Genomic DNA, 288,358 nt, shown 5'->3' on the forward strand with positions numbered 1-288,358 from the left:
GGTTATTTAATTGTGCGAACAGAGTATATCGTGTCAATCTTGGCCTAGTGGTAAGATCCCCGTCAATTAACCTTTTTTCCTCTCAAAGACATGAGTTTGAATCCCGTAACATCCTTATATATATTTGTTGTTGTTGTACTAGAGTTATGCTACGTGATACATGTTTGCACAAAACAGACTCCCAATTGTATGTTGATTAAGTGTTTATTTATTTGACCAAATGTATTTCAAAGGAAGGGCAGTTTGCTAACTTCCTGTTTCAACCCATAAACAACACGCAACGCTTCAAGTCGCTGGACGCTTTCTCTTCTACATCGTCTCCTCCGGTATGTTCAGACCAGACACGACACGAGAAGCTTTCTCATTGAACTGTAGAACTAAACAATGCGGCATTCGCGAGGACAGCTGCGTGTTCTCTTGCTATTATCAACATCTGCCGTAACTACGACAACAACAGACGCATTCGACCGAAGGTCGCCAGTTAACAGGGTCTCAGGTTGAACCGTAACACCGGGCAGGTGAAGCTGCAGGTGGAGCTGTAGGCGCTGGTGAATCCTCTCTGTAAAATACAATACTAGTCAGCACCGCGCACACGTTCCGGACACCGTGATACGTAACGTTTAGTAAAGACTCTTACCCGGTCCAAGTGGATCTCTTCTGGCTGCGTGTTCCTCCTCGTGGCTCTGCAGCCCCTCCAGGCTCCGCGCTGCTCGCCAAAATCACTGAGGCTGTTTCTAAATGAGTCTCACCTGTGTGGTGGGTGGGTCCTTTGTGATTTACTGAGTGTTCATTGGTTGTTTTTTTCGCAAAATGTTGACAGACAAACGGATTGACAAATCACGGTGAAGGGTTTCGTGTGACGAGTGCTTTCCGCGCCAACGTACATATATATAGATATATACTTTATTAATCCCCAAGGGGAAATTTGTCGAGTCAGTAGCAGCAACACACAAGAATAAAAAAACAAAACACAAAATATAAGAAGGGTTAGGGTGATCTGGCAAGAGGTGAACTGTTGTAGAGCCTCATAGCCGTCGGCAGGAATGTTCTCCTGTATCTCTCCTTGTGGCAGCGGAGCGTGAGGAGACGTCTGGAGAAAGTACTCCTCTGTCCCTGTAGGAGGTGGTGGAGAGGGTGGTCCGGGTTGTCCAATATGGACACCAGTTTCTTCAACGACCTCCTCTCCACCACCTGTTCCAGGTGCTCCAGCTGGCAGCCGATGATGGAGCCAGCCTTCCTAACCAGTTTGTTAAGGCGGCTGGTGTCACCGGCTCGATGCTGCTCCCCAGCAGACAATGGCAAAGTGCAGCACACTGGCCACAACCGACTGGTAGAATAACTCCAGCATCTTGCTGCACACGTTGAAGGATCGAAGCTTTCTCAGGAAAAGAGTCGACTCATCCCTTCTTGTACACAGCGTTGATGTTGGCCTTCCAGTTCAGTCGGCTGTCGATGGAGACGCCCAGGTACTTGTACTCCTCCACCATGTCCACGTCCACTCCCAGGACACTCAGAGGTGTAGGAGCTGTCGCCTTCCTCCTGAAGTCCACCACCATCTCTCTGGTCTTGGCCAGGTTCAGCCACAGGTGGTTCTCATCGGCCCACTTTACAAAGTCACTCACCACTGCCCTGTACTCCTCCTCCCGTCCATCCCTAATACACCCGACCACTGCAGAATCATCAGAGTACTTCTGCAGATGGCATGACTCCGTGTTGTACTGGAAGTCACTGGTGTACAGGGTGAAGAGGAAGGGAGACAGAACAGTTCCTGTGGGGCTCCAACATCACTGACCACCGTTCCAGACAGCACACGGCCCATTCTGACAAACTGTGGTCTGCCTGTGAGGTAGTCAGTGATCCAGGAGATGGTGGACGCGTCCACACGGCCACCGCAGCTTCTCACTCAGCAGCAGTGGCTGGATGGTGTTAAATGCACTGGAGAAGTCAAAGAAAGTGACTCTCACAGAGACACCGGTTCCATCCAGGTGCGACTGAGCTCGTTGCAGCAGGTAGATGATGGCGTCGTCCACTCCCACATGAGGCTGGTAAGCAAATTGCAGAGGGTCCAACGATGATTTCACCTGCGGCCGGAGGTGGGCCAAGACCAGCCTCTCCAGCACCTTCATCACATGGGAGGTGAGGACGAACGGTCGGGAGTCGTTGAGGCCAGATGGTGCTGACTTCTTTGGGACAGGGACCAGGCACGGCGTCTTCCACAGCACGGGACTTCCCCAGCCTCAGGCTGAGGTTGAAGAGGCGCTGCAGGACACCAGACAGCTCGGTGGCGCAGGTCTTTAGGACCCTGGGGCTGATGCCATCAGGACCTTCAGCTCTGCGCTGGTGTAGTTTCTCCAGCTGTCTTCTCACCTGGTCAGTCGTCACAGAGAGGGGGAGGTGGAGGAGCCCATTGTTATTGAGGGCTCGGTGGATGTGCAGCTCAGCAGGGGGGACAGAGGGGGAGGAGGTGTTTGGGAGGTGTGATGTGTGGAGGAGACAGGGGAGGGCTGTGAACTGAACCTATTGAAAAAACAGTTCAGCTCGTTGGCCCTCTCCAGGGAGCCCCTGGCTGTCTCCTCCCACCTTGAAGCCAGTTATCTGCTTCATGCCAGACCACACCTCCCTTGTGTTGTTCAGCTGGAGTTTGGCCTCCAGCTTCCTCCTGTAGGAGTCCTTGCCCTCCCTGAGCTTCACCTTTAGGTTGCGCTGGGCTTTCCTCAGCTCATCCCTGTCTCCAGACCTGAAAGCAGCTTTCTTCATGTTGAGAAGCGCCTTCAGGTCCCTGGTGATCCAGGGCTTGTTGTTGGGGAAGCAGCGCACAGTCCGTGATGGGATGGTGGTGTGTTCACAGAACTTGATGTATTCCGTGATGCAGTCGGTCATACTGTTGATGTCCTCCCGTGCGGTCCACAGCACATCCCAGTCCGTTGACTCGAAGCAGTCCTGTAGGGCGTCGTTAGCCTCCAGAGACCACCTCCTCACAGTCCTGGTGGTCACCGGCAGCCTCTTCACCAGAGGAACATACCTGGGTGTCAGCCGGACCAGGTCATGATCAGACCTGCCGAGGGGGGGAAGGGCAGTGGCGCTGTATCGTCCTTAGTATTAGCATACAGCAAGTCCAGAGTTTTATTGTTCCTTGTTGGGCAGTCTATGTATTGATGGAAGGTTGGCAGAGCTTTTTCCAATGTGGTGTGGTTAAAGTCACCAGTGATAGTCATGAATGCTCCAGGCTGATGATTCAGCAGAGCAGACACAGTGGAGTGGATGGTGTCCACAGCTTCCTCAGCGTCAGCTGATGGCGGCACGTACCGACAACCACAATGGCGGACGTGAACTCTCTCGGCAAATAGTACGGGCGCATCCCCACGGCCAACAGTTCAATGTTCGGGCTACAGAAGCGCTCCTTCACGCACACATGGTCCGGGTGGCACCACCGTTCATTCACATAAACAGCGATCCCGCCCCCCCTCATCTTACCGCTCTGTGTAGCGTCTCTGTCAGCCCGAACAGTCCTGAAGCCGGGCAAAGACGCGCTGTGATCCGGATAGTCCGCGTGCAGCCACGTCTCAGTGAAACACAAGAGACTGCTCTCACGGAAGATCCTCTCGGACATTACCAGCGCCGAGCTCATCCGTCTTATTCGCCAAAGACCTCACGTTCCCCGTTATGATCGACGGTACCGAGGGTTTGTATCTCCTCGTTTTAGCCCTCCGCTTGACACCCGATCTGCAACCGCGAGCCCTCCTCCGTAGCTCCAGCGGGATCACAGGTCTTTCTCCAGGCAGAAGCTTCGGCCTGCACAGCGCGATCAGCTGAGCACGCGAGTAGACGACGGTCCCCGTCATTGTTTTGCTGTGGCTCACCGATACTCACGACAAAGTGAACAAAAGCCACAGTAGAATTATCGAAAAAAGTAGTTATGGTCCAGTGTCCGACCGTAACTAAGACAAACGTGAAAGAAAAGAAAAAGAAAAAGAGAGGAAAAGTGCAAAAAAAGACAATAAAATAAAAGCAAAACGCCACTACTGAAACAAGCAGCCGTTGGCACAGCGCTTCCTCCTCATAAACAAAGTCGCGATTTGGACAAGTTCGGCAGGCGGGATTAAAAAGCCGAACGGGCCGGATGTGGCCCGCGGGCCGTAGTTTGCCCATGTCTGGGCTAGCACTTGTATCCCTTAGGCCTGCCGGCTTGTTAAGACTCAGCAGTCTATGACCACATATCAGTCAATAATTTTTTTTATTTAAATAGGCTTGAATCATTTCACCCACGAGAGCTTGTTGTGCATACAGTCATAAATGAGCACTAAAGATAGGAATCTGTAAGATTAGCCGTGGACAGATGGTCATAGAGAAGTGCACGCAGGCACCTCGATTGAATACATAAACTTGTGGTGGAGAAAATAATTAACCAAATCCATACTGCCACCTCCAAGTCTGTCTGCAGTTGGGTCCAATATCTGTTGTCATGACCAACTATACAACCATATGTAAATAATGGTCATAATCTTATCAAAGAACAAAAATAAGACGGTTTGTGAGATATTACTTTCAGTGTGAACGAGGTTGAAATGAGCTGCCATGCCAGCAGGCTTGTTCCGACATGATGTTTAATATTTAATATCAGCGAGACGCTGTTAGGCTATACACGTAGAATGTAAACTCTTGCACGGTCACTGTCCCACAGATAAATACCCCGACTCAATATTTTGTGTAAGGGTGATACAACATATGTCAATGCTCAACCCCTCGAGCTGTTTGTAAAGCCCAAAAAGTCCCCGACATTCGTGGGAATCTCCAGAAGCTGGCGTCCTTGAGGCTGTCACTTCCTCCTGTTTAACATTAAGCTCAGTTCAACCGCTGTTGAGCTGAAACTCATTGTTTGTTATTGTGCACATGTTACATTGGACTCAGCCTTCACTTAAGTAGTGCACACCTTTGAGCTCATCTCACTGAAACCAAAGATAAAGATTAAAGGAAACGTCCACCGTCGAGTTTGTGATTCATTCCTGATTTTCCCAGCTTTTGTTTTCATGTTTTGATCATCGGCATCCGTCTCGGTGTATGGTGTCTTGTGTCATGCATGTGTCTTTGTTTAGTTTGGAAACTGTGATGAGTCAGCGATGGTGAATGTTATCACGAAGAATGCCTTTCCAAATATATACTTGTATATGTGCTTTGTTTCGGAATGCTATGCAATAATGGACTTAACAAGACTTTACCTGGTTTAGCAGCTGATATCGATATTACTGGTTTGTTTTTTTTAACTTTAAAATGCTGACATTTTATATAAAATGCTAACAATATGCAGACTAGCCTACTTTTTAGTGTGCCAGAAAAAAAGAAGATTTAGCACGGCACTAATTTGGTTTAAATCCTATTTATCAGATCGATCTCAATTTGTATTTGTAAACGATGACGCCTCGATAACCGCCAACGTTAATCACGGAGTTCCACAAGGTTCTGTGCTTGGACCAATTTTATTTACCTTATACATGCTTCCTTTGGGCAATATTATCAGGAAACACTCCATAAACTTTCATTGTTATGCAGATGATACTCAACTATATTTATCGATAAAACCAGAGGAGAGCAACCAACTCTGTAAAATTCAAGCATGTCTTAAAGACATAAAAACATGGATGACCTGCAACTTCTTGATGTTAAACTCAGACAAAACCGAAGTAATTTTAATCGGCCCTGAGCACCTCAGAGATCAATTATCTGGTGATGTGGATTCTGTAGATGGCATTGCCCTGGCATCCAACACCACTGTAAAGAATCTTGGCGTTATCTTTGATCGGGACTTATCCTTTAACTCCCACGTAAAGCAAATCTCAAGGACTGCATTCTTTCATCTACGTAATATTTCAAAAATCAGGCACATCTTGTCTCAAAAAGATGCAGAAAAATTGGTTCACGTTCGTTACTTCGAGACTGGATTACTGCAACTCCTTATTATCAGGCTGCTCTAATAAATCTCTTAGGTCCCTCCAGTTGATCCAGAATGCTGCAGCTCATGTTCTCACTAAAACTAAGAAAAGAGATCACATCACTCCTGCACTAGCTGCTCTGCACTGGCTCCCAGTAAAATCAAGAATCACTTTCAAAATTCTTCTCTTAACCTACAAAGCCTTGATTGGTGATGCTCCATCATATCTTAAGGAGCTTGTAGTACCATATTGCCCCACTAGAGAGCTACGCCCACTAAATGCGGGACTACTTGTAGTTCCTAGAGTCTTAAAAAGTAGAATGGGAGCCAGAGCCTTTAGTTATCAAGCTCCTCTTTTATGGAACCAGCTTCCAATTTCAGTCCGGGAGGCAGACACAGTCACCTCGTTTAAGAGTAGACTTAAGACCTTCCTCTTTGACAGAGCTTATAGTTAGGGCTGAATCAGGTTTGCCCTGGTCCAGCCCCTTGATATGCTGCTATAGGCTTATAGCTGCCGGGGGACGTTTAGGATGCACTGAGTACCTATCTCCTCTTTTTTCTCTCCTTAAGGATGAATTTTCATCTCTCAATCACACCTTACTAACTCTGCTTTCTCCCCGGAGTCCTTTTGACTTCACGTCTCATGGGGTCATCGGACCCTATGAGACGACATAGATCCTATCTGCCTGATGGATCATTGAGGTCTGGGTCGTGGAATTCCTGCTCATGACTACGCCACTGTCCTGTTGAGACTCTGCCCACTGTTGAGACTCCGCCCTCCTCCTCCCCACCGCCATCTGCCTGATGGATCGTGGAGGTCTCCATCGTGGAATATGCCTACTATGAACTATTCATACACTCTGTCATATTCATTGAATGTATTTTAACTCTAAATCTGTCCTTCTGTACACATTACATCTATTGCATCTGTCCATCCTGGAGAGGGATCCTCCTCTGTTGCTCTCCTGCAGGTTTCTTCCCTTTTTTTCCCCCTGAAGGGTTATTTGGGAGTTTTTCCTGGTCCGATGTGAGGTTTTGGGGCAGGGATGTCTATGTGTACAGATTGTAAAGCACTCCGAGACAAATTTGTAATTTGTGAAATTGGGCTATACAAATAAACTGAATTGAATTGAATGTCCCAATACATAGTCTGTTAAATGCAGTATGCCAAAAATACTAGAGTATTATACCACATCTGGTCGCTTTATGCTTTGCATGGCTATTCTGACCCACAATCCTTGTGAAAGGAAGTGAAAGAAAAATATATGCAATTTGGAATACAGTTTAAGTCTGGGAAGCTTGAATATCTGTACCAAAATAGACGACAAAAAGTAAACTCAGGAGAAAGATCAGGGGGGGGGGGGGGATCTCTCTGGAGATCCTACATTTCTGTTTCCCATCTATCCAATATTTACTAGTGTGAACTACCACATAAACACATTTGTATATATTGCCAGGGTTTTAGTCCTGTAAACAGATCCCTGCTTCGGTTTATCGTATTCCAGTCAATAATACATCCTCAAGAATGTTGCAAGGCTACTTTTCAGAAGTTAACCAAACAGAAGTGGGTTTCTTATCCTAGAGTGGAAGGTTTAGCCGAGGCCAATGGAGAAGTTTTTGAATATCCAAACATCACATGCTTTGAAAGAAAATGTCATCATACTTCCTCTCTGTGATCACATGAAGCCACCGACCCTGTCTAGTGTGTGTGTGTTTGTGTGTGTCTGTGAAATGTCTCATTCTCTACAAAATGATGGAATGCATGTGTGAATAAAAATGTGTTTTGTTATTTGTCTTTTCACAGCGTTCATGAAAACAACAACATAAATACGCTCATGCTCAACACTTCTCTTTAAAACAAAGTGAAACATGTCTGCCCACACCGCCCACAGTGTAACTTTGATGGATGGAAAATGGTCATGTGTCCTATCTTTGGTCAGGTGCTGCAGTCACTTGTCTCCCCACATCCACGTGGCGTTTAACTGCAAATCAGTTTAACTGGTAAATCAGAAACATCTACATTCCGCGCTTGGTCATCAAGTGTGACATCACACTCGGTCACAGACGTCACAGCTGCTTCACATTTCTGTGCGGTCGGAGGAGAGATGACAACGAGAGGACATGTTTAATTCCAAATGAGATCTGAACTTTCCATCAGTGGTGGAAAGTTATCAACCTAAGTAAACCATTTGATGCAACTTTATACTTCTACTCCACCACATCTCAAGAACAAATACTGTCCTTTGTACTCCTCACCTCACATTTCTCCAAAAGCTTCTGCAGATTGCAATATTTCAAAACTTCCTGTCCACCATTTCAAAATTTAGTGAATTTCAAAATTTATAATAAAATGATGGATTTTTTAATAAAAGCCTCTTGGATCAGCTGGAAAATGCTTCGTTCCAAAGCTGAAAACAGGGCTGTTTTTTTTCTGAGCTCATGAAGATTTTACTTTTTGGTCTTTTTTTCGAGATATGTGGTTTTCACAGGACAGTGACGCTACAAACATATGATAATCTCCTAGAATGTGCAGCATTAAAATGTAACACGCACATGATTTCAGCAGTAATATTACACCAAAAAGCATCATATCTAAAACGATGACAGGGAACGTTTTGCGGAACAACAAATACTTTTCGTACAATCTGCTGATAGGACATGAATACTGTTACTTCAGTGAGCTTTTGAAAGCGTTTGCTCGTGGAGTATTTTCACTGTGGTATAAGTGCTTATACTAAAGTAAATGTTCTGAGGTTTATTTTTACTTCAATAAAGAAATGGTTCAAGTGAAAATGCCTACACTCTCAACAGACTTAATCAGCGCGCATTGAGAGGAAACAATTGTAAAGTTATATTGTGTCAAACCGCAAGATTCACCCCCGTTTGTTACGACTTCCTTCTGTTTTAGGAGAAGTGACGTCGGGCAGATGTGTCTGAGCCTGTTGAAATTGCACTAGTATCCTTCGTCATGAAGGTTTCCTTTGGCTCGCTGCCAGACGTCTCTGTTTAGCAATGCTAAACGCATGTTCCTTATAACATGAATGCAGTTTCAATAAATGTTACATTTCTCTTGATCGATTGCATTTAGCAATTCATTTTCTTTCAGCTGTATCTTGTCCACCTGGTGGATTTGTACCTTTTGTTTAGAAAAAATAACATGCTTTAACAAGTTCTGGGAAGCATTTGACCAGTATTGAACTTTAACAGCTGCGGCGCATTCAGCTCAGTGTTTAGAGATTCTTTGTTATTGTGTTTAACCCTCCTGTTACCTTAGGGTCAATTTGACCCTATTCAATGTTTAATGTCGGTGTTCTTTCGGGTCAATTTGACCCCAGGCTGTTTTTCACTGTGTCAAACATATAAGAAATATCAACTTTTTTATATATTTAAAGGGCTATTTAGGTAGTCAACAAACAAACATAAAGTACCTCACACTTAAACTTGGAAAACAATATTAATTCTAATAATTTTCTGGAGGTTTTAATTGCTGGGGTCAAATTGACCTCAAGGGTAAAATATGTCAAATATAAATATAACAGTAAATATAAAGGTAACAGGAGGGTTAAACATTGAATGGGGTCAAATTGACCCTAAGGCAACAGGAGGGTTAAGCGGCTGTCCAGCTGCTGACATTTACACAAGTCATGTGTCCTTACACAAACAGTAATGTATAGAATCGTGCTCCACCAAAGCCCTCTTTCTGGTGGTAAAGTTTGAGATGACAAGTGCCCCCCAGGGTTACGTTGGTCAGCCGCTCATCTGTGTGAATGAGTTGTTGGATCTTGCACGAGCAGTGGTGCATCACCCTGTTAACAGTCAATTCTAACGAACAAGGAATTTCTCCCAAGCACATTTGTCATGAAGGCAAATTGGTCACAAACCTTTAGTCACTGTATTTTTCCAAATAATCATTCCACATTATTAACACATGTGGACCCAGGTGCCTTCTTGATAAATCAGAGGTGTCAAACACTCTCAACAAAAAAAATTCCCACTCGATTGCAGACAGCCCCAGATTGCGCAACCTGCCCGAGCGAGTCAAGTGAGTCATGTCCGGGAGACGACTATAAAGGAGAGAGGCTCTCCTCTCCAGCGCTAGATTCAAACAGCCGAGGAGAGAAGTAACTGAGCAGAAGAAGAGTTCAGCAGATTTCAACAAACCTCCTTCTTCACTTTATTAACACTCAAGCTTCATCGGACGGCCTTCTAGCAGCTCTTCCTTATCTTCAGCGTTAGTCGTTGCAGTATTTGAGAAAGAAGAAAAGAAAATGATGAGCAGCAGAGTCCTCGCCGTCTCCATTGTGGTGCTCCTGGCCCTCTTGGCCGTCAGTGAAGGTAAGGTTCTTCCCTCTTTCATTCTCTTCACATTTCCCCGCGCTGGCTCATTGCACTTTCTGACCACGTGTGACTCCTTTGTCTCCTCGCAGGGATGAGTCTGAGAAGCCTGGGAGTGGAGCTGCACTGCCGCTGCATCCAGACGGAGAGCCGAAACATCCGCACCCACATCAGTACGGTGGAGCTGATTCCCGCCAACTCCCACTGCGAAGACTCAGAGATCATGTAAGACCTCACCTCAAGGGGCCTCCGCCGCCCATCTAGATGGCATCCATGCTGACACTTTGACATCTGTTTTTGAGTCGTTGACACCTGTTGGCTTCGCACGACTTGTTCTCATGTTTTCTCGCTTGGTGTTTGCAGTGCCACTCTGAAGAAGACTGGCCAGAAGGTCTGCCTGAACCCCAAAGCTTTCTGGGTCCAGAAAATGATCAAGAGGTTCATGTCCAAGTGAGTGCCGCTCAAACAACACAGTGCAACCACCCAGGCTGTCGTGATTTAACGGCGTGATGTCACCGATCACTTTTGACCCACAAAATAATCCTCCTCTCCTCTTCTTCCTCCCCCTTTCTGCAGCAGCAGACGCTGAAGACTGAGCCGGCACAAAGCACCAATGAGAAGTACTAAAATGTATTTGTTGTCTTCCCACCGGCCTCATTTTGATATCACGAGCGAGTGGAGAAAAAAGGCGACGTAATTCAACCACTGAGGTTATGTTTGTATCAAACACAATATTTATTAAGAAGCTTGCACTTGTTTTGTGTGTCCCTTGTGTGCTGAAGCCATTTCCTCACCGAAGCCACTCGGCTGACGCTGGAGTTTGTAAAACTGCACAACTGTTGTCTTGCCCATAATTTATAAGAGTGAACTTATTTATTGATGTATTTATTGAATGTTAATGTATTTCTGACTCAATGTGGAGCTCCGTTGACAAACCTGTCGAAATAAAAGAGTTTATATTGAATTTATTTGTTTGTTCTCGTTGTTTTAAAATACATTATTAGTGTGTCTATGCTGCTGCATGCCCCTTGAGAGGTTTTAGGTACGAGAAGAGTTTTAACTTCAGTAACTGGTCACAATTATTCATGTAATGAGAATAGTAGGCATGATGGAACAATTATGACTATCAATAATTACAGCAGCAGTGGATGTAGTAGAATAAAGATGATCATAAAAGCAGTAATGGTATTGGCAATACTTATTGCAATGTGACTAATAATAATAATGATAATAGCAGTAGGTATCCGGCAAAACCAGGGTCCACATAAAAACTCGATTCATGTGAAACCTGTGAGGAGAGAAGCACAACGACTCGGAGGCAGAGTTGGTAATGTGCATTACTGGCACAGGAATTCATACAGAAGGAGAGAAGGGTTGGTGTCAGCAGGAGGCAGGAGGAAACAAGTAATATTGTGTGACTGTACTTAAAGTGAATAATGACTTATATCAAATAATAATGTATTATATGATGAATAATTCAAATATTATTATGTTTTATTACTATGGGGATTATAATGTAATTCACTGATGATCCTTGCAACAATAATAAAAATGATGACATTTAGTGACCAGCAATAATGAAATATTGTTGTGGTGGCCATTTGTCTTTAGAAATCAAATAAAACTACAAATCAAATTGCCACTGACGCACCGTGGGTTTCGGAGTTGACACAGCCAAAAATAAAGTAATGTCCATTTTCCATGTCATTATAAAATGCTTGATAATGTTTCTGATTATCAATGTAAAGCATTATTCATGAGTGCTTCAAACTATAATTATGCAGCGCTATAAGCAGATTAACTTCCGTTTCTCCTGTGTCTCCTCTGTCTTGATTGTTTCATTTGTTCTGTCCCGGGTTTGTCACGGTGTGAGGCTCAGGTGCAGAGAAACAGGACCGGACACAATGTGAATCACAAAAAACTCTGTTTACTGAGGCAAAAGGTTCCAATAAGCAACAAAGTCCAAAAAGCGGCAGGCAGAGAATCGGAGGTGAGGGCAGGCGGTCAGGGCAGGGTCAGAACAGGCAGGTCAGGAATACGGAGGGTGCAAGGAAGACCGAACTAAAGACAACAATCGAGCAGCAGACAAGGGAAAGACTGACACAATATATAGGGGGGGAAACAGGTGTACGGCATCAGACAGTAACGAGACAAGAGTGCCTGAGGGCAGGTGAAGGGAATGAAACAATCAAGGAGACAGAGGAGTGGCTGAGGGCAGGTGAAGGGAATGAAACAATCAAGACAGAGGCGACATAGAGGAGAAACATAGGAGACACAGAACACAGGAGACACAGGAGAAACGGAACAGGGCGTTACAGTTACGACAATGTATAGGCCCTCACAAACTGAAGGAAACCGCTTCACTAAGACTTTAAAATGGCAAGAATGATTAAAATAGATATGTTAAATACCATTAAAATACTCAAAACACCAGGACTGCCCCCCCCCCCCCCACACACACAGCTGATAACAATGTGATGTTTAACCAATGCACACCCCTTTCTTCCGTGCACACACAAGGAAGGATTTAGAGTTTTCAACAACTAAGGGTGGAGGGCTTTGCTTCATGACGAACAACATGTGGTGCGACCCCAAGAACATTAAGACTCTTTCTCGTTCCTGCTCGCCGAACCTGGAACATCTGACGATCTCATGCCGTCCATTCTACCTTCCCCGGGAGTTCAGCTCGGTCATCACCACAGCCGTCTACATACCACCACAAGCGGACACCGACGTAGCACTATCGGACCTACATGATGTGTTATGTCGGCATCAGAACAAGTATCCCGACGCGGCTGTGGTGGTGGCTGGGGACTTTAATAGGGCAAACCTAAAAAAAGTCATGCCGAACTTTCACCAGCACATTACGTGTGCTACCAGAGGGGAAAGAACGTTGGACCACTGCTATACGCCATTCAAGAGAGGCTACAAGGCTGTCTCTCCCTCCGTTCGGAAAATCAGACCATGCCGCCATTTTTCTGCTTCCGGGTACCGGCAAAGATCGCGCTGGAAGCGGTAGTGACGAGGAACGTGAAGCGGTGGTCTGACCAATCAGAGGCTGAGCTACAGGACGCTCTGCGTGTCGTCGACTGGGACATGATCCAATCCAGTTCCAGTGACGTCAGCGAGTTTTGGAAGTAGCAATGAGCCTCATAGCAACGCTAACGGACACCATCGTCCCCACGGTAAAAGTTAGGGTCTTTCCTAACCAAAAGCCGTGGGTTGATAGATCCATCCGTGAAGCTGTGAACGCCTGCATTGCTGCCTATAACTCCGGTCTTGTATCCGGCAACATGGACGAGTACAAGGCAGCGGTCTATGGACTGAGGAGGGCGGTGAAGGAAGCCAAAGGAGGTACCGAGACAGAGTGGAATCACAGATGGAGCAGCGCGACACCAGGCGCCTATGGCAGGGGCTACGGACTATCACAGACTACCAGAGCAGACCCGCGCTATGGTGAGTGCCGACGCATCCCTAGCGGACGACCTGAACTCATTTTATGCACGGTTTGAGGCTAGCAACAACAGCGCTAGCTCGCCGGCTAACAACAACACCGTTAGCGTAGCCGAGGTGAGTTCTACCGCTGGGGATGAACACACACTCTCTGTGACCGAGCACAGTGTGAGGAGGGCTCTGTTGAGGGTGAACACCAGGAAAGCTGCAGGTCCAGATGGCATATCTGGGCGAGTACTGAAGACCTGTGCTAACCAGCTAGCTCCAGTGTTCACCACAATATTCAACCTCTCCTGGCTGAGTCCGTGGTCCCCGCCTGCTTCAAGAGATCCACTATTGTCCCTGTGCCCAAGAATGCTTCTCCAGCATGTATGAATGACTACCGACCGGTGGCCCTCACCTCGGTGGTCATGAAATGCTGAGAGGCTGATAAAGGACTACATCTGCGCCTTCCTCCCTTCCTCCATGGACCCGCTGCAGTTTGCTTATCGCCCAAACAGATCCACAGATGATGCTGTCTCCCAGGTACTGCACACCACACTCTCTCATCTGGACAGCCAGAAGGGGCTATGTGAGACTGCTGTTCATTGATTATAGTTCAGCTTTCAACACCATAGTCCCCTCCAGACTGGCCGGCAAGCTGATTGAGCTGGGACTGAACACCCCTGTGTGCTTGGATCCTGGACTTCCTGACCGCCAGGCCACAGGTGGTCAGGGTGGGCAGACACACCTCCAAATCCCTCACCCTGAACACAGGATCCCCCCAGGGTTGCGTCCTCAGCCCCCTACTGTACTCCCTGTACACACATGACTGTGTGGCCAGGTTCAGCTCCAACACCATCATCAAGTTTGCGGATGACACAGTGGTGGTGGGCCTGATCTCCGACAACGACGAGAAGGCCTACCTGGAGGAAGTTGCTGATCTGTCACTCTGGTGCCAGGACAACAGCCTCATCATGAATGTCACCAAAACTAAGGAGCTGATTGTGGACTTTAGGAGGGTACAACAACAGAGGACGTACTCACCACTGGGGATTAACGGACTACTGTGGAGAGGGTGAGCGGTATAAATACCTGGGAGTCCACATCACCGAGGATCTGACATGGTCAACAAACACAGACACTCTGGTGAGAAAGGCAAGGCAGCGCCTCTACCACCTCAGGCAGCTGAGGAAATTTAAAGTTTCCCAGAGGATCCTTCAGTCCTTCTACTCTGGAGCTGTAGAGAGCGTCCTGACAGGAAGCATCACAGCCTGGTTTGGCAACTGCTCCGCTCAGGACAGGAAGGCTCTGCAGAGAGTAGTGCGTTCGGCTGAACGCACTATTGGAACTACACTCCCACCCTGCAGGACTTGTACACCAGGAGGTGCAGAACCAGAGCCGGCAGGATCATGAAGGATCCTCACCACCCCAACAACAGACTGTTTCAGCTGCTGCGGTCAGGCAGGCGCCTCCGTAGTCACGCTGCAAGAACAGAGAGACTGAGACGGAGTTTCTTTCCTCAGGCCATCAGGACTGTGAACTCCGACCTCACCAGGACCCCCACATAGACCCACACAACTGCCCCTCTTAGGCACACACACACACACACACACACACACACACACACACACACACACACACTTACTGTAAATATTGTGTTGTTTTTTATTGTAAATAGTGTGTACTTGTTGCCCTTGCACATTCCTGCTGAGCATTGCCACTTTCATTTCACTGCACACCCTGTGTGTGTATGTGACAAATAAAACATCTTGAATCTTGAAATCTTGAATCTTGAACTCCAAACACTTCCTTATGGGACTGCAGTTAACAGCCGTTACACTACAGAGCACCACTGTCCTCCCACAGGGCCCAACCCTGCGTTTATTCCCACGTAGATTAATAAAGTTAATTGTATGAGTCTGTCAGCTGACTTCAACTGGACCATGTGTAAGTGCCAATACATCCAGTCATTCAATTCAATTCAATTCAGTTTATTTGTATAGCCCAATTTCACAAATTACAAATTTGTCTCGGAGTGCTTTACAATCTGTACACATAGACATCCCTGCCCCAAAACCTCACATCGGACCAGGAAAAACTCCCAAATAACCCTTCAGGGGAAAAAAGGAAGAAACCTGGAGGAGAGCAACAGAGGAGGATCCCTCTCCTAGGATGGACAGATGCAATAGATGTAATGTGTACAGAAGGACAGATTTAGAGTTAAAATACATTCAATGAATATGACAGAGTGTATGAATAGTTCATAGTAGGCATATTCCACGATGGAGACCTCCACGATCCATCAGGCAGATGGCGGTGGGGAGGAGGAGGGCGGAGTCTCAACAGGACAGTGGCGTAGTCATGAGCAGGAATTCCACGACCCAGACGATCCATCAGGCAGATAGATCTATGCCGTCTCATAGGGTCCGATGACCCCATGAGACGTAAAGTCAAAAGGACTTCCGCGGAGAAAGCAGAGTTAGTAACGTGTGATTGAGAGATGAAAATTCATCCTTAAGGAGAGAAAAAAGAGGAGATAGGTACTCAGTGCATCCTAAAACGTTCCCCGGCAGCTATAAGCCTATAGCAGCATATCAAGGGGCTGGACCAGGGCAAACCTGATTCAGCCCTAACTATAAGCTCTGTCAAAGAGGAAGGTCTTAAGTCTACTCTTAAACGAGGTGACTGTGTCTGCCTCCCGGACTGAAATTGGAAGCTGGTTCCATAAAAGAGGAGCTTGATAACTAAAGGCTCTGGCTCCCATTCTACTTTTTAAGACTCTAGGAACTACAAGTAGTCCCGCATTTAGTGAGCGTAGCTCTCTAGTGGGGCAATATGGTACGACAAGCTCCTTAAGATATGATGGAGCATCACCAATCAAGGCTTTGTAGGTTAAGAGAAGAATTTTAAAAGTGATTCTTGATTTTACTGGGAGCCAGTGCAGAGCAGCTAGTGCAGGAGTGATGTGATCTCTTTTCTTAGTTTTAGTGAGAACACGAGCTGCAGCATTCTGGATCAACTGGAGGGACCTAAGAGATTTATTAGAGCAGCCTGCTAATAAGGAGTTGCAGTAATCCAGTCTCAAGTAACGAACGCGTGAACCAATTTTTCTGCATCTTTTGAGACAAGATGTGCCTGATTTTTGAAATATTACGTAGATGAAAGAATGCAGTCCTTGAGATTTGCTTTACGTGGGAGTTAAAGGACAAGTCCCGATCAAAGATAACGCCAAGATTCTTTACAGTGGTGTTGGATGCCAGGGCAATGCCGTCTACAGAATCCACATCACCAGATAATTGATCTCTGAGGTGCTCAGGGCCGATTAAAATTACTTGGTTTTGTCTGAGTTTAACATCAAGAAGTTGCAGGTCATCCATGTTTTTATGTCTTTAAGACATGCTTGAATTTTACAGAGTTGGTTGCTCTCCTCTGGTTTTATCGATAAATATAGTTGAGTGTCATCTGCATAACAATGAAAGTTTATGGAGTGTTTCCTGATAATATTGCCCAAAGGAAGCATGTATAAGGTAAATAAAATTGGTCCAAGCACAGAACCTTGTGGAACTCCGTGATTAACGTTGGTGGTTATCGGCGTCATCGTTTACAAATACAAACTGAGATCGATCTGATAAATAGGATTTAAACCAAATTAGTGCCGTGCCTGAAATGCCAATCGACTGCTCCAGTCTCTGTAACAGGATGTCATGGTCAATGGTGTCGAATGCAGCACTAAGGTCTAACAAGACCAGGACAGAGAGGAGTCCTTTATCTGCTGCCATTAAGAGGTCATTTGTAATTTTCACCAGTGCCGTCTCGGTGCTGTGGTGTTTTCTAAATCCTGATTGAAATTTCTCAAATAAACTATTATGATGTAGAAAGTCGCACAACTGATTTGCGACCACTTTCTCAAGGATCTTGGAGAGGAAGGGAGGTTAGAGATCGGTCTGTAGTTAGCCAATACCTCTGGATCCAGAGTGGGCTTCTTCAGGAGAGGTTTAATAACAGCCACCTTGAAGGAGTGTGGTACGTGGCCTGTTAGCAGAGACACATTGATAATATCTAATAGAGAGCCGCCAATTAAAGGCAAAACATCTTTAAGCAGCCTCGTCGGGATGGGGTCCAAGAGACAGGTAGACGTGTTCAAGTAGAAACCGTTGAAAATAATTGGTCACGGTTGATAGGAGAAAATCCTCCAAATATACACCAGGGCATACAGCGGTTTCCAAGGCCATTCCACTTGAGAACAGATTGGCACTGGTTATGGGCAAGAGATTATTAATCTTGTCCCTAATAGTTAAAATCTTTTCATTAAAGAAGTTCATAAAGTCATTACCACTAAGGTTTATAGGAATGCTCGGCCCACAGAGCTGTGACTCTCTGTCAGCCTGGCTACAGTGCTGAAGTGAACCCTGGGCTTGTTTTTATTTTCTTCTATTATTGATGAGTAATAGGCTGCTCTGGCATTACGGAGGGCCTTCTTATATGTTTTAAGACTATCTCGCCAAACTAAGCGGGATTCTTCGAGATTAGTTGAACGCCATATGCGTTCAAGCTTTCGTGACGTGTGCTTCAGTTTGCGGGTCTGAGGGTTATACCAGGAGCAAACCTCCTCTTCCTCACTGTCTTCTTCTTCAGAGGGGCTATCGAGTCCAGTGTCATTCTCAGAGAGCCTATGGCACTGTCAACAAGATGATCAATCTGGGACGGACTAAAGTTAGACCAGGAGTCCTCTGTTATATTGAGACGTGGTATCGAATCAAATACAGAAGGAATCGCCTTTTTAAATTTAGCTACAGCACTATCAGTTAGACATCTAGTGTAGAAACTTTTGACTAACGGAGTACACTCGGTAGTATAAATTCAAAAGTTATGAGGTTGTGGTCTGACAGAAGAGGATTCTGTGGGAAGACGTTCAAATGCTCAATGTCAACGCCATAAGTAAGAACAAGATCAAGCGTGTGGCCAAAGCTGTGAGTGGGTTTCTGTACTCTCTGACAGAAGCCAATCGAGTCCAACAAGGAGATGAATGCAGCACTAAGGCAATCATTATCAACATCCACATGGATATTAAAATCTCCAACAATAATAACTTTATCGGTTTTAAGAACCAAACTTGATATAAATTCTGAGAATTCAGATATAAACTCTGAATATGGACCTGGTGGCGGTACAGAATCACAAATCGAATTGGCTGTAGTGTTTTCCAGGTTGGATGTGAAAGACTAAGAACAAGGCTTTCAAATGAGGTGTAGTGTAATTTTGGTTGAGGATTAATTAATAGGCTCGATTCAAAGATGGCTGCTACTCCACCTCCTCGACCGGTGCCTCGAGGAATGTGAGTATTAATATGACTTGGAGGAGTCGATTCATTCAGGCAGACATATTCTTCATGGCTCAGCCAGGTTTCAGTTAGGCAACATAAATCAATGTGATTATCTGATATTAAATCATTCAGTAACACAGCTTTAGATGACAGAGATCGAATATTTAGGAGACCACATTTAATAGACCTATTTTGTTGCACTGCTGAAATAATTGTGTTAACTTGTATAAGGTTATTGTGTACGACTCCTCTTCTGCTTACTTTTGATTTATTTAATTGAAGTGGCCGTGGGACAGACACAGTCTCTACTCTAAAGTCAAGGGTGGGTAACTGCTCGAATGGAAGAGCAGAGAAGGGTGTTAAACTACAACTCTGCTCCCGGTTCCTGATCTGAACCCTGGGTTGTCATAGATTAAGTCCGGTGATCAACTTGGTCATATTCGCAGAAATGAGACGCGCTCCGTCCAACGTGGGATGAATGCCGTCTCTCCTCATCAGATCAGGTTTTCCCCAGAAAGTCTTCCAGTTGTCTACGTAGCCCACATTATTCGCTGGGCACCACCTCGACAGCCAGCGGTTGAAAGACGACATTCGGCTATACAATTCGTCTGTCTGCAAATTTGGGAGAGGGCCAGAGAAAATTACGGTGTCCGACAACGTCTTGGCATAAGCACACACCGATTCCACATTAATTTTAGTGAGTTCCGAGCGGCGGGCTCGGGCGTCATTACCACCGGCGTGTATTACAATCTGACTGTATCTCCGCTTATCCTTAGCCAGCAGCTTCAAACAAGACTCCACGTCGCCCGCTCTGGCCCCCGGGAGGCACACGACTCTGGTCCGTGGCTTCGCTATTTTCACGTTCCTGACTATAGAGCTCCCGATAACCAGGGTGTGTTCCTCAGCGGGTGTGTCGCTGAGCAGGGAAAACTGGTTCGAAACGTGAAGTGTCATAAGCCAGTAAACTTGGACTCTTTACCAGAAGTCAAGTGCACTTGCCTCAATCGACCAATCATTACAGGGGTGTTTGTCAACGGGATGATGCTGCAACAACAAAGACAAAGGGGCCTTTATACTTTTAAATGACAGTTGGATCAACCTTAAAAAAAAGAACTAAAAAACACTTCATATAGATTTGAACAAGAAAATCAAAACGACAACAGTGTATATATATATTCCATTCCATTATCCAAACCGCTTATCCTTCTTTAGGGTCGCGGGGCGCTGGAGCCGATCTCAGCTGACATTGGGTGAAGGCAGGGTACACGCTGGACAGGTTGCCAGTCCATCTCAGGGCACATATATATATATATATATATATATATATATATATATATATATATGCATCACCTTCTTCTATGGCGGCACACAAAACCCCCCCCGATAAATCCATAGTCTTTGACAGGAAGCTGGAACGACCCGGATGACATCGTCAGGGTTGTTCGGCCTCAACTGACAAAGGTTTCTCCAGAGCCGTGCACGGATTACAGCTGGGGGCAGAATCAGATTAAAGTTGATAAAGCTCTGCGTATTCTCTCGGTCTACATGCCAATAGATTTAGAACCAACTTTACATGATGAGAACATATTCTCACGCAACAAATCAACAACAACATTTCTGAATATGTAGTGCACTGATTATTGATTGCATGCATCTGGTTACCTCTCTTTCAGCCTTGAATGAACTATTGCTTAATAAATGCTTCAATAATATACTTTCATAGCCCCCAGCGCCAGAGTTTAGAGTTTTTCTAATACATTTGTTTAAATAAACATTTGGTCGTTTTCTATCCAGAATGCCATAGAAATGTAAATATTGACATGATATAACACAATTATTATTAATATCATCATCATCATCTTCATCATCTTCATCATATATTATTCCTTGTGTTATTGGCCCGCGTGAGGATGCAGGCAAAGGGGCGGGCCCAAGAGCACAGCCGGTGGTAGGTGCGGTATCGAGCGGCGGGCAGAGCGACTGACACGCACTCGCACACACTTACACGCGCACCAGAGCTACCGGGATGCACACAAAATGCTGCGTATACGAGCTGTGACAACCCGCTGTGTGTGAGGAAGCTAAAGACACCTGCAGACGCCGGAAGCTCGCTCGTCCAGGTCGAGGCACAAACGCGCGCGCAGGGCAGCCGTGTTTTACCGCAGACATCCTCCCCACCAGAGCGCTCCCTCCCTCCCGCCGATGCGCTCCATCCGTGCATGAATCTCTTCCGTTTGGCTTGCAGGGTTCAGGACACAAAACAAACACCGGGCGGCGGTAACGACGGAGTGCGGCGGACAGCCCTTCTGTGTGTGAGTGAACCCCATCCCGCGTCTCCGCGCACCCGTTTGGCACCTCCTTCAGAATGGCGTTAACGATCTGCACGAGATTCACCGACGAATATCAGCTGTTCGAGGAGCTGGGGAAGTAAGGAAGCATATCTATTCATAATATATGTATATATTATTTTATCATATTGTATCTCTGGAAGGAAATGTCAACCTGTTATGTAATAGGCCGCTTGGTTTATAGGGGTCGCGGATTCCGGGCTCTGTGTGTCTGTGCCGTTTTTGGAGCCTGTGTGCGGGCGCGCGGATGATGGTGTACACATGAAACGTGTGATGCAGCAAGGGAGGGGGGGGGGGCGGATACGATATCGTGTATCATGGATGCATGTGCAATGGTATCAGATATAATCTCTGATGTGTTTACGAAAGAACCGAGCCTGTTGTCATTTGCCTCCACCCGAGCCTGATCCCGATCCGTACAGCCACGGATGTTGTATTTGGACCTCCTGGGAATGCCATGAGCCCCCCCCCCCCATTTTGGGAGGGGGGGGGATTAGATTGGGGGGGGGGGGTTAAACCGGTGACATCTCTGGTGACATCTCCATCTCCCCAAATCCTCCTCCTCCTCCTCCTCTCTCCTCCCCGCATGAAAGAAATACACGCTCGGTAATGCGACAGCAGTCCCCCATAGCCGAGCTGCGGTCCATTATCAGACACAGACCAAGGGGATTCCTCAATCCAGAGAGAGAGGGAGACGGACAAAGCAGCGAATACAGGCCTGTGTGTGTGTGTGTACGCGCGCACACGCGTTGTGTAGCCAAAAGCACATGAGAACCAGAAATCTAAACTTAGTTTCTCTCATTCTGACTGTAGAAGTTTCATCTCCCTCATCATGTGCACCATCTGTGGTTAATAATGCAGTCATATGACTTTTATATTGGCCTACCTTTTAACTCACCTGATCCCCCCCCCCTGATTTGTACTTGACAATCACTGCTGCACTGTTACTCAATGCAATGAATGTAAGTGACCAAAGAGTGGCAGTTTTATTATTATATGGGAGATGAATGGACTTTTTCAGTGAAATGAAAGACGGAAGAAGAAAAAATCATCCTAAACATTTCTAAACACATGCAACATAACGTTCTGTATAACGGTGTGCTATAATGTAATGTTTTATTACTATGGGGATTATAATTTAGTGACAGTAATAATGAAATATTGTGATACTTGACCTTATGAGTCATTATAAAATCCTTGATAATGTTTTATGATTATCATTGTAAAGCATTATTCTTTATTGCTTCAAACTATTATTATGCAGTGCTATAAATAGATTAACCACGAATAACTAATACCATACACAGTCGTTACGACAATGTAGGCCTCACAAACTGAAGGAAACCGGTACACTAAGACTTTAAAATGGCAAGAATTATTAAAATAGATATGTTAAATACCATTAAAATACTCAAAAACAACAGAACTGCACACACACACACACACACACACACACACATACACACACCTACAGACACACACACACAAACACACAGACACACACATGCATACACACACACATACACACACATGCACACGCACACACACACACACACACACACATACACACACCTACAGACACACACACACACACACACACAAACACACAGACACACACGCATGCATACATGCACACACACATGCACACACACATGCACACGCGCACACACACACACAGCACTGTGCCGACTCAGCTTGGCAGATGCACTTCTCAGTGCCATGCTAGCGACCATGCAGCGTATAGTCAAGTGAGATCCTTACATAACATGCTATGACTTCCTTTTTACCAAAGCCTCTATAAATTAGAGGTAAGCTTTAGTGGCAAGCTGCTTACTCAAGAGAATGTTAGATAACGTGTTTATGGTGCACATCGCATTGTGTATATACTCAGCAGAGATTGCATTTATAGGCGCAGAGCCCCAGTTGATAACACTCATTTGACCATAAAATACAACACAGTTATTCCACGTAGAAGTACAGTAAGCAGTTACCCACCCTTGACTTTAGAGTAGAGACTGTGTCTGTCCCACTACTTCTCAAATAAATAAAATCAAAAGTAAGCAGAAGAGGAGTGCACACAATAACCTTATACAAGAGTTACAATTTATTTCATGCAAACAAACAAAATAGGTCTATTAAATCTCCTCTATATCGATCTCTGTCATGTCATCTAAAGTTACTGAATGATTTAATATCAGATAAGATTTATGATTTATGTTGCCTAACTGGAACCCTGGCTGAGAATATGTCTGAATATGTGAATCTGAATGAATCGACTCTCCCAGTCATATTATTAATACTCCCGGGGAGGCACTGGGGAGGAGGTGAGGCAGAAAATAGTTTCCTATTAATTAATTAAAATAATCCTTAACCTCATTACAAAGCTACACATTTGAAAGCTTTGTTCTTCTTAGTTCTTCATCCAACCTGGAAAACACTACAGCCAATTCGATTTTTGATTCTTCCAGTCACCAGTTTCCATATTATATCTGAATCTGAAGAATTATATCAAGTTTTGGTTTTAAACCGAAAAGTTTAAAACCGTTAAGATTTTAATATTCATGTGGATGTTGATAATGATTGCCTTGGTGCTGCATTGCTGCTGCATGGTTTTTGCTGGGCTACTGGACTAGATTCAGAAGAAACAGAGACACTCACAGCTTTGGCCACATCTTACTCTTGTCTTACTTCATATATTATTGATCTGACGTTGAAACTTTCCTTCCACAGAATTGTTCTGTCAGACCACAACCTTGTTACTTTTTGAATTATTACTACCGAGTAACTTTCGTCAAAACTTTTCACTCTGAAAAGATAGTACTAGTGCTATAACAAAAGTAGCTCCTTTATTATTCTATTCTGATTCTATTTGATATCTCAATATAACACAATATAACTGAGGACCCTGGTCATCCCAGATTTGGATCACAGATTGATCATCCTTTTGACAGTGCCATGGACTCCTCTGGAAATGACCTGGACTCGATAAGAGTGAGGAAGAGGAGAAGAAAGAGGAGGTATAACCTCTCAGACCCCCAAAATCAAGCAAACAAAAACTGAGCTTGAACGAGCGTTGCTTAATCTCAATCCGCTAGTAAACTAATCTAGAAGATAAACTATAAGAAGGCCCGTAATAACCCGTAATGAGCCCATTACTCATCAATAATAGAAAATAGAAAAATAAAAAAACCCAGGTTTCTCTTCAGCACTGTAGCAGGGCTCAGAGAGTGACAGTAGCCAGTGGAGCGAATTCCTCCTATAAACCCTAGTGGTAATGACTTTATGAACTTGACTTAGATTTAACTTTTTAATAATTAGATTAAAACTATCCATACAAGACAATAATCTCTCCTCATCTTAAACCAATCTGTCCCGCTGTATGCCTGCCTGGATATTGCTGTATTTTCTCTATTATCAAGATTTTTTTTCTTATTTTCAACGTCAATCTGTTTCTTTCCTGTCTCTACTCCCTACCCTCTGACCATCGGCGAGACCCTTAAAACGCGAGGCCCTTTGTTTCTACTCTCTATTATATCTTATCAATGTGTAACTGCTAACACATCACACCCTTCACTAACAGGCTTATACCACCTCCTGAAGAAGCTCACTGATCCAGACTTCCTGAAGAAGAACAGACTGATCTCCAGAGGTCCTCCTTCTCCCAACCTCCCTTGAAAGTCCGCAAATCTCAAAGTGGTCCTTTCTACATCATACTTTCTACATTTGAATATTTTATTTGAGAAATTTCACATGGATTAAAAAACACCACCTGGTGAAGCACCACTTGCTTGACTCAGCAAATAATGGATGATGACCTCTCTGTCCTGGTCTTGTTAGACCTTAGGTCTAGACAGACCTTTGTGATGACTTCGACACCACAGACCATGACATCCTGCAGAGACTGGAGCAGTCGACATTTTTCACTAATTTGGTTTAAATTTCTTTTATCAAGTTTTTCTCAGATATCTATCAGTTTGTATTTGTAAATTACGTTAATAAGCACCATCAACAATAATACCTGCTTCGTGCATCTATAGTTCTAAGTTATTTTACTTATTATTTTATTTACCTTTGGGCAATATTATATAAACTATAACACCACTTTAAACTTTATGCAGACCACGATAACACCAACCATATTAAAAACAAAACCAGAGAGAACTGACCAACAAAAAACTCTTCTTAAAGATGTGCAACACATAAAAAATGGGCAAACTGAGATGTTAAAAATGTTAAAAACCAACAAAACCAAAATAAACCAATTATCCTTAATGATGATCAATTATCTGATGATGGATTCTGTAGGCTGGTGCACTGGACAATCACACCACCCAACACATCTTTCCTGAATCTTATGCTCGACTTGTCCTTTAACTTGTCCTTTAACCCATCTCAAGGACCAAGGACTCAATTCTTTCATTCTTTTTCCACAATGTTCAAAAAAAACATCAAATTATAAATAAGCAAAAAAATGATGAAAAATTTGCATACTTGGCTGCGAGTTGCCATTACTGCTTACCTCCTGCAGCTAGAAGAATCTATAAAAAGTTCTTAGGTCCCTCCAGTTGCAAAAAGAAATCAAACTAAGAAAAAGATCACTCCTCTTACTGGCTTCTGTGCACTATACTGCTCCACTTCATGCATTGGACTTTTAGTAAAATGTTTTCTAACTGAGAAAGCTTGATTGCATTTCTTCCAGCTACTTCTCGTGAATGCCCATCATATCAAGTAGCTATGCCACTAAATGCGACCCTCACTACTACTTAGGACTCTAAATAGTCTTTCCAGGTAGAAAAGTAGAATGGGAGCCAAGAAGCCTTAGAGCTCAGCTTTCAGACCCGGGAACCAGCCCCCTTCACAGTGTTTAGGAGTAGAGGCAGTGCCCTCTTCCTCTGGAGTAGAGTCTACTTATGACCTTGATTTGATATAGGCGTTAGGGGAATATTGGGTTGCTGGTATCCAGCCCTTGATATTTGAGGCTTGCTTTAGCTCTGCCAATTTAGGTTGATGCACTGGTGATATCTCCCTCTTTTCTCTCTCATCCATTATGAATCTTCATCACTCACTCGAAACTGCTTTTTCCCCCTATTCAACTTGTCTGTGGTCCCTCATGGGGTCATCGGACTCCTAGAGTCCTGCCGATCCTATCTGCCTGATGGACTGCCTCTCCATCGCCTACCTTCCTGTTGGAGCCATCACTCCGGAGAATATGCCCCCCTCCCACCTCGCCACCGCCATCTGCATCATGGAACTGCCATCTATGAAAATATTCCTACTATGAACTATTCATACCTTAATATTCTTCATTCTGTTTGCACAACTCTATCATCTGCTCCTCACATTTCCATCTTTACATCCTGAAGATCTCCAGAGGATCCTCCTCTTCTCCTCTGTCCTCCTCCTCTCCAGGCTTCCTTTTCTTTTCCCCGATTGTTACTTTTTTTGGGTTTGGTGTGTGCAGTGTTGTTGGGTCTGTAATGTATATGTTGTAATTAGATTAAGTGAAAGAAAGGAGGGGGGGGTCATTTGAGGTGATGGGTCTCCTCGTGTCACTCGTGTCTTTGTCCCATGTGCGTCTAACTGTTTTGCGATGCCAGGCAGAGTGAGAGTGGGGTTTTTGTTATTTGAAAGAAAATGGAGGCGTGCATGGACAAGAGGTGCATGGAGGCCCGCGTGGCCCCGCAGGAGCCGAGGCGGACGTCCCCGTGGATGGTTGCGCTTGGAGATGGAGTGATGCAGCACTCTGCTCTTCACCTCCCTCAAATATAGCTGATCTAGTTTTTATTTTTATCATCTTCACCGGAAAACCACGCGTGGCGTCGGCAGCAGCAGCAGCAGGCCGGTGGGCACGTTTCCGTCTGTCGGTGCCCGTGGTCTCGTGCAGCGATGAGGAAAGTGTGTGTGTTGTTTGGCTAAGGAGGAGCGAGGAGCTGCAGAGATAGCGCATCCCACGCATTTGTGTAGTTCAACGGTACAGTGTGACCGTACAACTTTGAGCACAGCCATAGTTGTGGATACTCGCCTGTGTGGCACCTGAGGGCGGTTTCAAGCTAGAGTGGCCTTCCAGAGTATAGTTCTGCTCCCGAGAGAAGCTGCACATATTAATATTCTACGTAAAACCCATCTATTCAATCTGTCTTTTGTGTGTTGTTTTTGTGATGTTATGAATTTTAAATTTATTATTGCCTATTATATAACCTGGTTTTATTTTGTCTTATGTATTTGTATGCTATGACTTTAACACATATTATATTTCTTATTTTATTTCAATATATATTACTGTTTTACCATGATCAGTTCAGTCAGTTTTTTATTTTTTAACTTAATTTGATGCGCTTCTTCTCTCCATTTCATTTAGTTTTTGCCTGGTCAATAATTTGTAAAGTGCTCTGCTGCTTCCAATTAATTTGAAAGGTGCCATATAACTATTATTGATTTACTAAAGAAAAACAATCAGTAGAATCAGATGTATTTCCATACACTTTGCTAATTTAGTTTTTTATCATCACATGTTATATGTTTCATTAACCATATCTGCATGTGTGTGTGTGTGTGTGTGTGTGTTACTTTCTAGGGGCGCTTTCTCTGTGGTCAAAAGGTGTGTGAAGATCTCATCTGGACAGGAATTTGCTGCCAAAATCATCAACACCAAGAAGCTCTCCACCAGAGGTAAAAGCAACACACAAACCAACACTTAGCGCACACGTACACGCCCCAAAGTGTCACCGGGTTCCACGTGGGTCAGCTGTGATGTACAGCACCATGGCCCCCGAACAACAGGCTTTGGGGTCCTGTGAGACGGGAAAGTCAGTGAGATAGAGACACAAGGGCCAGAGACACATCTGGATCTGCTTAAGTTTCCAACATGCACAGAACAAAACAGCAAATGTTTCAAGTAAATGTCGTTTGCAAAATCTTTTTGCCATTTTCGTTTTTGTTTGTTGAGTTATTTGTATCTGTCCTTTTGGTTTTCAATGTAAATGTTTGTCACATACAACCTTGTGTGCCTGCATGCGCTCGCTCTCCGTATTGATTCAGGGGGCTCTGGTCTCGTCTTCCCAGGGGCAGCAGCTCTCTTAGCGAAGCCGACCCAGTTCTTTCACATCCGTCACTGTAATTGTAGCCGTTGGCCTGGTTGCTGCGGGCTTTGGACGCACACACACAGACACACACACACACACACGCACAGATATACGCACACACACGTGCACATATTCGCATGCAAGCACATGACCCAGGAACCGCCAACAGCGTGTTCGCGATTACTAACCAATGGAGCGTTGTGCTTTCTTTTTTTTTGCTGTGGGCCTCCCTTGCCCTCAGCCAATGGTGGGTTTTGTCACAGCTTGCTTGCACTCGCGACGGCCAATGAGCTGCTGTCGCCACACGAAGTGGTCGGGCCTCCGAGGACGTGAGACCCGGCCGCCTAATTTCATTTGTAATAGTAAACTGGAAGTGACCTTGACTGCCGTTGTGCTCTCACTATGCCACCGCCGAAAGTTTCATCGTGGCAACGCGTGATGTGTGTGTTATAGTGATGATGTGGTGTGTGGGTATTATTACCAAGCCGCTCCCTCCCCCTCTTTGCAGTATTTTACCTTCCTACAGTTTCCCCCTCCCTCTGTATGTTATCGGCTCCTTGGCATTTAATCTTCTTCCATTTTCAACATTTTCCTCCCTTTTTAGAGATCTGTTCTCTCTCTCTCATCTCTCTTTTTTATTTACCAGATGCTGCCACACTCCTCAACAGGTTCCTTTACCAGCCTTATGCCCCTCCTTCTTGCACCCCCCCATATCTCACCATCTCTCCTCCTCTGTGGCTTTCTTATCTCTCTTTTTCCTTGCTGCCTTTATGGCGCTCTTCTCTCTTTTCTTTCTTTCTTTCTTTCTTTCTTTCTCTCTCTCTTCCCCCGATCCTTGACTCCTCGCGCTCGCTGAGCCCACAGTATTGTCTCACCACTTTCATGCTGGGGCAGAGTTTCCAAAAATACTGTAAATGATTATCGCTCACCTCCCGTGCATGGAGATCTGCGGGCGTGCACGAGTGCGTTTGTGTGCTTGTGTGTGTGTAGAGGTTTACTTACGTACTGGGCTTGCTGTCGTGTCAGATATGGTCTTACCCTCTTTCCGCGATAAGCCCTCCAATTGCAACTCTGATTCCCTTCTCTCTGGTAGGATCATGATCCCCCCCCACTCCCTAAACCCCCCAACCCAACTCCACCGCTGTGCGTTTTGCAGAGCATGTGCATGTGTGTATATCAAATTGAAAAGGGTTTAGTGCAGATAGATGCACTGTGCGTGTGTGTGTGTGTGTGTTTGGGGTTCCTGGTTATGCGTACACACATGTGCGACGGGCCTATAGGACCTGTCACAGTCCTGCAATCTGGAATCCTGATTATGCAGCGTTTCATTAGGAGCAGCAGATGAGCCAGTGAATGAGAGGAAGCAGTGGAGAGAGAGAGAGGGAGGCGGGGGGGGGAGGATAGTAAGCATAAGAGGGGGTAGTGGGGGAAATGGATAATCAGAGACAGAAAGAGAAAACGGAAAGTCAACATTTAAGAGTGTGTGTGTGTGTGTGTGTATGCACATCGTATCCCTCACAGCAGTTGAATATTTGCCCTCTTCCTACATGCATGCGTCAGTGTCCTGCCACTATGACTCTGTCTGCAATCTTTTGTCACTTTGTATTTGCTTGGGATGTGCATGTAGCTGTGTGTGTGTGTGTGTGTGTTTGTGTGTATGTGAGTGTGTGGGTCTGTAATACCTCTGATTGTGCATTTGTGCAAGCGATTGTTCTTGTTTGTGTATCTGCATCTGTGCATTTAGAATTTTTTGGTTTGGCAAAATATTGGGTTGCATTGTGGGATTTAGGAAGCGGATGGGTTTCAGAAATATATGTCCATTTCCAAGGAGGGAGGAATCAAAAGATAGAGTAAAACCGTGTTGTAAAACAGTGTTGATGATGCTCTTCATCACGTTGTTACCCTTCAATTCTATTCAATTAACTGGACGTGTACCATGTTAATTATAAAGTCCCGAGCTGTAACCGACCCTCCTTCATCTGGACAGTTCCTGCAGTGAAAGGGGAAGCGCTGTTGATATTTTTTTATGTGGAAATGTCATGGAAACAGAGATGATAGCCGTTGCTGAGGTGTAAGCTAGTCTGCCTCAGTGGTGTGTGTGTGTTTGGTGTGTCTGTGTGTGTGTGTGTGTGTATATATATCTCATTTGCACGCTTTCTTTTTGTATATTGAGACTTTTCCCTCATTAGACAAGATAAAGATTTGCCCTCCCTCCTTCCCACCCTCCCTCCCTCCCTGATTGGTCTTTATGCTCCTCCGGTGTCACTGTGACTCTGTTTCGCCTCATTTTGAAGCGAAGAGAGGGAGGAGAGAGAGAGCATGTGATTGTGGGAGACAGAGAGAAAGATAAGGGGAGAGAGGCAGAGAGAGATAGGAGTGGAGGGAAAGAAGGAGGGATCAGTGGGGAGAAGGAGAGGGGTGGGGGGAAGAGGAGGAGCACATGACTCACTGGGAGCTAAAAATAAATGTTGGTCATTCTCTCACTCTCGGTGTCTCTATCTCGCTCACACACACACACACACACACACAGTATATAAAATACTCCATCCTTTGAAAGGGGCTTTTGGTGTCAGTCGATGCTCACCTGTTCGGCGAAGCAGGGAGCGCACTAGACTGGCTCCGTCTGAAACGTTCCTTATGGGTGTTTTTGGATGTTCTCCGGGATTTTAAAATGTTTTAGTGTTAAGACCGAAAGAGACGGGCAAGTTGGAGAATCTGTCTTTTATGATTTTTGGACCGTTAATGCAAGAGTTAATAAACCCGCAATGGCTGGTAGAAGAAACTCACTTGTCGTCAAAGGCTCCGCTCCGTGTGGCTTCATTAAAGATTGCCCAAAAAATGTATCACGGTCTACTTACTGATGTCTTGGAGCTTTTTGCCACGTCTCGCCTGGCCTTGCCAGCAGAAGGAGTTTGCTCAGTTGTCGAATACTAGTTGCCAAGTGCAAACTCAATCCACTGATGAAGGCCATTGAAGAAATCCAGTAAGCAAACCTTTTCTTTAGGGGGGTGCCAGAATAATGCTGACAGGAGACCCCGCCTCACGGGCCCAAAACAAAGACATGATTAAAGCCCGATAACCACCTACATAGCTGCTACCAGTGGTGGATTATTAAACTAGAGACCCGTCCCTCCGCTGGTCGTGTTGGAACAGCGCGAAGACACCGACTACACTTAAACACAGTCATGACACGGAGGGGCGTTTCCTTCCTCGACCTCACCGACTCAAAGAGTGTACGCCAACCAGACGACAGCCTCAATTCACTTGCATCTCATTAGTTGCAGCTGTGTACACATGTTAGAGTTTCAGCTGGCAAAAAACCGGCTGTCGCCAGATAAAACGTCCCCGCCCCCCTCAAAGCGTTGTTAATAATGTAAGCCGTAATCAAAATTGCAGCACTTGTGTTTCCTAAATGTCCGGAGTTTGGAATATTAAGAGGATTGGTCGCTCGGCCCGGAAAGGAGCTACGGTGCCGAACAAGAGTAATAGGCTCTGTGGAGAAGCAAGTGTGTTCTTAATTACAGAGTACTGCATCTCCTTCTGTCTATTCCTTTCTCTCTCTCTGCCTCTGTCCTTTTCAACTTCTGTTTGATTTACCCCTCCACGATCTCCTCTCCCTGTCCTCCCTCTTCTTCCTCCTGCCTCCTGCTTTAGTCCCAAGTGCTCCCAACCGAGAGAGAGCGATGTGATAACATATTAATAGACAGGGATCGCAAATAATAATGACATCTTGATTATTTATTCCCTGCAGAACTAAATCGAGACAAGTGTCTGTCAGGAAGGCACTAAAGTGACCCCCGCGGTAAAAAAAACCATAATAACGAACATGCCTGGCATTTCCTATTTCCTTCCTTCAAACAGATGAAGATGGACATCGCGCTGCCGCCACAAAAGTTGCAGAAACATTTCCCCATTCCCAAAAATGTATAGATCCCAAGGTCCCGCTTTGCATTTTGAGGCTCCGAAGTCTTGCAGCCCAAAATCCAAGGCAGACGATGGCAGAGATACCAAATGTTTAAGCAGTAGGCGTGGGATGCAGTGTGGCTGCAAAACCGCTGGCTCTCGTCGGAAAAGTTCACGCCTGCCCATTTCGGGAGGTATTGGTGATAAATGAAGATATATTTTCGCTAGAAAAAACTTAGTAGATTGTAGAGAAAGTGAAACGTTCTTTGAGGTATTAAAAGCAACAACGGTGTGTGGGCGTGTGTGTTTGCACTGCTTCAAAGATTGAGGGAACCTCGCCGTGCATCCTTTGCTGGTTGCCATGCCAGCTCTTGTGGTAACCATGGAGCTACCCAGTTAACGATCTGCCCTCTTTTCTTTTTCATCAAGCAAAGGAACATTTACAAATATCCTTTTATTACTGGCATTTTAATTTGATCAATTATATTCCCATTAAGGCTCCTTTCGTAATGCCATTGAGGACATCATTTTACTACTTTTTATTTGCTGCTCCCAGTTTTCTTTAGCAGCGCTTCTTCTTACGCGACTGATATGCGGCCTTCATCATTCAATTCAATTCAACAGTGTCCATGGCTGCGCTTTAATCTGCAGCTTTTTCATGTTAACATCTGCGTGATTGTAAACGTGAGTTATGTGCCTCTCCTCGCAAAGGATTCATCCAGACCGTCACGCTCAGATTAAACCACTTTGACACATTTGTCTAAAGTGCGCGTGGTTAAATTACGCCGAGGAAGATAAAGGCAGACATTACCGTACGCCACGAGGCTCCCGGCAATACCCCCGGGCCAGTTGTTGTATCTCTGACACCAGACACCTTTGGTTTCTCCTCAGAAGAGAAAGCAATGGAGTTATCAGTCTCATAATTCTTCCCCTCTTGGGAACCGGTGGAGGGTGACGATGTGTCATCATCCTGAATGGTTTCATTAGCCATTCTCGGTCTTGCAGGGGGGGGGGGGGATGTTACTTTCACCCCACTACATCTTTTCAATTAAAACTCTTAATTAAACTGTTCTAGTGTGTGCAGCAGGTCGATTTGTTTCCGTGTGTAAGGGTTCGGGCTTAAACTAAAGTTTATTTTTGATGATCGATTAAGTTATTGACCATTTGGACAGATTCATTGAATTACGCCCATCATCCGAATTTCCCACAGGACCTTTTCAAACTGCTCATTTTGTCTGACTAATAGTCCAAAAATATACATTTCATGGACAACGATGTAAAACAGAGTACATTTGAGACCAAGCTCGAACCAACAAAACGTTGGTATGATCAGAATGGATTTTTATTCAGGCATTTTTAAGTGAAGGAAGTCCTCTTTGTGGTTGGATTTATAAAAAGACCACGGTTTTCAGATCTACATTGATAAATGTTCTCAGGCAAGTTATCTAATTCATAATCTCCTCCAGTTGAAAGAACACATAATCCGGCTAGCACTATTAACTTTCAGCATATCTAGTTGTATACATTACATAAACAATAATGTTAAATTCTTTGGTCAAAGATAGGGCCGCAGTGTTCGTCTAAATTGACCAATTTCAAGCACACAAGCATGTTTGTTGTTGGCAAAATTGAACAATAAAACAAGATTAAATGTTTTCTTTTTACAGCACAGTAATTCAATGCTCCTCTCTAAAAGGTGCATACTACGAGATTGGGAGCATTCAGATCAACCTCAACATGGTGCCGACTGAGCCGGCGGCTTGTAGCTAACAGCGCTAAAGGCACTAACAGTGCAAACGTCCTCACAGAGCTGACAGAATTCGCACCTGAAGGGGAAAGCGGCGGCGTTAGCTAAGTGTTCCCGTCTGTGTGAAGTCGCTCTGTAGCCACAGGTCGCGCTGCCATTACCAGCAACTTAATTAACCAGCAGAGTCGATGGTAACACGTTCACCGGAGAGGTCTGCGCGCAGAGACACAGAGTCCAGCTTTCGTAATGTCAACAATATATTATATACGGAATTTGTTTATATTTGTTGTCAGAAATACCAAAATAGCGCATTGTTTTTTTAGTCTGTAAAGTGAGAAGGTCAAGTGGATTTGGTCGGCACTAATGGGGCCAGTGATCCGGTACCGACACAACTTTGTCCATCAGAGTGAAGATGTTTCGAACACCACACGTTGCTCCTTCTCTCCGTCAGGTGTTCGGTCCGTCTCTATTTTTATGTCGCTTGCTTCTTTTTCCTCTGCCACTTTCTGTCCGTCTCGGCGGTGTCTTCTCTGTATATCGTCCCTGAATCTGGTTAGTTTCAGACTTACAGGACGTCGAACGACACAGAGTACACACAGAGCGGTGTACGCGCTGCTGCAGACGCGACACTTCAGAAACTCAGTGGCAGCGGTGGTGAGAGTCGGAGAGTGAGAGTTTGATGGGTTCTGGTTTTGAAGATTGAGAGTTTGGCCTGTTGATGGCACGGCTTTGCAGAGTGAGGACATTTTGTCCGCGACTGTTCAACACGAGAGTCTCGCCCCCGGATGTGGAGTGCTTCTTCAATCTGCAATGCTACTCAAAGGCAAGACTTGACACATGGCAAGGGGGGGGGGCTTCACTGCACTAACGTATCTCCTCGTATCTTTTCCTCATTCTTAGGACGCAAGGAGAGAGGAGTCGAGGCGGCAGGCCTTTAACAAAATGAGGCATCCTCGCCGTAATTCCGAGGAGAGGACAATTAAATATGACGTCTGTCACAGCTTCATCGGCTGCCCATTGTTTTGTTATACCGCTGTTTATGATCTCTGTCAGATGAAGATATCAGTGTTCAGAACTTATTCATATTTATATTATAAATAATTCACAATGAGGCATAATGTGACAAGGATGTACATGTGTTTATTTAACACACACACACACACACACACACAAATATATATAAATATTTGATGTCAGCATCTGTTTGCACTGCACTTGTAAACGTAATGTTATGTTTACGGCAGTTTTTTCCACGGAAAGAAAAAGACTGATTCCAGTCAAAGCAAATAACAAAAAAATAACTAATAATAGTAATTAATATATCAAATGAAATATTAAGGTGGATCACAAGGTCAATTTACGCCTACCATTTTGACATTTTGCAATAAGGACCACTTCCCTGTTGGCCTCCAGTACATTTCCCCTTCCATATTCACATATCATAGTGACATCGTTATTACAAAATATTGTAGCATCCACAAAAAATACTTTAAGGACTGAAAAGGTTTCTTTTTTTCATCAATTGTCTGACTTGCCTACACAGTTTGTCTCTCTGTAAAACCAGACAACATCGTTCTTCAGACTACACAATTTTCAATTCAGTTTATTTGTATAGCCCAATTTCACAAATTACAAATTTGCCTCAGAGTGCTTTACAATCTGTACACATAGACATCCCTGCCCCAAAACCTCACATCGGATCAGGAAAAACTCCCAAATGACCCTTCAGGGGGAAAAAAGGGAAGAAACCTTCAGTAGAGCAACAGAGGAGGATCCCTCTCCAGGATGGACAGGTGCAATAGATGTAATGTGTACAGAAGGACAGATTTAGAGTTAAAATACATTCAATGAATATGACAGAGTGTATGAATAGTTCATAGTAGGCATATTCCACGATGGAGACCTCCACGATCCATCAGGCAGATGGAGGTAGAGAGGAGGAGTGGGCGGAGTCTCAACAGTGGGCGGAGTCTCAACAGGCCAGTGGCATAGTTGGTTGCAGGAATTCCACGACCCAGACCTCGATGATCCATCAGGCAGATAGGATCTATGTCGTCTCATAGGGTCCGATGACCCCATGAGACGTGAAGTCAAAAGGACTCCGGGGAGAAAGCAGAGTTAGTAACATGTGATTGAGAGATGAAAATTCATCCATAAGGAGAGAGAAAAGAGGAGATAGGTGCTCAGTGCATCCTAAAACGTCCCCCGGCAGCTATAAGCCTATAGCAGCATATCAAGGGGCTGGACCAGGTGAACCTGATTCAGCCCTAACTATAAGCTCTGTCAAAGAGGAAAGTCTTAAGTCTACTCTTAAATGAGGAGACTTGTCGTTTATGACAGCAGAAAATAACAGCATATTACACACATGTATCATTCAGCAGCTTTCTAGCTTATTTTATTGAAAACAGAACATGTCAACAGGAAAAGTTGCCGCTTCAATAACAACTATATGCAAAGTAATGCGGTACATTAGTTAAAAAAGTACCAAAGAAATGTAGTTTACCTTAATGTGTTACTGGCAGTTGACTTTTGACAATAACATTTCTACAAGCCATGGGCATTTACCACTAAAAAGTCACATAAAGGGATTGTCTCACAAAAGGTTCAAGTACCTCCTGTGTAAATCATCCTTGAGTAATAAATGTCAGTTGCTGAGACAAAAGAGACAGAAAGGAAGCTATAGCTGCTGCTGTCGATGAAGCTACTGAGCCGTCCTAAATATGGTTACAAGTGGGACATCCTAATCCAGGCAGGGCGAAGGCCACACACCTGCAGCGCCGAGGAATAGATTGTTTTCAACAGGATGATTTATGGCGCCACCGATGCAAGGGGGTCCGAGTCGTCGCGCCTCTCGTGGCTGCTGCACCGTACGATGTTTCTCAAAGTCAGATTTCACAGCAGATCTGTTCAATTGTTTTATGGCGCAAAGAAATATTGTGGCCGAACAATAACAATGAAATAAGACAAAACTACTTCCTACATATTGAACTTGATCAAAGAAAATTAAAGAAAACAACTGAGGCTTAAGGAGAATGAAGAAAATCTACGGAAAAAAGGAACCGCTTGCTCTTCAAAAGATCTCCTTCCTGAGGGTCGCGACAACATATTTCTCGATGTGTAGTTATTCACCGCTCGACAGGGCGCAGCAGACAGAACGCCTGAGTGATAACAGCTGACTGGGGTGGCTTCACATTTGTCTGCACAATTACACCGGCTTCACATTATGCAGAGATGCTGCTGTCAGTTATAACTATGTAAGTAAAAAGCCTCTCAGCAGCGGCTGTGGCAGCAGGACTCAAGCTTTCAAACACACACATACACACACAGACGCAAATACACACAAAGCAACGTTTTTGTCAGCCAGTCAGAACTCATTGTCGTCTGCAGCGCCAGTCGCTTCAGGTGAAGGTGTAAAATGTGATTTTCCATTCCATTCAAATGTGAAAACGCTCTGTCAGGCGAACATGCGGCCCTTCTCCCACATGCGGCCATATCTTTTAACAAAGGTTTTCAAACTCCATATTGAAAGGACGATGGTAAGAAATGCACTAAAACCATAGGGTGAATCATTTTTGAAAGAAAGCCTCCCATTCTGATCTTTTTTACTCATATTGCAATTGCGTTAGGATTCGACGATATCAGAAGGAATGGTCATCTTTACAATCATTATTGTCTTTGAAAAACGTGTTAAATATAGTTTCTTTGGTGCGGGGATCTGAACCAAATAACGATGTCTTGGTAGAAGCAGGCCAGGACGTCTCTGCAGCGCCACAATATTTAATTAAAGAACATATTTTCAAGACTTTCGCTTTTGACAAATACTGTACATCCTGCAGCCTGCAATTTGAATTCTTAATGAATTATTATTCATTGCGTAGCCCTAATTAAATCACGATCAGAGTTGTTGACACGTTGTCCACACTATTGTGCCATTTTATTAATTTCAGCTGGTGCCGGCGGTCTTCAGTGAGTCTCCAACAGAGCCAGCACACTGAAGTTGTTACGAGCCACAGCAACGGTGTCTATTTATGAAGATTACGGCATGGAACCATCTCCAAGTTCTGCAGAGCTTTCGTCTTTGCTGTCAAAGGCATCTCTCAGTTGCAGAGGGCTGAAGTGAAAAGTTGCTATTTTAATGTCATGTCCGAACAAAAGCATTGAACGTGGACCAACATTTAGCATTGTGTAACTGTTGCCATCCATCTGCATCCAATTCACTCTTTCTTTCTTTGCTCATGAGTGTCCACGGCGTGCACGAGACGCTTTGATGTTTTAGCGGCGATGCGTTCAAATGACTCGTTTTCCACAAGGTGCGTCCGCTCCGACAGAGTAAGTTACTCCCGCCTCGCCGTCTGTAGTTCGGTCGTTGCGTGTGAACTCTCGATGTCGGCCATTTGCATGCAAGGCTGGTTCCACTGCAGAGGAGAGGAGAGGCCCCGACGCTCTGATTGGTGCAGGAGTTGCTAGACAACAGATGTCCAGCCGGCTGAGAGGTGGACTACCTGTGGAGGAGGGAGAGGGTGGAGAGAGAGAGATAGAGGGGACTAGAGAAGGAGTGAGAGAGGGAGAGAGGAAGAGAGAAGGAGAGAGAGCGAGAGAGAGGGAGAGAGGAAGAGAGAAGGAGAGAGGAAGAGAGAAGGAGAGAGGGAGAGAGAGAGGGAGAGAGAGGAGAGGGAGAGAGAGGAGAGAGAGGAGAGAGGAGAGAGAGGAGAGAGAGGAGAGAGGAGAGAGAGGAGAGAGAGAGGAGAGAGAGGAGAGGAGAGAGGAAGAGAGAAGGAGAGAGAGAGAGGGAGAGAGGAAGAGAGAAGGAGAGAGAGGGAGAGAGGAAGAGAGAAAAGGAGAGAGAGCGAGAGAGAGGGAGAGAGAAGGAGAGAGGAAGAGAGAGCGAGAGAGAGGGAGAGAGGAAGAGAAGGAGAGAGAGAGGAAGAGAAGGAGAGTAAGAGTGTAAGGAAAGTGGCGGTGGGAAGTGAAGGAGCCGGCAGGCTGCTCCATGACAGACGTTTATGTGTTCAGTGAGTTGCAGCGTAGGCAAAATGAAATCCGCTGTTGTATGAACCTTTAAAGCAGCGTTTGCATCATGTTTTTATTGCCCAACCCCTTCAAGACGGATAATATAATGATAGACTGTAAACATTGTTAACCTGGACATCTTACTTGTATACTTCTATATCTTTCATCCCTGTTTCTTATATTTTGCGTTTTGTTTTGTGTTGCTGCTACTGTCACGACAAATTTCCCCTTGGGGATTAATAAAGTATATATCTATCTATCTATCTATCTATCTAAGCAAAGTAAGTAATACATAAATAAACCCTAAAATGGTCGTAATCAACACATTTTCAAATTGTTATTAAATCATTTAAAACAATTAAAATAGCTTATGTAACTATCGTCTTTATCTTTAAGTTCTGGTGGACTTTCAAATACATGGCCAGAGATCACAACATAACAAAAGAAGTACAAACACTATTTTGGGTGTGTGGGGATGCGTCTGTGTGGGATGCCAGATAAATGTTACAGTACGGAGGAGAACGGCTGGGGGCTCAACGTGTGGCTGACTCCAGAGTGCTGTATGCTGTCTAGAAATGTGTCTGCTGAACGAGGCTGTGATGATGAATTATGAAGTGGGGCTTTTTTATTGGAGGAAAGTGAGGAAGTTGTAAATGAACACTCGATATTTAACTGTTTACAAAGAAGAGATCAGTGACCATGCCGATACGCTTATATGACGCATCAGATTTCCAGCTTTGAAATATATGTTTATCATATGTAAAATGGACTTTATCAAACGTTAAATTAACTTGTAAATAAAACAAGAGGGTCCTGCGGACCGTGAATGAAAGGCTGCGTTGGCCCTTGCTTCTGGCTCTGCTGTCAGGATGCCCGTCTGCCTGTTCCGATATGCCGGCCGTCTGGAATCCTGGCACTTCGCTTCAGACATCAGCCAAAATTGGGCGCCTTCTCACAGGCAATATGGCGGGGGGCTCGCGGCCACGCGACAGAGCAGCGCCGGGGCCCGTTTTTTTGCAGCGCGTGCAGTTCTTTTCTTTTTCAGACGCGTTCAGCCGGCCTTCTTCAGCGACCCCTGGTGGTTAATTGTGCTCCACGTTGAAGGGGCGGGAGGGGGGGGGGGATGGGTGCACGTCTCCAGTTTATTTGTTATTTTATTTACACCGTTGCAGGGCTCTCAAGTTTTGAAGACAGGCAAGAGTGACATTTCCATCAGCACCACCCCCCCACGAAATTTTCGGATATCAGTCAGTCGCGCGCAATTCCAGGATGCTTTATTTTCATTGGTTGCTGGAATAAATCTTACCAAGATACAACAGATAAGTTTTTTTTCTGATAGGCTATTGTGTAGCCCATTTCTTTTTTTTGATTGGCTTATAAAGTGGCTCCTCACAGCAGAACTCCAGGGGAGCGCTTGATTCCTCCACGGTGAGGGCAGCGCGGCCAGCTCATGTTTGCGCGCTGCGGCACATTAAAACATTAAATAGCCGAGTTTTTTTCAGCGTGAGAAATACGATGTGTGGCGGGAGTGCGTGACTTAAGGCGTGACACTCGAGAGCCCTCCCGTTGTCACCTCTTACATCATCTTGTCTGGCTCTCTGGGCTATACTAAAAAAATAACTTGTTTTAGTCGATGTCTTAGGGAGTTAGCATCTCCTTTTCTCTGTTTGTGTTGGTGCTTGTAACCGACTGCGCCAGAGCGGGTTTTTCATCAACTTCTTCCTCCTGTATTTTTAGCTTTAACTGGAGTGCAGCCACCGCTCATCTTGCTTTTTTTTTCTCATTTCATTTCACTGTTGAGATTTTATCCTGGCTTACTCTCTTTCACTGCGCCTGATATCCTCCACCCTCTGGTGTGGGACGCATTGAACACAGGCATTTTTTTTGTGGAGCATTTGTGAGCACACCAAGTTTTATTTTTGTTTAAAAATACTGCTGCCCTCAGTTTGTGGTTTCCTATGGATGCACAAACCAAAGAGATACCTGCCTCTAAGACAGGAACACGCTGCCTGGTGCTCTTCACTGGTCTGGAGTCCGAAGTGTCCATAGCATCGAGAAGAGGAAGGAGACACGGAGAGTGAAAAATAGGCGTCCTATTTTATTTTGAAAAAAAGAAAGGAAGAAAGAAAGAAAGTTGAACCCACTGCTCTTCTTTCTCTCCTTCACTTGTTCTCTCCCTCTCTCTCTCTCGCTCGCGTCCCGAGGCAACGCTGAACTGGGTCGCCTCAGCGCCGTGCTGCAACACTCATTATAGCGACTGCTTCTCTCGTTGTTCCGATTCTCCGGACTTTGGCGTCTTTTGACGGAGAGATTTGAGAGTCGCTCCTTGTCTCGCCAGGTCCGATATAATCAGTCTGGTCTCATCGAGGAAAGGGAGAGAGAGGTGTGTGAGATGCTCTCTGAGGGCTGTCATGTGGTCACACGGAAAGGAGCACTCACCCTCATCCCTGGTGTCTTTTCTGTTTTATCCTCGAGGACGGGGCTGTGGTTCTGCTCTTGAAATTTGTGCAGTTTAGATAAAAATAGGTGCTGCGGATGCAGGCCCACCATTCTCACTCCCAGTCCCTCGTGGCGTGTAGGTTGAAAAAGACATACGTTACATTGTAGCGAGTTCCAGCTCATTGCTTTAGTTGTAGCCTACGGCCAACTTTTTTCCCATTTTTTTGGCGCTCTCGCCACTCTAACTGTCAAGTCCAGCTCCTGTTCACCGTTTCCAAAGGACGTGAAGACAACTCAAATTACTGACTTAATCTTTCTTTTATTTTTCTTTAGTTCGTCGATTGCTCTGCCAGTGAATTAGCTTGTAACCTTTAAAACAGAACATGAATTACATTTTAAATTACACATTTTAATTAAACATTTTATACTTTTCATTTTTACCAAACTCAAAATTAAATATTCTTTTAACACAAAATCAGCATTTTTAAACACCATGAAATTAAACAAATCATTTCACCATTGCCGTCTTTGGGTTGAACCGTGGAGTGACCTGAAGCGTCCTCTCTCTGCTGCTTGTCTTTGCAAAATGTATCAGAGGATCCCCACAGGTGCTCCTAATAAGCAACACTGATTGCTGCTGCTGCTGCTGCTGCACTCTGGGAAATGTAGTCTCACAACTAGGCCCTCAGATTCAGCTCAACACTAACAGTGTTTTTTTCAGCTATGACAGTCAGCTGTTTGGAGTGAAAAAGCAAAACAAAACATTGTACGCCATACTAGCTCAGCAGCAAACTGCAGAGACACATAGTTAGCAACTAACTGCTGAACAAGTGGAGCACTGAGCAGCTAATATGTATAATAGGGTATCATATTGTCAGTAAGCAACTCATGCTTTGTAACTATACCTGCGTCAGTCTCTCAGTGTATATTATTATTGTTATTATTGATATTATTAGTATTATTATTATTCCCAGTCTGCTGTAAGCGAGCAAAGTAATGGTTAGAGAGCAAATCTAATGCTGATCTAATTTTGGATGTGGCCTGAAATTAAATTCCGATTGCAGCCTCGCAAAATTATTTTGTTCCCAGGGTGCAAAAGTAACCTGCATCACATTGGGCCCGACACCGGCGGTCAGGAGGAACCCGCAGCGGCTGCTCCCTCTGTTTGCTGTCCGCTGTTGTTTGTGGCACATATCGGGTCACAGTATTTGCAGCTCTGATAAAGAAAAGGACAGGGCCGACACAAAGCCAATACACACACACACACACACACACACACACACACACACACACACACAGTCATGCACACTTAAATACTGTACATCCCGAAGTGTGAATGTCAAGTACAGAAACACCCTCTGACAACTTCATCCACTGAGTCAAAAGTAACTTGTAGCCAACTTCCTGTTGAATGATGCAGAGAGCCAATCAGAGCAGTGGATAACGAAGAGCATTAAAAATAACCTCTCTGTGTTTTTGTTATTTCAGATCATCAAAAGCTGGAGAGAGAGGCGAGGATTTGTCGTTTACTAAAGCACCCCAACATCGGTGAGCTGCGAGTCCTCGGTCTTAGCACAAGCACAAGCACACACTCATACACACTCCCACACACACACACACACACACAAACAGACACACGCATGTTTCAGGTCTCTGGTGAATCATGCTCCAGCTATTCATCTTCGAGACACAGTTATGAGGGAACCAAGTGTTTGTGTGTGTGTGTGTGTGTGTGTGTACAAAGGTATATAAAGATGATGTATCTCAGCTGAATCATCAGAAATCCCTCCCCCTAAACGACTGACCCTTTACACTCTTTCCTCCTCATCACACATCTGGTAGAACCCTTCTCTCCTCTTTTGTCAGCTCTGCACTGGAGCTGCCATCTAGTTTCCCCAGATAACTTCTGCTTGTATAAAGTCTGAGTACAGCATTTGAAATGTATACAAAACTGGCACATATTAAATAAGATAAAGCCACATTTGAAAACTTAAAATAAAATTCAGGAAACTGGTAATACAAAAAATACTTAAGTAATCACCATGGGAAGTGTCATGGTGATATCGATCTATTAGTTTCAACCTTTACATATTCACGTGTAGTGTCAGCTCTAAAATAGAAAGAAATAGAGAAAAAGGCGTTATGTGATATATTGGAGGTGCGACAAAGAAATGATGAAGGATAATTCTCAAGTCTTAAGAACCAAAGGCTTTGAGGGCACTAATTACTGTGTATGTTAATACCATGGTTTAAAACAGCACATCTGCAAGGACCAAAGTGTCCATATGCCAGTACACATATTTATTTTCTTTCTTTAAATCTCTAAACGTTTCAGTGGATCCAAACATCTCACTGTGTTTAAATCCAATAGTTAACCAGCCGTAAACACAAGATTTCAATCGATATACCTTTATAATACATGCTGAGCAGATGCTCGCTCAGATGTCAAAACAATGATGCACAAATCATTAAAATATGTCCCTGCTCTAAATGGCACCAGGCTAACGGCGTGAGTTCAGGTTTGTTCCTGCTGTTTGCTTTTAGAAACCAAACTCATATAGCTCGCATATAGCTGAGGCTTTGCAGTCTGATTTACACTCCTTTGCACATAACTACTGTAACTCAGCACAGCAGCACGAAGGAAAGTGTCAATAATGAGTGACGGCAGTATTTGTGTTGAGGTATTGACTGCTTTCTGTTTCGTTTGGCTGTTTCCTCCGTCTCTTTACTGTTTTATGCCCTGTGTTTGTGTTAAATCTCTTCAACAGTACGACTCCATGAAAGCATATCAGAAGAGGGTTTCCACTATCTGGTGTTTGATCTGTAAGTAGCAGAATAAAAATAACTGTATTTATGGTGATATGTTACTTAAAATCTTCCCGCCTTATGTCATGATTCTAAAGTATTTTGATGAAGGGTTGAGTAAGATGTGTGAATCATATTTCATATTAGCCAAACCATAGCCTACCTCTTATTTACTCCTCAGCAAGATACAAACAATGAACTGATTTATCTTTATAGATCATTTCTTTTCCCAAGAATAGACGCACGACAGAATTTTTTTTTTTGGGCCAAGACCCATTTGGAAAACCCTACTGTTTTGTCACTTGGTTAGCTAACGTCACAAACCAACAGCTCCCTGTTGTAAGAAAAATTGCATTCATCTCTGTTACATCTAGGCTATGGTACTTAACTAGAGCAGGTGTTATAGGCTCCTGGCCTATATCCACTCCTTATGTGTGTGTATGTGTGTGCTGGATAAGCCTATGGGTGTGTGTATGTGTGTAGAAAGCCCTTGTAAGATATGCGCACATGTAATAACTTTATGATGTGTGTGTGTGGATGCAACGAAAGTATTGTTCGATACAGTGTGACGTGCACAATCTCTGTTTCTCCCCAGGGTGACAGGAGGAGAGCTGTTTGAAGACATTGTAGCTAGGGAGTACTACAGTGAGGCTGACGCAAGGTAACACGCACACACACACACATTCACGCACACTCACGCACATGCACACACACCTACACGTACACACGCACACACACACACATTGGGTGTGCGCTATATTTGTGTGTTTCACATATGGTCCTCTCGGAGGGTGTGATACCAGTGGCGGCTGGTGAAATTGGGGGGGGGGGGCGCAATTGGGCGACGCGGTTTAAATAGCACTCAACAATGAGAAGAAAAGAGGTTTTGAGTAGAATATTGTAAAAAACAAAGCTTTATTTCAAGAACACAGCGTGCTCAACACTGTCCAATAACAACTATCAACACACTGTAACTTTGGGCATGAGAGGTTCAGAGCAGCTTTAAGGAACATTGGGTTGGGTTTCAGAGGTTTGCAAAATAAAAGAGTTTCACCCTCACATGAAAGAGGTTCAGAGCAGAATAGAGTCAGAAAGAGATCACATGTTACATTGGGTGTTTGACAGAGTAGACCCACTACTGTAAAGACAAGTAGCCTCCTCTCTTTAAAGTTGGCAAACGTCTCAATAACTCTCTGGTTAAAGTCAATCATGTCTGTAACCAGCCTGTTTCCATTATTCTTGAGGGAATGTGTCTGTTTTTCAGAACTTCTTCGTTGTGTTTTCGATGCCAGTTCGGTCTCCTTCTGCTGCTCTTCTAACAGGGTTAGCTTCAGGCTGTTAGTGAGTTAGCTTCATGCTGTTAGCTAGATAACTGTGGCAAGATTTGTGCTTCTTACACTTGTCTGAAGCTCTTTAGATCCCTCTCCCCGTTGTAGTCCTGAGAGTTTCAGTCCCAGGACTTTGGAACAACAGACAGGGGAAACTAAACAGCGCATTACTCACTGAGCCTCCAGCTAACAGCTCCGGTTAGCAACCTGCTCGCATAGCTCCGTGGAGCTCTCTGGCTGAGGGAACGATACCGGTCTCTGATTGGCCGAATAGTCCAACCACGTGAAATAAGAAACGATGTGATTGGCCAGGGCGCACATTTTTGCGTCCCAAGATTCACGTTTCATCCGCCAATGAGAAGCCGTCCTTGCCGAAACGACTGTGAAATGTTTGCTCGCTGCCGCCCCGAAAATGGGGCGGGGCTTCTCTCAGTGAGGATGAGTGGCGATATATTATTTATGTCACATTTAACTTAAGTGGTTGTTGACAGGCTGACGGTCTCCCACACACATTTAGCACGTCAACACGGTATATTTACTCTTTAAATGATTTGGTATATAATGTTTTTTGACAGTATATATTATATTTTTTTCTTCTTCTTTTTTTTTCATCTCAAAATTTTAAGAGGGGCGGCGCCCTAGCGCCCCCTATGGACGCACCGCCACTGTGTGATACAGCTGCCTTGTCTCCAAAGCATCTCTCACAGTTAATTATAATAGTGATTCACGACATATAGCTGGTGGTATTCATCATACGCAGCCTTACACTGTCAGCGTTGTATTGAATTACTTCTTCCTCCTCAGAGAGAGTTTCTTGCCACATACACTGTATTGTTTTGGTTTGTCTATAATATATGGTGTCATACAAATAAATCTTGTGGAAAATATCTTACCTTTACAGGACTTAATGTCACCCGTCAAGACAGTAGCATCAAGCCTAATGAGAGGGTCATGTGGTACATTGTCTCTTCTCTCCCCCCTTCAATTAATTTCCCTTGTCTTCTCCTCTCTCCTCTCTTTCTTTCCTTTCCGCCCTCTCACCATCCTGTGCCTGTTCACTGCTCAGCCACTGCATACAGCAGATCCTGGAGAGTGTCCACCACTGCCACGTGAATGGGATCGTCCACAGGGATCTGAAGGTTTGTATGACCGCGGCCCGTGTTCAGTCCCCTCTGTGCGGCAGACGGCAACATTCAGAGAAAAGGCCCGGCGACTCTCCTCGCAGTCCTCGTGCTTCCACCTTTTATTCCGTTCTGTTTGACCACATAAAACCCAAATCGACGATTGTCTTCTCAATGTGAGAGAAAAAATATGGTCATGGAGATTTCTTTTATTTGTTACATTATTCCGCTCTTCCTTCGCGAAGCCCTAAAAATCTTTGAACAATTATTAGAATCTGACCTTGACCACAGTTATAAAATTGGCATTAAAGATCCAGATTGAAACATACCAAAGTGCATAGGCGGAGGAGACTTGGCTCCAACATTGTTCCAGTGAAATCGTGTTGAGTGGAAGCTCTGAGCTTAATTACCCGTCCCTGCCAATGTCAGGACCGAGGATCCTCCTCCAACACTTCCCCTGATGGCACAGAGCACTCGCTGGCATCTTGGCGCTATGGCGACGGGGAAAAGGAGCAATCACCACGCCAGAACCTGAGGAGTGATCACTATTTGCATAATTATGTACAAATTATGTTGAGATGTCAAAGATTTCCAACGTCATGAATATTCCAATTATTGTCTGTCTTCTCATAACTTTTCATCTTTAAAAAAAATATATGTGGAGGCGAAAGAGTGTCGTGAATTTGTTCAACGGTTGAACGTGTAACTGTGCCGATGAGAAACATTGGCTGGAGCAGATATTACAGTAATAGAGCAGATATCCTTTTCTGAGGGGATGCACTTTTTCTGATGCTTCATAATCAGGAAGATTTATTCATCACTCTGGAGATGATTACATTGATGTTGTTGTCCAGCTGTCAGTTACTTTGCTGTTGAGTGTGTCTGCCACAAAGTGACTGCTCACAGGCCGTCTGCATTGAGGCTCTAAATGTGAAGAAATGTTTTATTCATTTGAGCACACTGTCTAACTGACCTCAGGTCAGCAAAGACCTTTCTGCACCTGTGTGTGTGTATGTATGCGTGTGTGTGTGTGTTTGGGACTGTGTGTGCACATGTGCTTGCTGGGGGGGCTTGCATATTTTCGTGTATTGTGCTAAACTGTGTCAGTGTGCGGCGTGCGTTTTTGTCTCTACCCACTTGTTTTACACCCCCCCCCCCCCCCGTATCCTGTGTCCTTCTCCCCGCTGCGTGCACTTCGCTTCGTTTCCACTCATGGATTTTAACAGTGGATTGGTTGCCATTGAGGACGAGCTCATGGCGTCCACAACCAATGAACTCTCTCAAAATCCATAAGCGAGGGGAGCAAGTCCACAGCTCCGGCTTGGGAAAAGGGTTCCCTTTGTCACGTAGAGATTTGGTCCCGTGCACATTTGTGTGTCTCTCTGTCATTTGTGTGGCAGAAAGCGAGTTGCCTCAGACACTGAGTTAAGAGCAGTTTAGCATTGTTGACCCCTAATAGCTTGGATTAGGATTTGGTCTGGCTAACCTGGTTTTAGATCTGTTTCTGTGGGCGGCTTGTTCCCAGAGCGCGTGACCTCTCACCTCTAACCTGTTTGACTCCGCCCCCCTCAGCCTGAGAACCTTCTATTGGCCAGTAAGCTGAAGGGGGCGGCGGTCAAGTTGGCTGACTTTGGGCTGGCTATCGAGGTGCAGGGGGACCAGCAGGCATGGTTTGGTGAGTATTCATCCATCCATTTTTTCAACCTTAATCAGTTTGGTAAATTAAGCAACCGGCCAATCAGTCGATCAATCAATCAATCAATCAATCAATCACACTTTTAGTTGGTCGAGAAGCATCCTCGTCACTGAATCGCCCACTCCTCCCTCCCATTCCACATTCCTTCCCTCCATATCACTCCTCCAGGTTTCGCCGGCACCCCGGGCTACCTGTCTCCAGAGGTCCTGAGGAAAGACCCGTATGGGAAGCCAGTTGACATGTGGGCCTGTGGTAAATACCTTCAAAATAAATCCTCCCACTGCAAACTGTTTCAATTAACTTGAGCTACAGCCTGAATATGAGTGTTGTTTCAAGTGTTTAATAGTCGTGAATAATATATATTTTGTTATCAGTATCTATCATGTTCGTATGTTGGTCTTTTCTGTGAACGTGCTGACCTGACCATGTCTCCTCCCTGCAGGTGTGATTTTATACATCCTGCTGGTGGGCTACCCTCCCTTCTGGGATGAAGACCAGCACCGCCTCTACCAACAAATCAAGGCTGGGGCCTATGATGTAAGTACATGAATGAACTTAGTGTGAAGCCCGACTCTAAAATCTGTTGTCGAACTGATGTTAACAGGCAATTTAGGATGTTTTGTCATGTTGACATCACTGAAAAACTTAGTTTAGTAGTTACTGATTAAAAAACCCTTTTAAAGCAAGAGCAGGAGGACAGCTCATCGTTACTTGGTCAACGTTCAATGTGATGTCACCACATGTCATCATATGATATGATATGATATATACCTTTATTCGTCCCACAGTGGGGAAATTTCAAAAATCACAGCAGCGGTGCACATCAGAGCATTAATAAAGATAATAATAAAACACAAAACTAAATACAAAAAAAACTAACAACTAAATACTAATACTAATACTAAATATACAAGGGGAAAACAAAGTAAAGTGCTGAGTAAAGTAAAGTGTTGAGTTTGCCAGGATCTCCAGCGATCTACTGCAGTTTGTTGTGCAAAAAATAAAGTTGCATTAATTAAATTATTCAAATTAGTTTTAATAATATACCCAAGAAGATTATCCACCAAATAAATCATCGCAAAAATAAATCCTGTCACAAAATCACAAGGCAGTGGCATTTTTAAACTGTTATCCATGATTTTGCCATGTGCGGTTTCAAATCCCAAATGTTTCCACACATTGATCCTCGGCTGGTTCGTTGTATTGTTATTACTTATTATTTAGGGTGGTTCGCTCGTTTCCTCTGCTGTGAATTTGGAAAATAGAATTCTCACCCGAACCAATTGTAAAAGGAACATAATCCTCTTTGTGTACCTTGCTGACAAAATCACACATTAACCATATTTGTCACCAAAACAATTAACAAAATAAAAACACTCTCTATTGCGAGTTGTTTCTCTCATTTTCTGTACCTTCACTTATGTTTTTCACATTTTCTTTTCCATTCCTCTTCTCCTTCTGATCTGATGATGCATATCTTGTCCCTATTAGTTTTGCTCGTTTCAATTCAGTTTATTTGTATAGCCCAATTTCACAAATTACAAATTTGTCTCGGAGTGCTTTACAATCTGTACACATAGACATCCCTGCGTTTGACAGTCTTTCTGGTTTTCCTGACAGTTCCCGTCCCCCGAGTGGGACACTGTAACTCCTGACGCCAAAGACCTGATCAACAAGATGCTGACCATCAACCCCAATAAACGCATCACTGCCACCGAGGCCCTCAAACATCCCTGGATCTGCGTATGTGTCACACACACACACACACACACACACACACACACACACACACACACACACACACATAATCAAGCAGACATTCAGAAACTCACACGTAACACACATACAGACAGGAGACTCAAATAAAGACACGCACACTGATGCCATCAGATCCACGCTGCATACATTCGTCCCATCCATTATTTCCATTCTCCCCTAATCCTCTCATCCTCTCTGATCCTCCTACAGCAACGGTCCACTGTAGCCTCCATGATGCACAGGCAGGAGACGGTGGAGTGCCTGAAGAAATTCAACGCCAGGAGGAAACTCAAGGTGAGACGTCTGGCAATGCTTTGCGGTTCTATTCATGCAAGAACGATCCATCCGGCCTCCTCTCCTTCCCCACTCTGGACTTTGCACGCTGGATATGATGACTTTGTTCTCTAAAAACCTTCAAGTTGCCCTTTTGATGTGCTCCTCGTTCTCGCCTTGACCTTATAATCAATCTTTCTATTTATGTATCTTCCTTCCTTTCTCCCTTTTCCTCCTTCCTTCATCATTACTTCCCCTCCTTCCCTGAACTGCAGGGAGCCATTTTGACCACTTTGCTTGTCACAAGAAACTTCTCAGGTATGTTTCTCTCAGCCAGGTGTCCAAGACCACCTGGGTTACCCAAACATATCTTCTGAACAAAAAGCATTCATGTTAAAAACAAACAAAGAGGAGGCTGTAAATACTTCTCCGGCCTCCAATATTGGTGGTGTGGTGAGTTATGCTCTGAAAAATGCATCTTCTCGTCATGAGGAAAAGAGATCTGAGGCACTACAAAGAAAAAGGTGCAATCAATCTTCAACTTTTCTATAGAATAGAGGCCTTTTGAACATTTTGACTGCCTTCGGTCTGTTTTTCTGCAGAAGAAAAGCAAACAGAGCAATCTGTCTTCATCTCTCCGGCTGTTGATCTTTCGCTTTATCTCGATGTTGTGCTCTGCCATACCTTTCTGCATGCACTTTTTACCTATCTCTTATTTTGTCACGCTCTTACTAGCCTGCTTTCTCTCTTCATTCTACAGTAAATGCATCAGCGCATTTGTGACTCTTTTTATTCATCATTCTCTTCCTTTTTCAAATTCCTTTCCTTCTTTTGTTTGGATTTTGGTTTCCGTGTGAGGTAAGATTTTCTTTTGGAATGACAGGGAAATATGCCGGGGTAAATTGTTGTGTGATGTATTAGGCCTCACATACACCAATAAGAGCTAATTGCATATGCATGAAGAGGTGTTTTTCTTTTTAAAGAGAAGAAAACTGTTAAGATGAGATAATAATTCAATGTAGACAAGGATACAGCATGCATTTTGAAATGCAATCCACTGTGTTTGGATTATTTAAATACATGAGAAATACAGTGACGAGTGGCAGGATTGTGTGCGTTGGTGTGTGTGTGCTAGTTGTTAAGAGCATGTGTGTAAATGTCAATTTAAGAATGCTGTTTGGGTCTGATAGATAGATTACCCCTTTCATTACTTGCTAAATACACACCCGATCAACTGCCCACCCTTCACATGACAATCAGTGTGTGGTAAGAGAAAAGCCTCGCATAAATGAAGATGCCACTCAGCATCTGTTGCATTGCATTATGGATCTTGCGGCTGGATTTTGCACCTGGAGTTTGAAGATAAGCGCAGCTGACTGATCTGCCTGCTCGCATGTTAGCGTAGCCGCAGGAGTCCGTTGGAGATCCCTCAAGCTGAAGTCCTGTCTCTCTCTGTCCCTCCACAGCAGCCAAGTGTTTGCTCAACAAGAAGGCGGACGCCGTGAAGGTGAGTCGCTTTGACCCAAGACAGAAAAAAGTGCTTTGTTACTTGCATTGGTTTGCTGGAACGTTTCGGTGTCTGAGGGAACCTTCTGGATGATTATTATGCACTGTGACCTCACCAATATCATCATTCAGGGACACCTGGCACACCCAGCAGCGGGCAACGGTGGTCATTTCTTAGCTTGATCCCACAATAGATGGTCATACCAGCACATATCTGCATTCCTATAGAAGTTTAAATTAGGCAGATGGTCTGTTGGTACAATTTTGTATTTTATTAATGGTCAGTTATTAAACAAGTGTTTTCTTAACCCATCAGACCGGATGTGTAGTGTAGTTACTAAGAGCCTCCTTTGTGCTTTGCTACGTGTGACACTTTAGAATTCAATCAAAACGGTCTACCTATTCAAACATTTAGTTCTTTAGAAACATGAGGAGTTCCCCTCTAACTGCTTTCTGACAGTTGTTCCCTAACCTTCAGGACAGCCTAAAGTTGTACTGAGTTCTTTCCTCAACACATTTACCTCCCTGACTAAGTGCACTCCATAAAACCCACAGATCGTAGAGATGGCTCGGTTGGGAACAGCGTAACTGTCAGGTCCTTGTGACGGGGTGAGGCTCAGGCGCAGAGAGACAGGCTGGACGCAATATAAATAACAAAAAGCACTCTTTAATGAGGCAAAACAGTTGCAAAATAAACAAGGTGCAAAAGGGGCAGGCAGAGGATCGTCGGTCAGGGCAGGCAGGGTCGAAGCAGGCAGGATCAGGAACACAGACAGGACGACGGGAAAAGGACACGGAACTAGAGACGACAATCCGACAGCAGACAAGGGAAAGACTGACACAATATATAGGGCGTAAACAGGTGTACGACATCAGACAGTAACGAGACAAGAGTGGCTGAGGGCAGGTGCAGGGAATTAAACAATTAAGACAGAGAAGACACAGAGGAGACACAGAACACAGGAGAAACAGAACAGGGTGTTACAGTAACGTCTCAGTTACATCACACCAGTTGAGATGATCTCTTTGGAGGGGACCTTAGACAGAATGTGTGTGTATGTGTGTGTGTGTGTGTGAGAGAGCACAAATGTGCTGTCTGAAAAGTGTGCGCCTGTGTCATGTCCCATTTACACTGCCCCCTGCAGGTCAACAACAAAGCCAACACAGTGACCAGCCCCAAAGAAACTGGCCCTGTCCCGGCACTGGTATAAACACAGCACTTCTCTCACACCTGCACCTTCATCCTCCAAAAAGATAAAAGCCTCTCCAAACCTCCTCATCCCACAACCCCCCACCCCCCACCCCACCCCCAGGAGGTACAGGTTCACCCCCGACACATCGGCTCAGATCACGTCCCGTTTGATCTTAGCCGCGCTGCGTGGCATTTAAAGTCTTAGAATAGGCACGGGTGAAACGGATGACTCGCTCGACGTCCGGCTATCATCGTGACATAGCGTGTCAAAGCTTTTTGTGGCATATCCCGGCTCCCAAGCATATCCGATGAAAAAATATAAAATATTCATAATTCATTCAGATTTTTGCGCAGCATGCATAATAGGGCATGCAGAGCTCGGGACAGTGTCTTGATCTGTACGTCGTTCATGCTGCTGAATCAATAAGCCTTCATGCACACGTTTGGATTTGACTCGTGTAGTTTTAAATCTGTAGTTAAGGGCAACCTCTACGCCACCCCCCTCCCCCCGATCTCTCTCCTCCATCTTTACCCACCTCCACCATGCATACTGCTATCATGTTTTGAACTGTAACGCTATCATTTCTGTTCGTAAGCGTAGCACGGATGTGTTACGCAGGTCTGGTCTGCTTGTGCATGGCTGGAGTGAGAGGATGTCGCCTCCTTAGGCTCATTATGATGCCCCCCCCCCCCCCCACCCTCACAAGTGATTTGGCTGCCGCTCATTGGCTTGCGCACAGTGTCTGCTGACTATCTGTCTGCGTCAGGCCACATGACTGTGGCTCCCCCCCATTTTATGTCGAGACGATTACGCATGAACACAGGCACATGGCATCTCTCTCTTTCGCCTTTTCTCTCTCTATCCCTCTCCGTCATCATGTACACACAGACCCCCCACACACACACACACACACAGATAGATGACGGCTGGTGATGTTATAATCTAATGTAATCAGGGTAAGTGATTAGAAGGACTCATCTGGTCACCAGGATCGATTCCACCTCAGCCCAGACGTCTGACTGGCCAGACGGAGGAGAGAGGGGTTGTGTGTGTGTGTGTGTGTGTGGGGGGGGGGGGTTAATTGGAGATTTATTTTATCAGATGCATTATGATGGATTGACGTCAAGATACATCAATATAGATAAATATAGATAACAAAGAGAGATAGATAGAGAGATAGATAGATAGATAGAGAGATGGTTAAATAGATAAATAGAGAGATAGATCGATGTGACCTTGAGAGATAGATAGAGAGATAGGGAGATAGAGAGATGGATGAATAGATAGAGAGAGAGATACATGGATAAATAGATAAATGAATAGAGAGATAGATAGAGAGATAGATGGATGGATAAATAAATATATACATAGATAGATATATAGATATAGCGATGATGGATGGACAGATAGATAAATATATATATATAAATAGAGAGAGAGAGAAATGGATGGATAGATAGATCGGGTAAGAGCCATATACAGACAGATTCTGTAAATTCACACAAATACATTTCTTTGAACATTTTCTGTGCCATCATACCTTGTCTGTCCTTCTATCATTATTTCTTCCCACAAGTTCTCTGTCATTTGTTCTCTTTAGGAGCCACAGACAACTGTGATCCACAACCCTGTAGATGGAAATAAGGTATTGCAATTCATAATCATGGTCATTGTTGCTTGTTTTTAATGAGAGATGTTTGCTACTGTACAAAGCCTTTCCATTTTCCAATATTAATAATGAGAATAGTGTATCCTTCCACCAACTGTCAATCCTGGTGGCCTATAGGTTTAACCCTGTAATCTGGTTTAAATCCAGTCGGGGACTTTAGTTGCATGTGGTCTCTTCTTTCTCACCTCCAGTTTCCTGTCAGCATTGTACTCATAAAAGAAAAGAAAAAATGCCCCGAAAATACTAAATTCATAGCAAAATCTGAGTTTGCAGGAGCATTGGAAGTGTTTCATTTCAACACTCATTGATATTACAAACATAAATTGTCCTTTAACCTTTAAAAATACAAACTGTTGTCGTTCTTTGTCAGGAGTCCATTGAGAGCGCCAACACCACCATTGAGGACGAGGACGTAAAAGGTAGGGAAACTTGTGTGACAATCTACTCCCAGTAGATAATCGCCCCCCACCACACACACACCACACCACCCTATCCCATTCCGACTGTCCGCTCTCGTTTTTTTCACTGCGGCCGCAACCCTCGTTTAGGCTGTCAGCGCCTCTCGCAAAAAGAAAAAGCCCTGTTCTTTTTCTGTCCTTTCCTTCCTCACATCCTCAAGTTTCAGCCATCTTTATTAGTCTGATTAAAAAACAAAATTTTTCATGTTATTCTTTTTAATGTTCTTTTTTTTACACTTGTTCTCTTCCCCTTCTCATGGTTGGTTGAAAATGTCAATGTTTGACATAATTCCTCGCCTGCCTTTTTGCCCCTCTACCTCCCCCCACCCACCCACACACACACACACACACACACAAACATACACACACACACAAACATACACACACACACATTTGTGTTACATCCCCAACCCAATTACACACCCGCCCGTGCATCCGCTGACAGCCCGTCGTCTAGGCAGCTTAGTGAGCGGTATCTTGAGCCGTTCCTCACAGATGTCTGACTCGAGACTGACTCCCACCTCCTCAGTTCATAGTAAGTCCCTCCGCTGTGTGTGTGTGGGGGGGGGGGAGCCCTGTTTTTGTTCCCCTCCCTTGCCCATCACTGTCGTCACTGGAGGAAAAGTGATCTCTCGATGTAAAGTGTCTCAAATCCCGTGTTTCCGAGGCTTCCCTGTAGATTGAGTGGGTGTTTGATACAGTCCATGTTTGGAGATTGTTCTTCCTCACCGAGCATCCCTTCTCCACTCATATAATAAAAAAAAAGAACAACCACTGTTTTTTATCCTTTTATTATTCTGCTTCCCTCCATCAAATTTATTCCTTCGTATTTGAATTGGACTTTGATGCTCTCCTGCTGTGTATTCGTGTCTCGTAGACACAGATGCTCTTCTGACACGCACACACACACACACACACAAGGTATCTTTTTGTTTTGCGCAAATTAAGTGGATTCTTTTTGTAATATCCCCCAGCCTGCACCAATAACCATAAAGGTAACCGTCAACATTACTTCGTTGAAACTGCTTTTGTAGCAAATATTTGCATTGGTTTTGTTTCCATTCACTCTGAGCTTTGTCAGGTGAAAGGAATCGTGTCGTCTTACATTTTGCTGCCTGATGTATCACTATTAGCCATGGGAGGCTTTCTGGTCGTTTTGATTCTCAGATATGAAAGAACAAACATTTTGTGAAACTTGAGCGCCTTCCATTGCTAACAACTCTGAAATCCTGCAGCCTAGAACCCATTAGAAGCCGAATTGATCGTATCTGCGCTTTGCCTGTGACCTCCATTTGCGTCGCTGATGATGTTCTGTGTTCTTGTGTTGCAGCTCGCAAACAGGAGATCATCAAAGTTACCGAGCAGCTGATCGAGTCTATCAACAATGGAGACTTTGATACCTACGCGTAAGTTTCCTCCTCTCTGCATTCGCACCGCAACGTTTAAATGGGATTTTCTGACGTCATTTGCTAATTCTGTATTCTCCTTTATTTTTTATTTCTTTTGGTGTAACAGGAAGATTTGTGACCCTGGTCTAACTTCCTTTGAGCCCGAGGCCCTGGGCAACCTGGTGGAAGGACACGACTTCCATCGATTCTACTTTGAGAACGGTAAGACGTTATGCGGGACTCGTATGTCCCCTGGAACTCATCTTCCAAAGTTGTATATAATAGTGTAGAGTACCAACAGAGTTCAGAGGGAATTAGTCATGGTGTTTGCTCGCGCTACTGTTGCCCAGAGCAGTTGAGGTTTGTCGGGGGTTGCTCCAAGAGGTGCAAGTCGCCAGCTGGCGCCGCACCCAAGCACGACGCTGAGACCGATAATTTGGCTGGAACTGAACGTGCAGCTTTAGGAAGGGTTCCTTTAGTTCTGCCGGTGCTCGACTAGAATTGCTCAACTTGGCCATTGAGGACGCCGACTCCCATCACGCTCCTTTGTACACGTGAATCCATATTGTACGTATTCGTCCAACCACTTTCTTTTTTGCTCGACGTAGTTAGTTATGATTGAAGGATTAAAATAACATTCACAAATGACGTAGAATCACAACAGCCACAAGACGACCACTGAGCGCACCAAGTTGCTGCAGCACAGATATCAGATGTGGCGTGATCAGCTGCAGCCAATGAGGGCCAAGCGGAGCGTGACGTCACCAATAATACGAGCGGGATGAATTTATTTTGCGCAACACATTTTTACCACCGTTGCAACGCTTTACTCTCATGATTATTTGTGGTTTATTCTCATCATTCGCACCTTAGAGGGGGCGTGGCTTATCTCTGGCTTTACTCCGTGGTCGTGACCCCCTGCCAAACCCCTGAGAGCGACTCACCGAACGCCTGGGGTTCGATCGAACCCAGGTTAAGAAAAACTGTTCTATACAGAAGCCAGCATGTGTACTAAAATCATATTTTATGATTTTAGTACACATGCTTTAGTACCCCCCCCCCCCCGACAATGCAGCATAAAGAGCCAGTAAGCAACCGCTGTGGAGGCCGGTGACAAGCATAGTCATATTTAGAAGATAATGAGATCCCCGGCATAGTGACGGTGGCACTGGGCAGGTCGTTTGTATGTCAGAGAGCGTTTATAGTGCTGAAGTGGGTGTGATCAAAATCGTTTGTTCTATATCGATATTTAGCCCCATCGGTTTACAGTTCATGCTTGCTGGTGCACCACAAGGGCATGGCGGTGCGTGCACTAACCTTGGAGCGAAAAAGAAAATGACTAATGAATGACTGCTATAAATGGCAGAATGTCCTCAGTCCGGGTAAAAATAGTTCAGAAAAACCAGATATGTCCTAGAAACCTCAATCACTTGGCAAGCCTGTACTTGTCCACTGTACAACATCAACACATGGAGACTTTAGCTTCCTCCTGTCATGTCAGTTAGTACAGTGTGAGAAATAATACACACCTGGTGGCAATTGGGGTGTGTGTGTGTGTGTGTGTGTGTGTGTGGAGGGGGGGGGGGGGGGCTCCTTTCCTTTCTAGGGCTCCATTGTTTTGCTGCAGTCTTACAAAGACTCCGTTTTTAGTGACAATGGCTAGTGACAAATACTCTTTTTCAAAGATATTTCCATGGACCCCCAACAAATTGGGGCCCAGTATTTAACCCATCCCTCAAAAGTAAGGTCAGCATTTAGTTTTTGGACAATCATTCAGCTAGACGTTCCAAAAAGTGATGATGTGTTGCTCTGGGACATTGTCTCCCTGTAATCAGCCGTTTTGTCTCCCTTCCAGCTCTGTCCAAAGGGAACAAGCCAGTGCACACCATCCTCTTGAATCCACATGTGCACCTCATTGGGGAAAATGCAGCGTGTGTTGCCTATATTCGACTGACCCAGTACTTGGATACCAGCGGCATGCCCCGCACCATGCAGTCCGAGGAGACCCGTGTGTGGCACCGCCGCGACGGCAAGTGGCAGAACATCCACTTCCACCGTTCGGGCTCGCCCAGCATCCCCTCCCAGTAAGTTAGCAACAGCAAGACACACTCAGGAGGAAGCTCCATTGGAAATCGTGTTTTTCCACGACTTAAAGTGGGTCAAAGTCTCCACCGTGCAAGAGTGTATCAGGTATGCTCCAGGTTGTGGTCAGTACATTGAATCAGCCATCAATTAGTGGTTAAAAAAACATATTAAAACATCCGTTTATGAACTCGGATTTCCATTCGCTTTCTCACTACTTCCAAATCACATGCATTTAGTTGCCAAAATCGTACAATTTAAAAACCCTTCCCTCTCTAACGTCTCGTGCCCGGTCTCGTACGTGCACCAGCAGTGGAGGGAGTGTTTCTCTTGTGTTTAGGCCCTACATGCCCATGCAGGTGGTTTCACAAATTGCAGTTCAATTTAATTACATTTTAATTTGTTGGGCAGAGTTATACCAGGCAGAGGGTGCAAAACTTGAACATTGACCAAATATGAATCATAACGGTTCATAAAGGATGTTCCGCCTTAACATGTGCAACAAGAAGAAGAGAGTGAGCCGGATGTCAGCAAAGCACAGTCCGTACACGCCCACAAAGAACGGAAAAGAGGCATAATTAGACCAAACAATAGAAAGCACACCTGTGGTTTGACAATAGGTGTGAGAGGGATATTCCCAGTGAGTGATACCAGTGAGCCAATGGTATTGTGCTGGGGCCTTTTGATGCTATTAATTAGACCAGTGCTTCCTGCTTTAATGTATGCTCTCTCTCTCTCTCCCTCTCTCTCTCTCTTTTTGCAGTTAACGGAATATCGACATGTGGTCAAAAAAAAATATCTCTAGTTGGACAGCCAACTAGCCAACCCCCATGACTGCCCCCTGACCTTTGACCCAGGGACGTGATGTTGCAGGATACAAGTATTAATACATTTTACTGTTATGGCATTTTATTAATGGACATCATTCGAAATCCACCACCGGGTGGCTGCACACTGTATTTGGACATTATGAACCGAGCATATTGACATTCTTTTGTTTGTTTTTTAAGATGTTTTGGTATGCATTTTAAATATAAAATAGAGATGTTTTAAAATCTACTACTGTAACCTCTCCCAAAAATTAGTTCTTTATTTTTACGTGTATTTATGTGTTTGCAATACGGAAACATTTGGAAGATCAGAATGTTAAAATTTAGCTTGCTTTAGTTCTGGTTGATAAAAAAACAAACATTGAAATTTGATATTCTTGCTATCAGAGGAAATAAGAGTTTACGTAAAATCCAGTTTATGAGCTACATTTATGTTTGCTATGAGCTAAGTCATACTGTTTGAACTGTCAGATTTCAATCTATAATACTAATTAAGTGTAAAGAAAAGCATAGCAGCTTACACTTTGCATCGAGATATGTTTGCCTTTATATCAGTGAAATAAGAAATAAGAGAATGTAGCATATATGTAATATATGAGAATTTAGGACTATTGTGTAGTGCATGGGGGAGGGGGGGAATAATGCAAGTAAGATCATATGAAACTATAATATCTTCTGTTTGATTTGTGAATCACTGACTTGTTTGTTTGCGTTTGTTAATGTTGTGCATCCATCCCGTCCCAGATCTGTCTTATGTCCTCCAGTATCATAGAAGTGTGGCTAAAACCATAACACGGTTATGGTTAACATCCGGCGTAAATATCAAAAACCTCATATCGAAGAGGAGGTAAAATAAACTCCCGATTGCTGAAGCACCCCCCCTTACATTTTGTATAAAAATGAGGAGAAGAAAACACATTTTTCATAATGTTTGTACTTGTATTGTTCGACTGTATGTATAGGGTTTCTGTTATTTTACTCTTCGTCATTTCCAGTGTGTTACTCAGCCAATTGCACAGAGAAGGCGGAGGTGATGAAGACGGCTCAAAGGCACTCTATTCTCCACCTCCAGGTTGGGCCAATAAGTCTGGAAGAGCACTGGACTGAAGAACATTGCAGTCAGAGGAGGATGGTGGGAAAGTGGAATGAGAGTTGGACTGTGATACATGTTGGGATGTCTTCCTGAGGTCCAGTGCTTCTACCGCCGGTGGCCTCCTCGCAGCTGCGGGACAACGCCAGTGTCTTAGCCATCCGTTCCGTTTGCTCTTTCCAATTGGTCGGTCTCTTCTTTTGTAAGGGGAAAATATGGTAAACATCTCTTTTGACGAAACATATGATGTCAATGCGGTACACCACTCCTTATGTGGCGTGCACCTGTTGCCGGCACGGCAATGGATGGCTTAAGATGTTTAAGAAAGAAATAAATCAGCTTAAAGGTGTGATAATGAATGGCCTCCAACTCGTTCTGTGTTTTGTTCACTCTGCTGAGGTGGAGGTGAGCTGCTGAAGGTCATTATTGGATGTGTTTTATTTGTGTTTATGATCTCTGCTCTATCGAAAACAATATATCATACATTACTCCTAAACGTGTATGCCTGCATGTACTGCAAAATTCAATTCTATCATTAAATCTGTCATTTCCATATCAATGTAAATACTGATGTTTATGGAAGATTTTATGAAATGACAATGTAAACTTCAAATTTTCCCCATATGTATGTGTTAATTGACTACAAAATTAAGATGGAAGAACAATAATTCAATTAAAGGTTCACAAGGGGTACCCGAAGGGGTACACGTTGACCACATTAAAATTAAAATGATGACGCTAAAACGATGAGGCAAAAATATTACCTGATTTTTCCATTTATGCCAGAAATATTTAAGTAAAAGTGAAAATGCTATTTTCAAAAAAATTTACAAATTAAAGTGAAAACAGCATCTGACATTTCATAGAGACTCAACCTGCTGTACAGTGGATAATATTCAAATGCAATAAGCAAAAATGCGCTCTTTTGCCAACAGTTCCTGCGTCCTGCAAGACCCACTTCAAGGTACGCCTCGTTGCTTTAGACCCTCCAGGGCTTTCAGGTGTTTCTCATGATGCTCTTTTTCCAATGAGTTTATCACACATTTTATGATCTTTTTTACTCTATTTATGTGCAGTGGTAACAATCGCTCAAATCTGTGTAGTTGTGGGTTATTTATTAAATCATGTTTTTTTTCTCTATGTTCAATGGTAATTCATCGAATCGTTATTTTTATGATAATGTTTTGATGTATTTATGTGCAATAGGCAAGCACCCTACTTGAATATGTACTATGTAATAAAACTGAAACCCTCGAACCTGTACTGATAGATTACAACAGGTATGATGATCGGGACTAAATTATTGAAAAACACAAGTTGACTTGGGAATCTGCAGTTTTGTAATTAATTAATGAGGAATAAAATGGACTTTTTGACAGTCTAGGTTAAGGCAATGCACATAGAGTCATGTTGTTGTATGATAAAGAAATTATTTAAAACAATCATAGTATTATATTTCTAAACAAATCCTAACATGGCAGATAAGTCAGATAAGTCATACTCTAGCATCTCTCTAGTGTAAAAACAGTAATATTGTTTGTTATATTGATGACTGAAAAAAGTAATTTAAAAGACAAAGTTTAGTGTGTTGAAATGGGGCATTTTAAGAGGCGCTCCCACAGTGGGCCATCTAAAGATCCCATAGTGGACCGTCTAGAGAAAAGCTCTCACAGTGGGCAGTTAGAACTGCAATACTGGAACCTCTCTGAGTAAACTGGCTCCTGAGAGTTCTAAAGCCACAGGGTTAAGGTACGTTCACACCAAAAGCGATGCGATTTTTCGCGTCGCCCAAAACGCGTGAGTTTACTCGCTCGACCATTCCATCACATACGTCACGTCAAAAGCGTCGAGACGCGAGGCGGGGCTTATCTTCTCGTCTCTCTCGTCTAAAACACATGACATCACCCGTAGGCTCACCAGCTCGGGTCACTCACCGATGAAGTTTTACTTTACGTCGTGAAAGACTTCGGCAGGCGGACAGCGATGACGCGCGAGCAACTCAAGAGCATTGAGGTGAGTTGCGCGAAATTTGGCAGCTGAAAAAAACGCGCGCGTGCGCCAAACGCGCCCGCATCCCAAACCCCCCCCAAACGGCAAAATGAAAATACTATCGCAGCCACATGCGTCTACATTGACATTCATGGATTCGTCGCGCAAAAAAAAAAATCGTTCGGGTGCTTTTGGGTGTGAAGGCAACTGACTGCAACAGGAGCCACGAATAAAATTGGAACTTCAAAGAGAAGCTCCCATAGTGGGCCATCTAGTGGGCCCTCTGGAACCTATTTGAGAGCTTCTCTCTTGAGAGAAGCTCCCATAGTGGGTGTGGCAGCGGGGGTGTTTCGGCTCGGCTGCAGTGTGGGTGGAGCGGGGGTGTGGTTCAGGAAACGTTTAATCGGCCTCAGCTGGTGGTTGATTGTTAATCAGCACCTGCTGAGGTAGTCTGTGTGTGTCTGTCTGTCTCCATAAAGGAGCAGTAGGGACAAGAGCGAGAGAGGGGAGAGCAGAGGCACAGCCTGCAATTAAATAAAGGACATCACCAAATATCAACCTGGTGTGCTCATCCTTCGGTGTTGGGTGGGGAGAAACTTGTGACAGCCACGAACCTGTTACAGTGGGCCATCTAGAGAATCTTTCTCCCAACCTGATGGCAGATCGGGTCCTATTTATAGACTTTTACAGCGAGATCTGTGATGTCACAGTGGAGTCATCAGCTCTAAACCAATAAGAGACGACTTTGAGCGTGGCTTCTGTTCCATGATGTGATGATCAGAATCAGAATGTTTTATTGTTAAGTTGTTGCTATAAAAGTTCTGCATACTTTCAGCTACAGACACCATTTAAACTTTTTCATGTTGACTTAACTATGACTGTAGTTTGATGTGTGATGATTTAAAGTCAAAACGTAAGACATATTGTGCTTGCCGTGGTTATGTGTCGATGGAATCCAACAGGCTTACAATTTTTTTGTCTCCGAGCCTGAAAGTGAGAGGAAATCCAGCTCTCTGAGACACAATGCTAATTCTGATTCAAAAAGATCTCACACAGACAACATACCTGCTTTCTCCATTGCCATAAAAGACACATTTTCTACACTACAGACCCAATCCTCACAGTATCTGTTCATCAAGTTGTCCGTGCTCTCCAGGGCTGATATCGAAGCAATAGGAGCTACAGTTATCTTACTTTTCAGAAAATGTTACGATATCCAACATGTCCAGCATTTTGAGCATGTTGTTTGAGGTTAAGAACATATGTGAGGGAAAAAACTTTTAAAAATAGTTTTTCTTATAAATAAACTATTTGTCTTCCATTATAACTGTTCTCTATCTCTGTTTCAACAGTTTACAGTTTGTAGGTCAGTTTGAGAATTTGAAGGCAATCCTGATTATTTCCTAGTATCCTAGAATATTTGGATGTAAAAATATTTTGTTTTACTTATTACTGCTGACTTAATATAACTCAGATCTTTTAGTTTTATGAATTGACTATTTATTGTCAACATAATGAATGATTTGAAGTTAACTTCACTGAGATCCTAAAGTTGTCTGAATGTACATGTTATAGTTAACCTAATTAATACTTTTGAGTTAACTATACTAATGTCTCCTACAATCACATGAGTTGCCTGAAAACAGTTATTTTCATGCTACTTTACTTCAATTGGTTTTCTGACCTTTTTCAAGTCAAGTCAACTTATTCAATTTTACATTGCACATTGTTCTAATATCATAATAGTATAATATTTTTATTAAACGTATTTTATAGTAATTGTATCGTATTTTAAAAATAAGTGTAAAAAATATATGATGGTACCATACATATACTATATGATTGATAACACAAACCTCTTTACAATGTTTACTGCGGGAATAAATCAAGAGAGAACTTATTTTCTCAGACTTTTATACCATTGGACCTCTTTGCCCCCTGCTGGCATGTAGAAAGAATACACGTTTCAAGCACATCTGCAATGGCTTCAATTTTTTTAGAAACCGGAAGTTGCTGCCTGATTTTGACTCCGAAAAAGCAGCATATTCCACGATGGAGACCTCCCGATCCATCAGACAGTGGCGTAGTCATGAGCAGGAATTCCGACCCAGACGATCCATCAGGCAGATAGGATCTATGCCGTCTCATAGGGTCGATGACCCCCCCCCATGAGACGTCAAAACTTCCGGAGGGGAGAAAGAGAGTTAACGTGAGATGGAAAATTCCTAAAACGTCCCCGCAGCTATAAGCCTATAGCAGATATCGTAGTCCCGCATTTAGTGCGCGAGCTCTCTCTGTGGGCAATATGGTGCGACCTCAAGTAACGAACGCGTGAAAAAATTTTTTATTGACATGTAAAATGTAAATTCAATGGATTGGGGACGCTGTTTCACTTCGTGCATTTATATATTGTCCACGGTAGGTCTAAATCAGTTTTACTCAGTCTTTGAAATGATCAAATCTCATTTACATGTTTTAATGATTAGAAAATTGCATTTTATTTGGACTTAGATACAATTTTCAGAAATGGAAAATTAGGTAAGATTTGTTCATGTTGTAAATACGTTTTCAATTAGATTCAACATATACATATATATATATTGAAAATTAATTCTCAAATACTGTTTTTATCTGTTCGTAAATTGCATTAAAATTTTTATTTAAAAATGACTTCGATAAAATAAAAATCTGGTTATGTTGTTTGTATTGCATTTTCATTGTTACCGTCCAGTGGGTTCATTCTAATTTTAATATGGTCATAGATTGCCCATATGGGTATGTGAATATGTAAGTGGTCTTTGACTAATTGCGTTTAATTTATACTCAAATGCCAGATACATATATGGAACATTATAATACTACTGTGGAATTACATTTTATTTTTTAAATTAAATGATCATTTTATTAAAGGTCTTCCATGGGCAAGAACGTGGTGCAGTGGTTCCTTTGCTATTGCACTTCCTCTGAGGCCCAGCTGGGGGCTCTACCAGGTAGCACACGTTGTGAATTGTTGGTTCATGTCAGCAAGTGAACCGGACTAAATAAGAACAATATCCCATGATATAAAAAGATACAACACAATACATGTGTAGACTTTTATTCTCTATCAGCCATATACACACTGCAGCCATTTTGTTTTTGTCTTTTTGAAGTTTGATACAGTAATACATGCCCTAATAGATATTTCAATATGCATTGTTTATGTATATAACTGTCATCATCACATAAAAGGGATGTTGATTTTCAAATTAAAAGCATACCTGTCACAGTGAACTTCCACTTGTTTTGCATTTTAAACTCTTCTAAATCACAAAGTAAACAGTGACAGTGACATAAACACATTACATGTTGTAGATACGTACAGTAGCGATGCTCGGAGCTGTGAGTAATGGTGGGTTTAGGTTAACAACCGTGTGTGTGTGCCTGGTGCATCATTATCTTGTATTTAATCATCTGCCCTGCCAAAAGGAAACTATCTGTGTGGATCAGATATAATCTACCTGTTATTATATCATGTGCACAAAAAGCAAGGAGGTGCTCCCTCCTGACATTCAGAAGAGCAAAACGCAGCCTGTGGAAAATAAAATATTTTCTTTGCGGACAGAAACTGGCACACACTCTTTCTCAACACACACACTCACAACTTGTCCAACACTCAAAAGATAAACGGATAAGGTTTAACAATTAATAAAGCAGAAACACCTGATCTCCTGACCGCTAATGTCTCATCAGATTGTGGCTGTAAAACATCTGTGATGATCTTATCCACTCATGGCAAACTCAAATCTAATTCACTATCTAAATGAAAAATGTACCAATACATCTTAAAAAAACAACAACATAAAACCAGCTTATAATAACTCTGACATTACCCTCTTCACGCCAGCTGACAATGCAGTATTTAGCTCACACTCACTCTTACAGTACACCCTCACTCACATATTCAACATTCATACATCATGAGTCAAGAGCAACAGTTAAAGAGAAAAAGGGACAGAAAAAAGCAAATACATATAAACTTAATAACGTGGAGGGAAAGACACAAAGAAAGGAAAAGAGAGGCAGAGGGGCGATGTATCGAAACTACAAAGCAGTCAAAGCTAGGATCATTTAGTCATGCCTGCTCGACTTCACATGAGTGATGGTTAATTCCTAGGCTACTGATGTCCGTAATGTCTAGATTATAGATAATATATAACTCCCAAAGACGGATTACACAGAGCCCACACAAAACACAGCAGCAGCAGCAGCAGTTCAATTCAGTGTCTATACAGTCTGGTTTTCTCTGTGTAACATCTTGAGAGAGGCTAGTACAGTGAGTGAGAAGGAATATGTGAGAGGCAGTGCAGTGTGACAAAGATATTGTCTTTGAATCCAAGCAGCTGCTCAGAGACGAGTCCCAGCCGGTTCAGCAGGTGAAGGGTTCTTTACCGTCGGGAGGTTTGTGAGTGAGTTGATTCGCCTTTTGTTCCACCACAGCGTTGAGACAAACAAAAAAAAACTATTCTGAAATGGAAAGGGACGTGAATCGGGGAAAACAACAACGGACAGCATTCTTTGCTCACAAAACAAGTGAAACAATACCAGAACATAAAAAGAAAATCCTGAACGCATCACACCAGCCAGGAGGCAGAAAAGTAAATCGTGAACAAAAGCTTCAAAAGGGGAAGACAGTGGTGGCTTTGAGGTGCACACTGGGATTGCATGTGGCTAATGCATAGGATTGTGGGTCTTTAGCATGGGCAGAGCCAGGGAGTGCAGGAGAGTGTTACACATTTCTCTGCTCCTCCTCATCCTCATCGTTGTCTTTTTCTTCTTCGTGGTAGCGGTGAAAGAGCTGGTGGAGATGCTGCTGGAGGTCACGTGGTGTTGACCCTTTTCCCGGGTGGTCCACTTGCTCTAGAAGGACCTGTTTGCGCTGCCCTGCTCTCTTCACCACTGTTCGTCTATGGGTGCGAGCTTTACGCAAGTGGGTCCTATAAGGGGGGTGGGGGGGAGGACAGAGGAAGACAGGTCAGCATCATCAAAATATGTACATCAATAGAACAAAAAAAAGGAGATGTTGCGAAACACTTCATGACATCGTGCTCTGTAAATCCAGCATTCAATTGTGATCACATGCACAGCAAGTTTATAGCTGCACAAAGCTATAGATTATGTCATAAAACACTTCAAACAGACTAATGATGGAATCCTCCAGACTGGACCTCTACACGTGGAAGGAGATCTTTGCTAACGGCATGTTATTGACCGCTGGCCTTCATGCAATAATCTAAATTTCTCTTAGATTTGTGTACACCTGTTTAATTGTGTACATCTTGACATGTACAGCCCTTCGTTTGTGTTACTCTGTCTCCTGTTTGGCCCCTGAACTACATGGAATCTATCTGGCCACCACATCATGCTTGTTCTGGTTTTGTCCTCTCTGAGAGGAGGCGTAAGGTGTCACAATACATATACACTGTAACATAATAACAATAGTGATAGAAGCGTCTATCTCACCTGGTTCATTGCATGTTATCTCTCTTTGAATTCATACAATTTAATATTCTCTACAGGATGCTATTTGTCAAAGTGGTTAAGGATATTCACATAAAGCAAACATTAGTCAATATTAGTAAAGCTGATAAATCTGCAGCTCTTCATATGCGTGCAATCAAACCGGGTTCACTCCGAGCAGTCACACACCTCCTGACCACAGTTCCATCTTCTTTGACAGTCTCTCTCTCTACCACAAGAGGGAGCTCTGTTCTGCTAAAACCACTTAAATAACCTAGTGCCTGGTGGCATGAAATGGAGAAAACAGTATTCCCTTAATTTGATTATGAAAATCAAAAAAAGAACAGATACTTGGTGCCGGTCAATATGGATGTGAGCTACAATTTATATAAAAAGATTGCGCGGAGGGCATCAGCAAACCTGTTTGAAGTCTTTTTGGGCAGAGGGGAGGTCGGAGGCCAAAGACGGATCACCCTGGAGGGTCAGTGTTCTTTCACCCTCCACCACTATTGTTCTTTCTACGCGGCTGACCCTACAGCCTTCAGCTGTCTCCTGACTCGATGCTGAGGAACCCTCACCTTCAGCAAATGTTACCTGAATCACAAGAAAAGAGTTTGTCCTTTATCTACAACTAACACTCTAGATGTTGCCATGTCGGTTATTTCCAGTTGAGGAAAAAAAGAAGAAATAAGCTCCGGAAGACTGGGATGAACACACTAATAAATCCAGGACACACACACCTCTGAGTGGTCTCCCTCACTCTTCAGTACGGTGCGCTTCACCACCTTAGAGTATCCGTCTCCACCCGCCACACGGACTCCTTCTGATGACACCTCTTCACGCTCCACTCCATCGGAAACACACCTCCGAATTACTTTACGTGTAATCTGAGGAAGATCATGTGATTAAAGACCATTAGTTGGTTGAAACACTTCATATGGTTAATAAATTGGAAATTGGTAGTTACTTACATACGTTTATTACTTTTAACAAACAATGAAATTATAATTAATAACATACTACATTTTTAGTAATACAAAAATGTTTGTTATTTTAACAGTTTATTGTTGCACACATTTGAACATGTTTCATATAATATTAAGTATTTGTTGATGATTACCAAATGATCTGGAAACCTTGTTTGTAAAAAGATCTTTAAACATTATATAGACAAACGGACCAGATATTTGTTTATGGTTAATAAGCGGCTTGACAATCCTCCATAAAGATTATTTGGATGGCTATTATAAAGCCGTAACTGATTATTAATGTAAATGCTTTGTTAAATGCTTCATAAATACATTTTAAAGCAGCTACACACATTAATTAGATAAATAGTTAATAATTGTCAGTGGTTAATGTTTGGTTTCTGGTCCATCCATGTCTGTAATATTCATATATGTTTTATAAATGATATCTTAAAGGTTTACAAATCAATAGTTCATCAAATATATAGATAAATCATGTATTAATTTAATCAAAATGTAACTGTTATGGTTTCTTATCTGCTGTGATGCAATTTGTAATTTCTAAAGTAATTCATTAACAATTATACACAAAGAGCCTTTTGGTATGGCTGCAGACATATCACAAATAAATACTGCTATGTGATATGTGCATTTAGAATCTTGCTTTACCTTTTTGATAACAACATGTCCATTTTCATCCTTGTACTTTTCTTCCGTCACTGACTGAGTGGGGAGGTCTGGCATTTCATCGGCCTGCAAGTGAAACAAGACAAACAATAAGCAGGAGTAATAAAGTGGATCCGCGTCAAGTTTGTGTTTAATTCTCCACTTCAAAAACATAAAGCAAACACGCTCAAGATCATTAGGACACAAAACGTACATTTTAGGCCATATTTTGGTGAGACAACTTTAGGATACAGGAGAGAAAAGCACAATAACAAAGAAGTGCTCACAGCAACATAAAACACCTCCATGAGGTTCAGCCATCTGTGCAAATCATGGAGCAGGTTTCTTATTAAGCCTAATTTAGTTTCATCTGCAAACACAAACTTTTCACCCATTTTGATAATTGGCTGTTACACATTCTCAGTTGACGGTGAAGCCAAGTCTGGTTAATGTTGCACTCTGGAAGTCACATCCTCCATGCTCATTTAAAATGCCATAAATCATGCTATATCAGCTACCTGTATGACAACTCTTCTTCGAACTATTCTGATGGTCAAAAATTCATCATCAGAACTTTCTGACAATGATCCGAGCTCTGCGACGATATCCTGACCAAGCAACACAAGTCTGTTAGGATTTAATAGAGGATATATATGTATAATATATAAATGCTGTTTGCAGCAAAGCAAGCAATGAGCAGAGTGATATGGAGCACTTTCCTTTGACTTTAAATATTACAATTAAACATGACACTTTTCATTTTACATTGGAAAGTAGTACATGGCACTCTGTAACTTGAAAAAATGTTTGCAAAACATACCATGCTTTATTTCAATTAAAGAATACATGTGTTATATTGATGATTCTTCTTTATTTTTTAAACATGTAGCTTGTGTTAGTGTGAGTGATACAGCCGGCTACAGGCAGCACAGTGACATGCTGAGTTAGGACTGGTTAAAATCTAAAATAAAAGTAAAAAAAGGGTTATAAGTTTTAGATCCCATCCATGTGGCAAGAGGGTTAGCGTCATTCCTCTCGGAAGCAAATATAATATTTGGTTAAGCTCAGCTCCAGAAATAAAAGCTTGCAAGTTGGGGTGGTTTACCAAATCTCATCTTACCCGTGTCAGAGATTTAACTGTATCATCATATGCCACACTTTTCCAGACAGGGGGCAGTTGTGAAGCCTCACACAAGGTGAATTCTTCATCTGATGCTTCTGAATATTGTAATAATCCTTCTTTCTCTTTGTGGACAAAAGGAGCATCCTCATAATCTTCACTTCCAGAGGACAACAGCATTTTTTGATTCCCTTTTTCTAGCACTCTAAGATGGCTGAGATGACCCTGGTGCTGATCTCCATTTGACCTAGTACTAGCCTCAGGTTCATCAGGCTCAGTCTCTGAGAAATCTGATGCAGCCTGTATGCAGTCAAAGAAAGGCTCTGGGTCAGAGTATTCAAAGGTTGAGCTGCCTGCACCACTATGGACAACTTCTGCATTTTCTTGGGGCATGTGGGTATCAATGGTTGTGGTAGAAGGGATCTCGGTATGCCCAGATGGGATGCTATAATCCTCATCAGAAGTTGAGGAAGCCACCTCTGCTTTGGGTTCAACGGGAGTAGGGTGAGAGGCAAACCCCTCGGACTCTACTGGAGTCAGAGATTCTTCTGAATGCTGTCCACTGGTCCTTGGCCTAGCCTTATTTGAGGATGCATCCATCAGTTCCTCAAAGCTAAAATGTCTTGCAGATGTAACTGTCTCCGGAGTCAATTCAGAAAGAGACTGGGAAGAGACATCTTGAGTCTGAAGTGTATCACCAAAAGTTACCTCCCATAAATGTGTAAGTTTATCTTCGATACTCTGTGTTGATATGTCTCCTGTCACACCCATTGAGTCTTGAAATGATAGAGCTGATTCAAGTTTTTTTTCTGGACTTTGAAGAATATCAGTTGGAGAATCTTCCTCACAGAGATTTGCCAGATGTTCCTCCGGTATGTCAGGCAGGCTCTTGGCTTCTATTGACATTGAAGAAAGTATCTCGGTTGCATTTTCACCATATGTTCTGGACTGGAATATGTCCACAGGAAAACTGGAGTGCCGTGATACCATCACTTCACAAAATCTTTGGGGACATTCTGGAGTTGAAAGGGAATCAGTGGGAGATAAAGGACTATCCTTAAGATGATCAATGTTTGGTGTTACACTTGTATGGCATTGATCTTCAGTTGAAAGGTCATCAAGCTCACACATTTGATCAACTTCAGAGCTTCCATCACTGAATTCTAACAGAAGTGGGTCAGGTGCCTTCATTCTAAATTTAACGTCCGTTTCCTCCAGATCTGACAACAGCTGGTCAAACTGAGGGGACCCAGACTTGGGTGGTGTTGGTGTGGACGTGATGACTTGTTCATCGGGACTTTCTTGAGCTATTTGACAGAGTGAGTTTGGGGTCGCTGAGATTGGTTTAGCTAAGTCTGAATGTTCACTTTGTTTGGGGAATGACATCTTCATCTGGTTAAATGTCACACACGTAGAAAAAGATTGGTTCTCAACTGACACCACAGGTTCTGGGGAGCATGCTCTGGAGTCTGCTAACCTGTCCTGAAGGGCCAAAAAGTCAAAGTCGGAAGACACGGAGTCTGGGGACAATGCCTTGTCACTAAATAATTGATCAAGTTCAACGTCTGATGAAGCTGACTGCGGAGACGTTGGTCTGGTATCAAACTGGGTTTCCAGACACAAGTCAGTACCTTCCTGGCCTGAACATGTTGATTGTGGTGTAAAGGACTGGTGCCTAGACGGTTCCACATTATAACCGATTTGGGAAGATTGGAACTGAGGAACAGGTGAATCAGGAGAGAGGGGCCTATGTTGACTTTGAGATGCCACAGATTCTGGGGAGGATGCTCTGAAATGTGCAGGTTCTATGACTGCTACATTTGTGTGGTTAGTATCTTTAGCAAGCGGTCTAGCAGGTGACACGTTGGCTCTTAGGTTATCACTTTCTTCTGTATGGCATTGATCTTCAGATGAAAGGTCATCAAACTCACACCTATGATCACCTTCAGAGCTTCCGTCACTCAATTCTAACTGAAGTGGGTCAGGTGTGTCGGTTCTAAATTTAACGTCCATCCCCTCCAGATCTGACAACAGCTGAGGGGATCCAGACTTGGGTGGTGTTGGTGTGGACTCTGAGGATGTGATGACTTGGTCATCGGGGCTTTCTAGAGCTGTTTGACAGAGTGAGTTTGGGTCCACCGAGATTGGTTTAGCTAAGTCAGAATTTTCACTTTGTTTGGCGAATGACGTCTCATTATCTTGTTCCTGTGGTGAGCTTCCATGAGTGGTCAATGTGATTTCAGATAGCGTTTTACTTAGGTCGAAGGTACCTGGAAATGGTAATTCCAGTTTTTCAGTGGAAAGTGTGTTTGAAACCTGTGTCAAGGAGGGTGTTACGGTTGGATAAAACTGTCCCTGTCCTAAATTTAAAAAAGATTGTCTTGAAGATTCTGAAAGACTTGTCCTGGAAGATGCCGTTGATACCTGCAAGAAATGATACAATGGAATGGAAAAAATATAAATAAATATGATTTATGATTTCTTTTGGTGATGAAGCATGCGTTTGTCAAGGGTCTGATTTTTTCGTATATGAGTCTGAATTAAGGAACTTCACTTGTAGCCCACTTGCGTTTAGGTCATTACAGTGGTATCTAGTATTTGTTAATAACATTTCAATTTCAGATTATAATTTAAACACATCACATTCATGTAATGAATAAGATGCTGCACACATTTAGATACTTTAAACAATTACAAATATTACATTGAGAACATCACTGAAGCGCACAATCATTTTACAATAATAAAAGAAGGGTACAAGTGAACTTGTGTCAGACTCAGGATTTGGTGTAAAATGAAGGTGGACATGCGTCATTTTATACACATTCAAGTTAGTGTTTTCTGCCTTGTCATCATATAGGGGCAGGAAGCACTGCACTTCAAATGACAATGCTAAACCCACTCATTTATTTGTCACAGTCAAACACTACTACTGTTTGTTTGACTGCAGGTCTGCCTCATCTTACAAAAGGTAAATACCTTGTTATTACAGTAATGACAACAGCCAACCGAACACTTCATTGACATAATTAAACACTTCTGGGTCCCCTACCAAAACATTTGAGACAACAGAGTGTGGGTAGCGGAAGAAGAGGGGATGTCTAGCTACAGACATTCAATTTTGTTGTCACATTTAATTTCACGACTGAAGTGTTCAGAACTATTATGGGCGCCATTGGATGTTTGTTTCTGTAAGATGTTTTTTGGTTGGAAGCCTGTGCACAACAGAAAGCACCGGATTGTTCTAGTTGTGGCAAAATAAATAAGTTGCTTTAGATTTGTAGGCAAATATATAAATGGCTCTGTTCAACTTATTGCAACGACCGTAGATTGGAATCTTATACAAAGAACATTTCTGGCAACTTAATATATAATATAGGCCCTTGAATGTCTTTCGGCTTGAATCAGTTAGGTCAGGCAGTTGAAAGGATTCACAAAGTCCATTGGTTAGCTATTGCTTATTCAAACATTCCATACCAGCTGGACAAGAAGCTCATGTCACTCAGGTCAACAATTTCAATTAGTTGGGCTTCACAAAAAGGAAAATGTCTTCCGCTATAATGCAAACACGCCACAGCAAGACAGTGAAGCCTCGAGGCATTATTAGTAAAACGTTGATCAGTTCTACATTCACACTTAAGGTATTGCCAAATATATTACTTTTGAAAGCAACACTGCATTCACTTGTGCTGTCTTACCGACACCGAGGAGTCTGGCTCTCATCCTCGCTTCTAGATTTCCTTTTCATGTTCATGGAAAACAAATCTTGGGTTTGTGTCATCTTTAATTGTGATTCAGGGTCTGTTGGTTTATGTTTATGTGCACATGGGATCTTCATTTAACTGATTCTCTTTGGGTTTATCTTCGGTTTGTTCCTGGGAAGCCTCCACCAGCCAGACAGCATCATGACGTTCAAAATTGTGTGCTACAGATGGCATGTGACTCAACTCAAACAGGATTGTATGATCTGTTATGATATAGTCAAGGTTATTTTCTGTCCAGGCAAGTGGCTTTACAAAGAAAAGACTAAAGCTATGGGTTCTGTTATAACTGCTGAAGTAAGTAGTGTCAGCATTTGAGGAAGTGTATTGTTAGTGTATGACCAAGTGTTTTTCAGTGGGATACTAAATAATTCTGTAATGGTTTGGAATATGGTATGATGCTTTCATAATGACAATGGCTGTGCTTTGTGGGTCTCCCCTTCTGACTTACAAATCTTCAAATTTGTCTGCAGAAACAGTCTCTTCCGGCAGACATGGCAGTTGGTTTGAAACGTTATCTAAATCTTCTATTGATTCAAGAATTTGAGGAGTAGATGGACTGAGCTCAGACAGCCAGTAGTCAAGGAATGACTGCGTGTACTCAATGTTTGATGGCACATCACTAATTGACTCCTGAAATTCACTGTCAAACACAATGGACTCAGGAGAATCTGGTCGGATCTCATCCAATATAGTATCAAGGCATGAATGAGTGCTATCTCTCTCCATCATTATGGAGTCTAGTGAAAGTCCACTTTCTGACAAATAAATGTGATAATGAGGTTGACAGTCAAAATGAGGAATTGGTGAGTCAGGAGATAGGGCGGTGAATTCATCAAATGAGGAAAACGATTCTGGAGAACGCGGCCTCTGGTGAGTGAATAATATTTCAGGAGATGGCAGCCTATACGCTGAAAGTGTGGGACTGTCATTAAATTCCCTTTCAGCTGCATATTGGCGAGGACCTGTGGATCCTGTTTCAGCTGTGTCAGAACGTGATATGCCAGAACTGCTTTGACATACCGGAGAAACAGAACCAGTGAACATAGAATTTGAAGATCGAAAATCATCCCCTTTTTTGTCATTTGATGAGCTATGAAAAGTGAAATGATCCTGTGAAAAATGTTGTTCTGCGAAACTGGCAGATGAAATGTCATGTTTTTGTGGTGGACCACTGACCATTTTTAAGGTAGATGTAAATAATTTTTTGGAACAACAAGAACATTTTCCACTATAGAGTGGATCGTACAAATGCGACATTAGGTTCTTAACAAAAGGCGTGTGTCTTATACTGTCTCCCTTAGTATGTATTGTGGAATCTGGTGATTCAAATTCAGAAGGGAAAGGTTTGAGCTGGGTCAGTTTTTTCTGTAACTCATGTACTGAGGCAGAGTTTTCAGCCGATAATTGATTTATTTCAAAAAGAAATAAGTTGTGGAAAGATGTTTTTTCTTCAAACAAAATATATGCTTGTTTTTCTGTACTAAGGCATTGCTCAGCATCTGAATATAGAAGGGGTTTTGCAACAGAAAGTAAGTGACATTCAAGTGCACTTAATTTAGTTTGCTTGGCATCCCTTGGTGAATCTGGGCTGTGATCGTCAAATATTTCGTCAATAGAAAATCTGGAGGATGAAGAACGATGTTCAATTGACGCCACAGATTCTGGGGAGGATGGTCTTGCAGCGACCAATGAGTGAGTGGACTCCTCGTGTAAAAACTTTGATGGAGAGCAGATAGGTATGAACTCTATTGGATTGGAAACCAATAAAGCGTCTTCTGGTGTTTTACGTGTAATCCCCTGCAGAACATCTGCATATGTAAAAGGTCTTGCAGCAACCAATGATTGGGACGTAGGTATAATCACACTTGTGTGTTTGGCGTCGACATGTAAAGTAAGTGAATCGTGGGAATCTGGTCTGTGTTCGTCAAACAATTCCTCGAGACACAATCCGGAATACTCAACACCTGAGTGTGTTGAAAGAGGTGATGCTGGTCTACTTTGAGAGTACTGTAAGTAATAGTCACAGTGTTGACTCTTCATCTGGCTAAATGACATGTATGTCGAAAAGGACTGTTGCTCAAAAGACACCACAGATTCTGGGGAGGATTCTCTAAAGTCTGCTAACCAATCCTTCAAGAGCAAACATTCAAAATCAGAAGACACATATTCTGGGGACAATGCCCTGCAACTAAATACTTTATCAAGTTCAAAGTATGATGAAACAGACTGTGGGCACTCTGGTCTGATTTCATCAAACAGGGTTTGAAGACAGAGATCAGTGCCTTCCCAATCTGATAATGTTGATTGTGGTGTAAATGACTGGTGCCTAGACAGTTCAACATTGTAACTGTACTGGGCAGATCCGAACTGAGGAACAGGCGAATCAGGAGAGAGGGGCCTATCATCACTTTGAGATGCCACAGACTCGGGAGACAATGGTCTCAATTTGGTGATCCAGTCCTCTATGGAGGAGTGAGTGGACTCCTCGTGTAAGAACCTTGATGGAGGGCAGATAGGTATGAACTCAAATGGTTTTGAAAGCAATATAGCGTCTTCTGGTGTTTTATGTGTAATCCCCCGCACAACATCTGCATATGTAAAAGGTCTTGCAGCGACCAATGATTGGGCCGTAGGTATAATCACACTTGTGTGTTTGGCGTCGACTTGTAAAGTAAGGGAATCGGGGGAATCTGGTCTGTGTTCGTCAAACAATTCATCGAGACAAAATCCGGAATATTCAACACCTGAGAGTGTTGAAAGAGGTGATGCTGGTCTACTTTCAGAGTACTATAAGTAATAGTCACAGTGTTGACTCTTCATCTGGCTAAATGACAAGTATGTAGAAAAGGACTGTTGCTCAAAAGACACCACAGATTCTGGGGAGGATGCGCTAAAGTCTGCGAACCAGTCCTTCAAGAGCAAACATTCAAAATCAGAAGACACTGATTCTGGGGACAATGCCCTGCAACTAAATACTTTATCAAGTTCAAAGTCTGATGAAATAGACTGTGGGGAATCTGGTCTGATTTCATCAAACAGGGTTTCAAGACAGAGATCAGTGCCTTCCCAATCTGATAATGTTGATTGTGGTGTAAATGACTGGTGCCTAGACTGTTCAACATTGTAACTGCTCTGGCCAGATCCAAACTGAGGAACAGGCGAATCAGGTGACAGTGGCCTATGTAGACTTTGAAAATGATCAGATTCTGGGGAAGATGCTCTAAAGTCTGCTAACCAGTCCTTCAAGAGCAAACATTCAAAATCAGAAGACACCGATTCTGGGGACATTGCCCTGCAACTAAATAATTTATCAAGTTCAAAGTCTGATGAAACAGACTGTGGGGACTCTGGTCTGGTATCATCAAACAGAGTTTCCAGACCCAAATCAGCATCTTCCCAGTCTGACAACATGGATTGTGGTGAAAACGACTGGTGTCTTGACAGTTCAACATTGTAACCGATGAGGGATGATCGGAACTGAGGAACAGGCGAATCAGGAGAAAGGGGCCTATCATCACTTTGAGATGCCACAGACTCAGGAGACAATGGTCTCAAATTGGTGAGCCAGTCCTCTATGGAGGAGTGAGTGGACTTCTCGTGTAAAAACCTTGATGGAGGGCAGATAGGTATGAATTCAAATGGTTTTGAAAGCAATATAGCGTCTTCTGGTGTTTAATGTGTAATCCCCCGCACAACATCTGCATATGTAAAAGGTCTTGCAGCGACCAATGATTGGGCCGTAGGTATAATCACATTTGTGTGTTTGGCGTCGACTTGTAAAGTAAGTGAATCGGGGGAATCTGGTCTGTGTTCGTCAAACAATTCCTCCAGATAAAATCCGGAATACTCAACACCTGAGAGTGTTGAAAGAGGTGATGCTGGTCTACTTTCAGAGTACTGTAAGTAATAGTCACAGTGTTGACTTTTCATTTGGCTAAATGACAAGTATGTAGAAAAGGACTGTTGCTCAAAAGACACCACAGATTCTGGGGAGGATGCTCTGAAGTCTGCTAACCAGTCCTTCAAGAGAAAACATTCAAAATCAGAAGACACCGATTCTGGGGACAATGCCCTGCAACTAAATAAGTTATCAAGTTCAAAGTCTGATGAAACAGACTGTGGGGACTCTGGTCTGGTATCATCAAACAGAGTTTCCAGACCCAAATCAGCATCTTCCCAGTCTGACAACATGGATTGTGGTGAAAACGACTGGTGCCTTGACAGTTCAACATTGTAACCGATGAGGGAAGATCGGAACTGAGGAACAGGCGAATCAGGTGACAGTGGCCTATGTAGACTTTGAAAATGATCAGATTCTGGGGAAGATGCTCTAAAGTCTGCTAACCAGTCCTTCAAGAGCAAACATTTAAAATCAGAAGACACCGATTCTGGGGACAATGCCCTGCAACTAAATAATTTATCAAGTTCAAAGTCTGATGAAACAGACTGTGGGGACTCTGGTCTGGTATCATCAAACAGAGTTTCCAGACGCAAATCAGCATCTTCCCAGTCTGACAACATGGATTGTGGCGAAAACGACTGGTGCCTTGACAGTTCAACATTGTAACCGATGAGGGATGATCGGAACTGAGGAACAGGCGAATCAGGAGAAAGGGGCATATCATCACTTTGAGATGCCACAGACTCAGGAGACAATGGTCTCAAATTGGTGAGCCAGTCCTCTATGGAGGAGTGAGTGGACTTCTCGTGTAAAAACCTTGATGGAGGGCAGATAGGTATGAACTCAAATGGTTTTGAAAGCAATATAGCGTCTTCTGGTGTTTTATGTGGAATCCCCCGCACAACATCTGCATGTGTAAAAGGTCTTGCAGCGACCAATGATTGGGCCGTAGGTATAATCACACTTGTGTGTTTGGTGTCGACTTGTAAAGTAAGTGAATCGGGGGAATCTGGTCTGTGTTCGTCAAACAATTCCTCCAGACGAAATACGGAATACTCAACACCTGAGAGTGTTGAAAGAGGTGATGCTGGTCTACTTTCAGAGTACTGTAAGTAATAGTCACAGTGTTGACTTTTCATCTGGCTGAATGACAAGTATGTAGAAAAGGACTGTTGCTCAAAAGACACCACAGATTCTGGGGAGGATGCTCTAAAGTCTGCTAACCAGTCCTTCAAGATCAAACATTCAAAATCAGAAGACACCGATTCTGGGGACAATGCCCTGCAACAAAATAATTTATCAAGTTCAAAGTCTGATGAAACAGACTGTGGGGACTCTGGTCTGGTATCATCAAACAGAGTTTCCAGACCCAAATCAGCATCTTCCCAGTCTGACAACATGGATTGTGGTGAAAACGACTGGTGCCTTGACAGTTCAACATTGTAACCGATGTGGGAAGATCGGAAGTGAGGAACAGGCGAATCAGGTGACAGTGGCTTATGTAGACTTTGAAAATGATCAGATTCTGGGGAAGATGCTCTAAAGTCTGCTAACCAGTCCTTCAAGAGCAAACATTCAAAATCAGAAGACACCGATTCTGGGGACAATGCCCTGCAACTAAATAATTTATCAAGTTCAAAGTCTGATGAAACAGACTGTGGGGACTCTGGTCTGGTATCATCAAACAGAGTTTCCAGACCCAAATCAGCATCTTCCCAGTCTGACAACATGGATTGTGGTGAAAACGACTGGTGCCTTGACAGTTCAACATTGTAACCGATGAGGGATGATCGGAACTGAGGAACAGGCGAATCAGGAGAAAGGGGCCTATCATCACTTGGAGATGCCACAAACTCAGGAGACAATGGTCTCAAATTGGTGAGCCAGTCCTCTATGGAGGAGTGAGTGGACTTCTCGGGTAAAAACCTTGATGGAGGGCAGATAGGTATGAACTCAAATGGTTTTGAAAGCAATATAGCGTCTTCTGGTGTTTTATGTGTAATCCCTCGCACAACATCTGCATATGTAAAAGGTCTTGCAGTGACCAATGATTGGGCCGTAGGTATAATCACACTTGTGTGTTTGGCGTCGACTTGTAAAGTAAGCGAATCGGGGGAATCTGGTCTGTGTTCGTCAAACAATTCCTCCAGACAAAATCCGGAATACTCAACACCTGAGAGTGTTGAAAGAGGTGATGCTGGTCTACTTTCAGAGTACTGTAAGTAATAGTCACAGTGTTGACTTTTCATCTGGCTAAATGACATGTATGTAGAAAAGGACTGTTGCTCAAAAGACACCATAGATTCTGGGGAGGATGCTCTAAAGTCTGCAAACCAGTCCTTCAAGATCAAACATTCAAAATCAGAAGACACCGATTCTGGGGACAATGCCCTGCAACTAAATAATGTATCAAGTTCAAAGTCTGATGAAACAGATTGTGGGGACTCTGGTCTGGTATCATCAAACAGAGTTTCCAGACCCAAAACAGCATCTTCCCAGTCTGACAACATGGATTGTGGTGAAAACGACTGGTGCCTTGACAGTTCAACATTGTAACCGATGTGGGAAGATCGGAACTGAGGAACAGGCGAATCAGGTGACAGTGGCTTATGTAGACTTTGAAAATGATCAGATTCTGGGGAAGATGCTCTAAAGTCTGCTAACCAGTCCTTCAAGGGCAAACATTCAAAATCAGAAGACACCGATTCTGGGGACAATGCCCTGCAACTAAATAATTTATCAAGTTCAAAGTCTGATGAAACAGACTGTGGGGACTCTGGTCTGGTATCATCAAACAGAGTTTCCAGACCCAAATCAGCATCTTCCCAGTCTGACAACATGGATTGTGGTGAAAACGACTGGTGCCTTGACAGTTCAACATTGTAACCGATGAGGGATGATCGGAACTGAGGAACAGGCGAATCAGGAGAAAGGGGCATATCATCACTTTGAGATGCCACAGACTCAGGAGACAATGGTCTCAAATTGGTGAGCCAGTCCTCTATGGAGGAGTGAGTGGACTTCTCGTGTAAAAACCTTGATGGAGGGCAGATAGGTATGAACTCAAATGGTTTTGAAAGCAATATAGCGTCTTCTGGTGTTTTATGTGGAATCCCCCGCACAACATCTGCATATGTAAAAGGTCTTGCAGCGACCAATGATTGGGCCGTAGGTATAATCACACTTGTGTGTTTGGCGTCGACTTGTAAAGTAAGTGAATCGGGGGAATCTGGTCTGTGTTCACAAACAATTCCTCCAGACGAAATACGGAATACTCAACACCTGAGAGTGTTGAAAGAGGTGATGCTGGTCTACTTTCAGAGTACTGTAAGTAATAGTCACAGTGTTGACTTTTCATCTGGCTAAATGACAAGTATGTAGAAAAGGACTGTTGCTCAAAAGACACCACAGATTCTGGGGAGGATGCTCTAAAGTCTGCTAACCAGTCCTTCAAGATCAAACATTCAAAATCAGAAGACACCGATTCTGGGGACAATGCCCTGCAACAAAATAATTTATCAAGTTCAAAGTCTGATGAAACAGACTGTGGGGACTCTGGTCTGGTATCATCAAACAGAGTTTCCAGACCCAAATCAGCATCTTCCCAGTCTGACAACATGGATTGTGGTGAAAACGACTGGTGCCTTGACAGTTCAACATTGTAACCGATGTGGGAAGATCGGAACTGAGGAACAGGCGAATCAGGTGACAGTGGCTTATGTAGACTTTGAAAATGATCAGATTCTGGGGAAGATGCTCTAAAGTCTGCTAACCAGTCCTTCAAGGGCAAACATTCAAAATCAGAAGACACCGATTCTGGGGACAATGCCCTGCAACTAAATAATTTATCAAGCTCAAAGTCTGATGAAACAGACTGTGGGGACTCTGGTCTGGTATCATCAAACAGAGTTTCCAGACCCAAATCAGCATCTTCCCAGTCTGACAACATGGATTGTGGTGAAAACGACTGGTGCCTTGACAGTTCAACATTGTAACCGATGAGGGATGATCGGAACTGAGGAACAGGCGAATCAGGAGAAAGGGGCCTATCATCACTTGGAGATGCCACAGACTCAGGAGACAATGGTCTCAAATTGGTGAGCCAGTACTCTATGGAGGAGTGAGTGGACTTCTCGTGTAAAAACCTTGATGGAGGGCAGATAGGTATGAACTCAAATGGTTTTGAAAGCAATATAGCGTCTTCTGGTGTTTTATGTGGAATCCCCCGCACAACATCTGCATGTGTAAAAGGTCTTGCAGCGACCAATGATTGGGCCGTAGGTATAATCACACTTGTGTGTTTGGCGTCGACTTGTAAAGTAAGTGAATCGGGGGAATCTGGTCTGTGTTCGTCAAACAATTCCTCCAGACGAAATACGGAATACTCAACACCTGAGAGTGTTGAAAGAGGTGATGCTGGTCTACTTTCAGAGTACTGTAAGTAATAGTCACAGTGTTGACTTTTCATCTGGCTAAATGACAAGTATGTAGAAAAGGACTGTTGCTCAAAAGACACCACAGATTCTGGGGAGGATGCTCTAAAGTCTGCTAACCAGTCCTTCAAGATCAAACATTCAAAATCAGAAGACACCGATTCTGGGGACAATGCCCTGCAACAAAATAATTTATCAAGTTCAAAGTCTGATGAAACAGACTGTGGGGACTCTGGTCTAGTATCATCAAACAGAGTTTCCAGACCCAAATCAGCATCTTCCCAGTCTGACAACATGGATTGTGGTGAAAACGACTGGTGCCTTGACAGTTCAACATTGTAACCGATGTGGGAAGATCGGAACTGAGGAACAGGCGAATCAGGTGACAGTGGCTTATGTAGACTTTGAAAATGATCAGATTCTGGGGAAGATGCTCTAAAGTCTGCTAACCAGTCCTTCAAGGGCAAACATTCAAAATCAGAAGACACCGATTCTGGGGACAATGCCCTGCAACTAAATAATTTATCAAGTTCAAAGTCTGATGAAACAGACTGTGGGGACTCTGGTCTGGTATCATCAAACAGAGTTTCCAGACCCAAATCAGCATCTTCCCAGTCTGACAACATGGATTGTGGTGAAAACGACTGGTGCCTTGACAGTTCAGCATTGTAACCGATGAGGGATGATCGGAACTGAGGAACAGGCGAATCAGGAGAAAGGGGCCTATCATCACTTGGAGATGCCACAGACTCAGGAGACAATGGTCTCAAATTGGTGAGCCAGTCCTCTATGGAGGAGTGAGTGGACTTCTCGGGTAAAAACCTTGATGGAGGGCAGATAGGTATGAACTCAAATGGTTTTGAAAGCAATATAGCGTCTTCTGGTGTTTTATGTGGAATCCCCCGCACAACATCTGCATATGTAAAAGGTCTTGCAGCGACCAATGATTGGGGCGTAGGTATAATCACACTTGTGTGTTTGGCGTCGACTTGTAAAGTAAGTGAATCGGGGGAATCTGGTCTGTGTTCGTCAAACAATTCCTCCAGACAAAATACGGAATACTCAACACCTGAGAGTGTTGAAAGAGGTGATGCTGGTCTACTTTCAGAGTACTGTAAGTAATAGTCACAGTGTTGACTTTTCATCTGGCTAAATGACATGTATGTAGAAAAGGACTGTTGCTCAAAAGACACCACAGATTCTGCGGAGGATGCTCTAAAGTCTGCTAACCAGTCCTTCAAGGGCAAACATTCAAAATCAGAAGACACCGATTCTGGGGACAATGCCCTGCAACAAAATAATTTATCAAGTTCAAAGTCTGATGAAACAGACTGTGGGGACTCTGGTCTGGTATCATCAAACAGAGTTTCCAGACCCAAATCAGCATCTTCCCAGTCTGACAAGATTGATTGTGGCGAAAACGACTGGTGCCTTGACAGTTCAACAATGTAACCGATGAGGGAAGATCGGAACTGAGGAACAGGCGAATCAGGTGACAGTGGCCTATGTAGACTTTGAAAATGATCAGATTCTGGGGAAGATGCTCTAAAGTCTGCTAACCAGTCCTTCAAGAGCAAACATTCAAAATCAGAAGACACCGATTCTGGGGACAATGCCCTGCAACTAAATAATTTATCAAGTTCAAAGTCTGATGAAACAGACTGTGGGGACTCTGGTCTGGTATCATCAAACAGAGTTTCCAGACCCAAATTAGCATCTTCCCAGTCTGACAATATGGATTGTGGTGAAAACGACTGGTGCCTTGACAGTTCAACATTGTAACCGATGAGGGATGATCGGAACTGAGGAACAGGCGAATCAGCTGAAAGGGGCCTATCATCACTTTGAGATGCCACAGACTCAGGAGACAATGGTCTCAAATTGGTGAGCCAGTCCTCTATGGAGGAGTGAGTGGACTTCTCATGTAAAAACCTTGATGGAGGGCAGATAGGTATGAACTCAAATGGTTTTGAAAGCAATATAGCGTCTTCTGGTGTTTTATGTGTAATCCCCCGCACAACATCTGCATATGTAAAAGGTCTTGCAGCGACCAATGATTGGGCCGTAGGTATAATCACACTTGTGTGTTTGGCGTTGACTTGTAAAGTAAGTGAATCGGGGGAATCTGGTCTGTGTTCGTCAAACAATTCCTCCAGACAAAATACGGAATACTCAACACCTGAGAGTGTTGAAAGAGGTGATGCTGGTCTACTTTCAGAGTACTGTAAGTAATAGTCACAGTGTTGACTTTTCATCTGGCTAAATGACAAGTATGTAGAAAAGGACTGTTGCTCAAAAGACACCACAGATTCTGGGGAGGATGCTCTAAAGTCTGCTAACCAGTCCTTCAAGAGCAAACATTCAAAATCAGAAGACACAGATTCTGGGGACAATGGCCTGCAACTAAATACTTTATCAAGTTCAAAGTCTGATGAAACAGATTGTGGGGACTCTGGTCTGATTTCATCAAACAGGGTTTCAAGACAGAGATCAGTGCCTTCCCAATCTGATAATGTTGATTGTGGTGTAAATGACTGGTGCCTAGACTGTTCAACATTGTAACTGCTCTGGCCAGATCCAAACTGAGGAACAGGCGAATCAGGTGACAGTGGCCTATGTAGACTTTGAAAATGATCAGATTCTGGGGAAGATGCTCTAAAGTCTGCTAACCAGTCCTTCAAGATCAAACATTCAAAATCAGAAGACACAGATTCTGGGGACAATGCCCTGCAACAAAATAATGTATCAAGTTCAAAGTCTGATGAAACAGACTGTGGGGACTCTGGTCTGGTATCATCAAACAGAGTTTCCAGACCCAAAACAGCACCTTCCCAGTCTGACAACATGGATTGTGGTGAAAACGACTGGTGCCTAGACAGTTTAACATCGTAACCGATGAGGGAAGATCGGAACTGAGGAACAGGCGAATCAGGTGACAGTGGCCTATGTAGACTCTGAAAATGATCAGATTCTGGGGAAGATGCTCTAAAGTCTGCTAACCAGTCCTTCAAGAGCAAACATTCAAAATCAGAAGACACCGATTCTGGGGACAATGCCCTGCAACTAAATAATTTATCAAGTTCAAAGTCTGATGAAACAGACTGTGGGGACTCTGGTCTGGTATCATCAAACAGAGTTTCCAGACCCAAATCAGCATCTTCCCAGTCTGACAACATGGATTGTGGTGAAAACGACTGGTGCCTTGACAGTTCAACATTGTAACCGATGAGGGAAGATCGGAACTGAGGAACAGGCGAATCAGGAGAAAGGGGCCTATCATCACTTTGAGATGCCACAGACTCAGGAGACAATGGTCTCAAATTGGTGAGCCAGTCCTCTATGGAGGAGTGAGTGGACTTCTCGTGTAAAAACCTTGATGGAGGGCAGATAGGTATAAACTCAAATGGTTTGGAAAGCAATATAGCGTCTTCTGATGTTTTATGTGTAATCCCCCGCACAACATCTGCATATGTAAAAGGTCTTGCAGCGACCAATGATTGGGCCGTAGGTATAATCACACTTGTGTGTTTGGCGTCGACTTGTAAAGTAAGTGAATCGGGAGAATCTGGTCTGTGTTCGTCAAACAATTCCTCCAGACAAAATCCGGAATACTCAACACCTGAGAGTGTTGAAAGAGGTGATGCTGGTCTACTTTCAGAGTACTGTAAGTAATAGTCACAGTGTTGACTCTTCATCTGGCTAAATGACATGTATGTAGAAAAGGACTGCTGCTCAAAAGACACCACAGATTCTGGGGAGGATGCTCTAAAGTCTGCAAACCAGTCCTTCAAGATCAAACATTCAAAATCAGAAGACACAGATTCTGGGGACAATGCCCTGCAACAAAATACTTTATCAAGTTCAAAGTCTGATGAAATAGACTGTGGGGACTCTTGAGATTCAGGGGAAGATGCTGGTCTGATGTCGTCAAACAATCCCTCGAGACAAACTCCGAAATGTTCAACTTCTGTTGAAAGAGTATATAATGGTATACTTTCAGAGTGCGGTAAGTAAAAGTTACAGTGTTGACTCTTTATTTGTCCAAATGTCTTGCGAGGAGACAAAGAACAGTTTACATCTGATGTCACAGATCCTGGGGATTTTTTTGTAAAGTCTAAAATGTATGTTGGTCTCTTTATCAAGTTGAAGACTATTGGTTTTGATGTAGGTAGTTGCTTGAGTGGATTAAACGTTTTTACAGATTGTTTTGGACTTTTTCGATCTGAGCATGAGTTTCCTTTGGATGAATCTTTTACCCAACACAAATTGTATTGTGAGGTGTTATGCGTCATGTTTGTTAAATTGTTATGTGACAGACCTTGTGATGGTATGTATTCAGGTAATTGTGGTTCAAACCTACAAAACCAGTAATCAAGGAAAGATTGACTACTTTCTATCTGTTGTTTTGGTAATTTACATGATAGCGGCCTTCGCTCAATTAACTTCTCCGTATGACTAGAACATCCTGAATCTGCATTATGGGTACTTTTGACATCGGCATGTGTTAGATATTTTGCTGTTGAAATAGCAGTTGTTAACAGAGATGCCCTTTCTTCAGCTTTCGTAAGACATGCCAATATACTTGGTGCATCTGTGGTTTTTTCATCCAACCATTCATTAATAGACGATGAAGGAGCATTCATAGAATTTTGCCAGTGATCTGAAGCTATTAATTCTGGTGACAAAGAGTTCCCCTGACCGAGTTCTTTGGACACTGGAGTGTTAAGAGCTGAGGTTAGTGGTGGTGAGAGTGGATTTTCTCCTGAATATAGTAAATAATAATCACAATATTGACTCATAAGTTGGGCGCGTGTAGGTTCTGAGAGCAAAAGTTCAAGAAATGAGAAACTGCACTGAGAGGTTTGTGATTCTGGTGAGGACGGTCGGCTTTCCCTTTTTGAAAATTCCGCAGATATACTATCTGATGTCACAGATGAGAATGGATTAAAATCTCTCATTATCTGTATGCCTTCTGGTATAGGTAAACTATATTTAAGTAGTTGAGAGTCAGGCCTATATTTATTCCAATATTCAATTGACTCCGAACAAAAGGAGTGTGTGGCAAAATCGTTCAAACCAAACCATGGTGCACATTCATTTGTATTTGATTGACTGAGGTCAAATTCATTTTCAGTGAAATTATTGGTAACATCTCGTGAACTACAAGGATCAGACCTCAGAGAGAGTGTCTGGCTGCCATCCAACATACTTGAACAATCTGCAGTTAAGTCAGGTGACAATAAGATCAAAGATTCAGTGGACAACGATGTAGCTATGGGGTCATTTAATATCCATGCTTTTCCAGGGAATAGACCAATTTCATCAACAGGTGAAAATGAGCCACACTGCTTTTCATTTGCTAAAGAATCAGGGCTCAAAGGGCTGTTCTCTATGAAAGTGCAATGTAATGTTACATCTTTCTCAGGTGATTGTTGTGCAAGATGGTTAATATCAGTTGAGTCACAAGCCATATGAGTTGGGCCACTTGTAAGACTGTGTGGCAAATTGTTCTTTGGTACCATCATTTTGAATGTTTTCACCATGCTGTACTTAGCTGTAGCACTAATTGGTTCAATCAAATCATCAATGAAGGGAAGGTTTTCCGGGTACCCGTCACTGTACACTTGGGATTTCGTATCTTCTTCCTTGCTTGACTTGAAGGGTTTAAAGTCCATGTTCCCGTCTAACGCCTGTGGTATCTTGTCATGACCAGACAGTACTTGTGTTGTGATCTCATCAGTACACTTCTGAGAGAGCTTGCTTCTTTTAGCTACACCTATGTAATCTTCAGCAATGGCCAGAGTTGATTGGTGGAACAGGCTAGGGTTGTCAGAAGTTCTTCCGACAATGGTTTTGGCTGCGTCTGTATACTGTGGTGGATAGAAAAACTCATCACAAAGCTCACTGAAGTCAGTCTCAGCTTGGTCTGACTCTGATAGGCTCAAACCAAAGTCTTTGATAGATATAGATGATGTTAACTTCAGAATTTCAGTTGATTGCCCTTGCTCATCTTCACAACCACACTGCTTCAATGGTAGGGTTTGGCCGGAGTCCTCTTTGACTTGGCACTTAGTGCCACCTTGGAACGGCACAGGGACATGAACTTCAACACTGCAGTAATCTTGCTGGTCTTTCACTTCGGGGTCAAACACCTGAGTTACATGGCTCTCGAGTGCTGCTTCTTTTGAAGTCCCAAGCATACTTACTTGCTCATCCAAGTTGTCGTAACTTGTAGTTTCCTCTGTAATTACATCCTCAGAGGTCCACAGGTTAGGGTTCAACTCACTGTAACACAAAAGGAATGCTAGGTCACAAAATGTGACTTGGATGAATGTGATATGACAAAGGTCTAATCCAAAAAGACTAAAGAGCAACACTCTTATACAATGGGCACAGGGCAAATGCCTGCAACATCCTTCTTTGTCAGGAAATGACACAGTTCTACATTACATTTAATTTAGCTGACGCTTTTATCCAAAGCAATTTACAATCATACACCGTAGACACAACTAATTCAGGGTTAAGTATCTTGCTCAAGGACACATCAACTAGGTGCAAGACGGACCTGTGAACCACTGACCCACAGTTCTATTTACCAGCATCAACATGCTTGATGTATTTTTGTCTTTCTACCTATATGGTGTGCGCCATGGGTATCAGTTGAAGCTTGTTAAATGATGTGTTGTTATAATACTCTGCTAACATGTGTTGCATAATCAGGAATAATTTCAAATCAATCAATTACTGTGGTATCTCGAGCTCCTCCAACAGGTCACAATGCATGCTCTCTGAGTGGGTGTATCCAACCGGCTCTGCCCAGGAAGGAGTATCAAGGAGGGAAGCAACTGAGAGATCCTCTTCAGAAACAGCTGGGGGTGGTCTGCGGTCTGACTCAACCCTTCTCACAACTCTGGGGCTGTCTGCATCATCTTGCACTGAAGATAGGGCTACTGACACTGAAAAAAGACACATGATAAATAAGAGGGCTAGCAAAAACACAAATACAGCTTGGTGTTAGATAGAGCTTTCAAACTGGTTGCTGAGTTGAGTGTTTGGAGGTCTTACTACCTTCACTGTGATCCAGTGTCTTCTCTATCTCTGCATACGTTCTAGACGTCTGCTCTTGAACAGACTTGTTCATCTGGGTTTCAATAAGATGGACGATGTCCATGCGGTTGATCTTGGTTAGTCTCTTAATTAGACATTCCTCTGTGGAAGGATTTAACAACCATTAATATACCGTTAAAAAACAAAACCATTCAATAAAGATTGCAAACGTACAATTACATTGAATCTACATGGCACAGAAGGTGTTCTCACAATTACCTGGAGTGCATGAAAGTAAATAGTGCATTCAGTATCTTCCAACTCAATAGCAATGTTTATAGTACAGTATTGACATATACTATAAAAATGTCAATTCAAATCTATCAGAACTACAAGCAATGTACCTGTGGCATGTTTCCCTTCCCGCTCAACCCAGCGCTGCAGCAAGGCATGGCTCTGCTCTTGGAGGGAATTAGGATTCTCTGTTCTCACTAATTGGATATCAACCTCACTGAGTTCCAGTTCTCTTGCCAGCCCTAGAGTGATGGGTAAAAAAGGGATAAAACAGTCAAAAAAATAAAAAACAAACATTGATACATTTGAGCTATTCCCCAAATTCTGCAAATAAATACATCAGTTTCAATTCAAACTAAATATTTGCAAAATGATTGGATGGTTTGACAGTTTACCAGTCCAGCTGAAGCCAAGAAGATCTGCAACAATAGCCAATGTCTCCTCTTTCCTGTCAGCATCATCCTGCCAATCCACTAAAACATGCCGTCAGAGCCAAGCATTACATTTGAATATCATAGTCAACAGTTCAAAGTGTAGAATACCATTACATATACCTCAAAGACATGCTTTTTTCACATTGCAGATACAATTCATAATAATATACTTTGTAATTGTAGATCTACAATTTTATTTCCTAAAGATTCTATGTTATGGGCTGTAATACTCTGAAATGAAATGTGGGTCTGTGATGTTCACATGGATGATAATACGAAGGTTGTATTTGAGGAGAAGTTGACTTGTTTATAGACTATTATTGTTTGGTCACAATTAGCACATCATGTTTTGAGTCATTAGTGTAAGCCTTGTGATTAAGCAATTTGGATGCTAATATTAGAAAAGCTGTATTAGTAGAGCACATCCCAATACAATGATGGAAGTCTGCATCAGAACTGTTAAAGCTGCAACTTTTTTGACAACATGGCCATTCAATCTTGAGATTGCATGTACAGAAACACAGATGGGAAAGTGACTTACCAACATGCAAAACAACACAACACAACACACACACACACACACACCTACACGCACAAAATACAAACATGAAAACCCAATGACAGATGGGACATGACAAACCACAAGTGAAAACAACACAACAATGACTCATGGTCGCATTATTTTCTTAGGAAGAGGCTCTTGCTAAAGCTCATGTAGTTCTGGCCATACCTGGCGTACAGTCTGGAGCTGGCTCATCGAAGGTTGTCTGCATCTGAGTTTCCACCGTAGCATCCCAGGCAGGCCTGGATTGAAAAACATCCTCGCTCCCAGAAAATGGCTGCACACCTGGCAACTGGTTGAACCCTGAATCAGTACTGTGTGAGACCACAATGTCATATGTGGAGATAACAGAGTCTGGACTCTTTTGACTAGCGCTGCCTATGTCATCAGCATCCAAAGACGGCCTAGCCAATGTTTCAATCGTCTCAGAAAGTTGGATTTCTTTTCTGTGGGGAGAGGAGGAGGAGATTGCCTGAGCTGGAGGTTTCTGTTGTGTCGTGGCAGAAAGTTTTAATGGAGAAAGGTCGCATTTGTCAATGGGTTCGCTACTGTCAGAATAACTCCTACAGTCTTTGTTAGAGGCTTTACTTGTGCCACTATCAGCCTCAGATCTGCAGCGATCCAAATTAGTGCTTTTTACTGCTTTTCTTTGAACCTGATTAAACTGAGAGTCTTTCATAGTCATTTCTAAAGATTCGGTTGAATCCTGATGATATGTTGGGATGTCAGCTTGTGCGAAGGACATCTCTATAACTGAGCACTGGTCTTCATCTTCCTCATCGTCATCATCATCATCATCAGGAGAGGAGTCTGAAAGGGAATCATGGCTCTGCTCTGAGTATGCTAAATGAGCAACTGTGGAGGTGTTGGATTTAAGGTTAGCTATGGTAGAGTCTAGGTAGCCGAGACCAAGGCTTTCAAGGTTCCCGGCCTCACTTTGAATGTTGGTTTGTCTCTCCAAAGCACTGGGGGAACCAAGCTGAACCTCTACAGAGCAGCCAAGATAAGCTTCAGAAAGTGGCATCTCACTTTCTGACGTGTCCCTTGAGGGTTTGATGAGAGTTCTGGGTCTGGGAGTAGGAACTGTGTCATTGACATCATGGGTCAGAGATAATTCGGGGATCTCTTCAAGGGTAGTATCTGTAATATAATCACTATTCTCTAAAGCTAAATACTTTATTTGACCTTCCCCAGTCTCTTCTGGCACAACTTCATCAACTGGATGTTCCCCAATATGAAAAAATGCATACCCTTCCCCCTCATCAAAATTTCTTCTTGTCATATCAATAGCTCCCCCTCTGGTCATTTCAAAAAGTTTCCCCTCTTGAAACTGAAATGGATCAGGGGTTCTCTCATCACCTGTTCGAACAGGTGTTTTATCAGGTTGGTTTCTCTCCTTTGCAGGACAAAGATTAACCTGTTTCTCAGCCTCAAACCTTGCCAAGTGCTTTAGATCTGGCTCATCTTTTCTGAGATAATCGGTCTCTGATTTGTCTCTCTTTATTTTAGCCTCTTGTTCCATCTCTTCATATGTCTGGATCTTTGCAGCCATTTTAAACATATCCTCTTCTGGGGTGAACTGTTTATTGGTGGTATCATCCTCATTGTCATCTGCCTCGTGAGAGTCTCGTCTTAATAGCAAGTGAAGATTCTCACTGTCAGAATACATACTGCCATCGGTTAGTGTCTTTGCTGAGTTGGAATGTAGGTCCTTTCTCTCACTTTCCATTTGGTTGATCCCATAGTTGTGTTCTTGTTCTTCTTGCTCAGTTTCTCTGTAAATATTGTTGTCAGAAGAATAGCATGCTTTCAACTGGGAGGCATAATCCTCGTACACAGCTGTCTTGGTTGGAATCCTACATTCTGTGTCCTTTAATTTCTTAGGACTTTCCTCAAGAGAGTCTGGACTAGGGGATTCTCCGGGAGGGCTTGGCTCAATTGAATCAGGGGATTTATTTGAAGATCTATCCTCCATGAGAGGACTCGCCTCTAGCGAGTCTTGATGACATAGCTCTTTATCTGGGTCAACAGAAAGCACAGTGTTTAGGTTCAGCAAGTTGTCCGGTCGTTGTAATGTGTCAGACCTATTTGTTAGTTGCAGAAAATCATTTATTTTGAGAACTGAATCATCAGCAACATCTTTATGATCATTGTTCGAGTCTTCCATTGTCACGTGTGACTTGGTAATGCCCACTGCCTCTTCAGTTGAGTCATTAAAATGTGATGCTGCACATGGGGAGTTTTTTGCCTCACTCTCCTCAGATGAAAAACTCTTCAGTCTCTCCTCTTCAAGGGAACTCGTCTGCCATCCACTCTCTATAGCTCCCTTTTTATTGAAGTTCGAGAAGTCTGCATTTTTATCCGGAGATATAATCTTATGTTCAGGGGACAATAAAAGAGTTTCTCTGTTGGTGTCTTTTGTAAGTATAACTTCTTCAAAGCTCTCATGGACTACCTCCTCGTTCGGTTGGTAATGTATCACCACTGGCTTTTCTGTGAAATACTTATTCAAGTCAGTACTGAGCAGTGACAGCATGCCTGTCAAATCCCTCTCAGCTGCAGACTGTTGTTGCTGTGTCTTTCTCTCAATGCAAATTTCTTCGAATGGTGTCTCCAATACAGAACTCGTTGACAATTCTGTGACTCCAATAGCGTTGGTCTGCATGTGTTCATTTGCCTCTTCTCCGATATTATCATCCAAATTACTGCTCATCAAAATAACTTTTTTAATGACTTCAGTTGAGTCATCAACATGTGATGCTGCACATGGGGAGTTTTTAGCCTCACTCTCCTCCGATGAAGAACTCTTCGGTGTATCATCTTCATGGGTACTTATCTGCCATCCTCTCTCTATAGCTCCCTTTATATTGAGCTTCATAAAGTCTGCATGTTTATCCGGTGACATCATCTTATGTTCAGGGGACAATGAAGGAGTTTCTCTGTCGCTGTGTTTTGTAAGTATAACTTCTTCAAAGCTCTCATGGACTACCTCCTCTTCTGGGTGGCATTGAATTGCCACTGGCTTTTTCTTTAAGGACTGATTTAAGTCACTACTGAGCAGGGTCAACATGCCTGACATATCCCTCTTAGTTGCAGACTGTTGTTGCAGTGTCTTTCTCTTCATAACAACTTCTTGAAATTGTGTCTCCAATTCAGAACTCGGTGACAATTCTGCAACTCTAATTACAACTGCCTGCATGTTTTTATTGGCCTCTACATCTACCTTATGGTCTAAGTCACTACTTGTCAGTCTAACTTGTTTGTAGTACTCATGGACTAGATCATCTTCGTCGGGGGGGCATTGCATTGCCGCTGGCCTTTCCTCGAGATATAGATCCAAGTCACGACTGAGAAATGACATCATGCCTGACATATCCTTCTCAGTTGTAGATCGTTCATGGCTTATCCTTCTATCGATGCAAACCTCTTGGAATGATGTCTCCAGTAAAGAACTTGGTGTAAGTTCTTTGAGTTCAACCACACCAGTCTGATCATATGTCTCCCCGCTTAAATTATCCTCCAGAGCAAAACTATCTACTCTTGTTTTTTTTTCACATGTTGTTATTGTTTGCTCTTCACTGAAGGACCTTTGGATTTTGGTGAGATTAACTTCTTCTAATTTCTCAGGAATAAAGTGATCTTCTGGAGGTGTACATTTCACTGGCCTGTCCTCAAATTCACTGTTAAGCACTTTTGTAGATGGCTGATATGAAGCCTCTCGCTCTACCCATGTTTCCTTCATTGGAAGTTCTTCATTCAAGGTTGCTTTGGCTTCATTGTATTCCCTCTCCATTTCTTTACCTTTCCTTGTGACCTCAGATTCCACTGCAGCACAATCCATTTCTTGTATTGTGCCATCTACTGTCACTACTTCATTTTCATCAGTGAAAGATGGAAACATATTGAATTGATCCTGCACATTGTCCTCCTCTATTGGTCGACTAGCCACAGGCATAGCCTCTTCATGCTGATTCAAGTCGTTGTAGACTGACAACAACCCTGATGTATTGTTTACTTCCTCGGCTTCTTTTAATTCACTCTCTACCGCTTCACCTCTCCATGCAATTGGATGTTCTTCTGTTGGCGCATGATCTATTTCATTTGTTGTGCCACCCACTGTAGCTCCTTTATTTCCATCAGATGCAAGATTTTCTTTATCTTTGTCTTTTGGTACAATTGTTTGTTCAAATTTCTCCTGAACAACATCCTCTCCTGGTGGCTGATGTGCCAGAGGCCTAGCATGTAGATACTGATCCAACTCATTGCTCATTAGGGACAACATCCCTGACATATCCTTTACTGCAGTGGATGCCTGGCTTGATGTGTCCCTCTCAATGTGCACTTCTTGAAGTTGTGGGTCCCCGATTTTTACTTTTGTTACTTCAGTGTCAGTTCGTGTAAATAATGTTTTGCTTCCATCATCAAGTGTGGTGCTTTCTTTGTCTGCTTCATGAAAACTCTCCTCCTGTGAAAGTATGACTTTGTTTTCTTTTCTCCTAGTAGAGTAAGTAAGCATTTCATTTGTCATTTGATGTGTCTCTTTGAGTCCTTCATAAATCTCGCTCTCCTCTGAGCTGGAACGAGAGGTCCTAATATCAACACTTGTGTTGTAGGATTCAGCCATAACTTCATGCCTGGGCGCCTCAGGACTTACATCATCTTTCATTTGATTATCAAGAAGAGAAGCTTCCCCAAAATAACTCTTTTTACAGGGACTGGAGATGGATGCTGGATTTGTAACATAATCAGCCATGGTTTCCTCCTCAGGGGCCTTCAGCTGATTGTTTACATCTTTAGCTGTTGAAGTCTGCTTGAAGAGCTGGTACTCGGGACAGTCTTCCAGCTCAGCCTTTATGTCAGCACTGAAGTCCTCTGAAGGTCGGCGATCAGGGCTGATTTGGAGGTCTTCAGATATACTCCTACCAGTGCTCATGACTGGTTTCTCTAACTGCATCCTGTCGCTGCTCTTTTCTGACAACCCTGGCTCTTCTCTCTGAGGGCTAATGCTTACATCATCAAACTGAATGGTATCATCAATTTCGATTGTTTCTCCAAAATAAGCAATATCTGAAATTAGCTGTAATTCCTCAGAGTTATCTCTCGTTAAGCTTATCGTTTGAGCCTCTAAATCCAATGTTCCACATATGTTAACCTCACTTTGGGGATGTAAAATTGAGACATTGTGTATTTGGGATTGAGATTTAGGCTCGTGTGTGGGACTGTGTTCGGTCGTCTGTATCTCTTCAGGACCTACTGATTCAGATATCAGTGTTGATATACAAGAAGCACTGGCTTTGTGTTCAGCCAAACCAGCTTTACTTTTAAAAGGGTCCTGCCCAGTCTGGAATGCTTTCATCAGCTCCTTTACAGATGTAATCTCTTTTTCTGACAACTCTGATGCCTCTCTCTGTGGGCTTATGCTTCCATCCTTACACTGGACTGTATCAGCAAATGTTACTGTCTTTACAAAATATGCACCATCTGCAATTGGTGGCTCCTCACATTCATCTGGGATTAAGTTTACTGGTTGATCCTCCAGGTCTGTTTTGTCATATTTCTTGACATCACTCTCTTGATAGACAATTGTGATGCTCTGAGTTTGGGTTTGTGACCTTGACTCCTGCGTAGGACTAAGCTCAGTCTTTTGTGCAGTTGTATGTATCTCTTCAGAATTTCCTGATTCAGATATCAATGTTGAAATGGAAGAAGCCATAACTTTGTGTTCATAAAGCTCAACTTGAGATACAGAGTGATCATACCCAGTCTGGAAGGCTTTCATCAGCTCTTTAACAGATGAAGTTTCCTTCTCTGACAACTCCGATGCCTCTTTCTCTGGGCTAAGGTTTTCATCCTCACACTGAATTGTATCAGCAAATGTTACTGTCTTTCCGAAATAAGAGCAATCTGAAATTAACTGAGATTCCTCAGAGTTATCTCTGCTTAAACTCACTGGTCGATCCATTAAGTCTTTTGTGTAAAATTCCTTGTCATCACTCTGTTGGTGAAAACTTGTGAGATTCTGAGTTTGTGATTTAGGCTTCTTTGCAGCACCTTGTTCAGTTGTCTCTATCTCTTCAGAATCTACATACATTGATGTTGAAATACAAGAAGAAACAACTGCTTTGTGTTCATAAAGCCCAGCTTTAGTTATTGAGGGATCACGCCCAGACTGGAATGCTTTCATCAGCTCCTTAACTGTCAAACTATCCTTCTCTGACAACTCTGAAGTCTCTTTCTGTGGGCTAAAACTTCTGTTGTCACATTGAACTTCATCAGCAAATGTTACAGTCTTTCCAAAAGAAGCACTATCTGAAAGGAATAAGGATTCCTGTGAGTTATCTCTGATTAAGCTCACTGGCTGATCCTCTGGGTCTGTTTTGTCACATTTCTCAACATCACTCTGTTGTTGGAATATGGGGAGGTTCTGAGTTTGGATTTGGGATTTGGGCTCTTGCGAAGTATTTTGGTTAATGGTGTGTATCGCTAAAGAATCTCTTGATTCATATAACAATGTTGAAATGCAAGGAGAAACACCAGCTTTTGTTTCTGAGGGAACATGCCCAGTCTGAAATGCGCTCATCAGTTCCTTCACAGACATAGTCTCCTTTTCTGGCCCATCTGTCTGTGGACTAAGGCTTCCGTCGTCACAATGAATTGTATCAGCAAATATGACTGTCTTCCCAAAAGGAGCACTATGGGAAATAAACTGTGATTCCTCCGAGTTATCACTAATTAAGCTTACAGGTTGATCATCTACATTTACTTTGTCTGATTTGTTGATATCACTCTCTTGAGAGAAACTAGTGAGCCTCTGAGTTTGGGTTTGTGAGTTTGCCTCCTGCATGGATCTTTGTTCTGTCTTCTGTTTCTGATCAGAATCTCCTGATTCAGATATCAATGTTGAAATACAAGAAGCCACTGCTTTGTGCTCAGAAAGGCCAGATTTACTTTTTGAAGGGTCCAGTCCAGTCTGAAATGCGCTCATCCGTTCCTTCACAGACATAGTCTCCTTTTCTGGCCCATCTGTCTGTGGACTAAGACTTCTGTCGTCACATTGAATTGTATCAGCAAATTTGACTGTCTTCCCAAAAGAAGCACTCTGTGAAATAAACTGTGATTCCTCCAAGTTATCACTAATTACGCTTACAGGGTGATCATCTACATCTGTTTTGTCAGATTTGTTGATATAACTCTCTTGGTAGAAATTTGTGAGTTTGGTTTTGTGAGTTTGGTTTTGTGAATTTCTCTCTTGCAAGGTACTTTGTTCTGTCTTCTGTTTCTGATCAGAATCTGCTGATTCAGATATCAATGTTGAAATACAAGAAGAAGACTCTGCTTTGTGCTCAAAAAGGCCAAGTTTACTTTTTGAAGGGTCATGTCCAGTCTGAAATGCACTCATCCGTTCCTTCACAGACATAGTCTCCTTTTCTGGCCCTTCTGTCTGTGGACTAAGGCTTCCGTTGTCACATTGAAATGTATCAGCAAATTTGACTGTCTTCCCAAAAGAAGCACTCTGTGAAATAAACTGTGATTCCTCCAAGTTATCACTAATTACGCTTACAGGGTGATCATCTACATCTGTTTCGTCAGATTTGTTGGTATCACTCTCTTGAAAGAAACTTGTGAGCCTCTGAGTTTGGGTTTGTGAGTTTTCCTCCTGCATAGGACTTTGTTCTGTCCTCCGTATCTGATCAGAATCTCCTGATTCAGATATATATGTTGAAATACAAGAAGGAACTGCTTTGTGCTCAAAAAGGCCCACTTTACTTTTTGAAGGGTCCTGTCCAGTTTGAAATGCGCTCATCAGTTCCTTCACAGACATAGTCTCCTCTAATCTCTCGGTCTGAGATCTGGGGGATTTAGGGGACTTGGGAACTCTGGGAAGTTCTGGCATTACTGCCTCATTCTTCTTTTTGGCAATAGAATATTTTTCCTGAGGAATTGGTTCCTGAGTATCTTTGTTCATCCCCTCCTCCTCAACTGTGTTCTGTAAAGCTTTAAGTCTTTCCTTTATTGATCCTAGAGGTGTTTCAACCACTGTAGGAGAAGCTGGAGGATCCATAACTGTGGTGGGTAAAAGAGCACTCTCCTTGAGAACAACATCACCATCTAAAGACTCATCAGAGCTCATCCTTTCCATCTCACCCTCAGAGCTACTACATCCAGAACGCTCTCTGTCTCTAAGTTTCTTTCTAATAGGTTTCTTGATATCTGGGGGACGTTGTTTGCCATCACGCTTTATAATAACCTGTTCAAATGTATCTTGGACATGGTCTTCAAGATAATCACATGTCAATACAGGGCTTTGCTCAAGGTATTGGTCCATGTCAATGCTGAGGTGTGAGACCATGCCGGTCATGTCTCTAATCTCTGTGGCAGATCTACTTGAAGTCTTCCCCTCAATGCAAATCTCCTGAAAGACTGGTTCTTCGACAGGGGAATACTTTATGTCAACAGACTTGGTCTCAGAGAGTGAACTCCAGTTCTCTTTTGTAGCATCATGTCGTTGTACTTGTCCTTGTACCTGTCTACTTTCATTTATGCACCGTCTTTGAATCCCTTCAACTTTTTCCAACCGGTCTTTGAACACAATGGCCAAAGGCTCTTTTTCGACCAACCCTCTAGCTCCAACTCTCTCTTCATATAATAAGTGCTCTATTTGCTCTGCAGTTAAAACAGTGGACGATCGGATGTCCGATATGTCTGAGAGAAGGTCCGGACTTGCAAGAGTTGCAGGGTCGAGAGGTTGGTTAGCTCTCAGGGAGAATGTCTCAGTTGATTCAGACTCATCATCTTCAATTGAAAAAGTTTCAAAACCAAAAAGGGTAAAGAACATAGGGGACAAATGAAGTGGGAAAGAGAGACATCAGAAAACTGTGATCAAGACAATGTGATCAAAAATCCATCTTCAGTTCACAGAGTATGGAGAAGATTGACAGGGCAAAGGAGAAGGAAGTCTTGAAAAGAAGACCGAAAAGAAGATGACAGAGTAATCCAGAGAAGTTTGGAGGGGAGAAGAGCAGCAGCAGCATAAGCAAAGCCAGGAGGAGTAAAAAAACAGGTAGAATATGGGCCAGAATAATATCAATTAAATTTGTTTGACTACATATAAAGAGAATATACAAAAAGAACCGAAGAGAACAGATATCTATAAATGGAACAAAGGGACAGGAATTAAGGATAACAGACAAACAAAACTTCTCAAGATTGTTGCTAACATGAAGAGTCATGTCTGCCAACAAATTAAAGTTTAAAAACATAGAAAGCATAATTTAATTTGAATACAAACAAATAAGGTTTTTAATAGAAGGTGTGAAGTAAGTTAATAATATCAAGCAATATGTCTTTGTTACATGTTATTAGATGGTGAGTTTTAAAGTTTTAAAATAAGTTGTATTTGTTAGGAAAGTAAAATATTTTCCTTACAAATAAGTAAATTATGTTATATCGTAATTAACTACTGTAGAAATTCACCTACAGTTAAGAAATAATTACTTAAAATAACAATCAGGTAAACATTTGAATAGGAATTTGATTTGGAGTACAACTCAATGAATAAGTGAAAGCAACTCAGGAATGTTGGTAAATGAAAGTAGATGCCAAATTCATACAAAATAAGTGATAATAAAAATGTTATCAATAATAAATCAACAGGCGTAAAAAAAAATATAATTATGTTTCTCAATTATTTCTGTAAAATGCCACTGGTAGAAATGTTAAATGAATTGGATGATAGTAATGAATGGTCAAAATTAATACTTTTCAAACTTCCTATTATTACCACAAAACAAAATTATATCACAACAAGATGACATTTTAACATGAATACCTTGAAAATCAAAGTAATTTTGAGCGTATTTGAATAAAAAGTATTATTTTGACCTATATTTATGATGAAAAGAAAAAGGTTGTATATAAAATGTTACAGGGGAGAGAAAGTCAGTGGGATTTAGAGTGAGGGAAATGCAGAGTACATCAGCCATAGCATAGCTTCCAGTAATAATACAGTGTTAGTAGAGCAAAATCAGAGAGCAGGGTTAATCCAAATGGAAAGTTATATCAGATGTCAGTGCATTGCTTAGCACATACAGATGTATATATTTCTAAACTAATACTTTACAACCTTTATAGTCTTATGTTAAGTGATGTGACTCCAATTTAGATCGTGTTTTATTTGACCAAATAGGTATCGAGTGGCACCCTCAGTACAGACACACCAACCATTGAAAAATGTATTGCAAAATGTCTCAAATGATTGGGTCCATTTCTGAAAGATTTGTGAAAATAAATCCCAAATTTCTAAAAATGTTTAACACGATAACATGAGACACAAAACAAGAGTTTAGCTTACATTTCTTGTCACTCCTCTCGCTCTGTAAAGAAAAAAAGATTAAAAAAGCGTTGTGAGCTACAACCTAATTATGACATAATCTTTCCTTTTGTGAGGGTACTATATCAAGTAACTATTTATTTACCTCATCATCTGCATCTTGATCTGAATCAGACTCCTAAAGAGAACAATACAACAGAGAAAGCAAACAATGCAGTTATGCAATGCAACTAAAAATAATGCACAAGTGTGACGTAAACACAAAGTGAGATGTATTCAAACTAACCTTTGAGTATGTCGGGAGAGTGATGTTAAGGTTGCAGATGGCATTGTGGTTGAGTGTACGATATGTTCGCGGCTCCTTTGTGAAGGACAAGCGACCACATGCCTCCTGTGCTGTGTCTCTAATCTGTCAATCAATTCAACAACAAGTCACTATTAATTACACATATTTTCACATACATGTATCGTCATTCTGAGTAAACAAGTAGACATTTCAGACATTTTCTTCCAATGTGTAGTCATACTTTGATGAAGAGGGCCAGTCGGTTCTCTTTGAAGGCAAAGAAGCTGAAGACGTGGTGCTGGCCGCTCTTGGTTAGAGGCACCAGGTTTCCAAAGCAGTCAGCGAATATGGGTTTTCCCTCCAGCACCTGTGTGTGGATATGGAGAACCGCTTTCTTGATTCAAACAAACCTCCAAGGACCTCAAGCTACACATTTTCCCACAATATGCTTCTATCGTTCTTTATACCCTCCTTTCTCACACTTTCCCCTCTTGTAATTTATTCCCCACCTCAACATCTCGGCTTCGGGCAACTTCCGTGAAGTTCTCTTGCTGCTCCAGTGTCTTGTCCATCTTGTCGTCCGTCATGCAGAAGCAGCGCAGACGGGCCTCGATGGGGTCCAGCGTCTTGGCAAAGATGACAAACTTGGCCATGTATGGAACACATATGATCTCTCTGTACAGCTGAGAGCCAAAACTAACAGACTCCTGGACCTGTCTGCAGTCTATCAGCCAGAACCTAGGAATACGCCGGACATATTTAGTCAAATCACCCACATCAAGATCGTGTTAAGCTTCTTTGTGACGGACACTTCAGAAACACAGGAAGAACTGACCTCGCCGACACGTTTGTGGTGAAGGACACGCATTGGTTAACAAAGGTGAGAGGGGTGGAGCCGGTTATGTCCTCCCACTGGGCGGGAGTGGTTCCACCTGAAACACAGATGAGAGATTTGTTCCAAAACCTTTCACACTTGTTCATATTAAAAAATATATATTTATAGAAAACAAAAATAATATATTGAGGATTGATTATTCCCCGTACGTACCTGTAATGCTGCAAAGCAAACGTAGGGTGGGGGTCTCCCCGCTGTATACTCCGCTTGTCCCGTCACTATTGGAGCTCTTGGGAATAGGGATCGTCATCGTGATTGGCTTGTGGAACTTCCTCCTTCTTGGCTCCAATGTGACAATTGAGCTGAACGTGGCTTTGTTTCCAAGAATCTTCCTCACCACCTCGATATCAATGGGCTGAGCCTGGGACCACGTGCAATGTGCGGGAACATGACTTCATCGGTTGCCGTAACATTGAACTTTGACACAAGAAGTATGCACTGCACGTACCTGTAACCCAACTCGGATCTTCTTGGTGAGGGCTCCCTCGGGGAAGACAGCCTGGACCTGGGGCACAAGAGTGCTACTGAGGACCCCGCCCTCTGGTCCAATCAAATGACTGTCCTGCTTTATCCGCGACACCACCGCAAAATACTGCGGGAAGTCTCGGGTGATGATGCGGCATATTCTTTTCTTTTCAAGCTCCTCGGGAGAATCAAGCTCTGTGAAGAGTAGAAATATTTGTATGAATAATATAATTTGGAGGATGACGTTTCAGGTGAAAAGGTTGTTCCCTGTTTTTCCTTCATTCATTACTTCCCCATAGCTCAATGTTATCACATTGTGGCTTCAGTGCCACTGTGTTTTTTTCTATTGTTTACATCAAAAGTGCTGAGATGCAAGATATCAACCGCTCTCGACAAACCTTGGTTAGTGTCCTAGTCTAGATAAGATCCCTTACTTTCATCCATGCCGTTAAGTGTCTGGTTCAGTTCCTCTTCGGTGAAGTCACAGTGGTGTTCCCTCCAGCTCTCCCCTGTCTCACTCCTCAAGATCACCAGCTCTCTCTCTGTTCCCCGCAGGGCTGCAAAATGGGGGATCTCCACAATGACGGGCCTGCAAATGGTCACAAGTTAAAAAGTCAAACACAAATTTAGACTAGGAAGTATTTGGAGGCTTAATAAGATAATATGATATCTGGGTTGATTTATGCAAGAAAGAAACAAAAAAGAACACAATATTCAAATTTGAGTTTAAAAACGCCAGATGTTTCATTCCTATTATAAAAACATATTCATGAAAAAGGCATTTGAAAAAATATATATTAAACACAACGAGAAAATCCATTCCACATCAGGAGTAGAATCCAACTAGTGTGAGGAAAAGCATGGGGATAACGCAACAACACAAGGGTTTGGGGATTTCAGTCAGAGGCTTGCACATTTCTTGAAACAAGAAACAGGGGAGGTAACAAAAGAATGAGAAAAAAAGTCACTCATAAATATTATTACATGGAAAACCTAAATAAAACAAATAAAGAATCTGGGGTAGACACAGTGGAAAACATATGGGTGAGTATGTAACCACTTCCGGGATGGTAGGGTGTCCCCCAACCATGGTCCTACCCGAGGAACTTGGTTCCTGGAGGACCCAGCTGCAGGATGCGACTGACCAGGCTCTCGCCCTCATTTAGAGGGGGCGGAGCTGTGGGGAGGTGGAGCTTACTGATCCGTGCAGCACAGGGGGGAATGAAGAAGAAAGTATGAACACACCACACAACAGTATTAACACACACACACGCACGCACACACACACACACACACACACAAATACACACACACTCCACACACACACTTACCCCAGGAACTGGGCTCCAGTGGGTCCCACTTCGATGATGCGACCCGCCAGCCCCTCCCCTTCCACCATAGGGGGCATGGAGGCCAGACGGTGCCTCTTCACCAGCCTGCATGTCACCCGCGTCGGTGCAGAACACTTTCTTGGTGGCACAATGATTCGCAGGCCGTTGTTACGGCAACCACGCATGGCCCCGCCCCTGGCATCTACCATGAAGCTGACCAGGAAGCTGAGAATAAAGGGATCCAGCAAGAAATCCAATAATTATTTTTCTTTTTTACCATTGGTGGTTAATAAATGCAATACTTCTGGCGCAGATGTTCCATCTGTTGACCACGAGCTTCCATGCAGACGAAGCAAATGCCATTGCATAAAAAAAGAAACTATCTTTATATCATTCAGTTCTGATATAACAAGCATATCGCAGTGGATTGCATTTCATTCCAGCCCATTTCTCTTTCCAGTTTCATTTGCATTGGGTTTGCAAGCCAGGCAAGCAAAGAGGAGGGCGTTGAACAAGATTACTTCTGGTTAATCTTGTGTTTCAGGGTGCAAAATATGTATCAAATATTCGGCATCTCCAGGCAAGCAAGTGCTTTCGGTAATAATGAAGGTTACTGTATATGAAATGTTTAAGATGTCCAGAGTAAAATTGTAATTCGTACTTTACTCCTGTACTAGCTGTTTTAGGAAATTACTGATCCATTTTTAAAATGGAACTATATATTTGAAATGGGCTTGGTTTTCTGCTACAGATAGGGAAACAAATGACTTAAACCCTTTCATGGGACTTTTTGACAATAATACAAAAAGATTTAAAAAATAATAATACCAGCCTTATTATTTCAGGACTATCAAATTTTGATCCAGCTGTCATAAACACCCCACTGTGCTACGTTATTCTCAACAAATCGGATTAGCATATTAGGTCTCTTTATCAGCAGATGCTCCAGAATATAGGAGTCAAATCAAACAAAAAACGCGGTTAGAACATCTTTAGTGAAGAAAACCTGTACTCTGGAAATGTAAAGTGCATTATGTCACGCAGACAGATAAGATGGGAAGAAAACAGATACGGGCACGGAGGAGAGAAGAAAGAGAGAGTAACCAAAATAAAGAATAAAGAGTATCACCTGCTGTTGTCATGGTCTAGGCACGGAGAGGAACGGCTAGAAGCAAAATACAACAAACACAAAGAGACACACATAGACACACACAGACACACAAACACACACAGCCAAGACAAGAAAGTGCAGAAAGAGGCAATCAAACAAACAAAAAGGAGAAAAAGAGAATAAAAAATAAGTAAAAGTGAGTGAAACCAGACGAGAGACAGAAAAAGAAACGGCAGAGATTACAAAAATAAATAATAAGAGTGTAGAAAATACCGACGTGAAGTAGTGAACAAATTTATGATTCAGAGGTGACTCACACACTCCTGATAGTGAACACAAACATGTGATAGGTGAAGTCTCTAATTCAATAATTGAACATCTTTAGTGTCACTTACACATTTAGAAACAGTGTGAATCTTGTGTGTGTGTGTGTACCCAGAATGCAGCAGGCTGGAGGACAGCACCACATTATCAAGGTGCTCAGCACCCCAACTCAGACGGAAGGAGTCCTTATCGTGTTCTTTAGACAGCGCCGACACCTACAGAGTGACAAGCAGGCCAGTTTGGGTCTGAACAGCCACAGTGTTCTCAAATATTCTCAAATATAAAACCAACAAAATGACAACAGCACACTTTTTAGGAATTGCTTTGTCCTCACCTGGTGGCTTGTAAGCATGTCTTCGATGAGAACTCCCTCTCTCTGACAGAAGCTTTGGTGAGTGGAAGTGTGCTGCGACCTGTTGGAGAAGCAGGTTGCATTTGTCTTTTTGAAATGTTTGCATGTGCATCACGGCCGGTGTGTGAGCATGTGAGTATGTGTGTGTGTGTGTGTGTGTGTGTGTTGTTCTTGACCTGTCTAGGTTGTGGCTCATGTAGCTGAAGCTGTCCAGGTAGTGTCCCGGCAAAGAGTCGTCTCCCAGCTCTCGGAGATCCTCCGCTCTCAAATACTCCCCTCCGTCACCCGTCATGGTGTCCTCGCCTAGGCAACGAAGAAGAGAAGCATGACAACAAAAAAAGAGGATTCGTCTTCATGAGGAGCTTAAATGGTCCACCTGACCAGGAAGTCCTGGCTCCTTTATAACATCCTGAGGCTCATTGAATCATGTGAGGACTTCCAGTCTCGAGGGCCGACTTCACCAAATGTGCAACATACCAGCTTTCACTCCTCAGAATAAACCATATGTAAAAGATAAGCCTTAGAGAGCTGTAGTGGGAATCACAAATGCATCTTCAGTTATTTAGTCCACAAACCAATCGACCATCCACTTGGATTTCCTTGCAACCAGAAGTGGCACGAGAGGGCGGAGCTTAGTGCAACCAAACACTGAACGTTTGGTTGCACCTTTTGTCAGCATTACTAAACCAGTGCATTCTTCAATTATCCAAAAACTTCACCACACGTCATGCAGTTATTGTCCACCATCGCATTAACCAACATAGTTAGATCAGGGAAGAACTTCTCACTCAAAATTCGATTCAATAAAATGCACGACAACAACACCCTAGAAGGGATCATGGATTTTGAGTAAATGCTGCACGCAACATTTTCAAAATTCATGTTTTTAGCGAATGCAATACTGCGCACTATGCTCATATGATGACACTGACAGCAGTAAAGTCCACACCAGGCCGACATTTGGCTGTACCTTCCAGCTCCACAGACATCTCAGATAATGGCTCGTCTTCCAGCCTCAAAGCTATGGAACATAGAGCTTTAAGACCCACGGCTGCAAAACTACATCACCCACAATACTCGGCTATTCATGACTACTGCACAAAGAGAAAGAGAGCTAGCATGTTTCATCCAAGGTCAGTTTTAATTTATGATCAAGGTACAGCCTATAAATCGTGAGTATACCCTCTCCTCTGCAAAAAGGCCGATCTTTGTTTTATTTATTTTTGCTTTTCAGTTTAAATTAACTCACCTTCTTCATCAGACACATCAAGGATCTCAGTCATGGTCTCAGGAACGTTGAGCTTGTGTTTCTCTGTGACCGTCTGATGGGATCCCCATTCACAGCCATGGGGGAAGGAGACACAACAGAAATAGAGAAAACGTAACTCCTTTTTTCTGGAAAGCATTTGGATAAAACCTACTGGTTCCAGATGTGGAGTCCAGAGGTACCTCAAGCTTACCGTTGTGGTAGTGATGACCTCCTCACTGACGACTTTCAGTGTATCCACTACAGAGATGTAGCCCAGACGCCTGGCAATGGACAGGGCAGTGTTTCCATTCTAACAAGATCACAGAGAGAGACAGTTTTCAAGTGACCGAAAAGAAAGATGACTCATATAGTAATTTTCTTTTGTTATTAAAGAAATGCTTTTCCTCTTACCACTGTCGTAGCGTTGGGCTTGGCGCCATGTTGTAGCAACATATTGATGATGTGCGTATTCCCTTGTTGTGCTGCCTGGTGAAGGGGTGTGTATCCATTCTACAGAAGGAAAAAGATCGCATCACTGAAATAACACAGACTGCGAAGCGGGCAGCGTTCCGGCACTTCGGAGTTCGACATTTTTACTCTACCTTGGTTTTGGCGTTGACACTGGCGCCTTGCTGTAACAGGAAGTTCACCATCTTGGCATTTCCATAGTGACAGGCCACTATCAGAGGGGTATATCCGAGCTAAAAAAGTAGCAGAGAGGATGTGGACAATAAAAAAGGTGACAAAAAAATAGTTATTTCCAAATTCACCTGCTTTGTTTTGCTTGTGTGTGGCGAATCTGTGTATATAAAGCAACCAACGGACATGAAAGCATCTAACTCTTGATGATAGAGACGCGTGACGTAGATATTGTCACGCTGCCCTAAAGTCAGCAGGTGGCAGACATGCTGAATTTGTATACATGTGTTGATCTTCCTCACATTTCCTGAAAAAGCAGCCAGTAAACACGACCCCCTGCAGCAAATGCATACAGATAAAACTTCATAACACACCCGGGGGACTCCCTTTAAATAGCCAGCACGTAAAACACCAATATATGAAATCATTGTCTCCACTTCTGTATAATCACATCATTTGTAACTAGTGGTTACATTCAAGTGTGTGTATATGTTTGTACCTTGGTTTGCTGATCCAGGTTGGCGTCATGTTTGGCCAGAACTTCTGCTGCACTGACTCGGTCTTCTTGGGCTGCGAGATGCAGAGGCGTCAGTCCGGCCTGTGACAGACAAAGCACAGGAGTTTTATTCCTGTTTTTTTTTTATTGTTGTCTGAACTACTTGGCTAAATCCCTTGATTTGTAAATCATGCATGCAGCTATCGGATCACTGCTGAAAAAAGTTTTGACCCAATCCCTGTTGCATATCTAAAACAGCTGCAAGATGAACATCAAGCGTTTCTACGCTTCTGTCCGCCGAAAATGCGCTAACACAATGGCGTTGTCTGACAGACCTTGGTGGCCTTGTTGGCGTGAGCTCCCTTGCCCAGCAGCAGGCCGGCCATCTCGGCGTGTCCTTCCTGGGCCGCCAGGTGCAGAGGGCTGACTCCCTGCTTGGTCAGAACGTTGGTCTCCGCTCCGTACTGCATCAGCGACAGGGCGATGTTCATCTGGTTCTTTTTGGCGGCAATGTGGAGAGGCGTGTATCCGTTCTGGAGAGTGAGAAAGAGGGAACAGTTAGCTGCCGGGGAACAAAAGGTCATTCCAGATGGGTTCAAAACTCAGCCTAAAACCAGAAGGTGTAGCTTAAAATCATCATGAATAGATCAGGCTTCGGCGTCCGCTCTTTGTGTCACAACTTGCAATGGAAAATCCACGACAAGCTGAAGAAATTGGGTTCAGCCTAAAAGTAGAACGGAGGGCTTGATCACGCACACATTGTGAGCGTGCCTGGCGTACTAACCTTTGCAGTGGCATAAGGCGACGCCCCTTTATCCAGCAGCAGCAGAGCTACTTCTTGGTTGTCATAATGAGCTGCCACATGCAGCGGAGTCAGGCCATTCTGAAAGAGGTGAGGATTTGATTCAATCTGGGAAACCTTGATGATATGTTGAGTTTGGTCCTCCCGTTCTATTATACTCTATATTGAGTGTATTTCAGAGACACAGGCCTGGAATAACCTCACACGTTGTCTCTATTCAAACAATGTGTAGAAATAATGCAGGTTTTCTGTTCACCTTGCCGGCATCGTCAGGGAGAGCTTTGCGTTGAAGGAGGAGTTTTGCTACATCGAGGCTTCCGTACTTCGCTGCTACATGTAATGGAGTGAATCCTTTCTGTGAGGGGAAAAAAGGAGGAGAGGTTTGTGTCCAAACCCGCGTGTCCAAACTATTGAATGTTTGTGAGTCAGTGTAAGAATCTTGAATCTGTTTTTTGTTTGTGTGTGTGTGTGTGTGTGTGTGTTGACCTTCGTGGCCAGCGAGTGTGAGGCTCCGGCCTCCAGCAGCACAGCGGCGGTCTCCAACTGGCCCTCCCGGGCTGAGATGTGGAGCGGAGTGTAGCCGTTGGTGGTGGCGGCGTCCGGGTGAGCCATGTGCTGCAGCAGCAGCTGGACAATATCGGTTTTCCCCAAACGGGACGATATGTGGAGGGGAGTCTGGTCCTCCTGTGGTTGAGGGGGGCGGAGACAGCAGAGAGACAGGGCGAGGCAAGTCGTGTTAGATACTGTAAGACTGCAGCTGGAGCCGAGGCGGGCGACGTGACCTTGTCGGTTGGATGAAATATTGCTCGTTCGCGATAAACACAAGGCAAGAGCGACTAACTGTGACGATGCGGCTGCCGACTCACCCGGGCTATGGCGTCCACCAACGCTCCGTTCCTCAGCAGACAGCGAACCACTTCCATCTGTCCCGCTCGCGCTGCCATGTGGAGAGCTGTCTCACCCCGCTGGCGTGCAAAGACAGGACGTTTGAAAGCATCAAGAGGCTGTAAATACTCATAAAGTTGCTTGCTTCATGCCATGATTCTGACTGCCGACGACAAGAGAGCCGAACAAACGATCCGTCAGCACTCACAACGTTACGGACGTCAGGAGACGCTCCGTTCTGCAGCAGAAGCAAAACGATGTTGAGGTGGCCCATGAAGGCGGCTACGTGGATGGGCGTCAGGCCAGACTAGAGAGAGAGAGAGAGAGAGAGAGAGAGGGGGGCATAACATGTAACGTTTCACACAGTTCAAGTGTTGCCTATCTACAGGTGCCGGTCTGAGTGTCTCACCTCAGTAATGGCCTGAATGGAGGCTCCGTATTTGACCAACAGTTCCATCACCTTCACCCTGTTCTTCTTGCAAGCGATGTGGAGAGGAGTGAAACCGTTCTGGCAGAGAGAGCGGAAGAGAAACTGATCAAAGACACTACAATTACAGAGGAGGAAATGTAGTTTTATTATATTATCGCCCCTTTATCTGATTCTCACAGGTAATCTGGCGCTTGTCAGGAACATTTACAAAGTAAGTAATGAAGAATAAATGAACTATTTGTTGGTAAGTGCTCATAAATTCCCAGTGTGACCGTCGGACTTCTTTTCCACTGTTGGGTAATGGCCTTGTATCCTAAGAATGAGAACAGTGCCACTGTCTTTTGTCTGATTTAATGTGACAGGTATTCTAGGAATCCTTCCATCGCGCTGCATCGTCGACCTGCATGTGTACATGTGTGCGTCCCCCTACCAGAGCTCTGATGTTGGGATTGGCCTTCTTGTCCAGCAGGAGCTTGGTGACTCGGTAGTGGCCGCAGTGAGCCGCGACGTGCAGCGCTGTGAGGTAGTCCAGTGTGACGTCATCGACCGGGGCCTTGTGCTGCAGCAGGAACTTCAAGCACTCGACGTGGTCTCCCTGGGCCGACATGTGCAGCGGCGACAGTCCGTTCTGTGCGAGGCGGACAGCGACGGGTCGATTCGAGGGGTCAAAAGGTTAGCAGCAAAAGGCGGAGAAAAACGCAGACAAAATATAGAAGTGCTTTTTAAGTTAAATATTTCTGAAAGCCTGATGTTTTTTCCAGTTGCAGCACAACCGTACCCTGGAGCAAAACATTACACATTTGTTTGGTTGTAGGAAACATTGTGGCTGATCAATATGCATATGCTACCTTGGTTCTGGCTAAGATGGGAGCTCCTCTATCCAGCAGAATCTCCAGTGCTGGGTCGTGGCCACTTCTGGCTGCACAGTGCAGGGGGGTCAGCCCGTCCTGCGTGGCAATCACACATGCACAGACAAAGACTCAAACCCGGTAATATAAATATGAATATAATACCAAAATGGAATTGACAAACGGTTGGTAGATTCTAGTAAAAGTAAAGTTCACCCTGAAATCACAACCACATATTCTCTCTCTTACCTGTAGATCTATTTATCCCCTGTAGAGTTTGACAATGGGACTATGACAGTCGGCTTGAGATGCTCAAAGGGCCAAAAATACATTTAAACAAACATTGTCTTTCACTCCAAAACTAGGCAACTCACGCCGAAACAATCTAGATCGATAAATAGCACTACAGGTACAAGGGAACACATGTGCACTGTCCCTTTAAGCAGTCATGAAGTAGAGGCTATAAGAGCTAATGTCCAGGCTGTAAAAAAGGCGTCTCACCCTGGTTTTGGCATCTATCTGACCCCCTCGGTCCAACAGCAGGGCCACCATGTTGGTGTTGCCTCTCTTGGAGGCCACATGGAGAGGCGTTATCCCATTCTGAAAGGGCAGACGAGGGGGTAAAAAAGGAAAACAGAAATATTTATATTCGTGCACAGTAAGAATATTTAAATCCCATTCCAGTTTCCTAAAATCCATCTTAAAAATTGTTTGCATGGTGTTATTATGCTTGCTTCTGAGTAGAGTATCAAACAGTGACATCACAAACTACCCAGCTGCATCTAACTTCGTGGACCAATCTCAAGAATGCAAACTCTGACAGGCCAGAAAGGTAGAAATGCTGCTGATAATGGCTGAGCTTAAAAGGGAAAGTTCCGTGGTACATGTTAAACACACTGCTCTGCAAGTCTTCAGGTGAAAACACACAAGTCAAGTTTTAGGAGACAGCAGCAGTAACAATGTTTTGATTTGTTTAAATGGGATCAATACCCTGGCCATGAAGTCCACAGCGGCCCCTCTGTTCAGCAGTAGGGTGGAGACGTTCACGTTGCCATAGTGAGCCGCGATGTGCAGAGGGGTGAACCCACTCTGTTTGAGACAACAAAGAGAGAGAGAGGGCGGGAGAGAGAGAGTGAGTGGGAAAGGGAAAGGAAAACAGGTCCAAAAAAAAAGAAAGGAAGAAAATGCAAGCAGGTGAGGAAAAAAAGTAAGAGTTGCAAAAGATGAGCTTAGTAAGATGAAACGACATGAAAAGACAGAACGAATTTTTAAAAACATGAAAACAGATTGGATTTTTTTCTGTGGCTTTTACCAGAAAGAAACCGACTTCTACTGATGCCTCATGCTGAAAAAAAGAAATCTACACACATTTGGTGAAGAAAGGAGCATAACATAATACCCCAAAATAGCACAGGCAATACATAATGCATGCATGCATGCAACAAACTGCAATTATACCATGCTTACTAACCAAAACATGTGGTGAAATAAAATCAAAGCACTTTTTAAATACCAAAACCACAAACTAAACTAAAAAACAAAAAGCAACTACACACTATGTGTATCTGCTTGGATGGACAAATGGACATTTACATATGAGTCATATATTTATATATATATTAATAAAACTCAATATCTACAGTATACAGTTAAGTGGGTTCACTCCTTACCTTCCCATTCTGATAGTCATCGTGCAATTTAATTAATAAGAAACAGAGTTAACTGAAAGATCAACAATTTGTGTTTCAGAGAGTAAAAACAATGTGATCAATGTGCTGTTAGGTACACATGCTGCAGGTACACAGAAAAAGCAGTGAATGAAATGTGATCTGTCAAGTGTTTCGTTCGAGTATCGAAATCTCTAACGTTAATACATTTTAAATACATAAGATTCAGCATTCCGAAAAATAAATAAATAAAATCAATACATAATTTAAATGCAGTAAACATTCGCTGGGGATCTGTTAATACAACACAATGTATTTCGCTGTCAGCCATGCAGGAGTTTGTGGTACAGCATGCATTCGTATGAAATGATATCATTCTGTCATGCAGGGCATCTTCAGTTACACGAGGGAAAGATCCGGAAAAAGGAGCTGAAAGATGGTCAGGAAAAGTGACAAACACAGGGAATTAAATGAAGAGGCGATAGAATCTGTATACCTCCGTGGTTCTATTGATCATCATCTGGTTGGGATGCGTAGAGAGAGAGGGGGGGGGGGGGGGCAGGGGGGTGTAGGGTTGTTAGGGAAAGGGGTTTATCACAAGAATCAAATGCAGGGTGAGTTCATTAGGTCACACAAACGGAAAAGAAAAAAGATGTGGAGGCAAACAACAAAGCCCTCTGAGGGAGCCTCTGACCATTAACATGATCGTATTTTATATACGTCAGGCAAAAAATAAAGAAATCTATAAAATAAATAAAACTGTCGACATGAAAAATCACCCATTCGGTCCGATGCATTAGAATCACACACTTCCTGTTTCCATCTCCAGTGTTTTGTAATTGCATTCTCCCCCTGCTCCCTGTTCCAATCCTTCCCTCATCCATCCCATCTTGGGACTCCTCCTCCACCATTTCTCCCAACCCCTCCCCTCCCTCTGTCGGCTCCACCACACCCCACCCCACCCGCCCAACCCCGCCCCGCCCCTCACTTTAGACTGGACATCGGCGTTGTGGTCGTTCTGGAGCAGCAGCGCCGCCGACTTGGTGTCGTCTTTGCGGGCGGCGATGTGCAGCGCCGGCAGGCGGACTTTGCCCTTGGTGTCGTGCTCCAGCAGCAGGGAGACCACTGAGTTGTGGCCCTGCTGGAGGGCGATGGCCAGCGGAGTGAAGCCGTCCTAGGGTAAGTGAAGGAGAACAAGCAAGACGAAGAGAAAAAAAAGTGAGTACAATCAATTGAGAGAAAAAGCAAAAGCAAAACAGGGACGTCCGTACCTCCGTTGCAATGCTTTGGTTCCCATCATTTTCCAACATGTATCGCACCGCCTCCAGGTGATTCTCCTGGGCGGCCATGTAGAGCGGCGTGAAGCCATTCTGTGGAGGGAAACGCACACAGACCGCTCTTACACTTGCGTAATAATGCACGATCATATGCCGCACGATCATATCCTGCACGATCATTGTCGTAGGAAACAATGTAACAGATGTTTCTCTCTCCTGAAATGCTTAGAAGATTAACCTGACTGTGGGGTCATGGGAAAGGGTCACGGACAATGACCTAGGGTCTCATTCCTGGACAGGTCAAACACAATCGGTCACTCAGTAGAGGAGGTGCAGACCGGAGAGGAAACAGATGGACTTTGGGATGTGGATTTTCTGAAGTCGTATAAAGGATGTGGTCTTGCACTGAGAAGACAGCAGTTATTTCTGACGGTCTTGAGAGAAGGCTCAGGGATTCTGCTCCATTCAGCTGAATGTTTTCATGACTTGTTTGTATTTAGCGCTTGGTTGATTACTTGTAAACTTGTTACTATAATAAAGTGTTATGGGGCATGTGTTGGAACCAGTTCATTTATATACGTTATGTGCTCTCTAGCAACACCTAGTGGCGTTTGTAGATAGCTGCACTAGGTAGATTACACAGAGTAACCGGAAGTGACATTCAGGAAGTCCGCTTTTGGTCCACGAGCTCACGGAGTTACAATCTGTTGACAATCTGCGCAATCCACGCCTTAAGGTCCACTAAATCGGCTTCATCCGTGAGTTATACCCAGTTACCATTTATATTAACATGTTTACGTTAATATGTCTTTGTTTTGAATCCAGTTTTGGTTATTATTAGTTAATGGTCAAACACTTAATGATGTACAATTGTATTTACAAAAGCATGTGTTTTGTGCTCTTTTTCAGTTTTACAAATTATTACATTTTCCTGCATTAAATCTGCCAAACACTACAACTGTCTGTTCCTTGGAGAATACGGTGCTGGATAATGTATTGTGAAGCTGGCTGTTTTGCTGAAGAACACATTTAAACAACAACCTTTAGCGAGAACAGTACAGGGCAACCATGCTTAAACTACTTTTGATTTCTCACAAGGTAAAGGAACACTAATTTCCACCACAATCATATCCTGCACGATCATATGCCGCACGGTCACATGCTGCAGGGTTTTGGTTGGTGCGGTGCACATTTTCCAATGCAACACTTCTCACTTGTGACTGAAAGTTGACGTCGGCTCCTCTCTTCACCAGTAGTTGGACTACTTCACTTTGTCCAGCCAGTGAGGCGATATGGAGGGCAGTGTTTCCTTTCTGCAGAGAGAGAGAGAGAGAGACAGAGAAAGAGAGACAGAGAGAGAGAGAGAGAGAGAGAGGAAAAAAATACAGGGTTGATGCCATCCTGGGAGTGTGCATCCTATGTGGGTATCAAGGCCTTACAGCTGCTCAAAAGAGGTGCAAACATGATCTGATACACATTTGCGAACACACATCCGTTTTTATTTGTTTAAATTCTTACTGACTGATTAATACCAAAGGACACATTCATGTCAATCCAAGGACTTGGGCAGCGGGGTGTCAGATTATTTTGCAGCCGTTTACTGCTGCTGTCGTTGTTGAGCCGGACGCATTAGACATCCGCGGAGTCACCGCCTGCCGAGCAGCTTCCCCCTCACGCTCGCTCTCATCCCGCTACGTCCTTCGAAATCCAGTGGATGCACTGGGACCGATTCTAAATGCTGTCATAGCGTTGACGCTAATGAATGAAAGTGTATGAAAGTGTTCCAAGAATGCAACGTAACTTTATCCCTCTTAAATCACCTTCAGGCCCATCGCCGCCCTTGAGAATCGAGTTTCACCAGAGAGGCAGGGATTTATGTGGAACTGGCGCACATTCATCTCCCTCTTTTCTGCATGTGCCACCCAGCGAGCACTATCATCCCGTTCCCCCCCCCCCCCCCCCATGGAGGGGCTAAAGATCTCACTGCGATCCGTTCGTTTCCGCGAACCTTAAGGATCGTTAATGCGACCTCGACGTGTACCTTGGTGGGAGAGTTGACGGCCGCTCCTCTCTCCAACAGCTCCTCCACTAAGTCCATGTGTCCCTCCTTCGCCGCCAGATGCAGCGCGTTCAGGCCGTTCTGGAGAGGAAAACAACGTCAGGCTTTCCAGGGAACAAACGGGGCCGGATACGTTTGTGGAGCCTGCATGGTGTAAAGTCTTGGAGGTGTGGAGTTACACCGTGGAGCAATGTTACATGCAGTGGGAACAACACAAGGATCAAAACAAAATATGATATGCACCCTAAAATCTAAAAAAGTAAGTAAATAATTGTGGAAGGATTTGCACACAAAAAAGAAAAAAAGATGATTTTTATAAAATACTTTACAACATCCAGACATTTAAACACCAGACTGGTGAATGGACTTTTCTAGTCTTCCGGCTTTTCACACTGTCATCATTCACCCGCTCACACCCTGATGGCAGAGGCTACCACGCAAGGAGCCACCTGCCCATCGGGTCCTGAATCCAACATTCACACCCAGACACAGTCTGCAGGAGCAATTTGGGCGGACAGCTGTCTCATGACACACAGACTCTCGGCGCCGGGGGATCAAACCGTGTGATTGAAGGACAGCTGATCCACAGCCGCCCAGACAAGTACTCTGGAGGTAGAATCAATTAGAGGAAATACGGCGGATTTAAAATGTTCCCCCCTCAAGGCAGTTTTACTGCCAGCATCGCATCCAAAGGCCTCTCCGATCCATCAGGACCTGAGGGATACGCTAGGCAGTGGCGGAGGAGGAGGAGAAGGAGGAGAACGTAAACGTTTCACAACAAGTGGTCGCAACACAGTTGACGTACACACACACACACACACACACACACACAGAGAGAGAGAAGGATGATTCACCTCGTACTCGTCTTCGTCCATCCTGCACCGTGTCTCTCTGAAACTCTCTGAGTATCTTAAACGGTGACCTCGTTTTGAAGTTCTAGTTCCCTGTTCTCTCTCTGTCTCATTTTCTTTCTTGTCAGTTCCCTTCCAAACTCTTTCTATTTCTTTCTTTTGCCTTTTAAAATGGTGCTTTAAGCTGGATTTAGAAGTGATGGAGCTCCAACCATCACTCTTCCTCCTTCCTCTAGCACCCCACGCCCCCCTCCCAACCCACTCCCCAGGGTTTAGATCCAAGCTTCTGGTTCTGTCTGGCTCCTTCTCCCCGCCTTGCACACTCTATCAGATGGCTTACGGAGAAGAACTGTGCCTCCTGGCTCTGAACACTCTTCACTGATGTCTTCAGGAGTCCTTATGTTGCTTACACCTCTATCATTGCCTTCTTCCCTCCCTCGCGCGCGCACAGCACGCATGCACGCACACAAATATGTTAACACTCGCCCTCTTAGTTGCCAAATGCCAAACAGCCAAAGGGGGTGTCATGTTTCTGCACAGTCACAGAGGCTATATATGTAGAACACAACACACATACATACACACGAACAAGGATCAAATTTAGAAGCTGCTGAAAATGTCAACCTTTCAAACATAAAAAATAAAAAGTGGGCATTCATAAGAGGCCAAAGCATGATCACGTGTGACTCTGTCATGTCTTTAAAAGGTCAAGAATGAGAGCCATATGTCCTAATGCAAAAAGTTCATAAACAACGGACATAAAACTTGTTTATCCTTGTACTTCCATATCTCGATACAGCCTGTTTTCTGGTAATTCAATAAGTAAATAGTTTATATGAATTAAACAATTTTGTTGTCAAAATGTATTTATTTTTTGTTCAACTCCTGTGTTGATTAAATGTTTTTTATAAATAAAACTACAAACTATAAATAAATGTTTTCATTCAATTAAGAATTGTATTACAAAATGAACAGTTTCAAGGGAAATTACAGAGACATACATATATATATATTTCTTGCGATACATGGACTATGTAAAATAACAGCCCATTTGTGGTATCACTATCAATCTTTCAGTTTTTAGTTTGTTTTTCCAAATAATAAGTGTATCGTTGATTCACAATTTACAATTACCTGCCATATTGTTGTATTTTATGAAGCAGAAACAGCAAAGAAGATATTTAACCATTTCTGCTTTTTAAAAACTAACATTGAGTCAATCATCAGCGGATCGATTGACTGCCTAATCCTTTCTGCACTACCGTGAACATCATCGTCACCATCGTCTCAGTCACCAGGAGATGGGCGTGGTCGCACCGAGCTGGAGATGCTCACCATTCTCTCCCATCGAGAAACATTCATTGGGTTTGTGAGGTCACGATGCCAACACTTCTAATGTCATCGCCCCAGTAAATCATAAATCAACAGGCAAGGGATGAAACTACCTCCTAATGTCAGACTAGAACCTCTTTGTTTGGTTTGAACATTCACTCCTGAAATATTGGACTCGTAAGAATGATGCAATCTTATTATCGAGCCTCAATCCCGTCCCCGACCAGCAAAGCCCACAGCGGACTCTCTGATACACTCCGCCCCATGTCGCACGAGCTGATCCAAATCTCCTTTCCCTCTGAGCTGCAAACGAAAGCTTCATTTAGCTAATGGACGTCCAGCCCGACGCAGTGATCCCCGGCAGTTTGTGGTGCTTCCTGGCACGAGGGACGCCGCTGAGACCCATCCAACGCAGATTAACATTCACGTCCCTTTGACCTCTGACCTTTGATATAAACACACGTGGTAATAACGTACATTTGGTTGTGTTATAGGCCAAAATGACAGGGGGGAGGGGGGAATAATGTAAATGCATTCAGATTAAATGAGTAATATCACTCACCGAGGATTAGCATTCTGGTAGATTAGAGGGGGAAGTCTTTCATTGTGAGGGCATTGAAATGAACCTGTCCGCAGGCACCAACACGGGCACCACAATGGAACGTTTTGTGCGCCCAAGGAAAAAAGCGAGGGCTTAAGCTATCTGTAAAGAAAGTGTTTTATTCATCCCACTACACTCAGTCTCATGGAGTGTGCCTCTTCCTCTTCCTTGGACAGCCCCTCTGGCCCTTGGCGCCGGGCTCTGGCCTTCGCCACTCTGTTACTGCTGCTCTCCAGGATCTGATTCTTTAGTTTGCAACGAACACGTCGCGGCACTCAGGATTCCTGACTGGCGTTGCTGCGTCTCCCGCAGACGTCTTAAGTAACGCCATCAATGTTATTACTTCTGCTACTACGAATTTTATAGATACATTTCCTGGATCGTATCCGATGACATTACAGAAAATAACAATGCTGATAAAAAATTATTAAACTTCAAACGTCTCTCCATTCTTAAGATCCCCAATATGCATAAGGCCGACAGCCGGACCCTCAAGAGACCCTTTCCAGTCTGCTGTTGACATGTCCGGCAATAGCCGTGTACCATCTTGCATTCATATAGCAACGAGCCCCTTTCTCTTTTGGAATTCCAACAGCTTTCATCCTCCATAAACGTCAACCTTCCCATTTTTGTCAGTCCAGTAATTCCTACTTGTTATTCTTTATCTTCTTTCTTTTAACTTAACACCCTCATAGTTTGGGGATTGATGGATATGTCATATATCAGCTATATACACAAGCGGGAGATAACTGAGTGAGTGAGAGGATCCCAGACCACCTCCTCTACTGCCGCCTGGCTGGCTCTGTTAAATCCATCAAGGAGAGGAGGAGTGAACATGTTGATCTGGGGCATTTCCATCATGTAAAAGGTTGACCCAATTTTGACTAGTTAGGGAGTATATTAAAAACATTTTGGAACAGGAGGTATTATGTTTTATATTATACAATACTTTTGTGATCATCACGCCCCGAAACAAGAATCCAGATGGAAACCATTTAAATTGCCAGGGACATAATTTAGATCAAGAAATAGCTTCAGACTTCAAATTGTATATCTCATCTAAGTTATCTGTCACTTTAGAAGAATATCATCTGCATTAAAAATTACTTTGTGTTCTCTTTCGCCCGGTGGACATCGATACCAAAGGCTCACCCACTTCTCACAGGAACCACCAAACAGCTCAAATATCGCAAATTCATGATTAATTATCATTTGGATTGTTAATTCCAGTTACGAGGCCGAACATTTCAAAAGATTGATATAATTTCATTAGGGCTCTTCTCATCAGGCACTCGACTTGCAATGCTGACGAACTAATACAGATTATGAGTGCTTATCCACTGCCATGAGTTTGAGCCACTCGTTTCCTTGGGAGCGATGTTGCTGCTAATCACATGAGACCTTTGAGTCATCAACTGGGCCTCCTACGATACCTCAGGTGGTTGTGGAAATGTGTATCTCCTTACAAATATCATTACAGTTCAAATGGAATCAAATCTAAGGGCACCTGCGTGAACGCAACACAGCGTGGTGCATTCAAAACGTCTCCTCGGCTGCCAGCAACACAAAAAGGATCAAACAAACCGTCAACCATGCCTCCAGGAGGAATACAAGGACTGGAATTTACATTCATGTGACGTAAATTAGAATGTGAAACAAGGAAACTAGTTCGTGAATATGTGCCCCGTCATTTTTTTAATTTAACGGCAAGTCGAGTGACGAGTTAATCGAGGAAATTTAGCGGCAGTAACTGAGCCGAGTGGTATTTATCTCCCCAGTACATTATGTCTCCTATATTACAGCATAGTGGCCACTCTCTGTCTCTCAGAAACACACACACACACACACACACACACACACACACACACAGACACACAGACAGACCGACGCACAAAGTGAGAGCATCACTGGGATATATATGAAAATGTCACCCGCATTTTTGGGCACTTGCAAAGGGCTCCAATGTGATCATCTGACAGATACAATGAAGGGCAAGGCTCTCCTGTTGCAGGGAGGGAGTGTGTGTGTGTGTGTTAGAAAGAGAGAGAGAGAGCGAGAGAGAGAGAGAGAGACTGTGGGTGTGTGGGTGTGTAGAATCACAGCCCCAACTATTTAGGGCTTTCCTCTTGATACACAACACAAAACCCCTGGTGCCCATGACAACAAATGGGTGGGCAGTTGCCACTTCCTTACAACCAATTACAGCCCAGTGAATAAATGAGACACAACATGAGGAGACTCACGTAGGCACTACCCCCGTGCTCCTTTAAGCTACCTTGTGACTCCTGTGTAAATCACAGTGACATAGACAAGGCGGGGGAGGGGCAAGGAGGGGGCAGCTGGACAGAGATCTAGGCGGAAGTATTTTGCACCCTCCCAAATCCCCCACTCTTCTGAGGAATCTGGGTGAGGGGGGGTGGGGGTGAGAGCAGCTGTCAGAGGGACATAGACTCGTCAATTCCAGCTGAGCTTGGAGGGAAAAGAGGGTGTGGTGCCAGGGAACAGGGGGGAGGGATGGTAGATGCAAGGGGTTGATATGCTCCTGAGTGGGCGGCGGCCTGGCAGGTTTTAGGAATCGGCCGTGTGGCGCCACCGTGACACAGCAGAGTGAGGGTTCGATTCAGACGGTTTTGAAAGCTCGTTGGCGCACGCCGTACATTGCTAGCAATATTCCGAACACAGTAAAAAGATACGTTTAGTGGAATTGTATACTTCCCGACAAATTATTGGAAAAAAACTTAAAATAAGACAAATTTATGTAAACCTGCTTTTCCTTTGACACAAATACCAACATCTGGCTGACAAGATGGAGACTACAATTGATGACAAGTCTAGACGGGCTAAGTCCTTAAGTCAAAAGGCTTAAGACGAAATCTTCCCGTGACCTTTTGACCCTTTATTGTTCTCCAATGTGTTTTATTGCACAACAGTGTGAGTGACCGGGGAATAAATGGAACAGAAACAGCCTCAAAGTTTCCTTACCTGGTTACAGGTGCTGATGTCGACTCCATTTTTCAGGAAGTCGAGGACTTTGTCGATGTTCCCCGCTCTGGCCGCCCGCAGGAAGCTGGTGTTACTGTCAGACTGGAGGGATGGACAGAAAAGAGGGGATGATAAGAATGCAAATGTTTTTTAGTGATTTAGTTTTCATTGATTTGTGTTTACTTCTAATAGTTTCTGGGGGAGGTGGAATGTATGAAGGTCACAGTGAAGGTTAGATCAGAACAGAGTGAGGTCAGACCATATTAGAATGGCCTATTATAGGAAAACTAATCGATATATACACTTTTTTTCACCCAGCACCGAGAAAAGATTCTTAAAAACATTTCTACAGATCATGTGGAGATTTCCAATCTAAATACAGATCTTTCACTTCATTATTGGCAAGTGATGGTGTTCACCCTGCACGTTCTATTTAAGTACACATCTGCATTAAAAAGAAATTCTGAAACTCAATTTAGTCAGTCTGTGGAGCAGATGGATGTTGTCAATGATAACGAGGGTTCAGAGAGTGTTTTTGAATTTATGGAAGTAAGGCTTCCTGCTTCTATCATAAAATGTCTGAGTAGGCGATTCTAAATGTCACTGCCACACATAGGCTGCACAAGCAGCTGCAAAACAAGCACACACACACACACACTGTTATGCTGCATGTGTATCTACCAACAGTATCTTAAGTTTTACACTGATCGATTATACATATATATATATATATATATATATATAATGTTAAAAATAAATATTACTGTTGAAATAAGGGTTACATAGAATACAGGTTACATAAAAAACTATAAAATGAAAATAAGCCAATATCAGTCAATAATATAAGTATGCTGGGACATAATGGCTCGAAATAAAAATAGGATTCATTATAAATTAATCTGGAGGTTATGTATTTTGAATAATCAATTATTTGTCTGGAAAAATGCACATCTATACAGTCATCAAATACAGACATAGAAAAAATATTATATTGTATATATTATTACGTATTACTTTTCTGTTGATTGATCAATATTGACCAATAATGAACAATTATAAAGATACTTGACAAAATGTATGGATGGATATTGAAGTGCACAAGTGTGACACTGCTCTTGTAAAGGACTCCTGCATTTGAAAGAGTGTTTAAAAAGGTTTTAATCACTTTTTAGTGGCGTTAAGTCTGCAACATGTCAATCAATCACAACTGGGTGTTAACGTGTGAGGTAAACACAATCTAACTCCTAATCACAAATCAGGGCTGAAGCCCCGCCCCTATCAAGGGTTAATCTTCTCACGTGTGGTTGTCACCCCGCGCACGCATGCACGCACGCAGCAGCAGAGTGATTACTACAATATGCTTCGTTAAACACGTCCCCAATAACACAGAAGACGCTCCACCTCTTACCAGCGAATCATCCTCAGAGTCGGCGGCTCCGTCGCCGTCAGCGCTGCGCTTTAAATCGATGACGCTCCCAGCGGTCCTTAAAGTTTTATCTGATCCACAGACATGACATGTTGCTGCGTTGCCCATGGTTACCATCCGAATCAGACGATAACTCCAGAGCGATAGCTAAAAGCTGCAGCCTTCCTTCACTCAGTGTCCGGTGTCCGACGGGCCAGTCCTCCCAGTTTCTCACTGTGTCCTGAGGTTAAAAGCCTTTGCAGCACACTTCCCCTGACGATCCGACGCATCAATCTTGCAACACATTAAATGACCTTCTGTCAGATCTCAGTGAGTTTCCTATCACCTGTCGCTCTTCCCTCCAATTCTCTTTATCCCTCGCCCATGCAGCATAAGAGGCTCCTCAGTCTTGGATCCCTCTGTCAAGGCCCAGTCATGTCTACTATTCCTCTAGCTCTCCCTGAATCCTTGCTGCCTCTCCCACCTTGGCTATTTTTACCTTCCCAGACCCTTTTCTCCAGTGGAGACCACAACCCCTTTGCTGCAAGTACCCAGGGTTGTGGTGCATGACAGCTGGGTTGGAGCCGAAGGCCGCATGCTGTGTGTGTGTGTGTGTGTGTGTGTGTGTGGAGTAAGGAGTGCCGGAAGTTGATCCTGAAACACAGGACCCCGAGAAATGTACACAGTAATCTGAAAACATTGTTCATCATGAGAAGAATATAACAGTCTGCTGTGTAGCCATGCCCGATACTTGTTTGTGCTTTGGAAGACGTTATGATCGCAAATGCACATCATCACAGACTTGCAAACACAAATGTTTTTCCTAACAGTCCGTACATATGCATTTTATCGTCACGTCACGTCTGCTTTCGCAGTCTCGTTGGTCACTCCTGCCAAGATAACGCACACACACACGCATGGGATTGGGTTGATTGAGAACCAGCTGTAATCTCTGTGTCTGTAGAGGATTTGACCGGCCATAGGTCAACGATTAGTTGTCTATCCGACTGCCGTCAGTTACAGTTGTTCGTTGGATCGCTTGCGTGAATATCCGTTAAAGACGTTTAAACAACGTTCTGCGTGTTTTTGAGCATAGAACTGCTCCCGCCTCATGATTTCTTGAAAAAAAACGTTGCTGTCTTTCAAATGCATTTTACCGCTTCGAGGAGCACAAGCCGAGTGGCAGAGTCCCGTTACATAAGACGGAAAGCAGATATCTTGATGGACTAGGAAACTCACACCGAAACGATCGAGATTGATGAATAGCACGACAAAGAAGAGGGGAAATATGTAGTTTTTGATTTGGGGTTGAACTGTCCCTTTATTGTTTGAGGCACAGTATTGAGTGTAGGTCACACAGCATCCAAGGCAATCACTTTACTTGTGTGCATAAAACATACGTAACATACCCTCTCCTCTCAAAATATTTCCCCAAAAGGTCTCTCCATGCGACCTCCCATCTGAGCGTGAGCCTTTTCTCACATCTGTCATCTGCTCCAGCATCATCCATCTCCCTCACCGTGAACGGTAAACCATCGCACATCTGTGCAACCCCCCCACCTCACCCTCTCTCCCACACAATGCCCGGCCATCATCGCTTATCTTAAACCCACAAGAGCGTGTGTGGTTGAAATAAATAAAAAATTAAGAAGCGAGCGTAACGCGACACAAACCCGTAATCCAGATTTTGTCCGAGGGTTTTTACCTCCCGCCTTCGCTCAGCTTTCTCCTGATGCCGTCTCCTCCTCTCCCGGGCTTTCTGCAGAGCTCTGTATTCGGGATTGTCCTCGAGCTCGCGGCCTTTCTTCAGGTGGGCCGCAGCGTGGGCCATGACGTCCCCTTTCTATACCGATTTCTCTCTCTCAAAAGAAAACCTGTTTTATATGTCCTTCACAAACACTAAGAACCGCACGTACACAAATAAACTGTGTTTTACCGAATGGACATTTTAAGTTAAAAACATTTAAATTACATTTAAAAAAGTTCATTTTGCTACCGGTGTTCCAAATGATTCCAAGAAATCCTTCTTGATTGAAAAAAAAAGTAAAGATCCCTAAGATCACGAGTTGGCTCCGGAAATGATGCCATTCAGTATTTATTTTCTCTTCGGAGAAACATCAGGAGGACAATCAGCCCTTTGTCCCTCTACTTCAATCAGGGAAGCAGCTGATGGATCTCCATCACAAAAAATATAAATAAAAGAAAATCAACCATTTAGATTCATGTGCGCAAAATATGAGGGAGGAGATGATGACTGAAAAGAGTTGCTGAATAATGAGAGTCAGACTCATCAGCTTACTCCCTACATGTCCCACACACACACACACACACACACACACTGGAAATGACCCAGTCCAGATGTAAATGAAAACCCTACTCCGTGTGAACAGATGTGGCTTCAAAGCGTGTTGGTGTGTGTGTGTGTTTGTGTGAGCATGTGCATGTGCATGTACATTCATGTGAGTGTAAATGTGTGTATGTGAGCTACAGTTACAGGAAAGTGTTGTTGTGTGTGTGTAACAGGGGTTTAGGGAGGCTGCATGCCAAAAAGCCAGCTGACCGCCACAGCTACTCTCCCGCTATAAAAATGCACTGTATCCTGAGGAAAGGTCAATGGGTGAGGAGGGGGAGGGGCTGGATTAGGGAGGTAGAGCGGGAGAAAACATTGGAAATGAGGTGAGTATTACTGTAAAGCATTGTTGCTGAACACTGTGTCATCCAGTGTTGGTGGCCTACAGTAGTAGTGTCAGAAATAGTAACCCCCCCCCCCCTCCTTGGATTTGAGGGACACTGAGATAAATGGGATAAAAGCATTTTGTTTGACTTGCAGAATGTCAGAAATGAAATCAAATGTGTCTGCTATTTGCAAAGGTTCAACCAATTTGTGATATTAGTTGTTTTATAAAAAGGTGCTGAATACGAGATTGGGGTTATTTCTCTAAATAGACCATCATTTACTAAATGAACATCATGATGTTGTGAAAAAACTAGAGATTGAGACTATGAACTCATGTTGTTTACTGAGGGAACAAATCAAGAGAGAAGTGGAGTAATTTTCCCAAAGACTTCTTTTCAACCAGACTTCTTTTTTGGCCAGTAGAGAGAATGCAAGTTTTAAGACACTTCCGCATCGGCCTCACTTGGCAGAACCAGAGGTTGAGTGCAGAGCAGTGGCCTCGAGCTGCCCAGTGGGGCACGCTCACATGCACTGAAAGCCCGGCTATGTTAACAAAACAAGGAGAAGCTCTAATAGCAGCTCACACACAGAGGAGGAGAAGGACTCCTCCACCATATCTTTACATGATCGCCGTTTGCTGCTGAATCCCTTAGATATAGCAGCTTGTTACTTCCCCGTCTTCTTCTAGTGATTTCACAGAAAAGGTTGGAGGCTAAACATTTTGGGGATGTTTTCAAGGATTTGTGAAACGAGGACGACTGAAGACACCGATGGCCTTAACTGTGTGTCACAGTGAACCCGCCTAGCTGTTGTTACTAGAACAGATTTAAATAGGAGTTTGATTTCTACAAAAATATATATATGTTCTTTAGATGAACAGAGTACAAGGGAAATTAAGGAATGTGGGGGTATAAAGATATACAAGATGATCAATCCATCAAAGAAAAAAGCAGAGCGTCTATTTGTTATGCTGCACTGGGGAGGGGAAAGTGGGTCGGTCTGAATCTCAACTGCACCGCACCGACGGTACTGCTGTGTCATGGAATAGGATTTGACATTGTGTGCATGTGTGTGTGTGTGTGGGTGTGCCCACCACCAGCAGACGAGTGGGTGTCAAGGTGTCCTCTCTGTCAGTGCAGCTAATGTCAGGAGTTTGACATTTCAGCACCAGGGACAGGGGCACTATCTCACGCCTCTATTTCTGTTCACACGTATTTGATGCGTTTTCACTGGTTTAAATTCAACAACAATCACAACACCAGTCTGCGAGTGAATGGGACGGATCTGCTGAATCACTCCACACTAAGAACGCCGTCTAACAGCCCTCTTTTCTGGTCACAGCCACCGGCTTCCATGATGGTTCAGTTCCAACTGTGTCTGAGGCCGTGCTCTGCTCCTCTAGCACCCTCTGCTGGTGGAACGGAGAATATGGCAAAGGAGCTCTGATTGAACTCAATAGATATAGGAAAAGTAATATATAACGGTAATATGTTGGTGATAACTGTAAAAATTAAAAAAAGCTAACAGAAGGAAATACTTTCTACTTCTGATTTCTTTGGATCATTATTCTATGCAACTGACATTTAGACCAAAGATCTTCAGATCTACTTATTCCTTTTCCAGGATAGTTAATCAATTTAAAAATATTCTGAATATTAAATTAAGTTTTTTTTAATTGCGTATAGTATATTTAAATACATAGAATTAATTAAACGATTCCCCTTTTGTTCTTCTTTTAGAACTAGGACCACCTCACAACCAAGCACAGCACATCTTGTGCTTTAAAAGGTGAGCCAAAGTGTGACTGCTAAAATAAAATGATCACAACAGAGTCTTGAAAAGACTTGGATTATCTTTACTATATGTCCATTAATACATTTTTTTATTTGTCTTTTTGTGCTTCATATCTTACTTCCTACACAAATGATTGTCTATGTCCGAAATATATAACTTGTCAACTATTTCAAAGTCCTTAAAAAAATGTAATAAATCCCCCATAGTATAAACGTCCCGATGCATGCAGATCTACTCCTTGAAAAGTAACAACTGCTGTACACTGTACCTGGAGTTTCAGCGACACCAGACACAATCTATACACTTATTGATCTGCATGTTAGTTGAGACTGAAACTGTGTTCTTCCAGTAAATGTTGTTATCGCTGTGCGTGTGTGTGTTTCTGTGCGTGTATGTGTGCACACATTATGGCTTTATAAATACTATTCTACTAACTTTTCAGTGTATAAATGCATCAGCAACGGCTGATCAATGACCTGCATTGATCCCTTTCATCACTCAAGCAAGGTAATACACATTAGGAGAATGCATTATACCATTGTGTCTGTGTATGTGTGTGTGTGTGTGTGTGTGTGTGTGCGTGTGCGTGTGCGTGCGTGTCCATTTAGGAGTCCGATTACATTGAGAGGGCGCTCCGACGGGAGCTCATGTGGGCTCCTGTTTCTATTGTCTTAGTGGACCTCGTTCACAGGGGAGGGGTTAATAGTCTGCTTTTCATTTTTATAGATCCAAAAGGCTTTTAAACCTCCCATTAGGACTCCGTGACAGACTGATGTGGGAGATGCGGATCTCTGCCCATGCTCACGTGCTTCAGCCTGAGACTGGACGTCTGCCGCAGGTTTGGGGTCTGTGCGTGTGTGTGTGTGTTTGTGTGCGGGCGCACTATCATGTTTAATATATGCAAAGAAAAAAGAGATGCTTGCAGCCCGAGAAAAGGGACTTTTTCACAATGTTCACGTTCACTCTTTGTCTTTGGCATCTGATTTTCCCACAACACATTAAGCGTGTTCTGTATTCAGTGCTCGCTCTGAACTTTCCAATGTGATTTACTGCGATGGACTGCCCATTTGCTCGTATGGGCGACTTTATTGCACTTCATACCCTTCGTGAACTTAAATGAACCAATGGCTGCCCGCGTGGGAGGAAAGCATTAATCGATTCACCGGAACATAATTAGCTGCAATGGAAAGTACATCGTTTGCACTAAATGAGCTCAAACATACACATCCAGTGGTGTGTTTCCCTCTACCTCAGGGCAAGGCCACTGCACGCACACGAGAAGTGAGCAAGAGAGGGCTTTTGGGGGCAAATGTAGAATTTGTTCCGTTTATTGCCGTTGAGCCTGACAGGTGGAAGGTTGGTTGGGTTGATGATTTCTTGTATGCACTTATTATTGTGGAAACAATTGTGTTTTTTATAGGGCTGTGAAACGATTAAAATTTTTAATCGGGTTAATCACAGGTTTTTGTGGATTAATCATGATTAATCACATATTACCGATATTCTCGGTATATTTTGTGAGAACATAGAGATTTATGACAAAAGACGGATATATACATTTATACATTCTTCTATACAATGGTGCTGCAACTCAGCAGTTATTTAGCAGTTTTCTTCCATATGGAACATTAATACATCTTCATCCTAAACAGAATGTTTAACCCTCCTGTTACCTTTCGGGTCAATTTGACCCCATTCAATGTTTAATGTCGGTGTTCTTTGGGGTCAATTTGACCCCAGGCTGTTTTTCACTGTGTCAAACATATCAGAAATATCAACTTTTTTATTTATTTAAAGGGCTATTTAGGTAGTCAACAAACAAACATAAAGTACCTCACACTTAAACTTGGGAAGCAATATTAATTCTAATAATTTTCTGGAGGTTTTAATTGCTGGGGTCAAATTGACCCCGAGGGTAAAATATGTTAGTAAATGTAAAGGTAACAGGAGGGTTAAACAGAACATTTTTCTCTTGTTTGTCAACCATTAACTCCACCATGATACAATCTAAAGGCCTCTAGTCTTCCTCTAGCAGCTGCTGAGGCAAACTGACTGTGTGGGTTTTCTTCATGAACTGGGCCGTGATGAAAGGGACCGCGGGGACAAGTGACTTTTTTTTTGCTCGGTCCCGATGCGCGCGCACGGAGCTCTGTGGCGCGCCAGACGGAGATCGATAAGTGTTAACGCAACGCGAAGAGACAGAAATGACATGCTGCTGTGGAGATACGATCAACAACAGACGTTTAGTTTAATAAAAGAACAAAGACGTGCTCTAGAGAACATGTCAGGGGGCGGGCCAATCTTTTTAATGTCATGCGATCTACCGACACTACGCCGCGATCGACTGGCAGGTCGCGATCGACGTGTTGAGACCCTGATCTACAGGAAGTAAAAGTCGTAACAAGGTTTCCGGAGGTGAACCTGCGGAAGGATCATTACCGATGAACAGACCGTCTGCATGAGAGCGGACAGAGTTCAGATTGAAGTGGTGGATTGGAAGCTCATTTTGCAAGTGACTTTTTTTTCGTCCCGACGACCAACAACAGACGGATTGGAAGCTCATTCTGCGCATGCGTTAAATGCGTTAAAAATAAATAACTAGTTAAACCTGTAACTGAGTTAACGCGTTATTTTTCACAGCACTAGTTTTTTATGATATCACGGATCCATTAGCTATTTAAAATGTTCATGTGGTGTCGAGTTAATGCTGATGTGGCAATCTCAAAGATTTTTTGAAAACTAAAGAAATGTGCTGCAATATTGATGTATTTTGCAATATTAATAACTTCAACCTCAACGTTAATATGGCCAAAGTGTTAACCAGAACATTCAACAACGGCACATTATGACAAAATAAGATTGCTGAACCGATGTTCCAACTCCTCTCTGTGCTCCTGGGAGCCACTGCCTTGTTTTTTTCACTGGTATTTCACTTGTTGTTGTTGTTGTTGTTGTTTCTGATTCATCCACCAGCTAATGGAGCCATAGCGCTGACTCGTGGAGTTTGGCTAGTGGTGAGTGTCTGGCAGCAAATAATGCATCGGAGAGTTAATGCAGGAAGGGTCTGACTCATTTAGACTTCTAGAAGCCCGTGCATTTTTTATGACCACAATTTCCCAACCCCACTCTAAGAAAAGCTAGTTTGCATTAGAGCGTACTTCTGTTTGGTTTAGGTGACGCATTCGGCTTCTGGTAACCTGGTCAGTGAGTGTGTGAGTGGAACCGAAAGGTCTTCCTGGGAGTAATACAGTAAATCCAGAGTGCCTCCCCAAGAGCCACTGGGCGAGGGGGGGCTGGGGGGGAGAGGAGTACAGTGGGCGGGAAGGACAACACCAAGGAGACCCCAGATACCTCCCACGCTTTCATTTTCCATCGCTATGAACACGAGTGAGTCGCTGAGCAGGTTATTCTGAAGGTCACTAGGTGCCGGCCAAGAAAGCGCTCGCACAGGACCAAATAGTCCAGGCCTAAAGAACAGTCCTACATTTCAGGCTGTGCTTGGATCAAAAATATAACCGGTATTTTGTTAACATATACATGCTCGAAGGTGTATTTTGGAGCTTTGGAGGAAGCGTTGAGATGATGGTTTTCCCATTTGCCTCCTAAGCTTTGAGCTCCATGCTGATCACACAGCCACGAGAGCGTTGGTAGATATACTAACAGCGTTTTCCTTTCCCAAAGAAGAAGGTCAAAAAGGTCCCGGCCTGTTTTCAGCCTGTCAGTCAATAAATAAAAACTGCAGCTTCATAACAACCGACTGCACATCCAGGATCCATAAGGAATATATTTTTATATTTATGTATGCTCAAGACAAAAACAGGAAGTCTTTGGTGGCCAGCATACGCAGGCACACACACACACACACACACTGCTCATTGATTTTAAACTGCAGCTCAACCCATGCATCACTAACGTGAGAAAAGGAACACCGCAATGTTACTCCTGTCTGATGTCAAAACAAACTAATGTTCTTATTTTCTAAATCCAATTCTAATACAGAGAGATACTTTCCAGTTGAAGCAGTTCTTGATGCAAGAGGTGAGTTTATGCTTGGACGGCAGTTAAAAAGAAGCAATTTTGTTTACAACAAACCTGGAGGCTTCATGAATTTATTGACGGACAATCAATAGGATTTCAAATTGCTTTTTGCATCCAAAGTATCGACAGGGTATAAATATTGTTTTCGTCGATATTGGTGGTCGGCAAATGTCTTCCGTCTTGCTTTTGTAGAGACAGCAACGGGTCGACTTAAATGCCAAGTCATATTGCATCTTTTACTGCTCGAGAAAGGCCAGAACCATAAAGTACACGACGCACACAGATACGCTCTCCTGTTTCTCACAAAACCAAATCACACACAGAGACAAATCTAATGAAAGCAGGCGGTTAGGCATCCAGATCGGACCGCACCCGACGACTGGAGAGAGTGAGACGTCAAGGCGGGGCGGGGCGGAAGGAGAAAAGATGGGGAAAAAGCAGAAGAAGAAGAAGAAGAGACGCACTGATGGGACGTATAACCTTGATGCAGTCACACGACACCGCCTAGAGAGCAGGACGGCGGGAGGGGGAAGAGGGGAGTGGAGATGACCACGCCCTGCAGTAGGGAAGCACACACTACGAGCGGCCCCTCCATGGCAGACGGCAGCCCCCCATTAACTGATTGCTTTTTGTGCTACATTAGACCACAGCCTCCAACAACCCCCTGCTCTCTCCTCCTACACTTTGGGGACTCTACAAGGGTCTAGAAATGCAGGGTAAGCAGCATTACACGCTTCCTGCAACTGACGGCAGCTTCATGAAGCGCTGAAAACAGATCCCTGAATCCTCCTGTATCACATACACATCCTGTATCCTGTATGAGATGGTAGGACGTCAGCTCGCCACTCCTGTGAGTGAGATGAGAGAGAGAGAGGCCACGGGAAAATGACATGTTCCAGTCGGGCTGTCGTCCCTCTGCAGATGCTATCGATGTGGCGCTGATACCCTGGTATCAGTGTGTGTGTGTGTGGGTGTGTTACGGACTTCAGGATGAAGTGGGAAGTTTCTGAGGAAGCTTTTTTATTTACTGGAGCTCAGGAGCAGTGTATTAGGCCGTGGGATCCGATAGAGGCGCATTTCAGGATTTGAGTTCCCAACAGCACAACCAAAGAAATTAATATCGTATTGTTTGGGGTTTGGGACCTCCCGACCCCGAGCCACAGCCCCACCGCCCCCAAAGAAACAGGTTCACCCACTCTGACCTGGACCCGCCGTGGGATCCGATAGAGGCGCATTTCAGGATTTGAGTTCCCAACAGCACAACCAAAAGGAGCCTAAATTAATATCCGTCTGTTTGGGGACCTCCGGGACCGGAGCGGCCACAGCCCAGCCCCGGCTCAAACAGCACAGGTTCACCCCACCGACCCGCCCGCCCCTAACCCAGTGCGACCGCTGATCTCATCCAGCGTCACATGACAGCGGCCAGTGAGGCAGAAATGGATTTTGTCTCCGAGTTGAGAGGAGAGAGAGAGAAAGAGAGATAACCCGGCAGTAAATTAGTCAGAGAGACCGACATAGAACCACACTGTGAGAGACAGAGAGAGAGAGAGACTGATCCAGGATGAACATATCATTATTAGCATTCACACTTTTTCATTTAATTTGCAGCAAAAACATGATGACATGACAAAAGTAACCCAAATCCCGATTTTCTGACATGTTGTGATGTGTTTTTCTCCGTTGAAAAAACCCTCACTTGCTCAACTCAAACACGGTGAGAGGTGGTGGAGAGAGAGGGGGGGTGAGGAGAGAGGAAAGAGGAGAGGAAGAGGGAGGTTAAGGAGCTGACGAGAGCTGGAAAGCACATTCACATGAAGATGTTTGATCGGTGCTTATGAGAAGTCCATTGATCACCCGCCACGCCCTCCTCTCTCTCTCTCTCTCTGACGGGAAACACAGTTACAAGGGCGTGATGAATAATTAACGTTTAAATGCCTCCCACTGCCCTCAGTCCAAAAAAACAGCTGCTCTCTCGAGAGTGCGACTGGAAAAGGATGCATCTTAAGACACGATCCTCCCACGTCCTTCCTTCCCCGAGGACGCGATTCAATAATCTAGCTCGTGTTCATCACGTCCTGCAGCTGTGGGCAGTTAACGCAGTCAGCTCGATGAGTTACGTCCCCTCTCCGAAGGCTTTCTGCCTGGGTTCCTTTTGACGAACAGGCTTTCACCTTAACAAGAAAAAAGGCGAAACTATGGCAACTATGACTCATCGAGTGATGCAATCTCTGCCCTTCAAACATCCGTCAGGGTGCAATTGGGCAGTGTGGGAGATGGTGTCGGATTTATCTGGGCCGCCCCAACCAGTCATGAGGTGGATCACAGAGGGGCCAGGAAGGACAGAGTCGTGCGTCGTTTGTAGCCAAATATAGACGTGTTCATATTCCATATAGATAAAGGATCCGGGACAGGAATACCAATGCTTTTCTCAGCCACCCTATCACCATTACACAGGATGGAAAACCCATAGATAACATCACAAAACCTGTTGCTTGTGTATTGCATCAGAGGCGGTCGACAAGAGTGGCCCCTCTGTATTTGGAGGCCGAGAGTATCGCACCAAATATGGTCACTCGCTTGAGGTGGATTTACCCAAGTGGGACATTTCCGTGTCATATTCATCAGGGCAACTTTGTCTGCTGCAGTGTATGTAGGGCGCGGCTCAGAACAACAGAGAGACGATCGGAGCGGAAACGATTAGTTTATAAATCAATGCGTTTTTTCATAGTCATCTTCAAGAATCTGCTGGTTCCAGCTACTTAAATGTGAGGGTTTGCTGCTTCTCTCAGCTTTAGAGTATTGCAAATCGAATATCATTGGGTTTTAAACTGTTAGTGGAACAAAACAAGACATCCGAGGAGCAATTGATAGACAAATAATTGATTAATTGCGAAAATCTGAATCTGTAAATGAATCGAGAACGAAAACAACGATAGGTGATGTGGTGGTTCACTTTTACAGTGTGATATGTATCTTTAGCTTCTATCTTTATCTTTTCAACCAGTTTTCACTGCTGAATCGGTTTGACATCCTGGATGTCTTCAAACATGTGTTATCAACCTTCCAGTCTGCTTATCTCTAAAATACCCTTTTCAGTTTTTCCTCCCTAAAAGATGACATTATACTGTCTGTATGCAGGGACTGCAGTTAGTGACAGTGTAGCCAAGAGTCAATTATACCACTTATTTAGTACAAAAACAACAGTTTTGAACATCAACTTATTATTTAGGATTTACAAAAGCAGTCTTGGTTAAACAAAACATGTCGGCACCGAACACCCCAACCGAGTCTTCAAGGTTTCTGGTGATGATGTTGCTGCTCCCAGGAGAGTGGAACTGTTGACATGTCTCGCTAAATCATGCCTAACTACGGCACGCAGCGGTGCAGCATCCAGCAGGTAGTTCACAGGAAAAACCAGGATTCATTCTTCATGGCGTTTGGTAACCATCAGTGGGGGCACTGGAGTGGTTGACTTGCGGCCATTCCCAGGCCTATTTGTGTCAGCACTTGTAACGAGACGAGGCCTCTAACAGCTCTAGTGAATACAGCTCTGTCATGGTGTGTGTGCGGTCGTGCTTTGGTGTTTGCGCATGTATAAACCCCTATTAACTGCACCCAAGGAGAGCCCGATGGGTCAAACACTCCTATTGGACATCATGCATTGGAAGACGGCTATGGTTATGAGCGCCTGTGTGTGTGTGTGTGTGTGTGTGTCTGTGTGTGCGGCTATCCAGAGGTAATGTAATGAAGGCCATGGCTCCATTAGGACTCCTTTCCTGCAGAATCCCATCATACCACTCCCAGTGGAGAAAGACAGATAGGCGGGCAGACACCGAGAGACCGGAGAGACACAGACCAGAGAAGCAAAGAAGGAGGTTTGAAAACGTCCATGCTGCAGTGAAATCTGACCTTCAGGATCTTAGGAACCGAGTGGCCGGGGAAGGGAGGGGGGACGAAGGGAGGGAGGTATTTTGGAGGGAAAGGAGAGATAAACAGGAGTGACAGACCAGGCAAAGCCTCCGTTTAAGGCAGTGAGAGGAAGTGAGGCTCTGTGGGAGGAAAGATGGATGGTGAAAAGAAAGTGAATGTGATGGAGGAAAAGCTATAAAATGAAGGGAGAGAAGGGGATGGTAATGGAAAAAGATCTGCCCACAACTACGTGTTTTTAAAAAGTTCAAATCGTCCAACTCCTATACACAAGTTGTCTCCAGATGTCAGACCAGGTCATATAAGAGATTTTGTATTTCTCGAAGAGCTTCCATCAGAAAAGGTGGTCAGCATGTCCCAACAGAGGTCTGGCAGTTACAACGATTTAAATGACCAATATCAGCCGTGGACACTAAACCCAGTCCTGAATTGACCTCTGCGAACTGAGCTCGCCTAAGTATCTGCTCTCCCACCACAGGGAAAGTGGACTGGCAGAAGGAGAATTATGACGCAGTGTCTTTATTGTTCGGAGGGAGGAGAAAGCACACTGCGGGGAAGCAGTGGCTCAGCACCAGCCCGGAGTGGAGTGTAAATACCCGGTGACACGGGTTCAATGAGCACACGGGCACGAGCTCACATGCACTTGGCTCGGAAGAAGCTATTTTACCTCTGGAACAGTAAAAAAAAGAGACGGGGAGGTATTTTTAAACCTGCAAGTTAGAGCCTTGCATCACTTTGTGCCTGTTTTGTTGTTGTTGTGCCTCACGTGCGTAGATCTGTTGTTGTGGTACTGAGCACTATCTCAACATTAAGCATTATTAGGTGTATTCCAAGTTTCACTTATCACCAAAAACACATGGGCATCAAGCCGTACATATAATGACATGCAAAGACTGTGAGATATTGAGTGGGGCATCTGTACCAACACTGTACCGCACAGTGGAGTTGAATAGAATTCAAGTGTGTCATTTTTACAAAGCATTGAAAAGTTATCAACACCGCGTCTTCTTAGAAACATCGTCCAGTTTACTCAGGGTAACAGATGTGAATAATTTTCATTGCCAGGTTTTTCCATCACAGGTAGAAAAAACGATTCACAGCAAGTTCTCCGGGTAATCCAAAGGAATCAGGTTATTGTTTCTAGGAAAGTTGTAGAAAGTTCTGATGAACCTTTTCTATTGTGTTCAACAAATAAAAATAAAAAATATCGACAGGGCTATACACACACTCACACCCTTTAACCCTCATTCCTACAAAAAGCCCCAATATAACCACCGTACTCTACCTTCCCAGCAAACCTCAGGCAGACCAAGTAGCAGCCAGCTGCTGAAGAAGCTCGAGCATGTCAGCTAACAACACAGATACTCTTTCACAGGAGCTGGAGGAGACCAAACTAGAGCTAAAAGCGGAGTGAATATTTACTTATTAATGCCGGTTTACAATTGTCAGATAGACAGAAATATGACTAAATATATGGTTATGTTGCTCTTTGTCTACTGGACTTGTAAATAGTTAAATATTTGCTAGCATGTGAGTCAAAATGTCATTTTTAAGCCATAATTATGTCAGAGCAGCTTGTTGTTGAATTATTCTGCCCCTTGTGGAGTTCTTCTTTTGGCAAGAGGTGTTTTGTGAAAGAGGTGTAGCTAAGTACCGGACAATGCTGTGGTAGCAACCTGTCAATCACAAGTTAGCACCACCTTAATGCGTACCCTGCTTTATGGTCTGTTTGACTCTTAATGGACCACAATTTCTGAAATGAACATCATGTTGTAACTTGTATGTAGGAAGACTTAAAACTAGAGATTAAGACTCATAAACTCAAAGAAAACTCAAGGGAATAAATCAGAAGAGAAGTAGTCATTTTCTGAAGAATGTTAAAGCTCAAGTATCTTCTTCTGCATCGGCTTCACTTTTCAGAACCGGAGGTTGCCGCATGGTGTGGAGTAAACAAATGGGGAAAACAAACAAACAGACGAACCAAACAGTGAGATAGTGGCACCGCGACATGAACCTGACCATCCATCACCACTGCCACCACCCAGGGGCCCCCTGCACCACCCAGGCGCCTCATAGCCGTTACAAATTTAAACCTAAACTATCCACAAACTTCTTCTTGCCTTTATGGTGCATCAAAGGGAACCCAATTACTCGATGTGTCTTTGATAAAGTGTGTCTGTGAAAAATAAAACAGTTACCAGCACATAAGCCATTCTAGCTGCCAAAAGAAGTTTTCATTGGGGATGAGAGAGCAAAAGGAGAAAGCTTTAATTTAAAAGGTACATATGGATGCCTTCAAGCAAAAGAGCAGCTTCCATGTCAGAAAGCTGCCGAAGACGAGGAGACGAGCATAGCCGAGTCCAGCCGATGTGATGAACTGGCAGTGTACTTAGGATACACGTGTGGATGCAGATCTCAGAACGGGTCATCGTTGTGTGTAAAGATGAGCTTCTAATGTGACTTCTTCAAACAGTTCAGCCCCCCAAAAACTGTTCACATTGAACATTAATGATAAACCTTTGTCATAGAGCATATCAAGATAGTTAAAAGACTTAGCACTAATCTATTATTCTGCCCTGTGTGTGTACGGAGAACACACCTAACAAAGGACAGTAACGACATGTTTAAGCTGCGTCGCTTTACTTAACGCTAAATAAAATCACACAAAAACAACAGATCCCAATTGACTCCGAGCGGGTGAGCTCATAGGCCCCACCCTAGAACACACAAAGGTGTGTGTGTGAGAGTGTTGCGTGTGGGCATGCACTAGTGTGTGTGTATGTGTGTGTGTGTATACATTGCACTACAGTCCATTACTGAAATCACATTAGCCTCGGGGAGTGCACAGAGGCAGGAAACGACCATCCACCATCTATCTATCCTGACTCACTGTCTCAGTGAATACACAAACACACACACACACACACACACACACACACACAAACACATAAACGATCCGATCTGTAGATGGACAACACGTCACATTCATTTCCTTTCCATATGTCATACATTCATGAAAAGAGTACGGAGGAAGAAACTGGATGGTAATATCATAATTGTATAGTCTCCCACAAGGACAGAAAGACTAAACCAGCCTAGCCCAGGAGTGGTCTGAGACACACACACACACACACAGACACACATGCAGACTTTGTATACAATATTACAATATGCTATACTAAACTAAACGCGTCTGCAGCCCGTGACGTCACCGCTCGCCCTTCCGACGGTAACGCGGAACACGGTCCATGTAAACAAGTGAGCCTCCCGAACGGTTCACAGCCCCGTGGAGTTGTAAACACTCCTGACTGCAGCAGGTAATAGGGACTACAGTGACAGTGCATGTTTGATCTATTTGGGTGTTATCACCCCCCCCCCCCCCCCCCCCCACACACACACACACACCACACCCCACACCCCTGGCTCTGAGTCTCAAAACAGATTATTGCTCATATTAGTGAGCTATATGTCATGCAACATCCGATGTACTGAAAGCACGGCAACGCCTTTGACCCGCTCTCCCCTAAACGAACGCCCCAGCATCAGCATCAGCAGCGGCAGTTTTGGGCCGCTTGGTTCCGCTGACCGGGCCAGTCCGTTGCAGGAGAGCGGGTGCTGCGGGCTGGCGGACGGACGGACACCCACCTGCCGTATGCGGTTCTGGTGCAGCGGTGGTCCCCCATCCAGAGACGTGTTGCTCGAAGTGGCCATTTTCAAGTCGCGGTCGGAGCTACCGCCCCTGGAGAGACTTCCCTCGGAGCTATGTGACATTCTGTCTGCGGCCGAGGGGTCCTTGTGCCTGCGCAAGGTGGATGTCTTGCGGCGGGGTGGTGGTGGTGGTGGTGGTGGTGGGGCCCCCTCAGAATCCACAAGGCTCGGCGGGGCCCGGGCTCATTCTGTGGCGTCACACACAGTCCTGGTATGAAAACGTGATACAATAATGGCGTTGTGATTCTCCCAGATTGTTAAAACCCGAAACGAGCGCTCCCTCTCCGTTCAAGGGATGCTCTCGGTGGTGTGTTGCTGTAGCCTGCGCGCGCGCGTCTGTGTATATGCGTGGAGTGACGCGGGCGCGCCTCGAATGCGCTTCCCCGAAACTCCGCAGGACCAGTGCTGCCTTCAGGGATAGTTGGGAACTTTGGAAACGCAGCTCAGTTAGTACGATCAATCTGGAGAACACAGTTACTAAAACACGATCTGCACCAGGCGAAGAGGCTTGTATCATGATTTATTGATCGGATGTGACAAATTAGATTTATAGCGTCGTAATTATTTTTTAAATCTGCATATAGAAGTGTTGCTTTTAAAAATAGACCATACAACAATTAAAACCGTGATTGCACCGCTACAGAACATTTATTTATATTGTACTACTACTGAGAATAGTAGCTCCGCTCCACTTGATCGCAAAAACCAACACATTTGTGACTGGGCAGTTTCCTACCAGAGGCCCGTGAATGCACCGTCTAGCAGCAGTGCGCTCCTGTTTTTGCCCCCCCCCCCTGTCGCTGCTTCTGCAACGGCAAGTTAACTGTGCTCTCCATGGTGAAATGAAAACTGTGACTGCTGCTCACACACGTATGAAGTAATCAAAAGCCCAGACACGTGGGGCTGTGCTTGCAAAATGTAATTGCTTCTTGTTGCGACCCCCTCCCACCAACTCGGCCTGTGCTGATCTACAACATTGAATGGGGGTCGACAAGGCAAAATCAATACCAGTATTTCTTGGAGACGTTTGTAGACCAGGCAGGACTCGATTGGAGCAGGTGTGAGACATCATGTCGAACAGACTTGAGGCTAAATGCAGAATCATCTTGTTCCAAATCAGATACTTTGATTTAACTAAACGTAAGTTAAATAAAGACATGGTTAGATGTGTAGCACGTTTCACATGCATTTGTTTATCTGAAAAGCATCTGTGTTAAAGAGACCAATTTTTAATGGGTGTGGCCCGGTCTGAGGCACATCTGGATTCAGAGCTTTTGATCCCAACAGGAAGAAGCATTTGCCTCAGTTTGTCACATTATGACGAAGCTGTCATGGCTGCAGACATGGGTAGATAAAGTGGATTACATATGGGTTCGGCCCCATAAGCAACGACACACCCTGGGCCTTCTGCTTTTAGACGTGCACTGGAACAGGACTGTCCCAATCATTATCAGGGATGTCTTTTTGTCTGCACGACTTGATCACGTGTTTGAATCAGAACTAATGTACTGGGTGCTGAAGCCACATTTATAAATCCTGCTTTAGACACATGTCGTGTCAGTCTTAATCGACCAAAAATGTGTTCAGGGCAGACATACATTTTAAAAGGTGCGACCAGGAATATTATATGCAAACACTTTACCGTACCAGAGCTTCGCCAGGCATTTCATTGAAGCATGTGATGCTGTTATTTATCTTTAGTACGTGCAGCACTGCCCTCTGCTTCCACTGCATAGTATCACACACAACACCAACATATCCTACAAAACATGACTCATGAGATTACCCATCATGATAGTGGTCCGGAAATTTTTTAATACAAAATTAAAAAAATAAAAGTAAATGTTACAGTACATGGAAAACCAAAATGAGACTTGTTAAATATATAAAAATACTTTATTTGACAGCTACCTTCAACAAACAAGATCGTCATTGAACTGGTTCCAATCAATGACAGCAGCACCAAAACCACCAAGAAACAAACGATAACAGACAGACAGACGGGCACGTGGTGGGGAAAAGCTTATGAGAGTCAGAGCTGGAGTGTAGTTTCAAGTCTTTTTTTCTTCTTTTTTCAATGTGCCGAGAGTTGGTCCAGGTTGTTGTTGCTGCGGTTGGAGAGGTGGGCCTCCACAATCTCCCCAAACAGATTCCGTTTCAGGAGGCTGTAGGCCATGGGCAGAAGCTGCCTGATGACCTTGTGGAAATACTGGCGAGAGTCGGGAAACAAAAGAAATCATATTTATTATCGGACCAATAAACATGGCTTATGGGAGTGGTTCCCAAGCATATTGACTTTTAAATCCCCCAAAATGTATACAAATAAATATGTCGGTCTGTTATATCCCATCAAAGCTCAGGTTGGTAATGTTGAGAAGTGTATGCTAGATTTCTAAAAACTATCCAACTGAAACACCCAGACCAGTTTTGTCAACTTTTTTCCTCCAATTGATAAAAGACATTACCGCACACTTGGATCCATGTCGAGTACACTTTAATTCAGCTTCTTACGCAATTCAAACTCTTTTCTAACAGACCTCCCCCTGAAGCCACGACCCCGTAAAGGAGAATAAAGAACGTAAACAACGAACATGACCATTGTTAGTACTCAGCGGTCAAGCTAGCAGTTTGTGTAAGGCTGAATTAAGTGATAAGATAGACTTATTAAGTTATTAAGAGTCCTGCGACAGCCACAGGTACGAGATCTGTATGTTATCTTATTGTTAGAGCAATTGCTTGATTGCTTTCAGAGAAGTGATAAATGGTCTCACATTACCAACCCCCTAGTTGTAGATCCCACCATGCTCAGATTTACCCGGTGAACATTTGGAGGGGTGCAAAACGAAGCTCATAGCGTCCCTCCATTCAGCCAAACATGCGTTTGTTAGTGGTGTAACGGAGCCCTTGTCGATCAGTACGGAACTTTTGTGATAGTGGAACAAATATATATAAGAATAGTTTTTTTTATAGCAATGTAGAGCAGCTGCTATAGTCAAACAACAAAAGGATCTGGATCTGCCAATATGGATCATCAAGGATCGGCGGCAAAAACATGATATGGGATCACTTAAAGCCATTTTTGCTTCCTTTTTTCTTTTGTCCCGATCCAATCTGTGACTGATTCGTATGCTCTAGTTTGCATACATACTACAGAATAAGCGGTTTAATACCGTATTAGGAAGTCGTCAGGAAGCAGAAAGACAAGTGGCTGTAAGAAGGCCAAGTCTCGAAGAGAGTTTTGGCAAAACAACTTTTACGCTCCCACTTGAGACTCACATGGGATCCGAAACAGAAGAGGTCCATCCCTAGTTCGTATCCCATGCCGTAGTCACACTCGTCGTTGGCGAACTGAACAAACGTGACCATCTCCTGGAGAGGTCCAAAGGCCTTGACGCGCTCGTCGTCATTCTGGGCCTCAGCGATCGCCTTGAGGATCTTCTTGAGTCCGGCTGAACATAGAGACGACGAGGGAGAGCAATAAATATCAAGTAATCGCTCACGAAGTTAAACCTGGAATCAAACACACTTTTAAGTCTTTAAAACAAAAAAGTGTATTACTACACACACACACACACACACAGTGTACAAGCTCACCATCCGTTTCTGGTAGTTCTCTGTATCCAACATCGTTCTTGTCTACAGGTACAACGATGCCGGCACCGTGGAACGTCTTGGTGACCACCTGTTGGTGTGACAAGAGGTTTACGTGATGTCGGAGGAGTGTTTTTCAGTAAGTTCTTAAAATCAACAGACGGTGGATAAATCCGTTTTTTTTGCTCCGTTGCTTGAGTCACCTTCTTGTCCCTCTGCTTCATGACTTTGGTCTTCTGCTCCAGGGACAAGCCCAGAGTCGCCGCCCGGTCCCTCAGCTGGGCCTCCAAGCTGTCCAAGGCCTCTCCCCCTGCTTTCTTGCTGCCCCTTTCTTTCCTCCTCCTCAACAGACACAGGCTGGTGGCGTACGGAACATGGGTGAAGGAATCGAAAAGACGACAAAAGCAGACACAATAAGGAGGTTCATCCTCATGGGCCTTTTATGATCACTGATCTGAGCAAGGCATTTACCGTTTGACGGTTTGTGTGGCTTCCATTTATTAAAGTGAAAATCTGACTTTGGACACAAGACTTTTTTTAATGCTTATTCACCGCTTGCTACCATAAAAAAATTCAAAAAGGACAGTGTTGGCGCTCTAGAAAATTGAAACATAACTACTTTTCTTTTATTTTAATGACTCACTGTTCTACATTCAAGTTTTTCGTTATGAAATTTAAACTCTCGCAAATCAGGCAGCTGAAAGTACAGAAATGATCTCTGCGTGGTGAATATGTGGTCAGAACTCACAGGGCAGCAGCGAACACGTTGTCTCCCATTGGTGAGATGGCGCAGCCTTTCTTGGCTTCATTTTCCCCAACGAACGAAGGGAGGGAGTCCGGCGCGTCCCTGGTGGTTTTGGGGAGCAACAGAATTCGGTAAATCACAACGAATGGCATTGCCGTCGATACAGTTTGCACGATTCCTCCGTCGTGTTCTCACACTGCAGCTGGGAGATTAAATGCTAAGACGATACGCGTACCTGTAGTAGCCGACGTGATGCTGACTGTCTCCACTGCCCAGAAGGATGGTCTGAAACTCCGGCGGGTCGTATAAATACCGCCAGTGGATGTGGAAGTTGGGCTGAGGATTGCTGGCACTTTTGTGGGCTCCTGCCAGGACGTCAAAGGGACCAACCAGCTGCAAACCCAGCATGTCTTTCAGAGCCCCTTAAGACCAATAGAGAAAATGTCATATAGCGAAGACACAAATTGAAAAACAGTCAAACGTTTGTTTTTGCTTGGTGCAAATTGGGCTTTTACAGATGTGTGCTTGCATGTGTGTATGAAAACACTTAGAAAAGCCTGTAAAACAAATGTAAAACAAGAAATCATAACACGATTTAAGGTTGATTAGAGGCCATTGGTGGCTTTCAACTACTTCTACATATGTGCATTCGGCCCATTCATCCCGACTTTCCATTGACCAAGTACTGGTGCAGCCTGTTTTGTCTCTGTGTCTACGGGCAGGAAAATGGACGCCCCTTTCCGTCCAATCAGTATTCAAGTAACGAGCTACAGCGTTGGGGTAAAGAGCATACCGCGTGGGCTGCCGGGCCTGAGCTCCTTGCAGAAGTCCCAGAAGTGGTACAGATCTTCCGGCGCTTGGAGCTTGTACAGTTGCAGCATCTCATCTCGTTGCTGCGAATGCACCCCCGACGACGGCGCCGCTTTGTATTCATCGGGACGGGCCTTCTTCAACTCCCCATTGCCAGCATCTGACTCCTGAAGAAATGTTACACACCAATTATATTGGAGTTATATTCGTAGGTCCTTCAAAAGGTTGAACTACATATAAGAAAATAAAAGGTTTTGCTACGATGATAACAGGAATCAAGCCAACAGAATTCAACTATTGTATTGGGTTCATAGAGGAAACAGATAACTACTACGTGCTATTTTTACTCCAAACAGTTATACCAGTCAAACTATTGAAAACATATTACTCATTAAATCAGACAGAACGATGGGAATAACGGCATCGATCATTATTTAGTAAGATAGAAACATGTTGAATTAACATCTTGACCAGATGTGAGAACTATCAGACGTTTCAATCGCCGCGCACCTCAACGGAGACGATGCGCCCCTCGCCGCAGAGTGAGAGGTCCACGAGGGGATCCTCACCACCGAGCGGCGTCCCCGTCCCCCGAGTTGAATCTCTGGGTCAACTCAGCCGACACTCACATGTCTGAGCCCCTATAGACTGATGCTCACGGTAAACGCATTCGATCTGGAGCGCGCGAGGGTTTTGATAAAGTTAGCGGAAGGATTTAAGTGACAACATCCGGTTTTGCAAAGTTAGCGGAAAGAACCACGTGAAACATCCGTTTTTCAAAATAAGATGTCGACAAATCATACACGAACATATAAAAGTAAACAATGAACTGATATTGTATCTTTATAGATCGTTTCTGAGATTTAGCTTAAATTATGCTAACATTAAAACATTTTTAATGTACCAAGGAAGAGTTTATAAAAATAAGTCAGACTTTTGTATGTTAAAAAAAGTCCTGTAAATAGATTTCCCCAAGAGTTCCAGGAAATGAATAATGCAGATGTGTTCCATACATATCTGAAATCCCCTACAATAGCAATCAAACAATTTTAATGTATCAATTAGGACATTTTTCAAAGTAAAAGTCCTAAATGTTTAAAGAAATCGGTAATTTCTTTAATGTTTGAGTTGCTTTATATATATGTATTTCCTCATAGTCCTAGGCAATAATGCTACACAATAAATAGAATGCTTCAATCGACACCGTGATCGGTGATCGGTATTATCGGATTGGCAGGTACTGATTTCGGTGATCGGCACCAAAAACCTGATCGGTGCATCTCTAGTTATTTCAGACCTGATATTAAGCTTGTAAGGCCCAGCATTTTTTTCCATCTCATTTCATTCTAAGACCGAGAACACATTCTACCAAACTTTAGAAACCATCATCAGGATCAGGGTAGGGCAGATCAGCTGAGGGACCTGGTGATTTGAATATTTTGAGACAAAATGGGCACAAATCTCAGAATTATAATTTTTTTTAAATCGACATCTAAAGTTCATCTCTCACCATTACTCTCAATGTGTTCAGTGCATTTGGGGAAGACTTAAGATGATGAATAAATGCATATTAAATATACCGGGTATAATTGTTTGAAAAGGGAAGAAGCAGGATTGTTATCAATCGATGGATTGACCAACAAAACAAAACCCCCAGACAAGTCTGGTATACATACAGGGGATAAATAAAAGTACTTGGAAGGTGTGCATGCTAAGATCAAACACTTTCTAAACAACGGTGCACCATCATACAAAGAAACGTGGGGCTACCAGATAGCAATCTAAAAATAAAGACGCCTTCATCGACCACATGATTGTGGAAAGGAAAGACTCAGACCAGAACAGTGGACATGACCGCACATTTAAGATTTAAAATGGACCGCTCTTTGAATCGATGGACACCAGCCACCACAAATCCTTCCCCCCAAAGAAAAGGTAATATTTTCCTGTACAACCAGATGACTCAATTTGGTTTGCCAGTAGACCCACTCATTATACCTTTTGTATTCAGTTTTAATGTGTGCATGTAATGCATTTATGCGTAGGTACATGCAAGTCCACATCTACAATAACAGCAAAAACTCTACCATAACATGGATCACTTCAATGCAGTATACACAACCAAACTTAACAGGGGGGAGGGGGGTGACTCTGGGTTAGGGGTGAGCAGGTCTCGGCGGTTCAATCCCTGCCTTAACCGTTGTGTCCTTGAGCAAGACACTTAACCCTGAATTGCTTCCTGTAGCTGAGTCTACGGGGTATGCATGTTACATGATTGTAAGTCGCTTTGATGAAAGAGTCAGCTAAATAAAATGTAATGTAACACCTACACAACCTACAGCTTTCAAAATGACAGTTAGAGTGAATCTCTACAGTTCCGAGAAGAAACTGATCATTGTAAACCTCAAAAAAAGGTAGGACTTATTGCAAAGCTGTATAATTGGTATGAATTAAATGACAACCGCATTGCACATGGTCTCACCGCCCTTATAAATGGAGCTGTGTTCAAGGCTCTGCAGCTATCGTGATAGCGCGCCCCCTCTCAGTGGGTCAGGGCATGAGATATGGGCTGCTTTAGTTTTAGGCACAGGGGGGGATAACACATATTCACGAGGTCACAGTATGCGACACAACACCTGCAGAGGGGCGATAACGTCCCATTGGGAGCTCCTCGTCTTTGCTCACCGATGTGTGGCGTTTGTGGGATAAAACACATACAAACACACACAGAAACACATTTCTCTACAGTAGACTGGCCTACAAATGTTACCTAACTAGCAACAAGAACGTCCAATGAGTCAGCGCTGCAGACTTGTGTCGTGAAGTCACGACAAACAGCATCGAAACGTTACGTTATAAGCAGGCGCATGAATTCTAACGATGTGTTGGTCGTGGACCTCTTTTCCATAACGCTGTCGATGGTCCGGTGTTACGGATAAACAGGCGACCCTGTTAACTGGCGACTTTTCAGCCGAACGCGTCCGTTGTTGTGGTAGTTACGACGGCCGTTCGAAAAATAGAATAGATGGAACACGTATAGCTTTCCTCGTGAATGCTGCTTGTTTTAATTTTAAGAGTGCCAACCATATACATACTAATATATAGCTGCTATACCAATTAAACAATGCGGCATTCACGAGGGCAGCTACGTAGTCTCTTTCTATTTTCAACAGCTGTCTGTAACTACGACAACAACGAACGCGTTCGGTTCAAAGTCGCCAGTTAACACGGTCGCTTCTTTAACCGTAACACCGGCGGCAGCGCTGCTGCCATGTTGTCGTCTGACCGCTGCTCCAGACAGCGTGCCAAACAGCTCTGCCCGTCGCGTATGACAGAAGTTGCCATTGACGCCGGTATAACAACGCGCAGCACCGCTCCTTGCAAGGTTATCCCGCCTGTCTGAACGGACACCTCTGCGGCCCGACAGACAACACATTGTAATATTTACCTGACTGGATTTGAGTTTTCTTTTTGCGCGCCCTGTCATTTTCTTCCTCTTGTCTCCCCAGTCGGCGTCTTCTTCTGCGGGTCGGAATCGGCTTGCCGCTGCGCCGCCGCCTTAAGGGGCACCACTGCCCCCTGGCGGCCGGTCACGTGAACTGCAACACATGTGTCACTGAGCTTGCACATTGGAGGTTGATTTGCACAAGTGGTGTTCTCATCTTTACCGTGAAAAAACGTAAGTTTCCAACTGACTGAATGTGTTGATGTTATTATGTTCTATAAAACTAATTAAAATTGGCACAAACATCAATCATAGTTTGCCGCGAAATTCAGAAAGCACAGACGGTAATTCTCATTTTATTCATTTATACTGCTTTATAAACAACACTGGTCCTAGGGGGGAAACAAGACCATTCAAGATTGCGTGCCATACTGGAGGTCTTGTGAGAGCATAGCTACAGTTTACTATGCAGCCATAGGTTTGATGCCTATCGCAATATACAGTAATTACATCGCCGATGTATGGATGAAATGACATATGCATCATTAATACCATTAAATGTACTGAGCAGAACTTGGCCGTATCACATCTGGTTGATGGGCCCAAAGAACCCAAACGCCGGAGCAAACCCATGGATATTGGTTTCAGGCAAAGAATGAATATACAGTAATTCATAAGTCATTCCAACGCCTCCTTAACTACTACAACAACCCACTAACATCCCATGGGCCGAGCGCTGACACATCAAAGAGGATGAAGTGAATAGTGTCACAGCACCACAGTCACAGTTAATCATGTTCTATAGAGACAGTGGCAGAGGAAAGGAGAGAGAGAGAGCGAGAGGGAAAAGAGAGAGAAAGAGAGAGAGAGACTGAAATAAGTGAGCAGAGATTGAGGCTAGTGTGTGATCCCCATAAAAATGAGTTAGAGGTTCAGCTGGAGGTCTAAAAATGAATCCTCTTTCGAATAAGTGTGCCCTGTACCGGAGAAACCCTGCAGAACCAGAAATGACTCCTCGACAAACTCAAGGACTAAACTTTGCTCCAAAACATCAAAAGAAAGATGACGAGCAGCAGACGCAATATGAGATTATTAATATGAGATTTTTCATTTGAGATTATTAATATGAGATAATTCATATGAGATTATTCATATGAGGCACATTTCCATGACTGTATTAAAAAGGGAGACTTTAAAAAACAAACATAAACTTGCAGGATTATAGTAAAGTGGATAGTGCAACAAGAGAAGTAGGAGAGAAAAAAGAAAAGAAACATATAATCCAACAGTAGAGGTATAATAAAGTACATCGTAAAAAGCAACAAAAGCTAAAAAAAATACAATACGATCTGATTTATTATTGTTGCATCTACATTATTGCACATATGAGTTAGGAAATATAAAATGTGTTTACATTGCACATACAGACATTAATTGTGGCACTGATATTGCACATGAATGAGTGAATAACGAGAAATGATTCAGCAAACATGGTAGTTTGACAACAAAAAAAGTCAAATTTGTATCTCAGTTTTTGTTTTGTGTTGGGCAATGGTCCGTGCACATGAGCAAACCACGCGTAGCTGCAGGCGTGCGCTCACCTGGAGTTGGTCCGTGGCCATCAGCATGGCGAACATGCTTTGAGCGGTGCTCAGCGCATGGTTCCAGTTGTGGTAAGGCATGTTGTTCCTGTAACCACGTCTCACAGTCAGGACTCACTGGCACAGACTCTGGGAGGAGAGAGACATTCACAAGAGAACCCAGTGGGGCGTCAGGTAGGGCTGGAATGTGCATTTTATTTCTTTTTATGAAGAAAAGCTGCACCGTTAGCCGCTGCCTCCGTCAGCTGCAGGATGCTACAACAGCTGTTTTATTTCACTCTCCTCGTGCCACTTCCAGGTGAAATTGTTTTTAAATGGCTCCAGACCTGTTCAGCGTCCCCGTGTGTATACACTTCACCGAATGTCATCATCAGGGACTATTAGACAACAGTTAGTGCGGTGGCGTGTGTCCGATTACTGGTAGCTCAATGGTACGGAGAGTACTCCGAGACCAGTTTGGCCCAAGGGTGGGATTGAACCCGCGGCCTCAAGACTGTGCAATTACGTGTCGTTACGTACAAAGCGAGTAAAATCTGAATGACATATTTAGACTTTCAATTGCATAGAGGAAGAAAAAACAAGGTTTCTACGATCAAAGAGGACTGGAGTCACATTGAATGGTAGTGAATGAAAACCATGTTGAGGGGAGCACATGTCAAAATCAAAATTGGAAAAATCAACTGATTTGCTGCTCTCACAGTGCGTTTACATGCATTCGAATAACTGGCTTAGTCGGACTGAAATCGAATTATCCGTTTCATGTAAACACCTTTGTTCGACTATGTGCGGTCCGACTACGATCCGATTAACACCCCTGGATAACTCGATCCGATCCGGTTGATAATTCGACTATCGCGGCATGTAACGGTGAATTGGATTAGGAACTGGATTTTGCGTCTTTGCGCATGCTTGAGATCCCGCCGCCCTCCTCCCTCCCTCCCTCCCTCCCATGTCGTGACCCGGAAGTCGAAAGAGACGATAAATTGTCACTGCCGGGAGCCTGGCCGGCAGAAAACAAACAACCAGTTCCGCTGATAACCATGTTCGTGCCCTAAGCATAACTCCTTCATGATGAGATAGGAAAGTGACCCACGGCGATCGTTGTCGACGGGGGGGGGGGGGGGTGCTGAGCGATTAAATATATCTCTTGTTCTGCCTGTTTTGTCATACACATTCCTAAAAGGCGCCTAATATTTCTAGACTGAAATAATATCGGCATTATAACGATGAGGATTTTTTTAGTTGCCTATTTTGTGGAGCCCCCTCAGGACTTGGTGCCCTACGCGCAGCGCGTAGTGCACGTTATGGGAGCGGCGGCGCTGCAAACAACGCTATGGAGAACACAAGAGCCACCACACATCTCTGGACCGAAGAGCAGACAGAATTTATGCTTAATGTATTGAAGGAGTTGAACATACTAAAGTTCATGGTTCTTTCTCGAAATGTTGATGTTGTTGTTGTGGTTGTTGTTGGTAGTGGTGAAGAGGTCAAGCGGAAATGGCTGTATCACCACGAGTTGTAATGAAAACAGCGCCACCTATCGTATCGGATATGACATGCTTTCGGCCAATGATTCGAATTACTCACTGCCATGTATATTGGGATAACAGCAGATCCCCCAAAAGATAGCATAGTCCGACTAAAGCAAGATTCTAATTATACCATCATGTAAACGCACTGAGTGTGTCTACGCGGAGGGTTCATACTCATCTCAAGCCGATCCGTCGCAGACATTTATCTTGTAATCATCACAACTACACCGACCACCTGTCCACAAGAAGAGGATGTGTTTGATTGTTACCCGATATGTGGTAAATCTCTTCCATGCATTGCAGTGAAGGGTCCATCAAGTTACACAGGGAAGGGGCAAAAGACACTTATAACATCACATTGTGACAAGCGTTACCTCCCCGCTGTGGTTCTTGATGGGAACACTCAACACTGTCCTGATCCGTGACGGCTCCTCGTCCTCGAAGTCGAATCTGGGGTCCTGAGGATGTGAACGATGGACGCGTTTTTAAAGGTGCCGACAATTACATCGCCTATTTATACTTCATTGCGACACATTGTATCTCATCATTGTGTGAACTAAGATCTTGATGTCATTTGGTGACAAAAGCCCGTAACGCCTCCCCTTACTTAACTCTATTCATACCCCAGCGGCCTTAAACTATATACTTGGTCAATATTGTTCTTTGGCTTCAGAGAACCAGCCAGGAATGCTCAGTTTCCCAGTAGCCTGTGAGTCCTGCATGTCATTAGGAACCAACCATCCACAACCACGCGACCTGCCAACTCTGTCAGGCGTTGGCACCATGCTCCTAATCCCAGTGGTGTGCACTTCCTGTAAGCCCCTTAAGTGAGCTGTGCCGTCTTAGTGTGGGTGTGCGTAGACGTGTGGGTGTGTGTGCAGGTGAACACTGCGTCATTAGTCAGAAGTTAAGAGGTGGAAGAAGCCTCTCAAAGGATTAGGAGCAGGTGCGTCATCTGGGATTCCCCTACACACACACACACACACACACACACACACACACACACACACACACACACACACACACACACACACACACACACACACACACACACACACACACACACACACACACACACACACACACACACACACACGCACACAGCTCCACACTCGACGCAACAACCTTGTCATCATCTAAAACGCTTGTAATGCAGGTGACTCAGTTGGTGTGCAGTCCTCATTATGAGATTATGAGTTACCGGTGCCTTTGGACAAACTTGGTCATGTGTAGAAACGCGTCGGTTTTAAAGGGTCAGGACAACCAATTTGTCCACTCTAAGGTTTACCTCTGATGCGTCGCTCAGGTTCACCGCTGACCCCGTCACCCGTACGCACCCCATGACACCGCAGAGGTTGACCTCGCTCAAGCGCCCCGTTGCTGTCGGGGCGACCACCTCCTCCAGGGCGCTCCTTCCACCGCTGTCCTTCTTTACCAGAGAGAGGGAGCAACACTCGGCCGTCAGCAGCTCCCCAACATGCAGGGCGGCCCCCTGGCAGAGCTCCGCGACAGAGCCCATAAAGCCGAGACCCCCTATGAGGAGCTCAGACGCCCACAGGCAACACGCGCCGTGGCTGCACGCCGCTTTGCTCGCGGCAGCGGCGTGACGCAGCGGATGAGGAGAGTGGGGCAAGTCCGGGGAGAAAACCGGAGAGAGGGGGCGGCAGGGAGAGAAGGAGAAGTGGGATGAATGGGGAGAGAGGTGAGAGTTGAGAGGCGAGGGGTTTGAGCCTGTCCATCAGGGAGGAAATGTTCAAGTGGGAGTCCGTCAGTGGAGAGGAAGGCCTGCGGTGATGGGCCGCCCTGCGCAGGTCGGAGTAGTCCGAGCTGCTCCTGGGTAACCTGGGCAGCGGAGACTGTGGACCACTGAACCTGAAGTCACAGAGAAGACAGATTAGCGTTAACTCCACTCCATTTAATGTATTTGTTTATCCTATTGCATTGTACAATTTCACATTGGAGCTGATCCCAGCTGGCATTGGGCAAAGGCAGGGTTCACACAGGTCGCCAGTTTATCGCACATAAAGACAACCATTCACACTCACACTTTACCACACAATGTACAGTGTGTTTTTTGTACAGTGCTTTTTAAAATATATGTTTCATATTTCTATTATTATTACGGTTACTATTATTATTATTATTATAGTGTGTTTGTTTTGTACCTCTGTTGACTCGGAGAACCCTGCAAAAATAATTTCGATGTGTCTGGACTCCTGGTCTAGGCACAGATGGCAAATAAAAAACCTTGAACCTTGAACATTCCTACGGGCAATTTCAAACAGTCCACGCTGCATGTCTTTGGACTGTAGGAGAACCCACAAGGATCCCACGCAGAACTGCAAACTCCACACATGTCTCTTGCTGAGCGGTGACAATGCTAGCACTACGCCCATGTACTTGTTATATACACACACACACACACACACACACACACATATATATATATACAAATATGTCTTTTACTATTGCACTTTGTTTATTGTCACGCACCAATCACCAAACAAAATACCTTTTATGTAACTTGGCAAAAAAAAAGATTCTGATTTTTGATTGGTTGGGAAAACAGCAGGGTAAAAAAACATGAAGACAGTTTTTGGAGAAAACATTGTCTGAGTGCAATAATATTTCACAAGCAATTTTTCTCATAAAGCAGTTTTGTCAAAACTTTCATATTGCTTTCAACATTTTTTCAATATATCAAGAGATGCAGCTGAGGTCAGTTTGAGAGGGTTATTAAAAAAAACTAAGTCAAATATCTTACGCGGAAGTTCTGCGTAAAAAGTAGGCCCTTGTGAAGTCGGAGTGGTCATCCAGCCAGGTGTCCACTTGGTCGCCTTTCAGGTCGTCTCCAAACCTCCTGTTGCGCATCTCGAAGCGAGGGCTCCACACCGGGAGAAGAACCAGCCCATTCCCCTCACCATCGGCGGCTCGGTCACCGTTTCCACGCGGAAGGACCCCTTTGGCCCGGCGGCGGTGCCGGCGGCGGGATATGCCGTCCCGGTCGTCTGACCGTCGGGCTCCATGGAGTCCGGCACGTCGGGCTGAAGGCCGGGCATCCCCTCGCTCAAGCAGAGCGAAAACAGATCGTTGAGACTCAGTTTATCTTTGGCGCGGGTGAGTCCGGGAGAAAACACCAGCCCATGTGGAGGTTGGCGAGGCAGACTGAGGCGACTTGTCAGAGAGGCGAGCGGCGGCAGGGCTCTGGAGAGCCTGGGTCAGGGTAATCCCGCTGACCCTTCAACGCTGAGCCGATCTAGTGTCACAGGTGTATTATTTAAAGGTGTCTGATTTAAACTCTATTGCAAAATTGCTGGCTGCATGGGGCAAACCACGGGAGCCTTTGTCCATGAATGAGCACTCACAGGTTCTAGAACAGTGGTTCTTAACCTGGGTTCGATCGAACCTCAGGGGTTCGGCAGGGGATCAAGGGTCAAGACACACACAGTAGACTACAACCCGGTTCACACAAGTCGGGCCGTTTTTTGTCGGTCGTCAAAAATTGGCTTCCGACAATTTGGCAACACACCAATTTCCTTCTTTCCAATCCTTTTTGAGATGCTAGACATGAAAACTAAGAAAAAGAACAGACTTTTTTGCGAATTTCTAAACTTGTATCTAAAAGGCAACGGCAAAAGTCACATTGAGTTATGTTTTTGTGTGAAATTCATGTTTTGTTGATTTTTTTCTGAGAATACAGTGATGTTGTGTAGAACTGATGCGATGTGGTTCATTTTGTGCACTTATAGAATATATACCTATAGGCATATGTTTTGAAGAAATCACATTTTATATTTTTTCAATTCCGAAGGGTTAGGTTAATGCACTGATGAAGCTTGCAGGGTTCAGTACCGCCAATAAGGTTAAGAACCAATGTTCTAGAAAGTTCCGGTTTCCTATCAATCACTGGCAGCCAATAAACTGTTCATTCAGATTGACCTTTGAGGGACCTTCAAAATAATAAATAAATAATTCACACGGTTTTACTTATTATCATACCTGCAAACTTGTCACCTTTCGGTGAAATTCACCGTTTTGAAATCAAAATAGGTCATCCAAGTGAATCGTGTAGATCCGAAGAGTTTTTGTTTTGGGGGGGGGGTTCAACTGGCCGGCTAGTGAGTTTTTCTAGTGAGAGTGTGCTCACCTGTGTGCGCGGTTGTGTCGACGCGTATCACGGCAGAGCGATGCGCGTTATGGGAGCGGCGGCGCTGGGCTTAGCCCAGAGGAGTGAAGCAGCGAAATTTGTTGACATAGAAACACTCTCAGACAGCAGCTTGCTGTTACGTGCGCCTGCTGCCAGTCTGACTCCGCTGTCTTGGGTGAATGACGTCACGTGGGACCTGGAAGTGTCAACCACTTTTGTGCCAAATCTTTTGTTGTTGTTGTTGAAATTAACATTCGGGGCGAATTAAAAAACATCCAGGGCTTTAGCCCCGGTTTTTTTAGCCTAGGGACGCCACTGGTCTGCACGCAATGCGCTGCAGCGCTCACAGCGAGTGGCGCAAAGTGGCGGAGCTTTTGAGACTTAAAGTCTTCAGCTTAAAAAAAAAGAAGAAAAAGATGATTCCAGAAGTGAAATGTTTAAGTTCTTTGTCTCCAAGGCAGACAGTCTGTAAAGTTATGCAACTCTACAGCTGCTCATCCTGATGAACTCTGTATCATCTGGACAGATACAGACTAAAGGCCTCATAGTGTATAATCAATGCTATGATGGAACCATGTAGTTTCATTAATATCTGGCTGTATTAATACTTATAATACTGCCATTTGTTAAGTGTTGAAAAAGTTGTTAAAAAGTGAACCATACAGATGTTTTATTTATTACTATTATAGACAAATTTACCAGTATCGTATTTTTGGTATCATTGTTTTTATGGTATTGTATCGAATTCTGGTATCATGATATTTATGGCAGGTATCGTATAGAAGTTATAATGTTAGTGACAGCCAGGTAGAGGCAGAACAGACTCAAGGAACAGAGTCATGGCTCAGCAGAGCTCACGAGTCCTTGTTGTTCAGGCCAAAGAAAGGGAAGTTGGTTTATGAATGACTTTAACCATATGATATATAATGACAACGCATATTTTTTATTACTATCATTATATCATTAATAATATTTCTACTTTATACATTTTGTTGTAAAACTACCAAAGTTCAGCTAAAAATATTATTAGATTAATCAATTAGTTGCTTAAGAGAAGAAAAAAAAAGAAAAACACATTTGATAATAATTTCACTTTAAATAATTAAAAAAACATTTTATGGTTCCAGCTTCTTAAATTTGAAGATGTGCTACTTTTCCATTTTTCCTAATTTGAATGATTTTTAAATATTGTTATACTTGTGTTCGCCAGTAGGGGGCGGTAGCGGGTTTTGCCATGACTGGTGCCGTAATTCTTGTCTTAAACAAACAAGTTAGACCAGCGTAACACAGACAGTGACGCAGCTGTTGATGCGAGTCTCTGTTTACAGGTGAGAAACGTACATAAGCACCATATATATATTAATGTTATGTTCGCTCGCTTTTATATTTTGACAGTTATTAACTGTAGAAGTTAAAGTGAAGACAGTTAATTAAGGCTAGCGCCGTTTAGCTAGCGGATGTTAATCGCTAGCGTTTTAGCACCATTGTACAATGTTCTGCTGGCCTGAGAATTACATTGTTCCATGAAAGATTAGATAGTTATATGTTGTGTCCCGTGACAGATATAAACAGTAGTATGCACACACAAGTACATATATACATACACAACATGTACATGCACATAAAGTTTAAACAGGTTTCCTGGTGGAAGTCACTTGTCAGTGCCTTCGATCTCCGTGACCTTGTCCGTCACCATGGAAACATTGTCACGTGACATGTAAGGACTCTGGTTCTGTGCTGTGACGTCGCTACTCGCTAGTGACGTCACGGAGCACCGAACCAGAGTCTGTATATGGAGTGATTTCCAGCAGGAATTCAGTCTGTGAATCTCACAGAAACCCCCCCACCCCTTCTCCATTCAGCCACTTCCCGGGGTGTGGGCCTCTGATGAGATATCACAGACAGGGTGGGTGGGCAGGTTTATTATATATTATATATTATTGGTTATTGGATAAAATAAGGAACAAAAGGAATTAATTTCAAAAATAATTTAGAAATTAAAAAATTACAAAAGTGTTCAAGTGCACCAAATTCAGGAAGTTACTTGATTTGTTAAATAGTGTAACGTGGGACTTGTTAACCTGTGTGATTGTCGCTCAAGTGGACCGTAGAGATGTCTCTGAATGGGCTTCGCTCCTATTCACACCTGGGCCCATGCAAAATAAATATTACTGAATATTTCAAGGTGTGGCGGCCATATACATATGTATATGTTTGTATGTATATATATATACATACAAACATCTATTATATTCTTATTAGAAGGGTTTGTGGGCACTGACTTAGTCAGAGCAGAGGACCCCCACCCCATTGTCACCTTTTTCACCCCTCATGAGTTTGCAGGTATGCATTATTAATATAATTGCCTATCAAAAAATGATTCAATACATAGTATGTAAGTTATAACGTGGAAGGTAGAGTTGTGAATACATCATGTTGCTGTACTTAGACTGTTGTGCAGTGCTGTTTATTTGAAATTTGCAAAGAAAATATCTAGAAATATACTTACGGCCTTCCTTTTAAAGAGTAAAAAAAGGACAGTTCACCCTTATATCAAAAAGACATATTTCCCCTCTTTACCTAAACTAGAAATAATAATAATAATTAAAACTTATATAGCGCTTTTCTGAATACACAAAGACGCTTATATTGTTATTTAAAAATCTAGATTGTTTTGGTGTGAGTTGACACATTTTGAAGCAGTCGGCTCAGAGATATCTGCCTTCTCTGTAACATGCAGACCTTGTTGTAACCATGTATCTATTTCCTTTAGACCATCCTTGCTAAATGAACCTGGTCACAGTGGTACGTGGATTACCTTTGAGAGCCCAAGTGTCATATAGTCCCGGATATACAGGACTGTCTCAGAAAATTAGAATATTGTGATAAAGTTCTTTATTTTCTGTAATGCAATTAAAAAAACAAAAATGTCATGCATTCTGGATTCATTACAAATCAACTGAAATATTGCAAGCCTTTTATTCTTTTAATATTGCTGATTATGGCTTACAGTTTAAGAAAACTCTAAAATCCTATCTCATAAAATTAGAATATTTCCTCAGACCAAGTAAAAAAAAAATTTTATAACAGCAAAACAAAATCAAACATTTGAAAATGTCCATTAATGCACTCAGTACTTGGTTGGGAATCCTTTTGCACGGATTACTGCACTGGACAGTTGCAGAGTGGTCCAAAGTCCTCTTTTCAGACGAAAGCAAGTGTTGTATTTCATTTGGAAGTCAAGGCGCCAGAGTCTGGAGAAAGGCTGGAGAGGCGCAAAATCCAAGTTGCTTGAAATCCAGTGTGAAGTTCCCACAGTCAGTGATGGTTTGGGGAGCCATGTCAGCTGCTGGTGTTGGTCCACTGTGTTTCATCAAGTCCAGAGTAAATGCAGCTGTGTACCAAGAGATTTTAGAGCACTACATGCTTCCGTCTGCTGAAAAGCTCTATGGAGATGAGGATTTCATTTTCCAGCATGATCTGGCACCTGCCCACAGTGCCAAAACCACCAGTAACTGGTGTACTGACCATGGCATTACTGTCCTCGATTGGCCTGCCAATTCCCCTGACCTGAACCCCATAGAGAATTTGTGGGGTATTATGAAGAAGAAGCTGAAAGACACCAGACCCAGTGGCGGTTCGTCCATAGGGGGCGCTAGGGCGCCGCCCCTCTTAAAATTTGGAGATGAAAAAAAAAGAAGAAGAAAAAAAAAATCTGTCAAAAACATTATATGCCAAATCATTTAAATAGTAAATATACCGTTTGTGCGCTAAATGTGTGGAGGAGACCAAGCCCTCGTCAACAACCACTTAAGTTAATGTGAAAATATAATATATCGCCATTATCACGGAAGAAGCCCTCCCTTTTTCGGCGCGCTGGTTCAACGTGGTAGCATCGATACAACATTTCAGTCGGCAGATCAGAGACCCGTATGTTCCTCAGCCCATAGAGCAGTGTTGCCAGGTCCGCGGTTTTTCTGAATCGCGAATTTTTTTTTGAGTGTTCGGGTTGAATTTTTTGTCCTTGGTAGACCTATTTTGCATGCAAATTACATGAATATCTTTAAATAAAATCCATATTTTAAATGAAATAATTTATTCATACCCAAATCCTACCAAACTGACTCCAGATCAGCACGTACACATTTTATTTATGATAATATACTGTATCTATTTTAGGACATAAACATATGTTGTTACTTTGTAGATATTACAATATATTTGGCAATGATAGCAATGCTGTTGGACTTTAAAAGCAGTGTATATGGTTTGGCACGGCATATTTTGAGTTCTGATATTGGACTGGTTTTTGGGCTGGTTTTATCTCACAGACCTGGCCACCTCCACCTCCATGCAGGTACGCGATACATAGCTAGCAGAAGCTTGTTGTTAGCATGGCGTCGGTGACAGAAAACTCTGTGATATCTAAGACCTTTCGATCGACGGTCAGATATTGAAAAAAAGAGGCTGAAAGAGTTGGGACCCGAACATCCGGAATTACAAATTCAGCAGCAAAGCACTGACCGCGAGGACGATACCGAGATTCAACTGAGCTATATGCTAACCGGAGCTGTTAAGGGTTTTGCCTGAGTGATTCATTTTTTGTTTCTGCCTGTTGTTTCAAAGTCCTGGGACTGAAACTCTCTGGACTACACGGGATGAGGGATCTAAAGCACTTCACCGAGAAGTGCAAGAAGCACGAATTTTGCCACAGCCATCTAAATAACAGCATGAAGCTAAACCTGTTTGGTAGACTGAGTATAGCAAAGCAGAATTGGCATTCGAAAACATAATGAAGAGGTTCAGAAAAACCCACATTCTCTCACGAATTACGGACTGTGTGAAGTTCTGTGGTGCATTTGAGTTGGCCCTGCGTGGTCATGATGAGAGCGAGAACTCTGATAACCCAGGGATATTCCGTGGACGTTGTTGCCTCACTTGACAGTGCACTGAACGAGCATCTCGAGAGCGCGACTGTGTTTAAGGAACATCCAAAACAGTCCAGAATGAGCTTCTTGACTGTATGCTGTCTGTTGTGAAGGAACAGATCATAAGTGAAGTTCAAAGCAGCGATTTTCTATCGATCCAAGCAGATGAGACCATGGACATTAGCACACAAACCCAACTTGTGCTTGTGCTTCGCACATCAATGGTGCTAATGTGGAGGAAAGATTCTTTGAGTTCATCCTCTGCAGTCAGCTACAGCAGAGAGCATTGCCGGCATTAAAAGAACGCCTTGCTGCCATCCTCCCAGGTGAGCAGAAAAGTAAACTCATCTGCCAGGCATATGACGGTGCCAGTGTAATGAGGGGTGCCATTTCAGGTGTTCAAAAGAGAATCCAGGATGACTACCCAAATGCCCACTATATCCACTGCTATGCCCATCAGCTCAATCTCATAATGCAACAGGCCACCTCTCACATAGTCAAAGTCAAAACTTTTTCCGACCTTGGTGGATTTGCTGCGTTCTTTTCAAGATCTTCCAAGCGGACCGCTGTCCTTGATGAAACAGTGGCCCATCGTCTGCCAACAGCCAGCAACGTGAGGTGGAACTTTCGCAGCCCGATCGCAATACTGTGTTTGAGCATAAAGATGACCTCATTGAATGCTTTGGAAGAATTCGAGCATCAGGTAGCTTTGATGACATGACCAGCCAAGAAGCAGGGGGCCACATCAGGCTACTGGAGGATCCTGATTTCAACTTCTTCCTTCAACTGTTCCATCGGATAATGCCACACGTGGACATCCTCTATGCCAAGCTCCAGAAGAGAAACATAGATTCAGTCCATATAAATACATGCATCCAGCAGTTCCAAGAGAACATACAAAAAATCAGGTAATTTCATTATTGTTATTATTCTGTAAGCGTAGTCACAACATTCTTCTTTTACATCAACTATAGTAATAAAACAAATATGATTTGTAAATTATTCTTTTTATTTACAGAGATTCAATCGATGCAATGGTGGTGGAGCAACGCAGTGGCTCTGAGCAGCCGAGCCGGGCTATGAAGGAAGATGAGCTTGGAAGGATCGCTGCAGAGGTGAGTGTCAAAAAAGTGTGTGTGTGATAGCTCCAGGCTAGAGCATCAAGGTGGCTCCTGGCCCTTTGTCTATGTTGATGAGCCATCCAGACACACAAAACATATTTTTTGTCAACTCTGATTGTTGGCTTTTGTCTGTATTATGAAGCCTGTTTGTCGTAGCTATTTCCCCACAACTTATCTGTCTGTCTCTCTCTCTCTATATTTATCTGTAGGTTTGTGACACCATACTTGGACACACCAGGGAACGCTTTGCCTTCAAAGACCACCTCATCAGTGCCACCTTACTGCAGAGCTGCCAGTTTGAATGCTACGTCAATGTATTCCCTGAAGTTGCTCTGGCCACCACATTGAAGGCCTATCCAATGCTCAACGGAAGAAAGCTGAAGACAGAGCTTAGCCTCATCTATGGCACAGAGGAATTTCGATCCTGTTGTGGTGCTGTGGATCTTTTCCAGTTGTTCATGGAAAATAATCTTTCGGAGGTATTTTCAGAGACAAAAACACTGCTGAAAATCATCATCACAACTCCCATGACCACTGCTGAGGCTGAGAGGTGTTTTTCAACACTGAAAAGGGTTAAAACCTTTCTCAGGAACACCATGACTCAGGAGAGACTGAATGCCTTAGCCATGCTCTCAATGGAAAAAAGGCTGATCACAAACATGATTGACTTTAATCAGAGAGTCATTGAGAAGTTTGCCAACTTGAAAGAGAGGCGGGCTAAATTTCTTTACAAGTAGTGGGGCCAATGTACAATGTGATGCATCTCTTTCTGAATCCAATGTTTCGTTTGTTTCGTTGTTGTGGACAGTGTTGAGCACTGTGTTCTTGAAATAAAGCTTTGTTACAATATTCTACTCAAAATCTCTTTTCTTCTCATGTGGAGTGCTATTTAAACCGCGCCGCCCAACTGCGCCCCCCCCAAAAAAAATGTCACCAGCCGCCACTGACCAGACCCAACAATGCAAATGAGCTAAAGGCCGCTATTGAAGCATCCTGGGCATCCATAAACCCTCAGCAATGCCACAGGCTGATTGCCTCCATGCCACGCCGCATTGATGCAGTAATCCGTGCAAAAGGATTCCCAACCAAGTACTGAGTGCATTAATGGACATTTTCAAATGTTTGATTTTGTTTTGCTGTTATAATTTTTTTTTTTAACTTGGTCTGAGGAAATATTCTAATTTTATGAGATAGGATTTTAGAGTTTTCTTAAGCTGTAAGCCATAATCAGCAATATTAAAAGAATAAAAGGCTTGCAATATTTCAGTTGATTTGTAATGAATCCAGAATGCATGACATTTTTGTTTTTTTAATTGCATTACAGAAAATAAAGAACTTTATCACAATATTCTAATTTTCTGAGACAGTCCTGTATATATATTTATTATTTTGGGGTATATCCTTTTAAATGGAAGCAAAACATGCACATAAAATAGGACCATGATGTACCAGAATGAAAAGAATACCAGCCACGTGACCTAAGGACATGCAGGCTTAAAAGAGTGGGGGGTTAGAATGGCATTTAGGCTCCCAAAAAAATATTTAAAATCATGTTTGATAACTTGAGTGCAACACAATAACGGACATGTACGAGTCTGAGCAGTGCTTTTTGTTGAGGCAGTGCCAAACAGAGCTGTAACAGGAGAAGGCTTTAGGATCTGTTAGTGAAGGAAAAGCTCCCCACTGCTCCCACCGTGGTGTCTGGAGAGGAAGCATTGCGTTGCATATTTGATTTCCCCAGAATATTACCACAGTCATATGTATCACTCGGTGTCTAAACGGCTCCCTCTGCTGGCCTCTTCTTCCTTCCTCATCTGCAGTGGGTGGATCCCGGAGGGTGACAGCCTCGTCGTGATTGGCCGCTCCAGGAGGAGACTGCCGTGACACGCGTGGATGCTGCACGGAATATCAGTTCCACAGCATCAGCAGGCGGCGAGACCTCCATCCTCTTCCTCCTTCTCGTGCTCCCTCTCTCTCTCCCTCTCTCTCTCTGTCTCTCTTTCCTCCTCCTTTTGCCTCTCCTCCTCTCACCGCTACCCTTGTGCTCTCTCCCTATCCCTTTCTTCTCCTCTCCCTCGGACTGTAGCGTAGCACCAGAGCGAGGCCTGCAGAGGACACACACCAGCGGGGGGAATAGCAGCAGCAGCAGCAGCAGCAGGCGGACTGGTAGGTGTGCTGAGGCCTGTCTCCCTTCCTGCAGCACAGGGAAGACATTGCGTTCTCCTCTGATTTCCGTCAAGGACTATTTATTCAAGGTGTGTGTCTGTGTGTGTGTGTGTGTGTGTGTCACAGAGCAGGGATCTGGAAAGTAGGCAGGGCCACCACACCCTGGGAGCATTTACTAACACTGCCGGAGCTACACCGGATTAATCTATACGTTATCATCCAATTCATCTTCCCTGTGTCTGTGTGTGTATATGGAAGGGGTTATGTTCTCTCCTCTGTCTCTCTCTCTCGCTCTCTCTCTCTCTACCTCTGTTTGTTGTCTTTCCTCCACTCCACAGCGGTGGGATTCGGGCCGACGAGGCCTCGCGCGTATGCACACGTGTGCCTTTGCTAATGAGCTGACACTACTTGGCGTGCCGGGTGTATTGTCAGCGCCCGCCGAATGACAGCCCTCCTCCTTTTCTTTCCAACATCAACCACCAGCCGTTCACAACTCTCCTCCTTTCTGTCCTCCCCGCATCTTCTCCTCCCACCTCACTCCCTTTTCTTCCGGCTTTAAAAAATGTAATAAAAATCAAACCCCTCTTTCTTTGTAATTCTCGCCATTCCCTACCGCCGCCTTCATCTTCACTCTCTTCTCCTTCCTTCCTTCCTTCCGGCTGTTTCCCCCCCCCCCACCCCCACCCCCAGGATGCCTTGCTCCAGGCCTCTCCGCTAGGCCCCAGCAGCATGGGCGCAGCCTGGGTGGGGAGAGAGAGCACGGATCGGACCCTTCCCCTCAGGACGGGCGCGCCGGCGGGTCACCCTCCTTCGGCTTCAGATGGGCGAGGACGCTGAGAGCACCAAAATCAACCACACCTTCCTGCGAGACTACGTCACCGAAGGTAGAGCAGCGGCATCCGACTGCACGCTGGCGTGATTGAGTGGTATCACTTTCAGCGCCGTGGGTGCATCCACGGCATTCTCCATTCTTCATGGCTTTCTCCATGTTGACATTAAATCGCTGCATGACTTATTTCATTGGTTGGGCCAGTTTGTACATTTAAGGAGTTTAAGGAACTCGTAGCAGAAATAAAATGTGGTGTTTATTTTATTTTCCCATTGAGAATTAATCCACCTCCAGAGAGAGTTATTCAGATTATATTTATTTGGATACTTTGTATTGATCAAGTATGTTTTTTCCATTCATTCTCACCACTCTCATTTCCTCTGTGCCTACTTCATGTCCTTTCTATTCTGTCATGTCTCCTTCACCCCCACTTATTTTATTCTCACAATTATCCAACTCAATCCCCTGACATTTTCCCCCTACATCGCGCAGCTGATATCATCTCTACGGTGGAGTTCAACCAGACAGGGGACCTGCTGGCCACGGGGGATAAAGGTGGCCGAGTGGTCATCTTCCAGAGAGAGACTGAGGTCGGTTTAACATGTACCACATTCTGGTATCGGCTTGTCCCAAACTTTTTTTCTGCTATATCTTTACACATCACTGTTTTCTCAAAGCTGTGGTTTCCTCCTTATTTGCCCCTGTACAGTCCAAAGGGGAATCAGAGGAGGTGGAGGAGACGGGGGACTCTGGGGAGTACAATGTCTACAGCACATTCCAGAGTCACGAGCCGGACTTTGACTACCTGAAGAGTCTGGAGATTGAAGAGAAGATCAACAAGATCAGATGGCTGCCCCAGCAGAACGCGGCACATTTCCTCCTCTCCACCAACGGTGAGAAACCAGTGAGAAACCATCTCCCCTCCCCAGTTAGGATGAAGCTAGTGGACCCGTGCACAGTGTGTACTGTGAGATGTCAGCCGTGATTATGCATGGGTTCTGATTGATATTAGCAATGTCATGGCAGACTTCATCTTCTATTACCTAGCTGGGATAATATAACATCAGCCAGTCATCGGAGCCACATATGTGGGGAAGTTAGTGGCACCGATCTGCCAGTGTTCCAACCACAGACCCTAATCTGTGTCTAGTAAACCTGCCTTGAGCCCTGAAACGCTCATCTGGACTAGAGATGCACTGATCTGATTGATTCCGTCCGAATACGGATGCCTGCGCTTGTGGTATTGGTTTTATTAATCAACGACTCATTATGTGCAACTTGGATCATTCTGTCCTGTGTCAGGAAACATCAGGCCTGATTTAAACATAGCTGTTCCTTACTTTTTAAAATGAAATAAAACAAACAAATTAGTGCTGTGAAAAATAACGCGTTAACTCAGTTAATTAAATTACAGGTTTAACTAGTTTTTTTTTTTTAACGCATTTAACGAATGCGCAGAATGAGCTTCCAATCCGTCTGTTGTTGGTCGTCTCTCCAGCAGCGTGTCATTCTGTCTCTAGTGTCGCGTTAACACGACTCCGATCTCCGTCTCGCGCGCCGCAGAGCTTGGATGCCGGCGTGTGCGCACATCGGGACGAAAAAAAAGTCACTTGCAAAATGAGCTTCCAATCCACCACTTCAATCTGAACTATGTCCGCTCTCATGCAGACGGTCTGTTCATCGGTAATAATCCTTCCGCAGGTTCACCTACGGAAACCTTGTTACGACTTTTACTTCCTGTAGATCAGGGGTCTCAACACGTCGATCGCGACCTGCCAGTCGATCGCGGCGTAGTGTTGGTAGATCGCATGACATTAAAAAGATTGGCCCGCCCCCTGACATGTTCTCTAGAGCACGTCTTTGTTCTTTTATTAAACTAAACGTCTGTTGTTGATCGTATCTCCACAGCAGCATGTCATTTCTGTCTCTTCGCGTTGCGTTAACACTTATCGATCTCCGTCTCGCGCCACAGAGCTCCGTGCGCATCGGGACCGAGCAAAAAAAAAGTCACTTGTCAATCTGTCCACCTGTCCGTGTCCGGGCCGGTGAGGTTTCAGCTTTGCAGCGGTGTCCCCGCCGTCCCTTTCATCACGGCCCAGTTCATGAAGAAAACCCACACAGTCAGTTTGCCTCAGCAGCTGCTAGAGGAAGACTAGAGGCCTTTAGATTGTATCATGGTGGAGTTAATGGTTGACAAACAAGAGAAAAATGTTCTGTTTAACCCTCCTGTTACCTTTACATTTACTAACATATTTTACCCTCGGTCAATTTGACCCCAGCAATTAAAACCTCCAGAAAATTATTAGAATTAATATTGCTTCCCAAGTTTAAGTGAGAGGTACTTTATGTTTGTTTGTTGACTACCTAAATAGCCCTTTAAATAAATAAAAAAGTTGATATTTCTTATATGTTTGACACAGTGAAAAACAGCCTGGGGTCAAATTGACCCCAAAGAACACCGACATTAAACATTGAATGGGGTCAAATTGACCTGAAAGGCAACAGGAGGGTTAAACATTCTGTTTAGGATGAAGATGTATTAATGTTCCATATGGAAGAAAACTGCTAAATAACTGCTGAGTTGCAGCACCATTGTATAGAAGAATGTATAAATGTATATATCCGTCTTTTGTCATAAATCTCTATGTTCTCACAAAATATACCGAAAATATCGGTAATATGTGATTAATCATGATTAATCCACAGAAACCTGTGATTAACCCGATTAAAAATGTTAATCGTTTCACAGCCCTAAAACAAATACTTCGATATAAAGGTACTGAATTCCAACATCATTTGTTCCCATTGTCACCACGGAAACACGATCCATCTATTTGAGCCAGCATCAAACCGCTAATCCGTTACCCGTATCGGTGCATCTGTAATTGGGATTTCTCCAGAAACCAGACACACAGAGGAAAAATCATTATCAGGCCTCCTCGCTGCTAACTGGGGCGTTTATTGTCAGCTTCCTCTCGACTTTATGTGACGTGCAAATGTCTCTTCTGCCCGTCACAGATAAGACCATTAAATTGTGGAAGGTGAGTGAGAGAGACAAGAGACCGGAGGGATACAATTTGAAAGATGAGGAGGGGCGGCTCAAGGACACCTCTACCATCACCTCTCTGCAGGTACACACACACACACACACACACGCGCACACACACATACACAAATACGCAAGCCAGCTTATGCTCATTTTAATGCTCATTTTAATGTTGGTCAGTCACGTATCAGGTTGATGTTCCCTCTGACCCCTGACTCTTGTGTCCTCTGATTCTCCCCCCACCCTCTGACCCACCCCCACCTAACTGTCCCTGTCTCTGTATCAAAGGTGCCAGTGCTGAAATCCACAGATCTGATGGTAGAGGTCCGTCCCAGGCGAGTATTCTCCAACGGGCACACCTACCACGTGAACTCCATCTCAGTGAACAGCGACGGGGAGACCTACATGTCGGCTGACGACCTCCGAATCAACATTTGGCACCTGGGCATCACGGACCGCAGCTTCAGTATCCTTACACAACAGAGAGCGTTTAAAAAAATTATGTTTATGCCACGCACATTTATTTATTTGCTTTTAATTTCACTGTGCTCCCGGGCATCCCTCTCTGCTTTTTATAACTCTGTAGTTCGCTATTTTCCTTCAATGTGTACTGCAGTCCTTTACTGGTGGAGGTGACTCATTTGTGCGTGTCATCACGATCAACTCTGTCACAGAATTGTTTAAAAATATATTTCTGTAAGATGAATAAAAAACAAAATCAGAAAAGTGGAAGAGATTTAGCCCTTTCCTACAGATTAATTTAAAACACTGTTAAAAAAAGTCCCTCATATGTTCAGTCGATATACATTTTTAGCATTTTCTAAACCTCAAATTATTGCTTGATACATTTTTCAAGGATTTATAATCACATTTTGATTTGATAAAAATACAAATAATTGAATCTATATATGAAAGTATACTGTTTAAACAAGAGCACGGTGCGTGAATAACATCACATTAATAATATTGTTGATATGCGCCGCATACACTCGTGTAATAAAAGGGAACTGGCTCTCTGATGCTCACCCACACAATTCCACCTCTTAAGAATATACATTCAGCTGTACTACACTTTACATTCTCATCTGAATTCAACCGTGATCTTTATTTCATGTAAAGGTATGTTGTATGTATGTTTGGAGTTTCGTTATCATCAGAGCGCTGGGTGTGGAGAGGGGTCATCTCCCATTGAAATGGAAGATGACCTAAAAAACCAGAGAGGCATCTATGGAAGAAGAGTTTAAATAATTCACTTGGCAGTTTACGTTCCTCTGAACCGCACAGGACAGCCACAAATAGAACCGAGAGAGCTTTTTTTTTGGGGGGCGGTTTTGCCGAACATGTCGGTACTGACAAATGAAATGTTGTCCTGAAACAAAAAAAAGCAACTGAATACAATTTCGGGTGACACATGCAAATAGTATTACAAATTATTACAACATATGCACCACCCAAGGATGTGCTGCCACCTCAGTGGTGTGTAATCCCTAACAGGCCTCTTTCTCTCAGACATCGTGGACATTAAACCAGCCAACATGGAGGATCTGACGGAGGTGATAACCGCGGCGGAGTTCCACCCTCACCACTGCCACCTGTTTGTGTACAGCAGCAGCAAGGGCTCCCTGCGCCTCTGTGACATGAGAGCTTCGGCACTCTGTGACCGGCACACCAAACGTGAGCAGAGTCAGGGACTGTGCGTCGTAGAATTGAGCACAAGGCGCGACACAAAATGTCACTCAATGTCACGGTGTCGTCGTTCAGTGTTTGAGGAACCCGAGGATCCGGGGAGCCGCTCCTTCTTCTCGGAGATCATCTCCTCCGTGTCGGACGTCAAGTTCAGCCACAGTGGGCGTTACCTGCTGACCAGAGACTACCTCACCGCCAAGGTGTGGGACTTGAACATGGACAAGGGCCCGGTGGAGACGTACCAGGTAAGGTAGCACACCTATGTGATCAGTACACCTGGTGCTGATTACATGTCAATGGAGCCCTTGTAGCCTGTGATTGTTGTGTTGTTGATGACTATGACGTCTCGCCAGATTGTATATATTACGCTTTGCTAATGGTGGATCCTTGGGACCATCATGTTTTAGTTAGAATCTACCCCAAGTGCCTTGAACTTGCATTCTCTCTACTGGCCATCAGGGGGCGACTCCTCTGGTTGCGAAAAGACGTCTGATTGTATAGAAGTATATGAGAGAATGACTCTACATCTCTCTTGATTTATTCCCTCAGTAAGCATTGTAAACATGAGTGTATGGTCTCAATCTTTAGTTTCAAGTCTTCTTAAATGCAGCATGATGTTCATTTAGTAAATTATGCTCCATTTCTAGTCAAATAGACCATAAAGCAGGTTATGCTTTGGAATGGGCTTCCTGGGAATGACAGGTTGCTTCCACGATGTTGTAATTGGTAAATGGACCTGTACTTATATAGATATTTTCTAAGTCTTCTGACTATTCACGGCGCTTTAATGCTGGATGACATCATTCACCGTTGGACTAGCATCAAACCACCGGTCCTCTGATTGGAGGACGACCCTGCTCACCACTGAGCCACACTCCAGTCTGGGAGTGGTTTGTGTTTTCTTCTCAAAACTTTAACTCTTAAGTTAATTGCAGCCTTTTTGGTCGCCTAAAAACGTCTTATTCAGCTTTCGGTGGCAATTAGCTCCACTCTCACTTCTGTGTGAAAGTGCTTTGAGTGGTCGAGAGACGAGTAAAAGCGCTGTACAAGTACAAGTCCATTTACCATTGACCAATTACTTCTGGTTGCAAAAAAATACAAAAAAGCGTAGTCCACAAACCAATGGGTGAAGTCCACTTCTTACAGTCTGTGATCCACCCCAGACACTGAGGTTGACTGTGCTTGATCCCCAGGTCCATGAATACCTGAGGAGTAAGCTGTGTTCGCTCTATGAAAACGACTGCATCTTTGACAAGTTTGAGTGTGTTTGGAACAGCTCCGACAGGTAAGGAGACGAGGATGGACCTAGATCAGTATATTTCAGTTCATTTGAAAGCAGCGGCCGGGGCTGTGTCAGTGTGTTCCTGCTCGCATTGATCCCCTGAATGCTCTTCACGGCCATTATCCGACATCTAAATCAATCCGAGACGAGCTTTGCCCACTTCTAATCAATCCCTTTGCCTTCCTGTTTTTGTTTCCTTTCCTTCGAGCCTTCTTCTTCTCTTTCGCCGCACATTTGTCCACCATGTCGACCTCCCTCCTCTCACCAGCGTGATCATGACGGGGGCGTACAACAGCTTCTTCCGGATGTTCGACAGGGAGACGGGCCGAGGCGTGACCCTGGAGGCCTGGCGAGAGAGCAGCAAGCCCCGGGCCGTGCTGCGGACCCGCCGCGTGTACAACGGTGGCAAGCGGCGCCGCGGGGATGTGGGCGTCGACAGCCTGGACTTCACCAAGAAGATCCTGCACATGGCTTGGCACCCGTCTGAGAACATCATTGCCATAGCGGCCACCAACAACCTGTACATCTTCCAGGATCGCGTCAACCCGGAAACCCAGTTACAGTGACAAGGACCACCAACCGCGACACAACATTTATTTATTAGGATGTCTTCGAGGCGGCGTGTGGAGCGAGCGGACGTCACGAGGAGATTTAGCCGAGGACCGAGCGGTTTCGCAACATGCTGACATCCGCTTTTTGTTGGTAAAAGATTGGATGAATGATCAAATCACAAGTGTGGTAATATATTCAAACCCCTACGGTGGGTGGGGAGTCGTTTTTCTCCCACTCAACACTGAGATGAACTGACACCTCCTATACCCATCAGGGCATGTTCTCTTTTGGCCCCACGCTACTCCCCACTTTTTCAAGACGTTTGTGTAGCTGCTCCACCCTATAGGGGGCGGTAGAAGAGGTGCAGGGACACCTCTCCCTGGCAATGACTCAGTGCTGTTGACCACACAATGTTGCACTCCTCACTGATGCGCTGTGGTAAAGATAATCGTTTGGTAGCGACGGACACAACGTTAATAGGTCCAAATGACTTTGCCAGACAGTGCATCTAAATCTTAGCCTTTTTCTTCTTCTTCTCACTGTCGTGGAATCGGAGCGGTATTACCGTACAGCTCTTCACAACATCATCCTAAACCTTTCTCTCTCTCTCTCCGAGCAGTGCTCTTGGAGATGTCTCGTTTAGATGCCCCCTAAACTCGGCCCTATTCCCTTCGCAATAATGGCACTAATGAAAACACAGTGCAGCAGTATTCTTGCTTTTAAAAGATGAGCTCTTCTTCTACAGGTATACACTCTTTTTACTGTTAGCTGAAAATATTCTGTGTTGTCTCTTTTTTTATTTATTTTTTTATTTTTTATTTATTGTAAAGGCGGTACCAATTCTGGTTCCAGAGAGCTAAAGGACGGAAGAGGACTACACTGCAGATCGTAATGATTGTGATATTGGCATTATATTTTAGTCGAGGACATGATTGCCGAGCTTTTTCTTGAAGCAAGAGATAGATCCGTATTGTTAACTGATACTTACAGTTTTCTTGTGTATATTGGGCCCTTTTGGGTTTTAATTGGAGTAATTTCCTTGTCTGAACTCTACATACCTACGTGTTAAAGTATTGAAAATGAGAGCGAGTTAATGTCTCTCGTACACGCAAATTGAGGCTGATTGGTATACAAATCTAACACAGACATAGGTTTGATTTATGTTAAGTGGTATGCAAATTGAAAATGAGCTGCTTTGCTTCTGCAATGCGTAAAGCACATGTTGAAGAAGTATCTCACAATCAAGAAAAAAGACAGACTCCAAAACACATAAACGAGGCTCCTGATTGAGCCGATCCGAGTGTAGATGAGTGAACTTGTGTCCGGTGTAATTGTATGACCGAGGTTGTCATCTGTGCAATAGCTCATTGTGTACATTGCTGAAATGTCTTTATCATGCAAACAATAGTCAAATAGATTCATCATATCACAGGTTCGTGCCGTCATCACACCGTATACCTCACAGTGCCACATGCTACTCTGGAGCTGAACAGCCCAGGATGTACAGCAGCAGTAGGGTCGATGTTCGTGTTGGGCTGACTTCTGTGACTCGGTCAGGATTTGATTGTTTACAGTGAAGTGCTTTGTTTTCAAGTGACCTTGGCCCTGATGGGATAATCGTAAGTGGTCTGGATGGGAAACTGGAGCAGGTGGAGTAACAGAATCAGTGCAGAGGTGGAGGCTGCACCTTTAAAAAAAATTAAATAAAAGAAATCGGTGCAAGCACTCTGTGTGATGGATCAACATCAGTTTCACTGTGTCAACATTAAAAAGGGACAGTTCACCCAATAATAATAAAAATATATTGACGTACAGATGTCTGCCGTCTCTTCATTATGATGGGACTTCATGGCACTCGGCTTGTGGAGCTCAAAGCGCCCAAAAAATAATAATCCATTTGAAAAACTCAGCAGCAATTTCTCTTTAATGGAAATAATTTTTTCGGAAACCTACTATGGCTTTAAGAAAATAGTTCCTGCATGAAACTAGTCACAAAAAGGTTGGTATTTTATCTTGAGTAACCGGGTCATGATTTCTAAAAAGAGACAACCCGGTTTTAAACATTTTATTTTGGAAACTTTGAGCACCACATATCGAGAGCCTCATAATCCGAAACGAAGTATTATTGATTTTCAGGGTGAACTGTTCCATTAAATATTCAAGAAATGTTTGTTCCACTCTCTCTCTTCACTTTTCATCACGGTCTACAGACATTTACGTGACGGCCTGCGGGCTGGCGTCTATATTTTGGTCTTCACTGTCCACCGTTGTTGTTGAATGCAGACGGATGCAGTGGGTGTAACAAAGTCTGCAACTCAACAAAATCCACGCTGACAACCCAGAAGGAGGCGATTTCCGTAGTGACGAGGCCACCTGAAGTGTCGTATGGATTGCCAGGGCTCAGTCCTCCGATGGCGAGCTGTAGTTTAGAGCAGGTCAGTTGTAGTCGCATCTTATCCGCCGCCACAGGCCACCAGCGGGAGGATTGGTGTTCAGGAGCACAGCAGCATTAGCATGTTGCCATTACTCAAAGCTACTAGCGTGTATATCTATCATACTTTAAAAAAAGACACACATCTAACAATTAAAAAAATAAATACATAACTCAAATAAGGTGAATGAAAGGAATGTGCATTAATAAAATAATCTGAAAAAAGCTATGTGTTTTTTGTGTCTGTGTGTCTATATTTAATGGGACATAATTTTTTTCTTATCAGTGAATGACTTTCAGACTATAAATCAGAATAAAAGTGTCCGAAAGGGGGTGCGGTTTGAAAGACAAGCTCTTTAATGTCCATTGCACATAAACTCCATAAAAATAAAAGGCACTTGCATTCACTTTCCAGCTGGTATCTGATCTTCATTTTTTTAACCTGCTTTTGAGAAAACATGAACTGAAATGGTAAAATCTTTGTAAATCCATGCAACTGGAAGCACTTCAAATATTTAAAAAAAACTAAGAGTAGCAGCAAAAAAAGCAATAACTCGTAAATGATTACAAACCGACCCGCCCTCAACAGAAAACTGGACTGAAATAATTAAAGAAATCGACGAGATGGAAATAATGACCTTCCTTCTGAGACTGAGAAGGGACAGATGGACAAAATGGACAAAATATATGTCAAAATAAGGAAGTTGGCAAGTGACATGCCCTCCCTAACCTCACAGGATTTGGGACTTTGTTTCCTTATTTCTAATTATTTTCCTGCTTTAACATTTCTATTTTTGTATTTCCATATGGCCCTTCTTGGCCAGATGCACTGTTAATTTTTACTTTTTTTATTTATTTATTATTATTATTATGCATTCTTACTTTTGAAGGTTGTATTTCTGTAAAAATACCGAAATAAAATATCAAGTATAAAAAAATTAATAAAAAAACATCCCCTAGTTGCTGTCGGCGACTTAAAAAGTCACTACGTTTGCGTGAGCAGTAGATCCATGTTGGATCAAATTGTAAACATTACCGCAAGTCACATTAGTTCTTCGAACACGTTTCAATACAACGGCCGGCGCGGCTTCCTAAAGAGATCCAAGTGAGTCCTTTTTGCTTCAGCTTCAGTGTCAGGTGCTGATTTTCGCTGACATGAAGGGAGAAAAGAAAAAATCAAAAGCAAACTTCAGTGCTCTCATCGTGGTGCGTCTCCAGTCCCTCTCGATCTTCACCTGCCTGCTTCCCGTCAGCAGGGAGGGAGCACAGTCCAGACAGTGAATGGCCTTCAGCTCGAAGGCCGGTGCTCTGGCTCCGAGGCGGCCCTCCAGCTTGGTGCAGAATTCCACCATATTGCCAGGATTTAGGTTCAGCAGGACTTGCCTGAACTCATGGCTGGCAATTAGGACCACATCCCTGGTCGGGTCCTCCGCACCTCCGTCCCGGAGCATCCCCACGGTCACCTCAAAGCGGTGGCTGTCGAAGCGCTTGATGTGGCAGGAGTGTTTGGCCAGAGCCTTGATCTGACACAGCTCCTCCTCCTCCTGCATTCGGAGCCGTATGGGCAGTGCAACGGTCGCCGACGGGGAACCGGCTGTCAGATTGGCTTGGTTTGCGACCTGTGTGGCGTTCTTCGGCTCGCACTTGGGGTACGTCTCTCCGTAGAGGCAACGCAGCCACTCTCCCATGAACGCCGGCAACATGTTGATGACCGACTGTGCCCCGTTGTCCGTCTCGGCCACGCGGACGTGCTTGAAACGTCCCGCCCAGGTGACTTGGTGTCCGTGCAGGTGGCTGCAGAACAGCTGCGTCTGGGCCATGCCTTTGGTTTCCCAGGCGGGGGGCCCGCACACGTGGCTGTACTGCCCCCAAGTCAGGGTGGAGTTGTACACCTTCTGCCCCTCTGCATGGTACACGTAGATGGAGAAGAAGAGGATCACCATGGAGATGCAGAGTAAGATGAGCTTGACCGGACCGCGGTGGGTCATCGAGCGGAAGACATCCAGGATGGACAGGCTGAACCGCGTCCACAGCCGCAGGGTGACGGGGATCGCGCAGACTACCAAGGTCACGATGATCTTCGTCAGCTCCAGCTCCAGGAACCACTTGAAGAGCTGGATGAAGAGCATGACGGCGAGGCCGACAGCCAAAACGGGCAGGGCGAACAGTAAGAGGAAGTAGGCCACGCAGGTGCGCATCAGACCCACAGCGGAGGAGCCCTGGAGGAGCACCACAGAGAACTCGCACCACATGAAGCACACCAGGTATGGAACCAGGATGCAGTAAGTGCCCCTGAAACCGCGCATCCTGGCCATGCTGCAGGTGGAAACAGACGGTGAGAGAAAATTACTTTTTTTTGTGGACTAAAATTGATCAACTAACAGCTGGGATGGACCTTAAAGCCCACTGACCCCATCCAGTGTCCGAACACATCCGATGCTCACCTGAAGAACAGATAGAACAGATACACGTAGAGCAGGCAGGGGAGACTGAGCTTCAGCACCACCGACTCCCCTAGTGGCAGAGTGGCAAAGGTGCGCCCCAGGCAACGCACTGGCATGTTCTCAGGCATGAACTGGGTCAGGCGACACAGAGATGATGCAACCTGGATAGAAAAACAAAAACAATTTCAAGGAACTGCATTATTTTCCAATGTCTGCATGTTTCAGCAGATCAAATAAAAATCATATGGGGCTTTTTTGTCAGACATTTCTACAAAGTATTGTGATTTATAGTCAATAGGTTACAGGATTCAACGCTGTGATTCTGATGATTTAATGACTGTGCTGTCAATCTGCGGCCCCTCCCCCGCTGACCTCTATGACCATGGCTCGGCGTGCGTACATCGCGGCTGTGGGGTTGAGGCTCTTGTAGCTGACAGCAGTGAAGAAGATGGCCACGGTGGAGAGCTCAGAACAGGGGATCCAGCCTTTGTCGGCTACCGGGAAGGAGAAGATGACGAAGAAAACGGACAGGATGAAGTAGAGGTACGGCTCCAGGTTGTTCCACCCGAAGTTGGACTCGGCCTGCTCCACGTCCAGGCGGGGTTCAAAGCGGGTCAGCAAAGACGTCAGGGCACTAAAGTTCTCCCAAGTCTTTAAAAAAGGAATGTTCGAGGTAAAAATACGATTTTGAACATCCATAAATTGCCAATTCTGAGAAATTAGTACTGTTAAGATCCGCCGCCACTGGCTTCTCCACTGCATTCCAACAGGTCAGATTTCATGTAAAATATGTGTGCTGCATGACATTAAAATAATGATCCCAAATCCCAAATCTCAAATTCGCCTCTCAGGGCGATTGACTCGCTTCTGACATCAGTCAAGAGACAAACAGTGGCGACTAGACATCGCTGCCTTGACAGGTCAGAGAATCGTGTGGAAACGTAGCCGTTTCTGTTGAAGAAAACCAAATTGGGCTCAATCGCCGGCCGCAACCACCTTGCTGCTCTGGAAGACGCGCAGCGTGCAGATGATCATGGAGACGAAGGACAGGTAGAAGACGAGCAAGGGGATGACGAAAGCGAACAGGTCGACCGTCAGGCTGCTGATGATGAAGAAGAAGATGAGCGCGTTGACGTGCTGCGTGGGGATGACCGTGCTCAGCCACTGGACGCCGGCCCGCGACGCCCAGTCCACCAGGTGCTCCTTCATCTCGATGATGCCGTGCAGCGGGTACTGCAGCACCTGAGGCGGAGAGAGACGGACATGAAGGGAGGCGGCAGAAAGAGGACAAATCAGAGCGCTGAATCATAACAAAACAAAAGGAATGATTCAAGGACAGCGGGATAATCTGTGACGGAGCTGCGACGACCATCAAACGTGACTTCATGTCCATGGCTTTTTCCATGGCCCCGTTCTGCCTCTTGTCCCACATCGTCCCACTGCGGCCCAAACTCCAGGAACGTTTGAAGGCATTCCTGTAGCCCGACGGCACCACAGCCTTGTGCTTTAAAAAGACACACACACACGCAGACAGACACACACACACACACAAATAAAACGACATCCTGTTTCCTTACAATGATGGATTGTTTCTGTTGTTGCTGATCGGGTCTCTTACCTCCCCGCTGCTGTCGCCGGGTTTGGGACTTTCAGTCTTGGCTGTGACCTGGCTGCCAGCTCGGGGCACAATACCTTGTGCGTACTTTTTAGTCATCTCAACAAAGTCGTCCAGGTCAACCATCTGTGCGGCTAAGAGGACACAAAGAGTGCAGTTGTAGAGGAAGACACATCTCTCTCTCTCTCTCTCTCTCTCTCTCTGCAAACTCACACTCATTGTTGACCATGCTCTCCAGAACTTTCTGGGTCTGGCTCGAGGTCGGGCCAGGAATCCGGCTGGCAGTGCCACCTGTTGGTGAGGGACGACCACAACATCAGTGGGTTCTAAACATTTTTCTTGATCGCCATGCAGCATGCAACCTGATATTCTCCACCGTGGCAGCTGCAGACACTGGAAGGCCATCGTTACGGCAACATGCTACAGCATTCTGGGCTGTCTGGAGTGCAAAAGGCGAAATTGATGTCACAATTAAAAATAAAACGGTGTGGATCCTATACCTTGCACTGCGTTGACCTGGCCGGCATTTTCCAGCATCTCAGCCACAGCCACCTTCTTCTTCCTGTCCGGGTTGAGTTTCCAGTACATCATCATGGCGGCTTTACGCACCGCCATCTCAAACCCACTCTCTGTTGACAACTTGCGCACTTCGGCCTCATTCTCTGGGGTGATTCCTAGCGAGGGGGGGTTGGTGGGGAGGGGGTTAGAACACAGGAACAGTGAGGCAACGACGGACTAAAGCACGCACAAACTCAGTGAGCTGCGTTCCGTTGCTTTCACCTGTTCTCTGGATCCAGCAGCGCTGCAGTGCTCTCGCGGCTCCTTTTCGGCCCTGTTTAGCTGCTTTAATCAAATAGTTGACAGCCAGAAGATTGTTCTGCTCTGTGTCCTTCTCTTTAGCCAGACTCAAATGGTGCTGACCCAGCTGAAACACAAGAAGAGGGGAGATTAGTTCTGCCCGCGTGGGCTTTGTCGAAATAAGTAGAATCGGACCCATTAGGTTGGAGCATCCTTAAGGCACTGGTTTTATTGGGACTATTTCCTTAATAGAAAGTAGCTCTAAGTTCATCTCCTCCATATGACTACAACTCCCATCGTTCCCCTTCCCCCCTGTGGACATCAGTGTCTCCGTCACGGCCGACTACCAGGGGCAGCAGAGATCAAGTGACTGCTTTCTAAACTTAACTGTCGTGTCATAACAAAGTTTGGATTCAATGCGTCTATTTGCAGGGGGCCGAGATGCGTCTCCATTCGAAGGGGCTCCCGTCTGTGTCTATCTGAGAAACACTAAGCATACAGTATCATGAACCTGCTTTTATTTCATTTTGAAATGGACAGTAATGTCACGCTACACTCATACAGCATCAATACACTCTTATTCCCTGTGTACTACGTTGTCTATCGTATGTATGAGATACTAGTGGAGCTTCTGATCTATTCCTCAATGCATGCACATCCAACCACTGTCCTGATGCCTTCACATGTCACACACTGTGGTTACTTCGGTGCTTGGTGTTCGCAAATACATGACTTATTAACACGGGACGTCTTAAAGCCCCCCCCCCCCCATATCTTCTGCCAGCACCTCTTTTTACATTTGCACTCGTTGGCAGAGAAGAAAGAGCCAATAGAGTGTGAATATTTCATTATTATTTTGAAAAAATGAATTCAGCACAATGCTGCAACACCCTGAGTGTGCATGATGATTTGATTTCCTGACAGTATTCCGTTATTGAAAACCTGGGATCGTCTTCCAAGTGGCCAGAAATAGACGCATGCTCGCAACCATGCGGGGTTGAAAACTATGTCAAGTGCCGTCTCTGTGCATCTGGGTAAAAGGAGCAGAGTGGAGCATTTAGCGGGGATCGAGTGGCAGGAATTGAATTTGTATCTTTAATCACCTGAAACTAAAGACGTTTTGTTTGTGTTTTCATTAGCTAAGAATGAGCCGTTTATGTCAACGTACGGAGCGTGTCCTCTTTCTAGTGTCCCAGAATGAACAAACCAAACACAGCACATACTGTATGTTTTGTTTTTGAGTTGGCCTCAGTGGTTCTCCTACATGCTCGGCAAGTTTCAGTTCATTGAAATCTGCAACCTCCCCACTCGATGCCACTAGATCCTACAGACTGCACCTTTAATAAATGGTGAATGGAGTTGGACTCAAAGTGCTTTAACGTTAGTCATGTACCTATATTCATTCACTGATAGTAGTGTCTAGCATGCTAGGTGCCACCTGTCCATCCGGACCCTAACTAATCCTACATACCGCAGGCACCACTTGCGGGAGCAATCTGGGGTCAAGTGTCTTAGTGTCTCACATCGACATGGACTAGCGAAGCCGGGGATCGAACCGCCGATCGTCTGATTGAAGAACAACCCTGCTCTACAACTGAGCCACAGTCGCCCTTACACTCACCCGGGTTTGAGCTCTGGCGTCGCCGGCTTTGGCCTTCTCCTCGATCTGCTCCAGGGTCAAGTCTTCTTCTGGTTCTTCGTCTGGAGGAAACAGCAGGATGTGTCGATAAATTAAAATTTCAGTATTTGTAAACATTTAAATATTTGGTTCATATATTGCAAACAGAAGGTGCTGAATATTGAAACCAAGGCTGAAAAACTGTAGTTCTTCAAATGGCCACTTGCAAAACCCCACAGAGCCCTATGTTAAAATGTATTCACACACATCAGTCACGGAGCAAAACCCGTCTGATTCAAAACGGTGAATGTTGTATTCATTAAACTGTTGGGAAAAAACTTTATTTCATTTCGTCCTTTTATTTATTTATTTACATTTTAACATCTGCAAAAAAAACATAGATGAGCTTCAGCCTTTAGTTATTAGGCTGTTGAGATAATCGAAAGCTTCAAATACCGGGGGACAGACGTTTCCTTCTCAAATGCAATGTCAACGTTAGAAGATACTGAACAGAAAGCTCACCCACAGTTGTTGTTTCTGCGCGTGCTTTTTACATCAGTGTGACAGAGTTATCACGTTCTCAGTGGGCTGTGGTCATTGCTCAGCCGATGACACGAACAGTAAGGGAGTGAAATCCTTTGCGAGATTAGTAAAGTATCTGTGATATTTTTTACTATATAACAGCTGTGTGCTTAGGACTGGTATGGAAATGAACCTAGCCCCCTCATCCCCTCTTCCTTGAGGAAAGAGGATGTACAGCATTAAGAACTACTTCTTTCTGGAAAAGCACATATCCTGAGGCAGTGCGGTCCCTTAACTTCTCATCATGAACTCAACCTAACGGTGTCCCCTATGGTATCCTAATGCACCGGCCCCTTTTGTTGTATTTTACTCTGATGAAGTATTTTTGGAGTATGATAGTTTTTGTTGTACTGTTTCATTGATATTTTTAATATTTAATGGAAAGGACATTCCACAAACTATGAGACAGCCACGGGTCAGTGGTCTGCGACTTCCCACTCTCGGTGCAATAAAACTCCCTAGCAAATCAAATGCATTACCTTCCTCTTCATCATTGGCATTGTCCTCGGCTTTCCGAAGTCTTTCTTGTATTATCACCTGCTTGGCCATGCGGGCAAAGCTGCGTTTCACGAGGTCGGCGGAAGAGGCCGCTGGAGCCTCAGTGGAAGCAGCGGAGGAGGAAGTAGGGGGATCCATCGGAGAGTCACAGGCCAAGCTAGCTGACGTAAAGGAAACAGGTGTGAGCTTTGAAAGGGCTGATATGTGGGCGATTTGAGGGGTAGAGCGGTTGGGAGAGGTAACAAGTGGAGCTTTGCTCGGAGGCAGAGAGAAGGGACTGGACACGGGTGTAGAAGGCGCAGCAGGAGTTAAAGGCGTTGTCCCCTTTGCAGATGGAGGGCAATCCATCGGGTTAGAGACGGATGTCTGGGAGGAATGAGCTGTTCCTCTGGGTTCTGCTGGGGACGGCGATGTGGCGGGGTGATAGGAAGCAGCAGGGAGGTTACTGGAGACGAGTGAAGGAGGCGTCTCTCCGGGAGGGGGGACAGAGGGTCCATCCTCAACAGGGCGTGACCCCTGGGTGTTGACAGAAGTTGGAGTTGATGTGGAATTATTCTCCATATTTTCTGAAATAAAAAAAATGTAGCCTTAGTTTGCAGCAGAAAAAAATATGAGGTCATTTTATAATCATGATTGAAGACACATTTGGCAGGGTTGAACTCTGAACTCCCTTTAGAGGAAATCCCTATATATGTTTTACCTCTACAATATGACACCAACATGAGTTTTGAAACAAACAAAACCAAAAAAGGCAAATTCCTTTTATTTTTTTACTTTACCTACACAGAGGAGGGTGACAATAATTAGCTTTTCACATGCATCCCACGTGGGACAATAAATGTGCGAACATACGGGTACGTTGTTCTCAAACTTTTTATTTCGCGCCCCACTTTCAAGGAAGGAAAATATTTGTGCCCCAGCGCACAAGCAAAATTGTAACTTAATGGTCCATGCTGAATTTTTATTGAAATAACAACTTTGTGTGACTCCTGTGACTGCGCTTTTTCAAATAATAGAATAAAGAAAATGGTAATCACTTTTAATTAAACCAAATTGCTCCATCAGACAAAAACAAATATAAAGTGCAATCACTTTGTCAGAACAATGCAAATAAAGTTGTGCAAAAAAGAATACACTTTAACAATAAGTGCAACCTGTGAAAAACGAAGCAAAAAAAGTTCAAATATTTGGCAATAAATAGTTTTACACTAAATATATCTTCAAATCAATAACGTGCAATCGGTGCAAAACGAAATGAGTGCAGATATGTGTGAGCCATCAAGTTGTATCAGTAGTAGTTCAAATTTACTCAGATTCTCAAATGAATCAATATTCCCTTGATCAAGAGCCTGCTAATTAATCATTATAATTGAATTGATACATTGGGCTCCAAAAAGTATATTAAAGATACAATAAATGATCAACTGAGTCCTCCTCTTCGCAGAATAATATGTGTACATTTTTTATTGCATTGTATTTTCCTGTATGACGCATGTCATCATATGACGGATTTCTTCTCTGAGCTCAAAGACTCGACAACATGTTTCTTCGTGAGAGCCACCGAGCTTCATGTGAACGGCTGAAGGCTCCTCCATCTCCTCACAGAGTGAACACAGTGGTGCTTTCAGGGACCTTGTTGGGGCGGCTTTAGCTCAGTGGGGTAAGAGGGCCGTCCTGCAACCGCAGGGTTGTGGGTTCGAAGTGTCCTTGAGCAAGGCACTGAATCCCCAGTTGCTTAATAACTAAGGATGGGTTAAATGCAGAGAACTAATTTCCCCTTGGGGATTAATAAAAGTGTATATTCTATATTCTATGAAACTGACCACGCTGATAGCATCGGTCAAACCCTCGTGTGGTTCACGGCACATCTAGCGCTTCTCTGTGTCGGACATTGTGTCCGTTTGGAGACTCTCTTGGTCAGCGCCTGCACCATCTGTGCAGAAACACACACAACTCTCCATCTCAGCCCGGGTTAACTTCTGTCAGGTAACTGACCAGCTGATGCCACTTTTACAAAGAGATTTTCCTGCGTGCGGTATTCACCAAGTTTCCTCTGAAAGAACTCCCGTGGCTTATTTACGTGAGTGCGGTGTAATGTCTCCACGTGTCTTTTTAATGTGTTGGGTTCATGATGTCCGCTGATCTTGTTCAGACATAAATCACAGACTGGTCTCTCCACATCTGCATCGCCTGGGGTGGATTTTATTTTCCCTCCTGCCAAATGACAGTTGTGCGCACTACTGAGCTCCACGCGGGTGGCGAAGGAGCTTTTACTTCGCGATCGCGCATGCGCAAGGGTAACCTGTAACGTAAATATTTACACGTACTTTTGGAATTTGTAAAGTTCTCCGCACTGCCCCCCGCGCCCCACCTGTAATACCTTGGCGCTCCACTTGAGGGGCGCGCTCCACAGTTTGAGAACCACTGCACTAAACCAAGACAGCTCTGACTGAAACACACACTCAAGGAGAGAACCCTTACTTGGTAGCAGGACGAGCAGATTCCGTCAAGGCACGACGTCAACTGTCCTCCAGAATTCAGAGGTTGTCCACCTCGCCCATGCTCCGCGAAACCGTAGACACACACGCGGTGCGCGGCACAAACTCTCAGTCTGGTCTTCAACGGCCACGCCCACGCGGAAGAGCTCCGCTCTGTGAGCCAGCGCGTCTGATTGGCTGTTCTGCCTCCTCGCTTCAAACGCTTTTTTTTTTTTTTTTACCAATCTTGATTGTCTCCTTGGACTTTTCAAATCAATCACCCTGTGTCTCTTTTTCTATAGCGTTGGACAAAAAAAATTGTGGGGCGATGGGTGCTGCACCGTTATTTCAACAGCAGTACATATTTATTATAAGTATATTATGGGGTTCAAGGTCAAAATAAGCCTGCTCTGAACCGAGGCTGACTCTTTCCATGGCGCCGGTCCACAACAAGAGGGACCCTGCGACAAGGAGAAAGAAACATGTCATAATGCGGTGAGGTGTCATAATGCAGTTACACTTTAACAACGGGAACATTTGGTCGATTGAAACGGCTTGAAGTATGAGAATCAACACTTTTTATCACATGCATCAGTCTGAAATTCTTTTTTCTTTTAGATTTCAGAATGATATTTCATAAAAAGTGGCTTCATAATGTGTCTTAATGTTGAGGAAAAAGAGTGTATTCAATTCAATTCAGTTTATTTGTAACCCATTTTCACAAATTACAAATGTGTCTCAGAGTGCTTTACAATCCTGTCCCAGAACCTCACATCGGATCTGGAAAAACTCCCAAACAAACCTTCACAGGGAAAAAGGGAAAACACCTTCAGGAGAGCAACAGAGGAGGATCCCTCTCCAGGATGGAGTAGATGCCATGTGTACAGAAGGAATCATTATACACACATTAAAACACAGAAACAACACAATCAATGAATATGACAGAGTGTAAGAATAGTTGGTGTATAGGTATGCTCCACGATCCAGACCTCCATGATCCATGAGGCAGATGGAGGTAGAGAGAGTGGGGGCGGAATCTCAACAGGGCAATGGCGGAGTTGGTAGTATAGGCAGATTTCCCGATCCAGACCTTATAGGAGGAGTGGGCGCAGCATCAGCAGGGCCATGGCATTGGACTGCAGTCGGGAGGAAGCAGAGTTAGTAATGTGCAATGGAGAGATGAAAATTCATCCATAAGGAGAGAGAACAGAGGAGATAGGTGCTCAGTGTATCCTAAACGTCCCCCGGCAGCTATAAGCCTATAGCAGCATATCAAGGGGCTGGACCAGGTGAACCTGATTCAGCCCTAACTATAAGCTCTGTCAAAGAGGAAAGTCTTCAGTCTACTCTTAAACGAGGTGACTGTGTCTGCCTCCCGGACTGAAGGTGGAAGCTGGTTCCATAAAAGAGGAGCTTGATAACTGAAGGCTCCAGATACCATCCTACTTTTTAAGACTCTAGGAGTCTAGGAACTACAAGTAGCCCCGCATTTAGTGAGTGCAGCTCTCTAGTGGGCCAATGTGGTACTACAAGCTCCTTAAGATATGATGGAGCATCACCAATCAAGGCTTTGTAGGTTAAGAGAATAATTGTTTTAATGATTCTTGAGACAAGATGTGCCTGATTTTTTAAAATATTACGTAGATGAAAGAATGCAGTCCTTGAGATTTGCTTTACGTGGGAGTTAAAGGACAAGTCCCGATCAAAGATAACGCCAATATTCTTTACAGTGGTGTTGGATGCCAGGGCAATGCCGTCTACAGAAACCACATCACCAGATAATTGATCTCTGAGGTGCTCAGGGCCGATTAAAATTACTTCGGTTTTGTCTGAGTTTAACATCAAGAAGTTGCAGGTCATCCATGTTTTTATGTCTTTAAGACATGCTTGAATTTTACTGAGCTATAGGACTCCTCTGGTTTAATCAATAGATAGATATAAATGACATGTAATGTAATGTAATATAATTGAGTAGTTTATGCCACATCCTGCATCAATTCGCGCATTTGATCCTTATGGATCATGCTTTAGTTATGTATTACTCAAGCATATATGCTACCTTTATCATAAACAATAATCAGACCGCTCCCAGACATTTGGTGTATTGATGTATTCTACATAGTGCCACACTGTGTATGCACACGAGCAACAGGCAGACCAATGTGCTACAATGTGCATTGTTCCTTTGGGAGCTGTCCACCTGCGCGAGTGCTGAAAAAGACAGCTCCCATTTTCTCTCTTACGCCCTTTCCCAGAATTCCCTCGGGGGCCTGTGAGGAGGACAGTCGGTTGCTGCCTGGAAGAATGTCTGCTCACATTTGCAAAAGCTCCCATGAGCCATGCGGCAGGTCACTGGTTTCGCTCCAGTGGAGATAAAAGCACCTGGGACTGGGAGCCTCATCCAAGCATCCCCCCCCCCCCCCCCACACACACACAGAGGCATAGAGGACACTCTAAAAGCACATGCCCATTTGACAAAGTGCCTCTTCTTCCAGATGCGGGTTAAATGATGACACCGGGTTTAATCCGCCGATGCTGTGCCCCCCCCCCCCCCCCCCAGAGAGAGCGAAAGACCGGCTCCCCTTTACTTTGATGCTTCACATCAAAACTGGTTCACGCTCCACTCACCCAAACTGGAGCACAGCATCGTCTCACGTTATGTGAATATATGTGAGTTGACGTAGCCTCGGAGAGAGCTGCTTCTCACAGTTCACAGCATCAGCGCGCGATTGAGGGGCGGGGCCTCTCCGGTGACCCCGTTAAAACAAGCGAGGCTTCTTTCTTCGATCGTTTCTGAAAAAGGGGGGGGGGGGAGGCGAGTCTCCGCGGAAGTCACAATGTCGGACTGCAGGAGGCAGTGGAACCGGGAGGATGAGCTGCCGGTTTACCTGGCGGGGCCGATCCCCACCAGGCAGAACCAGAGGAAGACCTACGGGATGTTCAGCTCCGTGGAGGGGGCGTTCGAGAGCAAGACCATAGACTTCGATAAGTACGCGGTGGGGAGGAGAGGCAGCAGCACCCCGAGGAGCGGGAGCCGCGAGAGGGTGCTGGACGCCGATGACCCCGTCGGCAAGACGTCCAGCGAGGGCCGTGAGGGGTCGCCCACCGAGTCGCACGGGGAGTCAGACGATGGTCGCCCCGGTGTTGTGGTCAGACATTCATCCGCGAAGGAGAGCCCAGACCGGGAGGTATCGGGAGGATTTTGCCCCTCGGGTTTTCTCTTGTGTCTGGCTTTCACCATATGCAATTTGGATCATTGTGTCATGACGTAACATATTTTCACGACTAATATGATTTATACATTTAATTTGCTTCTATCGGCTGAAAGCATGCAATTTAATCTTTTTTTATTTATTTAAAAAAATGCAAAATATGTCAACTGTGGATTACTTCCACATCCCCTCAGGAGTTGTTGTTCTGAGACAAAAAGCATCAGTCTGCATACATAATGAAGTGTGGTGCTGCATTGCAGCTTGGTCATTTCACGTCTAGTAGCTTATAAATAAATAAAAATAAAAGATTTCCAAAAAGATCGCTCGTCTCGTCTGCGGTGCAGAACTGGACAGCGCCATGCAGGCAGCGTCCCTCCTCCATTGTTGTTCCCGCTACCAGAAGGAGAACTGCGTCTTACTGTAAGAGACCCGAGTAGGGGAGGGATAACATTCTTAACGAGGTGGCAAAAAACAGAAGGGCGACAGTCCTCTCGATGTCCGTGTGGTCCTCGCGCTGCTGACCGGTGCGTTGCGTAATCTCCGCCACCTGTCAGAGTGATTAACTCGCGCAGGTTGACACGCAGGTATGCGCCTTGCCGTACAACAACACAAACAGCATGTTTGCGGAGATGCATCCTTCCCAAGCTACATTAGAATAACATGTGTGCTGCATCACTATACATGTATTAATATGCAGTATTAGTATTTATTATATACTCTGCGTTTGCTTGCATTTATTATGTCACCAATCAATGCAAGTAAGAAGAGAACCCAATGGGTACGTCCACCGTGTCGTGATACAATGTATAATGCAATGCAGGGCAATATATCACAACAAATAAATGTCAGGATTGACTTCAATAAAAATGTCAGGATGGACTTCAACCACTCTCTCTCTCTCCTCCCCCATGCAGAGCCGAAGGCTGTTGATTAAAGGGGGACGAGTGGTCAACGATGACCAGTCTCTCTATGCAGATGTCTACATTGAGGGCGGGCTCATCAAGTGCGTATGCAAGGGAGCCATGATGTCAAATATGTGCAAACACTTTCACAGTCGATACTGGTTTCACTTCCTTATTCCCCCCTCCGTAAAAAAAATTCCCTGCACTTCCTCTGTTCCTCCCTCGCCCTGTCCCTTTGTGTCTCACATATCTGATGCTTGGCAGGCATGTGGGGGAGAATCTGGCTGTGCCGGAGGGCGTCAAGGTGATCGAGGCCAACGGGCGCATGGTGATACCCGGGGGGGTTGATGTCAACACGTGTCTGATGAAGTCCCACCTGGGCGCACAGCCCGCCGACGATTTCCTCCAGGGAACCAGGGCCGCGCTCGCGGGGGGTACCACCATGATCAGTGAGCGCTGGATGCCCACAGTACACTAAAGCACAAATAATATCAAGTGCACTCTTTCCATCCTAACCTTTGCCCCCCCCTCCACCTCGCCTATCTCACGCCTCTCAGTCGATCACGTGAGCCCCGAGCCTGGGCAGAGCCTGTTGGAGGCGTTTGAGTGCTGGCAGGAGGCCGCGGATAAGAAGGCCTGTTGCGACTACTCGCTGCACGTGGACATCCCCCAGTGGAACGAGACGGTCAGAGATGAGTTGGAGCTCCTGGTGCAGGAGAAAGGTGCGTCCGTTTCACGGCTCTGCGGGGGGGTTAAAAACTATTGGCCCAAGAATCCTCTCAGAGCAAAGTCGCGGCATAGAGCCATTGTTGTCCGCGGCCGCAGGGCAACAATTACAAACTTCAGTTTGTAGTCTGTTTTTAGTCAAACAAATGTTGGCTGCGAACAAACAGAAACCGAGCAGGGGCAGAGACTTGTCCCATTTCCGTCCAAAAATAAATTCGAGAGTTGTAAGGACGTTCTCTACACTGCCTCTATTCATTGCATTTCGTGACACAATATTCACCCGATGTGTTAAAAACATATATATGTATCTTTGCTACTACGTCACCTCCTTGTCATCGCTGTCCAGGCATCAACTCTTTCCAGGTGTTCATGGCTTACAAGGACGTGTACCAGCTGTCAGACTCTGAGGTATGTCTCACACTCGCCATCATGTAATCCATGATGTACTGCTCTTTCCTTTCTCTGTTAATCCCCCCCCCCCACACACAGCTGTACGAGGCTCTCTCCTTCCTGAAGCAGCTGGGCGCCGTGGTGTTGGTTCACGCTGAAAACGGAGACCTGATCGCTCAGGTGAGCTCTCCTCTTGTAACAGCTGAGTTGAGCCACGCTTCTGACGTAACACCCATGCAGAGAGAGGGATAGATGGAGAAAGGGAGAGAGGGAGACAGGGAGACAGGGAGAAAGGGAGAGAGGGAGACAGGGAGAAAGGGAGAGAGGGAGAAAGGGAGAAAGGGAGACAGGGAGAGAGGGAGAAAGGGAGAGAGGGAGCCAGGGAGAGAGGGAGAAAGGGAGACAGGAAGAGAGGGAGGAAGGGAGAGAGGGAGAGAGGGAGAAAGGGAGACAGGGAGAGAGGGAGAAAGGAGAGAGGAGCCAGGAGAGGGAGAAGGGAGACAGGAAGAGGGAGAGGAGAGGAGAGGGAGACAGGGAGAGAGGAGACAGGGAGAGAGGGAGAAAGAGAGAGGGAGAAAGGGAGAGAGGGAGACAGGGAGAGAGGGAGAAAGGGAGAGAGGGAGAGAGGGAGAGGGAGAAGGAGACAGAGGAGGAGAAGGGAGAGAGGGAGAAAGAGAGAGGGAGAAAGGGAGAAAGGGAGAGAGGGAGAGAGGGAGCCAGGGAGAGAGGGAGAAAGGGAGACAGGAAGAGAGGGAGGAAGGGAGACAGGGAGAGAGGGAGAAAGGGAGAGAGGGAGAAAGGGAGACAGGGAGAGAGGGAGGATTAGTCCCGCTGACGCTGGCAGACATGCATCTTCACAGGCCACCATCTCCGGTTGGCCGTTATTAAACTAATAGATAGATAGATAGATAGATAGATGTATACTTTATTGATCCCGCAAGCGGGAAATTACAGGCAGATCCAGGAAGATTACAGCATAACACGAGGGAAGAGAGGAGAAAATAAAAAACAACCCCCAGAATATGCCCCTAGAGGGGTATAGTGTGGGAGCAGAAAAAAACACCTCAGCAATGATGATGTCATGGTGATTAAGACGGGGAGAGACCGAAAGGTGCAGATAAGGGCCGACGGGCGGTGATGAAAAAAGTGGAAGTCGCGGTCCTGGAGATGAACGGCGCGATTAAGAGGACAATCAAGGCGAGGGCCGTGACGAGGGCGCGGTGATGAATGAGGGCAATGAAGGATTATTGTCCCGACGGTGAATTATAATGATTTATACTTGTTAACATAAGTGCAACGGGAATAAAGGGGGAGATTGGCGATGAGAAAGATTTTGGAAGCGCCAACCCATCTTGTGAGGAGACAGTGGAACTCAACACAGGGGAAAAAGAAAACACGTATGTGTGTGTGGACCAAAAACAATGACTTCTCTTTTATCTTTATTTAATTAATGAAAATTCTTGCACATCTCGTTGTTGATTTCTTCAATGCATTTAGCCAGCCTATGGGATCATAGTCCCCTGGTGATATAGTTATATAGATTTGTGTTTTTCGTCTGCATAACAACTCTGTTTCCTTCTTTTTTTCTTTGATAGTAGACATACCACAAGATTTTCATTTTCCAGCCATTGAATGTAAAATGTGTTCGTGGGTGAAACAGGATTTTCACAAGTGCTCTGTGTGTTGTGTTGAGTATATGAAGATGATCGTCTGTGTTTCAGGAGCAGAGGAAGATCCTCGGGATGGGAATCACCGGACCTGAAGGCCATCCGCTGAGTCGTCCAGAAGAGGTGATCACATTCCATCCCTCCATCCGCCCATCCCTCCATCCATCCGCCCATCCATCCGTCCATCCGCCCATCCATCCATCCGTCCATTCATCCATCCGTCCATCCGCCCATCCATCCGTCCATCCGCCCATCCATCCATCCATCCATCCATCCGCCCATCCATCCATCCGCCCATCCATCCGTCCATCCGTCCATCCATCCATCTATCCATCCTCCCATCCGTCCATCCATCCATCCACCCATCCATCCATCCAGCCATCCATCCGTCCATCCATCCATCCATCCACCCATCCATCCATCCGTCCATTCATCCATCCGTTCATCCGCCCATCCGTCCATCCGCCCATCCATCCATCCATCCACCCATCCATCCATCCGCCCATCCATCCATCCGTCCATCTGCCCATCCATCCATCCATCCATCCGTCCATTCATCCATCCGCCCATCCATCCGTCCATCCACCCACCCATCCATCCATCTATCCATCTGCCCATCCATCCCTCCATCCGTCCATTCATCCATCCGTTCATCCGCCCATCCATCCATCCGCCCATCCATCCATCCATCCCTCCATCCATCCATTCATCCATCCGTTCATCCGCCCATCCATCCATCCGTCCATCCGCCCATCCATCCATCCATCCGCCCATCCATCCATCCATCCGCCCATCCATCCGCCCATCCATCCATCCGTCCAGCCATCCATCCATCCATCCATCCGTCTGAGGTGTGAATGCTTTCTTTGCCTTCCTCTCCATGCAGCTGGGGGCTGAGGCGGTGTTCCGCGCCATCACTCTTGGCAACCGCGTGAACTGCCCCATCTACATCACCAAGGTGATGAGCAAGAGTGCAGCCGACACCATCGCTCAGGCCCGCAGGAAAGGTCAGCCCCGTTTGTATCACGCTCGCTCCAAAAGCGTCTAGTTTTAGCGACTCCTCCGGTGTTCACGTACGACTTCTCCCCCCCTTTCACATCCAGGTTCCGTCGTTTTTGGCGAGCCAATAACAGCCAGCCTGGTCGCTGACGGCTCCCACTACTGGAGCAAGAACTGGGCCAAAGCGGCTGCTCATGTGACTTCTCCCCCTTTGAGCCCCGACCCCACAACCCCAGACCACCTCAACATGCTGCTTGCTTGGTACGTCTTGGACCTCTTCGGCAAACGTTTAGCATATAAAGCTCAAGTTTTTTTGCGATAGATAGAGAGCTAGATAGTTACTTTATTAATCCTGCAAGGGGACATTGCTTCGCTACAGCAGCAATGTACACTAAGTCATGATAATTCTCTGAGCAGCCCAACAAAGTGGGCAGAAGAAGTGTTTCATTTAGCCGCAGCCTAGATGACACCAGAGGTGACACCGTGCCAGGATCTAACTCTCGCTGTGTTGCCCTTGGATGTGCGTTCAGTATTCATGCCACAAACAGCTGGTGGTCAACACACAAGAAAAAGAAGAAACAGATGGAGAGAAGAGAAGGTGAGGAGAAGAGGGGCAGAAAGAAGGTGGCGGAGAGACACATAGAGGATGACATCACGATTTAAAAAGTCGCCTTTATGTATATGTATGTATTTATGTAGACTGTATCATAGAATCTGCTATTATCAATACATAAAGGGCAAAAACAAGTATTGAAGTTGAGTTTATAGTCATCCTAGAGAGGGGACCAGCACAGAGCGCGACACCTTCGACTGTCCTGGATTCCATAAATAGTGCAGGAACTAGGATCTTTCATCATCTGTTGCCCTGGCTACCAACTGCCTGCCTCCTCCTCTTCCTCTTCCTCCTCCTCCTCCTTTTCGTGTGCAACTCCAGGTGGGCGTCAAACCTGGATACCTCTGTTGTCTTTTGAGCTCCTGCGAAAGCGACATGACTGTATTTTCAGGTTCCATAAAACTCTCTCTTCAGGAACAAAAGAAGCAACAGTTTTCTTCGCATTGTCAGCGGGTTGTTTTCATAATAAGTATCGGACATCATGAAGTGATCGCTGTAGCTAACAGCCTCAGAAGAGAAGCTATGACGTTTGGTGTTCATCGGCCTCTTGTGTATAAATGTGCTGATGGCTTTTTGACAATGCAGCGTGTCTTTGTGTGTGTTATTCTGACAGCTTCAGCGGGTGGCTTTTCTTTTTCCGCCCCAGGCCACGACATTACTTTAAGTCACATGCTCCATGAGGACACCTGGTGGCGAAGAGTAGAACTGCCTGTCTTTACGTTTGTCTCGATTGCTTGAATTGCCTTGAGCTTACTATGAGGTCACAACAATTTTAGAAAATCTTACATTTGACGGGTAGATATCGCTGTGGATCATTTTCATCTGGTTCTATTGCCTCGGTCCAGCGGGGACCTGCAGGTGGTGGGCAGCGGTCACTGCGCCTACACCCCCTCCCAGAAAGCGATCGGCAGAGAGGACTTCACCCTGATCCCGGAGGGAACCAACGGAGTGGAGGAAAGGATGGGTTTTGTCTGGGACAGGGCCGTGGTGAGCAATGATTGTGTGTGTGTGTGTGTGTTAAAATGCAGCTGTAAATGTGAGTTGCACTCCAAACATCCCCCCCTCTCTGTCTCGCAGGCCATGGGGAAGATGGACGAGAACCAGTTTGTGGCGGTCACGTCCACCAACGCGGCTAAGATCTTCAACCTGTACCCGCGCAAGGGCCGGATAGCGGTGGGATCGGACGCGGACGTCGTCATCTGGGACCCCGACAGCTCCAAAACGATCACTGCCGAACTCCAGCAGTCGGTGAGAGCGACAGGAAAATTGCAAGGGGGGGTCCATGGAGAAACAGGGAATGGAAACTGAGGAGGCGGGAGAAAAGGCCTCCTCAGTGAGATGGTATGAGTGGGAAATAGAGATAAAAACCAAGAGGCAGATCAAAGGAGCTGCTGATAGGAGAAAACCCAAAATGTACTGCACATTACTAAGAGCTGTTTGATGCCATATTGCATAGGTGTGGGTGTACCATAATACAATACAGGAAACACATGTTATACAAAACTACGGGTTAATGGCGATATACAGCCTGTTTAAAGAAAGCAGAGTGAAGGATTCATCTTTAAATTAATCAGTTTAGCCAAATTACAATGAAAAAAAACCAACCTAATTGGATGGGGGGAGGGGGTTGGGGCATTGACATGACATTGAAATGTGTGCGATAGGAACCAAGCTATAGTGAAAGCTTTTCACAAAGATAACGGCGGTGTTTAATCCTATTTCATTCTAAAAGAGTGAAATTCAAGTCACGGCTTCTGCATTGGGGCGGCATCAAAACCGAGTCGTATGAAATAAAAAAGTTTGCTTGAAACCCAGCCTTTAGATTTGAAGATATTTCAAAGCCAGCAGAACTGTTTTCTGGGGTGAACGTGTGCCTTGAGCGAAGCGCTGCAGCCTAGTGAGGATGTTCATGTAGTCCATCCGCTCCGCCACTCTGGAAATGGCCCTAATCCAGACTGGATGCCGGCTTTAGGTTCTAATCCCCCTACACCCATCACCAATCCTGTGCTAACATCTCTCCCCCCCCCCCGCTCCTCCTATGTGCCCTGAGCCTATTTCTTATTCATCCTCTACCCCCCTCTCCTCTCAACTGCTGCATTTTCACTGCATGCAGGCCTTCTGACACAATGCTGGAATAGCACAGAGGGCTGAGGCAGAATGGTGGGGGGACGGGGGATGAAAGAGTTCTCCCTTGTTTTTCTCACCCTTTTTTTCTTCTTTCCTCCTAATTCTCGGTTTTATGTGCGTTATCGCTCTCCACACAGACTTCAGAGTACAACATTTTCGAGGGTCTAGAGTGCCGCGGGGGTCCAGCGCTGGTGTTGAGTCAAGGTCGGGTGGTTTACGAGGAGAGCGAGCTGCAGGCCCAGCAGGGCGCCGGTCGATTCATCCCCCGCAAACACTTCCCCGACTACGCTTACCAGCGAGTCAAAGTCAGGAACCAGGTACGCTTCACACATTGCTTCAAAAGGAAATGTTTTTGGGAAAATATGTTGCATTAAAAAGGATTAAATAGGCAGTCAACATCCAGTTCCTCTTAGTGGCACCGTTGCTTTACAGTCTAAAAGAAGACTTGAGACAATATATATTAAAAACACTGCGAAATAGTTGTAAGTTTAAGCAGTTCATTTTCAGGTGTGGGTTTATTTTGCTTCCATAACACGTCTTTTTTTCAGACAGAAAACATCAGAAATACACATTCAGGTGTTTATTTGACAGTTGTGTCTATTTGTGTCTTGAACTATCTTGTTTCCATTACATAATGCCTTGTTTGTAAACACATAATCGTCTTAATGCAAGTAATCAATTGGTGAAGTTTTACAGTGATAGCTAGTTAAATTTGTTACTTTATTAACCTGTGTCTTCAAAATGTTTTTATAAAACATATCATTTTTTATACCCTATTCACCCAAGGTGTCTCCCTTTAGTTATTGCAGGGTTTATTGGCAACATTATAATATATTTGAAAAACACAACGTATCAGACTTTGCCAGACATTGAATAATAAAGTCTTGGGTTTATTTCTGTCCCTCGTGTTTTTTTTCATTGTTCACATGAAGAAATATTAGAAAAATAGGAACTAACAATTTTGAAAAATTCCACGCTTTAATTGTAGTTGTTCAATGACTAACAGCTTGTGTGTGTGTGTGTGTGTGTGTGTGTGTGTTCCAACCAGGCACAGAGCAAGCAGGGTGTCACCCGCGGCTCGTACGACGGCCCTGTGTATGATGTCGTGCCCACCCCCAAATACATCACTCCTTCTCCATCAGCCAGAACCTCCCCCTCCTCTCACCAGCTGCAGCCCGCACGCAATCTTCACCAGTCCAGCTTCAGCCTATCAGGTAACAGGAATTATGTATTTCACATCATTGTAAAAAAAAAAAAATCCCATCCTCTTTGAGGCTTTTAATGTGTTAAATGGAGCATAAATATACTTGTGCATTATTGGTGCATGCTACGCGTGCTCAACAGCTTCTGAACAAAATAGATTTCAAGTGAATACATTTGACGTTTTGCCTCCGTCTCCCAGGAGCACAGAGCCATGACTACGTCCCTCGTCGCTCTGGCCACCGCGTCATGGTGCCCCCTGGTGGCCGCTCCAACATCACCAGCCTCGGTTGAACACCCAACTGCAGTGCACTAGTGTGGTCTTCACGGGGCTTTCACCTCTCGAGTGTGTGTGTGTGTGTGATATTTTCTTTCTTTAAAAAAAATCAGTTTTACCTTGAGATGGAGAAGCACAATACTACTTCCAATATAAGAAGAGTAGGATTAACAATCATCCAAAGTAGGAAACAAATTGCACTTACGCACACACACACACACACACACACACGCACACACACACACACACCCCACCCAAGCACCCAGATGTAAATCGAGTGCTGTGTCATGTCGTTTTATCTCCTTTCCTGTGAGCATGACTCTTCCTCGCATCCCCCCATCTCCCAGCGAGGGGGTCCGCTCAGACACGGTGCTCCTTTTCTGCGGATGAAGTAACAACATTTTTTATTGTTGGTGTTTTTTCCCCCCACATTGAGCATCTGCAATACTTGTTTCGATGTTGGCTCACGCGTTGCATGGACACGTTGTTAGATGTCGCACCACTTGTGGTTTTCATTTCCCGGTAAGTGTTTTGGCTCTGAGCACACAGTGGCAGTTCACTGTGGACGTCACTGTAGAGTCAGCCAGCCGGTGCTCGGAGGTTCATTCTTTCTCAGATTACTGTAAACTTCGATAACCGTCAGATACTTTGTCTTTATGCAAAAGTGTGAAAGTAAACCAGACAGCTGGGGACAAATCGCGAAGAACAGCTGTGCGCTCCCAGATTCATTTCCAGGTCGAGTCACGATATATGTGTGATAGTCTCTTGCCAGATCTTCCTCGTAATGATGCGCTCCACTCCCTGCTGTGGAAGGGCTTCTACAGCACAACCTCCTTCCCCCTCTCCCTGCACTCCCCCGCTCTTTAAAACTTCACTGACAATCTTTGTGACGTTTTGTTGTTGCTCTTGTCTCCAATGGAACCATTAATAAGGATCAATAAAGACACCTTGTTGTCAAGGTGAAAGTGAAACAAATGCTCCTGAGCGTCTAATTTACGACCTCATGTGAGTGATGTGATTTAAGGCCCTGTTCTGTGTCTCCTCTGTTTCTTCTGTGTCTCCTTTGTCTCCTTGATTGTTTCATTCCCTTCACCTGCCCTCAGCCACACCTCTGTCTCCTTGATTGTTTCATTCCCTTCACCTGCCCTCAGCCACACCTGTCTCCTTGATTGTTTCATTCCCTTCACCTGCCCTCAGCCACTCCTCTGTCTCCTTGATTGTTTCATTCCCTTCACCTGCCCTCAGCCACACCCATGTCTCCTTGATTGTTTCATTCCCTTCACCTGCCCTCAGCCACACCTGTCTCCTTGATTGTTTCATTCCCTTCACCTGCCCTCAGCCACACCTTTGTCTCCTTGATTGTTTCATTCCATTCACCTGCGCTCAGCCACACCTCTGTCTCATTGATTGTTTCATTCCCTTCACCTGCCCTCAGCCACTCTTGTCTCGTTACTGTCTCATGCCGTACACCTGTTTCCCCCCCTATATATTGTGCCAGTCTTTTCCCTGTCTCCTGTTGGATTGTTGTCTTTAGTTTTGCTCTCTTGTTCTTCTTGTGCCTTGTCGCTGTACCTGCCTGTCTTTGTAACTATTGCAGACCTGAGTTTTTGTTTGCAGTATGAGTGACAATCTAATCTTTACGGGCATTAACGACAAAAACCTCAGAACCCCGAGAATGCAATCAAAGAATTCATGTCCATACAGCTCAGACTACCCGCAGAGACCGTCAACAACATAACGTTCCACCGCATACACCGTCTGGGACCGCAGAGCGAAAACAGCCAACCACGGCCAATCATCGCTACATTTGAACACTATATCCTTGCTTAAAAATGCTAACAATAGCAGAAACTTTGACAGTCGCGCCTGATCTTGCTTAAAAATGCTAACAATAGCAGAAACTTTGACAGTCGCCTGGAAATTCCACACAATCACTAACATCACTTTTGCACCCTCAAATTTCACCCCTATATGGAACAATCCCGACTTTGTAAGGTGCAATAAACCTTTAAATCTCTACACATGGTCCGGTAAAGGCTTCACTCATTTGAAACACATCTTTACTCTGGTTTCATTCCCCCACTCGGTTGTTTCAGAAGTATGGCATCGGGAATAATAATTTTTTGGAATATCTGCAACTCAAATCATCCGTTCAAATGAAACTTAATATTAAGGTCACTAATCTGAAAATACCTCCCTCAACCTCACAATTTATTAATATCACCTCAAAAAAATGTATCGAAAAAATAGGTAGCATTATATCACATTTTTACGAAACAATATCGATACCAACGAGAACATGGGAATTAGATCTATCTATCACTCCTAATGCCGACTTCTGGACCCAAATCTGTACTAATATCTACTTCATGCAAATTTTACAACTAATACAGTATAAAATACTTCACAGAATTCACTACACTGGGAAAACATGTTTACAATTCGATTAATTACAGACATCTGTTCACATTGCACTCAAAATAGTCTGGATAGCTACCTTCACGCCACCTGGCATTGGAGTTCAACCCTTTTGGAAAAACATAACTGAGTCACTGTCTGTTTTCCTGGGCTGCCTCGTCCTGTTATCTCCCTGACTGTGCTTATAGGAGACATTACAACAATAAACCAGAGCAAAACAAACTGCAGAATATTATTGCCAAGACAACTATCGTGATGAACTGGAAATCAAGGAATAACACACATATCACACACTGAAGAAATTTAATGACAGAATATATTGCAATGGAAAAACTAACCTCATCTATCATTTACAACACAACAGAACACCACTACATCCGGTCATCATTCACTATGTTTTTTACAAACCCATCTTATTCATGAATGACTTAATCTTATTTATTTTTCCCCCTTGCCTGAAAACCAATTACATGTCACGTACATATAGGCAAATATATGAATCTGCCCTCATCTATGTAAAAAAATAGAAAACAATCTGTCACGGCGCGTTAGAGCTGTGTGGCGATGATGCTTGGTCCCGTTTCTGAAATTAATTCTGACAAATTGAAGTGAAAAATGACTTCAGTGGAAGTTGCGGAAAATAACTGTGGAGCGCGAGGACAGGAGAGGCACTAAGTGTCACTTCTCTCTTCCGGCAGAAACATTACGCTGGATATGATTAATGATACAAATTGGCCAAGTTGAAATAGCTCATGTTGGAAAAGTGTCATCTCCAATTTAGCGCAACACCGTTTCAAATTAATGTGATCACACACATTTTACTTTTTGCCAGCTCAGCAAATTGTTTTCTTTAAAAAAAAGAAAAATTCTTCTTGCCTCGTATGATAAGTGTGATTTATGTCTGCACCATCACACATTGCTCTCTGCACATCCAGCAGAACTTTGAGGAGCTTTGGGAATAACCTTTTATTTCTATAATATTTCCTCCTCACGATTCCGCGCAGATTCATACCTCTGCAACCCTTCACTTGCTCAAGGTCAATAACTCGAGAAAAATATGTCTAGACACATTTCTATAACCACCCTGTACAAATAATAAGAATTTCGGAGAATAATTTACAAATAGTAACACATTTTAGAGGTAAACTAGAATGGGCACTCGGTAGAGCGCATACCTTCGCCACAGCCACATTTTTGCATTAGTTGCATGCCAATTGGGTAAAATTTACCGCGCTATGGTAAAAAGAAGATTTTGACCTTTTCATGACCTTGACCTTTGACCCGATCGATCCTAATTATCTAATCAAATGGTCCCCGGATAATAACCAATCATCCCACCAAATTTCATGCGATTCGGTTTAATACTTCTTGAGTTATGCGAATAACACGCACGCATACAAATAAATACACAGCGATCAAAACATAACCTTCCGCATTTTCAATGCGAAGGTAAAAATGTTGGAAAGTATTTGCCGCAATGGGAACAGGGGAGACTTAATATTAAGGCCCTCCAGTCCCAGAATTTCCCCAATTATGTATGTTTTTTTATTTATTAATGAATCAGTTATTGTATTATTTGTACCAGTGATTGCACCGGAAACTCTTAAGTGCATGTTCTATTAACATATGTAATTAGTATTAGTAATTAGCGTAAGCAATTGACCGACTGTAAAACGTGATAATGGCATCATTAATGGTCGCTTGAAGCCGTGCTATTATTTCCAGAGATCTGACTGCAGTAATAGAGGTATTTAAGATTTGCAATCAGTAAAGGCTGAATAAGTGGAAATGTGTTTCAGTGCTTTATTCACATTTCAATGCTTCTTAGCAGGTTCAGTGTCTCAGCAGTCTGGACCGAGTGCTTCATCCGGACCCCTTTAGGCCACGCCTCCCTTTGACTCAAATGGTGAGTCTAAGACGAGGTGACTCAGATTGATTGATTGATTGATTGATATATTTATTTGTCGTTTGCCAGAGTACAGGTACAAAAGCATCGAAATTACAAGAAAGGGTGGATGAAAGATTACAGCATAACATGAGGGAAGAAGGCGAGAAAAAACACCAACCCCCCGACTATGCCCCGAGAGGGGTACAGTGTGGGAGCAGGAAAAAAACACCTTAGCACATAAGCACATACATTTTAGACATGACTTGCAACAAGTAGGAAGGGGGGAGGGGAGGTAATCCAACAACTGGGTGATCTAAGCCCATCCATTGGGGCAGAAGGTAACCAGCACCGACAAGCAGCCAGCCGGTCCGGCGCCAACACAGCAGCGCCAGCCACAGCCCCGTCCGGTCACACTGGGGGTAAAAAGCAGGCGAAGGCGTGGGATGGGGGGAGGGGGGTAGTGAATGCAAATCAGTATTATTGAAAGTTTGTGTGTGCGTGTTCTGGTATGTCGTCCTCCCCCAGGCCACAACAGACAAAGTTCTCAGTCCGCAAGATGGTCGTTGCCATGGAGATAGCCTTGAAAGGTCCTGGGGAGAAAACAACCACAGGTGTCTGTGGATAGGGGGAAGGGAATGAGAGAGATTCTCACTTCAGTGATCTTCGGGGGAGTTGTTGTTCCAGTAACGGCCTTGGCCAAGGCCCGTCCTGGTAAGGGAGCCGAAAGCAGATAAGATTGGGATTGTTTGGTCTTCCAGTAGCTGCATTTCAATTTTTGCGCAACCACTATTCCTCCATCTTCCTCCCGTTTGCCAATAGGATTTCAAATCGATCCACTTTCATTTGACTGCGTCACAGTTCCACGGGACAATGGTCACTAGTTTCTAAAGTATCATCAGAGGACGCCCGTATAAACAGGATTATTTTACAACACTTTCCTTCCCGCTGTGTACTGTGGATGTCAGCTTCAATGTCTCACAACTCTGAGTGCAATTAATTCTGCCGCGTCTGTGGTGTGTGTCCACCCATCCACAGTCCCGGAGGAATGTCTCCCTTTGTCGTGGTCCCCGTCAATAAGGGATGATTGGCTTTCATCTGGCAGAGATTGGCAACACTTTTGTTTTGTGAAGTGTTCCCTCAGAAGGAGAACTCTTCGGTGGACGGGTGTGTTCAAAAGTGTTTTCTCTGAAAAATGTACACTCCTCGTGGAGCAGTTGCATAAATAAGCAACAACAACAAACTTTCTCTTTCATGAACGGGTTTTTGCTTCTCAGGTTCTCTGTGTTCATGTTGAAGAACAGCCAGGAGAGCGACTTTGCTGACAACGTGTGTGACACGATGTATAACTTACATCTCACCTTTAATGCTTCGTACATTATACATCGTCCCCGGCATTCTACATCATCATAAATAAATTAAAGATAACAAAGACTGTCTGTGTACCATGTTTCAAATATGAGAGCATTTTTAAATCAAGGGGGATCTGTAAACCTGAAGAAGTGTTTAATAATTCAATTCAATTCAGTTTATTTGTATAGCCCATTTTCACAAATTACAAATGCGTCTCAGAGTGCTTTACAATCTGTACACATAGACATCCCTGTCCCAAAACCTCACATCGGATCTGGAAAAACTCCCAAATAACCCTTCAGGGGGAAAAAAGGGAAGAAACCTTCAGGAGAGCAACAGAGGAGGATCCCTCTCCAGGATGGAGTAGATGCCATGTGTACAGAAGGAATCATTATACACACATTAAAACACAGTAACAACACAATCATTGAATATGACAGAGTGTAAGAATAGTTGGTAGTAGGCATGCTACACGATCCAGACCTCCATGATCCATGAGGCAGATGGAGGTAGAGAGAGGGGGGGGGGCGGAGTCTCAACAGGGCAATGTCGGAGTTGGTAGTATAGGCATATTCCACGATCCAGACCTCGATGGTAGAGAGGAGTGGGCTCAGCATCAGCAGGGCCATGGCATTGGACCCAGCCGGGAGGAAGCATAGTTAGTAATGTGTGATGGAGAGATGAAAATTCATCCATAAGGAGAGAGAAAAGAAGAGATAGGTGCTCAGTGTATCCTAAAACGTCCCCCAGCAGCTATGAGCCTATAGCAGCATATCAAGGGGCTGGACCAGGTGAACCTGATTCAGCCCTAACTATAAGCTCTGTCGAAGAGGAAAGTCTTCAGTCTACTCTTAAATGAGGTGACTGTGTCTGCCTCCCGGACTGAAGGTGGAAGCTGGTTCCATAAAAGAGGAGCTTGATAACTGAAGGCTCCAGATACCATCCTACTTTTTAAGACTCAGGAACTACAAGTAGCCCCGCATTTAGTGAGCGCAGCTCTCTAGTGGGGCAATAAGTACATACAGCAGCTTGACATTTCTGCAGCGATGTGATCTTCCCATTGAAGTTGGTTCTGGCGTTTTTTCGCGGCGTGCCGACTGCATATGTGGAGAAAGTTTTCCTTTGTCTGCGTGATGAACGGGTTCCAGGCTGCATCACCTTCACAGGGCTCAAACGGAGACCTACATTCTGCCGCTGCCATCTGCTGCGGGAACAGACCCAAAGGGTTGCAATGTGGAGCTCGTGAGGCTGAAATGATGCACGTCTTTCCGTTTGTTTTTGCCGGTACGGGTCATAAAATCCCACAGAAATGGAAAACAGAGTATGTCTGTGATACACCGAAGCCTGAACAGGTGCCACGGCGGTCCGGAGAGCTCCCCGTCCCTCGAAAGGGGATCGGGCTGATGTTTGGGAAATAACAAAAGCGACAAAGCGCCTGATGCCTGCCCTGCTGTTCTAGTTCATTCGAGTGATATAAAGCAACGTTTAATGTCTAATAAATCTAAATAAAACACAATCCGCTCTTAGATAGCAGAGTGATGTTAGCACTAATATAATAAATGATCTTCTCAGTGTTGCACTGGAGATTGGTGTTCTGCTGTTTAGGTTTTCTAAGCATCACTTATTCTATAAGGATTAAGTGTTTTACTTATTGAATGAGGATCCTTTAATAACTCTCTTTCCCTGGTACAATCTAAACTTATTTGTTATAGATGAGGGAACACATACTGTTAAGCTGACCTCTCCCACACGGTGCATGATGTCCAGGCTGCAAGATTTCTTGTGGACACCAAGTGGACGAAAGGAATCTTGCAGCCTGGACATCACGCCGTAATGGACATCCTCCTTCTATTTGGGATTCTAGTTTCTCATTTTTATTAGAAATCCCACACCATGACACTTAAACTGGCCTGTCACCTTCATCATGGTGAGAATTTGTGAGTCTGTAAATCTAATAGTTTGGATGAAGTGAGCGTCAAGGTCCTTGCGTCCCTAAAGCTCGGGACCGTCACAGACATTTAGCTGGACTGGTTCAGCTAGTATATTGTGAGGAAATCCAAAGTTCACTTGGAAAACGGGTATGATTTTATTGCTTGAATTACGAATCATTATACTCAATTGATTTTTCCCGATAATTTTCCGATTATGGAAACGCCTACATCAATGTAGCGTTAGAACTGTAACACCTGTTCTGCTCCACGACTAATACCACATTGCATATTTTCTCCTCGACCTTGATGCATCATAATACATCTCCAAATACTGACGCACCAATGTGAGCATTTTTAAACACATCTCAGTAAAATCACATTTCACAATTTTCTCTGCAACAGACCGCTGCCAAACAAATTTATATAAACATTTGGGAACTAATGACGAAAGAAGCAAGCTAAGCGTTAATTCCTGTGGCAGAATCTTTCACAGTGAGCACTGATTCTCACCTCATAAAAATTCCGCAGTATGCGTAACTCTGTATCTCACCGCATGCTTTCTTACCACCACGCTGCGTCGAAGTCATCTCCTGCTATTCCACCAAGAATAGCGATAGGTGCGGAGGTCACTGTGAAAAACAGATGAAGAGGCATAATCGACGGCCTACGGAGGACCAACGGGAAGGATCAAAATCAGAATGTTTTCAGCGAGGCTGCGAGGCTTTCCTCAACAGAGGAACATCAGCGTTGACACAATGTATCCCGTCTGCAAGACTTGACGCTCAGCCAGATGTGTCTTTGGTGTTGGGCCGCTTGCAGCGCCCCGCTGGAGATGTTACCTGACATCAGAAAATATTTCCACCGTATTACATGATTATATCTTCTCACTTTGAAGCCACGATTCCCCTCTCTCTCTCTCTCTCTCTCTCTCTCTCTCTCTCTCTCTCTCTGTCTGTCTGTCTGTCTGTCTGTCTGTCTGTGCACGTAAAGGCGATTCACTTCAGCTCACTCTCACTCACAAAAATGAGTTTGCATAAGCCCATCAAAGCATCTGACAACTCCAAAGACCATTTGATACATTGGACAGTGTTGGCATTCTGCGGTTTACCTCGCCGGGCGCCTTCCTCACAACATTTTCCTCTGTGTCTTTATGAAATCCATAAAATGCACATCCACCGGGCCTTTCCCCGGGATTTAATTAAGAGTTCAAAGTAACCTTTATCCTTTTTCCTTTTCTTTTTTGCAGTGCAGACAACTCCTTGTCAATTTATCCGGTGAAACGCCGTGATTTATTGACTAAGCCTTTTACAGTCTGCACTTGTAGAGATGACTTACGACTGCAGGTTGATTGATACGACACCTGATGCTTTTGATGCCGCCAAAGGCTGCTAATACCTTTTATTGTGTGGTTTAATGATTTGTCTTTTATGTGTGTTTTAATGGCTTTATTACAGACCGCACAACAGTCGGCCCTTGGGGGACAGTAATGTCTGGCCCGTTCTTTCCCAAAGACCTAAAACTGTGGTCAGTAATTCATCATTCTGTTAGTTGAGAGCACTTTTATTGAATGTGACACACGCTGGCATTTTAGTTCAAGTGGTTGTACTAATTGTAGATAATGAGGAGACTAAATGACCTGGCCCTGGAAGCCGTGGATTGGCATTTAAACTACACCCCCCCCCCCCCCCAGACTTAAAAAAAAACCGAGAGAAAACTGAATTCACTCAACATGCACTATGAATATTAAGTTAGCTTTCTATGAATGGTTGGAAAGATCTAATTAGTGGGTTGCAGTGGATCTGCATTAAGTGATGACCATGTGGACGAGAACAAAGTGAGGACCTGTGAAGATGGAAAACATTTGGTGTAAGATAATTGAACATTAAAGTATGTTTGGTTTTGCTCAACATGAAATTAATGATTACTCTTCTTATTAGCCTCTCAAATCTTCAGCTTTCCCTCGTATGGTTGATGCCATTGTTGAAGTACTCAGGATTCCTCTTGACCAAGAGGTCAAGACCTTTCAAAAGTGTGTTCGAGACTCTCAGAAAAAGACGACTCTGGATTTTCTTCCCCCAGACCGGTCCAGACTGGTCAACTGCAGTGATATCATTAGATTGCCTGTGAATGGTCAGATTTCATCAGAAATGCTGAAAGGGAAAAACATGATTTCATCAAAAACTGTGTCGTGGTACACTCATACAAACATTCCGGAGTCCGGACACATGGGAATATAAAAGGTTAATACAGAAGAATGATCATTTGTTTTCGGTGGGTGTTTTTAAACGTGTGTGGATCTTTACACACTCCATTTAGCATATTCAATATTCAACATTTCATCGGATATGTCTGGGACTCGCACAGGTCTGGTCTTGGTGCTGACTCTGATCTTGGGTCTCAACCCCTCAAAGTACTGGGCTGTGATCAAATAGTCAAAAGATTACCTCCCAAATTCTATTCCTCAGCACTTTTCCTTAAAATCGTTTTTAAAACGCCACGTCTCAGAGCTGGTGTCACACATCGACATCTCGCACTTGTTGGGGCAAGACTCCGCCCCTTTGGTCACCTACAACCCGACTGACCAGGCCGACAGAAGAAACAATGTCCTTTGACGTCACTTTCTCTCTTCTGAGTTAATGTATCACCCATCTGATGTGACATTAATTGTGAAAAATAAAGAGCCTCCTTCTCAAAAATGATTATTTCCCAGATTGCTATAAATTAAAGTGTCAGCTGTCAGCTCAGAAGACATGGCTGTACTGCACATGCAAAGAAACATATTTATAGCTCTTCAGTACTGGATGAGTATATTTAGAAACTGATTTCTTGCCCTTCTGCTTCTCTCGTTCTATTCTTCACTTTGACCAAAATTAATTGGAAACAAAAGAAGAACAGCTTGTTACAGTGGGATTATGTGCACTGCCAGAAAACCACAGCGGCACTGATCCCTGACCACAGGGTGTCAGTGTTGCACACTGGACATGGTGGCTTTTTTTTCATGACATTTTGAGTCCTTCACGCTAATCTTTGCAGCAGTTAACACCTCTGAAGTATTTTCTGATACGTTTAAGTCCAAATTGCCCTCCACATTTAAAAAAGTTTTCCTGCACCTTTCAAACATAACTTTGATGGATCGTGCCACATTTAAGTGATATCCTAGAAATATATTGTAGTCAGTGCGCGTGTCAGCCTGGGTGCAAATTGACATTACACATTAAAATAATAATCGCATCAAGATATCATTCCGCTAATTGGGAGGACTGTGGTTCTGTTGGTTGGGCATTAACACCACTTATACATTGAACCTCACAGTTCCTTTGTGCCCTTGGCAACAGAAGATGTCGATACAATACTCAATGTCCCCAAAGTCACTTGTTCTGGACCGTTTCACCGTAACGCGTAGTCATCATTGGCAGACAAAGTTTGCACAGTTGTCATGTCAGTGTTGGTTTGAACATCTGCAATCAAAATCTTCCGAAAAAAAGTGGAGTTTAAGTCCAGATTGTTTTGCCACCAGTTTGGTACCATATTATACGAAGGCAACATTTAGGTTGTAAATGTTAACAAGGCATGAATAGAAGGTCATTTTCGTATAATGCATCGGTAAAAGTCAGCCCCAGACTGCAATTATAAATGTCTATAAATGAACCCCTACCACAGAGACGATTGTTGTGTTTTGTCTTATACATCAGGGGTCCCCAACCCCCGGGCCGCGGCCCGGTACCGGTCCACAGCTTGGTTGGAACCGGGCCGCGGAAAAAAAGTGAATAAAAAAAGTTGTAATATATTTTTTTAATCAGTCGGAAACATATATTATTTTGAAAAAGGACCGGATACAACCGTGTGTGCATCTGAGCCGCGTTCAGGAGTCTTAAAGTTCGGGTTTATCGCTGCAGGCGAGTCTCACGCGCCGAACCCTCTGCTGGCGGCACATTTCAGTGACAAAGAATCTTAAAACATATTCAACCTGCTCAATGAATTCTGTCACTTCAGGGAAATGACAACTGTTTTCAAGTTGGCCGATAAAGTCGCTGCTGTGTGGGCGAGTGAACAGCGGAATATTCTACATGTTTCAGACGTTGACCGGGTGGAAGAGGCTTTTAAAAGAGTTTGACCGGTACTCCAACCACAAAAGACCCGACTGCAGAAGAACAGACCTGCAACCCATTTGTAAACAAACCCACCCGGTGAACCGAGCCCGTCCGAGCTAGAAGATATGTGTTGGAGATGCAAATGACGGTGGCCTTAAGGGACATTTCACACAACAACTCTGCCTGTTCTAATGACAGCGACCAGAACTCGGTTAGGAGCAGCGGACCAAACACACGTCTGTGTCGCCGTCTCCATTAGCGGCTCGTTGCAGGTAAACAAGCGCACGGCTCACACTAATTTGGCGTAATGATGAGTTGTAGTTTGGGCACTTTATGCCCTTCGTATAATTGTATTTATTACGTCATTTATATCGCCTGTCCGTGAAAATAATTTCTGACACGGAACCGGTCCGTGGCTCAAAAAAGGTTGGGGACCGCTGTTATACATCACCTGAAAGTGGGGTACCTGAAGATTAATTTGAGATTAAGGCTCAGCACTGTGTGTCGTTATTATGGTCATGAATCAGAAATGAAAATTCAGGACTGAAAATTGTGAATATATTTCACATATTGTCAAAGTGTAAAATGACTTTGAACATTGTGAAGAAAGTATATGATGGATATTCCTATGCTCTCAGTTGTTGTTGCAGCAATCTTTTGTGTTGACACCATTTGTCACACAGATTTGGTGCAAAATTGTTTTACAACTCAAGAAATGATAAAAATGATCAACAATCCATCCAAAATACCACTTAGGACACAGAGGCCTTCAAGAACACCGTAGAAACATTAATGTTGTGATTATTTATCCATTGTAAAGATTGTTTATCTCATTGTTACTATTGTTTCTCCATTGTATCAATTGTCCAATTGGTACTATTGTATATCTTCTTGTTCATCTAATTGTAACAATTGTTTATATATTGTTTAGCTCAAATTATATTGTTTATTTATTGTTTATCTCGTCAAACAATTTCACAAACGTCAACACGAGTGTTTGAAGTTTTTAATGTCATAGTCAAACTTTTACATGATTCATCTTCATACCAAACCATTCGTCAACAGCTCCTCCTCTTCCTCGTCATAGCAAATGCAATTAGTTCATTACGTAATTACAGGAAGGGCGAAGCAAAAAACAGAGCCAGCCCCATAATAAAAGAAAACCAAAGTAGAGGGAAATAAAAATAACAGTTGTCGTTTCTTTTTTTTCTCTTTTTTTCTCAAGTGCAGATTTGAAGACCTTAGGCATGCCATTGTCTGTTATGGGTTCCAGTTGTCTGTTCTACAGTGTAGTTTTATCTGTACATGGCTATAAGAGTAACAGCACGAGGGGGATGACAGGGACATGATGTGCGCTGCACTGTTTTTAAAAATCTCGATTAGTGGGTGATAGTTTTCAGACGTCACGTTCTCCTCTGTCCGTCTCCCCTCTCTGTTTTGCGGTAGACTGAAAGATATTCATGTTTAAACGTGCATTATAAAAAAAAGAAAAAAGAAAGAAAAAAATAGAGATACACACTCACACCGATTGTTGTGCAGCTCAAGTTCCCTCAAACCTGTGCTGGGAGGGTTTTGAAAAGGTGCCGTAATAGAACTGCCAAAAAACAGGCAGTTTGAAGAAGTATCTGCCGCTTTGAAGAGGCAGGGCTGCGTCAGGAGTCTCTTTCCAAAACCCACAAGCTGGACGTTTAGTTCTTTGTTTAGGACACACACTCGTCCCAACACCATTTCTCCCAGAGAAAGAGCTCATGTCCTTTCTTCCTTCAGGGTTTTTTCTTCCCCAACCGTCCACAGATTAACTCCATGCGTTGAGTTCATCACATCCTCAGCACAGTGCATCAACAACAGAGCTCAGCAAACAACCGTGTTGGGGGATTTGGGGGTAAATGAAGGCTTAGGGATTAAGTACATCAGTGGCCTAGAATGAGCTAAAGGGAGTGGGTCATACAGTCGTAGAGTAGAAGGTATATACAGATATACAGCGCGTAACCACGCACGAGGAGCACGCCCATTTCTCTCGGACTCACTGCACACCTTACACATTACACACCTTACCTGAGTGTGGCTCTCCTGTCCGACTGCCAAAGGATCAACGGGGCCTAAACCGGCGCTCGCGCCCTTGATGAGCGTGGCGCCCCTTTCCGCCTCTACCGGTTCCAAAATCACCACAAAAGACACGCTTGAGTGGAAATTTCCAGTGTGTTACATTCGGCGATCCAGACGTTAATGAGCTCAGCGGCCGATCGAGGAGAGGGGAGGAGGAAGGGGAACTCATTAAGACCACATGGACGACCTAACCCTATTATCCTTATCGCACCGCCGAAACCACACACTGGCGATGGGAATTACGATGCGGCGGCCTCAATCCCGCGCAGCAGAGAGAGTGTGTGTGTGTATGTGTGTGTGTGTGTCTGTAGTTGTGTGGCAGCTGCTTGGGAAAAGGACAAGTTCTGATCTCTGAGCAGTTTGGCGAGCTAGGGTCGGCACTGTGTGGTGAAAAGGGCTGCGCAGGTCTCTGTGGCTCCGCGCTGCATTGTGTTCTTTTTTTAACCTTTTCTGTGGAAACTGAGAAAAAAGGCCCCCCCCCCCCCAAACTGGCTCCACGATCCGAGTGGGAATAGTTTAATCCACTGAAGCTAACTCCTTCGCCGCCATCATGATCTCAATTTCCCCCACGTGAGAGCACACACACGCACACACACACACACACACACACACACACACGCACACACGTGTGATACGGATGTATCCAAATATGCGTGGTATCCAAAAAAGGCGCGCGGTTTAAAAAAGAGAGAGAGAAACAAAGCCAGCATTTTCTTTCGTTCATGCAGTTTTTTTTCTTGCAGAAATTTGGTTCTTCTATGAGTTCTACTTACAGGATGCGGGAACGTTTCATGTCCCCGCATCGTCTATCGTTACATACATGAGATGACGTGTCTGAAATTCCCTTTTAATGTCGCCTTCTACGTCAGTCAGAGATGAATAATTATTTAAATATATTTAATGTTTAAATACTTTCTGGAGGGGGGGGGGGGAGGGAGAGCAGGCAAAATGCTACAGCTAAAGAAATATGTTTCAAAAGTATGATTGAGAGCACATAGTGCGTATGACTTGCGCACATCTTAAAATGGGTTTTGTGTTTCTACATATGCATGTTGCAATACTGTATGCGTGTGTGTGTGTGTGCTTAATGTCACCTGTACGAAAGTTAATGATGAAGTTGTTATATCATTTATGATACACGGCCACCTGCATCATATCATAAACTGTGGCCCTATGCATGTTCACATTCTGTAAATGCAACTGTACGACTTTGTGTTCACATGCTCAGCTGTGTGTGTGTGTGTGTGTGTGCCTGTGTTTATTTCTGTGTGTGTGTGCGTTTGAAAGAACAGTTTGCGAGACGGGAACACTGTAGGGACGCCATCCTCGGCCCCCCTCCGTGGGAACGGCGGCGAGCAGCAGAGGGAGTAAAAAAGCTGCCGCCTTATCAAAAACACGCGTACGTGTATATATACACACACACGGACACAAATGATAACACACATATTTTCACACACGCCGTAACTCTGTGTCACTTCTGGCGCTCTATGAGCACCTTGTGTTTTGAGTGGTTACATTTGATTACTGCAAAAAAGAAAAGGAAAAAAGAAAAAGTATTTTCACATCGTTGCAGTTTGTTTAGAATGTCTTTTTGTTTTTTTTAAAGATACCTGATTTTAGATATCAGCACCTTTTTTTTTGTTCTCTCCCGTCTAACTGTACAGCTTCCATACTGTCTTTGTTCATGACTCGTTCTCATGGGGATCAGCAGTTTGATTGGTTAATACCCCCCCATTGTGTTTAGGCATCAGAACGATTGATTGGTTTGAATTAGATCCACCAAACTCAATCACAGACCCGTTACTTCTCCACAGTCTGTTTTTTGACTGAATAAGACCTCTGTGTTTATTTAATTTTTTAAAAGCGAGATGGTTCTCCAGTTGAGTTCAAATCTTGCCTGCTGGAGCCCCCGGTGGAAGTTTTCCGCATGCACCGAAGGCCTTTCTAGGGTCAGGATTCACTCTGTCGTCTTCACACGGAGCCCCTCTGGGGAAAAAGGTCAGGCATGCACTGGATTCAGGTAAAAAGAAGACGAGAGGAAGTCGCCCTCCCACACAAGGACGTAAGGGGATGATCGCCTGTGGGACACTTCCAGTAGTAGTTAGAAAATATTTCCCCCCCCCTCTTTTTTTAAATTTCTTCATTTTTTTAGAAAGTTCTCCCGGTCCGAGCTCTCTCCCAAGAGTTGATTCGTCTCTTGCTTAAGTTTAGGTGCCTATAAATAGAAGTCAGAATCCAAAAATCCAATTTGATATACAGCTTTTGGAAAACATCTTTGTGGGTTGAAAAGGTCTTCCGAGCTGATGATGTGAAAGTCGTAACCCTCCCCGTTTGGTTGGGCTTTCCAGAAAAGGGAGCGATGGCTTCAGCCGTCACAGGTAGACCTCTCGGCGTGACAGCGTGAGGCAGGACGTGGTCTTGTAGTCCCCTCCCGTGCGCGTCAGCGGTATGACCTCGGCCGGGTTCTGGCCCTCTCCCCCTTCCTCGTCCTGCTGTCGCCTCCCGAAGCCCGCGCTGCTGAACGTATCGTAGGACGCAGAGGTCATCTTGCGGTTCAGAAGGTTGCGGTTGTGGTCGCCCATGTTCCTGTTGCGGTCTCCGCCCCCGAGGGTGCCGAGGGGATCCCCATTGGCCAGGGGAAACCTCTGACCGTCTCCGCCCACCACCACCACCACCCCGGGCTCTGAGCTCCCCGCGCTGCCGGCGCTCTCGCTGTCGCTCTCGTGGTCGTTGCCACGCAGGTTGTTGTTGTCGTCTCCGGGGGCGAAGGTGGAGAGCCGAGGGGGGTCGCTGCCGTGGCGCTGGCGGGGCGAGTGGCTCACGGGCATCCAGCAGGTGTCAGAGTGGCCGAACTCATCACACTCCCTGGTGCACTTTCCTGTCAGAGCCACATCTGGCAGCTGTCTGGCATCTGGACACAGGACGGACACACACACAAACGCACACAATGAAAATATGTATTCATTTGATTTGGGCGATGATGCAATTTTTACGGTATTTTTAATGCACTAACATGTCTTCTTTCAGACTCGTGGAAAGAAAATACATCAACTTTTAGGAAATGTTTCTTTTGCACATTTTAATATATAACATTTCAGAATGTTTAATCCCTGTAATATAAAATAAATAGTTTCACTAATGTGTGTAAACAAATATTCATGTTATTTTTTACCCCATTCCCCAATCCCCAAAATGATTTTTTTCTCGGACTGCCCACTTACGAACAACACACTTCCCAGTTTCATTCCTCTCTAAATTCTGAAGGCTTTCACAGAGGGGGTTGTTCAGATGTTATTCACGGCCTGATTTACACAGCATTTTATTTCTAAAAACACGGCGAAAATGGATTTTCTTTTTATTACTTGACAGTTTTGAGGGAATTTATGAAGCGATACAAAGAGACATACAATATTCCCTCTGTCAAAACCTTTGACTTTATTATGTCGGCCAACTGAAACAAGAATTCTGAACCTGGTTTAATCCAACGTGAAGATCACTGTTGTGTATCGTTATGCAAATTAACCAATTTTTTACAAGTCAATGTTTCATTTGCCTATGGAAACATACAACTTCAGAGAACTTGTATTCCAAAAAAAGAAAGGCCTTGATGTAAGTAATCAACTGAGTTCCATGATAATATAACCTCTTGACTTGGTGTGTCCCCACTTAATAATAATAATAATAATACATAACATTTCTATAGCGCTTTTCATAATTCTCAAAGACGCTTAAATAAAGAAATCAGGAAAGGGCAAGAAAATTATGTAAAAAGCTAAATGGAAATAGCTGACTTTAATACTGTGTTCTAATTCCAGCTGTACTCAGCATCATGTGAAAGGTCAAAAGGTGAGGTCAAAACAATCAACTCTTGTAGAAGATAGAAGATAACTGTCGGCAATCGTAGTGACAAGTCAGAATGTCCTCCCACGCAGAGGGAAAGATTAAGTTACACACACATCGGCCCTCAAAGTGTTCGTTCGAAAGGTCAGACGCTGACGTCCTGCAAGTGTCCAGGGTTCTGGTTATTATCTATGGAAAACCAGTCAGTCATGAAACAATACTGCCGTCCGGTCCAACGGAGACGACGGCAGTTGAGGCCTTTGTGCCGTGCTACACAGCGTTCAAGGGAACGTTGTATTCCGTGTGCGTCTAACGAGCGACTGTAAGCAAAACATTTATTTACTGTTTTTCCTTTTTTCCAATATTCTGCTTTGTGAGACCGCAACTCGAGAAACCGAATGTTTCTGTTGGCCAAACAAGCACATCATTATACAAAATAATAACAACCAACACCGTGCACTCCCTGTTCGATCCCTCCCTCCATCTGACCGAAACGTATTAAAAGCCCACAATATTCCAAACACTCCGCATATCTGCTGGTGAGAAAGCAACGCTTAACCCGGCAAGTGCAGCACAGCAGCGCGCTCTCTGAATCAAGGTCGCGGTGACCTTGATCCTCCGGCATGAGCGTATGTGAAGTAAAGAGGAGAAAAAGATAGAATTTTAAATGAATAAATGTTTTTAAAAAGTCCTCATCTTTGACTGAAAACAATTTAGAATAAAAGGTAAAAACCCAATTTCGTTGGTGAAAAGGGAAGTTTTGGGCTGCCGACTGAAGGCAAGGCCACCGACGAGCAAACCGTTAGCTTTTCCAAAAAAATAAATAATAATAACACACACACACACACTCACACACACGCACACACGCGCACACACACACAAAGAGACAACAATTGCTTTCTTCTATAAAACACATTCCCATCATGTGAGAAGAGACTCCTGAGACCTTGGCAGCATGTCAAGGTTTCATAGCCTTTGACTGTTTGTTTGTATGTGTGATTCATTGTATGTGTGTGTGTGTGTTCGCAGAATACAATGTATGAACTTATCGCACACCACAATTGGCTGTGTGCGCGTTGCATGTGCGCGTTGTGCACGTTGCATGCGTGCGGTTGCTCTGACCGTTCTCTACGTGCTCCTCCTCCCCCACGCTGCCCTCCGGGGTGGTCCGCTCGTAGCCCTCCTCGGGCAGCGGCAGCGCTCCGAGCCGCGGCCCCGACGAGCTCTTGCTGCTCGGCGTCTCCGAGTCCTCCGGGCCGCTGTCGTAGCAGCCGGCGTCCTGGGGCTGGCTGACCACGGAGAAGGTCACCCGGCGAAGGGTCCCCTGGAAAAAGGATATGGGATTAATCATCCTGAAAGCCTAATCTGAGAGTCTAAATCTGGGGATTAGTCAGAGGGGGGAAGGGGGGTGGGCAAGTGGAGTCTGCAAAGACATATTGAGATTATCTGAACCGTGTTCGCCTTGATTATGAGTTTAGCCTGTGTATCCGAAGCCCGACGTGGCACCGCCGTTTTTTTTATCAAACACACCGCTGCAATGGCCGACCTTTAGAGTGAATGACGCTGGGCACTGCAGTGGGTTCATTTGAAGTCGATCCCGGCCGCACCGAGCTGCTGTGTGTTTGAACAGTACGCTCATGTACATACAATATTTTTACCAGGTCACCAAATGTGTATTCATCAGCAGCGGAAAACAGTAACAGTGTCACATCTGTTTTAGGTTTATGATTTAATCTTTATGAAATGAACAAACACTGTTGGATTTGGTCTTTCCATTGGGATTAGTGATTAAAGTACAGAACATCATCCGCCTCACCCGAGAGCTCTGTTGATTTTTAGAGTGTTTTCAGTTCAAACTTTTGTTTTTTGAACCCTATCTTAAACGTGGGATCTGAATAGAAATATTAATTTAAGTTCTACTTCTATTTCTGAAAGCTTTTGTTGAAACCCAGAGACTTGGAATCGCCCCGAGTCTGGTTAGAAGACCTTTGGAGGAAAATTAAAATAAAGGAGATAAAAAAAGAGGGTAATAAATCCAGGCTGAGAGGATATCAAAAGGAGTTAAATGACTCCGCCTGGCCCTGGAGGAATCACTCTGCACTGGGAAGCCCATTTCTATATGAAGCCCCTCCTATCACTTTTCATGCTCATTCATCTGCTCGCAAAAAGAATGCAAAATTACAACCCTTTCAATTAAGATGGTCTTTAAAACACGCAGTGTGCAGCGAGGATGTGAGGGAAACAGAGGGAAGACGCAGATTAGGGTGGGGACCAAAAGAGAAAAAAACCTTGAGCTGAGAAAGTCGTTTCGGGATAATCTGGAGGGAAACGGATGGACGGCTGGCATAAAAGAAATAGCCCAAACTGAACCAATTATTTTTTTCCATCCAAAATACCCCAAACATTTTTTAACATTTCACTTAATGCAGCAACATTAATTAAGCGAGGGTGGGAATTAACGGAGCGTTTGTTTCTTCCGCTACACACTTGAAGGGGGGATGAGAGAGAAAGTGACTCAGAGAGCAGAGAGAGAGGACAAGCAAGACTGAGGAGGACCTATTAGATTCTAATGGAGAAGCAGCAGTTCCCTGGAATCTCAGCGGCTTCATCGTAACTCTCCGCAGAGAGATAGAGCAATGTATTTTTAGAGCGTTCGTTCAGATGAAGCAGTACAACCTCTTTTTTCCCTCTTCCTCCCGTTCAGACCAGTGGGCAATGGCACGGAGAGAGAGAGAGAGAGAAAAAGGGGGCGAACGAGTGAGGATCCTGATTTGTTTTCTCGCAATGAGAAGGAAGTTAATTGTAAAATCTCGTAGTAATGCGGTTTTTCTTTTTTTTAGAGCTGTGACGTCACAAGGCGGAATGTTTTTTTCCAATAATGGTTTCATGGTAATTAAATTAAATGAAATGACTCATCTGCGGCCTTTTGTCCAGAGGTACAATATGAAACAGTAAGAAAATGAGATTACTGTGTAGTTTGGTTTAGGCCCAGTTTGTCGACTCGCACAGCCGTGCATCAGATAAAATTAATACCTGTCAGTCTTTGAAAAAAATGTTCAGGATTGATGAGGACTCTGTCAGAGGAGCCAGAAGTGTTTTTAGATGAGATCAATACTGTCATGATCTGGAGTTTGTGTCTCGTTTTGTGTCTTGTTTTGAAGTCCTTGTGTCGTCTGTCTCCCTGTGATTGTCTGCCCTGGTCCTGATTGTTTCCTTCTGTGTGATTGCTGGCCCCGCCCTCATTGTGTTCACCTGTGTCTCGTTCCCCGTTGTCCAATCACCTCCGCCTGCCTGTGTATGTAAACCCTGTTCGTCTCATTCCCAGTGTGGCTTCGTACTGTTTGGTCCGCGTGTTTGTCGTCCTGTTAGTTGTTTGAGATTAAATATTGGTTTTTGCAGAATATGTCGGCATTTGGGTCCTCTCTCTCTCTGCGACATCCGTGACACATTATGACAAATGCGACGTTCCATTTGAACGTGGAATTTCTGAGTCGCTAGTCGGGAATTTCAACTTGAACGGGCGCCTAAATTCGCACATCAGAAATTTGGACGAACCTCGTCCGCTCTTCATCAACAATAAAAAAATAAAGCTGTAGCGACTTGCTGTCTATTAGCACTTCTGTCTTATTTGTGTCTCATTAAATCCACCATCCACACAGTGCTGTGCAATGTCTACCCGTGGACGTGTCACTACGGTGGTTGCCTCCCTCACGATACCGGCGTTACGCGTTGTTATTAACTTCTATTGCTAACAATGGCTAACCTGGCAGGAGCGAGCCGTATTAAATCTTCAAAGATGTTGTTGCGTTATGCTTAATTTACAAGGAAGATGCAACGCAGCATTAAAGTCTACAGCCATGCTAGCAGCTCTGGGAGACTGCACTGGGGCACTTTAAGTCCAATGCTAACGTCACCATGCTAACGTGCGCACCGAGACAATGCTAGCATCGGGATGCTAAGCTAGTGCTGGAATGTAGTCCACATGTTAAAGAGCTGTACTTCAGTATTTTTTCTTTCACTTGTACTTTGCTCGAGCCTACTTCTATTTTAAGCTACTTTATACTTCTACTCCACAACATCTCCGAGGCAAATATATAACTTTTATTTTACTTTGCAGATTCAAATTATGAACACAAAATATAAATAAACTGATGTATTATTATATTATGTTAAGTGATGCATTAAACATGTGCAGTAATTATGATCAAATATATCTTTAGTATTCTCACGAAAATGTACTTTTACTTAGGGTACTTTAAGTATATTTTAATGCTAATACTTATAGCTGCTGCTACTGCTGGTAAGATTTTTAAAGCAAGTCTTTTACTTGTAGTATTTCATAACTGGAGCAATATTACTTTTACTCAAGTAAAATATCTGAGAGCCACCAGGCTGAGCGTGCATCATGTCTACCACGTTCACCGTGGTCAGCATGCTAACGTTCACTAGCTTGTCACTTGAAGATGGTGAGATGTATCATTAATATATTATTATATTAATAATATTAGACGTATTGAAATGTCTGGACTTTTTAAACATCACTGAGTATCTTTATTTTTAAACAATGAATGACAGACTTACTGTTGGAGGCCTGCTGCTGGTTGTTATGTGTGCGTGTGTGTGTTGTTCTATTAGAGGATTCATCTGTTCAGCCATGATTTCATCTAATTCAATTTCCTTCTAACCCTGTTTCTTTCCCGAGCTGCCCCGTTTCATTCTTTCATCCTGATAATTCCATTTTCTACTTCTTTCCCTCCTCCTTCCCTTCCTTCCTACCTTCGGACGATGCTGCAGTTAACTCTGTTTTTCACAGCTGTAACTCTCCCTCTTTACTCTGTACCTCCGCTTCTCTCCTCTTGCCCGTCAGCTTTATTATGTGGCGATCGATGATGTGTCCTTGACCTCGTTATGAGTCCCTCTCCTCTTCCCCACAGCAGGCTTTATTGAACCATAACTCCCTAAACCCTTTCCCCCCCCCCTCTGTTTCTCTCCTCCTCCGCCCTCGTCTTGTGCTTATTGACAAAATCTATTGTTTCTTCCACACAGCATGTCCCTGTCCCTCTGGCCTTTGCACCATTGTTGTCTCACTTTTTTTCTCCATTTTTCCAAATTTGTCTTTGTACTCGTTCACTCACACCTCGAGTACTCCCCCGGCCCTCCCCTATCCATCCTATCAATAAACTTGGTTTAAAGCTTCTGTCCCCTTTGCCTTCGGGTCAATTTGACCCGATTCAATGTTTAACCCTCCTGTTACCTTTATATTTACTGACATATTTTACCCTTGGGGTCAATATGACCCCAGCTATTAAAATCTCCAGAAAATTATTAGAATTAATATTGTTTTCCAAGTTTAAGTGTGAGGTACTTTATGTTTGTTTGTTGACTACCGAAAGAACACCGACATTAAACATTGAATCGGGTCAAATTGACCCGAAGGCAACAGGAGGGTTAAACCGATCTCTTTGTTTTTACTGTTTGCTTTACCAGCTCATCTTTTCCTCAAAAAAACAAAACCAACAACAAAACCGATACCCAAGCGTCCCTTGATGTTGTTCCACCCTGACTCACAAAGCGTGTGCGTTCTTTTTATTATATGCCGAGAGCTATCAGGAGAAAGGCTGATTGCTAAATATCTAAACGTCGACACAATCACACACAAACAAACACATCCACACACCCACACACACTTGCGAAACCAGACACATGCGGATGAGTTGGCTGAGGTCCAGCGTGGCCTATGAATTCATGCCTGATGGAATATTAATTGAGTTTGACGGAGGACATTAAAAAAAATCCCTTCTCCTTAATCTGACACGGGCCATTACAGTTCAATACTGACATGGGAGCTTCGCTCATCTGCGATGCGCGGCGAGCGTGTCTTTGTGGGCGTGTTGAGTGTGTGCGTACTGTACCAGCCCCTAATCCTGATACACTATGGGAGTTCCTGTGAAGTTATTTCTGGCATAAATGATATTAATCAAACTGATGCACGATCGGTCTGAACTTAGAATATACTTTAAATCTCAATGTTGCAGTTCTGAAGAAAAAAAAGAGCTCCTAATATAGCTTTCATTTCAGGGCGAGAGTGTGTTCATGCATGTGAGTGTGTCTGTGTGTATATGTGTGTGCATATGCTTATGAGTGAGACTTCGCACCTTTGTGTTTTTCTGCGGTGTGCGAGACTTTAAAAGCCTGCAAGATGTGTTATGTCAGCCTGTGAGAGTACACGTGCGTGCGCTTGTGTGTGTGTGTGTGTTCGCATTGCGAGGTGGCGCATATGTGTGTGCGAGCGCAGGTTGGCTCCGTCAAGGTAATTAGTGTGTAAAACTCCTCGCCGTCGGTTCAAAGAGAATTAACGAGCTCTGCATAATTAACAGTCTCCCTCTCACCTCGTTACATGTGTCTGCGCATTCAACACGTGTGCGTTTTTGGTCTTCTTTTTTCACGCAAGTATGTGCGACATCTGCACGTCTGACGCATTGGCACGTGCCCACTTGCGTGCGTGCGTGTGTGTGTGTGTGTGCGTGCGTCTACGCCCTGCATAATGAATTGACAGGATGCGGGTTATGCATAAACCACAACTACAAATGCGGTTTCCCTTTTCTGGCCCCCTGCTTGGTCTCGTTGGTTTTGTGGCGTGTTTCGGCTGATTGTATCATGTATTTGTTTGGCACACATTTAGATCTGTTCCTCTTGAAGACGTAACCAGTGTTCCGTTCACAACGTCACTAGAGCCACACAAGCAGAGCGAGGAAGTCTACAGCTGAACGCCATTTTAGATATACGACCGGCGTTCGAGTCAACATCCAGCACACGAAACTCATAATTCATTTTCTGCACCAAAATGACTTATTTAAGGCTGATGCCGACGTTTGTTGTTGAGGATCGATACCCGCCGACAGTGTGTGATAGCTTTTTGCTCCTCAATTGATATCTGATAGAGTGGATGTAGCCAAATTAATTGAAGGGGGGGAGGTTCAATAATTGCATTTTGACTAAACAGCTTTCAGATTGATTCTAATTAGGTGTAAGATTTGGATTTATTCTTACAGTTTTCCCTTGCCTGTTCGCTTTTCTTTATTAAAAATGTATCAGACTGTGACAGGGGGAAGTCATACATTCTAATGAGGGATGATATCTTCGCACATTTCACAAATGTTCCGTGTTTTTTCCTTTGCCTCCTTGCTGCTAGCATTCGCGTGCTTTACTGTAACCAGAGGAAGAGAAATACTTTCTCTCCTTATTCTTTTCTTCCATTTTCGGGCGCGTTGAAACGAGGCAGAAGTCGGACAGTTTCATGAGCCAAATGTCAATCAAGCAGACACCTGGCATCCAATTTGTAATCACTCCCTCCAGACGGCTGACTTTTCCTAACGTTGACTGAGGGGTGTAGCTCAGCGTGCTAATATCATCGCGGCCATCCGGCCGTCACTGGTGGTTTTTCCGCTTGCGGACGTGTGGTATTTAATGCCCAGCATCCATACTGCTGAACGGGATTCCTTTCATGCCAGAAACAGGATTGTGTGTGACCGCCGTGGGATCCCGAAAGGCCAGATTTATGGCATTCTTTAAGTGGCTTAGCAGCTCCAGTGGGCGGGATGACCAATTGAAGGGTGAGAGAAGGTTTAATTGAATCCCTACCGTGCACGTTTTCAACACGTGAACATACAGTCAGGGCCATACGTATTTGGACTGTGACGCAATTTTTCAAATTTGGCCTATGTATACGACTGCAATGGATTCATTTTTAATAATTGGAGAAATCAGTTATATAATCATTATATATTATTATTTTTATAAATATATTACACACATAGACATCACCAAATGCTGAGTGTCCTTCCTTGAGGCCTTTACTGCAGCCTACTTCAGGTGCTGCTTGATTGTGGGTCTTTCTGCCTTCACCTTTACCTTCAGTAAACTAAAAGCATGCTCACTTGGGTTGAGATCAGGTGACTGACTTGGCCATTGAAGAATTTTCCATTTATTTGCCTTGAGAAGCTCTTCACATTATGTTTTGGGTCATTATCCATCCGTACCGAGAAGCGCTGTCCCATTGGTTTTGCAGCATTTGGTTGAAACTGAGCAGATAGTAAAGCCCTAAACAATCAAACCTCATCCTGATCAGCTGTGACATCATCAATGAACGCCAGTGACCCAGTTCCATTGGCAGCCATACCTGCTTAAGTCTATCTGGTCTTCCTGTTCCCACCTTGTTGTAAACATTCTGTATTTAGACTCATGAAGGCATCTCTTGATTGTAGACTTTGACAAAGACACACCTCCCTCCTCCAGAGTATTCCTGACCTCAGTTTTCATGTTATGAAGGAAATCATTCTGCTATGTCTACTTTGTGGTCTTCTGGACCTTTTGGTGTTGCTGAGCTTGCCAGTACATTCCTTATTTTTTAGGAATGTACAAAACTGTTGATTTGGTACTGGACTGTGGACAAATTGTTTGAATTCCTGAGTGGTTAATGCAATAGTTGTGTTATAACCATTAAAATAAAGCTGAATGTCTACACCTATTGTACCACGTATTGACTGCGTCATTTCAAATCAAAGTTGTGTAAAGAAAATAAGAGCAATTGTGTCACAGTCCAAATAAGTATTGCCCTGAATGTACATGCTTAGAATATGTGTCCCATAGCTGTCCCTACCGGACAAGCATTCAATGCCAGGCCGATGTCCTGTCGGCACTATCCGTGTCATCGACTGACGTCGTCTCGCCCTTACTCTCATGACGCGCTGGCTTGTTTACTACCTGAAAATAATTGAGCTGATTAAATGTCAGTCTTTTGCACATCGCAGGATATTGCAACACATCACGAAAACGGATACGCTCCTGTTGACGCCGCTTGAGTATCGGCCCCCGGACTTCGTATCTGGAATGCTGATCAGAGTGAGTGACCTTTGCCTCGGCTCTCTTGTTTTGCCTCCATTTAGAGTGCCGCGCTAATGCAGCCAGTAAACACGAGTGCGTGTGTCTGTGTGTGTGTGTGTGTGTGTGTGTCTGTGTGTGTGAGCGAAGCGGGTGTCGGAACAAGTGAGTACAGTCGGTGACTGGGAGTTCATTATAATGCAAACATTTCTGAGATTGTGAGCTTTTATTGACTTGTTTTTTTACCTCTATTTACAGCAGTTTTATTTTGAAGCTTTTTTTGTTTTTGTTTGGCGGGAACGCCGTCGCTTTGCCAGATTAAACTGTAAAGATGCGTCGCGCGGCGACGCTGACTGCGTGGATCGATGCACACCGTTAGTTTAACGTGCATATTTCAAAAGGGAATGGAGAACGTGTCTATCTGTTTATCCCCGCCTCCTCCTTTCCTATTGTTTCCTAGATTATCTCATTCACTCCAGATGTCTTCTATTACCATTTGAACAAATTTTTTTCCCTATTTTCACAAGCACCTAAAGTGTGAACTTTGATGGTGAAGAATCCCATGACTATCTTTGGTTGGAGTTTTTTTAATATGATTATTCTTATCTCATCTTAGTACTTTTTGTTTCTTTTCCTCTGTGCCAATGAGGTGAACTAAAAAAAGGAAAGTTTGACAAAGCGATGGAGTCGACCGGTCGGAAGTCGACGTTCTCGCGGCGCGCATGCTTGAAAAATGTCTGTGTTTCCCGGGACAAGTCTTTTGAAACCTTTTGCTGTCGACTGTTAAATTATGCATCAAAGGCAACGGGGTCAGAGGGGGGAGGGAGGGGTGGAGAGAGTGAAATATCCTGACAAGAAGCATCTAGGGGGACAGTGGGGGACGGGGGTTAACAATTCATTTGAGAATGATATATTCACAAAACGGTTATTTAAATATAGAACTCGAGTTTAAAGGCTTAATTCGCCGTAACGCTGCAACGGGAAAGAGCGGACAGGTGAAAACACCGGGTGAGAGAGAGAGAGAGAGAGAAAAAGAGGGAGTTAAAAAAAAGGTGATAAATGGTCAAACACAAAGACAGGACTGTTAATCACGCTGCGTGTGGCAGCCTGTGATAATGCAGCGAGCATGAAAGTGTTTCAGGGAGGACTTGTAAAACTGACCACAGACGGCCTGAACAAGGAATGAAGAGACAAAGAATGACGTTTTGGATGGAAAGGGGGAGGTGGGAAGGGGGGGGGGGTGTCTGTGGTATTTGCAGAATGCTGAAAATGGTTTGGAGCAGGTTGAGACTTGTCCCTGTCTGACTCGCAGATGTTGATAAGCCGAGGCGCCTCGTTACTACAACCCCCCCCCCCCCCACACACACACACACACTTCACTGGCGGTTTCCATGTGGATGCCGTGAATAGTGAAACCAAACATTAGGCACACCTGCTCGCTCGCGCTCACACTCGCAGATGTGCACATACACACCTGCTGGCTACGCTTAAAACTATGCAGGCAAGAGTGTGTGTGTGTGTGTGTGTGTGTGTTTGTGTTGTTGCAGTGGGACCACCTCTGCAGTAAGAGCAATCCCTCCCTCCTCCATGCTTCTGCTTTACTCCTATTCCCCCCCCATATTTCTCTGCTTCCTCTCATCCTTGTCTTCGCTCTCCCTTCTCTCATTTCCCCCTTTCTCTGCTTTCCTCTCCTCTTCTCCCCTTTCATCCCTCTTCTTCTGCAGTCCACCCCTCCTCCCCCTTCCCTCCTCTCTTCTCTTCCCTCTGTCTCTCTCTCCCTCCCTCCATTGCTCCCCCTAGAAGCAGGTGATGTAGAAGGGTGCTCAGCAGTATCTGACTATCAGGCCTGACTCTGTGAGAGGAATGATAATCACTGTGCTGCACTGCAGAGAGAGAGAAAGAGTAGAGAGGGAGGGAGGGAGGGAGGGAGAGAGGGAGGGAGAAGGGGGCAAGTGCGGCAGTAGGCGAAATGACGCGTGGAAGTGGGGTGGGGGAGGGGAGAGGAGGATGGCAAGAGAGCGGGACAAAGAGAAAAGTGGGAGAAGAAGAAAGGAAGGAAGCACTGCTTGACTGACATGTACCTCCTTCTTACACCTCCCCTCCCCCTCCTGCATACACCTCTCCAACAACAGCACTCCTGCCGCCACAATAACTTATGGCACAGTGGCCCCGCGGTACGAGGGGGAGCCTCCGCCTCGTGTCTGCGAGCCAGAGAACATTAACTGCAGCAGCGAGGTCATCTGATCGGCGCGATGCGATCCCTCTCTCCTCTCCACACTACTGCAGTCTGCCCCCCCCACACACACACACCTTCTCCCCGTGGTAGCCAGCGGAAACTGCCGTCCACGCTGCCTATGTACCGGCACGCCCCGTCCCGGCGAGCACTTTTCTTCTCACTGGCGCCCTGGTAAATCACTTTTCTCTAACTGGGAACGATTAAAAGGCCAAACCCTGCGGACACGACTCAGCCCCGCTCTCCTAACTAGCCACTGTGACAGTGTGTGTGTGTGTTTGATTTGGAGAGACACCGCATGCGGGGGTCCACTGCATCGCCATCCGCTACAGCTTTTGTCCCCATCAAGCTGTCCACTCTGGCATTGAGCTCACTCCCCTTCTCCCCATCTCCATCTGCGCTCTCTCCACCCTGCAGATACACATTGAAAATCACTGACTCTATTCACTGCATCGCGGAGCCTTTAAAACGTTTATCCCTTTGTGGAGCTGTCCATAGTATGTGTGTGTGTGTGTGTGTGTGTGGGGGGGGAACAAAACAGAAACAAAAAGCTCATAGAGCGAGGACGTAGAGCGAGGCTTACCGGACAAATGCCCATGATTCAGATTAGCTCCTTTTGTTGGTGTGTGTATGATTGCGGTAATGTTCATCGCTTTCCACTGCTAGTCCCTGAAACAGTCATCTCTCTTAATAGCCATGACAGCGGCCATTGTTGAGAAAGATGCAAACAGGATGGTGGCGTGCGTACAAACCGGCCTTCTGTGTGCGTGCGTGAGTAAGAGCGACCATACATATGCATGCCTGCTATTTAGATGGCATTTCATTGCCCATTTCTCTGTGAGTGTGTGTGTGTGTGTGGACCATTAGCCTAATAGTATGCGTGTTGGAGAACAGGCTTTTCCCACCCACTGCTATTGTCCATTAAGGTTGACCAGAGGAGAGCGAACAATGACTTCACTGTGGGGGCCAGTGTATGGAAGAGTAAAAGTGAGGATGAGGCTAAAGATAAGTAGTCTTGCCACACATACACACACACACACACACAGAAGCACAACCTCCCTGTAGAGAGTGATTAGGAGTGCCGCTGTGAACAATAGACAGAGTCAATAAAGGACCTCGGAGACATCCGGATACAAGCGCAAGGTCTCTATCCCCCCTCTCCCCTCCACCACCACCACCACCACCTCCACCTCCATTTCCTCGTCCTGTGCTTCCTGTACATTCTCTGCTCTCTCTGTATCTCAACACTCAAAAAAAGAAAAGGGCCTCTTTCTTTTCCGCTTTCCAAACTATCGTATTGATCATATCTGACCCTGGCTTTGCTTTGTCGCATTTTTTTGTATTTCTCTCTCTCTCTCTCTCTCTCTCTCTCTCTCTCATATATATCCTTTGTGGCGACCCTGTCTCTTTTTTGTCAAACGGGGCAGGCGGGCTGAGCTGACAGAGGCTGACGCGCCGGGACGCCGCGGCACACTGAAATCCATCCTGTCAGTTTAGAATCAGTGTCAGTCATTTTGCAAGGTTAAAGATAGCTCGGGCTAATGTGCTGTCAGACACAAACGACCGCCGCTCGGGCCCTCGCCGTGCGCACTCACTCACTCGCCTCCTCAATCGCCCCCTCACTTACTCACTGGTTCGCTAACTCGCCCCGCTCACAGCGAGGGGCCCGCATTGACTCACACACCTACGTGACCTCGAAATGGCAACGCAGCACATCTGTGAGAATTAGACATGTGTGTGTGTGTGTGTGTGTGTGTGTGCATGTGAACCCCCACTTCAGGCCCCTATCACCCCTCCCGTGACAGACACAGTGTCACAGAAATGTCTTGGGGCGCCTCGCCAACGCGTCTCGACAATAGTCTCAGTGTGTGTGAGTGACAGAGAGCGACTCGGGGACACAGAGGGGGCGTTATGCCGGGTAGACGCTGCGCACGCGCACACGCACACACACACACTCACATTAAAAGAGAGAAGACAGTGCGCTCTTTCTCCCCCCCGCACCAAGCGCTGATTCCTCGCTCCCTCTCCCTGACGCAGAGACTCCATCCTTCTCACACTCCGTCTCCTTTGACGCAGAGGAGAAACATAAAACAACTGCTCGCTCTCCCTCTCTCTCTCTTTTTTTGTTTGTGTGTGTGTGAGAGACTGTATAATTAATATGTCTTTCATTTTCTTTGAGCTATGAAGTATGCTTTTGGTATTGTAACGTATTTCAGAATTGAACAGCCTGGAAGAGCTTCTACAATAATACGAGTCTGCTATAGTTCTCTCAATTTAGGGAGACGTTTATTCACTGATCAAAAGCAAAGTACAAACCACGGGGAGCTCTCCTCAACATGCAAGTCGAGGCCCGACAACCACACCTCTCTTTTGCACATCAAGATTCCATCTTTTATACCCAGATCTCGTCACAGGTGCATATCCCATCCCTCGTACCCCCGAGTGGGGGCTGTCTGTTGGCCGTGCGTCCCTCTTGGTATGTGTAAATATTGATAACAAGTGTGAATGTTGAATACTGTCAGGCGTGTAGCTGCCCTTGAGCTGCAGACACAATATATCTCTCTCCTCACAGGCAGAGTGCGTCTCTTCTGATGTTTTGCCGGAACCTAGACATTACGGTCCCTTCAATAAATCAGATTAATATTAACAGTATGCAAACCAGACCTCTTGCATGTGAGAGTGTGTGTGTGCTGTCGAGTACACCAGGGAGTGCGAGTGCAGCGTTTGGGCCATTGAGCGAAGAGGAGAGAGAAGGAGGAGAGTTAATGAGAGAGAGCCGGGGAGAATCCAACCCGTTTCTCATCGATAACCTCGCGGCCGCACTTGAAGCGCCCGTACGTACACGTGGGCTATATCTTCTCCCTTTTCTTTGCAGACGCCTTTGAAAAAAGGTGGTTCAGCAACGAGGTTAAGGAGCGACTCGGAGTGAAGTCGTATCCGGCAGGGTTTTAGAGAGCCTGCTCGAGGAGGAGTTGGGCCAGATGATTATGCTACTCCTGGCATTAACAACAACAAAAAAAGAGAGAAATGTTTAGAGATGCTAATTATTCCGCAGCCGAAGACGAACGCTGCAAAACTAGAACTGCAGGTGTATCGCGCTCTAATTAGCTATAATGCACGAATCTATTAACTTTTGCGAGTATATTCATGTATGTTCACCTCAGCCGAGAGGAGGGGTAGCATTGTTTTCAGGGCTGCGTGCTAAGAACCACTGTGATTGATGAGTAACGATTTGGCCTTTCAAATGTCAGACAAATAAATGTTACAAACGCCAGTCACTGTTTACCAAAGCCCGAGCTGAGGGTGTTAAATCGTTCGCTTTATCCAAAGCAACGGTCCAAAATCAAAAGATATTTAGTTTTTAAAAAATATCACAGCCGAAACTAAAGCTTGCAAAAGAAAGAAAAAAGCACGACTGAAACATTGGGCTGGGCGATATGGATAGGGAAAGGGTAACTTTTGGTATGATCACAAAATCTTTGAGAATTAATCATTTGTGATATGGGTATAATACCTATGTGGGTAAAAGCAAACCCGATCAATCGTATATGATAATTTAAGCTCTAAACTACTATGAATATGGCGTCGCTCTGCTCTTAAAAGCTTGTTTCTCTAAAAGTGTTTTCTTCTTTTCATTAACGAGAAGGAAGCCTTGTTCACGAGATCATCCAATGACTGTTTTAAAAAGGTCAAAGAAGAAAAGATTATTGAACTCAATAATCCTCCTGGTTATTTTTCGACGGGACCGAAACAAAATCTCCAACGCACCTCAACATGTGCACGACTTTGTGGCGAAGAGCTCAATCTCTGCACCGGCTAATGTCTGCGCTAAATTGAGGAGGGAGGGAGGGGAAGCGGGGTCCCGATCTCAGACGCCTATTTTACATAAAGCCCCATATGGGAGTATCGTGTATGAATTATTAAACCGCTCATAATGCAGCGTCGCTGCGGCCCGCGACAAAGAGAACACCGCGCACGCTGCTTTGATACCCGCTCAGCAGTTTAGTCAATAATTTGGAATTCCGACGTTTGATCGCCCTTGAAGCCGATGCTGCTTAAGATGTGGCCAGGCAGCTTGACTTCTGTCTTCTAGAGAGAGAACATTGAAACGTGGGGGGGGGGGGAGCATGCTTGGGTGAAATCGTCTATTCAACATGTTCTCCTGACAGAAGGCTCCCTGCGACAGCTCCGCTGGATTTAAAAAGGCCCGTCGTCAGCGTAGGCCGGCGTTCAGAGGAGCGTTCACACATCGCGCTCTAATCAAAGCCCGCGCCTTTGAAACCGCCGTGAAAGCTTTCATGTTAACACGACACCGCGACCAAAGCTTTAGTTACGCTCTTAAAAGCGACTGACGGGTCAATGGGCGCGTGTGTGGTTACGTACCTCTGTGTGTGTGTGTGTGCGCTTGTACCGGACAATACGCCCTATCTGTGTCCACACACTCGATCTGTGCTTCTCATCTTACCGGTGACACTGTGTGTGACTCCTCCGGCCCGTGCATGAATTAGCAAGTGATCCCCCCCCCCCCCAACCCATGTGTGTGTGTGTGTGTGTGCTTGCACGGATGTGTTTATTTTCTCCAAGCCATCTCAGTTTTCTTTTCGGCGGCTCAGATGTGAGTGTTCTTTTTATGCAACCAACTAGATGTTGCCATTTCATCCCCATGGAAACCTGTTTGGGGCTCTAATTGGCAAATAGATTTGCATGACTTTGATTGCATTTTTTCCCTTCTTTTTCCTGCACGTGTGTGCGTGTGCTTTAAATGTGTGTGTCTGTGGACGCTCAGTCAGAGATGTTGTTTTGGTGGTTTTTAATTTTGCATCTTCTTGTCCCGGTAGCCGCCATCTTTATCACATCTGTGTTCTTGTGAAACAGGAGAACAGCGCCTCTTAAATAATGCACCTTCGACTTGTACCTGCGCTGACTGGTTTAAAGTGCAAGTTAATTTACTTAAAGTTCAGTCTGTTTGCCTCTGTGATCGGACGGGTTGCAAAAGAAGAGGAAGAGGAAGAAGAAGAAGAAGCGGATTATCGCGCACGTTATGGATGATGACGGCGGTTCAAGTTATCTGTAATAGCCGCAGGGAAGGGGAGTTAAAAGCGGCGCAGTGTGTGAGCGTGTAATGATGTAGTCCGTGTAAGTACGCGTGTGTCAAGCGGGTCAAACTATTTTAATGCTTCCGTGTCTGACAACACCGAGCGGGGTGTGTGTCTGTGTGTGTGTACGTGTGTGTGTGTGTGTGTGTGTGGGGTGGGGGTGGGGATTTCTCTCCGGGCGGCGTGACCAGAGAGCTCTTGAAGTTCAGCTCTACCTGTCTCTGTGCGTGTACCGGTAGTGCAGTCTCTTAACTATTTCTGACATAAACAGGGCTGAACAAAACACACACACACACACACACACACACACACACACACACACAGACACATACAGTGCATCCGGAAAGTATTCACAGCGCTTCACTTTTTCCACATTTTGTTATGTTACAGCCTTACTCCAAAATGGATTAAATTCATTATTTTCCTCAACATTCTACACACAACAACCCATAATGACAAATTGAAAACTGTTTTTTGCAAATTTGTGCAAATCTGTTCAAAATAAAGAACGAAAACATAACATGTACATAAGTATTCACAGTCTTTGCCATGACACTCAAAATGTAGCTCAGGTGCATCCTGTTTCCACTGATCATCCTTGAGATGTTTGATTGGAGTCCACCTGTGCTAAATTCAGTTGATTGGACATGATTGAGAAAGGCACACACCTGTCTCTATAAGGTATCACAGTTGACAGTGCATATCAGAGCATAAACCAAGCCATGAAGTTCAAGGAATTATCTATAGACCTCCGAGACAGAATTGTATGGAGGCACAGATTTGGCGAAGGGTACAGAAAAATTTCTGCAGCATTGAAAGTCCCAATGAGCACAGTGGCCTCCATCATCCGGAAATGGAAGAAGTTTGGAACCACCAGGACTCTTCCTAGAGTTGGCCGCCCAGCCAGACTGAGCGATCGGGGGAGAAGGGCAGGGAGGTGACCAGGAACCCGATGGTCACTCTGACAGAGCACCAGCGTTGTTCTATGAAGAGAGGAGAACCTTCCAGAAGGACAACCATCTCTGCAGCACTCCACAAATCAGGCCTGTTTGGTAGAGTGGCCAGACGGAAGCCACTCCTCAGTAAAAAGCACATGACAGCCCGCCTAGAGTTTGCAAAAAAGCACCTGAAGGACTCTCAGACCATGAGAAACAAAATTATCTTGTCTGATGAAACAAAGATTGAACTCTTTGGCCTGAATGCCAAGCGTCATGTCTGGAGGAAACCAGGCACTGCTCCTCACCTGGCCAATACCATCCCTACAGTGAAGCATGGCAGGGTTTTTCCTGGGTCAAAATGGGTCTTAGGTGCTCTAAACATTTTTTTTTTGCCATGTCACCGTAATTAGCAGACATCTATGTATACAGTATATATTTTTTTCCCCCAGAAATAATGGAGGCTATGCTTGAGGAAATCATTTTGCTTCCACTTTAGATGAAAATAGATAGGCTAATAGATTGACAATAGTGTAAATTTCATTTGCATTTTTACAGGTGTATTCGTGCACGTCGGGCTGTTGAGTGATCAGCAACTGGCCGCTCTGTCCATTCGCGCACCTCACAGTTGCGTATTGATCAGACAAGAAGACACACTTATCAACTTGATTACTATTGATCAAAACAGAACGAGGGTTCGGCTGTAGCCTCCTTGAAACATACTAGAGATGCAGCGATCAGGTTTTTTGGTGCCGATCACCGATCACTAAAATCAGTATCTGCCGATCCGATAATACCGATCACCGATCACGGTGTCGATTGAAGCGTTCTATTTATTGTGTAGCATTATTTCCTAGGACTATGAGGAAATACATATATAAAGCACCTCAAACATTAAAGAAATTACCGATTTCTTCAAACATTTAGGACTTTGAATTTGAAAAATCTCTTAATTGCGACAGTACATATCAGGGACGTCCTAAACACGTCTGCATCAGTCGTTGCCTGGGACTCTGAGGGAAAACATATCTAGAGCGCCTCAAACATTTTAAAAATGACATTTCTTTAACCATTTAGGACTTTTACTTTGAAAAATGTCCTAATTGATACATTAAAATTGTTTGATTGCTATTGTAGGGGATTTCAAATATGTATGGAACACATCTGCATCATTCATTTCCTGGAACTCTTGGGGAAATCTATATACAGGACTTTTTTTAACATACAAAAGTCTGACTTATTTTTATAAACTCTTCCTTGGTCCAGTAAAAATGTTTTAATGTTAGCATAATTTAAGCTAAATCTCAGAAACGATCTATAAAGATACAAAATCAGTTCATTGTTTACTTTTATTTGTTAGTGTATGATTTGTCGACATCTTATTTTGAAAAACGGATGTTGTTTCACGTGGTTCTTTCCGCTAACTTTGCAAAACCGGATGTTGTGTCACGTAAATCCTTCCGCTAACTTTATCAAAACCCTCGCGCGCTTCCGATCGAATGTGTTTACCGTGAACATCAGTCTCTAGGGGCAGACATGTGAGAGTCGGCTGAGTTGACCCAGTGATTCAACTCGGGGGACGGGGACGCCGCTCGGTGGTGAGGATCCCCTCGTGGACCTCTCACTCTGCGGCCCTCGCCGGGCGCATCGTCTCCGTTGCGATGCGCCGCGAACTATCTCTGATAGTTGTTCTCGCAGATGTTACGTCATCTGATCGGCCAAGTTTGATCGGCCGTTTTGAGAACGCCGATCAAAAACGATAATGGGAATATCGGCCGATATGGATCGACGCCGATCAGATCGATGCATCCCTAAACATACTATTGAGAACATATTCGCTGACATGCACGTGATGAACACATTTTTTAATTTTTCCATCGCAGACTTTTTTTTGCCTTAGGCGCTCGGGATTTGTCATAGGCGTTCGGGAAAACGGCTTAGGCGCGCGCCCACATTTTCTCTATGCAGGAAAAACCCTGCATGGTGGTGGCAGCATCATGCTGTGGGGATGTTTTTCAGCGGGAGGAACTGGGAGACTAGTCAGGGTTGAGGGAAAAATGAATGCAGCAATGTACAGAGACATCCTGGATGAAAACATGCTCCAAAGCGCTCTGGACCTCAGACTGGGGCGACGGCTCATCTTCCAACAGGACAACGACCCGAAGCATACAGCCAAGATAACAAAGGAGTGGCTTCGGGACGACTCTGTGAATGTCCTTGAGTGGCCCAGCCAGAGCCCTGACTTGAACCCGATTGAACATCTCTGGAGAGATCTGAAAATGGCTGTGCACCGACGCTCCCCATCCAACCTGATGGAACTTGAGAGGTTCTGCAAAGAAGAATGGGAGAAACTGCCCAGAAATAGGTGTGCCACGCTTGTGGAATCATACCCAAGAAGACTTGAGGCTGTAATTGCTGCCAAAGGTGCTTCAACAAAGTATTGAGAAAAGGCTGTGAATACTTATGTACATGTTATGTTTTCGTTCTTTATTTTTAATAAATGTGCAAAAAACAGTTTTCACTTTGTCATTATGGGTTTTTGTGTGTAGAATGTTAAGGAAAATAATGAATTTAATCCATTTTGGAATAAGGCTGTAACATAACAATATGTGGAAAAAGTGAAGCGCTGTGAATACTTTCCGGATGCACTGTATATATAAATGCACAGATACATTGAAAGTGGTTTATAAGGGGCATCGCTGCAGGCAGAGGCCAGCCCACTCAGGTTTATGTAACTTGTGCAATAGGGCAGGTAGAACAGCTCCTGTTCTCTCATACACACTCGCACTGAAATAGCCCAAAGAGTCTGAGCTGGCTTTACTCTCAGAGTGAAGCCCCCAACCCCCCACCCCCCCACCCAGCCCCCTTACTTCTGACCCTAGAACCCGGTTACCTGTTTTCAATCATTTTCTGTGTCTATCTTCTCCTTCTCCATTCTCTCCATCACTTCCCCGAGGCGATACCGATGAATCCATTCTCATCTTGTATCTCCCCCAACCACTCCTCCTCCTTCCTCCCTCTCCCTCCCCCTCATCTCCCTGCCCGGCTCTCATACCCCCCCCCCCCCCCAGTCCAACTCACTTTTTCTTTCTTTCTAAGCCACGTGTTCCGACCAGGAATTTTCTTTGAGTCCTTTTCCACTCATTTCCGTGTCTCTTTCCTCAATCTCCATCTTGATCTTCTGATTTATCTATATTCCACCAACAATTCTAAAACAGATGGCTACACCGCGCCTGGGGCAAAAACATTGGCTTTGGACTACAGCGCTACCGTGGCCAGTCTTTCACACTCATGCAAGATCTAATAAGCTGATATCCGGCGAGAAATGTGCTCCGATTTGCCAGTGGCAGAAATGCATAAACCATATTGCACAGTGCAGATATTCACACCTGAGGCTTATTCCTTGGTAGCAAGCTTAATTTGATCCAATTGGGGAGAGGGGAGTGGGGATTAAAGTGACTTTAACCACGACCTAAAACAGAGGGGAAATGGGGAGTACAAACTAGAGGGTTTTTACTTAAGAACCATTTGTAAAATTGAAAGAAACTATTAAGTGTTATTAAAAAGACGAAGTTTGGAACCATTACAAAAAGCACGTTGTGAAAAGATGGATCCAGATGGAGAGTGATGAAAAGAGATGAAACCACTTAGGGAGAACAGAGAGATCAATCAGAGGGAAGACAGACGGAGGAGGAGGATGTGTGTCTGTGTGTGTGGTGGGAGGGGGAGGGGAGCAGCCAGACATTGGGGATGGAGGGTTGGAAAGAGACACTTTTTATATTGGATGAGTTACAGAGCAATGACGGGGGGAGCAGACAGTGCGGGCCGCTGGTCCATGCAATATTCAATCTTTCATAATGCTGTGCTTTTCCTGTCATCTCGTTTTCATAAGTTTTGCGAGATTAATGTGCTCGTGGGCCTCGTGTTTGTGAACAGTGAGTCCCTGCCTGTGTATGCATTTGTGCATTCAGTTCCATGGCTGCGAGCTTGTGAAGTTGTAAAAAAACAAACGAGAATGAGGTGATGGCGTCCGTCCCCCCCCCCCCACACACACAGGTTTGAGTGTCTTTACACACCGAGCGCGTTGATGAATAAACCCAGTGAGAATACGCAAATACTCATTAAAATATTTCACAAACTATTCACACTGGCAGCGATGCAAATTAGTTCCAACAGTTTAAAAAAAAACTTTTTTAATTTGTCTGTTAAGTGCAACGATGCCTTTTATTGCAGTGCGATGGCTGAGGACGGTCGGCCTCTTACTGGTAAAACTGTATACCCATGTCAAAAAATACCTGCATGTTCAGCAGTTTGGCTGCAGCTGCAACGCCACCGACGTCCGTTCATAGCTCCAAGAACCCCGAGTAACAGAGAGAGTGCAGGCAAAGGGAGGCTTGTCTGGATCGCTGTTACCTAAAGACGGGGTTCAGGGAGCCGGATGCGAACGATTCAACGCCCACTTTGCTTCAGGCATGCGGAACCTTCCAGAGGCGGACGGAGCACTTGTGTAATTATCCAGCGCACAAGTTCGAAGCCACCCAACCCGGCCTGCAACCACCGCCCTGAGCGTAGGAACTATCGGAAGTAGAGTGTCATGGTAAATGGTAAATGGACTTGTATTGCGTTTTAACGCTACGTGTCATCAATCACACGCTGATGGGAGGAGCCACCGCGCAAAGTGCCACCTGCCCATTGTGCCATCCATACAACACTCACACGCCGCGGCTACGGGAGAAAATTGCCGTTAAGTATCTTAAATGACCTGACCTTGCTTCGGTTTGATTGCATGTTTTGTTGACTGTTCTGAGTTTAATTCCACACAGTGGGAAGGACCGAACCGTGCGGAGTCCTGAATCCATTCAAGCCCCTTTTATAAATTCAACCTTGACTCAGTGCCACTTAACGCACCAAAGACTCTTTTGTGCGGGGCGGATGAGACCAAAGGCGGGGACACTAAGCTGTCTTGAAGCCCTGTCTCGTGTGGAGACAGACGCTCTTTGTTTAGCAATATTGGGTCAAATTGCTCAACCCGCAGACAGACATGGAGGTAACGCCGCAAGGCAGACGAGCCGAATGCAGAGCCGTCCAATACGGAGCCGAGTCTTCAAGAGACAAATAAAAGGAAGCATCGCAGCGAAGGGCTTGCTTTGTAGGTCTGTGTGTGTGTTCATGTGTGTGTGTGTGTTTTTTTCTAGGAGACGTTGTGCATGTGATGCGATCCAGAGGGAACGGAAAAACAAGAAACTGATGTAAGAGCCGGAAAACTTTACTCCCCGCTCGTGTGTCATCATCATCTTATCTGAGCTCGTCTGCTCGCGGTGAAAAGTGTATATGCATAAGGATCTGGGAGGGTGTGTAATTATGTGCTATTATGTACACAGACACACACATAACGCCCGTGCGCGTTTTAAAAACCACACGTCTGACTGAGTGTCTTCGCCTCGGCTTGTCTGAGCGCGTGCGCCGGAATGACTTCCCCCCCCCCCCCCCCCCTGCATTCTTGCAATTTTTAGCGGAGAGCCTCAAAAAAAAAAAAAAAGCTAAAGGGAAGAATTGTTAACACGGTAACATTATCGGCCCAACATCCTGTCGGTGTTATCTCTCTCATGTGAGAAACAGACAAGACAGACGGGGGGGGGGGGGGGGGGTGTGACCTTGACGTGAGGAAACAGGCCATTTCTTGCTCTCACTGCCTGAGTGATCTCACTCGCTCTTCTTGTCACTTCCTCTCCACTCCTCCCAGCGCTTTGTCTCTCTGTCTTTGATTGAAGACGCTTTGTTCTTTTTTCATTAAAGACATTCTTCTGGTTTTTTTCCTTCTTTTTTTTAAGGACAATCTGCAGACTTTCTGTCCACGACAACTAAAACTCACCCCCTAACCCCTAACCCTTTACATCAGTCCAGTTATGACCAAAAGTGAATCCACTGTGAGACTGTGGGACGTGACCTTGAAGCATACGGTAAGTATTCAACTGCCAAGTAGCTGATATGGCCTTCTTTTTTAAAAACACATTTATTAGGTATCCATATGATACAGGGTCGAGCGGAGAAATCAATATGTACAGGCTGTGTGTGCGCCTCCACTGCGTGCATCACACACACACACACTAACACACAAATACACAGACATCCGTCTCCATTGTTTCCCGTAACATTCGTCTTCCGTCTGCGCTCATTGGTCTCTACCCCCCCCCCCCCCTCTTGTCCCCTCCTCCTTTTGTCTCCGGGTCAGTAGATCAGGTTTCAGTCGGGCGATCCTTGCTTTGGTTACCTCGCCCCTCTCACCTCTCGCTTACCCCCCCCCCCCCCTTGCCACCTTACCCTCCGCCTCTCCCCGCCCCTCCGACTCACCCCGGTAGCATATGGTCGACCTGAACTCGCGGTGGCTTTTAATAAAGACATCAGCGCTCTGGTATCGCCGTGACATGGGTCGCGGGTCGATTACAGCGGGTGCTTGTGTAACAGAGGGTTGGAGGGAGGGCAGGGTGTGTGTTTCTGGGTTGTTTCTGGTGGCCTTCACGCACGGCCGCCCGTTATGGCGGAAGCCGTGCGCGTGGATGCCTCGCTGCGTGTAGGTCGGGTGGGGCTGCGAGTGCGAGTCCACGACAGACGTTCATCATATTTAATCATGGAGGGATTTCGTTGAAATGAAAAGCTGCTTTTCAATTTTATAATCCGATAGGCCTAATCCCTCCGCCGGCGCCCGTCCACACAGTCCAATTAGATGGACAGGTCCGGGCCAGATGTGACCCACCGGGGCTCATCCTCGCTGCGTCAAAAAGTGATGCGCTGACCGACGCAAAGCGCTGTGACACACACACACACACACACACTAAGGAAACTGCTGTCAACTCACCTGTTTGCGCTGCAGTCTTGGCCTCGTTAACAGAGCATTGATTAGACATTGGATGTGTGTGTGTGTGTTTCGATTCAGCCTCTGTGGTACTGCGCTATCACCCCCCCCCCCCACACACACACACACACACACACATGAGCGCACATGCCAGGACCAAGGAAAGAAAGTGCTCAGTAAAAGAAGAAGTTTCACTCGTGAAAAACGCTGAGTCGTTGGTTCTAGAGGTCGGTGTTGCCGTGGAAGATGCAGAGGCCGCAGCAGAGAACTGGCAAAGAAAGACGGACGGGGAGCGGTAGAGTGTAGGACGGAAGGGCAAGAGTCAAAGGGAGGGCTTAAAGAAGAAGACCAAAGCGTCCGTGGAGACACAAGTCAATAAGTAGAAAAAGGTATCAGAATAAAACCCGACAAAAGCGAAGCAGAACACGATAATAAAACAACCGCTCTGACCTTTGTTAGGACTGATGGTGGACAGGGGGTAGGGGAGGGGGGCTTTTTTCTGGTGGGGCGTATGTTGTGTGCGTGCGTGGTGGAGGTTAGAGGGCAGAACGAGGCCATTTTGCCGATATTGACTGTCGTGCCATGTGACCGCTGTGATCATGAATGTGTCCCGATGCCAAAGGGTATCCTGATGACCCACATCTCAGCAGTCCACTCTCTCTCCCTCTGGCTGCCACCCAAACCAGACCTCTCTTTCTCTCTCTCTCTCTCCCCCACTTGGAAGCAAAATCTCCTTTCCACCAGCATCGAGGGCTATCGAACGTCCATTTGTACGGTACCCACCAAAAACATTACACTGTTTGAAATCACAATTTTGCTTTATCTATTGATCTACTATTAGACGACATTTAAAGTTTAGACAGTTTAGTTTTTTTGTTAAATGAAGCAAAGGATAAGTTTTTAAAGGTGAATTTTGTTGTCTGCACTGAACACACACACACACACACACACACACACACACACACACACACACACACTCACCCGCTGCGTTTAAACAAAGATCTCACCATGCTCGGCTCTAAGGAAGAGAGACGTTGCTGGATTGCATTTAACAAATAGGATCACTCTATTATTCTGTCTTGCATCAATTTCCCTCCTGAAAAAAGAAGAAAGAAAGAGAAAAGAAATCTCACACATCTCCAGAAAACACCCCCTCCCCTTTTACACGGCTCGTCTCTGTTTTCATTCCTTCCCGTCGATATGGATGAACCTTCCCTCTCTTCTGTGAACAGTTTTGATTAACGCCAGCGAGTCGACTGAGCGGTTTTATCGTGTTCATCTGTGTCTTTAATGCAATCTTGCGCTTCATTCTTGACGCCTGGTTTTTATCAAGACTATTTTCCCTCCCCCCCCCCTTTTTATTTTTATATATATTTGGAGCACTCTAGCTGGTCTGATTATGTGCTGACTTCAGATGAGCAGTTTTTTGGGGGGAGTTTTCACTGACCCAGTAAAGTAAGTTTGAAATGTTACCCCCCTAGACCCCCCCTCCCCTTCTCGGTTACTTCCCGTCTTCCTAACCTCCTGTAATTCTCTCCCACTCCTGGTCTAATGCTATTCCGAGTTCAGTCGGCGTCCCAGTTCCTGCATCTGGAAATCACTCGCCGCCTATTACTCCCCGAGTCTATCTCTCACTTGCACTCGCATATCAAAATAAATATATATTTTAAAAACATGCTGTGGTGAAATAAGCAGTCCCAGGAGCGCACGGGTGAAACCATCATTCAATTCAGTTTATTTGTATAGCCCAATTTCACAAATTACAAATTTGTCTCGGAGTGCTTTACAATCTGTACACATAGACATCCCTGCCCCAAAACCTCACATCGGACCAGGAAAAACTCCCAAATAACCCTTCAGGGGGGAAAAAAAGGGAAGAAACCTGCAGGAGAGCAACAGAGGAGGATCCCTCTCCTAGGATGGACAGATGCAATAGATGTAATGTGTACAGAAGGACAGATTTAGAGTTAAAATACATTCAATGAATATGACAGAGTGTATGAATAGTTCATAGTAGGCATATTCCACGATGGAGACCTCCACGATCCATCAGGCAGATGGCGGTGGGGAGGAGGAGTGGTAGTCTCAACAGGACAGTGGCGTAGTCATGAGCAGGAATTCCACGACCCAGACGATCCATCAGGCAGATAGGATCTATGCCGTCTCATAGGGTCCGATGACCCCATGAGACGTAAAGTCAAAAGGACTTCCGGGGAGAAAGCAGAGTTAGTAACGTGTGATTGAGAGATGAAAATTCATCCTTAAGGAGAGAAAAAAGAGGAGATAGGTACTCAGTGCATCCTAAAACGTTCCCCTAAAACGTTCATGCCACCAAACTGCTGGAGGTAACAGATTTTGACACGTAAGTGAATACGTGTGCCCCAAAAGTCTTAGACACGCACACACACACACATGGGCTTTTGTGTTGGGGGTGGGGGTCCACTCCACTGCAGCAGAGGAGTTAATTACCCCATACGATCAATAATTCATTACACTGTCAGTTTGTGTGTCTACGAGTCTCCGTATGTGCGGTGGCATGTTTTGAGTGCACGTAAGCGTGAACACCAAACTCTCCCAGTAAGCACTTTCTTTCCCTGAGAACGGCAGATTAAGAGGATTGACTTCGTAAAGGATTAACCTCTATGTGTGTGTGTGTGTGTTGAGCAGGATCAGAGAGCTCCGCGTATGAATTGATTAGCCTCAGAAGAAGCTCCTCTCCTTTCTTTTTTCTTCTTTTTAATGACCACTTCAGCACTTTTTCCACCACTGGGAGGATACATGTAAGCGCGGCGCGGCCCCTTTAAGAAGAGTTAGCTGTCACTCAACACATCGCTCTTCGGGACCTTGCTGTGTCAGTGTGTCCAACATGATTTGTGTGTGTGTGTCCACTATTTATACGTCAGCAGGACTTCGTCTTTTAGCCGGAGATTCTCGAGTAAACATCAAAGGCCAGCGCATCCATTATCGATACAACTAATATTGTTTACGGAATAAACATATATGCTAAAAGGAAGAAAGATAACAGCGTGACACGGGAAGCAGAAACGCAAAATGACCAATTACCCCTACAGGAAGAAACTATTCGCCCACTCCCTCCGTGTCCTTTCTCCAACTGGTAAAGCATGTGTTACACACACACACGTGCGCGCAGTCACGCGTGCATAGCCGTACGCATATTGTTCATCGACAGCGAGGGTTGTCGGATTGGGGGGTTTGACTCATGTCCCCTGCATGAGATCTTGCTCAACGGTGGGCTGACGTTTGACATGGACACACATGCTCTGACAACAGGGTGCTGTCACGCAGCTCACAGGCTGGGGACGCTGACATGCGAGCGCACTGTCAGCGATTTTGTGGAGATGAAATGGCGTTTAGTGACGGGGAGTCGCGAGCGTGTTGGCGGATGTGTGGAGAGAAAGAGATGAAGCTGGGGAGGAGGAGGAGGAGACAATAGAGTGGACAAAGTGTGAGAGAGCAGATTTCTAAGATGGATTTCCGTAAGGAGACGTAAATCCATCTTAAAAATCTTGAATTGATGACGGGGAAACCATCGAGACTTTGGTCACCCCCAGTCCCGCCCCGGATCTCCTACCTGTTTGCTGTACTTGTTCCCAGTCTGGCATCCGTAGTCCGAGCACTGGTCAGATCCCAGGGACATGGCGTCTGCGTTGCCACTGCCCCCGCTGCTGCTGCTGCTGGAGCCGCCGCTCCCCGCGCAGCCGCCGCTGCCCACAAAGGTGTTGGAGGGCGGCAGGTCCTGGACAGCCTGGTGCTTCTTGCCCTCGGCCGGGGGGGAGTGGGGCTGCAGGTTGACCGCGGGGAGAGGTGAGCTGGATTTGTAGTGCCTGGCCAGGTCCGGGCTCGACTGGTGCCTCATGCCGCCGCCCATCCGCGGGCTGCCGGGGTCGCCGTCCATGGCGCAGTACCGGGCCGCCAGGCGCTCGCTGGCGCTGCTCAGATCCTCGTCGTCGTCGTCGTCGTCGGCGTGCCGACGCAGTCCGTTGACAGTCACGATGCCGCTGTAGAGGGATCGGTCCGCCTTGCCTCCTCCCGGCACCGTGCCGCCGCCGCCGCCGCTTCCATTGCGCTTGTCACGTCGGGGTTTGCGCCCGCGGTCCGAGCCCCTGCCGCGGCCGGCCGGCGGTTGAGCGCCCGGAGGACTGAAGAAGTCCTCCTCTGGCTCCTTCTTGCCGGCCTCGTAGCCATTCTTGCCCTGGGCGCCGCACTGCCGAGCCGTGACCACAAGCAGGATCACCAGGATAACCGCCGCGGCTCCCGCCAGGATGCCGATGGCCACGCTGAGGCGCTGTTTCCCTAACGCCCGCTCGCTGTCCGGGTCCCCTGCGATGTCCAGGGACAGTGGAGCCATGAGACTTCGGGCCACCTGGGATGGGGAGGGGAGAGAAGCACAAGAGAGAAGAAGAAGAAGACACAGAGTCAAGAAGGGAAAAGCCATAAGAGCAGACACACCATAAACGAAGAAAAAATAAGTCCAACTGTGGCTCTCAAAGATGACACAGTGGGTGCGAGCCGCAGAAAAAAACATCAAACAGCATCTTCCACTTAATTAAACTCATCATTGCATTTTAGTGGGGAAGCCTCTCCATTATTCCCCAACACATAGAATGTCACTAAATATGTAATTGCTTTTGTTTCGCAGTTGCAGCATTTCAAGTAGCGCCTGTAATTTCTCCGCTTTGTGATCTCACATCATCTGCGCCGGTACAGGAAATGCCTGGGATTACGCCGTTTAAAGCTGATTAAAAAGAATAAAGGGAGACTTGAGGGTCGTGGACAGTTGGGAGAGGGAAGAAAAAAAAGAGAAGAACAAAATAAAGTAGTAGAAACAGTCGTTAAATATGTGAATTAAGGCAGCAGACGTGTTGCGACTATATCCCCCTGAACACAAACACATCTACTGTCTTGTCAGCGAACAATGTCTCCTATTGTAAAAGATAGCGGGGGCGTGGATTTGCTGAGGATTTGCTACCGCAATGTCTTTCGCACTGAGATTTAGATGGACACATAGAAGGCTACTGGAAGAGAGAGAGAGAGAGAGAGAGACACCAGGTCCTCTAAGTCTCTCAGGGCCTTGGGGTGCGCTGGACAGCGAGGCAACGACCGCCACTGATCAATTTATATCGTGCTCATAAAAATGTTTCCTGTTTTTGGGGTCGGAGATGGAGGAGACAAATAATGGTTTTCCATTATGAACACATGTACATGGCTGACTGTGCACACACACACACAGACACACACAAAGTGATCTTCGGAGATTGTGCTCTATTAAAAGCATCATTACAAGAAAGTGTGTGATGCCGAAGCACAAACACAGCCATTACTGGTTATGGAGACTCGCGCCACAGGAGACGATGAGGCTGTGGAGTTCTGGTCTGCCGAGCCCTGCTGCTCATACGGGGGCAGGGTCATAAATCTGAATATGTATAATCAATACATGGCTACTGTGTTGGGGAGAATCCTTATCCGGGGACCAGACGCTAAAAATTATGCATGCACCTACTCCAAGCCATACCGTGTATGTGTGTGTGTGTGTGTGTGTGCGCTGTTGTGTGAGCTGTCCATTAGCGAGACGACTCATTCCCCAGTCCTGACACCTCGCCTCGGAGCCCCGCGCGACAATTCCTTTGGCCTGTCAAGGCTAGGAAATTATATATTCGTGTAATCCCTGCCGCCTTCGGAGCGCCGGGTAATAAAGCTCCCGGTGAGGAGCGCGGGAGGGACGGGCAGCGAAAGGTGAGAGAGAAGTTGCATTTCAGGCCCCAACGGTGGGCAATAACTAAATAAAATATAGTCGCGGTTTAACCTTACTGGAGTGTTACTCCAGAGAGCGCGGGACTCTTACGCTGTCCAAGACATATTATAGGTCTCACCCCCACCCCTCAAGCTAAGAATGGGGCTGTGTTGGATTTCATTGTTCCATCGCCATCTATCTCTGGGTTTCATTGTTTAATTTTTTGTGTGCGACTTTTGTTGTTTCAATTCCATTATTCTGCTCCCACTGCGGAGGGCCCTCTCTCCACCAGGCTCCGCTCTCTGGCCCTCGGCCCCATTGTTCTTCCTTCGCCCTGCAGTACGAGCTTTTCCATTCTCATTCTGCTGAGCATCTCTCTCTGGCGGGCCCCTGCGCCACCGGGGCTGGCCGAGACGTTTTGAGTGTGCGATGCGGAAAGTGTGCAGAGTCAATTGCAGACTATGTATAGCCCCGTCCGAGTGCAGGTGCGTGTGCAGCCGATGTGTAGAGACGGCTAAAGTGTCCAGCGGCCCTTTCGGAGTGCATCCTTCTGACGCATCCCCAACTCTCAGCGGAATCTAGCATTCTGCTGCATGGGCTTTGTTCCGGCCCGGGCTCAACAGCGCCATCCATCCATCTATCTGTCTATCCCACTCCAAGGACTCAGGTTATCTGGGTTGTCGAGGCGGTGGAGCCCCTCCCGCCCCAACCGCGGGCAGAAGGTGCATGATCTGGGCTGTTGATCGATGCGTGACAACAGCGAGCTGCAGTTTGGTAGCACTTAGCCATCATTTATATTCAAAGAAAGCCGATTATACATATTTAAAAACAATTCCCCATTCACAGATTTTTTTAAAGAACAAGAACAGAAACTTCTCTTGATCTGAGATGAAACGGTGATTGTAAGAATGTGAAAATATCCTCACTAAAGAGGGTCAATCAGATCCACCAGGCAGCGCACTTCCGATGTACAAAGCACCTTCACGTTTGCCCAATGACAGCCAAGGCTCGGATGTCACGACTCCTTCCTCCAGCTCGAACCCTGCAGTATCGTATTGTGGCTAATTACCCAACATGTGGTTCACTCGGTACCTTTTGGATGGGAGAGACTGGAGTCATTTAACTCTGTGGCGCTGCAGCGGCAGCAGACGTTGCCCTCCCCTAATTACATCTGGCATTCATCCACCACTCGGTTTGACTTCATTACGAGATGGAGGTATTCGCTCTTCAATGACTTCTACTCAATTACTCTGCCGAGTTCCTCCACACAATCAAACTAAACTATACGTTTTGTAATCAAAGGCGGCTTTTATACCGGCCCGGACACATTACACCCTATTGTTCCACTCAATGTCCTCTGCCGTTTAGGCACGTTGCGGTTAATTCCGTCTGTCAACACCATTCTTCCCCTCTTACCAAGTGTTCTGCTGTAATCCTCACCAGCTTGATTGTTCAATTTGTACTTTTCATTCGACTCTCGGGTGACATTTATGAGGTGTTTTAACACACTGGCTGGTACGCAAAAATGCTACACCTTCTTTCCATGCGGCAGCTGTTCACTTTCTTAAAAAATATTAAACAATGTGTGCAGTAAAACACAAAAGATTTTTGTCTCTGGATATGAAGTAAGTCAAAACTCTCAGGCTATGATTACGCAGGATTTTATCTTCTGCCAAAACACGAGATTTAGCTGTTCGTGCCGAAGGTCCCAACAACTCAAGGGGCACATGGAGCTCAGTGTTGTTGTGGTTGCTATGCTACTGCCTCAAAGAGCTATACAGTAACATCTGGGCCAATGACTACCAGTGACTCATCGACTTTCAGTGCAGTGGCATCGTGTGGAAATCACAGTTTTTGCTTATCATTGTTGTTTCTCTGTCATTTCATTTATGTCCATTAAAAAGGTCTTCCGGTCTCGATATAAACACTATAAACTACCATGTGTTTTTTTATTTTTAGAATGAATGTTTATTTATTGACTTATCAGAAAAACGATATGCTATTTCGTGATGCAAATCTAGATATGAAATGACCTATATTGGGATAGAAGATTTTTGCCCATAACAACATGTTCTCATAACAGCAATGAAAATGATAAAATCAGCCAAGGTTTACGCGACGCACTTGGAAACATCCAATTCCAGAGGGTCTTCTGCTTTTTCACGAGTTCAAACACCCAGGGAGGCACAGCCAACATCCCAGCATGCACAGCTTGCAGTCGGGAGGCACCGGCTGCAAACATCTGCGCCATAAGGAGTGCCTTCCTCAGAGATCCCTATCTGGGTTTAGACAGAGTGCTTTTTAGTGTGTTGATAAAATAGCACCGCATCAAGTTATTCGAGGAATTTCGGGGGTTGCCGAAAAAAATCTTTGTTTTACACACTTTTGTGAGATTTCTGCCTCTTATCTCTCTCCCCCTCAAATGTCTCGGCGCTGACTTTCGGCTCCCACACTGTTCACGTCATGTTACATGCACAGACCTGACAGCTGAGTACCTTTCCCCTCAGAGAGAACATGTTCTCAAGCAAGTTTCAAGTGTGTGTGTGTGGTGAGGGGGGGGTGGGGGTTTAAAAACCACAGGCTGCGAGTCTGAGAGCAAACACAGTAACCACAGGCCACTGAGGTGATTTAATTATAAGTCAATACAAATGACTTTTCCCATCGAGACCCAAGTTTTCGTAATTATTACCTGCCAGCAATTAGAGCTTCGTTGAACATTTTTTAAAGCATAATGGGAAGTGCATTTGATTAATACAACGAGGGCAGAGGAGAGAGAGAGATTTCCGGCAGCGTAATGTACGCTAAATTTCAACCGAATGGTAATTCTGAAATCTGCAGTGAGTCGAGTAAATTGCCTTTTCACCTCAGCGTGGATCTTTCATGCCAACGCGAACCTAGTGCTCAAGTTTTTCCTGTAAACATATAGATTTCATTGTGGCTTTCTCTAAGTTTGCCTACTTTTGCGGGCTCTGCTCAGAACGTGCTGCATCAAGGCTCATCAACATTCAGGTCCATCGTGGAGAGACACTACGAAAGCTAAACTTCTTTTCAAATGAACACGTTTCAACCTTTTCTGTTTTAAAACGCCCAAACTGGGACAGGGTCCTTTCTCTCTCTCTACCTCTCTAACACACTCACCCCTAATTCTCTCTCCATCTCTCTCTCTCACCGAATGCTCTCGGCTCCGAGTTCAATGTACCATAAAAGAAGAACCACTAAGTAATAACACTTCTTTCAACCACGTAGTCGTTATAAGAATGCATTCTGGACAAAGAACACTCAAACCACAAAGAAGCCGGCATTGCCAATAGCCCTCAAAAGACAGGAACGGGCTTCTTTATCCAGGACAAATATAGACGCAATTATTTCCTAAAAAATGGGCAGAAAATTGCAACACCATGCGGCCTGTGGAAACTGTGCCTTGGTGTGATTCTGTCAAGAAAATAATCTTCTTACCAGTTTAGTTTAAAGAGCCACAATCAGATGTCATTACCGCTCTCCGCCATTGTAATGTGTTATCAGAGTGACCATGATGGGAATGGATCAAAGGACAATATCCTCACGGTCATTATGGGTTATCATTATCAACTCTCTGGAACAATAGAGGTCCGCTCACACACCAGAATCGCACGTTGGATTTCTTTCATTCAAGTTACATGTATTTTGATATACTTCACTTGCTTCTGCAGAAATCAGAAAAAGACATCTTTAAATATGAAGATTACCTGTGCATCCACTACGGTGGCGTTGGCCAAGCTCTCGTTGATGAAGACATGAACCATGGTGGTGACACAGAGGGAGGGAGCCCCGCTGTCATTGACCCGGATCACCAGGCGATGAAGGCCCCTGTGGCGCCGCTCCAGGGGTTCAGCCAGGGTGATCACCCCATTGGTGTGGCCGATCTCAAACAATCGGAAGGGATTTCCCCCCACGAGGGAGTAGCAAAGGTCAGCATTGGGGCCAGTGTCCGGATCTATGGCGGTCACGGTCCTGACGATGGTGCGGGCACTGCTGGCGGGTGGAAGGAGGGTGTAGGACTCATTGGCTGGGGACGTGATTGAAGGGGCGTTGTCGTTCTCGTCCGTCACGAAGAGCGAGACCGTGGCGGTGGCGGTTTTGCGCGGCTCCCCTCCGTCCACGGCACGGACACGGAAGGTGTAGGAGGAAAGCTTTTCCCGGTCAAACGACGCCGAAGAGAAGATAGTTCCTGTGTTGTTCTCGATGGAGAACACCTCTTCTTTCTCCTTCTCACCGTCCTCGCCGTCCACCTTCTCCCCCGCCTTCTTCTCATCGACTCCATCCATCTCGATAAACAAACTGATTTCCGCGTTCTCGCCTTCGTCGGCGTCGGTCACAGTGACCATGCCGACCGGACTGTTGGCGAGCAGGTTCTCTTTCACGTAGAATGTGAAGATTTCCTGGACAAACTTTGGCGCGTTGTCGTTGCGGTCGGTCACCTGAACGACAACCGTGGCTGAACCTCGCAGGGAAGGTGTGCCCTTGTCCTTGGCAATCACCCGTAGTTCGTACCTCTCTCGCAGCTCGCGGTCCAGAACCCCAGTGGCACGGATATCTCCGTTATCTGCATCGATGTAAAATGGCCCGTTTCCAGCAGGTTCCAGGGAGTACACGATCTCCGCATTCTTGCCGCTGTCTGCGTCTGAGGCGACTACAGTGACTACTCTTTCACCAGGAGAGTTGTTCTCAGCGAAGTGGACCTCCACGACGCTCTGGGCAAAGGCCGGGGCATGGTCATTGATATCCACCACTCGCACCATCAGTGAGCTGTTGCTGGACAGGCTGGGGCTGCCAGAATCTACAGCCACAATGGTGACGCTGTACTCCTTGGTGGCCTCGTAGTCCAGCAAGGCGGAAGTATGTAAAAAGTATTTTTTCTTATTCCTGTGAAAATAATTAGAAAATAGATTTCATGAATGCTGTTGCTACTGTAAACGAAAAAAAATACATAAATATATTGTCAAATGAAAATACTAGTGCTCCTCCATTTTAGACGATTAGCAGGAAGATGTCGGTAGACTAACACCATATTTTAACAGTAGCCATTGGGTTGCTCTGTTTATAGGGAATGTTTTATTATATGCTAACAAAATGCCAAAAATAATGAACATTTTGTTTTCATTTCCCAGATGACATGGTGACATTCTAAAGGCCTTTACACTTCAGGGGTGTGATGAATAAACCATATTAAAATGCAAACCGGCAGCTATTAATTTGCAACTTTTTCACCTCTTTTTCAATAATAGGTTCAAATAGATTTATGCACGGGAATTCTTTACACCCAGAACAGCGTCTGGTAATCTCTTTGAGGTAAACTGTTTTTTGGCCTTAAGATATTGTGAGCTGTTTTATCAAGTTTCTTTTTATTTGAGTACATTTAAGTTCCAATTCTGTTAAACATCTACTCAGTGTCCTGTTTATATTTAGGGCTTTTATTGTGAAAGGTAAGAATGGAAGAAGTGGATCTGGCCTATGCTGCCTTTATCAAGGTTGAAAGGACAAATAAAGTATGTTGTCTTGTTTTGGACCACAAATCCTCTTTCTTGTTGTACACTGTAGTCCACATTGTGAATATGTCTGTTCCAGCCAACATCATTGGTTGATGCTTGTTATTTGTGTTGCAAAAGCTCAGAAAAATTCGACCTTGTTCCGGCAAAAAACGTACGCCCTCCCTTTTCACTGCATAATAAAGCCACAAAACCCCACATTCACAAAGCTGGATAGGGACCAGAACACAACCACTGGAACATTTGCTTTAAAAATGTCTGAAACCCTTAATTGATCGTGAAAGTGGTGGGCAATCAATTTTCTTTGAATCAATCAGCCAACTAATCCTTTTAGCTCTATAATGCTTTGGTCTTTAAGACACACTTGATTTCAAGAGATCTTGCTGCAGGACTGCAGACAATAAGACTGGGGAAACTGTGACAGGTTAAATCTACTAATGAATTTGCTAAGGACTTATCATGATTAGACTCTGACTCAGACTTTCTTTCATCAAAGACGACCCTAAAGTCAATTCAACAACCAGCCTTATTGCACAGGTGATATCTTGTGGCAGTGATATCTGAAGATGGCCAACTCTAATCCCCTCATTCCCTCCATTCAATACCTTTAGGAAACATCTTTACAATTGACGGAAGGGTGCTGGCATTTACAGCCTGCACTGCAGTAGTAATATAACAAAGTAATATGACTAAACACGCTTGCCTTTAATGAACGTTTATGCAAACAGATTGTATGACATTCAAACTGCTCTGTAGCCTGGGCAAATGAGTGTGCACCCCTTGAACCAACGCAACAGCCCTTCACTCTCCTCAGAATTCGCTGGGGAAAATAGAAATTGTAGTTACTCCCTCCTGGAGCAGTAGTGTGGGTGAGACTTATAGCAACTGAATGCTGAATGTGTAGTTGTCATGGTTAGAAAATATTGGATAAAAACAGTACCTCTGAGCCTCTGGTTCAGAAAAAAATAAATTATATATATATATATAAAAGACATACATACTGTTTTTTAATTAATGCTTTCTAATGGATATCTTCTCATTAGGGACCTTCTCTCAATGAATTAGAACCAGTTTTCAATTAATTGTTTTTGGTATCTGCAGTTCTATTGCTTAATGGCACATATATTATTAGCTTATTGTGTACATAGTTGTGTCTGTGCCCCCTCAGGTAACGTGGCACATTATACTGAGCTACTATTTAAAATGCATCATTTCTTCATGATTACCTCATCATTATTTGGCATTTTGTGCTCCCTCAAGACAAATTGGTGCATCATCCATACCCGAATGCCCAGGACTGATCATTAGATACTGGGTCATTACTTCAGTATCTAGCAGTCGGTTTTCTTAGTAACTTATGATCTCGCATGTAATCCTTTGTTTCAGTGTAGTAATTGTCCCCTGCAGTGGGTTTCTGCAACAGGCCGTGACGAGTTACCTTTGGTTTGGCTCACCTTTCAAAGGCTTCGTCAGCAGGTAGGGGCGGGAGCGCCGTTTCACCAGCTGGCTTCAGCGTGAATGGGACGTCTCCCACGACCGTGCACGTCACGGCCCCATTCTCCCCCTGGTCTCGGTCCGACACCTGAACCAGAGCCACGGGCGTGTCCACCAGGACGTTCTCCGGCACCAGGGCGACGCCGTCTCGGACTGGGATCCGTCCGATCTTTCGGATCTCCACGATGGGCACGTTGTCGTTTTCGTCCCGGACGGCCAACATCACGGTGGTGCGGTCGGTGCGGGGCGGCTGACCCCGGTCTCTGGCCGTCACCGTGAACCTCAGCTGCGCCACGTCTTCCCTGTCGATCCTGTGGAGGACGCTCAGCCACCCGGTGGCCTCGTCCAGGCGCAGCAGTCGCCGGACGGACTCGGTTGCCGCTCCAAAGACATACTCCACCTGCCCGTTGACCCCAATGTCACGGTCGGAAGCTCTGACCTGGAGGACGGGTGTACCTGGAGGGGCATTTTCTTCCATTTCCGCCTCATATGTGGACCTCTCAAACTGAGGGCTGTTGTCGTTCACATCGGTGATGGATACCCGAAGCAGGGCTTGGGAGGAACGCGGTGGGTTCCCCCCATCTCGAACCCTGAGGACTAGCTCGTAGGAGTCCTTTTGCTCGCGATCCAATGTGCCTTTTACGATGAGCTGCGGTTGCTTTTCGCCATCTGGTATATCTGCAACTTGCAGTTCGAACACAGTGCTCCGGGGTCCTCCTCCGCTATCGCCACTTCTACCCCTCCGGTCCCCGATGCCCTCCACTCTTCCGATGGGGTTCCCGGCGGTTGCACGTCTGGACGAACTTGAACCTGCCCCGCCGTCTTGGATCAGCTCGTAGCGGTCGATGCCGTTGCGCCCAAAATCCCTGTCTGTCGCTGTGGGCAGCAGGTAGAGGGTTCCTATCGGGCGATTCTCCTCCACCGAGAGCTGCAGCACAGGTGAGGGGAAGGCAGGCGTGTTGTCGTTGATGTCGATTATGACCACGCGGCCCTCGAACAGGTCCACCCAACTCTGCAGAGGGCCAATCACTGACACCTCGAAGTCCAAGAAGCACTCATTCTCGTCAAATATCATCTGGCACTGCGCCAGCTTCTCCCGGTCGATGCGCCGCGTGCCCGTGGTCAGCTCACCCGTCACGTTGTCGATCTTGAAAAACTCTGAGCCGCTCTCCAGGGCGAAGGTGACGTCCCCGCTGCCCGTGCCCGCCATGAGGCCCAGGTCGGCGGCCACGTTGCCGATCTTGATGTCGGGCGGGCCCTCCTCCGCCACCCGGTACCGGAGGGCTGAGTCTGCGCCCGGCAGCTGAGTCAGCAGCTGCAGCGCTAGGACCACGAGGCTGAGAGCCTGCGCCGCGGAGGAGTGCACTGCGCCAAGCCTCTGCATGGCTCCTTCTGCCTCCCTCTCTCTCTCTCTCTCCTGTTCTCCGCTGCCTGCCTCCGAGCCGCGGCTCCTCTCCTCTTTATTGGCGCGTTGTGGTCCGGTGCCGGCTGACAGCGTGGGTGTTTGATTTATCCGTTTCTCCCCTTCTTCTCTATCGCTCTCTTCGGACCGCCGCCTGAGGTCCGGGGGAAGAGCTACCGCACTCTCACCGTACAGCGGGGCTCTTGTTCTTCTTGTCCTCCACCTGGACTCTGCTTTTTAATTCTTTGTCCAACTTCTACAATAGTAATAATATTGTCTTGCCGGGCTGGTCGCGCCACAAACATATCAAAAAGACCATCCTGCTGCGAGAAAAGAAAAAAGAAGAGCCAACTAATTCACCAGCGTTTGATTAAATCCACTTCACTCCTTCTTCTTCTTCTTCTTCTTCTTCTTCTTCTTCTTCTTCTTCTTCTTCTTCTTCTTCTTCTTCTTTTCCCCCGATAAACTAGAGAGCTGTCTCGCTATATATCAGCTCATGATGCCATTTGTAAGTTTTCTTTATTTTGACATTGTTTTTTAAATTCCAGTCACATGTGGGACAGCAGCTTTTCCCCCCCACAGTTCGAAACTGCAATGCAGCATCACACAAAAGAAGAAGAAGAAAAACACAGAGCTCAGCTCTCCGGACGCCGAGGAGAGAATGAACTCACGTCCCCAAAGAGAGGAAAGGAAATCAGTTTTGGTAACCCCCCAAAAAATACAAATGTAATAAAGTCTCTGGGATGCTGATGCTGCTACTGCTGCTTGGGTCTCTTCTTACCTTCAGAAGCCGCTGCTCTTCTGTTTTTTCTCTCTCTCCTTCTTCCCCGCAGTGGAGCAACGTGCCAAGAGAGGATTCCTTCACGCAAGTTGGGACAAGAGTGCTTTTCAGAGCGAGTTTTTCCCGATTTTCTGATTTTATTTTCCCCTCATCAAACGAAAAAAAAGAACAATTTATTTGAGCCTCTAGAAGAGAGATTCCAACCTCCTCATCATCGTCGTGAAAACCAGCGTAATCCCAGGCAGCCTGTGTTCGGGATGGATGTCTCGGTGTCGGACCGAGTGGAGGAGATGCGTCTTTTTCCAAGAGTCCCGCATTCTCTCTCTCTCTCTCTCTCTCTCTCTCTCTCCTCCACATGCAACTCCTCCTCTGGCTTTTTTTTCTCCTTTTACCTGCACTGCTTGGGACTGTTGCTGCTGATCCCCAGCGATGCTGCAGTCTCTCTCTCTCTCTCTCTCTCTCTCTCTCTCCTCCTTGCTACTGCAACATTTCTTCCCCAGCCGCGTAACTCGATCGCTGAGCTGTAACCGGAGAGGCAGCAGAGGCGGTGTTGGGTCGCCCGTGTGTGCATGTGTGTGTGTGTGTGTGCATGTCGGTTACCGGGGACAGACCCCCCCCCCCCCCCTTGTCATAGGAAGATTAAATGGCTCGGTGTCCCGGCTGCTGACAGCTCCTGGTGGGAAAATATCTTTATTCACACATTCATACAGAGGACAAAGAGAGACTGGGCTAGTTGATCAGTGGTGTTTCTGCTGGTGCAGCTATTTTGCGGGGCAAGTGTGGAGGGTTCCATTCATCCTTTCCTGAAGGAGGCAGAGATGGTCACTTATCGCCTACTTAATGGAAAATTGCCGCGATGTTCTGGCCCACAGTAATGTATACAAAAGGCTATACACTACACTGGTCTAATGGTATACTGCAACCAATATTGTAATAGCAAATACATAAATAATATGACAAACATATTGATAGATATTTCTTTATTTATAAGAAACATACAAGTATATAAAACGACTATTTTACTTACACTTTTCGTATATATATATATATAATATTTTTTGTATCTTAAAAAAAAAGAAGGGTTTTCTGTTTCTTTGTTGCCAGTGTCCTCCCCCTCGTACACAGACACACGCGCACACACATGCACGCGCAGTGCTGTGAGGATGCTGTTCTCTCGGCGGACCAACCTGCTCGGTGAGGAGCGCATTGCAGCATCGGGTCTGCTCTGCTGTAGCCTACTGAACACCACCGGGGCTTCCGCGCCTCTGCTCGTCTCATTCTCCGAGCCTGTCGGACTCGGGACCAGACTGTGCCTGGCTAGAAAAGTAGAGGGAGCCCCCCCCCCCCCCACCCCCACCCCACCATAATGCTGTATTGACCGCGTGAGAGGTCTGTGTAGCAGCTATTAGCGAACAGTTTATGGCTGTGCAGAGAGTAAACAAAGACTGGCCAACTGCAGAGAGGCCTCTCTCTCTCTTTCTCACCACACACTCTCTCTCTCTTCCTTTTTCATCTGCTGCACCAAGAACAACTTGTGTGTGTGTGTGTGTATGTGCTTAACATTCCAGAGGCACCTGCACGTGTCCGCTCCAAGCGCACCCACGCCCTCTGTCGTTCGACCTACAAGTGCGTGTTTTTTAGTTGTTTTGTTATTTATTATTTCCCTCGAAATTAGTCGCGGGATGTCGCCTTGTGCTGTGTGTGCTTTGACTTGCATCGACATGTGGAGACTAAAAAGGGGGAGAGGAAGTTAAAGAGAGATGGATGTGTGCATGCAGGTCAAGCAGTTCACTTTAACTTCAGTTGATTTTAGAAACATTTTAACCGAATAGAGAAGGGGAAAAAAAATCATCTGAAATAAATCTGCGGGCTTGAGCGTGCCGTTATATCCAACCCATTAAGACATAATTGAGCACGAATCCTCTTTCATCAGCAAATGAATTGCGATTTCAATTTGCATATTGAATAAAAAGTGAACTGTGTGTGTGTGTGTGCGCGTGTGTGTGTGTGTGCGTGCGGGTGCGGGTCTGTGTGTGTGTGCGCGCATGTGTTTGTGTGTTCTGGTAAAAGGCCGGGTGTTCTTCTTCTGTGAAACATAACCTGGATTGACATCTGTTTTGAGCTCCGTGTTTGCTCCATCCCAGAAGAGGAGCTTCACCATGGCCCACCGGGATAACTTTCTCCAAGGCATATGTCGGCTCTTTGCACTTCCATGCATCCATCTATTCTTTATTTTTGGGTTAGAGGAGCACACAACACAAATCAGAGCAGCTTGGACCCCCCACCCCCCTTTCCTACCTGGTAGTTATCATTTCCTTGGATTTCCAACTGCTGGTAAAAAGAAAACAACGTTTACACGTCAGTGTAGGAATAGACAACAGGACCAGCCAATTAGCAATCAAACATTCTAGGACCCCAAATCAAGGGTTGAAGCCCAACAGTTATGGAAGTACAGAATATGTTCTGACCCAAAGTGGCAATAGGAGCTGTGGTTGATTTTAGAATGTCTATCTGGGTGCAAACAAAGCATTTATTCTCAGAGTCTTGGTTCAATACTAACATGTCCTTTTTTGAAGAATTGTAAGCAGAGTTATATTTTTGGTGTGTAAACACAACAGAGAAAAAAAACCTGGAATGCAGCCGTTCTTCTGGGAATGTCTCCACAGACACACAGTTAGTAATTTAGCAAAGATATACATGGTGCAATACTTCAATACTTATCAGTGGACCAGAAGGCTTGATCGGCAGAGTTACCTCCCTCCGATACTGATAGGGACCTAACGGATATGTATTTAAATGAACATCTTTAAGATAGACGCTTTAAAGGGTAGGCAGTGTTCTATGTTTATCTCATTGTCACTGAATCCTAGGAACAACAAAGCACCAGCTTGTGTCTCTGTACTTTCTGACTCAGCCACAAGCTCATTGGATTCCTACTGAAGGTGTAAACCAGGTCACACATATACAGCACGAGCCTGAGCAGGAATATGACTCACACAAAACTTAATGCTGCATTTGTCGGGTTCTAATTTTCAGCTGCGGATTAAGTGAGGGGCTGACTCCAAATAAACAGCTGTGTCCACGTTCATCAGACTGTAGGAATGTGGCTCACTGATCCATATTGGACAGCAGTGGAGGTCCATGGCGCAGAGGCAAGACATCCGGCTTTTCACAATGCTGGCGGTACTTGGATGAATTCATATAGTTGGAATTCCTTGACAACACAAATATAATGTATAATTAATGTCAACAATGTTTCACAACTGGTCTCAAACAAGTAGGGCAAAGTGGTTTTTCGTCCTCTACTTATTTGTCTTGACGCATTGACGCACACCAACACAGGACTTTCACCCAGGGGACGAGTGTTCGCGTCCCAATGTGTTGTCGATTTATTTTGAAGTTATGCGCTTCCCAAACTATGTTAGGGCTGTTGACATCTTTCTTTGTTCATGCACTTATTTTTAAGCCCAGCCGTGACTAAGGCGTTATTTCTTCTCTGCTTTACATTCTCAAAACCTTTTGTCGACCGCTTTCGTTGCCATTACCTTCACGAATGTTTTTAAAAAAACGCAATTCAGGACCGTCAGCGTAAGAGGTAAAAGGCAGGAGGCATGAGTGAAAGACTACTTTTTAATTATTCATCCAATTCAGATTTCAGCCAGTGTTATTTCATAATGGATCTCCAACTCAGCTGAAATGTAGACCAGCTCTGCAGAAATTAACTCACCATCTATGTTGCACTGCCTCTTCTTTTTTTTCTTCTTCCTCTCACATTTTCCACGCAAACGGCAGCATAAATGATCCCTGGTAATTGTTTATTGATTTTTCCCCTTTGGTGCAGGCACACAAATGCAAGTCTGCTGTTAGATCTAAGAGGCTGTCTGGTGACACACCACTAATTGTAATGTACTTGTGGCACATTTGGTTGCTAGAGCACCAACCCTAATGACGGAGCCTCTAATTAGTTTGCTCTCTACCGTGGTAGACCTATCTACAGAAGACTATGCATCAAAGGCCTTAACGACTACAGTGACCTCCGTGGTCAAAAAGCACTTTGACAGTCTTGTGCAGCCCCCCCTCTCTCCCTCCCTCCCTCCCACACACACACACACACCCCTGGATCCTTTGCAAGTTGCCCGTAAGCAGACCAGATATATGCTGAGGGATCCCACCTGGTGGTGGACTTCAGCTCAGCGCTCAGATCCGTGAACTGCTTCACGCTTGGCTCCGTGCCTGCCTCCACCTGTCACGGGATGAGCAGCTCTCTGATAGGTAGGGGGAGAGCAAATGATTCTGGGGAGGGCCAAATCCAATACCCTGACAATTACCTGGGTGAAACCCCAGGGAAGTGTGCTCTTTCAGCTTGGGCAACCCCAAACAGCCACGAGCGGAATGTGCTTTAAAACAGCGCAGATGGGGGCTGACTGGAGAGGGGGCTCCACCTCTCTGCGTGCCTTTACCTTACTGAGCACAATTGGATTCCTGTCAACCCCAGTCTGAGCCAAAGTAGAAAACCTATTAATATTCCATCGTACAAAATGGAAGATGGAAAACGCACGTCTTGAGCTAATGGAGGAAATGTAACTATTATGTTATTACTGAGTCAGTCCCATAGAGTCTGTATAAGGAATTGACATTGGCGTCGGGATTTCACCCATTTTTTATTTTTATTTTTGACTGGCGTAGTGAAGCCTAGACTTCTTGCCATGTGGTTTTAAGGTCATTTCTCAGAGTAGGACCAAGGTTAAATCCATTCCTATTTGTCGCGATAGAAAAAATTAAGTATTGCATTTTAGCGCCAATGTGGGTCACAATGCTTCTTTTATATCGACATACATTTGCTCTATAATATTTTCTGACATGCATTCCCCATGTAAACACTTCCAACACAATTGTAAGAGCTTAATCCCGACTGCAAACACTTCCAGCAGTGGGCTGTATTAGGTGGAATGCCAATTAGTAGCTTTTGTCAGCCAGATTCCGCCTTGTAATCAGCAGTTTGATGTCTTTTTATAAAGCAACATGAAACAACTACTGGAGCTCAAAGGAGGCCACATCATTCACGCTCTAACTGCAGGAGTATCAGTCAAAGCTGTTAAAATATTCAATGTGTCCAAGGGAAGAGTCTCCAAAATCGTGACAGCATATGCCAACTCAGACAAACTGCAATGACAAAGAGGAACAAGCTGAAACGAACCAGCAGGGATATGACACATTTACAGAGGTTTACAAATGCTGCTAATTATCCTGCAATCTACCGTGGCCAGCTGTTGTAGTTTTTTGTTACTCCATTAACATTTTTATTGAGTGCATCTTTCCTTTGTCTACACATTTAAGCTGAATTTAAACTTGTACTGCTGCATGCAGCGTCCCAACATACTTCTGTATCAACGTCCACTCATTTGACCGTATGTTGCTCCACAACTTCAACGCTTTGCTAACGGTTATTTTATACGTTACAAATATCTGAACCTAAACCACAATCTTTTCCTGAACCTGTGCAAGTATTTCTGTTGCTTAAGTAAAGCTAAACATAAAGTAAATGTGCATGTTGGAAGTTTATTTTGCAAAGACATTGTGCATTAAGAGATGTGAAACCAGACACAGCCAAACGGCACACACCAGAAATTTGAGTTGAGATTAACAAAATTGATGTACAGTATTTGAGTTGTTTAGGTTCTTACATATTTGAGACATTCTGAGTATTGCTGACATTTAAAGGTGGCAATTGGAGGTACAGTAACACTGCATCTATTTGAGGTCTAGCTTGTAAGAGGGAGGCAGAGGAGTTACCCTTTTGTTGAATGGAAGATCAAGCAACCTTAGGTAAGTGACCTAGTAACAGAGGCGAGGACATAGATACATACTTAGACTGAATATTAGTACATCAGCAGTCACCAAGTCCATATCAAGGCTCACGTACACAGCAGAGGTGACACTGCGGTTGAGTTGATAGTAAATGAAATGTTCACACAGCCTGTGATTCTATCTGAGTCGTGTTCTGATCTACGCCCTGTGGCTTTTACCTCGGGTACATGCACAGTAGTTTTCGAGATCAAACGCTCTCTGTTTTACCTTTCAATGTATTTGGAGAATTTGGTTTCCTTCAGAGTCGATCTTCACCGGGCCGCAGATCAACTCTACACTTTACCTGTGTGAGCTAGTGAGGAGTTTCCTTGTGGGATTCATTTTCAGCATAGACAGCAGGGTTTCCCAAGGCAACCCTGTATCACAAAAATTACGTTCCCCCAGACCTAAAATACAATTTGCAGTTACGTTTGACTGAAACGTATTTCTCTCCAAATTACGTTTAAGTGAAACGTATTTCTCTCCAGATTACGTTTGCATTTGACGTATTATAATTACAAATACGTCTCTGATCAACGTATCTTTGCCGTTTGTTCTCTCTCTTTTCTACAATGCTGTTATGAATTGTAAAAAGCGTCCTCTAGCCTTATTTATTATTATGTTATATATGTTGTTTCGCCTGCGTATTCTGACAACAATAAGCGTTGTAACGGATCATATGAATTGGCGTGAAGACTTACTGCTGGTAACTCTCCTTTATTTTCTTTTTTTAGGTGACAATACATTAATTAAAACTGGTACACTATCGCCACCTCATCACCACCGTAACAGAGTTAGTCCCATACGGGTCAAATCAACTATTAAACTTGTTATAAAATGCGCATCTGTCCGTAATCTATAACATAAAGTTCGCATTTTAACCTAAAAAAAAGTGCGTTTCCTTTTAACCTTTCAAAATAAAAGTCCGATTTATCTGTTAAGCGGAAGTAGTATAACACGTCTATATTTATTCAAACAATACAATATAAAAGGCATACATACATCAAAATCAATAAGGAAAATGCCAAACAGTCAAACAACTCAAAACAATAAACCCTTCATGGCGTTATTTACAGGCGTGTCTACTTTTCATCAAACAAAGAGAGCAGGTACCCGGAAAAATCTGGGAAATAATTTGGGAATTGTTAATAAAACATGATTTACCCTTCAACTTCCACTGATATGCATGCAAACTAATACATCGTTTCACACACACACACACACACACACACACACACACACACACACACACACACACACACACACACTGACAGAAACACATAGACACTCATATACGTACACACACACAGGCAGAGACACACACATACTCACACACACAGACACACACTCTCATACGCACACACTCTTACACACACACTCTTACACACGCACACACACACAGACAGACACACACTCACACACACACACAGAATGACAGACACACACTCAGACACACATACAGACACTCACATACATACACACACAGGCAGAGACACACACTCACACACACCCACACACACACATTTACACATGCACACACACGCATACTCTGCAGACTGACCCTTGACCTCCCAATTGTCTCTCAGATATAACCCTCCTGCTTTATATTTAATATATTATATTTACCTAAATATAAGACTTTGAGGTCATGAGGGGAATCCCCTCCAAAACTTTCACAAGAGAAAATTGTCACCGTGCCAATAACCCTTGTACGATCCTTAAAACCAGTCTTTTAGTACATTTTTTATACTTTCAATCAACTTAAAGATCTGGATTATTTTCAGATTCAAAGAGGGGCCTCTGAATATGAATACCCTAACGTTTTGGACCGATAGCTCTGAGTTAAGGGCCCCAAAAACAGGTCCAAAGGGTCAAATTGGGTAAACATGTCAGAGCTTAGCTTTCTTTTCCAGGTTGTAGCCACACCCAAATGGGGTAGAATACAATTGAAATTGTTCATATAGTACAAACATTTAAGGAGTTGTTAACCTTTCAAGGAAGGAATTTTGTTTTTTCCGGGTTTTTAAACTCTTCCCAAGCAGGGATGCTAAGTGCTATATGTTGCCAGCCTACATGGTTGGGCCCCATTTGGGAGTGGCTACAACCTGCAAAAGAAAGCTAAGCTCTGACATGTTTAGAAGAAAAAAAGTTAAAATCAGCCCAAGCTCACAACAGGGTCTCAGATTTGTTACAGTTTTTTTCGATTGCTAAACGACAGTGGGCACAACTGGAGTCACGTGCAAAACTCTAACCACAGTCTGCACTACCAACAGTCACCTGAGCTAAACACCTCACATCACCTGCAAAACTCATTCCAAGCAACACAACTCTTAACACATGGCTCAAAACACGCTCAGTGCAGCCAAACACTCTGCAATACTGTAATTCGAACAAATATTTGAGGGGCTAATCCTCTCTCTAGCATCAGGCCACATGTTGTCATCAACATCACATCTAATGTTCTCTCTTGCCACCTGGGGAAGAACCTTCTGGAGGGCCTGATCCACCTGGCAGTCCTTTGGACTCGTGTCCTCACATCCGACATGCATGGCTTCCAAAAGAGACATTCGGTCATGTGGGTGGTGACCAGACACTTGGTTCACGACATTACATTACATGGTCTATAAGTGTAGCCCTTATTTCATCTGGAATAACAGCTCTTTGTCTTCCTCCACGCATCCGCCCTCTCCCTGCAACCCTTCTCCCTCCACGAACCCGTCTTCCTTGTTCCATTTCCAAAATGAGTCTTTCTGAGCTCTACCTATATATATACTGTAATATATATCTATATAGATATATATATATCTATATATATATATGTGTGTGTGTGTTCACTAACAAGTCTAAAACAAGACACCTGCTTAGCCTTTCAGCTGAAATTGCAATCAGCAGTGTTTGAAAGGCACAAGGCTGAACTCTATTCCGTTTTGAATGTGTGGTTCACAGTGTTGACAGCAGTGTGTTAGCATTTGAACAAAGTGCTGTAGATCCTCAGTGTTGTGCAGGTTGTGGTTAAAGTCATGGGATAAGTGTTAGCGTTTTGAAAACTGTGTTCAAGCAATGAAAAACAAACTAGAGTTTGGTCCACATGAACTGCTGCTGTGCAGACTGTGGTTAGAGTTTTGCACATGTGACTCCAGTTGTGCCCGCTGTCGTTTAGCAATCGAAAAAAACTGTAAACCACACACCCTCTTCAAGTCCTGGATTTCAGACAGCCAATTAACTCTTGTGGGTGTTTCAGAGGAAATTTCACCCCATCACCTCATTGTAGGCCCTGTCCTGAGTGTCTGTGTTCAATTTGGGATTTCCAGGACGAATATTTAGGAGATTATGGCCATTTTTGCACTTGTCAAAAAATATGCAAATTTAAGAGAATAAGGCCCAATTTGACCCTTTGGACCTGTTTTTGGGGCCCTTAACTCAGAGCTATCGGTCCAAACCTCTAGGGTATTCATATTCAGAGGCCCTTCTTTGAATTTGAAAAGAATCCAGATCTTTAAGTTGATTGAATGTATGAAAAATTAACTAAAAGACTGGTTTTAAGGATCGTATAAGGGTTATTGGCACGGTGACAATTTTCTCTTGTGAAAGTTTTGGAGGGGATTCCCCCCACGACCTCAAAGTCTTATATTTAGGTAAATATAATATATTAAATATAAAGCAGTAGGGTTATATCTGAGAGACAATTGGGAGGTCAAGGGTCAGTCTGCAGAGAATGCGTGTGTGTGCATGTGTATTTGTGTGTGTGTGGGTGTGTGTGTGCGTGTGTGTGATTCTGCCTGTGTTTGTATGTATGTGAGTGTCTGTATGTGTGTGTCTGAGTGTGTGTCTGTGTGTGAGTGTGTGTCTGTGTGTGTGTGTCTGTCATTCTGTGTGTGTGTGTGTGTGAGTGTGTGTCTGTCTGTGTGAGTATGTGTGTGTCTCTGCCTGTGTGTGTGTGTACGTATATGAGTGTCTATGTGTTTCTGTCAGTGTGTGTGTGTGTGTGTGTGTGTGTGTGTGTGTGAAATGATGTCTTAGTTTGCATGCATATCAGTGGAAGTTGAAGGGTAAATCATGTTTTATTAACAATTCCCAAATTATTTCCCAGATTTTTCCGGGTCCCTGCTCTTTTTGTTTGATGAGAAGTAAAAACGCCTGTAAATAACGCCATGAAGGGTTTATTGTTTTGAGTTGTTTGACTGTTTAGCATTTTCCTTATTGATTTTGATGTGTACAGGACTGTCTCAGAAAATTAGAATATTGTGATAAAGTTCTTTATTTTCTGTAATGCAATTAAAAAAACAAAAATGTCATGCATTCTGGATTCATTACAAATCAACTGAAATATTGCAAGCCTTTTATTCTTTTAATATTTAATAATTTTTTAATTGCATTACAGAAAATAAAGAACTTTATCACAATATTCTAATTTTCTGAGACAGTCCTGTATGCCTTTTATATTGTATTGTTTGAATAAATATAGACGTTTTATACTACTTCCGCTGGACAGATAAATCGGACTTTTATTTTGAAAGGTTAAAAGGAAGCGCACTTTTTTTTTAGGTTAAAATGCGAACTTTATGGTATAGATTACGGACAGATGCGCATTTTATAACAAGTTTAATAGTTGATTTTACCCGTATGGGACTAACTCTGTTAAGGTGGTGATGAGGTGGTGATAGTGTACGAGTTTTAATTAATGTATTGTCACCTAAAAAAAGAAAATAAAGGAGAGTCACCAGCAGTAAGTCTTCACGCCAATTCATATGATCCGTTACAACGCCTATTGCTGTCAGAATACGCAGGCGAAACAACAGATACAATAATAATAAATAAGACTAGAGGACGCTTTTTACAATTCATAACAGCATTGTAGAAAAGAGAGATAGGCCTAACAAACGGCAAAGATACGTTGATCAGAGACGTATTTGTAATTATAATACGTCAAATGCAAACGTAATCTGGAGAGAAATACGTTTCAGTCAAACGTAATCTGGAGAGAAATACGTTTCAGTCAAACGTAACTGCAAATTGCATTTTAGGTCTGGGGGAACGTAATTTTTGTGATACAGGGTTGCCCAAGGTCAGGTGGGATGTGGAGCGCCTCGGACTCGTCCTGGTGTGGCTGCCTGGTTCTCGTCCCTGACAACCCGTTCTGCCCGGTCGGCTGAGTGGGCTTTAAATGTCCCAGTGGCGATGCAGTTTGATAGGGATATGTGTTTGTATCTTCATTAAGGGTGAAGCTTTTGATGAGCTAGTGAATTAAGAAGCTTGTGATGTTTCTGTTTTAATCTGATGCGCGTTAATAGGAACACACAGCTGGCAAAATATGATTTCCACCTCTGTAGAGTCTGAGAGAGACATCTTATTACGAGAAAAAATACTACAGTTCACCGTGTCCTATTTTTAAACTGGCTATCACAACTAAGGATGTACGATGTTCCAGAGAAAGAGGAAACCGTTTGCTCAGCATATTAAATATATTGATATAAAAAGGGACATAAATAATGTTCTAGCAACAGATGACTATTTAGTTCCAGACGCTTTAATAGCTTCAGTTAGAGCAATGATTTATATCCAGTTAAATACCCGATCAACTGATTCTGGAGCTGGTCTGCTGTAATTCTTTTCAACAGCATCCAGCTCTCAATACAAAGGCTCATAAGAAAAGTAACAATGGACCCAAATATGTAGGTATTTATTAAACCTGCAATAATAGATACATTTCCACCACTTTGTCGCAGTACCATTTAATCCCCGTTTGAGGAGGCAAACCTGTCACGTAAAAACATACTAAACTGGAATTACAAGTCAAGTAGGTTTCATCCGTGTCCATCCAAAATGCCATCCCATCAGACATTTGTGGGATTTGATCATAATTAGCATGAACATTATTGAGTCATGGACAAAATAAAACCCTGTTTTCGTGAGGGCAGTGACCTCTTACCACTAAATTCTAATCCGTTCAACCCTGAATTGGACTTCTCTGCCAAAATGTGAAGGGATTCCCCTGAAGTTGAGGAGAATTGAGCGGACGGACAGATGGAGAAGCTGGAGTCATAACGCCACACGCTGTCACCGGCGTGGAGGCGTGCAAATCAAGACCAATCCAGGTGAGGATGGCTGTGGCGCTTGGAGTGACGCTTTCTTAATGACTGCTGTAACTGCGATAACCAACATTGAGCCGCCAGGGTCTGAGAGCCTTATTATGTCCATAACGGAGTGTTTGAAATATTCTCGTTGGCAATTACTGTTAAAGTTCAAACCACCGCTGCATCTCTTCCACGTGACGGATCGTTTCCTCTCGCCTCTGTGTTCACGGTCTGGGCTTTTGGTCATTTCTTGGTTTTTCGTTTTTAATCAAGAAATGTGGCTCTTTATGCAAGGCCACATCAGTATCGGGGCGGATTATCCATGGGGTCAGAAGACCTTCTTCACAAGTTTTTCAAATTGACTCTTCTTCTTATCAGGGGTGGGGGGGGGGGGGGGGGTATATATTTTCTGCATATACAGGACTGTCTCAGAAAATTAGAATATTGTGATAAAGTTCTTTATTTTCTGTAATGCAATTAAAAAAACAAAAATGTCATGCATTCTGGATTCATTACAAATCAACTGAAATATTGCAAGCCTTTTATTCTTTTAATATTGCTGATTATGGCTTACAGCTTAAGAAAACTCTAAAATCCTATCTCATAAAATTTTAATATTTCCTCAGACCAAGTAAAAAAAAAAGATTTATAACAGCTGAGTGTTTGTCAAGGCTCAGGAAACCCTTGCAGTTGTTTCGAGTTAATTAGACAATTCAAGTGATTTGTTTAATACCCTACTAGTATACTTTTTCATGATATTCTAATATTTAGAGATAGGATATTTGAGTTTTCTTAAGCTGTAAGCCATAATCAGCAATAAATCAGAATAAAAGGCTTGCAATATTTCAGTTGATTTGTAATGAATCCAGAATGCATGACATTTTTGTTTTTTTAATTGCATTACAGAAAATAAAGAACTTCATCACAATATTCTAATTTTCTGAGACAGTCCTGTATATGCAAATAATGGAAAAGAAAATCACATCTCACATGCATGCACATAAAACAAACTCGGTCTATGAATCCACAACATCATAGACCATTACACATATTTTTAGAAACTTGTTCTATTACTTTACCATTAAATTAGACATGCAAGCAAGGACACACACACACAAACACACACACACACACACACACTGTTTCTTTTCTATTACTACTTATTTTTACTTCCCAGCTGTCGGTTCTCGAAGAAAGTTGTACGAGCTGATAGGTCTTGACAGAGCAGCAGGTATACGCACAATGCACGCACGCACACGCGCACACACACGCACACACACGTATTGTATTCCTAATGACATTTCATCTCTCTGAATCCCTCTCCGAGGCTCCTCTCTCATGCCGTCTAGAGAGCCGTCACTAAGAGAGGATTCACACATCTTTCTTTACACTCCAGCTCGACCATACTGTGCATTATAGCTATTATGTCGTTTTTGTGAATAAAAAAAGAGAGGAAGAAATAAACAAAAGAAATCCCTCTTGAGCCACCACGGTGACCATTGGCTTTGTTGGTGCATTTCAATTCAGCCGGCTTTGCTGCATCGGAAAGAGAGAGAGAAAAGGAAAAGTCCATGATGCTGAGCAAAACGGTCAGCATGAGGGGAACACACATCCAGGCCACGCCGGTGTTTATACTGTAAATACTAAGAATCTGTAGAGAAATTATCAACAATCCATGATTCAATAAAGACTCAAAATAGTAAATATTCATGCAGATTAAGACTTTGGAACATACAAGGATCATGTGGGGTTTATAAAAGAAATAAAAACATTTACATTTACAGTTTTTTCCAGGCGCTACCAAGCGTTTGTCCAAACAGGTCACATTTTCAAAACTCTAAATACAATTAGCACAGCATCGGTCTTTTGTGGCCGTACGTTCACACGTTTCATGTTGTTTTCAAACAATATGCAGTCAGTGAACACATTTCCACAATGCTTACATTTTCTTCACAGACAAGCTATACCTCCCAATTCTGGATTGTTTTTGTATTATTTACGAATGTTAACACACAACATCCCACAATGGCAAAAACAATATTCCAAACCTTAGATACAGTCTAAAAACCTGTTCTGCAATTATATCAGTTCTAAAACAATATATCTCAGCCGATAATAAACAAACAATTGATTCCCCATCTCCTCCTGATGGTAGGTCAGAGTTTGCAATGTTTTTGGGAAATATGTTTTAGCAAGTTTTGGATTAGAATTTACATTTTGATTATGACAGGTTGAGATGTTGATCACACAGACACCGCCTACATTGACTTACAGAATGTTGTTCAATCATCTATTGCAGCCGTTGCCCCAAAACATAGTTTATTTGTAAAATAAATAAATAGTTTGGATTTACTGTAACTTTTTTAAAGGAACAATAGTTCCCCCCTTTTTATCTGGGCTTGTTGTGTTTTTGTTCAGATTGCTCTTGTGTGTTTCTTGGATATTTTGTTCACTGCAAGCAATACTGTAAAACTTTTTCTGTTCCATCACACTGGAAACAGTATTTGTACTGTACCTCCAGTAGTAAACAGTAAAGAGAAAAAAACTGATTAGTTTTTTACTGGAATGCTTTTGAATGTGAACATTACATGTGGACATACAGTTCCCAACCAAGAGATTTAGTGTAAAAACAGTGGATTGCTTGTTTTGCACGCAAATACCTGTAAAACTGAAACATAAAAGTCTATGCAGTTTTTGTAATGTCAGCAACAGCCAGTGTTTTGAAACCTGGTGGACTTTGACTGACTGGAAGGAGCTTGTGAAGTGAAAACAAGAGTTATTCTTTGAAAGAATAATTTCATTTTGAGTCAGATTTCCAGTGTTTTGGTAAAGTTAGTGTCTGCAGAAAAAGATGTGTTCTATTTTGAAATTAAGAGTTAGTATATATTTAACAAAATGTGCTTTTGAGAAGAAAATTATCCATTTGGCCAATTGTGCTTTGTCGGTGTGAGTCTGTGTTAAAAGTTTAGAAAAAGTATCTGAAGTATGGGTGAGCGCTTGTTAGCGATTGAAAAAAACTGTAATTTCCAAGTCGTTGTGTCCCTGATCAACAGAGCGCCACCTGCTGTTACAAAGAGAAACAACAGGTAGCAAACACAGATGATGATTATGCGAAGAAAAGAACAAAAAAGAAACATGAAATAATTTCAGTTTTGTGTTGTTAATCTTACAGATGTGATTATTAAAATCCTTATTCCATATTAAAATTACATAAGGAGCAAGGGTCTTTTTTTATATCACTTTAAGAATATTAATGTAAAGCACTTTAGACAATGTCTTAGTCGCTCGCTTTTACTACCTCACCACACACACACACACACACACACACACACACACACACACACACACACACACACACACACACACACACACACACACACACACACACACACACACACACACACACACACACAGTGTCTCTCACGCTTGCCAATAATATAGTTTAATTCAAGCTGTGGCAGCCTCAGTCTTAAACTCTCAATGGCGCCGCTGACTGGCTCTCCCAGCAGCGCCCCTGGAACGTCGTCAGCTTCGGAAATGCTGACAGCCTGAAAAAAAGAAAAGAAAAGCAGCTGAGTCACTCCTAATGAAGATCAGGAAGCTTTTCCTTTCCTTCCTTCCTTCCTCCATCATCAGAATAACAAGCGTGCTGGCACAGACAGCACGGGCTTATCCCACTGGAAATGCACCGCTACAGCACCGGCTGTCGGCGAATTAAAGACAAATGCGTCCTTCACCTGTATGCAATGCGTCGGCACAGGTCCCCGCCCACCGCGACCAACAACAACAACAACAACATACCCCTCCACACACATTCCGCGTATGAATGCGTCGAGGTATCCAGGAAGGCCGCAGAGTGACCGCCACAGTAACACCTGAGAAGAATCAGCATGGCCCAAAGTTCTTTGAGACCCAAATCCTGTGCGTCAGACATCGTGCATTTATTGTAGACGCAATCCCTCGATGGGGAAGAGCGAAAGCGCAAATAATGCACAGTGTCGTCCGCGCAAACACTCATCCCCCGAGTACAGAGCGGCAGCCGCGTTAAAACTCTGGAAATTCTGACGTGGCACAGAACAAGCCGGATGTCACGGGCTCCAACGTGCGTGGAGCAGAAACTAAGCGCGGCCTGTCAAGTGGCGTTCATGAATCACGGGGGAACTTTCTTTTGGGGGGAAGGAGGAAAACTGACTGAGGACGGTGCGAATCCCTGGGATGGGCCTCGAGATGCCTTTGATGTGTTTGTATTTGGGTAAATACTTTCAAAGATAAAGTCACTGGGCTCCGATGATGACCGTTACGGGGTCGAGGCATCGCGAGTCTGTCACGACCCGGAGTTTGTGTCTCGTTTTGTGTCTTGTTTTGAAGTCCTTGTGTCGTCTGTCTCCCTGTGATTGTCTGCCCTGGTCCTGATTGTTTCCCTCTGTGTGATTGCTGGCCCCGCCCTCATTGTGTTCACCTGTGTCTCGTTCCCCGTTGTCCAATCACCTCCGCCTGCCTGTGTATGTAAACCCTGTTCGTCTCATTCCCAGTGTGGCTTCGTACCGTTTGGTCCGTGTTTTGTCGTCCTGTCTGGTTTGTGGAATTAAATATTAGTTTTTGCAGTTATGTCGGCATTTGGGTCCTCTCTCGCCGAGACATCCGTGACACCTCCTGACAGAGTCAACTTGAAGGACTCCATCTTTCTTTTTGCGCTTCCGGGGGTTGGGGGAAAAAAGATGGGAGATGAAGTGGGGGGTGAAAATAAAGGCGATTAAGTCCCGTAATGAATGTGCTGTAATCTCGGCGGTGTTGATCTCATTGTTTTGTTTCTCCTCACACACATGCTCAGACGTGGCGCTCCATAATGCTTCCCCTCTTCATTAGCAAAGGGAGCTGCCGCTGCGCGCTAATGCGTGGACTCGGCTGACGTTCATGTCCCGAGCGCTTGGCGTCTTGTGTGTGCGAGTGTGTTTGTGCGTGTCTTTGTGTGTGTGAGTGATGCTCCGAGTTTCCGTACAAGTATATAGTTTTTACCTTGTGATTGAACTCCTGCAGTGAGGAGATACCACCCACGTCTCCGCAAGCTCCTCCCGCTTTTGACCTTTCTGTGAAAGGCGCTCACCCGTGTCCACGCGAGCAGGTGATGGATGGTGTTATTACCTGAAGCTTTTAAGGGGCAGAAAGGTGTTGAAGTGAACAAACACACCTGTCTGTTTGGGCTGTATCATCAGGAATTAACACCCACACACACACACGCGTTTGCAATATTCTTAGAAAACATTAGCATTTAGCATGTTTCCGCCGCGCACCATGCTGTCACCTGTGAAAATTATTCATTCATGATTTATTGAGGGACGACCATGCTTACGGAGCCGTATCAAGCTTTGCATTTCCGACCCGGCATTAAGCGCAGATAAAGCCGCTCACGTATGCACATATACATTTCTGTTCCCTTTTTGTTTTAATTTACACTTATTGTTGACGGAGTGGATCTGCATAAGGGCGTCTCAGCACTCGGCGTGACCTTGCTTTGTTTTGTTCGATGGAACAAACACACCGCCGAGGAAGACAAATAAGTTCATGGGTGGGGTGTGTGTGTGTGTGGGGAAGGGGGGGGAGGGACTTATGCTCTCGGTTAAAAAGTGATGATTCAAGTCGCGTATCGTTTTTGCAGACATAGTCCATGCGTCACTCCCTGACTGCTAATAAAGACATATTGCTTTCACCTGTCTCTCTTCCTCCCCTCCCCCCCCCTTCCCTCTGTTACGTCTCCCCATCTCCATTTTTGCTGATTGCTTTGCACCATTAATATTTCATGTGTAATGTGGCTCTTTTGGAGGGTGAGCATGTGTGTGCGTGTGTCTGTCGATGTGAGTTTGTCTGTGTGTGTGTAAGTGTGAGTGTGTGTGTGTGTGTGTGTGTGTCTGTGCCGCAGTATCAGATTCTGCTCTCGCAGCTGTCGGCGGGTGCCTCTTGGTTGTAATCTGTCTGCCTGCCTCTCAACCTTCAACCTCTCCCGTTTCACTCTCCTTCTTTTCTTTCTTCAACTACTTCCCTCCTTCCTTACATACCCCCTTCCCTTATCGCTTCCTCTTCCCTGCTTCCTTCTTTTTTCTTCTTCTTCTTCCACAGCATCCTCCTGCCTCCCTTCCTCAATGCCCTCTCCATCCCTCCCTCTGAGCCGTGACACCCCTTCTCCCCCTCTCACCCCCACCCCCACTCCTCTCACCCCTTTTCTTTCTCTTTTGCATTACCTTCGATCTCTGGCTTTGCTCTGGATGTTTTCACCTCTCTGTCACTCTGGCTTAAAATAATTGTTCTCTTTTCTTAAAAAAAAAAAATTCTTCGCTTGAAATTGAGCAATATAGAGATGGATGTGTGAACATAAAATGGCATGAAACATAGCGCAGAGGTGTCAGCCATGACTGGAAGCTGGAAGATTTGATATGATTTGGCCTCATTAATATCCACAATGCTTATATATGCTTCACCTGCTTGCTGCGCTGGGTTGAGTTGAGGTGAACATCATTTGATGCATGAATGAGAAAGTATTAAAAAACGTAGACCTGAAGTGACACACACACACACACACCTGTGTCTGTTTCTAACAATTATTATGCCAATTAAAACTGACTGCGACGCTGTGTAGTTGTAAATAAAAATGGCTCCTGCAGAGAAAATGAATGCAGCGGTGGAGGAATAAATTGTATATAAAAGTCCTATGTTCAAAGTTTTTCCAAAAGTACAAGTGAAAACCTATTTGCATTCAAATACACTTACAACAAGTGCAAAAAGTTAAATTGTACATTATGACGAAAAGTCCATGTTGGAACCATGATAGACCGATAATCATTGATGCATTTCTATGCTTATGCCTTTAATGTTGCAGCTAGTAGCGGTAGAAGTATAAAATAGAGAAAAATGGACATTTTCAAGTAAAGTCACTGAAGTTCAGGATTTAAGTCAATGTACATAGTTGGTTATATTTATACATATATACATATACAGGAAGTAGTGGTAGTCACTATGATGTCTCCCATTGGTTTATCGACTGCTGTTCACAAGCCTGCAAAGGGTTAAAGTTGTAAGACGTGAGACAAGGGCCGGACAACGTCGTTGTCGTGACCCGTCAATCACAGCAAGCCCCGCCCTGAAGAAGCATACCCGTGTAGTTTATTTGACTCTAAATGGACCATCATTGACGAAAATGAACATCACGCTGTTTTGAAGACGACTTGAAACTAGAGATTGATACCATAAACACATGTGTACAATGTTTACTGAGGAAATATATCAAGAGAGAAGTCGTAGCCCCCTGCTGGCCATCAGAAATGGTAAATACCACATAAGGTGCCATTGGCCTCACTTTTTAGACCTGGAGGTTGCCGCCTTGTTCAGTCACATTAAGTTAAATCGGACTGTGGGGATGGATAAGGTGGATGAGATGGATTTATAGCGGGGGGGGGGGGGATACATACAGACTCCCCCGACTTCCTGTCTAATTCCTGACGGGGGTTCCGTTGGGAGAGTGAAGCAGCAGTCTTAAGTGACAGCCTCGTATATAACAGGAGTGATACGGAGGAGAAGATCCGACCTCTCCGGCGAATGAGGGAGGAGACAGAAGTTTTATGAATATGCAAAGTTTCCCGCGTAAAACACTCCGGAAAGTTCAGAGGTTGGAACGGCTTTATATTGCCAGTCATAAAGCATCTTTAAATGTCTCCTTAGGCAGTCCTCCTTGCTGCTGTTTGCAACTGTGTGTGTGTGTGTGTGTGTGAGTGATACACTCTGTGTGCTCCAAAAGCCTCCTGCTGATTACCGGCACACACTGTTCCCTGCACCTTAATGAACAGAATCACCACTGACACACACACACTCTTTCCATTTATTACCCCTCGTCTCTCATTAGGGAATTACCGCGCAGGGCGTGCGTTTATTTGGTGTGTGTTCCTGCCAGCGTATGTATACAAGTGTGTGCGCGGGTGTGTGCGCGGGTGCGTGTGTGTATGCGCGCATTAACTCCACCGCGGCCTGCGATTGGCTGCGGATGAGAGCTGCGGTTGGCACGCCGGCATTTCCGCAGAAGGCCGTAAAGCAGTAGGCCTGGAGCGCGGGCAGCATCTGCCCCTCGGGCCGGTGCCAAGACACACACACACACACTCACACACACATACACACAGTTAGATGCATGGATTTGAATAAACACTCACACAGATTGACATGCGTGTATTGACACACACTTGATAGTTCTCTCGTTTAGCCCCGGCCCTTCTGTCCATCCTCTCTCTCCTGGCACCCGTCCGGCATTCTCTCACTCTGCTGACCTCTCCTGGGCCGCCCATCCTCCTCCATCTCTGCCACAGCGCTCCCACCCCCTTGCCCACATCCCCATAAGCCGCCTCGTGTTCAATTCTCCGGCCCTGCGCTCTGTTTGTCTTTCCGCTAAGCTGTCCCTTTCCATCACCGCTCTGAGGTAAAGCGCATCCGGCGACCCACTTCTCCGCCACCGCACTCACTCTGCTGCCGTCACCACCTTTCCTGCCATTACAGGCCTGCCCCTGCTCTCTCTCTCTTTCTCTCTCTACAGGAGTAGCACCTACACCCCCCCCCCCACACACACACACACACACAGTCACTGCTCTACCACCCACGCTTGGGCTGTGGTGGCCAGGAGATTCTGTCATAACTCAAAGGCTGACCTTTCATAAGCCACTGCTTCAGACAGATGAATAGTTCCATAGCGCCGTGTGTGTGCGCGTGTGTGTGTGTGCAGATGGCGTGCGTGTTGTGCGTGTGTGAGAGTTTGGGTTTGATAGTTGTTGGTGAGCATGTCATTATTTAAGTGTAGTTTTGTGTGGATGTGGAAAGAGTGCGCATCATGGGTTTGAGTCTGTGTTTGTGTGTGCATATGTGCATACCTGTGTGTGTGTATCTGTGTTTGTGAGAGCGTGTGTACATGTGTACACCTGTGTGTGTGTTGGTGTGTGTAGGTGTGTGTGTGTGTGTGTGTGAGAGAGAGTGTGTACATGTGCATACCTGTGTGTGTGTGGGTGTGTGTGTGTGTGTGTGTGTAAGATCAAGGCTGTGGCCTGAGCGGAGGCAGAGGGAGACGGCTGACTGAGCAGTGTGGATAACAAGTATAAGAAGTGAATAAGAGAACCAAAACAAAGAAAAAAGAAACAGCACGCCTGTTGTACGCATTCATCTTCATGATGAATAAATTATTAAATTAATATTTAAGAAAGTGCTTGTATGTATATATATATATATATATATACACATATACTGTATATCGTGTTGTATCTCACAACTGCGTGGGCTTGTTTATCTCAGCGTGCGGATGGGGTGGGGGGTGTTGGGGGTGTTGGGGGTGTTGGGTGCAACTCTTCTGACTTTACTCCGTGTTCTCGGAGGCCCTCTGGTCATGTGAGCACACTATTGTTAATCAATACAGTGTCTGTCCCACTATTTCTACATCAAAGCAGTGTGAGTCTCTGCCTCTCGTTAAGTTCGCACAGACCCGGGTGAATATACAAATCTGCATATTGTAGCACAATCGCAGGGATATGAATATGCATGCACACACGTGGAAAATAAAAGCTGAGGAGCCGTCTCCCGTCTGCATCTCTTTCTCCTGAGGAAATGAGAGGATCGGGAAAACGTAAAAAAACCTGCAAGTTGTTCCAGCAACTCCTGTGCTCGGCGCACTTTGCTTGTTATCTTATTGTGAGAAATGCAAAAACACTTTAGGTCTATCTTCCTCCTGGCTCTGTGATATCTACAAAAGCCATGGTAACAACGTTACCATGACCACCTAAAACTGCTGGCAACCGAGTTTGGAAAGCAATGAAAAAATGACGCTAAAGATTCATCTCCAAGGTCACAGTGCGACTGATGATTTAAATTAACAAAAATTAATACAAAAGTATTTTGGGGGGGGGGGGGGGGAGCATTAACATGTACAAATCTCTCTCTCTCTCTCTATATACAGGACTGTCTCAGAAAATTAGAATATTGTGATAAAGTTCTTTATTTTCTGTAATGCAATTAAAAAAACAAAAATGTCATGCATTCTGGATTCATTACAAATCAACTGAAATATTGCAAGCCTTTTATTCTTTTAATATTGCTGATTATGGCTTACAGCTTAAGAAAACTCTAAAATCCTATCTCATAAAATTTGAATATTTCCTCAGACCAAGTTAAAAAAAAGATTTATAACAGCAAAACAAAATCAAACATTTGAAAATGTGTTTCCAGGTGTTTCGAGTTAATTAGACGATTCAAGTGATTTGTTTAATACCCTACTAGTATACTTTTTCATGATATTCTAATATTTAGAGATAGGATATTTGAGTTTTCTTAAGCTGTAAGCCATAATCAGCAATATTAAAAGAATAAAAGGCTTGCAATATTTCAGTTGATTTGTAATGAATCCAGAATGCATGACATTTTTGTTTTTTTAATTGCATTACAGAAAATAAAGAACTTTATCACAATATTCTAATTTTCTGAGACAGTCCTGTATATATACACTACCGTTCAAAAGTTTGGGATCACCCAGACAATTTCGTGTCTGCCATGAAAAATCACACTTTTATTTATCAAATGAATATAAAATATAGTCAAGACATTGACAAGGTTAGAAATAATGATTAATATTTGAAATATTAATTTTGTTCTACAAACTTCAAGCTCAAAGGAAGGCCAGTTGTATAGCTTATATCACCAGCATAACTGTTTTCAGCTGTGCTAACATAATTGCACGGGTTTTCTAATCAGACATTAGTCTTCTAGGGCGATTAGCAAACACAATGTACCATTAGAACACTGGAGTGATAGTTGCTGTAAAAGGGCCTCTATACACCTATGGAGATATTTCATTAGAAACCATACGTTTCCACCTAGAATAGTCATTTACCACATTAACAATGTAGAGAGTGTATTTCTGATTAATTTAATGTTATCTTTATTGAAAAAACAGTGCTTTTCTTTGAAAAATAAAGTCATTTCTAAGTGATCCCAAACTTTTGAATGGTAGTGTATATATATATATTAGGGCTGTCAATCGATTAAAAAAATGAACTAATTAATCGCACATTTTGAAATTCATTAATCGCGATAAAAAAAATGTTTTCTTCTTTTTAAAGACAAAACTTCACACAGAGCTGTGTTTTCAAAGAGGCTCCTACCTATAAAGTGCCAGCGAGGTATTTAATATTGTGGATGATAAATTGTTTCTTCAGTGAAACATTCAGATTAGTAAAAAAAAAAGAAGTATATTGAGACACATTGGTCCTGTCATCTTTAACATTGAACAGCAGCAGAACCAGTGGCCTTGGTAACTGACTGACATTCAAATATGTCACGTTAACCCTCTGGAGGCTGGGGGCATGTCTCCATTTTACAAAAATATGTAAATTCTAGGGCTGTGAAACGATTAAAATTTTTAATCGGGTTAATCACAGGTTTTTGTGGATTAATCATGATTAATCACATATTTCCGATATTCTCGGTATATTTTGTGAGACATAGAGATTTATGAAAAAAGACGGATATATACATTTATACATTCTTCTATACAATGGTGCTGCAACTCAGCAGTTATTTAGCAGTTTTCTTCCATATGGAACATTAATACATCTTCATCCTAAACAGAATGTTTAAACAGAACATTTTTCTCTTGTTTGTCAACCATTAACTCCACCATGATACAATCTAAAGGCCTCTAGTCTTCCTCTAGCAGCTGCTGAGGCAAACTGACTGTGTGGGTTTTCTTCATGAACTGGGCCGTGATGAAAGGGACGGCGGGGACACCGCTGCAAAGCTGAAACCTCACCGGCCCGGACAGGTGGACAGATTGACAAGTGACTTTTTTTTGCTCGGTCCCGATGCGCGCGCACGGAGCTCTGTGGCGAGCCAGACGGAGATCGATAAGTGTTAACGCAACGCGAAGAGACAGAAATGACATGCTGCTGTGGAGATACGATCAACAACAGACGTTTAGTTTAATAAAAGAACAAAGACGTGCTATAGAGAACATGTCAGGGGGCGGGCCGATCTTTTTAATGTCATGCGATCTACCGACACTACGCCGCGATCGACTGGCAGGTCGCGATCGACGTGTTGAGACCCTGATCTACAGGAAGTAAAAGTCGTAACAAGGTTTCCGGAGGTGAACCTGCGGAAGGATCATTACCGATGAACAGACCGTCTGCATGAGAGCGGACAGAGTTCAGATTGAAGTGGTGTATTGGAAGCTCATTTTGCAAGTGACTTTTTTTTCGTCCCGACGACCAACAACAGACGGATTGGAAGCTCATTCTGCGCATGCGTTAAAAAAAAAAAACTAGTTAAACCTGTAATTGAATTAACTGAGTTAACGTGTTATTTTTCACAGCACTAGTAAATTCATATTTTAAAGGCGTTTGCATGTGACACATACCCACGTGTTATACATCAAACATTCCAGAACAATCTCATCTCTATACAATGAGGCACAATTGTCCTCGCGCCGTGTTCTCTGGCTTCTGACTGACAAGTCCCCAAGAGCCTCACCTGTGAGGTGGGAGGTCCTTTGTGATTTACTGAGTGTTCATTGGTTGTTTTTTTCGCAAAATGTTGACAGACAAACGGATTGACAAATCACAGTGAAGGTTTCGTGTGACCAGACCTTTCCGCGCCGCGTCACCCGACACGTCGCCCCTTCGTTCCTCTGTGTATCAGAGGGGGAGACGAGAGGAAGGAGGAGCAGGAGGAAACCCGACTGATTCATCCACGAGTTTAAACTGATTTCTGCTCCTTATTTTCGCGGAGAAATAATTGTTTTAAAAATGGAAACAGTGTCAAACCGTACTGCCGCGGTTTGAAATTCAGGGGAATGAAAAAACTTCAACGAACACCGGAAGTAAACAAAGTTGCGTTAATTGCGTTAAAATATTTTAGTGCGTTAATGCGGCCAAATTAATCGCATAGATTAACGCGTTAACGCTGACAGCCCTAATTTATATATATATAAATATATATATGATCCATCATTTATTATCATATTATCTGGAACACACGGGCATATACAAACATACAGAAGAAAAAGATACACACAACACGCCCTGCCCGAGTGTCTGCTCATAAGTCGAGATAAATGATGTACCCGCTCGGAGCCTCGTGTCGTAGCCAGATGAGGAGTTTCAGAGGAGGAATGTGCTCAGATGCCGTTTTCGACATTCCCCGTCCCGGTCAGGCGTGAGCGAAGAAATGTTGCGGATGACACAAAGATTGACGCTTTGCCCAGAAAACACTGAAGTAGCAGTCGAGGTAAAAGTTGCTTCTCAAACTAAGTGAGCGTCTGGGCATATGGCTGGGATGTCGGCGAGGATGTCGCCGAGTTTGACTGCGGATTCAGGAACGGATGCGTGAGTTCATCTAAAGCGCTCGTGTGTCTCTTCTGATACACTCGGTGGGCCTTTCTGTTTAGCTGGGATGGAAACGGACCATATTCTTCTCCATTTTTTGAGGTTTTAGGAATAAAAATATACATCGGAGAGGAAGCTGATGTATTTTTTAAATCTCCATAAATCTTCTTATTTTTTCCTCTCCCGTTATGAGTCTTTTGTGTTTCCGTCGTCATGTTACTCGGAGTTGGAGGATTGTTTTGGACCTGCGCACCTTTCGTCTTTGTCACTTCACTTTTATGCTCTTTGAAAGAACTGCGTATGGCTTCCCAGAGAAAACACATCCATTCCTCACCCCAACGAGATCAGCGTGAGAGGACTCGGCCTCACCGCTCCGGGAACAAATCCCCAGATGAGGGGGGGGGATTACTTTTCTCTTTGAGGAGGATTCAGCTTTGATGCATTTATTACCTGCAGGTTCGAGGAGGGCGAATCGCTGCAAATCCCCCCAAAACAAAATAATACTGTTTATATTTAGCTCCATTAGAAAAAGAGATATTTGCTTAATTATTTGCGAAGATGAAAAATAATAAATTCACCTTTCCTTCAAAAACCTGTCCTCGTCGGTGAATTATTATACCGCTTAGTTTGATGCTTTTTAATTAAATCCAACCACCCATACATATTCAAATGGCTCTCTCCTTGAGGGCTTTGTGTTTGTTTTTTAAAGAAGAACCCTGGTACTCTTTCCCCCTCAGTGGAAATTCTTAGTCATGAAGTTATTTGTCTCATCGGAAGGGAAGAACCCTTCAACCTCATCCAGCGGAGTCCCTTTCACTGCGGAGGGAAGACGGCGAGTGCTTCGCATTCATTCGCGATAATGCAGACGACACACTTTGCCTCTCGAAGTGAAAAGTGAACAATTATTGAAGGACACCGGAGAGGTCACATGATAGGTCCTAAACACAAAGCTCTTCCCATCCTTATTTCCTCCCGGCAGAGAGGAGGCCATGCACTGACAAGGAAAACAGAGACGTCGCATAGCGGTAACTTAATAACGCTCCCTCCTTCTGGGCCTGTCTCTCTGCAGTGTGTGTGTGTGTGTGTGTGTGTGTGTAAGCTGCTGACTTGGCAGAGATTTACATTGACCAGTGTTCTATTTATAGACCATGTGTGAACTTGTCTGACTGCATTGTGATGGATGTGTGTGTGTGTGTGTATGTGTCCCCTCTCCTGCCGTACCTTTTAAGCCCCCCAAGGGGGAGGAGTTTAAAAAAGCCTTTTGTGTGTATGCAGCTCGCACGTATGCATCAGTGTGTGCGTATGCATCAGTGTGTGCACATGCATCGGTGTGTGCGCATGCACCGGTGTGTGCACATGTGTCTCTGAGGCGGGTAGAGAGTCACTTATGGGCCAGAGTCTTTTTTATTTATCTCTAATTTGTCGCCCGTCTCTGGCCTAAAGTACAAACTTTATCCACAGGACTTTTGGGAGGAAAAAAGGAAGAGGAAGGTGAAAGGAGCAAGAGAAAGGGGGGAGGGCTTTAAAGGAACCGCCGAGGTGATGAGAGGAGGGACGAGGAGGAGAGAGGAGGGAGACGGGACTCCAAAGGGGTTATTGAGGTGAAGGCTGAGGGAGAGGTGAGAAAAAAGTGAGAGGGGTGACCAATGTTCCCTCTAAGCTGCGCGCCTGTGCAATCGCACACTGCTCGCACATTCTCAGCGCACAAGAAAATCTATGCAGCGCATAAAATAAAATTCACCATAAAAGTATTAATTAATATCTAATATCAGACCTAATCTAATCTAATTAATTAAACTAATAATGTGTTTTTTGTACCATTTTTCAATGTAACACAGTGAGTGACAGGTGTCCAGCCAATGATACGATACGGTTTACTTACGCTACGCAGCCAATCAGAGCATTGATAGTGCCCTGCCCATACGCACCATGCAGGTTAGCTAGCTAACAACAATACGGCGGGGTTATGAGATGCAACCCCTTATCATGGCGAAGCAAACGGGCAATGCCGGCGACACGTCCACTCACCAAGCCAAAGTAAAAAAGAAATGCGGTTCTTTTAGGATGGGATGGCTGTCGGAGTATGTGCAAATAGAAGAACAAGCGGTGAAACTGGGTGAGATTTTGTCTTTTTCGAGTGAGAAAGGTCTACTCTGCAAAACATGCAGCGAAGCCAAAGTAGCAAATGAGCTTTCAGCGGTAACATTGTGGACTGAATGGGAGTTGGACTACCTCAAGCGTCACATTCAGCAGAAAAGTCATTTGAAAGCTGTTGGAATTGTACGAAGACTCAAGGTGGGACAGGGGTTGGTTCATTATTGCGGGAGAGCGCAAACGACAGAGAGAAAAGGAACGAGCTGTCACGCAAAACAAAATCTGACCCCAAGCAAGGTAAGTTCTCATTGACAATATTTTACTTGCCATCAAAATGAATGCATCAATGCTGTCAGTTCAACAAATCCACAATCACATGGCAAAGTATGTGAGTACTTGAAGTGGCACATTTGGACCAGCTGATGGCATAAAGTCAAAGCAAGAAGCAGACGAAAGCATCAACCTGGACAAAGTGGACAACCGTTGGAGAAGTGAGAAGGACAGACGTGAAAAATAAGGTAACATTTAAGTCAACATGTGTGCATATTCTAGTGACATTTATTAAGATTTTTTATTGATGGATATTAATCATTAAATGCTGTTACTACTAGATAATTTATGGGTAATAGAAATGCTAATAAAAAAACGGTGTAATTAGATATTTTACAGACAAAGTGTTCCAGGAATTTACACTGTATCACAAGCTACAGCAAATGTCATTGAGCATCATGTGAATGTTTTAATGTGAACAAAATGTTATGTCTGAAAGGTGTATATGTCTCATTTCTTCCAGAACAGGACCCTCAGCCAGGCCACAACTGGACCACAGCCAGGCCAAAGCAGGACTCTTCCCATGGCCAAAGCAGGACTCTCGCATATATAACATACTATACATCTCATGAACAACAAGATTTTTGTCTTTTTCATCTTAAGTGGGCCAAATCGCTTATATTAAAAGTAAACTAATGAAAATTGCTGCTGTAATTTGATTCTTTTAATCGGCCATGTAACTTGCTATGATCTAAGGTTTTGAACAGGTGTGATACTGGTGTGTGGCCACAGCGTGCACATCTGATCTTGCTCACAATGGTCCTCAGTGTGCTCAGGGAGCTTGTTTGTATGCCCAGACACATGAAAAATTAGAGGTAACATTGGGGGTGACACACACAGAAGCAGAGGAGTGAGAGGAAGGAGCCGCAGCAGCCCTGAGGAATGGAGGGAGCAGAGCAGCAGAGGTGTTCAGGCGGCTGCGTGCTCGGAGAAAAAGTCTCCTTTAGAGGTGACGCCGACGCGAGTGGACGCAGACGGCCATTGGCGGGACGAAACGTGTTTGCAAGGGGTGAAGTGTTTCCATCTCAGCAACACCTTCGTGGTATGATTACTATTCTGAGGCTCATTACGCCTCTCCAGAAATGTACAGTGGGAAACAAAAAGAGGAAAGAGGGGAGAAACTGGAGGGGAAACAGTCATAAAAAACCGCATTCCACAGACCCAACGGGTCAGGAAGACCACGCCCACTTCTTATTTACGGTCTATGGTTTCACCTTTTATTCTCCACACCGACTGTTTACCTGCATCCAACCAGAGCCTGCTCCAACGTGATGGACTCCAGTTTACCAAACCTCTTGTCCCGCTGCCTACAGACGTTAGCTGTATAGCTTAATCCTGCATGTGAATGCAGGATTAAGCTATACAGCTAACGTCTGTCAAGCTGACACGCTGGCTGTTTGGATGGATAACTGCACAAGCATTCCAGTGGTCCAATGTGTGCACATAACAAGAGGGCAGATGGAGAAAGCCGGAGGGTCCCGGTGTGGAGGAAAAGTCCGTCACGGGTGGAAGTTGGGACGGCGGAGAGCACAAGTGGACCTCCTCTCACTATGGAAACAAGGTTTCAGCTCACTCAGTGCAGCTCATTGTTGGGGGAAAAAACACAGACGAGATGAAAGACGAAATGGAAGAATGAAGAGAGAAAGAAAGAGAGGGATGGAGGAGTAAAAAGAAAGAGGGAAGGCATGAGAGAGGGGGACGGCCGAATCGGGAGGAGAAAAGGAGATTAATACACAATACACAGGGAGGGGAGTGAGAAAGTTTGAAAGAGAGGGAGAGGAGAGAGAGGGGGCTGGAAAGTCAGAGAGAAAGAGGGAGGTGGAGAGAGAATCAGGCCATTTATCCGTGCCTCTGGAGACGGACGCAGTCTGAATTCAGGATAACTCATTCAAAAACGCCAACTCCACTTTGTCCCACAGCACCTCTGTCAGTCGGTGCTATAGTTACCAAGTGGCTGGGACACATCCGGAATACCTTAACACCCGGACTGACAGCAATTTTCAGTATGTGACACCCACAACCACACACACACACACACACACACACAGACACTCTCAGCATGCCCGAGGAAACGTGCTGGAGTTTTGTCAGAACCCCCTACAATCTCCCTTCTCCGACACCACAGAGCTTCCTTAACCCTGTCAGATAATTGGTCTCCAGGGATGCGATGCTGCTTGAAGATAAAAGCTGAACTTTAATAGGGCTGTAAACACACACAAACATGGATGAAAATAAATGCTCCGGATGTATGTGAGATGCAACATGAAGGCACGTGCTCGATGGGGATGCGATTGGTTGAAGTCTGCGCTGTATCAACATGAAGTAAAAAGTGATGAGCGCCGGGGGCAATAAAGAGACAAGTCAATCAATCCGACCGGCCCCCGGTTACGCGCTCTTTTCCATCCAGGTTTTTTATTCCCTCCTCTTCTATCTTCCTAGTTTCTAAGCTTTAAAAACACAGCAGCGGAGACACACTCGACCACGCACTCGTTCTCTCTCTCTCCGTGAGCGGACGCTAGAAAGTCTGCATGACCTCGTCGGGGTCGTCGGGGTTGTCGCGCTCCCGTTTTAATCATCTAGGGCAGGGGTCGGGAACCTATGGTTCGCGAGCCATATATGGCTCTTCCGGTGACGGCATATGGCTCTTTTGAGTTTGAGGTAAAAAAAAAAGAAGACTCCGCCCGCCATTCTGTAATGTTCTCTATCGCGCCAGATTACAGCAGAAGTAATTTAAGGTCCCTTTCTTAAAGACGTCTTTGTTCTTTTATTAAACTAAACGTCTGTTATTGATCGTCTCCACAGCAGCATGTCATTCTGTCTCTACGTGTCGCGTTAACACTTCTCCGCTCGCCGTCTCGCGCGCTGCAGAGCTCCGATGCCGGCGTGTGCGCGCATCGGGGCGGAGCAAATAAAAAGTCACCTGCAGCACCCCCCCGTAGCATCATGCAGCACCAGAAGTCGCATTAAATGCAAGACATATTTAATTTATTATACGTTAAAAATACTATATGGCTGTCAATGAAATATATTTAGAAATATTTGGCTTTTATGGCTCTCCCAGTCAAAAAGGTTCCTGACCCCTGATGTAGGGGGAAGAAAAATGATCACATCACATACATTCCCTCCACAATCGAACATGACAGATAACCATCTATATTTTTACTCGCCGTCTCTCTGCGGAGGAGTTGTGTTTTATTTCTTTTTTCCATCTGTTGGAAGGACACGTGTAGAGGATGGAAAGAGGGAGGGAGAATGGAAGTGGAGAAAGAAAGAAAATGACACAGGAAGATAGGGGAAAGAGGAACGCGAGAGTGAGTGGGTAGACAGAGGGGAGAGGAGAAAGGATGAACCAAAAGAGAGAGAGTGACAGGAAGTAAGTTAGAGAGAGAAAAGCGAAGCCCAGAGGATGATAGATGCGGCTCAAGACATCGGCGATAATGACAACTTGTCATAATGATACGTTTCCGGAAGATGGACGCTAGCAACCCGAGTGTGTGTGTGTGAGCATCAAACACGTGGCCCTTTTCCTTTGCTCCCGGTCACGGTGTCCAGCTCAGTGGGTGGCGTCGGATGAGCTCGAGGGCGAGATCTCGGGGGGTGGAGGGGAAGACCTCACGTTCAGGCTGGGCCTATATTTTATTTTATTATTATCTATTTTTTTAAGGCAGCCATCTGAAGTCGGCTTCGCTCAGTAAGTGGCCAGCGAGGCCGTCCCATCAGAGACCAATTACAACGGCCGCTGAGCCGCTGAGGAGGGGGGTCCAATCAGAAGGAAGACGAGGGGCGAGCACGGGAGTGGCGGGCTCCACCGACTAAGCCGGAGATCGATCTCTCTCTCTCTCTCTCTCTCTCTCTCTCTCTCTCGATCCGTGTTTCTCTGTTTCTTGACAAACACAATAATCCGTCTGTCTTTTACAGCTCCACTGAATCCCAAAAGGCTTTGCAGAAAACACTCACACATAACCCACACAACAAATGCCCCCCCCCCTCCCCCCAAAACAAAGTGTCTTCCGTGTCTCAACCAAGGACAAGGAGAGGTGCTCTCGTCTGCCCGACCGACGACTCTCTCGTTATCCGCTTATTGTGACACAAAAACATATGCCAGGAGAGCATAAATCATTCATTATGTGTATTAAAAGAAGAGAGAGGAGGGTAGGGGGAGTGGGGGAAATCCCCCCCCCATCCCCATTATGCTCCCCCACCCCCCTCTACTCATTACAGTGATGTGAAACGACAGGCGACCAGATAAGGAGCAATTACCCAGAGTCAACTGGGCCGCGGAGCATAAGGCGCGGGGCACATAGATACACTCACGCACAGGTAAACACACACACACACACACACACACACACACACATGATCTCTTTTAATCACATGCACACACGCTTACCTTGATTCCCCCCCCCCCCCCTCGCCTTGCCCTGGCGGGAGTGGGGAAACGTTTTTGTCTCTCTCCATCTTCCTTCTCCATAAGATAACACAGACACATGTTGAACTGAGGGGCGAGGGGAGTTGGGGGGAGGGGGGGCGACAAAAGAGCTCCGTTCAAACAAAGATAAAACACCTCTCCTTGAATAGCAAATATCGAGGCTGTCAGCTGGGACTGGATCGGGACGGTTTAGGAGCTCTCTTCGTTTTAGCATTTTTTTTTTGTGCCGTCGAAAAAAAAGTTGCTCCTACTTTTTCCAGACGCCTGCGAACCAACGAACAGGTATGAGGTCGCACGTGCTGCTCTCGACGTCAGTCGGACCTCTTTCAATTGAGCAAGCGAGCGCATTGATTTATCTTATATTAATATTCGTAGCGGCGTTTCAAATACACATGTTTATTCATAGGACATATAGAGACATAATATCCGTGTCTACTTTCAGGCGTTATCAATTTAGACGAGAGAGCGATGTCGATGCAACCATCGGGGAGCACAGAGCAGATGCAACGTGGCACGAGGCCTCAACAAGTGTCCCTCTCTATCCTTGTGTGAGCAGCACGGCTTGCTTGTTCTTTTAGTTGTTGCTTTTTTTTCTTCCAAAGGGGTCGAAGCCAAGCTCACTTTTTTTTTAATTCCGCACACGAGTGCCACGATCTCAAGAACACTTTTCAGGTCGATTACGGTCATGTAAGAAAGAACTTCTAAGATTCCACCAGAAGACAGCGGAAAATTTGGTCGCGTGTCGGTAGGATAACAGAAATACAACTGAAGCCTAGTGAGAGTCAAAGGTTAGCAAAGAAAGCCCTTTCATGAATTGGTGAGAGTCAAACTGTGGGGTTTTCACCTTAAAGATAAAGCCCCGCTAGTTGAATTACCAGACCAACTCCAATGACCACAGATGACAGACTCGAGCTCGTAGTTTTACTTGCTGCAAGGAGAGAGTTGAGCTGTGCCTCTGCACGTCTCCAAAACACTCTGGCTCCATTCTCCCCCGACAGTGCTTTTATTGAAACAAGTGGTTACACAAAACAGGATGAGGTCTCTTATCAGTATGAGCTTCATGACCTTGAGTCCTGTGTGGTGTGGGTTAGGGTGAGTTATGTGGGGAGACCTGAAACAAAACATTGTTCCTGTGTCTGCTTATTAACCAGATGTGACCCTGGAACCTTCTGCTCTTAGGGTACAGAATAAACAACACAGCAATAATATCATTGTAATTATTAATCTTCTTCTAATAATTACAACCCCGAGGAGTAAACAATAATTCATAGGGCTTACATTCTTTAATACAAATTGAAAACACATGCTCTAAAACCTAACACAAACCCATCTGAATTGCATGCTGGGGGATTTGTGCTTTCGTAGTTTTACAGCGTGTCGCCCAATCATCCACCGCGTCTGTCGGCATCGGATAAGACGCCGTGCGTGTTAGAAGTGAGCATATTTTTGATGTTCTGCATCGTATGTTCTGAGAGCGTCCTCGACAAAGACACATGCACTTCAAGGTCCAGTGAGCTACCAGTTTCATCAATTCATAATAATGCTCCCGACACTGGAGGAGGTAAAGCATGAAAGACGGACTTGACCCCACGGAGCTTAATCACAACTGCGAACACTGAGACACAGGTGGGTCACATTAGGGTTGAGAGGCAATTAGCGCTAATTGGCCAGCTGTGAGGTTTAGCTGGGACATCGGCGGACTACAACGGCTCCAAAGGGCCCAACTTTGTTCCCAAATTGAGTACAGCGAGCCAGCACGGCGAGCGCCGAGCAGAATAGCAAATAGTCGAAAGTTTATTTTCATTACTTTGTCTGCTTTTCAAATAGTGGCTGTGAATCAAACTCCGAGTGAACTCAAAACTTAAAGCTCAACCAGTCTGATGTTAGTGAAATGGAGGACACAGCTGTCACCTGCGCTGGTGGTTGGAGGTTGCTTATGGGGCCAGAAGGAGAGCTATAAATAAAAGACGGCATCAATGTATGACAAAGAAAGTCAATATTGCCTCGACAGAAATCAAACTCGGTACGCAGAGAGCGAGAGAGAGAGAGAGAGAGAAACGTTTCTTCTCTGCTCATCTGCAATTGTGTGTCAGAAATGAACATGTGTACGTCAGAACTTACCCATTGTTTCCTTGTTTCCTCTTTTTCTCTCCTTCTCTGTTGCTTCTCTGACACGATGCTAAGGAGACAATGTTGCCCCCCGCCCCCGGGGGTCCCACACGCGGGCCGAGAACAGTTAATATGAACGTTGTTATTTAACAGACTGCGGAGTCAAACGGCGGATGACCTTTACATCGCTGGTGGAGCCAATGTAGAAATGACCGCATACGGTCACATTTAAAAACCAAGCATGCATGAGAATCTAATATTGTTATTCGCGATGCAGAAGATAATCGAGCACGCACTCGCTGACTCTTCTGGTTACACCATGTGCGCTCACACACACACAACAGGGGGTGTGTGTGTGTGAGCGCACGTGTGTGTGTGTGTGTGTGCGCGCGTGGTAAATCGGGCAATTCTACAGAGAGAGTTACTGTCAGACCCGACTACTGCAGGCATGTGCTGATAGAGAGGTTTTAGAGCAGCAGACTCCTGCCTGAGGCCGAGAGGAAAGAGGAAAAAAGAGGAAAGAGGAGTGTGTGGGGGGGGGGGGGGGCAGTGGATAGGAGGAGAAGCATGAGAGATAAAGAAAACAGGAATTGCGGCAGAAAATAAACAAGGTTATCGAAATAGCGGGGGAGGGAAGGGGGGAGGCAACGCGAGCAAGGGATTTGAGTGAGGTGGGGAACCAAGGTCAAGCCAGTAAAGCAGGGAGAGAGAAGAGAGAGAGAGAGTGGTGACAAAGGAGAGGAAGAAGGGACACAGGGAACGAGTGACAGTGAAAAGAGTGTGAGGAAGGAAGGAAGGGAAAGGGAGGGCTGGAGGGAGGAGGAGGAGGACTGAGACCTTCGCATGATAATTCGTTCATTAGGAAAGACCTTGACCGAGAATCTTTTCCCTACATCCTGATCTCCTGACTCCGCTCCTCCTCTCCCCCCCCCCCCAACCCAACCTACCTCCCCCATCAACCCACTCCGCTTAGTTTTCTCTTTTTCTCCTGCTCGACGTCACCGTTCTCTCATTATAGAATCCGTACTCAGCAACTCTAAGACATGGAGGCATGGTGAGAGAGCAAGAGAGAGAGAGAGAGAAAGAGAGAGAGGGCTAGCATCATGTGACTTCTTTCTATTCTGCCTCTTCACCTTCTTCTACAATCAGACTGTGCATGCACAGCGAGTATCCCCTTCTAAACTGCCGGTTTCAAGTGCCCCAAGCTTTAATGAGATAAATAAATCCTTTCAAAAGGGAACGAGAGGAGGAGAAGGAAGTGGTTTT

At 44.5% G+C, this 288,358-nt stretch overlaps 8 protein-coding genes across 34 annotated transcripts; 4 read left to right on the forward strand and 4 right to left on the reverse strand.

Annotated features, from left to right (window-relative positions):
• Window positions 1-10,038: 10,038 nt before the first annotated feature.
• On the forward strand, window positions 10,039-11,225 carry cxcl8a (chemokine (C-X-C motif) ligand 8a). 2 transcript variants are annotated; one of them, XM_056409390.1, is made up of 4 exons: window positions 10,039-10,261; window positions 10,354-10,486; window positions 10,625-10,711; window positions 10,838-11,225. In XM_056409390.1, the coding sequence occupies exons 1-4, from the start codon at window positions 10,195-10,197 to the stop codon at window positions 10,848-10,850; spliced, it is 300 nt and encodes a 99-aa protein (XP_056265365.1). In that variant the 5' UTR covers window positions 10,039-10,194; the 3' UTR covers window positions 10,851-11,225. The 2 variants fall into 2 exon arrangements, with proteins under 2 accessions (XP_056265365.1, XP_056265367.1); XM_056409392.1 differs by having other exon boundaries at window positions 10,841-11,225.
• A 9,833-nt stretch (window positions 11,226-21,058) lies between these two features.
• Window positions 21,059-61,104, forward strand: camk2d2 (calcium/calmodulin-dependent protein kinase (CaM kinase) II delta 2). 10 transcript variants are annotated; one of them, XM_056409372.1, is made up of 22 exons: window positions 21,059-21,446; window positions 27,942-28,036; window positions 43,037-43,096; window positions 44,317-44,371; window positions 44,949-45,014; window positions 46,748-46,820; window positions 48,375-48,477; window positions 48,667-48,750; window positions 48,941-49,035; window positions 50,119-50,241; window positions 50,467-50,550; window positions 50,805-50,847; window positions 51,996-52,036; window positions 53,181-53,240; window positions 54,829-54,873; window positions 55,268-55,316; window positions 55,801-55,890; window positions 56,330-56,350; window positions 56,686-56,761; window positions 56,871-56,965; window positions 58,599-58,827; window positions 59,589-61,104. In XM_056409372.1, exons 1-22 carry the CDS (start codon window positions 21,385-21,387, stop codon window positions 59,590-59,592), a joined length of 1,653 nt encoding a protein of 550 aa, XP_056265347.1. In that variant the 5' UTR covers window positions 21,059-21,384; the 3' UTR covers window positions 59,593-61,104. The 10 variants fall into 10 exon arrangements, with proteins under 10 accessions (XP_056265347.1, XP_056265350.1, XP_056265351.1 ...); XM_056409375.1 differs by having other exon boundaries at window positions 51,999-52,036; XM_056409376.1 differs by lacking the exon at window positions 56,330-56,350.
• A 4,711-nt stretch (window positions 61,105-65,815) lies between these two features.
• On the reverse strand, window positions 65,816-140,273 carry LOC130190326 (ankyrin-3-like). 13 transcript variants are annotated; one of them, XM_056409663.1, is made up of 50 exons: window positions 140,121-140,273; window positions 122,635-122,736; window positions 116,851-116,949; window positions 116,024-116,122; window positions 114,804-114,902; window positions 114,521-114,706; window positions 112,856-112,954; window positions 112,367-112,465; window positions 111,866-111,964; window positions 111,448-111,645; window positions 110,997-111,095; window positions 110,796-110,894; window positions 110,569-110,667; window positions 110,189-110,386; window positions 109,959-110,057; window positions 109,685-109,783; window positions 109,236-109,433; window positions 108,904-109,002; window positions 108,368-108,466; window positions 108,177-108,275; window positions 107,977-108,075; window positions 107,766-107,838; window positions 107,487-107,537; window positions 106,693-106,819; window positions 106,499-106,577; window positions 106,276-106,379; window positions 105,859-105,894; window positions 104,730-104,954; window positions 104,497-104,595; window positions 103,833-103,987; window positions 103,382-103,593; window positions 103,087-103,294; window positions 102,874-102,970; window positions 102,548-102,776; window positions 102,280-102,405; window positions 102,039-102,161; window positions 101,898-101,930; window positions 101,774-101,795; window positions 90,822-90,899; window positions 90,537-90,668; window positions 90,154-90,294; window positions 89,831-90,041; window positions 89,292-89,370; window positions 70,988-73,411; window positions 70,386-70,475; window positions 69,871-69,954; window positions 68,974-69,120; window positions 68,654-68,827; window positions 68,423-68,514; window positions 65,816-67,710 (listed from the first exon to the last, which is right to left on the reverse strand). In XM_056409663.1, exons 1-50 carry the CDS (start codon window positions 140,244-140,246, stop codon window positions 67,503-67,505), a joined length of 8,352 nt encoding a protein of 2,783 aa, XP_056265638.1. In that variant the 5' UTR covers window positions 140,247-140,273; the 3' UTR covers window positions 65,816-67,502. The 13 variants fall into 13 exon arrangements, with proteins under 13 accessions (XP_056265638.1, XP_056265640.1, XP_056265639.1 ...); XM_056409665.1 differs by lacking the exon at window positions 107,487-107,537; XM_056409664.1 differs by lacking the exon at window positions 105,859-105,894.
• ppp2r2ca (protein phosphatase 2, regulatory subunit B, gamma a) lies at window positions 115,506-173,478 on the forward strand. Of its 5 annotated transcripts, none has more exons than XM_056409675.1 (13): window positions 115,506-115,567; window positions 116,890-117,127; window positions 148,839-149,008; window positions 163,924-164,269; window positions 164,960-165,153; window positions 165,591-165,688; window positions 165,808-165,991; window positions 168,117-168,229; window positions 168,433-168,610; window positions 169,654-169,818; window positions 169,906-170,075; window positions 171,024-171,115; window positions 171,381-173,478. In XM_056409675.1, the coding sequence occupies exons 5-13, from the start codon at window positions 165,090-165,092 to the stop codon at window positions 171,676-171,678; spliced, it is 1,362 nt and encodes a 453-aa protein (XP_056265650.1). In that variant the 5' UTR covers window positions 115,506-115,567; window positions 116,890-117,127; window positions 148,839-149,008; window positions 163,924-164,269; window positions 164,960-165,089; the 3' UTR covers window positions 171,679-173,478. The 5 variants fall into 5 exon arrangements, with proteins under 5 accessions (XP_056265650.1, XP_056265651.1, XP_056265649.1 ...); XM_056409676.1 differs by having other exon boundaries at window positions 115,511-115,567; window positions 116,929-117,127; XM_056409674.1 differs by having other exon boundaries at window positions 115,518-115,567; window positions 116,636-117,127.
• Window positions 141,978-148,868, reverse strand: LOC130190330 (histone PARylation factor 1). The gene is made up of 8 exons (XM_056409679.1): window positions 148,778-148,868; window positions 145,313-145,496; window positions 144,755-144,941; window positions 144,523-144,621; window positions 143,978-144,131; window positions 143,778-143,865; window positions 143,460-143,632; window positions 141,978-142,392 (listed from the first exon to the last, which is right to left on the reverse strand). Exons 1-8 carry the CDS (start codon window positions 148,814-148,816, stop codon window positions 142,258-142,260), a joined length of 1,059 nt encoding a protein of 352 aa, XP_056265654.1. The 5' UTR covers window positions 148,817-148,868; the 3' UTR covers window positions 141,978-142,257.
• Window positions 173,479-174,429: 951 nt separating the features above from the next.
• Window positions 174,430-184,250, reverse strand: wfs1a (Wolfram syndrome 1a (wolframin)). The gene is made up of 12 exons (XM_056409673.1): window positions 184,132-184,250; window positions 181,632-182,216; window positions 180,574-180,653; window positions 178,935-179,079; window positions 178,655-178,828; window positions 178,368-178,445; window positions 178,158-178,288; window positions 177,909-178,043; window positions 177,536-177,781; window positions 176,912-177,190; window positions 176,540-176,700; window positions 174,430-176,411 (listed from the first exon to the last, which is right to left on the reverse strand). Exons 2-12 carry the CDS (start codon window positions 182,209-182,211, stop codon window positions 175,229-175,231), a joined length of 3,192 nt encoding a protein of 1,063 aa, XP_056265648.1. The 5' UTR covers window positions 182,212-182,216; window positions 184,132-184,250; the 3' UTR covers window positions 174,430-175,228.
• Window positions 184,251-186,964: 2,714 nt separating this feature from the next.
• On the forward strand, window positions 186,965-197,206 carry crmp1 (collapsin response mediator protein 1). The gene is made up of 14 exons (XM_056409292.1): window positions 186,965-187,315; window positions 188,254-188,342; window positions 188,506-188,690; window positions 188,799-188,963; window positions 189,314-189,375; window positions 189,457-189,537; window positions 191,079-191,147; window positions 191,911-192,031; window positions 192,128-192,284; window positions 193,482-193,623; window positions 193,714-193,884; window positions 194,901-195,080; window positions 195,812-195,977; window positions 196,166-197,206. The coding sequence occupies exons 1-14, from the start codon at window positions 186,965-186,967 to the stop codon at window positions 196,255-196,257; spliced, it is 2,031 nt and encodes a 676-aa protein (XP_056265267.1). The 3' UTR covers window positions 196,258-197,206.
• Window positions 197,207-208,910: 11,704 nt separating this feature from the next.
• pcdh7a (protocadherin 7a) lies at window positions 208,911-252,016 on the reverse strand. The gene is made up of 5 exons (XM_056410290.1): window positions 250,593-252,016; window positions 247,339-248,515; window positions 241,454-242,245; window positions 214,987-215,188; window positions 208,911-212,935 (listed from the first exon to the last, which is right to left on the reverse strand). The coding sequence occupies exons 1-5, from the start codon at window positions 252,014-252,016 to the stop codon at window positions 212,397-212,399; spliced, it is 4,134 nt and encodes a 1,377-aa protein (XP_056266265.1). The 3' UTR covers window positions 208,911-212,396.
• Between the last annotated feature and the right edge of the window lie 36,342 nt (window positions 252,017-288,358).

The sequence above is a fragment of the Pseudoliparis swirei genome, chromosome 24, assembly GCF_029220125.1.
Source record: "Pseudoliparis swirei isolate HS2019 ecotype Mariana Trench chromosome 24, NWPU_hadal_v1, whole genome shotgun sequence".
Classification (NCBI taxonomy): Eukaryota; Metazoa; Chordata; class Actinopteri; order Perciformes; family Liparidae; genus Pseudoliparis; species Pseudoliparis swirei.

Bases quoted from the DNA above. Each gene is read 5' to 3' on its own strand.
- camk2d2 (XM_056409372.1), top strand. From the start codon at position 21,385: ATGGCGTTAACGATCTGCACGAGATTCACCGACGAATATCAGCTGTTC. The intron at 48,478-48,666 runs GTGAGTATTCAT...TCACTCCTCCAG, and splicing joins GGACCAGCAGGCATGGTTTG to GTTTCGCCGGCACCCCGGGC. The intron at 50,242-50,466 runs GTATGTGTCACA...ATCCTCCTACAG, and splicing joins TCAAACATCCCTGGATCTGC to CAACGGTCCACTGTAGCCTC.
- LOC130190326 (XM_056409662.1), bottom strand. From the start codon at position 98,020: ATGTCTGTGAAGGAACTGATGAGCGCATTTCAGACTGGGCATGTTCCC. The intron at 90,669-90,821 runs GTAAACTGTCAA...CCATCACTCTAG, and splicing joins TCTTGGCTTCAGCTGGACTG to GGCTGGCAAGAGAACTGGAA. The intron at 73,412-89,291 runs GTAAGTATGCTT...CATTTCTTGCAG, and splicing joins ACGACAACTTGGATGAGCAA to GTATCAACGGCATCTTCCAG.
- crmp1 (XM_056409292.1), top strand. From the start codon at position 186,965: ATGTCGGACTGCAGGAGGCAGTGGAACCGGGAGGATGAGCTGCCGGTT. The intron at 192,032-192,127 runs GTCAGCCCCGTT...TTTCACATCCAG, and splicing joins CGCTCAGGCCCGCAGGAAAG to GTTCCGTCGTTTTTGGCGAG. The intron at 192,285-193,481 runs GTACGTCTTGGA...GCCTCGGTCCAG, and splicing joins CTCAACATGCTGCTTGCTTG to CGGGGACCTGCAGGTGGTGG.
- cxcl8a (XM_056409390.1), top strand. From the start codon at position 10,195: ATGATGAGCAGCAGAGTCCTCGCCGTCTCCATTGTGGTGCTCCTGGCC. The intron at 10,262-10,353 runs GTAAGGTTCTTC...GTCTCCTCGCAG, and splicing joins CCTCTTGGCCGTCAGTGAAG to GGATGAGTCTGAGAAGCCTG. The intron at 10,487-10,624 runs GTAAGACCTCAC...TGGTGTTTGCAG, and splicing joins TGCGAAGACTCAGAGATCAT to TGCCACTCTGAAGAAGACTG.
- wfs1a (XM_056409673.1), bottom strand. From the start codon at position 182,211: ATGGAGAATAATTCCACATCAACTCCAACTTCTGTCAACACCCAGGGG. The intron at 180,654-181,631 runs GTAATGCATTTG...TGTTTCCTCCAG, and splicing joins TGCCAATGATGAAGAGGAAG to ACGAAGAACCAGAAGAAGAC. The intron at 178,829-178,934 runs GTGAAAGCAACG...CCCCCTCGCTAG, and splicing joins CTGCTGGATCCAGAGAACAG to GAATCACCCCAGAGAATGAG.
- ppp2r2ca (XM_056409675.1), top strand. From the start codon at position 165,090: ATGGGCGAGGACGCTGAGAGCACCAAAATCAACCACACCTTCCTGCGA. The intron at 165,689-165,807 runs GTCGGTTTAACA...GCCCCTGTACAG, and splicing joins TCTTCCAGAGAGAGACTGAG to TCCAAAGGGGAATCAGAGGA. The intron at 169,819-169,905 runs GTGAGCAGAGTC...GTCGTCGTTCAG, and splicing joins CTGTGACCGGCACACCAAAC to TGTTTGAGGAACCCGAGGAT.
- pcdh7a (XM_056410290.1), bottom strand. From the start codon at position 252,016: ATGCAGAGGCTTGGCGCAGTGCACTCCTCCGCGGCGCAGGCTCTCAGC. The intron at 242,246-247,338 runs GTAATCTTCATA...TCCCCATCCCAG, and splicing joins CCACCGTAGTGGATGCACAG to GTGGCCCGAAGTCTCATGGC. The intron at 215,189-241,453 runs GTAGGAGATCCG...TCCTTTTTCCAG, and splicing joins GGAACAAGTACAGCAAACAG to GGGACCCTTCGCCGGGTGAC.
- LOC130190330 (XM_056409679.1), bottom strand. From the start codon at position 148,816: ATGACAGGGCGCGCAAAAAGAAAACTCAAATCCAGTCAG. The intron at 144,622-144,754 runs GTACGCGTATCG...CAAAACCACCAG, and splicing joins CATCACGTCGGCTACTACAG to GGACGCGCCGGACTCCCTCC. The intron at 142,393-143,459 runs GTGAGTCTCAAG...GACTCTCGCCAG, and splicing joins TCTTCTGTTTCGGATCCCAT to TATTTCCACAAGGTCATCAG.